Below are 288358 nucleotides of genomic sequence, written 5' to 3'. Positions count from 1 at the left end.
AACAATCCCATTCTTTGTTTATCTGGCTTATGACTACCAGAGAGTCTCCGTACACCATCAGTCTCTTGATGCCTAATGATACGACGATGTTCAATCCATGGATCAGAGCTTCATACTCGGCTGCATTGTTGGAGGCTGGAAACAGCAACTAGAGGGCATATTTGAGGTGCTCGCCTCTAGGTGCGGTGAAGAGAATTCCTGCTCCTGCTCCCTGCAGCTTCAGCGAGCCATCAAAATACATTCGCCATACTTTTGCAGTCTCTGGGTTATTTGGTACTTGCTGTTCAGTCCACTCTGATACGAAGTCAACCAATGCTTGAGTTTTGATGGCAGTGCGAGGTCGAAATTCGATGTCATGAGATCCTAGTTCACAGGCCCACTTGGCTATTCGGCCAATGGCTTCCTTGTTGTGAAGAATATCCCCTATTGGAAAACCAGTGACTACTATGACTTTGTGGTCGTCAAAGTAGTGACGTAGCTTGCGGGCGGTTGGAAGTACTGCATATAATAGCTTCTGAACTTGTCGGCGTTTCGAGACCGGGGGGTCCCTGGGCCGACGAGTGAAATGTCGCCGCGTGCCCCAGCCTAGATGGGTCGGCGCGAGACGGAGGACGAAGGGGGGAACCAAAGGAGGGAGACAGGCAAAAAAGGGGAAACCCGCGACCTTCGTGTTGTCCTGCGCCCTGGTCGGGTGCGCTTGCAGTAGGGGGTTACAAGCGTCCGCGTGGGAGAGAGCGAGGGACTCTACGCGTCGCCCCGTCCTCCATGCGGCCAACCCTCTGTAAGAGGGCCCTGGTCCTTCCTTTTATAGGCGTAAGGAGAGGATCCAGGTGTACAATGGGGGGTGTAGCAGAGTGCTACATGTCTAGCGGAGGAGAGCTAGCGCCCTAAGTACACGCCATCGTGGCGGCCGGAGAGGTTTTGGCACCCGGTTCGTGTGGTGTCGTGGCCATCGGAGGAGCGCTGGAGCCTGGCGGAAGGATAGCTGTCGGAGCTGTCGAGTCCTTGCTGACGTCCTCTTGCTTCCGTAAGGGGGCTTAGAGCCGCCGTCGTCACAGAGCGTGCGGGGCGCCATCATTGCCTATCTGGCGGAGCGAGCCAGATGGGATGCCGGTCTTGTCCCCCGTAGCCTGAGTCAGCTTGGGGTAGGGTAATGATGGCGCCTCCCGTTGACGTGGTCGGTCCTCGCCCTAGGTTGGGCGATGTGGAGGCTCCTCCGAGGTCGAGGTCGAGTCTGTCTTCCGTGGCCGAGGTCGAGTCCGAGCCCCTGGGTCGGGCGAGGCGGAGACCGTCGGCTGAGGCCAGGGCTGAGTCCGAGCCCTGGGGTCGGGCGAAGCGGAGTTCGTCGTCTTCCGGGGCTGAGCCCGAGTCCGAGCCCTGGGGTCGGGCGAAGCGGAGTTCATCGTCTTCCGGGGCTGAGCCCGAGTCCGAGCCCTGGGGTCGGGCGGAGCGGAGTTCGTCGTCTTCAGGGGCTGAGCCCGAGTCCGAGCCCTAGGTCGGGCGGAGCGGAGTTCGCCGTCTTCCGGGGCTGAGCCCGAGTCCGAGCCCTGGGTCGGGCGGAGCGGAGTTCGCTGTCTTCCGGGGCTGAGCCCGAGTCCGAGCCCTGGGTCGGGCGGAGCAGAGTTCGCCATCTTTCGGGGCTGAGCCCGAGTCCGAGCCCTGGGTCGGGCGAAGCGGAGTTTCCTATGGTGCCTGAGGCTGGGCTAGACTGCCTGTCAGCCTCACTCTGTCGAGTGGCGCAGCAGTCGGAGCGGCGCAGGCGGCGCTGTCCTTCTGTCAGGCCGGGCAGTGGAGCGGCGAAGTGACTGCGGTCACTTCGGCTCTGTCGACTGGAGGACGTGCATCAGGATAAAGGTGTCAGGCCACCTTTGCATTAAATGCCCCTGCGACTTGGTCGGTTGGCGTGGCGACTTGGCCAGGGTTGCTTCTTGGCGAAGACTGGGCCTCGGGCGAGCCGGAAGTATGTTCGTCACTGGAGGGGGCCTCGGGCGAGATGGAGATCCTCTGGGGTCGGCTGCCCTTGCCTGAGGCTGGGCTCGGGCGAGGCGTGATCGAGTCCCTCGAATGGACCGATCCCTGACTTAGTCGCACCCATCAGGCCTTTGCAGCTTTGTGCTGATGGGGGTTACCAGCTGAGAATTAGGAGCCTTGAGGGTACCCCTAATTATGGTCCCCGACAGTAGCCCCCGAGCCTCGAAGGGAGTGTTAATACTCGCTTGGAGGCTTTTGTCGCAGTTTTTTGCAAGGGGACCAGCCTTTCTCAGTTGCATTACGTTCCGATGGGTGCGCGTGAGCGCACCCACCGGGTGTAGCCCCCGAGGCCTCGGAGGAGTGGTTTGACTCCTCCGAGGTCTTAATACCTCGCGCAATGCTTTGGCTGGTCTGGTCGTTCCCTCATGCGAGCTGGCCATAGCCCGGGTGCACGGTCGGGTCCCAAGTTCTCGGGCTGGTATGTTGACGCTGTCAATGGTTTGGCTAGAGCCGGGTTTGCGAGAGCAGCCCCCGAGCCTCTGCACAGGGCGAGAGGACGGTCAGGGATAGACTCGACTTTTTTACTTACGCCCCTACGTCGCCTTTCCGCAAGGATGAGGGGGGGAAAGTGCCATGTTGCCCTCGGAGGGCGCCGAACATGGTGTCTCCGGTGAGCTGCTGGCGGGTAATCCGAGCGGACGTCCGTGCCCCATTTGCTAGGGGTCGGCTAGAGGCCCAGAGGCGCGCCCAAAAGTACCTACGGGTGATCTGTCGGACCTGGTCCCCTGTCGACGGGGTCCGAGGGCTCGATGCCTCCCTCTGATGGGATTCCGTTACAAGATCGTTCCCGCTGGTCTCGAAAATGTCCTAGGGTACCTCGGGAGCGCAGCCCGAGACTTGGTTATGTATCGAATGTACCCATGGTCATCCCTCGCTCTGTGTCTGAGGCGGCTGTGAACCCTTCGAGGGCCAGCCTACGAACCCCTGATCAGTAGTGGGCGCGGAGCCCGAGTAGCCTGAGGCGGTCGTTGAACCCTTCCGAGGGGCCGGCCTTCGAACCTCTGACCAGTAGTGGGTGTGGAGCCCACGCGCTCTGAGGCGGCTGTTAAACCCTTCCGAGGGGCCAGCCTTCGAACCTCTGATCAGTAGGGAGGCTCGGAGCCTGTTTCCTTCACGGAGAAGGATCCTTTTCGGGGTATCCCCCTTTCCCGGTCCCTGTTGTAAGAGAGAGAAAGAGGAAAAGGAAAAGGATACGAAATCGAACGACGCGGCGTACCTTTTTTGACGCGGTCATTATGGCGAAGGCGAAGCATCGCTTACTTCTCCTGCCAGAGGCGCCGCCTGTCCCACCGCGGAGTTAATGCGACGGGGCGAGTGGTTCGCGGGGTAGCCGTTGCGCGTGCGCGAGCAGTTCGAGGAACGGAACACGGGCGCGTCGTCTTCACGCCGTGAGAGAGGGTTCTCTCGCTGCCCCCGGATGGGATGTAAGCTTGGCTGACGACGTGACCGCTGCTCCTGCCCGCCTGCCACCACCATTACTGCAGGCCCATTTTTGGCCGTATTGACCGTCGCGCCAGGCTGGCGCTGCTGGGTCATGCGTAGGGTTGCCTCGAGTCGCGGTACTGGTTCCGCAGTCGAGGAGGCGTGGCAGTGGCGTGAGTGGCGGTGCAGTTGCTCGCACGTAGCATCCGGCGCGCCGGTTGCATGACGCGTGGGCCTGGGCCTCCATGCTGGGCGTGTTGGAAGTCGGAGAAGTGTGCCCACTTGGCGCGGTTGCATGCCGCCTACATGGCTGCCCGCCCTTTCACCCGCTAGTCTGGGCGAAAGTGGAGGGACGCTTGTAACCGTTGGACGGTTGCATGCACCGCGCGCGGCGGTTTGGCTTCTTCTACCCTGGGCCAGCTTGCATGACGCGCGGGACCCAGCCCCCGCGCCATAGGGGGAGGACCTTGGAGCGTGTTGGAGAAGACTCAGCCCACGACGGCTGGGGACACAAATAGGGAGAGTCGCCTTTAAAAGGAGGGTGACCCCCTTGAAAGGCGACCATGTCTTCGCGCTCCCTTATGCATCGTGTCTTTCCACCTTCCGAGCCCCCGGATGAGGGATGCCCGCAGTCCTTCCGCCTTGTCTTTGGAGGAACGCAACTCCGCGGGAGTTGGTACCTTTCAGCCATCGTTCGGCTTCAAGGATTTTCATCATGCAGCCCGGCTGCACCCCTCCGCCGGCGGTCACCCAAGACGGTGACCACCAGCCCCTAGATGGGGAGAAGCAAGCCGGGCTGTGATCTTGGTCCCGCCCTCAGCTTCAAGGATGTTCATCATCCTTGCTGGGGCGGATAGCGAGGCGAGCCGGGGCTCTACCTCCCGCGCGGGCCGGCTGGCCACCTCCTCTTCCAGCTTCTGGTGGTGGAAACCATCCTCCAGCTCTGTGGAGGAGGCGTCCTCCAGCCATGCCGGGGAAGGCGAACTGTTGCTGCCCAGCTAGGATGCAACATTCCGACTTCTTCCTCGCTTTCGTGGCGAGGACGGGAGCGAGGACCTGCCGGTGCGCTTTGGAGCGGCCCGCTCTTTGGCTTTGATGGCTGGTTCGCGTCCCTTGAGCGGGAATGCGAACGAGAGCCTTCCAGTGGCCGCGTCCATCCTGGGACCATGGCTGCTGCTGCAGAGGTCGCTGGCGAGTCACCCGGAACTCGTCGCCCCGCAGGCTCCCCGGTGTGGAGGTTGTTCATACCCGCGGGGACGGAACCGGAGTTCCGTTTGTAATGGCACCTTGAATGCCGGTCTTTTGTTCATTGTGGCTGTCAGGGCCTGAACGTTTATGTATTTTTGGCGCGGAGCCGTGTTTTTTCCTCATCTTCGAGCACTAAGACTCGCCTGTTGGTTGTCTGAACCGCTTCACCAAGCGCGAGTTGCCCCGTGCAAAGGTGACGAGTGAGGTATCCGTATCCCGGAAGCGTAGGAGTCCCTCGGCTCGGTCGGCCTTGCTGTCCGAGGCTTCTCTTGCTTAGTTAAAGGAACCCCTCGGCCGCTCTTCGATGAGCCGAAGCCAGGGGTAGCGGTGTCAGCACGGACAGAGGCAGAGTTGGCTCAAAAAGAAGACTTGGTCGGCCGGAGCCTGGCCGAGTCGTCCGTTAGCGGGACCGACGTCGGAGTTGATCTGCCGAGGCCTCGGGCCGGGCTGATGTCTTCGGGGGACAGCTGGCCGAGGCCTCGGGGTGACCAGCCGAGCCGCCTGCTCGAGCCGGATTCTTGGAGAGGACCCTGGCGGCGATGCCCCGGGCGTGATGATGATGTCGTCCTTCAGAGTGGAGATCCTCGGACCGTGTCACCGTCCGAGGCTTGGTCGGACCTCGCCGAAGGTGTAGTCGATGCCGAGGGTGCTGCTGCTTCCTTCAACTGTCAAGATCTGGGCCTGCAGGATCGGATCATCTTGTAGCGTGTGTTTTCTGCGGCCGCCGAGGCCCAAACACACCCTCGCCGTGTTGTAAAGCTATGCTTCTTTTCCTCTTGTTTCGAGTATCTGGACTTTTCCGTCGGTGACAGAATTGTCTATGCGAGCGAGAGTTGCTTTTCACGGAAGGTGATGAGTGAGGTATCCGTATCCCAGAGGCGTAGGAATCCCTCGGCTCGGTCGGCCTTGCCGCTTACGCGCGCTCTTGCCCGTCCATGGGGTTCTGTCACCGACGCAGTCGAGAAGGCCCGAAGAATCGCTTCGGCAGAGGAGCTTTCGAGCGTGAAGACTTGTTCGGTCCGCGGAATCGCTTATTCGAACGCGAGTTACTTATCGCAGAAGGTGATGAGTGAGGTATCCGTATCCTGGAGGCGTAGGAGTCCCTCGGCTTGGTTAGCCTTGACTGCTTACGTGTACTCCATCGTTTTCAGGATCCACTTTCGAAGTAGTCGAAAAGCACGAAAGACATTCTGGCAGGAAGGATTTTTTTCGAGAGGAAAAAATTCGACGTAGAGGGGGTTACCCCCTTTTAGCCCCCGAGGGAGGGTCGGGCTTTGCCGAGGCAAGGCTGACCCTTCCTTGATGACTAAACTTTGCGTAGGAACGAGGTATGCGAACAACTTGAAAGCATCTTAAGGGTAGAAGCGACGTAGCTGTTGGATGTTCCAAGCGTTGCTGTAGACTTCGCCTTGGCTGTTGGCCAGCTTGTATGTTCCGGGCTTCAGAACTTTGGCGATGACGAACGGCTCTTCCCAGGGAGGAGTGAGCTTGTGCCGCCCTCGGGCGTCTTGTCGCAGCCAAAGCACCAGGTCGCCCACCTGGAGGTCTCGGGACCGGACCCCTCGGTCGCGGTAGCGTCGCAGGGACTGCTGGTACCGCACCGAGTGTAGCAAGGCCATGTCCCGAGCCTCTTCCAGCTGGTCCAGTGAGTCTTCTCGATTAGCTTGGTTGCTTTGGTCAGCACAGGCCCTTGTCCTCGAGGAACCGTATTCTAAGTCTATGGGCAAGATGGCCTCGGCCCCATAGACTAAAAGAACGGCGTGAAGCCCGTGGCTCGGCTCGGTGTTGTCCCCAGACTTTAGACCACCGAGGGGAGTTCCTTCATCCATCGCTTGCCGAACTTGTTGAGGTCGTTGTTGATCCGAGGCTTGAGTCCTTGTAGAATCATGCCGTTGGCACGCTCTACTTGCCCATTCGTCATGGGGTGAGCCACGGCGGCCCAGTCCACCCGGATGTGGTGATCCTCGCAGAAGTCCAGGAACTTTCTGCCGGTGAACTGGGTGCCATTGTCGGTGATGATGGAGTTCGGGACCCCAAAACGGTGGATGATGTTGGTGAAGAACGCCACCGCCTGTTCGGACCTAATGCTGTTTAGGGGTCGGACCTCGATCCACTGGGAGAATTTGTCGATGGCGACCAACAGGTGCGTGTAGCCCCCGGGTGCCTTCTGCAAGGGGCCAACGAGGTCCAGACTGCACACAGCAAAAGGCCAGGTGATGGGTATCGTCTGCAGAGCCTGAGCAGGCAGGTGGGTCTGCCTTGCGTAGAATTGACACCCTTCGCAGGTGCGGACAAGTCTAGTGGCGTCGGCCACCGTCGTCGGCCAGTAGAAACCTTGTCGGAAGGCGTTTCCTACGAGGGCTCGAGGTGCTGCGTGATGGCCGCAAGCCCCCGAGTGTATCTCTTGTAGGAGTTCCTGACCTTCGGTGATGGAAATGCATCGCTGGAGGATGCCTGAGGGGCTGCGGTGGTAGGGCTCCTTCCCATCTCCCAGCAAGACGAACGACTTGGCGCGCCGCGCCAACCGCCGAGCTTCGGCTCGGTCGAGGGGCAGCTCTCCTTGGTGGAGATATTGCAGGTACGGGGTCTACCAGTTTTGATTAAGCGTGACCCCGCTTCGCTCCTCCTCGACGCGCAGTGCCTCACACTCAGGGTCCAAGGGTACCTCGGGCTGAACCGAGGATGCCTCGGGCCGAGCCGAGGGTGCCTCGGACTGAGCCGAGGGTACCTCGGGCTGGGCCGAGGGTGCCTCGGGCTCGGGCATGTCGTCGATCTTGACAGAGGGTTGATGCAGGTCTCGGGAGAAGACGTCCGGGGGAACCGTTGTTCGCCCCGAGGCTATTTTAGCCAGCTCGTCTGCAGTCTCGTTGTAGCGCCAGGCGATGTGGTTGAGCTCTAGCCCGTAGAACTTGTCTTCCAGGCGCCGAACCTCATCGCAGTAGGCCTCCATCTTCGGGTCGCGGCAGTGGGAGCTCTTCATGACTTGGTCGATGACGAGCTGCGAGTCACAGCGAGCGTCGAGGCGTCGGACCCCTAGCTCGATGGCGATCCGCAACCCGTTGACCAGAGCCTCGTACTCAGCCACATTGTTGGACGCCAGGAAATGGAGGCGTAGCACGTAGCGTAGGTGCTTCCCGAGGGGCGAGATGAAGAGTAGGCCTGCGCCGGCTCCTGTCTTCATCAGCGACCCGTCGAAGAACATGGTCCAGAGTTCCGGCTGGATCGAAACTGTTGGGAGCTGGGTGTCGACCCATTCAGCCACGAAGTCCGCCAAGACTTGGGACTTGATGGCCTTCCGAGGGGCGAACGAGATTGTTTCGCCCATGATTTCCACCGCCCACTTTGCGATTCTACCCGAGGCCTCTCGGCACTGGATGATCTCCCCCAGGGGTAAGGATGACACCACAGTTACCGAATGAGACTCGAAGTAGTGTCGCAACTTCCGCCCCGTCAGGATCACCGCGTAGAGCAGCTTCTGAACTTGTCGGTAGCGGATTTTGGTCTCGGACAGTACCTTGCTGATGAAGTAGACTGGCCTCTGGACGGGCAATGCATGCCCCTCTTCTCGTCTCTCAACCACAATCGCGGCGCTAACCACCTGGGTGGTCGCGGCGACGTAGATCAAGAGGGCTTCTTCGGCAGCAGGGGCACCAAGATGGGCGCATTCGTGAGGAGCGCCTTCAGGTTCCCGAGGGCTTCCTTGGCCTCAGGGGTCCAAGTGAAGCACTCGGCCTTCCTTAAGAGGCGGTACAGAGGCAGGCCTCTTTCGCCGAGGCGTGAGATGAAGCGGCTCAGAGCCGCAAGACATCCCATGACCCTCTGTACGCCCTTCAAGTCCTTGATGGGCCCCATGCTGGTGATGGCTGCGATCTTCTCCGGGTTGGCTTCGATGCCCCGCTTGGAGACGATGAACCCCAAGAGCATGCCTCGGGGTACCCCGAAGACACACTTTTCGGGATTGAGCTTCACGCCTTTCGCCTTGAGACATCGGAATGTCACTTCAAGCTCGGAAAGGAGGTCAGAGGCTTTCCTCGTCTTGACTACGATGTCATCGACGTAGGCCTCGACCATCCGGCTAATGTGTTCGCCGAACACATGGTTCATGCACCGCTGGTACGTCGCACCCGCATTCCTCAAGCCGAACGGCATGGTGATATAGCAGTACATGCCGAAGGGTGTGATGAAAGAAGTCGCGAGCTGGTCGGACTCTTTCATCCTGATTTGGTGATACCCTAAGTAGGCATCGAGGAAAGACAGGGTTTCGCACCCAGCAGTGGAATCCACGATTTGATCGATGCGAGGCAGAGGGTAGGGAACCTTCAGACATGCTTTGTTTAGACTAGTGTAGTCTACACACATCCGCCATTTCCCTCCTTTCTTTCTCACAAGCACAGGGTTGGCAAGCCATTCGGGATGGAATACCTCTTTGATGAACCCTGCCGCCATTAGCTTGTGGATCTCCTCGCCGATGGCTCTGCGCTTTTCTTCGTCGAATCGGCGCAGAGGCTGCTTCACGGGTCGGGCTCCAGCTCGGATATCCAGCGAGCGCTCAGCGACATCCCTCGGTATGCCGGGCATGTCCGAGGGACTCCACGCAAAGACGTCGGCGTTCGCGCGGAGAAAGTCGACGAGCACTGCTTCCTATTTGGGACCGAGCTCGGAGCCGATCCGGATCTGCTTGGAGGCGTCGCTGCTGGGGTAGAGGGGGACGGATTTAACCGTCTCCGCTGGCTCGAAGTTACCGGCGTGGCGCTTCACGTCTGGCACCTCCTTAGAGAGGCTCTCCAGGTCGGCGATGAGGGCCTTGGATTCGGCGAGGGCCTCGGCGTACTCCACGCACTCGACGTTGCATTCGAACGCGTGTCGGTACGTGGGGCCGACGGTGATGACCCCGTTGGGGCCCGGCATCTTGAGCTTGAGGTAGGTGTAGTTGGGGACGGCCATGAACTTCGCATAGCATGGCCTCCCCAGTACTGCGTGGTAGGTTCCTCGGAACCCGACCACCTCGAACGTGAGGGTCTCCCTTCGGAAGTTGGAGGGTGCTCCGAAGCAGACGGAAGGTCGAGTTCTCCGAGGGTCTGGACGCGCTTCCCGGGAATGATCCCGTGGAAAGGCGCAGCGCCTGCCCGAACCGAGGTAAGATCAACTCACAGGAGCCCGAGGGTCTCGGCGTAGATGATGTTGAGGCTGCTGCCTCCGTCCATGAGGACTTGGTGAGCCTGACGTCGCCGATGATGGGGTCGACAACGAGCGGGTATTTCCCCGGGCTCGGCACGTGGTCGGGGTGGTCGGCTCGGTCGAAGGTGATGGGCTTGTCGGACCAGTCTAGGTAGATTGGCACCGCCACCTTCACCAAACAGACCTCCCGACGCTCTTGCTTGCGGTGCCGAGCCGAGGCGTTCGCTGCTTGCGCACCGTAGATCATGAAGCAGTCGCGGACCTCGGGGAACTCTCCTGCCTGGTGATCTTCCTTCTTGTCGTCGTCGCGAGCCCTGCCACCCTCCGCGGGTGGCCCGGCCCTGTGGAAGTGGCGCCGAAGCATAGCGCACTCCTCAAGGGTGTGCTTGACGGGCCCCTGATGGTAGGGGCACGGCTCCTTGAGCATCTTGTCGAAGAGGTTGGCACCTCCGGGGGGTTTCCGAGGGTTCTTGTACTCGGCGGCGGCGACAAGGTCCGCGTCGGCGGCGTCGCGTTTCGCTTGCGACTTCTTCTTGCCCTTCTTCTTGGCGCCGCGCTGAGTTGACGCCTCGGGGGCATCTTCCGGTGGGCGGCCCTGGGGCTGCTTGTCCTTCCGGAAGATAGCCTCAACCGCCTTGTAATGCCTAAATTTGTAACTCATATGAAGAGAGAGTATTTCCTTTATCTATATGTGTGTACCATCTCTAGTTAATATCACATGTGAATAAACACCATCAAAAGGGGATTGAATAACCAATAACACCTAAATAAATCATGCATCATGCTGAGTTTTACTTGATTGTGCATTTGTGGCTGATAAAATAAAGGTATTGTTAATATATTGATAGACACATGGATTTAAAATTCTATTTTTGGAAAGCAAAATTCTAAAGAAATGTGGAAAAGGGAGAAAAGAAAATAGAAATAAAAAAGGAAAAAGATTAAAACTCTGCTTGGGCCGGTGGCTAACCTATTCGGCCCATCCAAGGTTTTCTCCCCACGCGGCCAGGCTTCCTCCACTGCGCGCATCTATCACTTACGCGCGGGACCCAACTGTCAGTCGCTAGCCACTATTCGCTCCTGCGCTTGCTTTCTTTGCGCTGCCTATGACCGGTGGGGCCACCGTAGCAGTGATAGTGGGCCAAGCCAGCTCCGCACCGGCGTAACGGACCCCGCGCGCACGCCACGTCGTCCTCGCCGGGGATGTCGGGCGGATTCCATTGTGCGTTGGCTTTTCCGCGTGGATAAGACCCGGCCGTGGCATCCCGCGTTCACCCTAACCTAGCCACTAACCAGAATTCGGCCGCCATCCAGTTCGCCACCATCGCTGAGAGAAATCGGACCCGCCGCCATCCAATTCGTGGTTAGGGAGCGCTCGGACATCCGTGGGGCGTTCTAGAGCTTCGTCGGGTCGAGCAGGTTAGGGCCGGGACTTCGCCTTCGGCAGATTGTGCGAGGTCGATCTTGAATTGCTCGTCGTCGCTGCATCTTCGCTGTGCGCCGTGGACCGGGCAGAGCGCCACTCGGATCCCGGTAAGAACCTTACCAACACGTTCGCAATGTTATCCTATTCATTTAGTAGTGTTCCGAGCGAAGGTCGTGAGCTGGGGGCGCTAATGGCGGAATGCCGGCGATGGCGCCGCCGTGTAGAGTTGCCCCGGTGGCCGGAGTTGGGTGATGCAGCTGAGCTAATGCGTGGGCCGTTGATCTTCTAAGCGACGGTCGCGATTAGATCGAGCGATACCCCTTCGTGGGATTGGATCTGGGCCATCGATCGGTGATCGGACGGCCTTGTGCACTCGCGGGTTTATAATATCGTGATCCGATCCTGGCCCTTGGATCTGATCTGAACGGTCCGAATCCTCCTGTACCCCTTCGCGGATACGCATTTGCACATGAACCCCTGACCTTATTGATTATCAACCCGCCGTCCGAAAAGGGGTTCGCCTGAGTCTTAGTAGCAATTGCGCCAGGGCCCCTGTCTTTTCTGGTTATTGAGGCCCAATTCAGAGAGCATTGAAAATCAGAAATTAATATCAGAAATCAATTTTTAGTGCATAAATAAATGTTAGAACTTGTTTAAATTATAGAAAATGCATATGAACTCCAAATTGACCCATTCCAGTTCCTAATTTTTTTGTAATATTATTCCCCCTCACTTAGTGCCTCTGTTTTAACATGAAAGATGATTTAAAATTTATCTATCACTTAATATTGTATTAAATGCATGAAACCTTCAGAAAATTCATAACTTAAAATCTATAACTCCAAATTTAATGATTCCAGTTCCTGTGATCTTATTTTAATGTCTAGTTTATTACTGTATATCCTATTTGTATGTTTGATGTGATGTTAATTTATGCTATTCTATGTATGTATTGTGTTGATGCGAGTAGACGAGCAAGCCACTGTGGAATCTGAGGTTCAGCTGGTAGAGATAGCTGAGCAGGAGCTCATTAAAGGCAAGTTGTGCCCTTGATCACTTACTTTTTCCAGCCATGTTCTTATTAATTATAATGATCTGCATAGGTTAATTTTGATGGGATCCAATAGGTTACCCTAGTTTTGGTTATCTTTATACCTTGATCACCCCTGAAATATTTTTGGGTAGTACCTACTATTGCTTTATGTGGATTTGGGTATGAAGATACACTATTCATGATTATTCTGTTATTACCTTGTTATTATTACTGTTCATGTTAAGATCATTAAATTAATGGGAACATGGAGCGACCACCCGGGAAAATAGTGCTACCACAAGGGTTTAATGGGACGCCCTTGGCTGATTAACTAGGAAAGCTAGTGGAGGTCTACCTTACCCGAAAGGGGCAAGGGCAGTAGGGGAGTGGTCAGTGTAGGGAGGTCCTTGGTTGATTTTGCTGCGATGGCGGTCAGGCAAGAACCCTGCATTGGAGCTTCCTATAAACTGTAGCGGGTTTTCTGAAGCTAGTGGAACTTTGTAAAGGCCTCGTAGTGGTACCCTGCCTCGCTTCCTTGGTAGAGGTGTATGGAGTCTGATCAACTCTGTGGCAAATGGGTAACACGACTTGTGGGTAAAGATGCGCAACCTCTGCAGAGTGTAAAACTGGTATACTAGCCGTGCTCACGGTCATGAGCGGCTCGAACCCTCACATGATTAACTTATGGAACTTAAATTCAATTTGACATTTGCACCACATTTGGGATTATTTTACTATTACTTTTCTTTACTATTATTAAGGTTTGGTATTTACTTACATTTAGTAATTGCTAATAAAATTTTGACCAACTTATAAAAGCAATGCTCAGCTTCAGCCTTTATTCCATTGATCAGCCTTACACTTCATGAACTCCCACCTTTGGTGAGTTCATGCCACATTATTCCCCACGACTTGTTGAGCGATGAACGTATGTGAGCTCACTCTTGCTGTCTCACACCCCCCACACGAGAAGAACAGGTGGTCGAAGAGGAGCCGCCTAACACTGAGGCATTCGACTTGATCTAGGTGGCGTCTCCCAGTCAGCTTTTTGGTGCCAAGTATAGATTTTAGACCCTGCGATATTTATCTCTTATTTTGTAAGACTTCCGCTATGTAATAAAATACTCTGATTATATTATGACATTTATCTCTATACACTCTGTTATTATATATGTTGTCTTCTTTGGCGCATGTATGAGATGCACCCGGCTTTGTTCCTTAAAACCGGGTGTGACAGAAGTGGTATCAGAGGAAATGTTGACTGTAGGACGAAACCTAGATAGAAATGGACAATACCCTTACCTACTTACCTTACTCTGATTCTTTCTACACTTATCTTGATCCTATCTCACCTTCTACTGTTCTACTTTTGATCATTCTTACCTTTTCTACTCTAAGAAAAGATGGATTTCACACCTTGGAATCCTACATTTATGACCTTCTTAAGAGATAAAGAACCTAAGACGAAAATAAAACTATTTTCTCTATTTTAAAAATGTTGGTTGATTGTTCTGATGATCAATGTCTGATTTGCTTCTTTGATTGATTGAAATAGTATAGAAGGGCATCTTAGCATGTACCATCATAAGGTAATGTATTATCTTTAGTAGGACACACTTAGCTAATAAATCCCCAAAGTAACATGCCTCGTAATTACATGCCTTGTCTATAATCCTTTCTTTTGTACCCTGTGTTTCTAACCCAGATGGGCTACCCCTATAGTGTTAGAAGAGAGCACTATAGACGTAATCCTTGGTATGTCATGGTTAAGAAAGGCAAAGGCAGTTTATGCATCGTGCTAAAGGAACCATAGAACTCACCAGTTCCAAAGGAGAAAGATTTGAAGTTGGAATTGCAGTAACTACCGCCACCAGCAGCATTCTTAGTAGATGGGAAGTTTGTTGGTGACAACATCCGCGTGGTTAAGGATTTTTCGGATGTCTTTATAGAGGAGTTACCAGGGACGCCACCAGATAGGGAAGTTGAGTTTGTCAAAGATCTCTTACCTGGGACTACTCTTACTTCTAAACGGCCATATGAGATGTTTGTAGAAGAGTTAAAAGAGCTTAAGAAGCAGTTAACGGAGTTACAAGAGGCTAGATACATTCGTCCGAGTTCTTCACCTTGGGGAGCAACAATTCTGTTTATACAAAAGAAGGACGGATCACAACGAATGTGTGTGGATTATAGGTCCCTTAATGATGCTACAGTGAGGAACAAGTACTCGTTACCCCGCATTGAGGATTTATTTGATCAGATGAGAGATGCTAGGGTATTCTCGAAGATTTATCTCCGATCGGGTTACCATCAAATGAAGATTAGACCAGCGGATATTCCTAAGACGACTTTCTCAACCCGATATGGATTATAAGAGTTCACTGTTATTTCATTTGGATTAACCAACGCACCAGCTTATTTTATGAATTTGATGAATAAGGTGTTTATGGAGTATTTGGATAGATTCGTCGTAGTATTTATCGATGATATTCCCCGCTAGTCTGGGCGAAAGTGGAGGGACGCTTGTAATCGTTGGACGGTTGCATGCACCGCGCGCGGCGGTTTGGCTTCTTCTACCCTGGGCCAGCTTGCATGACGCGCGGGACCCAGCCCCCGCGCCATAGGGGGAGGACCTTGGAGCGTGTTGGAGAAGACTCAGCCCACGACGGCTGGGGACACAAATAGGGAGAGTCGCCTTTAAAAGGAGGGTGACCCCCTTGAAAGGCGACCATGTCTTCGCGCTCCCTTATGCATCGTGTCTTTCCACCTTCCGAGCCCCCGGATGAGGGATGCCCGCAGTCCTTCCGCCTTGTCGTTGGAGGAACACAACTCCGCGGGAGTTGGTACCTTTCAGCCATCGTTCGGCTTCAAGGATTTTCATCATGCAGCCCGGCTGCACCCCTCCGCCGGCGGTCACCCAAGACGGTGACCACCAGCCCCTGGATGGGGAGAAGCAAGCCGGGCTGTGATCTTGGTCCCGCCCTCAGCTTCAAGGATGTTCATCATCCTTGCTGGGGCGGAGAGCGAGGCGAGCCGGGGCTCTACCTCCCGCGCGGGCCGGCTGGCCACCTCCTCTTCCAGCTTCTGGTGGTGGAAACCATCCTCCAGCTCTGTGGAGGAGGCATCCTCCAGCCATGCCGGGGAAGGCGAACTGTTGCTGCCCAGCTAGGATGCAACATTCCGACTTCTTCCTCGCTTTCGTGGCGAGGACGGGAGCAAGGACCTGCCGGTGCGCTTTGGAGCGGCCCGCTCTTTGGCTTTGATGGCTGGTTCGTGTCCCTTGAGCGGGAATGCGAACGAGAGCCTTCCAGTGGCCGCGTCCGTCCTGGGACCATGGCTGCTGCTGCAGAGGTCGCTGGCGAGTCGCCCGGAACTCGTCGCCCCGCAGGCTCCCCGGTGTGGAGGTTGTTCATACCCGCGGGGACGGAACCGGAGTTCCGTTTGTAATGGCACCTTGAATGCCGGTCTTTTGTTCATTGTGGCTGTCAGGGCCTGAACGTTTATGTATTTTTGGCGCGGAGCCGTGTTTTTTCCTCATCTTCGAGCACTAAGACTCGCCTGTTGGTTGTCTGAACCGCTTCACCAAGCGCGAGTTGCCCCGTGCAAAGGTGACGAGTGAGGTATCCGTATCCCGGATGCATAGGAGTCCCTCGGCTCGGTCGGCCTTGCTGTCCGAGGCTTCTCTTGCTTAGTTAAAGGAACCCCTCGGCCGCTCTTCGATGAGCCGAAGCCAGGGGTAGCGGTGTCAGCACGGACAGAGGCAGAGTTGGCTAAAAAAGAAGACTTGGTCGGCCGGAGCCTGGCCGAGTCGTCCGTTAGCGGGACCGACGTCGGAGTTGATCTGCCGAGGCCTCGGGCCGGGCTGATGTCTTCGGGGGACAGCTGGCCGAGGCCTCGGGGTGACCAGCCGAGCCGCCTGCTCGAGCCGGATTCTTGGAGAGGACCCTGGCGGCGATGGCCCGGGCGTGATGATGATGTCGTCCTTCAGAGTGGAGATCCTCGGACCGTGTCGCCGTCCGAGGCTTGGTCGGACCTCGCCGAAGGTGTAGTCGATGCCGAGGGTGCTGCTGCTTCCTTCAACTGTCAAGATCTGGGCCTGCAGGATCGGATCATCTTGTAGCGTGTGTTTTCTGCGGCCGCCGAGGCCCAAACACACCCTCGCCGTGTTGTAAAGCTGTGCTTCTTTTCCTCTTGTTTCGAGTATCTGGACTTTTCCGTCGGTGACAGAATTGTCTATGCGAGCGAGAGTTGCTTTTCACGGAAGGTGATGAGTGAGGTATCCGTATCCCAGAGGCGTAGGAATCCCTTGGCTCGGTCGGCCTTGCCGCTTACGCGCGCTCTTGCCCGTCCATGGGGTTCTGTCACCGACGCAGTCGAGAAGGCCCGAAGAATCGCTTCGGCAGAGGAGCTTTCGAGCGTGAAGACTTGATCGGTCCGCGGAATCGCTTATTCGAACGCGAGTTACTTATCGCAGAAGGTGATGAGTGAGGTATCCGTATCCTGGAGGCGTAGGAGTCCCTCGGCTTGGTCAGCCTTGACTGCTTACGTGTACTCCGTCGTTTTCAGGATCCACTTTCGAAGTAGTCGAAAAGCATGAAAGACATTCTGGCAGGAAGGATTTTTTTCGAGAGGAAAAAATTCGACGTAGAGGGGGTTACCCCCTTTTAGCCCCCGAGGGAGGGTCGGGCTTTGCCGAGGCAAGGCTGACCCTTCCTTGATGACTAAACTTTGCGTAGGAATGAGGTATGCGAACAACTTGAAAGCATCTTAAGGGTAGAAGCGACGTAGCTGTTGGATGTTCCAAGCGTTGCTGTAGACTTCGCCTTGGCTGTTGGCCAGCTTGTATGTTCCGGGCTTCAGAACTTTGGCGATGACGAACGGCCCTTCCCAGGGAGGCGTGAGCTTGTGCCGCCCTCGGGCGTCTTGTCGCAGCCAAAGCACCAGGTCGCCCACCTGGAGGTCTCGGGACCGGACCCCTCGGTCGTGGTAGCGTCGCAGGGACTGCTGGTACCGCGCCGAGTGTAGCAAGGCCATGTCCCGAGCCTCTTCCAGCTGGTCCAGTGAGTCTTCTCGATTAGCTTGGTTGCTTTGGTCAGCACAGGCCCTTGTCCTCGAGGAACCGTATTCTAAGTCTATGGGCAAGATGGCCTCGGCCCCATAGACTAGAAAGAACGGCGTGAAGCCCATGGCTCGACTCGGTGTTGTCCCCAGACTCCAGACCACCGAGGGGAGTTCCTTCATCCATCGCTTGCCGAACTTGTTGAGGTCGTTGTTGATCCGAGGCTTGAGTCCTTGTAGAATCATGCCGTTGGCACGCTCTACTTGCCCATTCGTCATGGGGTGAGCCACGGCGGCCCAGTCCACCCGGATGTGGTGATCCTCGCAGAAGTCCAGGAACTTTCTTCCGGTGAACTGGGTGCCATTGTCGGTGATGATGGAGTTCGGGACCCCAAAACGGTGGATGATGTTGGTGAAGAACGCCACCGCCTGTTCGGACCTGATGCTGTTCAGGGGTCGGACCTTGATCCACTGGGAGAATTTGTCGATGGCGACCAACAGGTGCGTGTAGCCCCCGGGTGCCTTCTGCAAGGGGCCGACGAGGTCCAGACTGCACACAGCAAAAGGCCAGGTGATGGGTATCGTCTGTAGAGCCTGAGCAGGCAGGTGGGTCTGCCTTGCGTAGAATTGACACCCTTCGCAGGTGCGGACAAGTCTAGTGGCGTCGGCCACCACCGTCGGCCAGTAGAAACCTTGTCGGAAGGCGTTTCCTACGAGGGCTCGAGGTGCTGCGTGATGGCCGCAAGCCCCCGAGTGTATCTCTTGTAGGAGTTCCTGACCTTCGGTGATGGAAATGCATCGCTGGAGGATGCCTGAGGGGCTGCGGTGGTAGAGCTCTTTGCCATCTCCCAGCAAGACGAACGACTTGGCGCGCCGCGCCAACCGCCGAGCTTCGGCTCGGTCGAGGGGCAGCTCTCCTTGGTGGAGATATTGCAGGTACGGGGTCTGCCAGTTTTGATTAAGCGTGACCCCGCTTCGCTCCTCCTCGACGCGCAGTGCCTCACACTCAGGGTCCGAGGGTACCTCGGGCTGAACCGAGGATGCCTTGGGCCGAGCCAAGGGTGCCTCGGACTGAGCCGAGGGTACCTCGGGCTGGGCCGAGGGTGCCTCGGGCTCGGGCATGTCGTCGATCTTGACAGAGGGTTGATGCAGGTCTCGGGAGAAGACGTCCGAGGGAACCGTTGTTCGCCCCGAGGCTATTTTAGCCAGCTCGTCTGCAGTCTCGTTGTAGCGCCGGGCGATGTGGTTGAGCTCTAGCCCGTAGAACTTGTCTTCCAGGCGCCGAACCTCATCGCAGTAGGCCTCCATCTTCGGGTCACGGCAGTGGGAGCTCTTCATGACTTGGTCGATGACGAGCTGCGAGTCACCGCGAGCGTCGAGGCGTCGGACCCCTAGCTCGATGGCGATCCGCAACCCGTTGACCAGAGCCTCGTACTCAGCCACATTGTTGGACGCCAGGAAATGGAGGCGTAGCACGTAGCGTAGGTGCTTCCCGAGGGGCGAGATGAAGAGTAGGCCTGCGCCGGCTCCTGTCTTCATCAGTGACCCGTCGAAGAACATGGTCCAGAGTTCCGGCTGGATCGGAACTGTTGGGAGCTGGGTGTCGACCCATTCAGCCACGAAGTCCGCCAAGACTTGGGACTTGATGGCCTTCCGAGGGGCGAACGAGATTGTTTCGTCCATGATTTCCACCGCCCACTTTGCGATTCTACCCGAGGCCTCTCGGCACTGGATGATCTCCCCCAGGGGTAAGGATGACACCACAGTTACCGAATGAGACTCGAAGTAGTGTCGCAACTTCCACCCCGTCAGGATCACCGCGTAGAGCAGCTTCTGAACTTGTGGGTAGCGGATTTTGGTCTCGGACAGTACCTTGCTGATGAAGTAGACTGGCCTCTGGACGGGCAATGCATGCCCCTCTTCTCGTCTCTCAACCACAATCGCGGCGCTAACCACCTGGGTGGTCGCGGCGACGTTGATCAAGAGGGCTTCTCCGGCAGCAGGGGCACCAAGATGGGCGCATTCGTGAGGAGCGCCTTAAGGTTCCCGAGGGCTTCCTTGGCCTCAGGGGTCCAAGTGAAGCACTCGGCCTTCCTTAAGAGGCGGTACAGAGGTAGGCCTCTTTCGCCGAGGCGTGAGATGAAGCGGCTCAGAGCCGCAAGACATCCCATGACCCTCTGTACGCCCTTCAAGTCCTTGATGGGCCCCATGCTGGTGATGGCTGCGATCTTCTCCGGGTTGGCTTCGATGCCCCGCTCGGAGACGATGAACCCCAAGAGCATGCCTCGGGGTACCCCGAAGACACACTTTTCGGGATTGAGCTTCACGCCTTTCGCCTTGAGACATCGGAATGTCACTTCAAGCTCGGAAAGGAGGTCGGAGGCTTTCCTCGTCTTGACTACGATGTCATCGACGTAGGCCTCGACCGTCCGGCCAATGTGTTCGCCGAACACATGGTTCATGCACCGCTGGTACGTCGCACCCGCATTCCTCAAGCCGAACGGCATGGTGATATAGCAGTACATGCCGAAGGGTGTGATGAAAGAAGTCGCGAGCTGGTCGGACTCTTTCATCCTGATTTGGTGATACCCTAAGTAGGCATCGAGGAAAGACAGGGTTTCGCACCCAGCAGTGGAATCCACGATTTGATCGATGCGAGGCAGAGGGTAGGGAACCTTCAGACATGCTTTGTTTAGACTAGTGTAGTCTACACACATCCGCCATTTCCCTCCTTTCTTTCTCACAAGCACAGGGTTGGCAAGCCATTCGGGATGGAATACCTCTTTGATGAACCCTGCCGCCATTAGCTTGTGGATCTCCTCGCCGATGGCTCTGCGCTTTTCTTCGTCGAATCGGCGCAGAGGCTGCTTCACGGGTCGGGCTCCAGCTCGGATATCCAGCGAGTGCTCGGCGACATCCCTCGGTATGCCGGGCATGTCCGAGGGACTCCACGCAAAGACGTCGGCGTTCGCGCGGAGAAAGTCGACGAGCACTGCTTCCTATTTGGGACCGAGCTCGGAGCCGATCCGGATCTGCTTGGAGGCGTCGCTGCTGGGGTAGAGGGGGACGGATTTAACCGTCTCCGCTGGCTCGAAGTTACCGGCGTGGTGCTTCACGTCTGGCACCTCCTTAGAGAGGCTCTCCAGGTCGGCGATGAGGGCCTCGGATTCGGCAAGGGCCTCGGCGTACTCCACGCACTCGACGTCGCATTCGAACGCGTGTCGGTACGTGGGGCCGACGGTGATGACCCCGTTGGGGCCCGACATCTTGAGCTTGAGGTAGGTGTAGTTGGGGACGACCATGAACTTCACATAGCATGGCCTCCCCAGTACTGCGTGGTAGGTTCCTCGGAACCCGACCACCTCGAACGTGAGGGTCTCCCTTCGGAAGTTGGAGGGTGCTCCGAAGCAGACGGGAAGGTCGAGTTCTCCGAGGGTCTGGACGCGCTTCCCGGGAATGATCCCGTGGAAAGGCGCAGCGCCTGCCCGAACCGAGGTCAGATCAACTCGCAGGAGCCCGAGGGTCTCGGCGTAGATGATGTTGAGGCTGCTGCCTCCGTCCATGAGGACTTGGTGAGCCTGACGTCGCCGATGATGGGGTCGACAACGAGCGGGTATTTCCCCGGGCTCGGCACGTGGTCGGGGTGGTCGGCTCGGTCGAAGGTGATGGGCTTGTCGGACCAGTCTAGGTAGATTGGCACCGCCACCTTCACCAAACAGACCTCCCGACGCTCTTGCTTGCGGTGCCGAGCCGAGGCGTTCGCTGCTTGCGCACCGTAGATCATGAAGCAGTCGCGGACCTCGGGGAACTCTCCTGCCTGGTGATCTTCCTTCTTGTCGTCGTCGCGAGCCCTGCCACCCTCCGCGGGTGGCCCGGCCCTGTGGAAGTGGCGCCGAAGCATAGCGCACTCCTCAAGGGTGTGCTTGACGGGCCCCTGATGGTAGGGGCACGGCTCCTTGAGCATCTTGTCGAAGAGGTTGGCACCTCCGGGGGGTTTCCGAGGGTTCTTGTACTCGGCGGCGGCGACAAGGTCCGCGTCGGCGGCGTCGCGTTTCGCTTGCGACTTCTTCTTGCCCTTCTTCTTGGCGCCGCGCTGAGTTGACGCCTCGGGGGCATCTTCCGGTGGGCAGCCCTGGGGCTGCTTGTCCTTCCGGAAGATAGCCTCAACCGCCTTGTAATGCCTAAATTTGTAACTCATATGAAGAGAGAGTATTTCCTTTATCTATATGTGTGTACCATCTGTAGTTAATATCACATGTGAATAAACACCATCAAAAGGGGATTGAATAACCAATAACACCTAAATAAATCATGCATCATGCTGAGTTTTACTTGATTGTGCATTTGTGGCTGATAAAATAAAGGTATTGTTAATATATTGATAGACACATGGATTTAAAATTCTATTTTTGGAAAGCAAAATTCTAAAGAAATGTGGAAAAGGGAGAAAAGAAAATAGAAAATAAAAAGGAAAAAGATTAAAACTCTGCTTGGGCCGGTGGCTAACCTATTCGGCCCATCCAAGGTTTTCTCCCCACGCGGCTAGGCTTCCTCCACTGCGCGCGCCATCTATCACTTACGCGCGGGACCCAACTGTCAGTCGCTGGCCACTATTCGCTCCTGCGCTTGCTTTCTTTGCGCTGCCTATGACCGGTGGGGCCACCGTAGCAGTGATAGTGGGCCAAGCCAGCTCCGCATCGGCGTAACGGACCCCGCGCGCACGCCACGTCGTCCTCCCCGGGGATGTCGGGCGGATTCCGTTGTGCGTTGGCTTTTCCGCGTGGATAAGACCCGGCCGTGGCATCCCGCGTTCACCCTAACCTAGCCACTAACCAGAATTCGGCCGCCATCCAGTTCGCCACCATCGCTGAGAGAAATCGGACCCGCCGCCATCCAATTCGTGGTTAGGGAGCGCTCGGACATCCGTGGGGCGTTCTAGAGCTTCGTCGGGTCGAGCAGGTTAGGGCCGGGACTTCGCCTTCGGCAGATTGCGCGAGGTCGATCTTGAATTGCTCGTCGTCGCTGCATCTTCGCTGTGCGCCGTGGACCGGGCAGAGCGCCACTCGGATCCCAGTAAGAACCTTACCAACACGTTCGCAATGTTATCCTATTCATTTAGTAGTGTTCCGAGCGAAGGTCGTGAGCTGGGGGCGCTAATGGCGGAATGCCGGCGATGGCGCCGCCGCGTAGAGTTGCCCCGGCGGCCGGAGTTGGGTGATGCAGCTGAGCTAATGCGTGGGCCGTTGATCTTCTAAGCGACGGTCGCGATTAGATCGAGCGATACCCCTTCGTGGGATTGGATCTGGGCCATCGATCGGTGATCGGACGGCCTTGTGCACTCGCGGGTTTATAATATCGTGATCCGATCCTGGCCCTTGGATCTGATCTGAATGGTCCGAATCCTCCTGTACCCCTTCGCGGATACGCATTTGCACATGAACCCCTGACCTTATTGATTATCAACCCGCCGTCCGAAAAGGGGTTCGCCTGAGTCTTAGTAGCAATTGCGCCAGGGCCCCTGTCTTTTCTGGTTATTGAGGCCCAATTCAGAGAGCATTGAAAATCAGAAATTAATATCAGAAATCAATTTTTAGTGCATAAATAAATGTTAGAACTTGTTTAAATTATAGAAAATGCATATGAACTCCAAATTGACCCATTCCAGTTCCTAATTTTTTTGTAATATTATTCCCCCTCACTTAGTGCCTCTGTTTTAACATGAAAGATGATTTAAAATTTATCTATCACTTAATATTGTATTAAATGCATGAAACCTTCAGAAAATTCATAACTTAAAATCTATAACTCCAAATTTAATGATTCCAGTTCCTGTGATCTTATTTTAATGTCTAGTTTATTACTGTATATCCTATTTGTATGTTTGATGTGATGTTAATTTATGCTATGCTATGTATGTATTGTGTTGATGCGAGTAGACGAGCAAGCCACTGTGGAATCTGAGGTTCAGCTAGTAGAGATAGCTGAGCAGGAGCTCATTAAAGGCAAGTTGTGCCCTTGATCACTTACTTTTTCCAGCCATGTTCTTATTAATTATAATGATCTGCATAGGTTAATTTTGATGGGATCCAATAGGTTACCCTAGTTTTGGTTATCTTTATACCTTGATCACCCCTGAAATATTTTTGGGTAGTACCTGCTATTGCTTTATGTGGATTTGGGTATGAAGATACACTATTCATGATTATTCTGTTATTATCTTGTTATTATTACTGTTCATGTTAAGATCATTAAATTAATGGGAACATGGAGCGACCACCCGGGAAAATAGTGCTACCACAAGGGTTTAATGGGACGCCCTTGGCTGATTAACTAGGAAAGCTAGTGGAGGTCTACCTTACCCAAAAGGGGCAAGGGCAGTAGGGGAGTGGTCAGTGTAGGGAGGTCCTTGGTTGATTTTGCTGCGATGGCGGTCAGGCAAGAACCCTGCATTGGAGCTTCCTATAAACTGTAGCGGGTTTTCTGAAGCTAGTGGAACTTTGTAAAGGCCTCGTAGTGGTACCCTGCCTCGCTTCCTTGGTAGAGGTGTATGGAGTCTGATCAACTCTGTGGCAAATGGGTAACACGACTTTTGGGTAAAGATGCGCAACCTCTGCAGAGTGTAAAACTGGTATACTAGCCATGCTCACGGTCATGAGCGGCTCGAACCCTCACATGATTAACTTATGGAACTTAAATTCAATTTGACATTTGCACCACATTTGGGATTATTTTACTATTACTTTTCTTTACTATTATTAAGGTTTGGTATTTACTTACATTTAGTAATTGCTAATAAAATTTTGACCAACTTATAAAAGCAATGCTCAGCTTCAGCCTTTATTCCATTGATCAGCCTTACACTTCATGAATTCCCACCTTTGGTGAGTTCATGCCACATTATTCCCCACGACTTGTTGAGCGATGAACGTATGTGAGCTCACTCTTGCTGTCTCACACCCCCCACAGGAGAAGAACAGGTGGTCGAAGAGGAGCCGCCTAACACTGAGGCATTCGACTTGATCTAGGTGGCGTCTCCCAGTCAACTTTTTGGCGCCAAGTATAGATTTTAGACCCTGCGATATTTATCTCTTATTTTGTAAGACTTCCGCTATGTAATAAAATACTCTGATTATATTATGATATTTATCTCTATACACTCTGTTATTATATATGTTGTCTTCTTTGGCGCATGTATGAGATGCACCCGGCTTTGTTCCTTAAAACCGGGTGTGACAGAAGTGGTATCAGAGGAAATGTTGACTGTAGGACGAAACCTAGATAGAAATGGACAATACCCTTACCTACTTACCTTACTCTGATTCTTTCTACACTTATCTTGATCCTATCTCACCTTCTACTGTTCTACTTTTGATCATTCTTACCTTTTCTACTCTAAGAAAAGATGGATTTCACACCTTGGAATCCTACATTTATGACCTTCTTAAGAGATAAAGAACCTAAGACGAAAATAAAACTATTTTCTCTATTTTAAAAATGTTGGTTGATTGTTCTGATGATCAATGTCTGATTTGCTTCTTTGATTGATTGAAATAGTATAGAAGGGCATCTTAGCATGTACCATCATAAGGTAATGTATTATCTTTAGTAGGACACACTTAGCTAATAAATCCCCAAAGTAACATGCCTCGTAATTACATGCCTTGTCTATAATCCTTTCTTTCGTACCCTGTGTTTCTAACCCAGATGGGCTACCCCTATAGTGTTAGAAGAGAGCACTATAGACGTAATCCTTGGTATGTCATGGTTAAGAAAGGCAAAGGCAGTTTATGCATCGTGCTAAAGGAACCATAGAACTCACCAGTTCCAAAGGAGAAAGATTTGAAGTTGGAATTGCAGTAACTACCGCCACCAGCAGCATTCTTAGTAGATGGGAAGTTTGTTGGTGACAACATCCGCGTGGTTAAGGATTTTTTGGATGTCTTTATAGAGGAGTTACTGTGGCGGAACTGCCCGAATTATTCCAACTTAAGTGCCCAAGTCCCGCCTTAGAGGCTAGACCACACTTAAATGGGAATAACCCGTCAATCCCTCGGATCTAGTCCGACACGGCCACTGACAGGATCAAGTACCACAGTCACAGAGCAAATACAATAAAGCATAAAACCATACATGTCACAATGTTAAATTATTACGTCACCATCATCATCATCGGAGTTTTGCAAAAGTAACCATCATTGTTTGAAGTGCAGCGGAATAAAACTAACGGTAAATAAAACAGAGAGATGGGGAAGCCTGTCCCATCACTCCTCATGCTCCTCCTCAGCCGAGGCAGGGTCCCACTCGACAGTCCAACCCGGTGGCAGGGTGGTCGGCCAAGTTATCCCAGCAACCATCTCCTCCAGAGAACCTGTAAAAAATTATGCCACAAGCAAGGCTGAGTATACTAATACTCAGCTAGACTTACCCGGTGTGAGGAGTCTACTCCTCTACCTCTAGACATGCAGCTGTTTGGCTGTGGGGTTTGGTTGCCAAAAGCACTAGCTGAGTTTCTAAATCGAGATTTTAACTTAATCAAAGTTAAGTGTGACTCTCTTAAGGCTAAAAGTGAACTATCTACTCATACATGGTAGCAAGCATTATTAACAATCAACATCTTTTCTCAACTCATCATACTTCCACTTATTACTCAATGCAGTACAATGGATCAAGCAGTCTCATTAGCTGCGAGAAGCAGACGATTCGAATCGAGTTTTTATCCTTGCAAGGTAAACCTAAACACACGACATGTAGGGGCACTCCGTCCCCACACACATCAACCGTCCCCATCGATTCCCCGTCAGCAGATCAGGGCTCACCGCCTTGGCGTACAATGCCTCACTGACCCCGACTGGCCGTCGTGCAGTGACCGCACTTGTACCCACCATAACCGGAATGGGAGACCTCGTCTCAGGTCGCGTGAGGGGTAAAGTCCACTGCTAGGTTCAATCAGGTACTAGGCTTACCGATTTACCATATTTCTCGGTATGTGTTTAGTACATTCAAACGCTTGACACAGGTATCCGCACGTTAATCCTTATTCCATTTTCCATCTCGTAAACAACCAATCCCCATGGATTGTTGTCCACCAACTAGCATCATGATAGTGTGAAAGTGGGTACAATCAATTTCCTGATCTCGCGCGAGTGCTAGAAAAATCACTCGTCTTCTACCGAGATCCTATTTAATTAAAGCAACTACTCGACCTGTCATACTAGTATTCATTTCAAAAGGATTCCTGAGATCATGCAACTAGGGTTTCAAACAATTCCTACACCTAAGTGCACAATCAATCCTACAATCATTAAGTGAAGTAAAATAGCATAAATAACAGGTTATGCATAAAACCGGGGCTTGCCTTCCAAAGCAGTGGCAGGCAGGTCCTCTGGTGCTGGCTCTAGTGCTGGATCTGGGGCTACCTCCTGAGCAGCTCCTTGCTCCGGCACGAGGATGTACTCTCCGTCAGCAAGATTACAGTCTATCGAAATGCAATGAACATGTATGTCATGATTATGCATGATTTAATAACATTATGCAAAAGAAACTAAGTCGAGAAGTAACTTAAGGTTTTCTTAGCAAGGTGAGGCTCCAAGTGGTTTATACTTACTACCCTTTAGGCTTAGGTTTTCATTAAGGATAACATAGTGGATTTGTATTGCCTTCATATATTTCAGTGGACAAATTTACAAAGGTCTTAGGATGACATCAATTTCCATTATTCATTTTCCTTTCTTTAATTTCCATTTAGGGTTTCTAGTGCAGGTTTGAACTATGACAGGGTTTTAATAATTTCCAAAAATTCTGTAAAGATTACAGTGGGTTGTCACTGGCTATTTTAGCTTGTTTTAAGAATTTGAGGCTTAAGGTATAAAAGTTAGGCCTTAAACAAAAATAACAAAAGTTAGGCAAAAAGGGGCACTTTACACTACACCTCCTAGTTAGGGGTAGGTTCTGTCCTAAAGGTTATTTTTGTTGGCATCCTCTGGTGATAATAGGTTTTTGTGCTAAAAATCACAGGAAACTAAGGGGTGGTTAATTAGCTATGATTTTCCCAAGTTTAATGTCAAAAAGGCACTTTCTACTACCTTATTATTTGAAAAATGTCAAACAGCAGATTTCATATTTTTCTTAGGTTCTTTCTAATAAAACAATAGTTATCCCAAGGGTGGGGGTGTTTTCACCTTGGGGTTATTTTTGTGGAGTTTTTCTAAGTTATCCTTGTTTTAATAAAATAAAAGATATCCTACTTAATTTGTACTAAACCAGGGTATGATATATTTTTCCAGTGAACTACATTGAATAAGTACCTCAACAAAAATAGGGGTGCCCTCTGGTTCAATATTTGTGTCACTTTTCCTATTTTTCTTAAACTTAAGCATATTTGGAATAAGGGGGTTTAAAACTAACTTAATGTAATGGACAGAGGGGTTTAACATTTTTAAACAGGTTAGTAGGTGAATATAAACTTCTCCAAATTTTCCTAACCTTAGTCAAATAGCCTAACTATTTTTCTTACTATTATTTAGCTTTTGGCCAAAGTTAATATTAAATCAGAACTTTTAAGTTTTCCACAGCACCAAGGGGTTTTATATTTTTCCTAAATAGGTTACATGATTTAGAGTCTGGCAAAATTGGTTTGACCAAAATTGGATAAACCAAACAGAAGTTATGGGTTTTTAAAGTTTCTGTTTGAATTTAAATTAGGTTTTAATTAAGTTTTCCTGGAAAAACAGTTTGCGCCGAGGCCCCTGGGTTTAAAACAATTCAAACCTCGCAGATCTACCCTTAAGGCACTATTCACTTGAGTCTCTGACCTTTCACTTAACCCCCTGGGTTTCTCTCCCTCTCACCCGCAGTCCCTCCCTCAACTGAAACAGTAGCCGCGGGAAAGAAAAGGGTGGCGCGGCTTACCGGCGGCGAGGGAGGTCCGGCGAAGGGTAGGGTTGGCTCGGGGAGGGTCTGGCGATCACGTCGAGGTACAGCTCGTCGTCGGGGATGGCCGGAATCGCCCGGTCCACGTGAGCAGGCGGGCGAGCTCGTCGGCGGCGTGTGCTCCGGCCTATCCACGGCGGCATAGTTCAATCCAAGGGCATAGGGAGCTTCGTGGAGGTCTAAGGAGTCTAACCGTGCAAGGAATCGAAGAGAGGCGCACGGTGTACCTCGGTCCACGGTTGCCGGCGGTCGGTTGAAGTCCGGTGACCTTGGGCCGGCCTCTCCGGTGAAGCAGAGCCCGATTCCTCGCTCGGGAAGCTTCACGGAGACGTGCACAGTCTTCTCCGAGGGCTGGACGGGGTTGGGAATGGCTGGGCTGGCCGGTCTACGGTGGCAGGGGCTCGGGTGGCCGCGGGCACGTCGCGTATGGGCAAACGGCGGCGAACTGAGCTCCGGTGAGGCTTGAGCGCGTGCGGAGGGGTACGGCCAAGGCTCCTGGGCGTTTTATAGTCGCGGACGCGGACCAGGGCACTGGCTTGGCTTGGGCGCGGCGCGGGCGCGCGCGCGGGCGTGCTCTGGCGCGGCAGACGGCGTCGAACACGTGGCGGCTTGTTTCTTCCAGTGTTCAAATGTCGCCAGAGGTCGCAAACGTGCGAATCTTTGCAAAAGTCCGGCGCAGACCTCTTCCTGGCACCTAGGGCTGTCACTCAACTGTGAGACGCCGGGGCAGATACGGCCTAGGGAGGAAGATCTTCGGGTGCCAAAACAGGTGTGTCATACTGAGCATAACACGACAAAAGCCATGCCATGGCATGTCAAACGTCCGAGTCTCGAGCTCAACTTTTTCCAGTGGGTGCCCTAAGTGGTATTGCACATTTTTGGTATAGAACCCAAGTGGTTTTGGCGCCATTTTTAAAGTGAACACGGTTGATCTTTGATTTAGGGCTAAAGTGGGACTTAGAGGGAATTAGAGAGCTCTAGCTCTCTTTCCACTTAGAGATTTGAAATGGGGTTTCCCTAGGGGCCTTTTTGTAATATTTCCCCTCCCCTAATTGATGGTTATAATGTTGCTTAGGGTTTGGGTAAAGATTACCCATGTTTTGCACATTTGCTCACTCTCTTTCCCTTCTTATCCATGGTTTTGGGAGTTAGGGTTTAAGAGAGACCTAGGGTTCCTTCCCCCTCTCCCAAGGTGATAGTTGCACACAATTAGGGTAATGCCTTTGGTCATTCCCAACTCTTGGTAAAAACTTAGTTTCCAAAGCCCCTTATACTTTTGCTCCTTAAGTTCTTCCACATGTGATCATAGTCTTGAGTGCCAAGGTGTGCTCCAGCCATGGCAACACCTGGGGTGTTACAGCCCTCCCCCCTTAAAGGAATCTCGTCCCGAGATTTTTAGGTAGAGTCCCTTGGAGGGTGCTGGAAGGTGCGCTGGTGCTACTCTTTCTTTATACTCAAGTTTCTCTTGTTAACTGCTCTTCGAATGTCATTCTCTTTGCAACTTCAGAAGGAAGCCCTTCTTAAGTTAAATCCACAACTTAGACTATCCTTATTATCTAAGTTTTTCTTATAATTGAATTCAAAGGGCAGGTGGGGGTGGGGTTCTGGGGTTACATACCGACTCCTTTGGGTAGAAAGTCGGGGAAGCGAGAGCGTAGAAAATCCTCAGTCTCCCATGTAGCTTCTTCTGCTGAATGGTGACTCCACTGAACCTTATACATTCTGACCGACCTCGCCCGAGTTGATCTCTCCTTTTGATCTAACACCTTGACGGGGTACTCTTGGTAGGATAAATCTGGTTCTATCTCAATGTCTGGTTCTGGCAGTACTTCAGTAGGTAGACGAACACATTTGCGCAACTGAGACACATGGAACACATTATGCACTGCTGACATGTGAGGTGGCAATTCCAATTGGTAAGCTACGGGTCCACAACTTGCCTTGATCTCATAGGGTCCAATGTAACGAGGAGCTAACTTGCCCTTGATCCCGAATCTCTGGACACCCTTGGTGGGTGATACCTTCAGGTAGACATGATCTCCCACCTCAAACTGTAGAGGCTTCCGCCTCTTATCATGATAGCTCCTTTGCCTAGCCTGAGCAGCTTCCAAGTTCTTGGTAATGACCTTGACTTTTGCCTCTGCCTCGAGTACTAAGTCTGGCCCATAAATTTCCCTTTCTCCCGCTTGAGACCAGTTTAGTGGGGTCCTGCACCTTCTCCCATACAAAGCCTCAAAAGGTGCCATCTTCAGACTGGATTGATAGCTATTGTTGTAAGAGAACTCTGCCAAAGACAGACACTTGTCCCAATCCTTTCCATAATGTAGTGCACATGCCCGCAACATATCTTCCAAAATTTGATTCACCCTTTCTGTTTGACCATCTGTTTGGGGGTGATATGCCGAGCTTCGGATAACATGGGTTCCAAGTGATTCTTGCAGTTTCTCCCAAAAGCGTGCCACAAACAGTGCTCCTCTATCAGATATAATGGTCTTGGGAATACCATGCAATCTCACTATCTGATCAACATAAATTTCAGCATACTTCTCGGTCTTGTGGGTGGTGTGCACTGGCAAGAAATGAGCCGTCTTGGTCAATCTGTCCACGATAACCCAAATAGAATCATGGTGCCTGGAGGTATTGGGTAATCCCACTATAAAGTCCATGCAAATGTCCTCCCATTTCCAAGATGGTATGGGAAGGGGTTGCAGAGGGCCTGCTGCCTTCAAGTGACTAGCCTTTATCCTCTGACAAGTATCACACTCGGATATGTACTTGGCAATTTCCCTTTTCATTCTAGTCCACCAATATAAAGATCTGAGATCATGATACATCTTGTTACTACCAGGGTGCATGGAGAATTTGGAAAGGTGAGCTTCGTCCAGTATCCTCTTTCTGAGCTCAGGGTCCTTGGGAACAACCAATCGATCTCCAAACCACAGGATTCCCTTGCTGTCTTGTCTGAAACACTTGTAGTTCTCTGCCTTTTGCTTGATCATATCCTTGATAACCTGAACACCCTTATCCTCAACCTGAGCCCTTATGATCTGCTCCTGCAACGTGGGTTCCACCGAGATATAGCTTAGGTTACCCGAAGAAACAACTTCCAGGTTCAGCTTGCACAACTCATCACACAGGGTGGTCACTCCCACATCCATGCTCATACAATTACACTGGGCCTTTCTGCTCAAGGCATCTGCCACAACATTGGCCTTACCAGGGTGGTAATGCACCTCCAAATCATAGTCCTTGATTAACTCCAACCATCTCCTTTGCCTCATGTTCAGATCTGCCTGAGTGAAGATGTATTTGAGGCTCTTGTGATTAGTGTAGATGTTACAGTGAGCTCCCATCAGGTAGTGTCTCCATATCTTAAGAGCATGAACTACAACTGCCAATTCTAGATCATGTGTAGGGTAGTTCTGCTCATGGGGCCTGAGTGCCCGAGAAGCATAAGCAATCACTCTGTTCTCTTGCATCAAGACACATCCCAAACCAGTACCAGAAGCATCACAATAAACTTCAAATGGCTTGGTATTTTCAGGTTGAGCTAACACCGGGGCTGTTGTCAAGTGCTGCCTCAAGGTATGAAAGGCATCTTCACACTTCTGGCTCCACTCAAATTTGACTCCCTTCTTTAACAGTTCAGTCATTGGTTTGGCAATTCGGGAGAAATCCGGAATAAATCGTCGATAATACCCTGCCAATCCCAGAAAGCTCCGAATTTGCTTTACTGTGGTCGGGGGTTTCCAATCCATCACTTCTTGCACCTTCTCAGGATCAACTGATACCCCATCCTGAGAAATTGTATGACCCAAGAATTTGATCTCCTTCAGCCAGAACTCACACTTAGACAACTTAGCATAAAGATGATGATCGCGCAATCGTTGAAGCACAATGTGCAGGTGCTCAGCATGTTCGTCTTCATTCTTGGAATAGACCAGAATATCATCAATGAAGACGACCACGAACTTATCCAATTCTGGCATAAACACTGAGTTCATCAAGTACATGAAATAAGCCGGGGCATTGGTCAGCCCAAAAGACATCACCAGAAACTCATACAGTCCATATCTGGTAGAGAAAGCCGTCTTGGGAATATCGCTGGCACGGATCTTGATCTGATGGTATCCCGAGCGAAGGTCTATCTTGGAGAATACCTTGGCTCCAACCAACTGATCAAACAGAACATCAATGCGAGGCAACGGGTATTTGTTCTTTATGGTCACCGCATTGAGAGGGCGGTAGTCAACACACATCCTCAAACTCTCATCCTTTTTCTTCACAAATAAAGCTGGACATCCCCATGGTGAAGTGCTTGGACGAATAAATCCCTTGTCCAACAACTCTTGCAATTGCTTCTTCAATTCTGCCAATTCCGCGGGAGGCATCCGATAGGGTCTCTTGGAGATCGGAGCAGTCCCGGGCTGCAACTCAATTGCGAACTCAATGTCTCGGTCAGGTGGCATTCCTGGCAATTCATCCGGAAAAACATCTGGATAGTCACAGACTACTGGGATCTTTTCCACCGGGGATTCTATCATAACAAAGGCACAAGATCGGGTACAACCCTGGTCAGGCAAATACAGTGTGGTCTCACCACAAGTTGGTGAGTGCACCTCAATGGCTCTGGCGGCGATATCCATAACTGCTTGGTGCCTGGTCAACCAGTCAGCTCCCAATATAATATCCACGCTATCCAACCCCATTATCATTAGGGTAGTTTTGATTATGAGACTACCCAGCTTAATTGGTACGTGCCTACAGATCTGATAGGAGGCAACCCTGCCTCCTGGTGTTGAGATTGTAATACCCCCATTGGTGTGGTGAAAAGGCAATTGGCACTTGGCACAAAATTTGGTACTGATAAAACTATGTGAAGCACCGGAATCAAAAAGAACAATAGCAGGAAAATTTAATACTGTAAAGATACCAGTCAAGACGGGTGCTCCCTCTGGGATATCAACTATGGTGGTGAAGTTCAGCCTGCCTTGCCTCACTTGCACCTTCTGCCTCTTGCCTTGGTTCTGGTTAGCATTCTGCCCCTGCCTCTGCTGGTTCCTGGGGCAATTCTTGGCATAATGCCCAGTATTGCCACAAGTGAAACACCTGTTGTCATTGGCCTGGCGGTATTGCTGCTGCTGATTATTCCTCTGAGCTGGGAACTGGTTACGGTTGGGTGCCTGCTGCTGCTGCTGCTGCTGAGGTCGGATTACCCATCGCCCTTGCTGCTGTTGGGGTCCCCTGCCCTGGGTGTCGGACACAATCCGAAAACGCTGTGGCTGAGCTGAGGGTCCTGCCACAGGGGTCTTCCTCTTTTTCTCTGCCTGCCGAGCTGAAATGCAGTCCTCCTGGGAGATGGCCATGTTGACCAACTCATTGTAACTGTTGGCCCTAACGGTGTTGAGACGATCCCGGAGCTTAGTGCTGAGCCCCCTTCTGAATCTGTCTCGCTTCTTCTCATCTGTATCTGCATGATATCCAGCATACTGGCACAAATCATTGAAGGCCTGGGCATACTGCAACACTGTCCTGTTGCCCTGAGTGAGTGCCAAGAACTCATTAAGCTTCCTGTCCATGATCCCGGCTGGTATATGGTGTCCTCTAAAAGCTGCCTTAAACTCCCTCCACTCCACCTCTCGGTCCTCGGGCTGCATAGCAAGAAAGTGATCCCACCAAGTCCTTGCAGGTCCGCGAAGCTGCTGGGTGGCGAACCTGACTTTGGTGACCTCTGAGCAAACTCCATGGAGTAGTGGGAATTTGGATTCCACCACTCGCAGCCATACATCTGCGTCAAGTGGGTCCTCCGCCCTTGTGAACAGTGGAGGCTGGGTGCTGAGGAATTCCTGATAGGTGGCCGCCGCGGGGTGACGCTGGTGGTCTCCACCACCATAATGCTGGGGTGGTGGCTGACGTTGAGCCAGCTGCCTCAGGATCTCATTCTGCTGAGCCATGAGCTCCTGCAGAGTGGGAGGTGGTGGTGGTGGTGGTGGTGGAACGTGCTCGTTCTGGCCACGACGCTGCCTCCCAGCCATCTGAAAAACCACATACATACTTAACACCATAGTTCCGAAATTCAAGATAAAAAAAAGTTAAACAGCGGGATTTTAAGAGGCATAATCTTCTTCCTTCCAAGATTAAGCTAATAATAGCATCCATCCATCAAGCTCCCAAGAGAGTTTAATACGATTACATCAAATGGTTCCAAAATGACTCAACTCTACCTAGCCTAGTACCCTAAGGGTGCAAAAGCTAAGCTAGCGGCGAGGAGTCCGACTGTCCGACTTCTAAGCCTACCCTGGACACCTAGTGAGCGAACGAAGCAACACTTGACTCGGGGGAAGGTGGTCTTCCCGAGCCAGCAGTGTCTATACTGGAAGCAGACTCGTCTCCTCCCTCGATGTCAACGTCCTCGTCAGCCTCCCCACCATGGATCTCTTGGTGATGCATGTCTAGGTGCTCATTTGCTTCTGCCAGCTGCTGCTGAGTGTTGAGGAGCTGATCCTCTAGGACCTCAATGGTGTTCTCCCGGGTGCCCACTAGCTCCTCCAACTCATGAATCTCACCAGACAGCTGCTCCACTTGCAAATCTTTCTCTACCATTTCTTGAGACAAGTCGACCACAAGCTCCTCTCGGTTATCCAACGTGATCTTGGTGGCCTCCAGTAGTGCCATCAGATGGGACATGGCCTCACCGCGCATCACCTGCAGACGGTACAGAGCATTCATGCACCGTACTGTCAAGTGCGCAGTCTGCCCTGGGTAGATGGCCCAGATATCCTTAGCATGCTCCACCCGATCCTTCCACATTGGGTCGTCCTCCTTTTCAGCGGGGAACAAGCCAATGGGATGGGTAGCCAGCTCCAAGGGATGGAACCCGCAGAAGGTAGTCAATCCATGCAGAGCGATCGCCTCGATCGTGTCCTCTGCCCGGTACCCGAAAGACTCTGAGTCCAAGGAGCGCCAGCCTGGCTGCAGGGGATGAGGCTCCAAGGTCATCCTCACCCTACAGCGGGGCACTCGGTGCTTCTCGAACTGCTGCACCGCGTACTGAGGGGGTGTCATGTATCCAGCTCCCTGAAGCACTTCCCACAAAATGCGGGGAAAGCCCTCTCGTGCAAGTCCGTCAGTGTGGGTCAGGGCATTTCCGTCATCGGAGGATCCGTGGGAAGTCATCTGTGTACAGTTAAGCGTAAGTAAAAGAAAAGAATTATAAAAAGAACAAGAAAAATAAAACTCAGCCTTTCTCTAGTTAAGTAAAAAGGCACTAAGGACCTAGCTGGTTGTTATCTTGTTTTTAAGTCCTTACTTAGTTATCCATTGCTTAATTATGAATGCATGCATGCTCGTCTTGAACGACCTCACAACAAGATAGAAGGAATAGGGAGGAACTCCCATCCTGTAAAAGTGGCCTGTAGGGCCTAGTTACTTAGCCACCTAGCTACCCTTCTATTAACCTAAGGCTTCACGTCCTAGGTCTATCCTGCTCGTCCTACTATCTATCCAACTTGTTTCTATCAAGTTTTAATTAGAAAATTGATGGTATTTACATTTTATTGATTCCTCTGTGGTGGTACAAGCTCCGATACCAGCTGTGGCGGAACTGCCCGAATTATTCCAACTTAAGTGCCCAAGTCCCGCCTTAGAGGCTAGACCACACTTAAATGGGAATAACCCGTCAATCCCTCGGATCTAGTCCGACACGGCCACTGACAGGATCAAGTACCACAATCTCACTCGAAGGTGAGTCACAGAGCAAATACAATAAAGCATAAAACCATACATGTCACAATGTTAAATTATTACATCACCATCATCATCATCGGAGTTTTGCAAAAGTAACCATCATTGTTTGAAGTGCAGTGGAATAAAACTAACGGTAAATAAAACAGAGAGATGGGGAAGCCTGTCCCATCACTCCTCATGCTCCTCCTCAGCCGAGGCAGGGTCCCACTCGACAGTCCAACCCGGTGGCAGGGTGGTCGGCCAAGTTATCCCAGCAACCATCTCCTCCAGAGAACCTGTAAAAAATTATGCCACAAGCAAGGCTGAGTATACTAATACTCAGCCAGACTTACCCGGTGTGAGGAGTCTACTCCTCTACCTCTAGACATGCAGCTGTTTGGCTGTGGGGTTTGGTTGCCAAAAGCACTAGCTGAGTTTCTAAATCGAGATTTTAACTTAATCAAAGTTAAGTGTGACTCTCTTAAGGCTAAAAGTGAACTATCTACTCATACATGGTAGCAAGCATTATTAACAATCAACATCTTTTCTCAACTCATCATACTTCCACTTATTACTCAATGCAGTACAATGGATCAAGCAGTCTCATTAGCTGCGAGAAGCAGACGATTCGAATCGAGTTTTTATCCTTGCAAGGTAAACCTAAACACACGACATGTAGGGGCACTCCGTCCCCACACACATCAACCGTCCCCATCGATTCCCCGTCAGCAGATCAGGGCTCACCGCCTTGGCGTACAATGCCTCACTGACCCCGACTGGCCGTCGTGCAGTGACCGCACTTGTACCCACCATAACCGGAATGGGAGACCTCGTCTCAGGTCGCGTGAGGGGTAAAGTCCACTGCCAGGTTCAATCAGGTACTAGGCTTACCGATTTACCATATTTCTCGGTATGTGTTTAGTACATTCAAACGCTTGACACAGGTATCCGCACGTTAATCCTTATTCCATTTTCCATCTCGTAAACAACCAATCCCCATGGATTGTTGTCCACCAACTAGCATCATGATAGTGTGAAAGTGGGTACAATCAATTTCCTGATCTCGCGCGAGTGCTAGAAAAATCACTCGTCTTCTACCGAGATCCTATTTAATTAAAGCAACTACTCGACCTGTCATACTAGTATTCATTTCAAAAGGATTCCTGAGATCATGCAACTAGGGTTTCAAACAATTCCTACACCTAAGTGCACAATCAATCCTACAATCATTAAGTGAAGTAAAATAGCATAAATAACAGGTTATGCATAAAACCGGGGCTTGCCTTCCAAAGCAGTGGCAGGCAGGTCCTCTGGTGCTGGCTCTAGTGCTGGATCTGGGGCTACCTCCTGAGCAGCTCCTTGCTCCAGCACGAGGATGTACTCTCCGTCAGCAAGATTACAGTCTATCGAAATGCAATGAACATGTATGTCATGATTATGCATGATTTAATAACATTATGCAAAAGAAACTAAGTCGAGAAGTAACTTAAGGTTTTCTTAGCAAGGTGAGGCTCCAAGTGGTTTATACTTACTACCCTTTAGGCTTAGGTTTTCATTAAGGATAACATAGTGGATTTGTATTGCCTTCATATATTTCAGTGGACAAATTTACAAAGGTCTTAGGATGACATCAATTTCCATTATTCATTTTCCTTTCTTTAATTTCCATTTAGGGTTTCTAGTGCAGGTTTGAACTATGACAGGGTTTTAATAATTTCCAAAAATTCTGTAAAGATTACAGTGGGTTGTCACTGGCTATTTTAGCTTGTTTTAAGAATTTGAGGCTTAAGGTATAAAAGTTAGGCCTTAAACAAAAATAACAAAAGTTAGGCAAAAAGGGGCACTTTACACTACACCTCCTAGTTAGGGGTAGGTTCTGTCCTAAAGGTTATTTTTGTTGGCATCCTCTGGTGATAATAGGTTTTTGTGCTAAAAATCACAGGAAACTAAGGGGTGGTTAATTAGCTATGATTTTCCCAAGTTTAATGTCAAAAAGGCACTTTCTACTACCTTATTATTTGAAAAATGTCAAACAGCAGATTTCATATTTTTCTTAGGTTCTTTCTAATAAAACAATAGTTATCCCAAGGGTGGGGGTGTTTTCACCTTGGGGTTATTTTTGTGGAGTTTTTCTAAGTTATCCTTGTTTTAATAAAATAAAAGATATCCTACTTAATTTGTACTAAACCAGGGTATGATATATTTTTCCAGTGAACTACATTGAATAAGTACCTCAACAAAAATAGGGGTGCCCTCTGGTTCAATATTTGTGTCACTTTTCCTATTTTTCTTAAACTTAAGCATATTTGGAATAAGGGGGTTTAAAACTAACTTAATGTAATGGACAGAGGGGTTTAACATTTTTAAACAGGTTAGTAGGTGAATATAAACTTCTCCAAATTTTCCTAACCTTAGTCAAATAGCCTAACTATTTTTCTTACTATTATTTAGCTTTTGGCCAAAGTTAATATTAAATCAGAACTTTTAAGTTTTCCACAGCACTAAAAGGTTTTATATTTTTCCTAAATAGGTTACATGATTTAGAGTCTGGCAAAATTGGTTTGACCAAAATTGGATAAAACAAACAGAAGTTATGGGTTTTTAAAGTTTCTGTTTGAATTTAAATTAGGTTTTAATTAAGTTTTCCTGGAAAAACAGTTTGCGTCGAGGCCCCTGGGTTTAAAACAATTCAAACCTCGCAGATCTACCCTTAAGGCACTATTCACTTGAGTCTCTGACCTTTCACTTAACCCCCTGGGTTTCTCTCCCTCTCACCCGCAGTCCCTCCCTCAACTGAAACAGTAGCCGCGGGAAAGAAAAGGGTGGCGCGGCTTACCGGCGGCGAGGGAGGTCCGGCGAAGGGTAGGGTTGGCTCGGGGAGGGTCTGGCGATCACGTCGAGGTACGACTCGTCGTCGGGGATGGCCGGAATCGCCCGGTCCACGTGAGCAGGCGGGCGAGCTCGTCGGCGGCGTGTGCTCCGGCCTATCCACGGCGGCATAGTTCATCCAAGGGCATAGGGAGCTTCGTGGAGGTCTAAGGAGTCTAACCGTGCAAGGAATCGAAGAGAGGCGCACGGTGTACCTCGGTCCACGGTTGCCGGCGGTCGGTTGAAGTCCGGTGACCTTGGGCCGGCCTCTCCGGTGAAGCAGAGCCCGATTCCTCGCTCGGGAAGCTTCACGGAGACGTGCACAGTCTTCTCCGAGGGCTGGACGGGGTTGGGAATGGCTGGGCTGGCCGGTCTACGGTGGCAGGGGCTCGGGTGGCCGCGGGCACGTCGCGTATGGGCAAACGGCGGCGAACTGAGCTCCGGTGAGGCTTGAGCGCGTGCGGAGGGGTACGGCCAAGGCTCCTGGGCGTTTTATAGTCGCGGACGCGGACCAGGGCACTGGCTTGGCTTGGGCGCGGCGCGGGCGTGCGCGCGGGCGTGCTCTGGCGCGGCAGACGGCGTCGAACACGTGGCGGCTTGTTTCTTCCAGTGTTCAAATGTCGCCAGAGGTCGCAAACGTGCGAATCTTTGCAAAAGTCCGGCGCAGACCTCTTCCTGGCACCTAGGGCTGTCACTCAACTGTGAGACGCCGGGGCAGATACGGCCTAGGGAGGAAGATCTTCGGGTGCCAAAACAGGTGTGTCATACTGAGCATAACACGACAAAAGCCATGCCATGGCATGTCAAACGTCTGAGTCTCGAGCTCAACTTTTTCCAGTGGGTGCCCTAAGTGGTATTGCACATTTTTGGTATAGAACCCAAGTGGTTTTGGCGCCATTTTTAAAGTGAACACGGTTGATCTTTGATTTAGGGCTAAAGTGGGACTTAGAGGGAATTAGAGAGCTCTAGCTCTCTTTCCACTTGGAGATTTGAAATGGGGTTTCCCTAGGGGCCTTTTTGTAATATTTCCCCTCCCCTAATTGATGGTTATAATGTTGCTTAGGGTTTGGGTAAAGATTACCCATGTTTTGCACATTTGCTCACTCTCTTTCCCTTCTTATCCATGGTTTTGGGAGTTAGGGTTTAAGAGAGACCTAGGGTTCCTTCCCCCTCTCCCAAGGTGATAGTTGCACACAATTAGGGTAATGCCTTTGGTCATTCCCAACTCTTGGTAAAAACTTAGTTTCCAAAGCCCCTTATACTTTTGCTCCTTAAGTTCTTCCACATGTGATCATAGTCTTGAGTGCCAAGGTGTGCTCCAGCCATGGCAACACCTGGGCCAGGGACGCCACCAGATAGGGAAGTTGAGTTTGTCATAGATCTCTTACCTGGGACTACTCTTACTTCTAAACGGCCATATGAGATGTTTGTAGAAGAGTTAAAAGAGCTTAAGAAGCAGTTAACGGAGTTACAAGAGGCTAGATACATTCGTCCGAGTTCTTCACCTTGGGGAGCAACAGTTCTGTTTATACAAAAGAAGGACGGATCACAACGAATGTGTGTGGATTATAGGTCCCTTAATGATGCTACAGTGAGGAACAAGTACTCGTTACCCCGCATTGAGGATTTATTTGATCAGATGAGAGATGCTAGGGTATTCTCGAAGATTGATCTCCGATCGGGTTACCATCAAATGAAGATTAGACCAGCGGATATTCCTAAGACGACTTTCTCAACCCGATATGGATTATAAGAGTTCACTGTTATTTCATTTGGATTAACCAACACACCAGCTTATTTTATGAATTTGATGAATAAGGTGTTTATGGAGTATTTGGATAGATTCGTCGTAGTATTTATCGACGATATTCTTATCTATTCTAAGAGTGAAAGTGATCATGAGGAACACCTGAGATTGGTGCTACAGAAGTTGCGAGATAACCAACTCTATGCTAAGTTCAGTAAGTGCGAGTTTTGGATTGACAAGGTGCCATTCCTTGGACATATTATTTCTAATGGAGGAATAGCAGTGGATCCTGCTAAGGTCAAGGAGATTATGGAGTGGAGAGTGCCCACTACAGTTACTGAGATTCGGAGTTTCTTAGGGCTTACAGGATATTATCGGAGGTTTATTGAAGGATTCTCTAAGATTGCCAAGCCTATGACCTCGCTTTTGGAGAAAGGAAAAGAATTTAAGTGGGATGAGAAATGCCAAGAAAGCTTCGATCAATTGAAGGAGAGATTGATGTCACCACCAGTGTTGGTAATTCCAGACTTACATAAAGGATTTGATATCTATTGTGATGCATGTGGCCAAGGATTGGGATGTGTGCTCATGCAAGAAGGACATGTGATCGCCTATGCGTCTCGTCAGTTGCGGAAACATGAATTGAACTTCCCCACTCATGACTTAGAACTGGGAGCCGTTGTGCATGCATTGAAGATTTGGAGACATTATATTATGGGAACCAAGTATCAAGTGTACACGGACCATAAGAGTTTGAAGTATATATTCACTCAGAAGGATCTCAACCTGAGGCAACGCCGTTGGTTGGAGCTTATTAAGGATTATGATTTGGAGATTCACTATCACCCGGACAAGGCAAATTTGGTTGCAGATGCCTTGAGTCGAAAGGAGCATGTTCATTCAGCTGTTGTTGCCCAGCTACCCGATGAGATTATTGAGGATTTCTGGAGACTTAACCTGGGGATAGTTACTCACATTGAAGGAGTTACTATTGATGTGGAACCTACCTTGGAGCAAGAAATCTGCAAAGGACAAATTGGTGATGCTAAGATACAAGAGATTAAGGATCTTATTACGAAAGGTAGAGGTCCAGAGTTTACGGAAGATGAGTAAGGCACCATATGGTTCAAGGATAGGATATGTGTTCCTGATATTGAAAGCCTTCTTGAGACTATTTTAAAGGAGGCCCATGACTCGGATTATTCTATTCATCCTGGTGGTACCAAGATGTATCAGGATTTGAAGCAGAAATATTGGTGGTATGGATTGAAGAGAGATGTGGCTGCACATGTGGCTATGTGCGATGTGTGTCAAAGAGTTATGGTTGAACACCAGAGGCCAGCTGGACTATTGCACCCATTGAAGATACCTGAGTGGAAATGGGAAGAAATTGGTATGGATTTTATTGTTGGACTACCCCGCACCCCTGCTGGGTACGACTCTATTTGGGTAATTGTGGACAGATTGACAAAAGTGGCTCATTTCATACCTGTGAGGACTAATTACACGGGAGCCAAGCTAGCAGAATTGTATATGACTCGGATAGTTTGTCTACATGGAGTGCCTAAGAAGATCATGTCTGATCGAGGATCACAGTTTACTTCTCGGTTCTGGAAGAAGTTGCATGAGAGCTTGGATACAAAGTTGAATTTCAGTTCGGCCTACCATCCCCAGACCGATGGGCAGACAGAAAGGACTAACCAAGTACTGGAGGATATGTTAAGAGCTTGTGCTCTTAAGCATGGTGGAAGTTGGGAGAAGAGCTTACCCTATGCTGAGTTTTCTTATAATAATAGCTACCAGGCCAGTTTGAAGATGTCACCATTTGAGGCTCTGTATGGCAGAAAGTGCAGGACTCCACTGTATTGGGATCAGACTGGAGAAAGACAGTTCTTTGGGCCTGAACTTATTCAAGAGGCAGAAGAACAAGTTCGAATGATAAGAGAAAATTTGAGAATTGCATAATCCAGGCAAAAGAGCTATGCTGATAATAGGAGAAGACTACTAGAGTTTAAGGAGAGTGATCATGTATATTTGAAGGTGTCACCACTTCGGGGTATGAGGAGATTTAAAGTTAAAGGAAAGTTGTCCCCTCGCTTCATTGGACCTTTCTTGATCTTAAAGCGAGTGGGAGAAGTTGCATATCAACTGAAGTTACCCGATCATCTGTCAGATGTACATGATGTATTTCATGTGTCTCAGCTAAAGAAGTGCCTTAGGGTACCTGAGGAGCAGCTACCACTGGAGGACCTCAGTGTTCAAGATGATCTGACTTATGCTGAGTACCCAATTAAGATTCTGGACACTTTGACTCGAGTTACAAGGAATAAGGTGATTAAAATGTGCAAGGTTCAATGGAGTCACCATGGTGAAGATGAAGCTACTTGGGAGAGAGAGGAAGAGATTCGCATAGATTTTCCCCATCTTTTCCCTAGATCTTCTTAAATCTCGAGGACGAGATTATTCTTAAGGGGGGTAGGATTTGTAATGCCTAAATTTGTAACTCATATGAAGAGAGAGTATTTCCTTTATCTATATGTGTGTACCATCTCTAGTTAATATCACATGTGAATAAACACCATCAAAAGGGGATTGAATAACCAATAACACCTAAATAAATCATGCATCATGCTGAGTTTTACTTGATTGTGCATTTGTGGCTGATAAAATAAAGGTATTGTTAATATATTGATAGACACATGGATTTAAAATTCTATTTTTGGAAAGCAAAATTCTAAAGAAATGTGGAAAAGGGAGAAAAGAAAATAGAAAATAAAAAGGAAAAATATTAAAACTCTGCTTGGGCCGGTGGCTAACCTATTCGGCCCATCCAAGGTTTTCTCCCCACGCGGCCAGGCTTCCTCCACTGCGCGCGCCATCTATCACTTACGCGCGGGACCCAACTGTCAGTCGCTGGCCACTATTCGCTCCTGCGCTCGCTTTCTTTGCGCTGCCTATGACCGGTGGGGCCACCGTAGCAGTGATAATGGGCCAAGCCAACTCCGCACCGGCGTAACAGACCCCGCGCGCACGCCGCGTCGTCCTCGCCGGGGATGTCGGGCGGATTCCGTTGTGCGTTGGCTTTTCCACGTGGATAAGACCCGGCCGTGGCATCCCGCGTTCACCCTAACCTAGCCACTAACCAGAATTCGGCCGCCATCCAGTTCGCCACCATCGCTGAGAGAAATCGGACCCGCCGCCGTCCAATTCGTGGTTAGGGAGCGCTCGGACATCCGTGGGGCGTTCTAGAGCTTCGTCGGGTCGAGCAGGTTAGGGCCGGGACTTCGCCTTCGGCAGATTGCGCGAGGTCGATCTTGAATTGCTCGTCGTCGCTGCATCTTCGCCGTGCACCGCGGACCGGGCAGAGCGCCACTCGGATCCCGGTAAGAACCTTACCAACGCGTTCGCAATGTTATCCTATTCATTTAGTAGTGTTCCGAGCGAAGGTCGTGAGCTGGGGGCGCTATTGGCGGAATGCCGGCGATGGCGCCGCCGCGTAGAGTTGCCCCGGCGGCCGGAGTTGGGTGATGCAGCTGAGCTAATGCATGGGCCGTTGATCTTCTAAGCGACGGTCACGATTAGATCGAGCGATACCCCTTCGTGGGATTGGATCTAGGCCATCGATCGGTGATCGGATGACCTTGTGCGCTCGCGGGTTTATAATATCGTGATCCGATCCTGGCCCTTGGATCTGATCTGAACGGTCCGAATCCTCCTGTACCCCTTCGCGGATACGCATTTGCACATGAACCCCTGACCTTATTGATTATCAACCCGCCGTCCGAAAAGGGGTTCGCCTGAGTCTTAGTAGCAATTGCGCCAGGGCCCCTGTCTTTTCTGGTTATTGAGGCCCAATTCAAAGAGCATTGAAAATCAGAAATTAATATCAGAAATCAATTTTTAGTGCATAAATAAATGTTAGAACTTGTTTAAATTGTAGAAAATGCATATGAACTCCAAATTGACCCATTCCAGTTCCTAATTTTTTTGTAATTTTATTCCCCCTCACTTAGTGCCTCTGTTTTAACATGAAAGATGATTTAAAATTTATCTATCACTTAATATTGTATTAAATGCATGAAACCTTCAGAAAATTCATAACTTAAAATCTATAACTCCAAATTTAATGATTCCAGTTCCTGTGATCTTATTTTAATGTCTAGTTTATTACTGTATATCCTATTTGTATGTTTGATGTGATGTTAATTTATGCTATGCTATGTATGTATTGTGTTGATGCGAGTAGACGAGCAAGCCACTGTGGAATCTGAGGTTCAGCTGGTAGAGATAGCTGAGCAGGAGCTCATTAAAGGCAAGTTGTGCGCTTGATCACTTACTTTTCCCAGCCATGTTCTTATTAATTATAATGATCTGCATAGGTTAATTTTGATGGGATCCAATAGGTTACCCCAGTTTTGGTTATCTTTATACGTTGATCACCCCTGAAATATTTTTGGGTAGTACCTGCTATTGCTTTATGTGGATTTGGGTATGAAGATACACTATTGATGATTATTCTGTTATTATCTTGTTATTATTACTGTTCATGTTAAGATCATTAAATTAATGGGAACATGGAGCGACCACTCGGGAAAACAGTGCTACCACAAGGGTTTAATGGGACGCCCTTGGCTGATTAACTAGGAAAGCTAGTGGAGGTCTACCTTACTCGAAAGGGGCAAGGGCAGTAGGGGAGTGGTCAGTGTAGGGAGGTCCTTGGTTGATTTTGCTGCGATGGCGGTCAGGCAAGAACCCTGCATTGGAGCTTCCTATAAACTATAGCGGGTTTATATTGTGACATTTATCTCTATACACTCTGTTATTATATATGTTGTCTTCTTTGGCGCATGTATGAGATGCGCCCGGCTTTGTTCCTTAAAACCGGGTGTGACACGCCTCCTGGCCAGAGGCGAACTTGGTGGCGATGTCCATCAGCTCGCTCGCCCTGGTGGGGGTCTTGCGACCCAGCTTGCTCACCAGGTCGCGACAGGTGGTGCCGGCGAGGAATGCGCCGATGACATCCGAGTCGGTGATGTTGGGCAGCTCGGTGTGTTGCTTCGAGAATCGCCGGATGTAGTCCCGGAGAGACTCTCCTGGCTGCTGTCGGCAGCTTCGGAGGTCCCAGGAGTTCCCAGGGCGCACGTACGTGCTCTAGAAATTGCTGGCGAAGGCTTGGACCAGGTCGTCCCAGTTGGAGATCTGCCCCGGGGGCAGGTGCTCCAGCCAGGCGCGAGCGGTGTCGGAGAGGAATAGGGGGAGGTTGCGGATGATGAGGTTGTCATCGTCCGTTCCACCCTGTTGGCAGGCCAGCCGGTAGTCCGCGAGCCACGGTTCCGGTCTTGTCTCCCCCGAGTACTTTGTGATATTAGTCGGGGGTCGGAACCGGGTCGGGAACGGCGCCCGTCGTATGGCGCGGCTGAAAGCCTGCGGACCGGGTGGTTCGGGCGAGGGACTCTGATTCTCCCCGCTGTCGTAGCGCCCCCCACGACTGAGGTGGTAGCCTCGGCGCACCCTCTCGTCGAGGTGGGCCCGACGGTCGCGGTGGTGGTGCTCGTTGCCGAGGCGACCCGGGGCCGCAGGCGCTGTGTTGCGCGTGTGCCCGGTGTGGACCGAGGCTTCCCGCATGAATTGGGAAGTCGCGACGCGATGTTTCGAGGGGTACCCCTACCTTCGGGAGGCAGAGCTTTCGGCCCGTCGGACCGCGGCGTCCTCCAGGAGATTCTTGAGCTCTCCCTGGATTCGCCGCCCCTCGGTGGTTGATGGCTCCGGCATCGCGCGGAGGAGCATTGCCGCTGCAGCCAGGTTCTGGCCGACTCCACTGGAAGCGGGTGGTGGCCTCATCCTGACATCGTCGGCGATGCGGTGCTGGAAGCCCTGGGGTAGATGACGCATTTCTCCGGTCGGAGGTTAGCCCGCCCATTCCTGCCCGAGGTCCCGGTGGATCGGCTCAAGTGCTCTTGCTCCCTCGTCGAGCCTGGCCGGCACCCCGCGGATTTGCTCGAGCTATGGGTCATGACCCCCCGCCGGAACAGGGACCACAGCTAGCTCCCGTAGGATGTCAACGTGAGGCACAGGCCTAGGGAGATCACCGTTCTCCGGCATACCGAGATGGTTGCCATCGGAGGGACCCCCTAGATCGATGTGGAAACATTCGCGACTTGGGCTGCAGTCCTCGTCACCGAGGCTGCGGCTACCGTCGGAACAGTCGAAAAGGCAGTAGTCGCACGCGGTCATGAAGTCCCGCATGACACTGGGGTTACCAAGTCCGGAGAAATCCCAACTGAAGTCGGGCACGTCGTCTTCCTCAGACCCAGAGGGCCCGTAGGTCGAGACGTCCGTCAGCCGGTCCCAGGGTGACCGCATACGAAACCCCAGAGGGTTTGGACTCGCCTCTACGAGAGCGTTCGGCAAAGCGAAGCCGCTTGGCGGGTCGAGGCTGAATCCGAAAGGCGTGAGATGGGAATCGGTGGGTACCTCTTGGTCGACGGGCGGTGACGAAGTCACGTCAGGGACTGACTGCACCGTCGTCTTAGGTACGAGGGTGACGCCCAGCAAGCCTTTCGCGAGCGTGCTGGCGTCGTCCATTTGCTTGGGATTGGCGCGCTGCGGGGAGACGGCGCTCGTCTTCGTCTCAGACGCGAGGTCGATGCCCGACGCGCCCCCCATTGGGGCGCCGGCGCCGTCGACTCGCTCAACAGCCGACGAGGCGCTGCCTCCTGCTTGGCCTTGGTTGCCCCACCTCCTCCTCCGTCGGCGGGGGAGAGGACGGGGTGAGCTCGAATATTGTTCTTCCACCACGCGAGGAAGACGTCGTCGATTCCGCCGTCGGCGGGCGGGCTGTCGGCCGCCATTGTCGTTGTCACACGGCGGGGGAAGGAGTATCATGTCGTAGCTGCCGTCGAGGGACATGAACTCAAGACTCCTGAAATGGAGCACCGTCCCGGGCTGGAAAGGTTGCTGAAGACTGCCCATCTGGAGCTTGCCGGGAAGCTGTTCGTCAACACACAGCAGGCCCCTACCTCGCGCGCCAACTGTCGGCGTTTCGAGACCGGGGGGTCCCTGGGCCGACGAGTGAAATGTCGCTGCGTGCCCCAGCCCAGATGGGTCGGCGCGAGACGGAGCACGAAGGGGGGAACCAAAGGAGGGAGACAGGCAAAAAAGGGGAAACATGCGGCCTTCGTGTTGTCCTGTGCCCAGGTCGGGTGCGCTTGCAGTAGGGGGTTACAAGCGTCCGCGTGGGAGAGAGCGAGGGACTCTACGCGTCGCCCCGTCCTCCCGTGCGGCCAACCCTCTGTAAGAGGGCCCTGGTCCTTCCTTTTATAGGCGTAAGGAGAGGATCCAGGTGTACAATGGGGGGTGTAGCAGAGTGCTACGTGTCTAGCGGAGGAGAGCTAGCGCCCTAAGTACACGCCATCGTGGCGGCCGGAGAGGTTTTGGCACCCGGTTTGTGTGGTGTCGTGGCCGTCGGAGGAGCGCTGGAGCCTGGCGGAAGGACAGCTGTCGGAGCTATCGAGTCCTTGCTGACGTCCTCTTGCTTCCGTAAGGGGGCTGAGAGCCGCCGTCGTCACAGAGCGTGCGGTGCGCCATCATTGCCTATCTGGCAGAGCGAGCCAGATGGGACGCCGGTCTTGTCCCCCGTAGCCTGAGTCAGCTTGGGGTAGGGTAATGATGGCGCCTCCCGTTGACGTGGTCGGTCCGCGCCCTAGGTTGGGCGATGTGGAGGCTCCTCCGAGGTCGAGGTCGAGTCTGTCTTCCGTGGCCGAGGTTGAGTCCGAGCCCCTGGGTCGGGCGAGGCGGAGACCGTCGGCTGAGGTCAGGGCTGAGTCCGAGCCCTGGGGTCAGGCGAAGCGGAGTTCGTCGTCTTCCGGGGCTGAGCCCGAGTCCGAGCCCTGGGGTCGGGCGAAGCGGAGTTCGTCGTCTTCTGGGGCTGAGCCCGAGTCCGAGCCCTGGGGTCAGGCGGAGCGGAGTTCGTCGTCTTCAGGGGCTGAGCCCGAGTCCGAGCCCTGGGTCGGGCGGAGCGGAGTTCGTCGTCTTCCGGGGCTGAGCCCGAGTCCGAGCCCTGGGTCGGGCGGAGCGGAGTTCGCCGTCTTCCGGGGCTGAGCCTGAGTCCGAGCCCTGGGTCGGGCGGAGCGGAGTTCGCCGTCTTCCGGGGCTGAGCCCGAGTCCGGGCCCTGGGTCGGGCGAAGCGGAGTTTCCTATGGTGCCTGAGGCCGGGCCTGACTGCCTATCAGTCTCACTCTGTCGAGTGGCGCAGCAGTCGGAGCGACGCAGGCGGCACTGTCCTTCTGTCAGGCCGGGCAGTGGAGCGGCGAAGTGTCTGCGGTCACTTCGGCTCTGTCGACTGGAGGACGTGCGTCAGGATAAAGGTGTCAGGCCACCTTTGCATTAAATGCCCCTGCGACTTGGTCAGTTGGCGTGGCGACTTGGCCAAGGTTGCTTCTTGGCGAAGACTGGGCCTCGGGCGAGCCGGATGTATGTTCGTCGCTGGAGGGGGCCTCGAGCGAGACGGAGATCCTCCGGGGTCGGCTGCCCTTGCCCGAGGCTGGGCTCGGGCGAGGCGTGATCGAGTCCCTCGAATGGACCGATCCCTGACTTAGTCGCACCCATCAGGCCTTTGCAGCTTTGTGCTGATGGGGGTTACCAGCTGAGAATTAGGAGCCTTGAGGGTACCCCTAATTATGGTCCCCGACAGAACTTGAGGATACTTTTTCTTCGAGGGACCCAGAACTTCACTGATGAAATAAACAGGATGTTGCACTGGGTAGGCATGTCCTTCTTCTGCTCGCTCGACTACCAACGCGGTGCTTACCATGTGAGTCATGCAAGAGATATACAGCAGCAGATCTTCAGCTGGCTGAGTTGATGTGGCTCGCCGTGGCGGCTTCAGTACTGGTGGCGTTGTCAAGAATTTCTTTAGTGCATCTAGGGCTTCCTGCGCTTCTGAAGTCCACTAAAACTTGTCCACCTTCTTGAGTAGCTTGTAAAATGGTAAACCTTTTTCTCCCAACCTGGACATAAATCTGCTCAGAGCTGCCATACATCCAGTAAGTCGTTGAACCTTCTTTTGTGATCGTGGTGCTTCCATTTTCATGATAGCTTCAATCTTATCCGGATTAGCCTCGATTCCCCGGTGGCTGACAATAAATCCGAGTAACTTTCTTGCTGGTACCCCAAAAACACATTTTTCGGGATTAAGCTTCCATCAATACCGCCGTAGACTATTGAAAACCAGCTGTAAGTCTCCAATGAAGTTTTCCGAGTTCTCCGTTTTGATTACCACATCATCTACGTAGGCTTCCACACGCTTGCCCCAGTGATCGGCTAAGCATGTTTGAATGGCTCTCTGATAAGTCGCTCCAGCGTTTTTGAGGCCAAACGACATGGAGGTGTAACAGAAAGCACCAAACGAAGTGATGAACGCTGTTTTTTCCTCGTCTTCCTTCGCCAAGCTAATCTGATGGTATCCGGAACAGCAGTCCAGGAAAGATAGCACAGAACATCCAGCGGTGGAGTCTACCACCTGATCTATCCTTGGGAGCCCGAAGGGATCCTTTGGACAATGTTTGTTGAGATCAGTATAGTCGACGCACATGCGCCAATCCACTTTATTCTTTTTGAGTACAAGAACAGGGTTGGCTAACCACTCGGGGTGTAACACCTCTCTAATAAATCCAGCCGCAACCAAGCGAGCTAACTCGACGCAAATGGCCTCTCTCTTGTCGGGCGTGAAACGACGTAGTTTTGCCGGATCGGCCTTGCCTGGGGATAGACCTTCAGTTTGTGCTCGGCCAGTTCTCTTGGGACTCCCGGCATATCTGCAGGTTGCCATGCAAATACGTCTCGGTTATCTTGCAGAAACTGGACGAGCGCGTCTTCCTATTTGTCGTCCAGGCTGGAGATGATGATGGCAGTCTTGCGTTCATCAGCGAACCCCAGGTTGATCCTTTTAGTTTCTTCAGTCAGCCGCATAGAGGTCGCGGCCTGAGCTTTGTTCGCCGGTGCTGCAAGGTCCTCCTCAGGCTTAGAGTTCGTCTGTGTTGAAGAAGTTGTCGACGGCTTGGTGGTGAGGGCCGCTTGGATGGCCACTCGAAAACACTCTGCGACGCCTTGGAAGTCAGCGCGCACAATTATGATTCCTTGTGGTCCTGGCATCTTCAGTATCATGTACGTGTAATGTGGAATGGCCATGAATTTTGCCAATCCCGGCCTCCCGATGATGGCGTTGTAGCCGCAGTCGAAGTTCGCCACTTCGAACCTCAGGAACTCGGTTCTGTAGTTATCCGAAGTTCCGAAGGTGACGGGCATGTAGTTGTGGCCCAGCGGGTATTCTCCTTCAGTTGGCACGATGCCGAAGAAAGGAGTATCGGACTCGTGGAGCTCTTTGAGGTGAACTCCCAAGCCTTGGAGTGTCCGGGGGAAGGTGACGTTGATGCTGCTCCCCCCATCCACTAACACCTTCTTCACCCTGCTCTCTCGGATCACCGGATCGACGAGGAGCGGGTATTTGCCTGGGTGGTCGAAGTTGAGCCATTGATCCGCCCGAGTGAAATTGATCGGGTGCTCCGACCACCGGTATGGGCCAGGAGGACCGGTGGTCGCCACCAATATCTGGCGATCGTTGAGCTTTTGTTGTCTTCTATTCTCCTGCGATCTGTGTCCGCTGAAGATGACGTTGACCTCCCTGTCAACGCGCGGGAAAGCTCCTCCTCCTCCCTCCTCCTGCTGCTGGGGTTGCCGTGGTTCTTCTTGCCCTCCCCTCGGTGGAGGAGGAGGTAGAGGTTGGAAGGGTCGGCCGTGCCCGACAGAGTGCTTGAAGTCCCGGCAATTTCGAAGAGTGTGGCGCATGTCCTTGTGGTACGGGCACTGGGCGTCGAGGATGTCGTCCAGCGTGCGCTCGCCTCCGCGAGGTCCTCCCCGGGCGCGAGAGGCTGGTGGTCCGGCGGCGTGTACTTCTTCGCGAGGTCTCTTCTCCCAGCGTTTGTCGGGTTGCTGGTTCGCGTCGCATCGTGGTGCCGCCGGTGCAGGCTTCGCTCCTCCGATGAGGTCCTGGGCTCGCTCATCGGTGGTGATGTAGAGGTCGGCTTCCCGGAACAGCTCCTCGGAGGTAGTCGGCACCTTCTGTAATATGGCTCGGACGAAGGCCGAGTCATTGGATCCTCTGTAGAAGTCCTCGATCACGGCCGCCTCCGTGACCTCAGGGATACGATTTCTCATGGTCTGGAACCTTTTGAGGTATGACCAGAGAGTTTCGTCCCCCCGGCGCTTGATGGATTTGAGGTCCCACGGTTGCGCCGGTTTGTCAGAGAGGGACTGAAAATTGGCGGTGAAGCGTCGACTGAAATCACCCCAGTCGTCGATGCAGTGTCGGGGTAGATGTCGCAGCCATTGCAGCGCGTCTTGCCCGAGGACAATGGGTAAGTACGCGGTCATCACATCTTCGGACGCCCCGGCAGCCCGAGCAGCGGTAGTGTAGACGGCTAGCCAGCCCCCTGGATCCTGCTTAGGTTCATATTTATCGACATTGGATACCTTGAAGTTAGGGGGCCATTGGATGGCCTTAAGGCGTGGAGTAAGAGCAGACACTCCACACGTGTCCTCCTGTCGTCGGGGATGATGTCTGTCCCGGGGAGGGGAGTAGTTGTTGTGGTTCCTCGACCGTCCTCGGGTAGTACCGCCAGTTGAGGCCGTTGTCGACTCAGTTCTGGTGGCCTGGCTCCGAGCTGGGATGCCATGATCCCTGTCGTACTCCTCCTGGCGGCGGATCTCGTTCTCATGTCGTCGTTCACGTGAAGCTTTGATGGAGCTTCGCGCGTCCCGACGGCTGTTAATACCATGTCGTAGATCGTTCGGCGGGTGAGCAAGCGGTAAAAGATGGTTGGCCGCCTGAGTGAACAGTCGTCGATAGCCCTCGGCGTCAGGAGTCCGAGGGAGTCCATCAGCTATCCGAGCTAGTACTCCTCCGACTTCACTTGGCGTGTTCATGGCTCGGGTGAAGTCGGGATTCAGGTTGCGCCCGAAGAGTGGATTATCCTAGCGTTGCCTTGCATCTTGCTCGGCTTGTTCCTGAGCCCGGCGGCGATCACGTCGTCGGGAGTTCCTTCGTTCTCTGAAGACGCGTTCCTCCGGAGTTTCTCCTATCTACGAGACCTCGTCCCGTGAAACAGGTTGCTCCGGATCCCGTTCTCCGGCCTCGTGGTGTCGCCGAATGTTTCGGCGCCGGTTTCTCCGTCGGCGGGATTCCCGCTGAGGTGGTTCTTCTCCGGGCGCGGTCGGCTCGTCGTCGGAGACGGGGGGCGACTCCACTCTCCCGATGAAGAGGACGTCGGGGTAGAATGGTACAGCGGTCGTGACGATCTTTTTTCCGTTCTCCTTTGAGGGCGGAGGAACGGAAAGAACAACTTGCTTTCTCCCGGCCTCTTTCTTCCTTGCGACCTGTGTCCATTCTTTCGTCGGGGAAGTAGACAACAGAGTTCTCCGGGTCAGCGGGCCCTCGGCCCCTGACTTTCTGAAGGCGATCTTTTTTCGGAGAGCTGGAGGTTGCGCTTCTCCGGTATTTTCGGAGTTTGTTGGAGGAGACTTCTTTTTTGGCGGATCTGCAATGCGGTGTAGAGTTCCCTCTTCATCTGCTATGGACGAGATTGTTCCAAAGCAGAATACGGATCCGGGACAGAGAGTGATCTTGCTGTGGAAGGTGACGGCCATTGAGCTAGCTTGGATCGTCAACACACCCCCTACCTGGCACGCCAGCTGTCGGTGTTTTGGGTCCGACCGCACACCCGGGGTTGCCCCTCGAGGTGTTTTTAGGAGTAGGACGGTGTCGCCGACTGTAGCAAAATGGTTCGTGCCAGATGCACGAGGAACAATGGACAATGTTTATAGGTTCGGGCCGCTTGGAAATGCGTAATACCCTATGTCCTGGTGAGTATGCTTTGCGTATGGAATACAAGGTTGCTCTCCAAGGTGTAGAGAGTTGAGGTGGATGGTAGAATAGTAATGAGGTCGATCGTTCTGAAGGGGTGCCCCCTAGGCCTTATATATCCGACCGTGAGGCAATACATGTGGATATGATAACAATGTGCGCCTAAAAGATAGTGAACTGTTTGAGTCTATCTTCCTATGATTTTGCCGACCTATCCTCGCCTGGTTCCGTTGCATGGGGCTCTAGCGCGGGAAAGTCGGATCTTCTGTTGTGGTCGCTTGCTCAATGCTGTGGGGCCGTCCGGGCTTGCACCAATATGGCCTTACATCAATCTGCTTTACCGATTGTCCCCCCAGGCCCATGAAGGAATGATCTTACGATTTATTGAGTTCTTGGGCCTCTCGTTAGGTCTTTTACCTTTCCGGTGGACCCGGGGGATATCTGTCCCCCACATCAACATACTCAACAAGTGTCCTGTTTGGCTGTAGTGGACTAGCTTTATGTGGGGGTAAGTCAAGCAGTTGCTTTTAGTTGGTCAGATTATTATTACTAGTAGAGAAAGCCAAGTTTTAGAATTAACCCACGTTATTAACCCAAGAATACCCTTTCCAAATGGAAAGAATACCACTTACCATTACCAGAGTCAATACCAAAACCATCATTCTCATTGCCACCTGTAATCCGAACATCTCTGATCAAGTGCCACTAATCAATGGAGCTCCCTTGGCCGCTCATAACCGCGAGCACGACTGATATATCAGTTTTATAACACTCTGCAGAGGTTGCGCACTTTACCCACAAGCCGTGATTCCCTTTCTGCCCGGAGATCATGACTCTCCATTGATCACTACCAAGGTGACCCACCAGGGTATCACTACGTAGCCTTTACAAAGATTCCCCGGGGCTGTAGCCGCCCGTTAGGTTTCCTAAATGCACCACACTCCTCCCCAAGGGGCGAACCAACTTGGCAGAGCGAGCCGCATACACCGAGCCCCATTAACGGCATGACGGCTAAGCGAACTACACCCCGGTTCCTCTAATTATTCAGCTTAGGGCGTCCCACTCCACCCTCATGGTTGCACTGTTTTCCCGGGCGATCATCCAACGAACAGGTCCTTACGGAGAGGCACTCGAGAAACCGCTTGAGCCCCCTTAAATGCCACAAGAATAACATCATAATAAAGAAGGGAAACAACGTATCATTGATAAATCTCATCATGTTCATTGATTAGTGTTGAGCAATAGCATAAAGCTAAACAATAATAATCCAACCCAAATAGGTAAACAAGGACATGGATAACAAAAGCTAGTCAATCCTTAGGTATAACTGTGTAAATGCGGGAAGTGAATTATAGAATGTATAGGACAAAGATAGGTCAAGGGACACTTGCCTTCACCAACCGACTGCTGCTCAGGGTCTTCATCTGCAACTCCTTCGGACTCCACCAACTGACCGTTATCTACACGAGTTCAAACATACATTCCACACATTTAATACAAAAGAATAATACACCATACAATAGAATGCAATAATCAAACAGACGTTCAATGTGGGGCTCACAATTACGGTTAAGCGAGAAAGAGGAAATGACAGTCGAGTCTACGATCGAGAAGCGATCGTGTTACATAATTATAAATTAAACCACTCGTTTAACAGAAGGGTATTAATTTGGCCACTGCGTTTAGCATAAAGTAAGGTCATGTTCCACATTTAATCATTATAATCAGATAAAGGTGAATTAAAGGGAGTGATCGCACGGCGAGATGCGCGACACATCATTTAAATTGAATTAAGAAATAAACGACTCGTCGCACGACAGAGCGCGCAATGAGATTCTTGCATTAATTATAGATAAACGTTAAGCATCGCGCGACGAAACGCACGATAGCATTACGTCAATAGAACTGAATTTAAAACGGATCATCGCGCGACGAAGCACATTAATAAAGACGAATTTAGAATAAGCCGCCGCGCGACGAAGCGAGCGACGCAGCACATTAACTAAATTAAAATTAAAATGGATTAAGATGAGAGTTGAACGCAGCGCCGATTATGGTCGCACGCGCGAGAGCACGCTGCGCGTGCCGAGGGCACGCGAACCGTGCAGGCGCGCGGGGCGCGAGGCCGCCGGGGCACGGGCTCGGGCAGGACAGGGGCGCGCGAGGGCGCGGTCGGGGGCACGGTCGGGGGCGCGGCCGAGGCACGCTGCCAGGGCGCAGCCGAGGCGCGGCCAAGGCGCGCGAGCAGGGGCACGGGGCTGGGGCGTAGGGCCGGGGGCGGGGCCGGCGAGGAGGGCTCGCCGGGAATGGGGCACGCGGTGGGAGCAGGGGAGGGCACGCGGCGTGGGCAGGGGAGGGTGCGCGGCGGGGGCAGGGGAGGGCAAGCGGGCAGGGGCCACACAGGGAGGAAGAAAGGGAGGGGGAGGGAGAGAGAGAGGGAGAGGGAGAGGGAATGGGAGGGGAAGCTCACCTCGGGGATCCAAACTCCGGCGATCACCGTCTCTAAACCCTAGGGCACCATGGGGGGAGAGAGAGAGGGAGGTGGGAGAGGGAGAGGGAGGTTGCTGCGCGGGAGAAATCGAATGAGAGAAAGAGACCAGGGGAGGGGGGGGCATGGGGGCAGGGGCGCGTGGGCCGGACTGGGCCGGGCTGGGTCACACCGCAGGTCAAAATCCACGACACGCACGACCACCAATCGGAATCCGATCGCGAACCGAAATCCGAAACGGAATGAGACGAACACGCGACTAACCACGACATCAGACAAAGAAATATGCTTCAGCATGATGCAACACCCATGACACTTAGGTTTTGTTTACACATGACACGAACACCCGTCACTATATTGCTTTGAAATTGGGAAGAAGGAGCGAAACGAGAAAAGGAAAGAGAGTAACGCCTGAATTTGGTAAGTAAAAATAAGAAAAATTCTACCCCCCAAATTCAGGGCGTTACACCTTACCTAAAATATGGGCAAGAGGGTTAGCGGCAGTGGTGGCAGCTCACGTTAACATGGGGACGTATTCTTGGCTAAGGTACCTCACCCAGAGGGCCTCCACACCGACTTTGGAAACCTTAACGTGTTGCTTTGTATTAAGTGTATTTTGTGAAAGCCTCATAATGGATCCCTATCCATTCACCTTGGCAGTGTTTACGGGTCCGATCAACCCAGGCTAAATGTGATACATGGCTTGTGGGTAAAGTTGTACCACCTCTATAGAGTGTAAAACTGATATATCAGTCGTGCTCCCGGTTAAGAGCAGCCTGGACTCCTCACATGATAATTGAACTTGAAGATAGAAATAAATTGAGATCCGATGAGCCAATGGTTTGCTTAAGTGGTTTCACTTAAGTGTTTTTGATATACTCTTATATCTTTGTTTAAATATGATACTTGAGATTCACACTTATTAGTAAGACAGGTGTTGTTAATAAAATGTTGACCAACTAAAATGCTTACTGCTCAACCTTAGCCTCACCTTGTTATACCTGCATTAATTTTTCCACCACTTGCTGAGCCCCGACCATAAGTGAGCTCACCCTTGCTAATATTTTGATCAGAGGGTGATGCTGGAAACTTTGATGTAGATTTCGACGATGAATTCTAAGTCTAACGATGCGCCTGTCATCTTCCTGTGGGAGATTACCCATGCTATTTAATTCCGCCTTACTTTGATGTTGATACTTGTTAAAGATACAATGGTTCAGATGATGTAATAAAGTATTTGTCGGCGTTTCGAGACCGGGGGGGTCCCTGGGCCGACGAGTGAAGATGTCGCCGCGTGCCCCAGCCCAGATGGGTCGGCGCGAGACGGAGCGCGAAGGGGGGAAAAAGGCAGCCGGAGCGAGAGAGAGGTGGAAATCCCGCGGCCTTCGTGTTTGTCCCGCGCCCGGGTCGGGTGCGCTTGCAGTAGGGGGTTACAAGCGTCCACGCGGGAGGGGAGCGAGCGACCTCACGCGAGCGCCTGTTTCGTCCTCTTCCCCGCGCGGCCAACCATCTGTAAGAGGGCCCTGGTCCTTCCTTTTATAGGCGTAAGGAGAGGATCCAGGTGTACAATGGGGGGTGTAGCAGAGTGCTAACGTGTCTAGCGGAGGAGAGCTAGCGCCCTAAGTACATGCCATCGTGGCAGCCGGAGATGTTTTGGCACCCGGTTCGTGTGGTGTCGTGGCCGTCGGAGGAGCGCTGGAGCCTGGCGGAAGGACAGCTGTCGGGGCTGTCGAGTCCTTGCTGACGTCCTCTTGCTTCCGTAAGGGGGCTGGGTGCCGCCGTCGTCATAGAGCGTGCGGGGCGCCATCATTACTTGTCTGGCGGAGCGAGCCAGATGGGACGCCGGTCTTGTTCCCCGTAGCCTGAGTCAGCTTGGGGTAGGGTAATGATGGCGCCTCCTGTTGACGTGGTCGGTCCGTGCCCTAGGTTGGGCGATGTGGAAGCTCCTCTGAGGTCGAGGTCGAGTCTGTCTTCCGAGGCCGAGGTCGAGTCTGAGCCCCTGGGTCAGGCGAGGCCGAGACCGTCGGTGGAGGCCAGGGCTGAGTCCGAGCCCTGGGGTCGGGCGGAGCGGAGTTCGTTGTCTTCCGGGGCTGAGCCTGAGTCCGAGCCCTGGGTCGGGCAGAGCGGAGTTCGCCGTCTTCCGGGGCTGAGCCCGAGTCCGAGCCCTGTGTAACACCCCAGGTGTTACTCAGGGTGTCCACCCAGGGCTACCCCTTTTACCCTATTATCACATGAGGATTTATTTGGGCAAAGTACATCAAACATGGAATTCAAGGTCCTAAGCAAGTGCAAACCATCTTGGATATCATGCCCTAGCTTGTCATGCACATCTAAGGGGGGAATTTCCCAAAACCCTAAAGCAAACCCTCCTTGAGAAATAGGAACCCTAATTGAAGCTAGGATCAAAAGGTCATGTAAACCTTATGATCATGGCTTGGACCAAATATAAAAGTTGTAGTATGCTTCATAACCTACAAATAATAGTAAGGAAGTACCCCCAAAAAGATTTCAGAAAAGCCCCAAAAAGTTCACCAAAGGTTGAGCACAAGGGAAAAATTCAGAATTTGCCTAAGTATAAAAACTAACCGTTGAACAAAGATCACACATGTTCACCTTAATCCAAAATTCAAAACACTTCGACCCAATTGACAAAGTGGCGCCAAATTAACCCTAGAATGCCCTGGAAAGAGGTGACACCTACCCTAGGGCGTTTGACATGACTTGGCACCATTTTTGTCTCGGTTTGGACCTGTCTGACACAGCCGACTTCCCACCCTCATATCTCTCTAACCCGACCACATCTACTCTTGGAACTCACATGAACTAGGTAGCTCTAGGTGCAGGGAAGAGATCTCCCACAGGCGATAGGGTAAGATTCGTACGTTTTGGTCGCTCAGCAGAGGGAAGAACACGGGCAGAAGCAACGAGCCACGTGTTTAACGCGCTCTGAGCTCGCCAGAGCACGCCCGCGCGCGCCCCCGCGTGCCCCGCGTCGCGCCAACGGCCAGCTGGCGCCCTGTCCCGCGCCCGCGCCTATAAAGCCCACCCAGGCGTCGGTTACACTCTTCCGCGCACGCTCAAACCTCACCGGAGCTCAGTTCACCGCCGTTTGCCCGTGCGCGGCGTGTCCGCGGCCACCCGAGCCACTGCCACCGTAGACCGGCCAGTCCAGCTTTCCCCAGCCCCATCCAACCCTCTGAAACGAGTAAACATACCTCGGTGAAGCTCCCCGAGCGAGGAATCGAAGCCTGCTTCGCCGGAGAGGCCAGTCCACGGTCGTCGGAGTTCATAACCCCACCGGAGTGCGTGGACCGGGTAAATCACTGAGCCATTTCTCGATTCACTGCACAGATAGCCTATACGTCACCCCAGGAAGCTCACCGTGCCCTTGGATTGAACCAGATCGCCGTGGTTTGGCCGGTACACTCACCGCCGACGAGAACACCCGCCTGCGCACGTGGACCGAGCGATTCCGGCCATCCCCGCCGTCGAGCCGCACCTCGCTGTGACCGCCAGAGCCTCCCCGAGCCAAGCCTGCCCTTCGCCGGACCTATCTCGCCGCCGGTAAGCCGCGCCACCCTTTTCTTTCCCACGGGTACTGTTTACATTGGGGGAAGGACTGCGGGTGAGAGGAAGAGAAGGTCAGGGGGCTTTTTGAACTGTCAGCGACCCAGGGGAACAGTGGCGCAGGGGTAGATTTGTGCGAGTTGATTTAGTTTAAACCCAGGGGCCTCGGTGTAAACTGTTTTTCCAGGAAACTCTTATTAAATCTTTTTTAAATTGAACAGAAGCTTTAAAAATTCATAACTTCTGTTTAGTTCATCCAAATTTGGTCAAACCAAGTTTGTCAGACTCTAAATAATGTAACCTACTTAAGAAAAATACAAAACCCCTATGTACTGTAGAAAACTATAAGGTTCTGATTTAAGTATAGTTTTGGCCAAAAGCTCAATAATAGAAAGAAAAATAGTTGTACTATTTGGCTAGGGTTAGAAAAATTTGGAGAAGTTTATATCCACCTACTGACCTAGTTAAAAATGATAAACCTATCTGTCCACCCCATTAAGTTAGTTTTTACCCTTTATTTTACATTATGCTTAAGTTTAAGAAAAATAGAAAATGTGATTTAAATAATGAACCAGAGGGCACCTCTATTTTTGTTAGGATACTTATTCAATATAGTTCACTGGAAAAATCTATCATACCCTGGTTGAGTATAAAATAAGTGGGATACCTTTTATTTGAATAAAACAAGGAAACTTAGAAAAACCCTACAAAAATAACCCCAAGGTAAAAACACCCCCACTCTTGGGATAGTTAATGTTTTGTTATTAAGAACTTAGGAAAAATATGAAATCTGCTGTTTGGCATTTTTCAAATAACAATGTAGTAGAAAGTGCCTTTTTGACATTAAACTTTAGAAAAATCATAACTAAATAACCACCCCTTAGCTTTCTGTGATTTTTGGCACAGAAGCCTATTATTACTGTTAGATGCTAACAAAAATAACCCTTAGGGCAGAACTCACCCCTAATTAAGAGATGTAATGTAAAGTGGCCCATTTTACACAACTCTTGTTATTTTTGTCTAAAGCATAGTCTTTATATTTTAAGCCTCAAATTCTTAAAACAGGCTAGAATAGCAAATGGCAACCCACTGTAATTTTTACAGAATTTTTGGAAAATATTAAACCACTGTCGTAGTTTAAACCTACACTAGAAACCATAAGTAGAAAATAAAGAAAGGGAAAAATGAATAATAGGAATTAGTGTAATCCTAAAACTCTTTATTAACTTGTCCACTGAAATATATATAGAGGTAGTACCAATTTCCCTATGCCTATCCTTAGCAAAACCTAAACCTGGAAGTGATAAGCATAAACCATTAAAAGCCACATATGACCCGGAAACCCTAAGTTACTCATTAACTTAGTTTTTCTTCTCTTAGCATAATGTTATTAAATCCTGCACAATCTTGACATACATGTTCATTGCATTTTGATAGACTGTAACCTTGCTGACGGAGAATATGTCCTCGTGCCAGAGCAAGGAGCTGCTCAGGAGGTAGCCCCAGATCCAGCACCAGAGCCTGCACCAGAGGACCTGCCTGCCACTGCTTTGGAAGGCAAGCCCCGGTTTTATGCATAACCTGTTAATTATGCTATGTTAATTTACTTAATGATTGTAGGATTGATTGTGCACTTAAGTGTAGGAGTTGTTTGAAATCCTAGTTGCATGATCTCAGGAATCCCATTGTGGTGAATACTAGTATGCTAAGTCGAATAGTTGCTTTTTTTAATTAGGATCTCGGTAGAAGACGAGTGATTTTTCTAGCACTCGCGCGAGATCAGGAATTGGTTGTACCCACTTTCATATCATCATGATACTAGTCTGTGGACAACAATCCATGGGGATTAGTTGTCTATGAGATGGAAAATTTGGAATAAGGATTAACGTGCGGATACCTGTGTCAAGCGTTTGAACGTACTAAACACATATCGAGAAATATGGTAAATCGGTAAGCCTAGTACCTGATTGAACCTGGCAGTAGACTTTGCCCCTCACACGACCTGAGACGTGGTCTCCCATTCCGGTTATGGTGGGTACAAGTGCGGTCACTGCACGACGGCAGTCGGGGTCAGTGAGGCATTGTACGCCAAGGCGGTGAGCCCTGTTCTGCTGACGGGGAATTAATGGGGATGGTTGATGTGTGTGGGGACGGAGTGCCCTGGCATGTCGTGTGTTTAGGTTTACCTTGCAAGTATAAAAACTCGATTCGAATCGTCTGCTTCTCGCAGCTAATGAGACTGCTTGATCCATTGTACTGCATTGAGTAACAAGTGGAAATATGATGAGTTGATATAAGATGTTGATTGCTAAAAATGTTTGCTACTATGTATGAGTAGATAGTACACTTGTAGCCTTAAGAGAGTCACACTTAAACATGACAAAGTAAAACTTGATTTAGAAACTCAGCTAGTGCTTTTGGCAACCAAACCCCACAGCCAAACAGCTGCATGTCTAGAGGTAGAGGAGTAGACTCCTCACACCGGGTAAGTCTAGCTGAGTATTAGTATACTCAGCCTTGCTTGTGGCATAATTTTTACAGGTTCTCTAGAAGACATGGTTGCTGGAGTGACTTGGCCGTCCATCTTGCCACTGGGTTGGACTGTCGAGTGGGACCCCGCCTCGGATGAGGAGGAGCATGAGGAGTGATGGGACAGGCTTCCCCATCTCTCTGTTTATTTATCGTTAGTTTATTTCCGCTGCACTTCGAACAAGGATGACTACTTTTGCAAAACTCCGATGATGATGTAATAATTTAATACTCCTTAATGCATGGTTTTATGCTTTATTGTATTTGCTCTGTGACTCACCATCGAGTGAGATTGTGGTACTTGATCCTGTCAGTGGCCGTGTCGGACTAGATCCGAGGGATTGACGGGTTATTCCCATTTAAGTGTGGTCTAGCCTCTAAGGCGGGACTTAGGCACTTAAGTTGGAATAATTCAGGCAGTTCCGCCACAGCTGGTATCGGAGCTTGTACCACCACAGAGGAATCAATAAAATGTGAATACCATCATTTTTCCAAAATAAAACTTGATAGAAACAATGTTGGATAGATAGTAGGACGAGCAGGATAGACTTAGGACGTGAAGCCTTAGGATGATAGAAGGGTAGCTAGGTGGCTAAGTGATTAGGCCCTACAGGCCACATTTACAGGATGGGAGTTTTTCCCTATTCCCTTCATCTTGTTGTGAGGTCGTTCAGGACGAGCATGCATGCATTCTTAATTAAGCGAATGGATAACTGAGTAAAGACTTAAAAACAAGATGATAACCAACTAAGTCACCAGTACTATTTTAATTAACTAAAGAAAGGCTGAGTTTTATTTTTCTTGATCTTTTTATAATTCTTTTTCTTTTACTTACGCTTAACCGTACACAGATGACTTCCCACGGATCCTCAGAGGACGGAAATGCACTGTCCCACACTGACGGACATGCACGAGAGGGCTTTCCCCGCATTTTGTAGGAGGTACTTCAGGGGGCTGGATACACGACACCCCCTCAGTACGCGGTGCAGCAGTTCGAGAAGCACCGAGTACCCCGCTGTAGGGTGAGGATGACCTTGGAGCCTCATCCCCTGCAGCCAGGCTGGCGCTCTTTGGACTCCGAGTCTTTTGGATACCGAGCTGAGGACACGATCGAGGCGATCGCTCTACACGGGTTGACCACTTTCTGCGGATTCCATCCTTTGGAGCTGGCTACCCACCCCATTGGCTTGTTCCCCACCGAAAGGGAGGACGACCCAATGTGGAAGGATCGGGTGGAGCATGCCAAGGATATCTGGGCCATCTACCCAGGACAGACTGCACACTTGACCGTACGGTGCATGAATGCTCTGTACCGTCTGCAAGTGATGCGCGGTGAGGCGATGTCCCATCTGATGGCACTATTGGAGGCAACAAAGATTACTTTGGACAACAGGGAGGAGCTTGTGGTTGATTTGTCCACTGAAATGGTGGAGAAGGACTTGCAGGTGGAGCAGCTATCCACTGATATCCAAGAGTTGGAGGAACTAGTGGGCACCAGGGAGAACACCATCGAGGTTCTCGAGGATCGGCTCATTAACACCCAGCAGCAGCTTGCCGAGGCTAATGAGCACCTGGATATGCATCATCAGGAGATCCAGAACATGGAGGCCAACGAGGACGTCGACATCGAGGGAGGAGAGGAGCCTGCCTCTAGTGTGGACACTGCTGGCTCAGGGAGACCACCTTCCCCCGAGTCGAGTGTTGCCTCTTTCGCTCACTAGGTGTCCGGGATAGAGTTAGACGTTGGTGATGGTAGGACTCCTCGCAGCTAGCTTAGCTTTTGCACCCTTGGGGTACTAGGCTAGATAGAGTTGAGTCTTTTTGGGACAATTGATGTAATCGTGCTAAACTCTCTTGGACGCATGTTTGATGGATGCTGTTATTATTCTAAATTGGAAGGAAAAATTTATGCTTTTTCAATCCTCTTGTTTAAGTTGGAATCTATCATTTTGCTTTTGACTCTTTTCGCCGCGATTAAATCTTGAACTTGGAGATATGGTGTTAAGTATGTATGTGGTTTTTCAGATGGCCGGGAGGCAGCGTCGTGGCCAGAATGAGCGCGTTCCTCCACCGCCGCCACCGCCTCCCACTTTGCAGGAGCTGATGGCTCAGCAGAATGAGATCTTGAGGCAGCTAGCTCAGCGTCAGCCACCACCTCAGCACTATGGTGGCAGAGACCATCAGCGTCACCCCGCGGCAGCTACCTACCAGGAGTTCCTCAGTACTCAACCTCCATTGTTCACAAGGGCAGAAGACCCACTGGATGCAGATGTATGGTTGCGAGTGGTGGAATCCAAATTCCCGCTACTCCATGGAGCTTGTTCGGAGGTCACAAAAGTCAGGTTCGCCACCCAGCAGCTTCGCGGACCCGCAAGGACTTGGTGGGACCATTTTCTTGCCATGCAGCCAGAGGATCGAGAGGTGGAATGGAGGGAGTTTAAGGCAGCTTTTAGGGGACACCACATACCAGCCGGGATTATGGACCGAAAGCTCAACGAGTTTCTGGCACTCACTCAGGGCAGCAGGACAGTGTTGCAGTATGCCCAGGCTTTTAATGACTTGTGCCAGTATGCTAGATATCACGCAGATACGGATGAGAAGAAGAGAGACAGGTTCAGGAGGGGGCTCAGCACTAAGCTCCGTGACCGTCTCAACACCGTCAGGGCCAATAGTTACAATGAATTGGTCAACATGGCTATCTCCCAGGAGGACTGCATTACAGCTCGACAGGCAGAAAAGAAGAGGAAGACCCCTGTGGCAGGACCCTCAGCTCAGCCACAGCGCTTCAGGATTGTGTCTGACACACAGAACAGGGGACCCCAGCAGCAGCAGAGGAGATGGGTGATCCGACCACAGCAGCAGCAGCAGCAGGCACCCAACCGTACCCAGTTTCTAGCTCAGAGGAACAACCAACAGCAGCAGCAGTACCGCCAGGCAAATGACAACAGGTGTTTCACATGTGGCAACACCGGACATTATGCCAAAAATTGCCCCAGGAACCAGCAGAGGCAGGGGCAGAATGTTAATCAGAACCAAGGCAAGAGGCAGAAGGTGCAAGTGAGGCAGGGCAGGCTAAACTTCACCACCATGGCCGATATTCCAGAGGGAGCACCCGTCTTGACTGGTATCTTTACAGTTTTGAATTATCCTGCTATTGTTCTTTTTGATTCTGGTGCATCACACAGTTTTATCAGTACCAAATTTAGTGCCAAGTGTCAATTGCCTTTTCACCACACCAATGGGGGCATTACAATCTCAACACCAGGAGGTAGGGTTGCCACCTATCAGATCAATAGACACGTACCAATTAAGCTGGGTAGTTTCATTTTCAAAACCACTCTCTTAATAATGGGATTGGATAGTGTGGATATCATCTTAGGGACTGATTGGTTATCACGGCACCACGCGGTGATTGATGTTGCAGCCAGAGCCATAGAAATCCACTCTCCTTTGGATGGCGAGATTACCTTATATCTGCCCGACCAGGGTTGTACCCATTCTTGTGCCTTCGTTATGATAGAGTCCCCAGTGGAAAAGATACCAGTGGTCCGTGACTACCCTGATGTGTTTCCGGATGAGTTGCCAGGGATGCCACCTGACCGAGATATTGAGTTCGCAATCGAGTTACAACCCGGGACTGCTCCTATCTCCAAGAGACCCTATAGGATGCCTCCCGCGGAATTGGCAGAATTGAAGAAGCAATTGCAAGAGTTGTTGGACAAGGGGTTTATTCGCCCAAGTACTTCACCATGGGGATGTCCAACATTATTTGTGAAGAAAAAGGATGAAAGTTTGAGGATGTGTGTTGACTACCGCCCTCTCAATGCGGTGACTATCAAGAACAAATACCCGCTGCCCCGTATTGATGTTCTGTTTGATCAGCTAGTGGGAGCCAAGGTATTCTCCAAGATAGACCTTCGCTCAGGTTACCATCAGATCAAGATCCGTGCCAGCGATATTCCCAAGACGGCCTTCTCAACCAGATATGGGTTGTATGAGTTTTTGGTAATGTCTTTTGGGCTGACCAATGCCCCGGCTTATTTCATGTACTTGATGAACTCAGTATTTATGCCAGAGTTAGACAAGTTCGTGGTCGTTTTCATTGATGATATCCTGGTCTATTCCAAGAATGAAGACGAACATACTGAGCACCTGCACATCGTGCTCCAGCGACTGCGCGATCATCGTCTTTATGCTAAGTTGTCTAAATGTGAATTCTGGCTGAAGGAGATCAAATTCTTGGGTCACACAATTTCTCAGGATGGGATATTAGTTGATCCTGAGAAGGTGCAAGAGGTGATGGATTGGAAACCCCCGACTACAGTGAAGCAAATTCGGAGTTTTCTGGGATTGGCAGGTTATTATCGACGATTTATTCCGGATTTCTCCAGGATTGCCAAACCAATGACGGAACTGTTGAAGAAAGGAGTCAAGTATGATTGGAGCCAAAGGTGTGAAGATGCCTTTCATACTTTGAGGCAGCATTTGACAACAGCCCCAGTGCTGGCTCAACCTGACAACACCAAGCCATTTGAAGTTTATTGTGATGCTTCTGGTACAGGATTGGGGTGTGTCTTGATGCAAGAGAACAGAGTCATTGCTTATGCTTCCCGAGCACTCAGGCCCCATGAGCAGAACTACCCTACACATGACCTGGAGTTGGCAGCTGTGGTTCATGCTCTTGAGATATGGAGACACTACTTGATGGGAGCTCACTATAACATCTACACTGATCACAAGAGTCTCAAATACATCTTCACTCAGGCAGATCTGAACATGAGGCAAAGGAGATGGTTGGAGTTAATCAAGGACTATGATTTGGAAGTGCATTACCATCCTGGCAAAGCCAATGTTGTGGCAGATGCCTTGAGCAGAAAGGCCCAGTGCAATTGTATAAGCATGGATACAAGAGTTACCACCCTGTGCGATGAGTTGTGCAAGCTGAACCTGGAAGTTGTTTTTTCAGGTGACTTGAGTTATATCTCGGTGGAACCCACATTGCAAGAGCAAATAGTGAGGGCATAGATTGAGGATAAGGGTGTTCAAATGATTAAGGAAATGATCAAGCAAAAGGCAGAGAAATACAAGTGCTTCCGTCAGGACAGCAAGGGAATTTTATGGTTTGGAGACCGATTGGTTGTTCCCAAGGACCCTGAGCTCAGAAAGAGGATATTGGATGAAGCTCACCTTTCCAAATTCTCCATGCACCCTGGTAGCAACAAGATGTACCATGATCTCAGAACTTTATATTGGTGGACCAGAATGAAGACGGAAATTGCCAAGTACATATCCGAGTGTGACAATTGCCAGAGGATAAAGGCTAGTCACTTGAAGGCGGCAGGCCCTTTGCAACCCCTTCCCATACCATCTTGGAAATGGGAGGACATTTGCATGGATTTCATCGTAGGATTGCCCAATACCTCCAGGCACCATGATTCCGTTTGGGTTATTGTGGACAGGTTGACCAAGACCGCTCATTTCTTGCTAGTGCACACCACCCACAAGACGGAGAAGTATGCAGAAATTTATGTTGATCAAATAGTGCGATTGCATGGTATTCCAAAGACCATTATATCTGACAGAGGAGCACTGTTTGTGGCACGCTTTTGGGAACAGCTGCAAGAATCACTTGGGACCCAAGTAATACGAAGCTCAGCATACCATCCCCAAACAGATGGCCAGACAGAAACGGTGAATCAGATTTTGGAAGACATGTTGCGAGCATGTGCACTACACTACGAGAAGGATTGGGACAAGTGTCTTTCTTTGGCAGAGTTTTCCTACAATAACAGCTATCAGTCCAGTCTGAAGATGGCACCTTTTGAAGCCTTATATGGGAGAAGGTGTAGGACCCCATTGAATTGGTCTCAAGCAGGAGAGAGGGAAATTTTTGGGCCAGACTTGGTACTTGAAGCAGAGGCAAAGGTCAGGATCATCAAGAAGAACCTAGAAGTTGCTCAGGCCAGGCAAAAGTGCTATCATGATAAGAGGCGGAAGCCTCTACAGTTTGAGGTGGGAGATCATGTTTATCTTAAAGTGTCACCCACCAAGGGTGTCCAGAGATTAGGGATCAAGGGCAAGTTAGCTCCTCGCTACATTGGACCCTATGAAATCAAAGCAAGTTGTGGACCTGTAGCCTATCAGTTGGAATTGCCACCTCACATGTCAGCAGTTCACAATGTGTTCCATGTATCTCAGCTGCGGAAATGTGTTCGTCTACCCACTGAAGTGCTACCGGAACCGGACATTGAGATAGAACCAGACTTGTCCTACCAAGAGTACCCCGTCAAGGTATTGGATCAGAATGAGAGATCAACTCGGGCAATATCAGTCAGAATGTATAAGGTTCAGTGGAGTCACCATTCAGCGGAGGAAGCTACATGGGAGACTGAGGATTTTCTACGCTCCCGCTTCCCCGACTTTCTACCCAAAGGAGTCGATACGTAACCCCAAAACCCCACCCCCACCTGCCCTTTGAATTCAATTATAAGAAAAACTTAGATAACAATGATAGTCTAAGTTGTGGACTTAACTTAAAAAGGGCTTCCTTCTGAAGTTACAAAGAGAATGACATTCGAAGAGCAGATAACCAGAGAAACTTGAGTAAGAGAAAAAGTAGCACACCTTCAGGAACCCCTCCAAGGGACTCTACCTCAAATCTCGGGACGAGATTCCTTTAAGGGGTAGGGCTGTAACACCCCAGGTGTTACTCAGGGTGTCCACCCAGGGCTACCCCTTTTACCCTATTATCACATGAGGATTTATTTGGGCAAAGTACATCAAACTTGGAATTCAAGGTCCTAAGCAAGTGCAAACCATCTTGGATATCATGCCCTAGCTTGTCATGCACATCTAAGGGGGGAATTTCCCAAAACCCTAAAGCAAACCCTCCTTGAGCAATAGGAACCCTAATTGAAGCTAGGATCAAAAGGTCATGTAAACCTTATGATCATGGCTTGGGCCAAATATAAAAGTTGTAGTATGCTTCATAACCTACAAATAATAGTAAGGAAGTACCCCCAAAAAGATTTCAGAAAAGCCCCAAAAAGTTCACCAAAGGTTGAGCACAAGGGAAAAATTCAGAATTTGCCTAAGTATAAAAACTAACCCTTGAACAAAGATCCCACATCTTCACCTTAATCCAAAATTCAAAACACTTCGACCCAATTGACAAAGTGGTGCCAAATTAACCCTAGAATGCCCTGGAAAGAGGTGACACCTACCCTAGGGCGTTTGACATGACTTGGCACCATTTTTGTCTCGGTTTGGACCTATCTGACACAGCCGACTTCCCACCCTCATATCTCTCTAACCCGACCACATCTACTCTTGGAACTCACATGAACTAGGTAGCTCTAGGTGCAGGGAAGAGATCTCCCACAGGCGATAGGGTAAGATTCGTACGTTTTGGCCGCTCAGCAGAGGGAAGAACACGGGCAGAAGCAACGAGCCACGTGTTCGACACGCTCTGAGCTCGCCAGAGCACGCCCGCGCGCGCCCCCGCGTGCCCCGCGTCGCGCCAACCGCCAGCCGGCGCCCTGTCCCGCGCCCGCGCCTATAAAGCCCACCCAGGCGTCGGTTACACTCTTCCGCGCACGCTCAAACCTCACCGGAGCTCAGTTCACCGCCGTTTGCCCGTGCGCGGCGTGTCCGCGGCCACCCGAGCCACTGCAGCCGTAGACCGGCCAGTCTAGCTTTCCCCAGCCCCATCCAACCCTCTGAAACGAGTAAACATACCTCGGTGAAGCTCCCCGAGCGAGGAATCGAAGCCTGCTTCGCCGGAGAGGCCAGTCCACGGTCGTCGGAGTTCATAACCCCGCCGGAGTGCGTGGACCGGGTAAATCACTGAGCCATTTCTCGATTCACTGCACAGATAGCCTATACATCACCCCAGGAAGCTCACCATGCCCTTGGATTGAACCAGATCACCGTGGTTTGGCCGGTACACTCGCCGCCGACGAGAACACCCGTCTGCGCACGTGGACCGAGCGATTCCGGCCATCCCCGCCGTCGAGCCGCACCTCGCTGTGACCGCTAGAGCCTCCCCGAGCCAACCCTGCCCTTCGCCGGACCTATCTCACCGCCGGTAAGCCGCGCCACCCTTTTCTTTCCCACGGGTACTGTTTACATTGGGGGAAGGACTGCGGGTGAGAGGAAGAGAAGGTCAGGGGGCTTTTTGAACTGTCAGCTGTCGGTGTTTTGGGTCCGACCGCACACCCGGGGTTGCCCCTCAAGGTGTTTTTAGGAGTAGGACGGTGTCAACGACTGTGGCAAAATGGTTCGTGCCGATTGCACGAGGGACAGTAGACAAGGTTTATAGGTTCGGGCCGCTTAGAGATGCGTAACACTCTACGTCCTGGTGAGTCTGCTGAGTAAATGAGGTTACAAGAGGGCTCTCTGAATTGAGAATGCAGAGAGTCGAAGTGGGTAGCCTAGTAATAGGATCGATCATTCTGAAGGGGTGCCCCCTAGGCCTTATATACTCGACCGTGGGGCAACACACGTGGATATGATAACAATGTGTAGCTAAAAGATAGTGAACTGTTTGAGTTTATCTCCTTGTAGTTCTGCCAACTTATCCTCGCATGGCTCCGTTGCATGGGGGCTCCAGCGCGGGAAAGTCGGATCTCTGTTGTGGTCGCTCGCTCGACGTTGTGGGCCGTCCGGGTTTGCATCAATCTGGCCCCATGTCGATCTGCTTTGCTGGTTGTCCCTCTCCAGGCCCACGAAAGAATGACCTTACGATTTATCGGGCCCTTGGGCCTTTCGTGAGGTCTTTTACTCTTTTAGTGGACCCGGGGGATATCTATCCCCCACAAGCCCTCGATCTTTGGGTTAATTTAGAGGTAATCAGCCCAAAGATCCCAGGTCCAGCTTGCAGGCGATTTGAAGAAAACGACTTCTTACTGTCTCCTCCTGCTTTGATCACTCGTAAATCGAAGCTTTGTTTCGTGTTTGTGCCTTAGAGGTCGGCATTTCGTTTTGTTGGACCCTGAAGTTCATTGGGTGCACCGGAGGTGCACCCAATGGGTGTAGCCCCCGAGCTTCGAGTAGATTTTTAGAAAATAATCTACTCGAAGGTCTTTACTAGAGATTATTTCTATTTTTACTCCCGCGTTTTGGTTGGGGGCCAGCCTTGTCTTTTATCTTGCCCCATGCCTTAGAAGTCGGCACTATCTTGGCTTGGAATGATGATCCATGGGGTGCACCGAAGGTGCACCCAATGGGTGTAGCCCCCGACCTTCGAGTGGATTTTTGAGGATAATCCATTCAAAGGTCTTCCTTTTGTGTCTTTTTGCTGAAGATTATCCTTTCTGCTTGTAAAAATCGGCATGATGCCATCTGCATTATGCTTTGGAGGTCAGCATTATGTCATCAATATTATGCTTCAGAGGTCAGCATGTATTTTGTCTTTTGCAGCCGAGTTCGCAATCCATCCATATCTTGCTAGGTAGTGTAATTTATTTGCTCTGTGACTGATTGGACATTTGATGGACGTTCTCTGTCTAGTCTTCACGTCGCTTCTATTGGCCATATTTTTTACTTCACTGGCTATATTTGGCTTTCCTCTGATCCTTACTGATATCTCATTTTTGTCTTGAGGTATTCACCGCGTGCCCTGCTCAGATGTGACCGTTTTGAAAAATATACTGATAATTCCTGGGCGTCCCCACCCAATGGGTGTGGGCAAGGGACGGCTTGGTACGCTGAGTGTTTTAGCCGGCTGCTTCTGAGTGGTAATGTGATGTGACGGCGGGTGTAATCATATCCTCCGCGCTGTTGACTGGAGTCCCAATGGGTGTTGTGTTGCGTGAAACGGCATCAGCCGCCTGACGTGTCTTCAGATGGGTTGAAGTGCTTATTGAATGCTTTGCGACTGTTCAGTGACCTCGGTTGGAGGTGAGCGGTTGCCTTCTTCTTCTATAAATAACGCCGTTGTCTCTCCGGCTTTTTCACATCCCTTGATGTTCTCTGTTGCTTTCCTTTCTTCTCTCCCTTTCGCTTCCACCATGGGCAAGAACAACAAGCGCAAGCGTGAGCCAACTCCTCCATCGGAGGATTTTGGTGACTCGGAGTACTTAGAGGAGGAGTTCTCCTCTGAGTCTGAGGGGTCTCCGGCTCCCATCCCCCTGCGTGAGTCGTCTGACGACTCAGACGACTCCCAGGGGCTCGCGGCGGAGGTCTGGACGTACATCCGGGCCGTCGAGCGCTCCGGGCTCGAGGGCTCGGATGAGTCGGAGTACTCCTCGGATGAGGAGGACTCAGACGACGGCAGCGAGGACAAGGACGACGACGACGACAACGACGACGAAGGCGGTGGCGACAGTGACGGTGACGGCAGGGGCAGGGGCGGCGGCAGCGGCAGCAAGGACGGTGACGGCGGCGGCAACAGGGGCGGCAGCGGCGGTGGCGGCAGCAGCAGAGGCAGCACCAGGGGCGGCAGCGGCGGCGGCAGCAACAGGGCCAGTGGCTAGATGCCACTAGTCCTTTAGATATTAGTATAATATAGTTAGAATAATGTAGTAGTATTTAGTAGTGTAGAGTAGTATAGTGTAGTGTAGTAGTAGTAGTAATGTAATGTAGTAGTAGTAATAGGGAAGTATCAACTCATAAAGAGTTGATTTGTAAATATGTTATCTTCCCTTTAATGAATGAAATGATGTTGGTTTCTCTGTGATGATTACTCTTTGATATTCATAACTCGAAGTTCTTGAATCCTTCCTCTTTCCGGCTTTTTCGTGAAGTTGATTCCTTTGAGACAGTAAGTGAATAACTCGGGCATCATACTGATGCTTTTATAAGTAGCCGCCGAGCGACTTGCAGATGAAGTCAGAGTTTTAGAGATAAGTGCCGAGTAACTGAACACGATATCAGCGTTTTAGAGGTAACGCCGAGTGACTGGAGGGCGACGTCAGCGTTTTAGAGGTAACGCCGAGCGACTGGAGGGCGACATCAGCGTTTTGGAGGTAACGCCGAGCGATTTGAAGACGATGTCAGCGTTTTAGAGGCAACGCCGAGTGACTGGAGGGCGATATCAGCATTTTAGAGGTAATGCCAAGCGACTTAATACGATGTCGGCGTTGTAGAGGTAACGCCGAGCGACTTGAGGGCGACGTCAGCATTTTAGATGTAATGCCGAGCGATAGCAGGCTACGCGGGCCACTTTGAGGATAATAGCCGAGTGATGATGTGGCGCACCAGTGTTCTGGAATATAACTGCCGAGTGATGACGTGGCACACCGGTGTTTTGGAAATAACTGCCGGGTGCTGACTGGGCGCTTTTTGAAACGGTATCTGGCTTGGGAATATCCCATAAATGTTGCGCTTTTAGCCACCTCTGCTTTCCGTGCCCTAGTTCTTGCTTTCTCGCTTCCGAATCCTCTTTGCAATTCGCCTCCCACTCTGCTCGCCGGTAGAATCGAGATGGCGCCCAAGAGGAAAACCTCGAGTTCGTCTGCCGTGGTGATTCCTCCAATCGACCCCAACAGCCAGTTGCCTTTCGCAGGTAACCACATGTCCGTCATTTCTGAGCCCGAACTTCTCCACCTCGTGTCCATCGGGGTTCTTCCTCCGCGGGAACTCTGTTCTTGGCGGATTTGCCATGGGGTTACTGTCCCAACTGAGGATACCCATGAGTCCGTGATTTATGCTCCCTTCCTTCTCCGCGGCCTCGGTCTTCCCATTTCTCCCTTTTTCCGCGGCCTACTTGATTTCTACCATCTTAACTTGACCCATCTGAATCCCAATTCTATCCTGCAAATCTCCATTTTCGTTCATTTATGTGAAGCCTTTCTTGGCGTGCTGCCACATTTCGGTTTGTGGAAGTACTTGTATCACTGTCGCCCTGGGATGGCTGGGCGGCAACATTAGTTGGTTGGGGGTGCCAGCTTGGAGATGCGCCGCGGGAGGAAGACTGAGTATCTCGAGATCCCTCTCAAAGAAAGTATCAAGGGATGGCGCCTGGAGTGGTTCATAGTTGAGAATTATGGAAATTCTCTCCCCCCTGGTCGGGAAGACAGCCAGATGTTTGCACCCCAAGCTGGACCGAGTCTCCCACAGATCAGGAGGTAGCCGAGGCAGGTGCGTTGCTAGCTGAAGTTGGACTGCTGAAAGAGAGGGGTCTGACTGCTGAAGCTGTGGTTGCTGATTTTGTCTTCAAGAATATTCAGCCGTTGAAGGATAGGGCATACCCAGCTTATCTGTATCGAGGCCTAGCCGACTCAACTCGGGTTACCAACAGAAGAATTCCCTCTGCAGACTTGGTGAGCCGACTTGAGATGATCCTTAGAGGCAAAGTGTCAAATGTTGGTGCTTCAGTGGCATACTCGGCCTGGAACCTACCTCCTCCCAAAGCCTTCACCCTTTTTGTGTCGAATCCACCTATCACTGATGGCAATTTGGGCCTTAGAGTGCGACCCTCTGCTGAAGAAGTTAGTGCCTTGGTTGCCTCGCTTGGGGAGATTCCTGATGATGAACGGCAGGTCCATTTTGAGGTGCCCCTGAACCCTAGTGATGCAGATATAAGCGCTATGCTTGATTTGCTGGCTGAGGATTCTTCCGATGCTGCTCCTGCTGCAGCATTGGTAGTGGCGCCCCTCCCAGAGGCTGATACAACTTTGGATACTCAGAAGCCTGCCAGTACTCGCCCGAGGCGCCCTTGCCGAGCCAATCAGCCTGATCCTTCTGCTGATGAGTAGAAAAAGAAAAGGAGACGCCTCCGGCGAGTATCCAGTTTGGATCGGGACGCTGGTACTTCGGTTCCTGCTGCTGAAGAAATGCCTGTGACTGAATTTACTGATGCTGATCCCAATGGGTGTACCCAATCCGCTGCTGATCCCAATGTGGGTGCTCCATTTGTTGCTGATCCCGATGGGGGTGCTGCTTGTGTTGCTAATGTGGACGACGAGGAGGAAGAAGATGAAGTTCCTTTGACTCAGAAAAACATTCGGCAGTTCATTGCTAGCGGTGAAAGTAGTGGAGTTCCTTCTCCTGCTTTGTCTGCCATCATTGGTCTGCAAGAACTGTCCCTGGCCAATTTTGATCAGACTCTTGAGGATATGGTTCCAGAGGATTTGTTATCGGAGCCAGCAGATGATGGTGTGATGGAGGTTTGTGCTGATGTGCTTGATGCTGGTTGAGGTCATCCCGTGCCTCGTCGACCTTGGAGCGCGATCTCGAGGGTCGGGAGACTGACTTGGGTCGTCCTGGCCCCATGGAAGTAACTAAGGGCCCATCAGCCTTAGAAGTGGCTACCACAGAGAACTTGGACCCCAAGGATGGTGTTGACACATGCCCAGCCCCCGAGGATGTCGCCGAGGATGACTTGGTTCGGGTGGGAAGTGTAAGCCACTGCCCAGCCCCCGAGGGTGCTGCCGGGGATGATCCGGCTCAAGTGGGCAGTGCAAACTATGACCCAGCCCCCGAGGGTGTTCGAGCGGGGTCTCCCTCCTGTACTTCCATGGACGTTCATGCGGGATCGCCTCCACACTCCGGCTGTATGGTGGTAGCCCAAGCCTTGGACCAGGGAGTCGCTTTAGAGGGCAGCGTCCCCGCTGACCGAGTGTTGGGCTCTGTTGATGGTACCGAGCTGGTTCCTGCTGGTTCGTTGCAAGCTGCTTCGGGTGGTGGCCTTACGCCTGGTTATCCATTGATATCTCCTGATTTGGGGATCCCTTCGTTCTTTTCCAACCTCCAGGTACTGTGATGCATTTTAGCTTGATTTTTACGTTGCATGAACTGCTGTCATTACACTCATCTGTTCTCCTCATCAGGCTTTGGTGGATGGGATGGCTAGCCAGCTGAGGTTACAGGGTGCTTCTGTCCCAGAAGTAGCTTCATCTCTTGCATGTTGGAATCCAGTGTCACTTCAACGTCGTGTCTCTGAATTGGAGGCGACCAACGCTGGTTAGTGTTTTTTTTGCTTCTTTTTGTCTTCACTGTAAACTGCTTTACATTCTGACCCCTTTTTGTTTGATTGTCTCCTGCTAGGAATGACTCGGCAGATTTCCACTCTTGAGGAAAAACATTCCCGAGTTCAGGCTGAATTGATCCAGCGATGCACTGACTTTGAGGAAAAGTACTCTCAGAGCCAGACTGAACTGGGTCAGGTCTCCGCTGCCTTAGATGACGCCAATGCACTGAGTTCTTCTCTTCACGCCCAGCTCAATTATGAAAAGGTGATTTGTGAAACTGTGCTTTGTCTTGTTGTGCTCCTATTACTTGCTTGGTTTTTGAGGGAGTTGACTTTTGTTTGCAGGAAGAAAAACGTATCCTTACTACTTCTCGCGACAGTCTTGACAGATTGTATCGTGATTCTAGTAACTCGCTGACTATCCTGGAGAGGAGTCATCACTTTACCATGGAAGAGTTGGACAACCAACGCTGTAAGCTGCAGGAATCTTCGGATGAGGTGACTCGGCTCAAGCAGCTGATATCAACGAAGGACGCTACCATCAAAGAACTCCGAGCTTCCAAGAAATCCATCACTCAGGAGTTAGAAACTGCTCGACTAGCTGCCAAGGTCGCCGAAGAAACTTCTGTTACTCTCAGAGCCCAGTGCGATAGAGCCATGGACAAGGCTATTCGAGCGGGGCGAATCTTGATGAGGAGACCCAGCGTGGTTGTTCACGAAGATATAAGGGCTGATGTGAGTGCTGCCCCTGATTCTTCGAGTCGTCCTTCCTCATCGATTGCTCCTGAGAAAAATATCACAAAATAGAGAAACATTTTGTGTGCTTTGAGCGCGCGGTTAGCATGGTCAGACATTTGTTAGAGGACGTAATTTCAGTACTTAAACGACATTGTTATTCTCATATTGTTTCAGAATTCATCAGTCTATAAATTTGTAGTAGTAAAATGATGCGCGATGGTTTTGAAATTTGTTTATGGGATATAGAAGTCATCCTTATATGAGTAGTTGTAATCATGTCAGATCGCCTTAAGTCGCTGCTGACTTAAGTCGATTGCTTTTGTTAATAGGGCGTAGTGGTCACCCTGAATTGCGTAGGCGTGAGCATGTTGCACCGGCTTAAGTCGCTGCTGACTTTAGCCGATTGCTCTGTTAGCAGGGCATAGTGGTCACCCCGAGTTAAGTAAGCGTGAGCATGTTGCATCGCCTTAAGTCGTTGCCGACTTAAGCCGATTGCTCCGTTAGCAGGGCATAGTGGTCACCCTGAGTTAAGTAAGCGTGAGCATGTTGCACCGCCTTATGTCGTTGCCGACTTAAGCCGATTGCTCCGTTAGCAGGGCATAGTGGTCACCCCGAGTTAAGTAAGCGCGAGCATGTTGCACCGCCTTAAGTCGTTGCCGACTTAAGCCGATTGCTCCGTTAGCAGGGCATAGTGGTCACCCCGAGTTAAGTAGGCGCGAGCATGTTGCACCGCCTTAAGTCGTTGCCGACTTAAGCCGATTGCTCCGTTAGCAGGGCATAGTGGTCACCCCGAGTTAAGTAAGCGCGAGCATGTTGCACCGCCTTAAGTCGTTGCCGACTTAAGCCGATTGCTCCGTTAGCAGGGCATAGTGGTCACCCCGAGTTAAGTAAGCGCGAGCATGTTGCACTGCCTTAAGTCGTTGCCGACTTAAGCCGATTGCTCCGTTAGCAGGGCATAGTGGTCACCCCGAGTTAAGTAGGCGCGAGCATGTTGCACTGCCTTAAGCCGTTGCCGACTTAAGCCGATTGCTCCGTTAGCAGGGCATAGTGGTCACCCCGAGTTAAGTAAGAATGCAAGTCAATTGTGAACAAACTGAGTATCTTTGAAACCCCTTTTTTATTGATGACATATTTCCACTTTACAGAGTACATCGTTGTCCCGATAGCTTTTGAAATACAGCTAGGGATAAAACTTCCTGAGGTGTTCTATGTTCCAGGAGTTCCCGACTTCTGTGCCATCCATTTGAGTGAGACGGTATGATCCTGGCCGAGTGACTTCTACTACTACGAAGGGTCCTTCCCATAAGGGCGATAACTTGTGTCGTCCCTCCCCCGTTAGAATTCGGCGGAGGACGAGATCTCCTACTGAGAAGGATCGCTGTCGCACAGCCTTGTCGTGATAGCGCCTTAGAGTCTGCTGGTACCGTGCTGATTGGATTACCGCATTCAGCCGTTCTTCTTCAAGTATATCAATGTCCTCCAGCCTGGTGGCCTCGACTTCTGCTATGCTTTCGAAGATCAACCTTGGCGCCCCGAACTTGAGATCAGCGGGTAGCACTGCCTCCGACCCATAGACCATGAAGAAGGGAGTGTTTCCATGCAGAGCTCGGCTAGGTTGGGTTCTTAGGCTCCAAACGACATAGGGCAACTCCCTTATCCACTTTCCTGCAAATTTTTCATTCTTATCGAAGACCTTTTTCCTGAGTGCCTCTAGTATCATCCCGTTGGCTCGCTCAACCTGCCCGTTGGCTCTTGGATGTGCTATAGATGCATACTTGATCTGAATGCTTTTTTGCTCACAGAAGTCGAAGAACTCTGAACTTGTGAAGTTGGATCCTAGGTCAGTTATGATGCTGCTTGGTATCCTGAATCTGAATATTATGTCTTGTATGAATTCCACGGCCTTAGCAGAGGTTAAAGAAGCAATGGGCTTGAATTCTATCCATTTAGTGAATTTGTCGATTGCTACCAATACATGTGTGTATCCTCCTTGAGCTTTCTTGAAAGGTCCAATCATATCCAGTCCCCAGCATGCGAAAGGCCAAGTTACTGGTATGGTCTGCAGTTGCTGTACTGGCAGATGTTGTTGTTTTGACAAGTATTAGCAAGCTTCGCACCTCTGAACTAACTCGGCTGCATCACTCTTCGCTGTTGGCCAATAGAATCCTGACCTGAAGACCTTCCCGACTAGTGTTCTGGATGCTGCATATATTCCACATTGCCCAGCATGGACCTCCTCCAGAAGTCGCTTCCCAGTAGATGAGAGAATGCACTTCATGAGGACGCCTGATGTACCTCTTCTGTACAATGTCTCCCCAATGAGTGTGTAGTGAGCCGACTGTCTGGCAATGCGCTCGGCTGAATTCTTGTCATCTGGTTTCTCTTCATTCTTTATATACTTGATGATTGGCCTTCTCCAGTCATCAGAGTCTGACTCGGGTTGGTCTATAATATTACACTCTTCTGTTTGATCCATTGAGATGCTCGGCTGTAGTATTTCTTGCACAAAGACTCCAGGTGGGACCTGAGTTCGACTGGATCCTAGCTTGGACAGTACATCGGCTGCTGTGTTCCGATCTCTTTCTACATGATGAAATTCCAGGCCCTCAAATTTATCTTCCAGTTTTCGGACGGCAGTGCAGTATTTTCCCATTGAATCGCTTGAACAATCCCACTCTTTGTTTATCTGGCTAATGACTACCAGAGAGTCTCCATATACCATCAATCTCTTGATGCCCAATGATATGGCGATGTTCAATCCGTGGATCAGAGCTTCATACTCGGCTGCATTGTTGGAGGCCGGAAACAGCAACTGGAGGGCATATTTGAGGTGCTCGCCTCCAGGTGCGGTGAAGAGAATTCCTGCTCCTGCTCCTTGCAGCTTCAGCGAGCCATCAAAATACATTCGCCACACTTCTGCAGTCTCTGGGTTATCTGGTACTTGCTGTTCAGTCCACTCTGATACGAAATCAACCAGTGCTTGAGTTTTGATAGCAGTGCGAGGTCGGAACTCGATGTCATGAGATCCCAGCTCGCAAGCCCACTTGGCTATTCGGCCAATGGCCTCCTTGTTGTGAAGAATATCCCATATCAGAAAACCAGTGACTACTATGACTTTGTGGTCATCAAAGTAGTGACGTAGCTTGCGGGCAGTTAGAAGTACTGCATATAATAGCTTCTGAACTTGAGGATACTTTTTCTTTGAGGGGCCTAGAACTTCACTGATGAAGTAAACAGGATGTTGCACTGGGTAGGCATGTCCTTCTTCTGCTCGCTCGACTATCAACGCAGTGCTTACCACGTGAGTCGTGCAAGAGATATACAGTAGTAGATCTTCAGCTGGTTGAGTTGACGTAGCTCGTCGCGGTGGTTTCAGTACTGGTGGTGTTGTCAAGAATTTCTTCAGTGCATCTAGAGCTTCCTGTGCCTCTGAAGTCCACTGAAACTTATCCACCTTCTTGAGTAGCTTGTAAAATGGTAAACCTTTTTCCCCTAGCCTGGATATAAATCTGCTCAGAGCTGCCATACATCCAGTAAGTCGCTGAACCTTCTTTTGTGATCGAGGTGCTTCCATCTTCATGATAGCTTCGATCTTATCCGGATTAGCCTCAATTCCCCGGTGGCTGACAATAAACCCGAGTAACTTTCCTGCTGGTACCCCGAAAACACATTTTTCGGGATTAAGCTTCCATCTATACCGTCTCAGACTGTTGAAAACCAGCTGTAAGTCTTCAATGAAGTTTTCCGAATTCTCTGTTTTGATTACCACATCATCTACGTAGGCCTCCACATGCTTGCCCCAGTGATCGGCTAAGCACGTTTGAATGGCTCTCTGATAAGTCGCTCCAGCGTTTTTGAGGCCGAACGGCATGGAGGTATAACAGAAAGCACCAAACGGAGTGATGAACGCTGTTTTTTCCTCGTCTTCCTTCGCCAAACTAATCTGATGGTATCCAGAATAGCAATCCAAGAAAGATAGCACAGAACATCCAGCGGTGGAGTCCACCACCTGATCTATCCTTGGGAGCCCGAAGGGATCCTTCAGACAGTGTTTGTTGAGATCAGTATAGTCGACGCACATGCGCCAATCCACTTTATTCTTTTTGAGTACAAGAACAGGGTAGGCTAACCACTCGGGGTGTAACACCTCTCTAATAAATCCAGCCGTGACCAAGCGAGCTAACTCGGCGTGAATGGCCTCTCTCTTGTCGGGCATGAAACGACGTAGCTTTTGCCGAATCGGCCTTGCCTGGGGATAGACCTTCAGTTTGTGCTCGGCCAGTTCTCTTGGGACTCCCGGCATATCCGCAGGTTGCCATGCGAATACATCTTGGTTATCTTGCAGAAACTGGACGAGCGCGCTTTCCTATTTGTCGTCCAGGCTGGAGCTGATGATGGCAGTCTTGCGTTCATCAGCGAACCTCAGGTTGATCCTCTTGGTTTCTTCAGTCGGCCGCATAGAGGTCGCGGCCTGAGCTTCGTTTGCCGGTACTGCAAGGTCCTCCTCAGGCTTAGAGTTCGCCTGTGTTGAAGAAACCGTCGACGGCTTGGTGGTGAGGGCTGCTTGGATGGCCACTCGGAAACACTCTGCGGCGCCTTGGAAGTCGGCGCGCACAGTTATGATTCCTTGCGGTCCTGGCATCTTCAGTATCATGTATGTGTAATGTGGAATGGCCATGAATTTGGCCAATCCCGGCCTCCCGATGATGGCGTTGTACCCACAGTCGAAGTTCGCCACTTCGAACCTCAGGAACTCGGTTCTGTAGTTCTCCGGAGTTCCGAAGGTGACAGGCATGTAGATGTGGCCCAGCGGGTATTCCCCTTCCGTCGGCACGATGCCGAAGAAAGGAGTGTCCGACTCATGGAGCTCTTTGAGGTGAACTCCCAAGCCTTGGAGTGTCCGGGGGAAGGTGACGTTGATGCTGCTCCCCCCGTCCACTAGCACCTTCTTCACTCGGCTCTCTCGGATCACCGGATCGACAAGGAGCGGGTATTTGCCTGGATGGTCGAAGTTGAGCCATTGATCCTCCCAAGTGAAAGTGATCGGGTGCTCCGACCACCGGTATGGGGCGGGAGGACCGGTGGTCGCCACCAGTATCTAGCGGTCGTTGAGCTTTTGTTGTCTTTTGTTCTCCTGCGACCCATGTCCGCCGAAGATGACGTTGACCTCCCTGTCAACGCGCGGGAAAGCTCCTCCTCCTCCCTCCTCCTGCTGATGGGGTTGTCGTGGTTCATCTGGTCCTCCCCTCGGCGGAGGAGGAGGTAGTGGTTGGAAGGGTCGGCCGTGCCCGACGGAGTGCTTGGAGTCCCGGCAGTTACGAAGAGTGTGGCACATGTCCTTGTGGTACGGGCACTGGGCGTCGAGGATGTCGTCCAGCGTGCGCTCGCCTCCGCGAGGTCCTCCTCGGGCGCGAGAGGCAGGTGGTCCGGCGACGTGCACTTCTTCGCGAGGCCTCTTCTCCCAGCGTTTGTCGGGTTGCTGGTTCGCGTTGCGTCGTGGTGCTGCCGGTGCAGGCTTTGCTCCTCCGATGAGGTCCTGGGCCCGCTCGTCGGCGGTGATGTAGAGGTCGGCTTCCCGGAACAGCTCCTCGGAGGTAGTCGGCGCCTTCTGTAATATGGCTCGGACGAAAGCCGAGTCATTTGATCCTCTGTAGAAGTCCTCGATCACGGCCGCCTCCGTGACCTCGGGGATACGATTTCTCATGGTCTGGAACCTTTTGAGGTACGACCGGAGAGTTTCGTCTCCCTGGCGCTTGATGGATTTGAGGTCCCACGTGTTGGGGGCCTTCGGCTTCCGAAGGTCCTCAAAAACAGGATTTAACAGTATTTCTGGAGTATAATGTGTGAACAGGTATCTTCAGACTCAAGTCGGCATCACAGCAGACCAGAATAATACGAAGGTTGATACAGCGCCGAAGGTGTGAGCAGGAAAGCTTCGGCGTGGCAGCAAAAAGTGAAACCGACTTAAAGATGAAAAGGCTATTCAGACCTCGATAGATTTCTATAGAATTATTATCAAATGTAAAGGGCATGAATGTAATTTTGTATGGGTTGTGCCCCGTGTATATAAATAGGTGAACAGTACCCCCTGTACTGTTCACGCGGATTTGGCATTCGCTTTTTGCGTCACGCTTGTACTTTTATCCCCTTCAAGTTGAAGGTACATTTGTAATTCATCGTTATTTCTGTTTATACATGATAGTAATATATAATTGTTTATGTTGTCCTTTATATTCCTTATAATTCATTCTTCGTCACTGTATAGCGAATTTATGAAGGTACGCCCTTCATAACCTTCGTCCGAAAACCATTATATCCTAAGGGGAATAATGCTTCGAAGGACGAAGGACTTTACCGATTAATGTTTTCTATGTTGCCTTGTTCTTGACTCATAGCATTTGAGAACAAGTCCCCAACACCACGGTTGCGCCGGTTTGTTGGAGAGGGACTGGAAATTGGCGGTGAAGCGTCGACTGAAGTCGCCCCAGTCGTCGATGCAGTGTCGGGGTAGATGTCGCAGCCATTGCAGCGCGTCTTGCCTAAGGACAATGGGTAAGTACGAGGTCATCACGTCTTCGGACGCCCCGGCAGCCCGAGCAGCGGTGGTGTAGACGGCTAGCCAACCCCCTGGATCCTGCTTAGGTTCATATTTGTCAACATTGGATACCTTGAAGTTGGGAGGCCATTGGATGGCCCTAAGGCGCGGAGTAAGAGCAGACACTCTGCAGGTGTCCTCCTGTCGTCGGGGATGATGTCTGTCCCGGGGAGGGAAGTAGTTGTTGTGGTTCCTCGACTGTCCCCGGGTAGTTCCGCCAGTTGAGGCCGTTGCCGACTCAGTTCTGGTGGCCTGGCTCCGAGCTGGGATGCCATGATCCCTGTTGTACTCCTCCCGGCGACGGATCTCGTTCTCATGTCGCCGTTCACGCGAAGCATTGATGGAGCTTCGCGCGTCTCGGCGACTGTTGATGGCGTGTCGTAGATCTTTCGGCGGGTGAGCAAGCGGTAGGAGATGGTTGGCTGCCTAGGTGAACAGTCGTCGGTAGCCCTCGGCGTCGGGAGTCTGAGGGAGTCCATCAGCTATCCGAGCTAGTACTCCTCCGACTTCGCTCGGCGTGTTCATGGCACGGGCGAAGTCGGGGTTCAGGTTGCACCCGAAGAATGGATTCTCCTGGCGTTTACTTGCGTCTTGCTCGGCTTGTTCCTGAGCCCGGCGGCGATCATGTCGTCGAGAGTTCCTTCGTTCTCTGAAGACACGCTCTTCCGGAGTTTCTCCTATCTCCGAGACCTCGTCTCGCGAGACAGGTTGCTCCGGATCCCGTTCTCCGGCCGCGTGATGTCGTCGAACGTTCCTACGCCGGTTCCTCCGTCGGCGGGATTCTCGTTGAGGCGGTTCTTCTCCGGGTGCAGTTGGCTCGTCGTCGGAGACGGTGGGCGACTCCGCTCTCCCGATGAAGAGGACGTCGGGATAGAATGGTGCTGCTGTCGTGGCGACCTTCTTTCCGTTCTCCTTTGAGGGCGGAGGAACAGAAAGAACAACTTGCTTCCCCTTGGTTTCCTTCTTCCTCGCGATCTGTGTCCATTCTTTTGTCGGGGAAGTAGACAGTGGAGTTCTCCGGGTCAGCGGGCCCTCGGCCCCTGACTTTCCGGAGACGATCTTTTTCCGGAGAGCTGGAGGTTGCGCTTCTCCGACATTTTCAGAGTTTGTTAGAGGAGACTTCTTTTCTGGCGGATCCGCAATGTGGTGCAGAGTTCCCTCTTCATCTGCTACGGATGAGATTGTTCCGAAGCAGAATACGGATCCGGGACGGAGGGTGATCTTGCTATGGAAGGTGACGGCCATTGAGCTAGCTTGGATCGTCGACACACCCCCTACCTGGCGCGCCAGCTGTCGGTGTTTTGGGTCCGACCGCACACCCGGGGTTGCCCCTCAAGGTGTTTTTAGGAGTAGGACGGTGTCGACGACTGTAGCAAAATGGTTCGTGCCGATTGCACGAGGGACAGTAGACAAGGTTTACAGGTTCGGGCCGCTTAGAGATGTGTAACACTCTACGTCCTGGTGAGTCTGCTGAGTAAATGAGGTTACAAGAGGGCTCTCTGAATTGAGAATGCAGAGAGTCGAAGTGGGTAGCCTAGTAATAGGATCGATCTTTCTGAAGGGGTGCCCCCTAAGCCTTATATACTCGACCGTGGGGCAACACACGTGGATATGATAACAATGTGTAGCTAAAACATAGTGAACTGTTTGAGTTTATCTCCTTTTAGTTCTGCCGACTTATCCTCGCATGGCTCCGTTGCATGGGGGCTCCAGCGCGGGAAAGTCGGATCTCTGTTGTGGTCGCTCGCTCGACGTTGTGGGCCGTCCGGGTTTGCATCAATCTGGCCCCATGTCGATCTGCTTTGCTGGTTGTCCCTCTCCAGGCCCACGAAAGAATGACCTTACGATTTATCGGGCCCTTGGGCCTTTCGTGAGGTCTTTTACTCTTTTAGTGGACCCGGGGGATATCTATCCCCCACATCAGCGACCCAGGGGAACAGTGGCGCAGGGGTAGATTTGTGCGAGTTGATTTAGTTTAAACCCAGGGGCCTCGGTGTAAACTGTTTTTCCAGGAAACTCTTATTAAATCTTTTTTTAAATTGAACAGAAGCTTTAAAAATTCATAACTTCTGTTTAGTTCATCCAAATTTGGTTAAACCAATTTTGTCAGACTCTAAATAATGTAACCTACTTAAGAAAAATACAAAACCCCTATGTACTGTAGAAAACTATAAGGTTCTGATTTAAGTATAGTTTGGCCAAAAGCTCAATAATAGAAAGAAAAATAGTTGTACTATTTAGCTAGGGTTAGAAAAATTTGGAGAAGTTTATATCCACCTACTGACCTAGTTAAAAATGATAAACCTATCTGTCCACCCCATTAAGTTAGTTTTTACCCTTTATTTTACATTATGCTTAAGTTTAAGAAAAATAGAAAATGTGATTTAAATAATGAACCAGAGGGCACCCCTATTTTTGTTAGGATACTTATTCAATATAGTTCACTGGAAAAATCTATCATACCCTGGTTGAGTATAAAATAAGTGGGATACCTTTTATTTGAATAAAACAAGGAAAACTTAGAAAAACCCTACAAAAATAACCCCAAGGTAAAAACACCCCCACCCTTGGGATAGTTAATGTTTTGTTATTAAGAACTTAGGAAAAATATGAAATCTGCTGTTTGGCATTTTTCAAATAACAATGTACTAGAAAGTTCCTTTTTGACATTAAACTTTAGAAAATCATAACTAAATAACCACCCCTTAGCTTTCTGTGATTTTTGGCACAAAAGCCTATTATTAATGTTAGATGCCAACAAAAATAACCCTTAGGGCAGAACTCACCCCTAATTAAGAGATGTAATGTAAAGTGGCCCATTTTACACAACTCTTGTTATTTTTGTCTAAAACATAGCCTTTATATTTTAAGCCTCAAATTCTTAAAATAGGCTAGAATAGCAAATGGCAACCCACTGTAATTTTTACAGAATTTTTGGAAAATATTAAACCACTGTCGTAGTTTAAACCTACACTAGAAACCATAAGTAGAAAATAAAGAAAGGGAAAAATGAATAATAGGAATTAGTGTGATCCTAAAACTCTTTATTAACTTGTCCACTGAAATATATATAGAGGCAGTACCAATTTCCCTATGCCTATCCCTAGCAAAACCTAAACCTGGAAGTGATAAGCATAAACCATTAAAAGCCACATATGACCCGGAAACCCTAAGTTACTCATTAACTTAGTTTTTCTTCACTTAGCATAATGTTATTAAATCCTGCACAATCTTGACATACATGTTCATTGCATTTCGATAGACTGTAACCTTGCTGACGGAGAATACGTCCTCGTGCCGGAGCAAGGAGCTGCTCAGGAGGTAGCCACAGATCCAGCACCAGAGCCTGCACCAGAGGACCTGCCTGCCACTGCTTTGGAAGGCAAGCCCCGGTTTTATGCATAACCTGTTAATTATGCTATGTTAATTTACTTAATGATTGTAGGATTGATTGTGCACTTAAGTGTAGGAGTTGTTTGAAACCCTAGTTGCATGATCTCAGGAATCCCATTGTGGTGAATACTAGTATGCTAAGTCGAATAGTTGCTTTATTTAATTAGGATCTCGGTAGAAGACGAGTGATTTTTCTAGCACTCGCGCGAGATCAGGAATTGGTTGTACCCACTTTCATATCATCATGATACTAGTCTGTGGACAACAATCCATGGGGATTAGTTGTCTATGAGATGGAAAATTTGGAATAAGGATTAACGTGTGGATACCTGTGTCAAGCGTTTGAACGTACTAAACACATATCGAGAAATATGGTAAATCGGTAAGCCTAGTACCTGATTGAACCTGACAGTAGACTTTGCCCCTCACGCGACCTGAGACGTTGTTGGGGGCCTTCGGCTTACGAAGGTCCTCAAAAACAGGATTTAACAGTATTTCTGGAGTTTAATGTGTGAACAGGTATCTTCAGACTCAAGTCGGTATCACAGCGGACCAGAATAATATGAAGGTTGATACAACGCCGAAGGTGTTAGCAGGAAAGCTTCGGCATGATATCAACAAAATGAAACCGACTTAAAGATGAAAAGGCTATTCAGACCTCGATAGATTACAATAGAATTATTATCAAATGTAAAGGGCATGAATGTAATTTTGCATAGGCTGTGTCCTGTGCCTATAAATAGGTGAACAGTACCCCCGTACTGTTCACGCTGACTTGGCATTCGCTTTTTGCGTCACGCTTGTACTATCATCTCCTTCAAGTTAAAGGTACATTTGTAATTCAACGATATTCCTGTTTATACATGATAATAATATATAATTGTTTATGTTGTCTTTTATGTTCTTTACATTTCATCCTTCGTCACTGTATAATGAATTTATGAAGGTACGCCTTTCATAACCTTCGTCCGAAAACCATTATATCCTAAGGGAAATAATGCTTCGAAGGACGAAGGACTTTAACGATTAACATTTTCTATGTTGCCTTGTTCTTAACTCATAGCATTTGAGAACAAGTCCCCAACATTGGCGCCCACCTCCGGTGAACTCACTTCCACACTCTGAGTTTTCTGAACACCTTCGGCGATCACAAACCTTCGTTATGGCGCCGAAGAAAGCTTCAGCAACTGGCACTGCAGCCCTTCAACCCCTGGACCACAATCAGGAGACTGTCTCTCTTCGGGAGGCCCGAAGCCAGAAAAGGAAGGCTGTCAGCCCGACACCACCAGAAGACGAGATAGATCAAGAAATCAGAGACATGGAGATGCTTCATCAACAGGTGCAGAGGAAGAAAGAAAAGATGGCCAGGCTAGCTGAACTGCAAAGGCAAATAGACGAAGCCTCTGAAGAAGTTCGTCATCTTGCTCAGGATGAGCAGCACCGAAGGCCTCAGCACCAAGACCTTCATCAGGAGGGTTTCCTCAACGAAGATGACTGGTATGATAATTTCCATCATGGGAATTTTGTTTTCGATGATGCTTCTCCTCTGTCCGCTGAGCTGCAGGCTACACCTTGGCCCCCGTCATACAAACCGCCTCAGTTTCCTGTATTCGATGGCCACTCAGACCCGAAGCAGTTTCTGATGAGCTACGAAGCAACAGTGTCTTCGTATGGCGGCAATGCTGCAGTCATGGCCAAATCTTTTGTTATGGCTGTCAGGAGTGTTGCTCAAACCTGGTATTCCTCCCTTCGACCAGGAACAATCACTTCATGGCAGAAGCTGAAGGACTTGCTGTTAACTAGTTTCCAAGGGTTTCAGACGAAGCCGGTCACTGCTCAAGCTCTATTCCAGTGCAACTAGGATCACGAAGAATACCTTCAGGCGTATGTCCGAAGGTTCTTGCGTTTGAGGGCACAGGCACCAACGGTGCCCAATGAAATTGTCATTGAAGCCATGATCAAGGGGCTTCGGCCAGGACCGTCAGCTCAGTACTTCGCTAGGAAGCCTCCTCAAACTTTGGAGAAGCTGCTCCAGAAGATGGACGAGTACATTCGGGCCGATAATGATTTTCGCCAAAGAAGGGAGGAGGCTTTCAGGTTTTCTGAAATGACCAGGGGCTTCGGAGGGAGGTTCTACCCGAGGCATGTTAGATCAATTCATAACTCTACACAAAATGATGATAGAGGGAGCCAACAGCAAAGGCCACAATGTTCCTCACAGGCTTCGGGGCAACAGCAAGGCTCCTTCCGACCACCAGCTCCAAGAGGCAGAGGCGCCAGGGGCTTCGGAGGAAGATTTGGCGATCAACCGAGAAGAATCTTTTGCTTATTCTATGGTGAGAACAAAGGTCATACCACCAGGATGTGCCATGTTACCATCCAGAAGCAAAAAGAAATAGCCAAAGCGGCAGCACAACAGGCTCAGCCGAAGCAGGTCATGCACACTGCTTCGTATCATTCGCCTTACATCCCAGAGTATGTAGGCAATCACCCTGCAGTTTCTGTTGCTTCGGCGAGTCAACCTCAGGCTTCCTGGCAACAACCTCCGCCTCCACCACCGCTGCAACATGGTCAGCAGCCAGAAGGGAGCCAATATGCTCCACATCAAAGGGACTTCAGAGAACAGTCCGAAGCTCGCACAGTCAACAGCACTGTGCCAGAGTCAAAGCACATCTATTGACAAATATCCTACCTTAATAGCAATATTTTTCATTCAGTTTTATTTTCTATAATAAAGGACATTGTTCAGGTTTCATGTAAATAGTTTCGTTGATTCCCACAAGGAAAATATATTTTCTTCACAGGCTTAAATTGTTGAAAGACTTGTGATAACAAAGAGGACCTTCGAACTATCGAAAATTCTTCGAAGCAACAAAAAGTCGTTCTAAGGAACGCAGAGTAAGTTTGCCGAAGTCACAAAAAAGTCGTTCCAAAGGGAGCGCAGTGTAAGTTTTCTGCTCCAAAGTCGTTCCAAAGGGAATGCAGAGCATACAGCGAAAAGTCAACGCTGATACCGCCTAAGTAAAAGGCGAAGCGCGAAAAGTCAACGCGAATACCGCTGAAAGTAAAAGGCGAAGAAGCTCCTAAGGGAGGCTTACAGCGAAAAATAAACGCTGATTCCGCTGAAGTAAAAGGCGAAGAAGCTCCTAAGGGAGGCTTATAGTAAAAAGACAATGCTGATTCAAAAGATTATGTGTTTTGTCGCAGGAATGTGTGTATCTTCGGAATAAACACCATCTTACACAGCATAACATCATCGCATCATTTCGCATAGCATAAGCATCATACATCATGTTGCATATGGCACAAGAGGTGGACATCATATTAATCTACAGAAGAACGTTTTGAAAAAAGGGAAAAATCATAATGTCACAAGGAGATACGTTATTGATCTTCGGAAGTATAGCTTCGGGAAGTATCTTCACGAAGCCTGGATATTATTCATCAGAACACGATATTGTTGTGACAAAGAAAAATTCCTCTTCACGAAGCATGAAAAGAAGGGAAGGTGTTTTTTCGTCAAAGACTCAAAAGCGGTACGTGTAAAGTTTCATGCATCGTAAAGAATTGAGCAATAAAAATGGGTATATTACATTCAGGATTACAAAATGTTACAATATATTACATTTCAGAAGTTTAATTTACAATAGTATTTAATCTTCTCTCAGAACAACTTCTGCAGCCTCATTCAAGAGCCGATTGACGACTTCGTCCATAATGGCTTCAGCCATCTTTTTAATTTCGTCGTCTCCTTTCGGTTGAGGGCCCGGAGACGCTTTAGCAGGATCTGAAGAAGAACAGGATACGGCTACATTGCTATTACAAATGGCAAACGAAGCTTAAAACCAAAAATTACAACACAATAAAAACTATTAGTTAATACCTAATTGACCTTCGGGCTTTGCGCTCTTTTCAGCAGCCTCAGCCACTTCTCTAGCATCGTGAATGCCCTTTTCACTTTTTTGAATAATTTCTCCTGCCATTTCTCGGCCACCATTATCCCAGATATCGGTGAAAAATTTTCCACCGATCATGTTAGCTTCGGCCGAAGGATCTCTTGCATCTTCAAAGGACAAAGCAGCTTCGGATTGTGCTAAAATTTTTACATGTTCGCAGCCCTTCTTCTCTAAAATGGTGGCAATTCCTCTGGCACCAGAGAAAGCACATATATCTCCACGGCTATTTAAAATTTCTTCGAAGGCCTCAGCTTCGTGGTCGATCCATTCGATGGGACCTTCGGGATTGCCTCTCGTAAAGTTTTCTTCGCTTGAGAAGGCGCCGACCCTGGCGAAGCTAGCTTTTAACTTCTTAACACACTCTATAGATTTGTTATAGCATCTCTTCTTGGACGAACGAAGCTCTTCAACAGTTACTTCTAAGTGATCTGCCCATTGGTCGCTGAGTTCTCGCCTTGTTTCTTCAAGTATGCGTTCTTCCTTGGCTCTGGCCAGTTGTTTCCGAAGATTTTCAATTTCGCGCTTCTGAGCTTCAGCTTGACCTTTAAAAGCAGCTTCGTCTTCCTTTATTTTATTTATCAATGAGTGTAATATTTTATCTTTTTCGAGACCTTCGTTCCTCAGTTCAATTACTTCGGAACGAAGGTTGCTCAGGGCTATAGTACACCCTTCGTCTTCAGCATCTTTCTGTGCCCTGAGGGCATTGCTAAGTATCAGGCCCTGCAAAGAGAAATATGTGTGTGTCAATAGATTTAAACAAACGAAAAATTTTGGTCTCAACAAAAAATACAAGGATCCCATTTGCCGCACCTTTAAGCTATTATAGGCCAGGCTGTCGGCCAGATCGTTCTTTGACAGCACCGAGAGCCCGTCTTCTAAAGTTGGGAATCCGAAGCTCTTGCTCATCTCCCGGCAGATAGAAATCTCCTTGCTGTCAAGGAGACAATACAAAAAGTCTTCTTCTCCACTACCATTGAATATTAACGCCCCCTTTGGATACTTCAGTTTTTGGGCGTAGCGCTGGGCCTCTTGCTCTTCTTTTTCTGATAGTTTTTTCCCCGAAGCATGACGAACAATATAATCACGAACTTTGGAGGATGCTTCGGGGGCAACGACACCGATTTCTTCAACAAAAGTTGGCTTTGTTATTTTTTCTTCCTCAGTTTCCAAGGATTTTATCTTTACGGGCTCTGAGGACCCAGCTTCGGCTTCAGTTTCTTGCTCTGGAGCTTTTGTATCAGAAATCTCAGTTGTTGTTTCAGGAGTGGCAGCAGCCTTCTTCGGAGGTGTGCTTGAAGATTTGATTGTTTCCAGTACATCTAGCACATTAGCCATTCTCTTTCTTTTCGGAGTCACTGTTGGCACTCTTTGATTTTTTACTGTCTCAACATTTGCTGCAGGACTCACAACTTCTGATGCTTTTTCTTTAGATGGTTTTTTCACTTCTTCAATTTTTTCTGTGGATGGCGCTTCGGTTTCTGGTAGCAAAATCTTCGGTTCTTCCAATTCTATCCTTTTTGGCGCTTCGGCCATTTCTGCAACTGCTGGCAGCAAGGTTGGTTTGGTTGGCTTTTTAGCCTCGGTGGCCGAAGAGGTTTCTCCGGTAAACTCAGGCACCGAAGCTGGTTCAATATAGCGCGGCCGATGTGTGAGGACCTTTATCTTCTTTCTTTCCGGTTCTGGCTCGCTAGGAGCAGTCACAGCTTCTTCTTTTGCAGAGGTTGTGTTTTTTCTCTTCTGCCTTCGAATGGGATAGCAATAGTCAGGGTAGACAAACCCAATTGCATCAAATACCCGATTCAGCCTCTTCTTTTTTCGGCCTCCGAAGGCTGCTGACATCGCAGTATCTTCGGCCTTCGAATAAGCCCCAAGCAGCTCATCACTTAAATTTTCAATGCTTTTTAACCAGTCATCATCTGGCTCAACAAATTTATCTCCGAACTTGAAGGTGTACTTCAGTCTGACAAGTTCACCTTCGTCGGCCTCTTTTATGGTTTCTTGCGGCATTTCCCATTTCTCCGCGAGCGGCCATACCCGGAAGGCAATATGCTCTTGTACTAAATCTCTCGTTCCAATAAAAGAACAGATAGCGCCGAAGGCCCTCTGGCATTCTTCGGCAGCTTCATTCATTTCAACCTTCGGCCTCCGAAGGCCGAAGCTTTGCCAAATAGGGCGCATAATTATACCTTTGATATCTTCTCGTACTGACAGGTCATTCTTCACATAAAACCATTCTGTCATCCAGTCGCCGGGCCATCTCTTCTGAAAGGTTGGCACGGGACAGCTTGACCCAGACCGAGAAACGAAACTGTAGCAGCCAAAATTATTATGATACTGTTCCTTACCCCAAGGTTTTGTTTCGTATGATAATTCGTGTATATTGCAGAAGCTTTTTGCATCAGGCTTCAGACCTTGGCTTCTCACGGCCCACACGAAGATATTCAGCCTTATAATTGCCTCGGGGGTAAGTTGGTGAAGATAGACTTCGAAGATTTTCAACACCTCCACGACGAAGCTGCTCAAGGGAAATCGTAGCCCAGCTTTCAAAAAGCTTCGGTACACTACGACTTCATTCTCTTCAGGGTGTGGACAAGTTTTCTCCCCTTCGTCGGCCCTCACAATGGACAAATCCCGGAAATACCTTCCTCTCATGTTGACAAGATGATTCTCTTTGATAGTTGATTTACCATAAACTGAGTGGCTTGGTCGCCAGGGACGATCTTCGGAGTCTTCACCACCGCTGTCCACATCATAACTGTCGCTGTCACCAGTATCCTCAGACAAACCTTCTAGAATCTCCATGGTGATTTTTTCCGTGTTGGTCTTCGACATCGCTATAAGAAACCCCAAGTTTTTCTCTTCGTCAAGACTCAGATTCGTCTCAGCAGCAGCCTTCTTATCTCCAGACATCTTCGGAAACACTAAAAAACTGTTTTCAAAGCCGAAGCTTCAAAACTAAAAGCTCAGAAAATCTTAGTGCACAAAAGCTAAAAATCGAGTGAGCGAGAGCAGATGACAAGAGAGCGTGCCAAATGAGTTTGCGGTATGACCGTATTTATACGCCCAGTGCGTTGAAAATTGAAAGACCCCGCTTGTCAGTGAATGTTGCTATTCTAGCAAAGGGAAGGTGTTTTTTCGGACCTTCGGCGTAAAGCCTTCGTCCATATCGCAATCTAAATTTATTGTTTTAAACAAATTAATATTGCGAGGGGCTACTGTTGGGGGCCTTCGGCTTACGAAGGTCCTCAAAAATAGGATTTAACAGTATTTTTGGAGTTTAATGTGTGAACAGGTATCTTCAGACTCAAGTCGGTATCACAGCGGACCATAATAATACGAAGGTTGATAAAGCGCCGAAGGTGTTAGCAGGAAAGCTTCGGCATGATATCAACAAAATGAAACCGACTTAAAGATGAAAAGGCTATTCAGACCTCGATAGATTACAATAGAATTATTATCAAATGTAAAGGGCATGAATGTAATTTTGCATAGGCTGTGTCCTGTGCCTATAAATAGGTGAACAGTACCCCCGTACTGTTCACGCTGACTTGGCATTCGCTTTTTGCGTCACGCTTGTACTATCATCTCCTTCAAGTTAAAGGTACATTTGTAATTCAACGATATTCCTGTTTATACATGATAATAATATATAATTGTTTATGTTGTCTTTTATGTTCTTTACATTTCATCCTTCGTCACTGTATAATGAATTTATGAAGGTACGCCTTTCATAACCTTCGTCCGAAAACCATTATATCCTAAGGGAAATAATGCTTCGAAGGACGAAGGACTTTAACGATTAACATTTTCTATGTTGCCTTGTTCTTAACTCATAGCATTTGAGAACAAGTCCCCAACAGATGTGGTCTCCCATTCCGGTTATGGTGGGTACAAGTGCGGTCACTGCACGACGGCAGTCGGGGTCAGTGAGGCATTGTACGCCAAGGCGGTGAGCCCTGTTCTGCTGACGGGGAATTGATGGGGACGGTTGATGTGTGTGGGGACGGAGTGCCTTGGCATGTCGTGTGTTTAGGTTTACCTTGCAAGGATAAAAACTCGATTCGAATCGTCTGCTTCTCGCAGCTAATGAGACTGCTTGATCCATTGTACTGCATTGAGTAACAAGTGGAAATATGATGAGTTGATATAAGATGTTGATTGCTAAAAATGTTTGCTACTATGTATGAGTAGATAGTACACTTGTAGCCTTAAGAGAGTCACACTTAAACTTGACAAAGTAAAACTTGATTTAGAAACTCAGCTAGTGCTTTTGGCAACCAAACCCCACAGCCAAACAGTTGCATGTCTAGAGGTAGAGGAGTAGACTCCTCACACCGGGTAAGTCTAGCTGAGTATTAGTATACTCAGCCTTGCTTGTGGCATAATTTTTACAGGTTCTCTGGAGGACATGGTTGCTGGAGTGACTTGGCCGTCCATCTTGCCACCGGGTTGGACTGTCGAGTGGGACCCCGCCTCGGCTGAGGAGGAGCATGAGGAGTGATGGGACAGGCTTCCCCATCTCTCTATTTATTTATCGTTAGTTTATTTCCGCTGCACTTCGAACAAGGATGACTACTTTTGCAAAACTCCGATGATGATGTAATAATTTAATACTCCTTAATGCATGGTTTTATGCTTTATTGTATTTGCTCTGTGACTCACCATCGAGTGAGATTGTGGTACTTGATCCTGTCAGTGGCCGTGTCGGACTAGATCCGAGGGATTGACGGGTTATTCCCATTTAAGTGTGGTCTAGCCTCTAAGGCGGGACTTAGGCACTTAAGTTGGAATAATTCGGGCAGTTCCGCCACACGAGTTCGTCGTCTTCCGGGGCTGAGCCCGAGTCCGAGCCCTAGGTCGGGCGGAGCGGAGTTCGCCGTCTTCCGGGGCTGAGCCCGAGTCCGAGCCCTGGGTCGGGTGGAGCGGAATTCGCCGTCTTCCGGGGCTGAGCCCGAGTCCGAGCCCTAGGTCGGGCAGAGCAGAGTTTCCTATGGTGCCTGAGGCCGGGCCTGACTGTGTGTCAGCCTCACTCTGTTGAGTGGCACAGCAGTCGGAGCGGCGCAGGCGGCGCTGTCCTTCTGTCAGGCCGGTCAGTGAAGCGGCGAAGTGACTGCAGTCACTTCGGCTCTGTCAACTGGAGGACGTGCCTCAGGATAAAGGTGTCAGGCCACCTTTGCATTAAATGCCCCTGCGATTTGGTCAGTTGGTGTGGCGTTTTGGCCAGGGTTGCTTCTTGGCGAAGACTGGGCCTCGGGCGAGCCGGAAGTATGTTCGTCGCTGGAGGGGGGCCTCGGGCGAGACGGAGATCCTCCGGGGTCGGCTGCCCTTGCCCGAGGCTAGGCTCGGGCGAGGCGTGATCGAGTCCCTCGAATGGACCGATCCCTGACTTAGTCGCACCCATCAGGCCTTTGCAACTTTGTGCTGATGGGGGTTACCAGCTGAGAATTAGGAGTCTTGAGGGTACCCCTAATTATGGTCCTCGATAGTAGCCCCCGAGCCTCGAAGGGAGTGTTAACACTCACTTGGAGGCTTTTGTCGCACTTTTTTGCAAGGGGACCAGCCTTTCTCGGTTGCGTTTTGTTCCAGTGGGTGCGCGCGAGCGCACCCGCCGGGTGTAGCCCCCGAGGCCTCGGAGGAGTGGTTTGACTCCTCCGAGGTCTTAATGCCTCGCGCAATGCTTCGGCTGGTCTGGTCGTTCCCTCATGCGAGTTGGCCGTAGCCCGGGTGCACGGTCGGGTCCCAAGTTCTCGGGCTGGTATGTTGACGCTGTCAACGGTTTGGCCAGAGCCGGGTTTGCGAGAGCAGCCCCCGAGCCTCCGCACAGGGCAAGAGGACGGTCAAGGACAGACTCGACTTTTTAACATACGCCCCTGCGTCGCCTTTCCGCAAGGAGGAGGGGGAAAGCGCCATGTTGCCCTCGGAGGGCGCCGAACATGGTGTCTCCAGTGAGCTGCTGGCGGGTAATCCGAGTGGACGCCCGTGCCCCATTTGTTAGGGGTCGGCTAGAGGCCCGGAGGCGCGCTCAAAAGTACATGCGGGTGATCTGCCGGACCCGGTCCCCTGTCGACGGGGTCCGAGGGCTCGATGCCTCCCTCTGATGGGATTCCGTTACAAGATCGTTCCCACTGGTCTCAGAAATGTCCTAGGGTACCTCGGGAGCGTAGCCCGAGCCTTGGTTATGTATCGAACGTACCCATGGTCATCCCTCGCTCTGTGTCTGAGGCGGCTGTGAACCCTTCGAGGGCCAGCCTACGAACCCTTGATCAGTAGTGGGCGCGGAGCCCGAGTAGCCTGAGGCAGCCGTTGAACCCTTTCGAGGGGCCGGCCTTCAAACCTCTGACCAGTAGTGGGCGCAGAACCCACGCGCTCTGAGGCGGCTGTTGAACCCCTCCGAGGGGCCAGCCTTCGAACCTCTGATCAGTAGGGAGGCTCGGAGCCTGTTTCCTTCATGGAGAAGGATCCTTTTCGGGGTATCCCCCTTTCCCGGTCCCTGTTGTAAGAGAGAGAAAGAGGAAAAAGGAAAAGGATACAAAATCGAATGACGTGGCGTACCTCTTTTGACGTGGTCATTATGGCGAAGGCGAAGCGTCGCTCGCTTCCCCTGCCAGAGGCGCCGCCTTTCCCGCCGCGGAGTTAATGCGACAGGGCGAGCAGTTCGCGGAGCGGCCGTTGAGCGTGCGTGAGCCGTTCGAGGAACGGAACACGGGCGCGCCGTCTTCACGCCGTGAGAGAGGGTTCTCTCACTGCCCCAGGATGGGACGTAAGCTTGGCTGACGACGTGACCGCTGCTCCCGCCCGCCTGCCACCGCCATTACTGCCGGCCCATTTTTGGCCGTATTGACCGTCGCGCCTGGCTGGCACTACTGGGTCGTACGCAGGGTTGCCTCGAGTCGCGGTACTGGTTCCGCAGTCGAGGAGGCATGGCAGTGGTGCGAGTGGTGGTGCAGTTGCTTGCACGTAGCGACCGACGCGCCGGTTGCGTGACGCGTGGGCGTGGGCCCCCATGCTGGGTGCGTTGGAAGTCGGAGGGGCGCGCCCACCTGGCGCGGTTGCATGCCGCCTGCATGGCTGCCCGCCCTTTCGCCCGCTGGTCTGGGCGAAAGTGGAGGAATGCTCGTAACTGCTGGGCGGTTGCATGCACCGCGCGCGGCGGTTTGGCTTCTTCTGCTCTGGGCCAGCTTGCACGACGCGTGGGACCCAGCCCCCGCGCCGTAGGGGGAGGACCTTGGAGCGTGTTGGAGAAGACTCAGCCCACGACGGCTGGGGACACAAGTAGGGAGAGTCGCCTTTAAAAGGAGGGTGACCCCCTTGAAAGGCGACCATGTCTTCGCGCTCCCTTATGCATCGTGTCTTTCCACCTTCCGAGACCCCGGATGGGGGACACCCGCAGTCCTTCCGCCTTGTCGTTGGAGGAACGCAACTCCGTGGGAGTTGGTACCTTTCAGCCATCTTTTGGCTTCAAGGATTTTCATCAGTCAGCCCGGTTGCATCCCCTCGTCGGTGGTCACCCAAGACGGTGACCACCAGCCCCTGGGTGGGGAGAAGCAAGTCGGGCTGCGATCTTGGTCCCGCCCTCAGCTTCAAGGATGTTCATCATCCTCGCTGGGTCGGGGGTCGGGCTGAGCCGGAGCTCTACCTCCCGCGCAGGTTCGTGGGTCAGCCTCTCCTTCAGCATTCAAGGGAGAGGGTGCTCACTGGCCCTGCGAGCGGGGCGGACTTCGATAACGCGGGGCTGGCCGACGGCGGGCGTCGTCAGCTTCAGCGCGTTGGGCTCGCCGGCTTGGCGCCCGGTGCCCCCTCCTGCCGCGAGGGCGGTTGTCGCGCCGTGCGCACGGGAGGACCGCCCAAGACGTCGCGCGCCGCTAGGGCAGCGTTCGTGTTCTGGGGCGGTCCTGCCTTTGCACCGGTACGGTGCCCCCGCGCGGAGGTCGGTGCTCCACTCGTCCGGGAGGATCTGAGTGGGGACCTGCCGGAGGGCTGACGGCTCCTGTCGTTGGTGCCGAGGTGGGGGCGACTCGAGAAGTCCCCGTCGCCGACGGGATCACCGCCACCATCCGCGCTTCGGGCCTCCGGCTCTTTGTACTTGTCCTCGCCCCTCGAGCGTCGGCGTGGGCGAGGGCAAGGTTGCAGCAGCGTCCGGCCTGAGGCCATCGCTGCTGTAGTTCGGCCACCCGGAGCGGGGGTCGTTGTCGCTGCTGCCGGAACGGGCGACGGCGAGCCACCTGTCGGTCTTCTGTTGCTCCGCAGGCCCCCCAATCATGTGGGGTTGTTCGTACCTGCGGAGGTGGAACCGGAGTTCCGTTTGTAATGGCACCTTGAATGCCGGTCTTTTGTTCATTGTGGCTATCGGGGCCTGAACGTGTATGTATTTTTGGCGCGGAGTCGTGTTTTTTCCTCATTTTCGAGCACTAAGACTCGCCTGTTGGTTGTCTGAACCGCTTCACCAAGCGTGAGTCGCCCCGTACAAAGGTGACAAGTGAGGTATCCGTATCCCGGAGGCGTAGGAGTCCCTCAGCTCGGTCGGCCTTGCTGTCCAAGGCTTCTCTTGCTTAGTTAAAGGAACCCCTCGGCCACTCTTCGATGAGCCGAAGCCAGGGGTAGCGGTGTCAGCACGGACAAAGCCAGAGTTGGCTCGAAAAGAAGACTTGGTCGAACGGAGCCTGGCCGGGTCGTCCGTTAGCGGGACCGACGCCGGAGTTGATCTGCCGAGGCCTCGGGCCGGGCTGATGTCTTCAGGGGACAGCTGGCCGAGGCCTCGGGGTGACCAGCCGAGCCGCCTGCTCGAGCCGGATTCTCGGAGGAGACCCTGGCGGCGATGGCCCGGGCGTGATGATGAAGTCGTCCTTCAGAGTGGAGATCCTCGGACCGCGTCGCCGTCCGAGGCTAGGTCGGACCTCACCGAAGGTGTAGTTGACGCCGAGGGTGCTGCTGCTCCCTTCAACTATCGAGATCCGAGCCTGCAGGATCGGATTATCTTGTAGCGTGTGTTTTCTGCGGCCGCCGAGGCCCAAACACACCATCGCCGTGTTGTAAAGCTGCGCTTCTTTTCCTCTTGTTTCGAGTATCTGGACTTTTTCGTCGGTAACAGAATTGTCTGTGCGAGTGAGAGTTGCTTTTCACGGAAGGTGATGAGTGAGGTATCCGTATCCCGGAGGCGTAGGAATCCCTCGGCTCGGTCAGCCTTGCCGCTTACGCACACTCTTGCCCGTCCATAGGGTTCTGTCACCGACGCAGTCGAGAAGGCCCGAAGAATCGCTTCGGCAGAGGAGCTTTCGAGCGTAAAGACTTGTTCGGTCCGCGGAATCACTTATCCGAACGCGAGTTACTTATCGCAGAAGGTGATGAGTGAGGTATCCGTATCCCGGAGGCGTAGGAGTCCCTCGGCTCGGTTAGCCTTGGCTGCTTACGTGTACTACGTCGTTTTCAGGATCCACTTTCGAAGTAGTCAAAAAAGCACGAAAGACATTCTGGCAAAAATGATCTTTTTCGAGGAAAATTTCGACACAGAGGGGGTTCCCCCCTTTTAGCCCCCGAGGGAGGGTCGGGCTTTGCCAAGGCAAGGCTGACCCTTCCTTGATGACTAAACTTTGCGTGGGAGCGAGGTATATGAACAACTTGAAAGCATCTTAAGGGTAGAAGCGACGTAGCTGTTGGATGTTCCAAGCGTTGCTGTAGACCTCGCCTTGACTGTTGGTCAGCTTGTACATTCCGGGCTTCAGAACTTTGGCGATGACAAACGGCCCTTCCCAGGGAGGCGTGAGCTTGTGCCGCCCTCGGGCGTCCTGTCGCAGCCGAAGCACCAGGTCGCCCACCTGGAGGTCTCGGGACCAGACCCCTCGGGCGTGGTAGCGTCGCAGGGACTGCTGGTACCGCGCCGAGTGTAGTAAGGCCATGTCCCGAGCCTCTTCCAGCTGGTCCAACGAGTCTTCTCGACTAGTTTGGTTGCTTTGGTCGGCGTAGGCCCTCGTCCTCGGGGAACCGTATTCTAAGTCTGTGGGCAAGATGGCCTCGGCCCCATAGACTAGAAAGAACGGCGTGAAGCCCGTGGCTCGGCTCGGCGTTGTCCTCAGACTCCAGACCACCGAGGGGAGTTCCTTCATCCATCGCTTGCCGAACTTGTTGAGGTCGTTGTAGATCCGAGGCTTGAGTCCTTGTAGAATCATGTCGTTGGCACGCTCTACTTGCCCATTCGTCATGGGGTGAGCCACGGCGGCCCAGTCCACCCGGATGTGGTGATCCTCGCAGAAGTCTAGGAACTTTCTGCCGGTGAACTGGGTGCCGTTGTCGGTGATGATGGAGTTCGGGACCCCAAAATGATGGATGATGTAGGTGAAGAACGCCACCGCCTGTTCGGACCTGATGCTGTTTAAGGGTCGGACCTCGATCCACTTGGAGAATTTGTCGATGGCGACCAACAGGTGCGTGTAGCCCCCGGGTGCCTTCTACAAGGGGCCAATGAGGTCTAGACCCCACACAGCAAAAGGCCAGGTGATGGGTATCGTCTGTAGAGCCTGAGCAGGCAGGTGGGTCTGCCTCGCGTAGAACTGACACCCTTCGCAGGTGCGGACAATTCTAGTGGCGTCGGCCACCGCCGTTGGCCATTAGAAACCTTGTCGGAAGGCGTTTCCAACAAGGGCCCGAGGTGCTGCGTGATGGCCGCAAGCCCCCGAGTGTATCTCTTGTAGGAGCTCCTGGCCTTCGGCGATGGGGATGCATCGCTGGAGGATGCCTGAGGGGCTGCGGTGGTAGAGCTCTTTCCCGTCCCCCACCAATACAAACGACTTGGCGCGCCATGCCAACCGCCGAGCTTCGGCACGGTCGAGGGGTAGCTCTCCTCGGTGGAGATATTGCAGGTACGGGGTCTGCCAGTTTCGATTAGGCGTGACCCCGCTTCGCTCCTCCTCGACGCGCAGTGCCTCACCCTCAGGGGCCGAGGGTACCTCGGGCTGAACCGAGGGTGCCTCGGGCCGAGCCGAGGGTGCCTCGGACTGAGCCGAGGGTGCCTCGGACTGAGCCGAGGGCACCTCGGGCTGGGTCGAGGGTGCCTCGGGCTCGGGCGTGTCGTCGATCTTGACGGAGGGTTGATGCAGGTCTCGGGAGAAGACGTCCGGGGGAACCGTTGTTCGCCCCGAGGCTATTTTAGCCAGCTCGTCCGCAGTCTCGTTGTAACGCCGGGCGATGTGGTTGAGCTCGAGCCCATAGAACTTGTCTTCCAGGCGCCAAACCTCATCACAGTAGGCCTCCATCTTCGGGTCGCGGCAGTGGGAGTTCTTCATGACTTGGTCGATGACGAGCTGCGAGTCACCGCGAGCGTCGAGGCGTCGAATCCCTAGCTCGATGGCGATGCGCAACCCGTTGACCAGAGCCTCGTACTTAGCCACATTGTTGGACGCCGGGAAGTGGAGGCGTAGCACGTAGCGTAGGTGCTTCCCGAGGGGCGAGATGAAGAGTAGGCCTGCGTCGGCTCCTGTCTTCATCAGCGGCCCGTTGAAGAACATGGTCCAGAGTTCCAGTTGAATCGGAACTGTTGGGAGCTGGGTGTCGACCCACTCAGCCACGAAGTCCGCCAAGACTTGGGACTTGATGGCCTTCCGAGGGGCGAACGAGATCGTTTCGCCCATAATTTCCACCACCCACTTTGCGATTCTACCCGAGGCCTCTCGGCACTGGATGATCTCCCCCAGGGGGAAGGATGACACCACAGTTACCGGATGAGACTCGAAGTAGTGTCGCAACTTCCGTCGCGTCAGGATCACCGCGTACAGCAGCTTCTGAACTTGTGGGTAGCGGATCTTGGTCTCGGACAGTACCTCGCTGATGAAGTAGACTGGCCTCTGGACGGGCAATGCATGCCCTTCTTCTCGTCTCTCAACCACGATCGCGGCGCTAACCACCTGAGTGGTTGCGGCGACGTAGATCAAGAGGGCTTCTCCGGCAGCGGGAGGCACCAAGATGGGCGCGTTGGTGAGGAGCGCCTTCAGGTTCCCGAGGCTTCCTCGGCCTCAGGGGTCCAAGTGAAGCACTCGACCTTCCTTAAGAGGCGGTACAGAGGCAGGCCTCTTTCGCCGAGGCGTGAGATGAAGCGGCTCAGAGCCGCAAGACATCCCGTGACTCTCTGTACGCCCTTCAAGTCCTTGATGGGCCCCATGCTGGTGATGGCCGCGATCTTCTCCGGGTTGGCTTCGATGCCCCGCTCGGAGATGATGAACCCCAAGAGCATGCCTCGGAGAACCCCAAAGACACACTTCTCGGGATTAAGCTTCACGCCTTTCGCCTTGAGACATCAGAATGTCACTTCAAGGTCGGAAAGGAGGTCGGAGGCTTTCCTCGTCTTGACTACAATGTCATCGACGTAGGCCTCGACCGTCCGGCCAATGTGTTCGCCGAACACATGGTTCATGCACCGCTGGTACGTCGCACCCGCATTACTCAAGCCGAACGGCATGGTGACATAGCAGTACATGCCGAAGGGTGTGACGAAAGAAGTCGCGAGCTGGTCGGACTCTTTCATCCTGATTTGGTGATACCCTGAGTAGGCATCGAGGAAAGACAGGGTTTCGCACCCAGCAGTGGAATCCACGATTTGATCGATGCGAGGTAGAGGGTAGGGAACCTTCTGACATGCTTTGTTTAGACCATTGTAGTCTACACACATCCGCCATTTCCCTCCTTTCTTTCTCACAAGCACAGGGTTGGCAAGCCATTCGGGATGGAATACCTCTTTGATGAACCCTGCCGCCATTAGCTTGTGGATCTCCTCGCCTATGGCTCTGTGCTTTTCTTCGTCGAATCGGCGCAAAGGCTGCTTCACGGGTTGGGCTCCAGCTCGGATATCCAGCGAGTGCTCGGCGACATCCCTCGGTATGCCGGGCATGTCCGAGGGACTCCACGCGAAAACATTGGCGTTTGCGCGGAGAAAGTCGACGAGCACTGCTTCCTATTTGGGATCGAGCTCGGAGCCGATCCGGATCTGCTTGGAGGCGTCGCTGCTGGGGTCGAGGGGGACGGACTTAACCATCTCCGCTGGCTCAAAGTTGCCGGCGTGGCGCTTCACGTCTGGAACCTCCTTAGAGAGGCTCTCTAGGTCGGCGATGAGGGCCTCGGATTCGGCGAGGGCCTCGGATTCGGCGAGGGCCTCGGCGTACTCCACGCACTCCACGTCGCATTCGAACGCGTGTTTGTATGTGGGGCCGACGGTGATGACCCCGTTGGGGCTCGGCATCTTGAGCTTGAGGTAGGTGTAGTTGGGGACGGCCATGAACTTCGCGTAGCATGGCCTCCCCAGTACTGCGTGGTAGGTTCCTCAGAACCCGACCACCTCGAACGTGAGGGTCTCCCTTCGCAAGTTGGAGGGTGTTCCGAAGCAGACAGGAAGGTCGAGTTGTCCGAGGGGCTGGACGCGCTTCCCGGGGATGATCCCCTGGAAAGGCGCAACGCCTGCCCGGACCGAGGATAGATCAACACGCAGGAGCCCGAGGGTCTCAGCGTAGTTGATGTTGAGGCTGCTGCCTCTGTCCATGAGGACCTTGGTGAGCCTGACGTCACCGATGACGGGGTCGACAACGAGCGGGTATTTCCCCGGGCTCGGCACGTGGTCGGGGTGGTCGGCTTGGTCGAAGGTGATGGGCTTGTCGGACCAGTCTAGGTAGACTGGCGCCGCCACCTTCACTGAACAGACCTCCCGACGCTCTTGCTTGCGGTGCCGAGCCGAGGCGTTTGCCGCTTGCCCACCGTAGATCATGAAGCAGTCGTGGACCTCGGGGAACTCTCCTGCCTGGTGATCTTCCTTCTTGTCGTCGTCGCGAGCCCTGCCACCCTCCGCGGGTGGCCCGGCCCTGTGGAAGTGGCGCCGAAGCATGGCGCACTCCTCAAGGGTGTGCTTGACGGGCCCCTGATGATAGGGGCACGGCTCCTTGAGCATCTTGTCGAAGAGGTTGGCACCTCCGGGGGGGTTCCGAGGGTTCTTGTACTCGGCGGCGGCGACAAGGTTCGCGTCGGCGTCGTCGCGTTTCACTTGCGACTTCTTCTTGCCTTTCTTCTTGGCGCCGCGCTGAGTTGACGCCTTGGGGGCGTCTTCCGGTGGGCGGCCCTGGGGGCTGCATGTTCTTCTGGAAGATAGCCTCAACCGCCTCCTGGCCAGAGGCGAACTTGGTGGCGATGTCCATCAGCTCGCTCGCCTTGGTGGGGGTTTTGCGACCCAGCTTGCTGACCAGGTCGCGGCAAGTGGTGTCGGCGAGGAACGCGCCGATGACATCTGAATCAGTGATGTTGGGCAGCTCGGTGCGCTGCTTCGAGAATCGCCGGATGTAGTCCCGGAGAGACTCTCCCGGCTGCTGTCGGCAGCTTCGGAGGTCCCAGGAGTTTCCAGGGCGCACGTACGTGCCCTGGAAATTGCCGGCGAAGGCTTGGACCAGGTCATCCCAGTTGGAGATCTGCCCCGGAGGCAGGTGCTCCAACCAGGCGCGAGCGGTGTCATAGAGGAACAGGGGGAGGTTGCGGATGATGAGGTTGTCATCGTCCGTTCCACCCAGTTGGCAGGCCAGCCGGGTAGTCTGTGAGCCATAGTTCCGGTCTCGTCTCCCCCGAGTACTTTGTGATAGTAGTCGGGGTTCGGAACCGGGTCGGGAACGGCGCCCGTCGTATGGCGCGGCTGAAAGCCTGTGGACTGGGTGATTCGGGCGAGGGACTCCGATCCTCCCTGCTGTCGTAGCGTCCCCCACGCCTGGGGTGGTAGCCTCGGCGCACCCTCTCGTCGAGGTGGGCCCGACGGTCGCGGTGATGGTGCTCATTGCCGAGGCGACCCGGGGCCGCAGGCGCTGTGTCGCGCACACACACGGTGTGGACCGAGGCTTCCCGCATGAATCGGGAAGTCGCGACGCGATGTTCCAAGGGGTACCCCTGCCTTCGGGAGGCGGAGCTTTCGGCCCGTCGGTCCACGGCACCCTCCAGGAGATTCTTGAGCTCTCCCTGAATCCGTCGCCCTTGGTGGTTGATGGCTCTGGCATCGCGCGGAGAAGCATTGCTGCTGCAGCCAGGTTCTGGCCGACTCTACTGGAAGCGGGTGGCGGCCTTACCCTGACATCGTCGACGATGCGGTGCTGGATACCCTGGGGTAGATGGCGCACTTCTCCGGCCGGAGGTTGGCCCACCCATTCCTGCCTGATGTCCCGGCGGATCGGCTCAAGCGTTCCTACTCCCTCGTCGAGCCTGGCCTGCACCCCGCGGATTTGCTCGAGCTGTGGGTCATGACCCCCCGCTTGAACGGGGACCACAGCTAGCTCCCGTAGGATGTCAACACGAGGAACAGGCCTAGGGAGGTCACCATTCTCCGGCACACCAAGATGGTTGCTTTCGGAGGGACCCCCTAGATCGACGTGGAAACATTCACGACTTGGGCCGCAGTCCTCGTCGCCGAGGCTGCGGCTACCGTCGGAAAAGTCGGAAAGGCAGTAGTCGCATGCGGTCATGAAGTCCCGCATGGCACTGGGGTTACCAAGTCCAGAGAAATCCCAACAGAAGTCGGGCGCGTCATCTTCCTCGGACCCCGAGGGCCCGTAGGTCGAGACGTCCGTCAGCCGGTCCCAGGGTGACAGCATACGAAACCCCAGAGGGTTTGGACTCGCCTCTATGAGAGCGTCCGCCAAAGCGAAGTCGCTTGGCGGGTCGAGGCTGAATCCAAAGGGCGTGAGATGGGAATCGATGGGTACCTCTTGGTCGACGGGCGGTGATGAAGTAACGTCAGGGACTGACTGCACCGTCGTCTCAGGTACGAGGGTGACGCCCAGCAAGCCTTTCGTGAGCGTGCTGGCGTCGTCTGTTTTCTCGGAATTGGCGTGTTGCGGGGAGACGACGCTCGTCTTCGTCTCAAACGCGAGGTCGATGCCCGACGTGCCCCCCGTTGGGCCGCCGGCGCCGTCGACTCGCTCGACAGCCGACGAGGTGCCGCCTCCTGCTTGTCCTTGGTTGCCCCGCCTCCTCCTCCGTCGGCGGGGGAGAGGGCTGGGTGAGCTCGAATGTTGTTCTTCCACCACGCGGCGAAGATGTCGTCGATTCCGCCGCCGGCGGGCGGGCTGCCGGCCGCCATTATCGCTGTCGCACGGCTGGGGAAGGAGTATCATGTCGTAGCTGCCGTCGAGGGACATGAACTCAAGACTCCCGAAACGGAGCACCGTCCCGGGCTGGAAAGGTTGCTGGAGACTGCCCATCTGGAGCTTGACGGGTAGCTGTTCGTCAACACGCAGCAGGCCCCTACCTGGCGCGCCAACTGTCGGCGTTTTGAGACCGAGGGGTCCCTAGGCCGACGAGTGAAGATGTCGCCGCGTGCCCCAGCCCAGATGGGTCGGCGCGAGACGGAGCGCGAAGGGGGGAACAGGCAGCCGGAGCGAGAGAGAGAGGTGGAAATCAAGCGGCCTTCGTGTTTGTCCCGCGTCCGGGTTGGGTGCACTTGCAGTAGGGGGTTACAAGCGTCCACGCGGGAGGGGAGCGAGCGGCCTCACGCGAGCGCCTGTCCCGTCCTCTTCCCCGCGCGGCCAACCCTTTGTAATAGGGCCCCGGTCCTTCCTTTTATAGGCGTAAGGAGAGGATCCAGGCGTACAATGGGGGGTGTAGCAGAGTGCTAACGTGTCTAGAGGAGGAGAGCTAGCGCCCTAAGTACATGCCATCGTGGCAGCCGGAGAGGTTTTGGCACCCGGTTCGTGTGGTGCCGTGGCCGTCGGAGGAGCGCTGGAGCCTGGCGAAAGGACAGCTGTCGGGGCTGTCGAGTCCTTGCTGACGTCCTCTTGCTTCCGTAAGGGGGCTGGGAGCCACCATCGTCATAGAGCGTGCGGGGCGCCATCATTACTTGTCTGGTGGAGCAAGCCAGATGGGACGCCAGTCTTGTTCCCCGTAGCCTGAGTCAGCTTGGGGTAGGGTAATGATGGCGCCTCCTGTTGACGTGGTCGGTCCGTGCCCTAGGTTGGGCGATGTGGAAGCTCCTCCGAGGTCGAGGTCGAGTCTGTCTTCCGAGGCCGAGGTCGAGTCCGAGCCCCTGGGTCGGGCGAGGCGGAGACCGTCGGCGGAGGCCTGGGCTGAGTCCGAGCCCTGGGGTCGGGCAGAGCGGAGTTCGTTGTCTTCCAGGGCTGAGCCTGAGTCCGAGCCCTGGGTCGGGCGGAGCGGAGTTCGCCGTCTTCCGGGGCTGAGCCCGAGTCCGAGCCCTGGGTCGGGCGGAGCGGAGTTCGCCGTCTTCGGGGGCTGAGCCCGAGTCCGAGCCCTGGGTCGGGCGGAGCGGAGTTCGCCGTCTTCCGGGGCTGAGCCCGAGTCTGAGCCCTAGGTCGGGCGGAGCGGAGTTTCCTATGCTGCCTGAGGCCGGGCCTGACTGCCTGTCAGCCTCACTCTATCGAGTGGCACAGCAGTCGGAGCGGCGCAGGCGGCGCTGTCCTTCTGTCAGGCCGGTCAGTGAAGCGGCGAAGTGACTGCGGTCACTTCGGCTCTGTCGACTGGAGATCGTGCGTCAGGATAAAGGTGTCAGGCCACCTTTGCATTAAATGCCCCTGCGATTTGGTCGGTTGGCGTGGCGTTTTGGCCAGGGTTGCTTCTTGGCGAAGACTGGGCCTCGGGCGAGCCGGAAGTATGTTCGTCGCTGGAGGGGGGCCTCGGCCGAGATGGAGATCCTCCGGGGTCGGCTGCCCTTGCCCGAGGCTAGGCTCGGGCGAGGCGTGATCGAGTCCCTCGAATGGACCGATCCCTGACTTAGTCGCACCCATCAGGCCTTTGCAGCTTTGTGCTGATGGGGGTTACCAGCTGAGAATTAGGAGTCTTGAGGGTACCCCTAATTATGGTCCCCGACAGTATTCTACTCTCTTTACGCCTTTATTGCATTGTCTTTTGATATATTACACTGGTGATGTCAACATATGTGTGGAAATGGATCTTGGCACACATATGGTATGCGCTCGGTTCTGCCCCTGGAACCAGGTGTGACAGAAGTGGTATCAAAGCTATGCTGACCCTAGGTCGTTAGACTAGTTAGAAATGGAAAGCCTAGTTGTTCAAAACTTTCTAATTTCATTCTTATAAAATTATTTTATCAGCCTTACCTCTTTAAAATTTCAACTGAGTTGACATTTCTCTTGTAGATGGTTCGTACTCTCCAAACCACCCGGGTCAACACCAGCTACGCCCCTCCGCCCTGGCAAATCCCTGGCTACCCAGTGGTAGTCGAGGAAGTTCCGGTGGATCTACCTCACATTCGAGTGGAGAATGGAGTCATCCTGGAGGACAGCTCGGAGGAACAGATGCCGACACCCACCCTGTTGGCAGAGTCACTGGCCTTTGCAGCTTGGTCATCGACCTCGGCACCGCCTGCACCCGGAGGCGACGACCCAGAAGACTCTGGGGACGACGATGATGAAGATGACGATGATGACGAAGACGAACAAGTCAACAAAGAAGCCAACTACGCCCAGCATGACTACTTCATGGGGTTTGGTCCTGTCGTCGAACATTACACATCAATGTTCGAGACGGGGCAGTTCCCCAACCTGCTGCAAGAAGTGCTGCACACGCTAGGAACCTACGTCCGCCCCTTGTACGAAACAAGGCGAGTGAGCGAGCCTCCCTGGGCTTGCTACCACATCACTCGCATCCACGTCAGGGTGATGGATGCAGCGGATAGGGGATTCAGGACTCTGTCTGCTCATGAGTCCCTGACACCGCTATCCACCTACGCTGCTTCGGTCAGCGATGCTGCCAGACGGACCCTGTGGTCTCTTACCCACACCTACTGGCAACAGCTGCATGACATGAGGTTCAGGCATCTCCCTCTGTGTCTGAGTGGAGGATGCCAGACCAGCATCGTTCCAGGTGGAGCTGGTGAGGAGCGTCTCAACACCCTAGCTGGTGTGGTGGCCGGCCTCAACACCGACCTAGATAGTGTCACCCTGGATCTCTTTTGGGTGCACTTGGAGCTGGAGGATGCCCATGCCAGGATTGCAGCCCTGGAAGCCCAACTTCAAGTACGGGATCCACCTTAAGCCTAGGTCCCTGCCATGGCGTTGTCTCCTCCCCGCAAGAGACTTCGCTATGGGGAGCCCGGATCCATCACTAGACTACTTTAAACTTTTAAGTTATGATCTAATAAGTTAGTTCTCGCATCATACAATGAGTACTCTTTTTAAGTTATATTTATAATAATAACAACCATGTGATGGTGTTGGTTGATATGTTTGAGTTGGATTTTTGTTTGGGTGCAATGGTCTTATGGAATGATGGCCATAAGAGCATAAAAAACTAAACTTAAGCTATTCCCCTCTAGAATCTTTATTACTCCTCACTCCTCTAAGAAGTTCGCTTTCTAACCAATCAGATGCTGAACGCTCGCCAAGGACCCAACAACAACAGGAACCAGCGTGGTCAACAGATACCACCACCACCACCGAACCCCAACATGGAACAGTTCATCGCAGCTCAGATGCAGCTTCTGCAGGGTCTCACTACATCTGTTCAGCAGATTCAGCAAAAACAGTAGAATCAGCAACACCAGCAGCAGCAGAAGTATGCACCCTCGGCTAGAGATAAACACCGGGATTTTATGAGCCATCACCCGCCAACGTTCTCTCATGCGGTTGATCCTTTGGATGTCGATGACTGGCTCAAGGTCATTGGAAAGAAGTTGGATATCACCTAGTGCAACAACCGTGAAAAGGTCTTGTACGCCTCAGGAAGACTCGAGGGAGCCGCGTCCGATTGGTGGGATGCCTTCACAGCGGCACACCCCAATGTGGATACCATAACATGGCAGGAGTTCCAAGTGAACTTCTGCGCTCATCATATTCCCTCGGGAATCATGAAGCTGAAGAAGAAAGAGTTCCTTTCCCTTACTCAAGGGAATATGTAAGACCTAAAATTGGTAGGAAAAAAAATATATCATAAGATAATAAAATAAAGAAATAAGAGTATATAATAGTGTTGTGTGAATTTTTGAAGACCTTGGAAAATCTATTAAGACTCTCCCTTCTCATATTCAAACAATAATAGTAAATTAATTAAGTGACCAATAAATAGATAAGAAAAGGTTGATATCCTGCCGATAATTTTGTGTGATGCCTTTTATTGAAAATATAATTTAAATTTGAACTCAACTTATAAATGAAACATAAAACAGAAATGGGAAAGGAAATCTTAATTACCTCCATAATTAAATAATGGGGAGAAAATAAATAATAATGAAAAGAGAATTTACCTTTACATTAGAATTATCTTTGAGAGTTGAAATCAGAAAATTCAAATAGGGATTTAAATTTGAATTGGATATTTGAAATCTGAAATAGGAAAAAGAAAAGAAAAAAGGACATAAAATCAAACCCATTCTGGGCCGAAACAGCAGACCCTCGTCCTATCTTTCCCCCTCTGCGTGGCCCATCAGTGGACTCGGGTGACAGCCCACTCTAGTCGTCCCTTCGTTTTTTTTCTGGTGAGGATGGCGTGTGGGACCCTCGCGTCGGATCAGTTTCCGCCTGGCTCTTCTTGCCCTGGGTGGCTGGCGGATGGTCCTCGGTTTCTCGCTTGTCGGGTCGATCTTTCGTCTCCTTCCCAATCGGGATCTCGTTGTCTAGCGGCGAGCTGTGCAGAACCGCCTCCACCAGCCTTCAGTGATCCGCGCAGACCTCAGGAACGGATCGACCAGCTCTTCAGATGCATATGCGGTCACACGATTCGCACCGTGGCACTGACATATGGGCCCCACTTGTCATCTTCTTCGTCCACGCCCGCATGCTTGAACAGACTCGCGAGAACTGCGCGCTATTACAACCGATCGCGCCAGCCGGCCTCCCAAGTCCCAATCCGGGCTCTACTCCAATATAAAGCCTGGATTTCCCCCTCCCCTCCATATCCTCTCCGCGCGTAGACACCGTCGATCACCTGGGCATTTCTTCCATGAGCTCGCTGGAATCACGGGTGCCACCACGGACCAGGGAACCATGGTGAGGTCGAAGGTAGGCATCGACAATGAACCACGTCTGCGACCTCGGTCTGGGCGAGAAGCCGTGGCACACCGGCGATGAATATGCCCTCACCGGGGGGGATTTGGTGGTGGGGCCGCGTGAAATTACTCGTCGGAATCGTCGAGCCACCGTAATGCCGCATCTCGTCATGGTCAGGCACCTACACGGCTCCAAATCATAGGTAACGACACCTTTGTGCCACTCGCCCTTTCGTCTGCATCGTGTAGCACCTCTCTGGGGTCTGATTAGTGCACTGGGGCGCGGATTTAGTTCGCCGACGATGTTGCCACCATGCGTGCGCTTGCGCCGCCGGGCTCGGATGACATGAGATAGGGGATCAGCGTCGGTCGTTGGATCGTAACCAATGGTCACGATTAAGACAGTATGCGTACCGCTTCGAGTAAGTGAATCCGGACCATCGGTTGGATCGGGCGGCCAGGATTGACCCCGTGGCGTAATTGAATCCTGTCCGTCCGTGCGGATCGAACGCTTGGATGGAGTCTCTGGCGAGGGGTACATCGCGGGCCATTAATATTCAATCGTGCGGTCTGCACAGGTTATGGGCTCGGGATCGATCTGGGCCATCCAAATCTAATCTTGTGGCTCACAAACAGCCATACCCCTTCACCAGGATAACTTACAAAAGAACCCCTTAGTTTTTGTAAAACCAAGCCGCCATCCAATACAGGATTAATAGCATTACAATAAGGTCCTATAACTTGCACAGAACCCCCTGAACCTTCAGAAAATCGTGCCCGCAGTCCAAATAAAATTCCTGATTAATAAAATAAATCATAAAATGGGTTTTTAGTATAAAAAATAAATCCAGAAACTTGTTTAATTCATATTTAATTCATTTTAGCTCCTTTTTGACTCATTCCAGTTGCCATAATTTTGTTTTAATATTATTTATCACCTAGTGTCTCTGTTTAGCCATGAAACTTGAATTAAATTTGTTTATTCGAATTAATCTGTTCTAGGTACTCAATAACTCCAGAAATCCATAACTCAATGATCGTAACTCCATTTTGATCCATTCAAGATCCATTAGTATCACAATAATATTTATTATCATCTGGTGTTGTCATGAAATATAGGTTAAAATATTGTGCTTAGTCTATTTTATAAGTAACCACATGGAGCTTCCGAATACCATAACTTCTTAACCGTAACCCCGGATTTGGCGGTTCTCGAGCCCACGATCTCGTAGCAACGCGTAGATTATTATTACGTAGTTTATTCCTATGTTTGGTGTGATGTTAATTTTGCCTATACCATGGTTGTCTGTATTGCTACGTTTAGCAGTGAGAACACGTGTCACCTGAAGAGCAAGTTGGTACCTGGAATCTCAAGTGCCAGGCAAGTTGTGCCCTTGATCACTTCTTTTACCCACTCATGTTCTAATTAATCATAATGATCTGTATAGGTTAATTTTGATGGGACCTAATAGGTTACCCTAGTTTGTCTATCTTTATACCTTGTTTACCACTGAACTTTTTGGGTAGTACTTGCTAGTGCTATATGTGGTTTTGGGCATTGAGATACACATTATTCATGATTATACTTTTGTTATTCGTTGTTATTTATTGTTCATGTCAAGATCATTAATGTTAATTGGAACATAGAGCTTAACTTGAGAAACACGTGCCACCATAAGGGTTTATGGACGCCCTTGGCTGATTAATTAGGAAAGCTAGTGGAAGACTACCTTACCCGAAAGGGGCAAGGGCAGTAGGGGAGTGGTCAGTGTAGGGAGGCCCTCGGGAGGATTTTGCTGCGATGGCGGTCCTGCAAGGGATTCCTGCATTGGAGCTTCCTATAAACTGTAGCGGGTTTTCTGAAGCTAGTGGAACTTTGTAAAGGCCTCGTAGTGTTACCCTGCCTCGCCTCCTCGGTAGAGGTGTATGGGAAGTCGCGATCCCTTGGCAGACGGGTAACATGACTTGTGGGTAAAGGGTACCACCTCTGCAGAGTGTAAAACTGGTATACTAGCCGAGCTCACGGTCATGAGCAGCTCAGGACTCTTTGATGATTAACTTATGGAACTAAATTCAATTTGTCATATGCATTGCATCACAGGTGATGTTATTACTTTTGTTCTACTACTTAATTGGGTTGGTATTTACTTATACTTAGTAACTGCTAATAAAATTTTGACCAACTTTAAAAGCAATGCTCAGCTTTAACCATCCTCTTTGGTAAGCCTTACACTTCACGTGAGCTCCCACCTTTGGCGAGTTCATGCACATTATTCCCCACAACTTGTTGAGCAATGAACGTATGTGAGCTCACTCTTGCTGTCTCACACCCCTCCTCAGGTCAAGAACAGGTACCACAGGATGAGGCGATTGGAGGATGCTGTGATGAGTTCGTGAGAGATCTAGGCCGTCGTCTCCCAGTCAACTTTGGGTTGCTGGACCGTTGTCTCCTTAAAATGTAATTATTTATTTATTTTGTATAGAACTCATGTTATATAGTAATGATGTGACATTCGATCCTGTGCCATGATTCATCATATGTGTGAGACTTGGTCCCAGCACACCTGGTGATTATGTTCGCGCCCGGGTCTTGGTGCCCCGAAACCCGGGTGTGACAGAAGTGGTATCAGAGGAATGTTGACTGTAGGACAAAACCTAGATAGAACTGGACAACCATTGTATACTTACCTTTGCTACTCTGATTCTTTCTAAACTTTTCTTAATATATTCTCATCTATTTCCGCTTTACTCTGATTATTCTTATCTTTTCTTTCTAAAAGACAAATGTGGATTTCACACTTTGAAATCCTGTGCCTAAAGTAACCTTTAGGAATAGGAGACCTACTCTTAGGAACAAAAACAAAACTATTTTTGTATGTATCTATACACTTGAATGTTTGATCTTATGATACTTGTCTGATTTGGATCTTTGATTGAGTGTGATGGGTTGTGGGGTAATATCCACAATTACATCTGCATATACATAATGCTTATAAAACTAACTAGACAAACTAGATTATCCCTTATTAAAGTATCTAGCCTAACAATATCCATCTCATCTTAAAAGATTCTATTCTACACTCATAGATCCATCTTACGTTAAAAGATACTCTATTACCTTAATAGATTCATCTTATCTTGAAAATATTTTATCTTATCTTAATAGATCTAACTGACCTCAAAAGATTCTATCTTATCCTTATGGATTCATCTTGCCCTAATAAGCATATTTATCCCGCACTAGTGTAACAATCATGATCTAATCCAAAGTAATTAGATATTATCTAGTCTAACCTAGTTATACCAATCTAATTTAGATCCCATCTAATCTAATATGGTCCAATCTAAAGTGAGTTACTTAATGGACCAGTTAATACTTGTGAAATAGATTAGACCCTATCCACATGTTTTAACCTAGTTCACCCTACACTAAATAAAGAATGACAGACCAACCCAACCAATAGAGTCTTGATGGATTGCATAATCTGCCTATCCCCACCTAACATCAAACAAACTTTTGACCTACATCATGTAGTCTATCTCATCCATATCTATCTTAATCATATTCCCCAACCGATAATATACACTAACCATGAATCAATAAGACCAAGACTAGAAAAGAAAAGATCGACATCGACAAGGAAGGATATAACAGTCAAAGCGAATCTCGAGATGAATCAAGATTTAAATATTTCAGATAAAGTCTTTTCCTTGCCATAATCTTTCTTACCTCAACCTGTCCAACTTATATCCTACATAATAAATTAGCTGAATACCTATGCTCTCCTAATCACCCACTACTGAAAAAATGATAATTTGGATTTTTGAACCAATTATAGATTAAAAGCTGAATTACAAACCAATCCTTATGTATCCCTTTTTCTACAAATCTCGAGGACGAGATTTCTATTAAGGGGGTAGGATTTGTAAGACCTAAAATTGGTAGGAAAAAAAATATATCATAAGATAATAAAATAAAGAAATAAGAGTATATAATAGTGTTGTGTGAATTTTTGAAGACCTTGGAAAATCTATTAAGACTCTCCCTTCTCATATTCAAACAATAATAGTAAATTAATTAAGTGACCAATAAATAGATAAGAAAAGGTTGATATCCTGCCGATAATTTTGTGTGATGCCTTTTATTGAAAATATAATTTAAATTTGAACTCAACTTATAAATGAAACATAAAACAGAAATGGGAAAGGAAATCTTAATTACCTCCATAATTAAATAATGGGGAGAAAATAAATAATAATGAAAAGAGAATTTACCTTTACATTAGAATTATCTTTGAGAGTTGAAATCAGAAAATTCAAATAGGGATTTAAATTTGAATTGGATATTTGAAATCTGAAATAGGAAAAAGAAAAGAAAAAAGGACATAAAATCAAACCCATTTTGGGCCGAAACAGCAGACCCTCGTCCTATCTTTCCCCCTCTGCGTGGCCCATCAGTGGACTCGGGTGACAGCCCACTCTAGTCGTCCCTTCGTTTTTTTTCTGGTGAGGATGGCGTGTGGGACCCTCGCGTCGGATCAGTTTCCGCCTGGCTCTTCTTGCCCTGGGTGGCTGGCGGATGGTCCTCGGCTTCTCGCTTGTCGGGTCGATCTTTCGTCTCCTTCCCAATCGGGATCTCGTTGTCTAGCGGCGAGCTGTGCAGAACCGCCTCCACCAGCCTTCAGTGATCCGCGCAGACCTCAGGAACGGATCGACCAGCTCTTCAGATGCATATGCGGTCACACGATTCGCACCGTGGCACTGACATATGGGCCCCACTTGTCATCTTCTTCGTCCACGCCCGCATGCTTGAACAGACTCGCGAGAACTGCGCGCTATTACAACCGATCGCGCCAGCCGGCCTCCCAAGTCCCAATCCGGGCTCTACTCCAATATAAAGCCTGGATTTCCCCCTCCCCTCCATATCCTCTCCGCGCGTAGACACCGTCGATCACCTGGGCATTTCTTCCATGAGCTCGCTGGAATCACGGGTGCCACCACGGACCAGGGAACCATGGTGAGGTCGAAGGTAGGCATCGACAATGAACCACGTCTGCGACCTCGGTCTGGGCGAGAAGCCGTGGCACACCGGCGATGAATATGCCCTCACCGGGGGGGATTTGGTGGTGGGGCCGCGTGAAATTACTCGTCGGAATCGTCGAGCCACCGTAATGCCGCATCTCGTCATGGTCAGGCACCTACACGGCTCCAAATCATAGGTAACGACACCTTTGTGCCACTCGCCCTTTCGTCTGCATCGTGTAGCACCTCTCTGGGGTCCGATTAGTGCACTGGGGCGCGGATTTAGTTCGCCGACGATGTTGCCACCGTGCGTGCGCTTGCGCCGCCGGGCTCGGATGACATGAGATAGGGGATCAGCGTCGGTCGTTGGATCGTAACCAACGGTCACGATTAAGACAGTATGCGTACCGCTTCGAGTAAGTGAATCCGGACCATCGGTTGGATCGGGCGGCCAGGATTGACCCCGTGGCGTAATTGAATCCTGTCCGTCCGTGCGGATCGAACGCTTGGATGGAGTCTCTGGCGAGGGGTACATCGCGGGCCATTAATATTCAATCGTGCGGTCTGCACAGGTTATGGGCTCGGGATCGATCTGGGCCATCCAAATCTAATCTTGTGGCTCACAAACAGCCATACCCCTTCACCAGGATAACTTACAAAAGAACCCCTTAGTTTTTGTAAAACCAAGCCGCCATCCAATACAGGATTAATAGCATTACAATAAGGTCCTATAACTTGCACAGAACCCCCTGAACCTTCAGAAAATCGTGCCCGCAGTCCAAATAAAATTCCTGATTAATAAAATAAATCATAAAATGGGTTTTTAGTATAAAAAATAAATCCAGAAACTTGTTTAATTCATATTTAATTCATTTTAGCTCCTTTTTGACTCATTCCAGTTGCCATAATTTTGTTTTAATATTATTTATCACCTAGTGTCTCTGTTTAGCCATGAAACTTGAATTAAATTTGTTTATTCGAATTAATCTGTTCTAGGTACTCAATAACTCCAGAAATCCATAACTCAATGATCGTAACTCCATTTTGATCCATTCAAGATCCATTAGTATCACAATAATATTTATTATCATCTGGTGTTGTCATGAAATATAGGTTAAAATATTGTGCTTAGTCTATTTTATAAGTAACCACATGGAGCTTCCGAATACCATAACTTCTTAACCGTAACCCCGGATTTGGCGGTTCTCGAGCCCACGATCTCGTAGCAACGCGTAGATTATTATTACGTAGTTTATTCCTATGTTTGGTGTGATGTTAATTTTGCCTATACCATGGTTGTCTGTATTGCTACGTTTAGCAGTGAGAACACGTGTCACCTGAAGAGCAAGTTGGTACCTGGAATCTCAAGTGCCAGGCAAGTTGTGCCCTTGATCACTTCTTTTACCCACTCATGTTCTAATTAATCATAATGATCTGTATAGGTTAATTTTGATGGGACCTAATAGGTTACCCTAGTTTGTCTATCTTTATACCTTGTTTACCACTGAACTTTTTGGGTAGTACTTGCTAGTGCTATATGTGGTTTTGGGCATTGAGATACACATTATTCATGATTATACTTTTGTTATTCGTTGTTATTTATTGTTCATGTCAAGATCATTAATGTTAATTGGAACATAGAGCTTAACTTGAGAAACACGTGCCACCATAAGGGTTTATGGACGCCCTTGGCTGATTAATTAGGAAAGCTAGTGGAAGACTACCTTACCCGAAAGGGGCAAGGGCAGTAGGGGAGTGGTCAGTGTAGGGAGGCCCTCGGGAGGATTTTGCTGCGATGGCGGTCCTGCAAGGGATTCCTGCATTGGAGCTTCCTATAAACTGTAGCGGGTTTTCTGAAGCTAGTGGAACTTTGTAAAGGCCTCGTAGTGTTACCCTGCCTCGCCTCCTCGGTAGAGGTGTATGGGAAGTCGCGATCCCTTGGCAGACGGGTAACATGACTTGTGGGTAAAGGGTACCACCTCTGCAGAGTGTAAAACTGGTATACTAGCCGAGCTCACGGTCATGAGCAGCTCAGGACTCTTTGATGATTAACTTATGGAACTAAATTCAATTTGTCATATGCATTGCATCGCAGGTGATGTTATTACTTTTGTTCTACTACTTAATTGGGTTGGTATTTACTTATACTTAGTAACTGCTAATAAAATTTTGACCAACTTTAAAAGCAATGCTCAGCTTTAACCATCCTCTTTGGTAAGCCTTACACTTCACGTGAGCTCCCACCTTTGGCGAGTTCATGCACATTATTCCCCACAACTTGTTGAGCAATGAACGTATGTGAGCTCACTCTTGCTGTCTCACACCCCTCCTCAGGTCAAGAACAGGTACCACAGGATGAGGCGATTGGAGGATGCTGTGATGAGTTCGTGAGAGATCTAGGCCGTCGTCTCCCAGTCAACTTTGGGTTGCTGGACCGTTGTCTCCTTAAAATGTATTTATTTATTTATTTTGTATAGAACTCATGTTATATAGTAATGATGTGACATTCGATCCTGTGCCATGATTCATCATATGTGTGAGACTTGGTCCCAGCACACCTGGTGATTATGTTCGCGCCCGGGTCTTGGTGCCCCGAAACCCGGGTGTGACAGAATATGACTGTCAGTGAGTACCGTGATCGCTTCACTCAGCTTTCACGCTACGCTCCTGAGGAAGTGGATACGGATGAGAAGCGCCAAGAGCGTTTCTTGGAAGGATTGATTGGACCTCTGAATTATCAACTGCAAAGTCATACCTTCCCCAACTTCCAGACTCTGTTAAACAAGGCTTGGCCTTAAAAGTAAAAGGAGGGAATTGTCTGACCATAAAAGGAAGTTCCAAGGTCAGTCCAGCAGAAACACCCGCCCAAACAACGTGCAAGGTTCTCAGTTCCGCTCTGGAAATCGGGGTGGAAATAATTATCAAGTGCAACGCTCTGGACAACGAGGCTAGAGAAATAATCAAAGTCAGAACCAGCAGCGGAACAACTCTCAGACCAACCAGAGGTCTGGTGGGAGTTCACAGAATAGTCAAGGTGGCGTCGTGAACACGCAGGCCAGAAGCAACAACCAGTCCAACCCAATGGTTGTTTCAAGTGCGGTGAGCTTGGCCATTATGCTAACAACTGCCCTAGGCGCAACCAGCAGACACCTCAGAAGAGCAACAATCAGAGGAATGACCAGAACACCCCTGCTCATGGATCTGCACCGAACAGGACTCCGCGGAACCAGAGTAGAGGAAGAGTCAACCATGTGACAGCAAAAACTATGCCTGAGGATGCCGACGTAGTGTATGGTATGTTCCTTGTTAACTCCATACCTGCATTGGTTTTATTTGACTCTGGAGCATCGCATTCATTTATAACTGAGTCATTTGTGAAAAAACATAACATACCAAAGTACCCTCTTAAGAAGATGTTACATATTAGTTCACCAGGGGGTGACATGAAGGCCACACACTCATGCCTCCATGTTAATCTCAAGATTCAAGGAATAGATTTTCCAGTCAACCTAGTGGTCTTAGGATCCAATGGTATTGATGTGATTCTTGGATGCGACTGGTTGAAAAGTTGTGATGGAGTGATAAAATGTGCCAACGGAACAATTACGTTGACAAGTCCGCAAGGCGAAAGAATCTAAGTTAGCACAGACAAGCCAACAAATGCAAAAGGAAAAACAGTGATAAATCATTTGGAAGAAAAGCCCTTGGAAAATATCAAGATAGTGTGTGAGTACCCAGACGTATTTCCGGAGGAATTGCCAGGTATGCCACCTGACCGTGATATAGAGTTTTCTATTAAATTATTACCCGAAACTGCACCTATCTCGAAAAGACCTTATAGAATGGATGTCAAAGATTTAGTAGAACTGAAGAAACAAATAGAAGAATTAATAGAAAAAGGTTTCATTCGCCCAAGTTCATCCCCTTGGGGAGCCCTAGTTCTATTTGTGAGCAAGAAAGATGGTTCGAGAAGAATGTGTGTTGATTATAGAAGTTTGAATGAAGTAACCATCAAGAAGAAATACCCATTACCTCGAATTGAAGATTTATTTGATCAGATGAAGGGAGCTAAGATATTCTCGAAGATAGATCTGAGATCGGGATATCATCAGTTAAAAATTCGAGCTGAAGATGTACCCAAGACATCCTTCACCACAAGATATGGACTATATGAGTTTTTGGTCATGTCATTTGGACTGACTAATGTACCGACATACTTTATGAACTTGTTGAATAAAGTATTCATGGAATATCTGTGTGACAGAACCTCCTAAGTCATTAGGCCCACCTACAGCTGTCCTTGTCCAACGGACCTCAGACAACCCTGCAAGTGCACCTGATCACTTGACAAGCTCAGTATCTGAATTCCTTACCTTCCCAAGAGCGTTTCACCCGTCACGCAGACATTACAATTCATCGGAGATACGGAAATGCGGAAGCAGTTACAATAACTTAGTTTTATTGAAAAGTAAGACAGAGTTAAATATTTACAGACCAGAACATAATATATGAGTGCTGAGTATTATTATTACAAACCATGGGAGGCAAAAACTCCTCCCCAAATAAACAGTAAAAAGTTTTTAACGGAGGGCCTTCCCTCCCCGCAGCTTCAGTCTTGGTTCTCTTCTTTGGGTACCACCTTTGAGCAGAAGCAACAAAAGTTTGTCGCTTCTTCACCTAAAACAACATGGGACAAAGCCCTGAGTACGAAGTGTACTTTCACAAGACTTAACCGACAAAGTAAAAAGACTCTCAAGGATATGCTGGCTTTAAGGGAGTCAAGGTAAGGCTTATCAATAATCAACGACTCTGTTTGTAGAAATGCTTCCTTAAAGTGGATCCTTAAAATCCAGTTTTATTTGTTAAGTTAAGTAAAATTACCTATGACTAGAGTTTTTTCTACCCTAGTTCAATCACTTGACCTGCACTAGCCAATTTCTTAACAACCCTTCATCTTTACTGGATTTCTACGTATAGGGCAGTGACAAAGTCTTCATGTCCGCGAAGTTACGGCGATCTGAATCGATTATACTCAGCTGAGGATCTCCAATCACACGACATATGTAGCACTTAACCCTTGCATATGTCAACTCGCCACCGAGGTTCTTAAGACCAGATCAGGTTCACGCCAACTGAGAGCACAGATACACCACCGTCCAGCCTCTTGCCACGGAGGGTACTTGCTACTCTCGCCATCTCTCCACTCCCATTGCGTGTTATATTATTCTGGTATTAGTCTGCCTGAGGCAAAGCTTACCCATGATGAGGCATGTGACCAGTTAAAGGGTCCTCGGTCAGCAAGCCTACATCGGCACGGTCCTTAATCGACTCAGACGGAGACACTACACCGAGACTCTCTTCTCATGCAAGTCACCCGCCCGGTCTCAGCTTTATCCTTTTCAAACCCAAAGTTTGGTACCTGTCAGAGGTACATCTTTTCTGATGTTGAACCCATCATGGCCATGATGGATCCACCATCAAGTTTTATTTTCAAAAACATCCCTCCCACTTTGCAACATCATATTTTGTGAAAATAAAACATTTTGTTTTGCTAATAAGAAAAACCTTTTGTAAAACAGGGATTTAAGGAGGAGTAATCAAATCCAAGGAAGGAAATGCAAGAATTGGTTTAGCACACAACTCCTATTACCTAATGCATCAAGCAAGTGAGAAAACTTTTAAAAGGAACAAGGAGGTGGCAAATGCACCAGGGCTTGCCTTGTGTTACTGGTGAGTTAGGCTTGGTCCCGCAGATATCAAAATGGAAACAGCTGCCTGCCTGATGTTCCTTAGGTGGTGGTGGTGTCCTTGCTTCTTCTTCTACTTCCTCTTCGTTTTCTAGATAGCCAAATATAATAATGAATGCTCATGAAGATGCAAAAATAATAAAAGTTTGCTATCTAAAGTCTTGAGTACAACTTTCCTTCACGGATCTCCGAGAACTTAGGGTTTCCGGAGTCAATAGTGAAGTTCATAGGGTAGGGGGTAGGGTTTTGGGTTCTAAGTATCAAACATGGTCCAAATCATACCAAACTCTACCCAAGGCTTCTAAATATCATTTAGAGATGACCCTAAAAATTTAGTGAATTTTGGATTTATTATTTATTCTCTAAAAATCCAGAAGCATGGTTTTTGGTTGTTTTAAATACTCTATAATTCCCTATTTGGACTAAAAATCATGAGACTATTTTTACTAAATTCTATAGGAAATTAGAAACCTAACAAAATTGGTTTGGTATTTTTAGGATTTTTCTACAATTTTCTAGAATTTCTTTAGCTCTCGTAGAAAAAGAAAAAGGAAAACTATGAATAGTATTGGACCTAAACCGGCCCAAGCCAGCCCAACACAGAAGGAAAACGACCACGCCCGCGCGCCCGCGCTGGTAGTTTTGCAGAACCCCCCTCGGTTTGAATAACTACGGAAGAAACCCGCGCACTATTTAACTGTGTCACTGACGCTTTGCGAAAAGGCCCTCTCCTTTCTATCTCTTCACAGCTTACAATCCCCGACGACGAACGGCGCTGGGCCGCACTACGGCGATCTTATACCGGCGAAATTACTTGCGAACTGGCGCCCTACTTTGGCCGAGACCAAATTCAAGACCTAAGGACCTTTTCCCTTCTCAATTTCACGAACGGCTACCTAATTTGCTCTGGCCACGGTGACAGCGCGGATAATCAAAGGAACAATGTGTTCCCGGTGATCCAGGGCGGTCTAGTTCAATTAGGGGGTCGAGGAGCTTGAGGAGGACTTAAGGATGCTAGAACAAACGACCAGAGAGCTTGAACTAACCTGGAGCAAGCTGGCTGCGGCGAGGGTGTCTCTGCGGTGGCGGAAACAGGATTGGGGGAAGTAAGGAATTCACGGTCTCTAGTGAACGATTGGAGGCAATAGCTAGTGCTTTGGATGCGTAATTATCCTACGGAGCTCACGACACGCTCAATTTATAGAGTTCGTGAGCGGCGGCCGATGAATTGCACGAAGACGCGTGGCGGCCGGAGGGGAAAAAGGGTACTAGCGCTCGAGATGAGTGGCTTTCACCATGGTAGTACACCGGCGATCACCGTGCATGCGAGGCGCGATTCACAGCGACGTGGTCTAACGCTTTAGCACGTGGTAGCCGATCGACGGACAACCAACGCCGGTGAACTGATCTGCGCTGGCCGCAAGGCAATGGGGTACGGCAGTCGGCTATCGGAGTTATCCCCAGGCGAAGATCTTTTGCCCCGAATCGTTATCCGGTCATTGGTGAGCATGAATCGTAACGGCGGCGACGATCACGGCGTGGATTCATCGGCGACGAGGGGGGCTGAACCTGGGATCATGTTCAGGTTACTGTACCATCAGTTCTTCATTCAGACACCTGACAGAGCATTTTGCAGGGCTTAGAGCTTAAGTTTTTACATGGCAACCTATTGATCGGCCAGTAGCAAAGTTGTTGTTCGATGATCCAGCTATAATTTTGTTATAGCAACCATAGTCAAACACTTACTGGATCTTCCACGAAAAGACTCCCAAAGTTCATTGGATGTCCCTGAATACCAAAATTCAGGGTTAGGCTGACTGACAGCCCAACTTTGGGCACATTTTTCTCCAAGTTTTTCATAACAACAATGTTTAATTTCTTAAACAAAGTTGTTCTCCTTACATAGCTTGACAAACTTGATGTGGTGACCTAGGGCAAAATCTTCATAATTTGGAAGATATGAGGCTTCAAAGTTGAGCCAATGCCACTGATTTCAGACTTAAAGACTTGGAGCACAAATGTGGCTTTTTGCAAATAAGCCCAAGACTTAGGGTTTAAGTTGCAAATCCACATACTTGTGAACCACATGAGCTAAGATGCTCTAATCTCATGGTTTTTGCACTTTAGTCCAAAAGTGTGCACATTTTGCAAATAACCCCCTAGGGTTTTAGTCCAGGATTTTCCAGGGTTCTTTTTAGGGTTTTCGGTGCTTCTAGGGTTTGAATATCATGTATGTCTATTCATGGTGACATTTTATGAATACTTCAATTGAGTTTTGGAGTTTTCTCCTATTCAAGCTTTGTTTGCTCTATTAGGCCCAATCTAGGGTTGGTACCCTACTCTAGGGTTTTATCTACAAAATGTCATATCAATACAACTTGTTTAAATTTTTTGGCCTAGTGAATGCACTCTAGGTGTGACAAACACTTGCCCATGCTTATGATGTTATGCTCAAGTTTTAGTAACAGTAACACCAGGGGTGTTACATCCTTCCCCCCATAAAAGAATCTTGTCCCGAGATTAGAAGTCCTAAGGCAAGTAATGGAAAAGGAAACACGACACATTTTTATTTCCTTATTTTTGGTACAAGGCAGGGGTGGTATGGGCTCAATCCTCTATTACAATAATTTTATACACTTTACAAATTACGTGAGGCTAAAAAGCCTGGGAAATTCTTTTCTAAAAAGTCGTGAGTTTCCCATGTAGCCTCATCTTCTATATGCTGGTTTCACTGTATCTTGTAAAACTTGAGAGTTTTCTTCGGGTAATTCTGTCCTTTTGATCCAAGACTCGAATAGGGTGCTCTGAATATGTCAAGTCTGGTTCTAGGGCAACATCTGTTACTTCAATGGTTTGATCGGGAACTCGAAGACACTTCTTCAATTGAGACACGTGGAAACATTATGTACTGCAGACAAGGTTTCGGATAACTGGAGTCAGTATGCCACTAGTCCATATTGTTCAAGAACAGGAAAAGGACCAATATACCGGGGTGCAAGCTTCCCTTTAATCCCGAAACGTGATACACCCTTCATTGGTGAAACCTTCAGGTAGACATAATCTCCAACTAGAAAGTACAAGGGTTGTCGTCGCTTGTCTGCATAACTCTTCTGACGAGCTTGAGCTTCTTTCAAATTATGAATTATTCATTGAACTTTTTCTTCGGTCTCTTTTACCATATCAGGCCTGAAGAAACTTCTTTCACTAGGTTCAGACCAGTTTAACGGAGTGCGACATCGTTGTCCATATAAAGCTTCAAAAGGTGCCATCTTAATGCTTTCCTGATAGCTATTATTATATGAGAACTCCGCTAATGGTAAACAATCATCCCATTTCTATGGGAACTCCAGAACACATGCTCGCAACATATCTTCAAGTATTTGATTTACCCTCTCAGTCTGTCCACTGGTTTGAGGATGATAGGCCGAACTATGGAGCAACTTAGTACCCAAGGATTTGTGAAATGCTTCCCAAAACTTGGCTACAAATTGAGGTCCACGATCCGACACTATAGTCTTCGGAACACCGTGCAAACTGAGGATGCGAGCAATGTACAACTCTGCATATGTGGCCACTATATACTTTACCCTGACAGGAAGGAAGTGGGCGATCTTTGTAAGTCGATCAATGATAACCCAGATAGAATCATACCCTTTGGCAGTCCTAGGCAGTCCCACAATAAAGTCCATACTAATATCCTCCCATTTCCATGTTGGAATAGGTAACGATTGCAATGGCCCAGCAGCTTTCATGTGTATGGCCTTGACACGTCTACAAGTGTCACATCTTGCCACATAGCGTGCGATTTCAATCTTCATCTTTGTCCACCAATAATGTTGTTTTAGATCATGATACATCTTAGTGCTTCCAGGATGAATAGAATAGCGACTAAGATGTGCTTCATCCAAAATTTGCTGGCGGATCTCATCATTTTTAGGCACAACTATGCGGTTGTTGAACCATACAACACTTTGATCGTCTTTTCTGAAACAGTTGGCTTTACCAGCTTCTATTTTCTCATGAATGTGCTTCATTCCCTCATCATTTGTTTGTGCGTCAATTATTCTTTGCAGGATGACTGACTCAAGCTTTAAGTGATTTGAAGTTCCATGCTGAATCATTCCCAGGTTCAACTTCTCCATTTCATGGCAGATCGTAATGTCAGAAGGCTTCATGGTAAGGCAATGACAGAAAGCCTTACGGCTTAACGCATCTGCCACTACATTAGCTTTGCCTGGGTGATAGTGAATCTCTAATTCATAATCCTTTATTAGCTCAAGCCATCTCCTTTGTCTCATATTAAGCTCTAACTAGGTAAAGATGTACTTTAAGCTCTTATGATCTGTATAAATGTGACAGACATTTCCTAGCAGATAATGACGCCATATTTTTAGGGCATGAACCACCGCAGCTAACTCCAGGTCATGAGTTGGATAATGTTCCTCATGCCGACGCAACTGCCTTGAAGCATAAGCTATTACTTGGCCCTCTTGCATTAGAACACAGCCGAGATCACTGCCTGATGCGTCACAATACACATCAAAGGGCTTTTCAATGTCCGGTTGAGCCAATACCGGAGCAGTGGTTAATAATACTTTCAGGTGCTCAAAAGCTTCATTACATTTTGAAGACCAATTGAATTTGGTATCATTCTTCAATAAACTTGTTATTGGTTTCACAAGCTTAGAAAAATCCGGAATGAATCGGCGGTAGTAACTAGCCAGTCCAAGGAAACTTCGGACTTGATGTACAGTGGTTGGGTGTTTCCACTCCAAAATATCCTTGACTTTGCTGGGATCCACCGCAATCCCCTTGGTAGATAATACATGTCCCAGAAATTGAATCTCCTCCAGCCAGAATGCGCACTTACTGAACTTAGCATATAATTGGTGTTCCCTTAAGCGCGTTAATACGATCCGCAATTGCTGAGCATGCTCCTCTTCATTCTTGGAGTATATTAAGATATCGTCAATGAATACCACCACAAACTTGTCCAACTCGGGCATAAATACCGAGTTCATCAGATATGTGAAGTGGGCAGAAGCATTTGTCAGTCCGAAAGACATAACCAGATATTCAAATAATCCATACCGCGTGGTGAATGCGGTCTTCGGTATATCTTCAGGTCGGATACGGATCTGATGATAACCCGACCTAAGGTCAATCTTGGAGAATACCCGAGCTCCGGTAAGTTGATCAAATAGAATGTCAATCCGGGGAAGAGGGTACTTATTCTTGATGGTGACCTCATTAAGGGGTCTATAGTCCACGCACATCCGCAGTGTTTGATCCTTCTTCTTGACGAAGATGGCTGGACAACCCTAAGGTGAAGGACTTGGTCGGATAATCCTTTTTCAAGTAGATCTTGTAATTGGATCTTGAGTTCTGCCGGTTCATTTGGAGGCATTCGGTACGATCTTCTAGAAATGGGAGCCGTACCGGGCTTTAACTCAATCACAAACTCTACATCTCTTTCTGGAGGAAATCCCGGCAGATCTTCTGGAAAGACGTCTGGGAACTCACATACTACCAGAATATCTTGGATCCCCGGTATGATGGCTTCATATACACTACCATATGGTTTAGCTGGAATAGCTACGAGGATAGACAAAAGAATCTCTTCTTGGCCATAACTCAACCTGATGGTTCTCAGATCAGTGTTGAGGATTGCTTTATGCTGGGCTAACCAATTCATGCCCAAAATTACATCTATATCTTGGCCTTTTAGAACAATCATGTTTGTTGGAAAGTCCCATTCAGCCAATGTTATGGGCACTTGGTAAGCCACTTCTTTAGTAAATATTTGTCCCCCAGGCGAATGAATAGTAAACCCTTCCCTTGATTCAGTATATGGAATGCAATGTTTTTTCCACAAACTTCTTGCTTATGAAAGTATGCGAAGCACCAGAATCAAAGAGAATAACTGCAGGGTGATTGGCCACGAGGAACGTACCCATCATAACCGGTTCGCCTTCCGGTGTTGTGGCCACTTGAGTATAATAGATCCATCCCGTTTTCCTTGTATTTTTGCCCGCGGTATTGTTTGCCGCATTTCCCTTGGAACTCCCGGAACTCTTTTGATTATTTGATCGATTCTGCTTCAGGTATGGACAGTCCTTAATAAAATGCCCGAACTTTCCACAGTTGAAGCAGCCTGTTGAAGAGCTTGGGAGAGCAGGGAAATGAGTGCCAGGGGCACCCGGCTGATTTGTAGCGGTGGGGGCAGCTGTAGGACGGATAAAAACCAGTTGCTTGAAAGGGAAGGAGGGTGGGCGTGATGAAGAACGACTCTGATTAAAAGGTCGGATGACCAACCTTTGTCTTTTCTTAGACCCTTGATTGGGCCTGTCGCTTCCATTCCCCTTTGATTTTCCGGAGCCTGCATATTTGGCCTCAACTGCTAGTGTCGTGCTGACAGCCCTTCCATAAGAAAGATCAATGCAGGTGGCCATCTTTCGTTGCATTCGATCATTCAGGCCTCTCATGAAGCAATTCCTCTTCTTTATATCCGTGTTGACTTGATCGATAGCGTATTGGGATAAGTGATTGAATTTATTGAGATACTGAGTGACAATATCCCCGCCTTGCTTGAGCTTCATAAACTCCTCCTGCTTCATATGGAGGACCCCTTCAGGTATATAATGCTCCCGGAAAGCCAATTTAAACTCATCCCAAGTAATTTGATGACCGGCCGGCTGAACGACAACATAATTTCCCCACCACGTACTGGCAGGGCCTCGCAATCGTTGTGCTGCAAACAAGGGCTTTTGAGTCTCCGTACATCGCAGAAGCCCGAACTTCTGTTCAATAATGTGGATCCACTCATCCGCTTCCAGAGGATCTTCCGCCTTAACAAACAATGGAGGACGTGTCTCTGAGAAATCCAGATATGATGTTTCCCGGGGTCCTTGCGGGTATGCCCGCTCGCCTTGTTGCTGCATTTGTTGCCCTTCCATTTCCCGCAGGAAACGAGTGTTGTCAGCTGTGGCATTAACTAAGGCAGCGATGGCCTCAGCTAATGTTGGAGGTACTGGGGGTGGATTCGGGGTTGCTTCCCTCCCACGGGAGGTTCCTGCCCCATCCTGTGCGCTAGTCTTAGACGACATCTGAGGCAAAGAGCATTTGAAGAAATATAATATGCCGAAACAAACCATCCATTTCACATTACTTAAAAAGGGTAATGTTACACACTCGTATTTACAACAGGATTACATTACCTATTACACATTACTACTACTTCTATACTATACTACTCTTGCCTCTTGTCGCTTTTGGTAGCCTCGCTGTCAGGTGTAGGAGACCACTGGTCGACCAAATTCATTGAAGGAGGGGCCTGAAAAGGTCCAGTTCTCCTCCAAGGGCTTCTCCTGCTGCTCCAGATGGTCCGGCTCCCATTCCGATAGGATCCGCAGGGACATTGGGGTGTAGTTGTGAATACAATACATGAACTTCTTCATGTAGTGTATTACAATAAACCTGCAAGTTATCCACAGCTGAGTTAAGCTCTTCCACACGGGCACGAGCTCTAGCTTCCTTTGCCCAAGCTAGTGAACGAGAGTTCACAGCCCAGTCGAGCGCTAGATCCCATTCCACTAGTTGGTCTTGCAGGTGGCGGATGTCTGTTCTCAATTCATTTATTCTTTCACCATCCACGACCCATATATCGTTCCTGTGACGGAGTTCTGATCAAAGTTGTTCAACTTGGGCTTCCAGATCCCCGATTGGATCGTTACTACCACTGCTACTGTCTTCATGTTGTGGGGCAAGTTGATGACGGGGTACGCCAAACGGCCAGGTAGACTTGCGCGCGGTCTTTCTCGTGCGCGGCGACATATCTCCATAAGGGGAAAATCTTATTAGCATAGTTTTTAGCATGATGCATGTATAATTATAGAATCAACCTTAGTTGATTCACACCTTCTATACATTGCACTCTACTATCTGGTCTTTTAAGATAAGTATTTTAGAACGAGATTGGATAAGAAGAAAATAAATTTTATAGATAAGTTTTTTTGAAAATGTCTCATAATATCTGCAGAGATGGGCTTCGCTCCGATACCAGCTGTGACAGAACCTCCCAAGTCATTAGGCCCACCTACAATTGTCCTTGTCCAACGGACCTCAGACAACCCTGCAGATGCACCTGATCACTTGACAAGTTCGGTATCTGAATTCCTTACCTTCCTAAGAGCGTTTCACCCGTCACGCAGACATTACAATTCATCGGAGATACGGAAATTCGGAAGCAGTTACAATAACTTACTTTTATTGAAAAGTATGACAGAGTTAAATATTTACAGACCAGAACATAATATATGAGTGCTGAGTATTATTATTACAAACCATGGGAGGCAAAAACTCCTCCCCAAATAAATAGTAAAAAGTTTTAAACGGAGGGCCTTCCCTCCCGTAGCTTTAGTCTTGGTTCCTTCTTTGGGTACCACCTTTGAACAGAAGCAACAAAAGTTTGTCGCTTCTTCACCTAAAACAACATGGGACAAAGCCCTGAGTACGAAGTGTACTTTCACAGGACTTACCCGACAAAGTAAAAAGACTCTCAAGGATATGCTGGCTTTAAGGGAGTCAAGGTAAGGCTTATCAATAATCAACGACTCTGTTTGCAGAAATGCTTACTAAAAGTGGATCCTTAAAAATCCAGTTTTATTTGTCAAGTTAAGTAAAATTACCTACGACTAGAGTTCTTTCTACCCTAGTTCAATCACTTGACCTACACTAGCCAATTTCTTAACAACCCTTCATCTTTACTAGATTTCTACGTATAGGGCAGTGACCAAGTCTTCATGTCCACGAAGTTACAGCGATCCGAATCAATTATACTCAGCTGAGGATCTCCAATCACACGACATATGTAGCACTTAACCCTTGCATATGTCAACTCGCCACCGAGGTTCTTAAGACCAGATCAGGTTCACGCCAACTGAGAGCATAGTTACACCACCGTCCAGCCTCTTGCCATGGAGGGTACACGCTACTCTCGCCATCTCTCCACTCCCATTGTGTGTTATCTTATTCTGGTATTAGTCTGCCCGAGGCAAAGCTTACCCATGATGAGGCATGTGACCAGTTAAAGGGTCCTTGGTCAGCAAGCCTACATCGGCATGATCCTTAATCGACTCAGACGGAGACACTACACCGAGACTCTCTTCTCGTGCAAGTCACCCGCCCGGTCTTAGCTTTATCCTTTTCAAACCCAAAGTTTGGTACCTGTTAGAGGTACATCTTTTCCGATGTTGAACCCATCATGGCCATGATGGATCCACCATCAAGTTTTATTTTGAAAAACATCCCTCCCACTTTGCAACATCATCTTTTGTGAAAACAAAACATTTTGTTTTGCTAAAGTAGAGCTAAGCATAAGAAAAACCTTTTGTAAAACAGGGATTTAAGGAGGAGTAATCAAATCCAAGGAAGGAAATGCAAGAATTGGTTTAGCACACAACTCCTATTACCTAATGCATCAAGCAAGTGAGAAAACTTTTAAAAGGAACAAGGAGGTGACAAATGCACCGGGGCTTGCCTTGTGTTACTAGTGAATCAGGCTCGGTCCCGCAGATATCAAAATAGAAACAGCTGCCTGCCTGATGTTCCTCAGGTCGTGGTGATGGTGTCCTTGCTTCTTCTTCTACTTCCTCTTCGTTTTCTAGATATAGCAAAATATAATAATGAATGCTCATGTAATGCTCATGAAGATGGAAAAATTATAAAAGTTTGCTATCTAAAGTCTTGAGTACAACTTTCCTTCACGGATCTCCGAGAACTTAGGGTTTCCGGAGTCAATAGTGAAGTTCATAGGGCAAGGGGTAGGGTTTTGGGTTCTAAGTATCAAACATGGTCCAAATCATACCAAACTCTACCCAAGGCTTCTAAATATCATTTAGAGATTACCCTAAAAATTTAGTAAAATTTGGATTTATTATTTATTCTCTAAAATTCCAGAAGCATGGTTTTTGGCTATTTTAAATACTCTATAATTCCCTATTTGAACTAAAAATCATGAGACTATTTTTATTAAATTCTATAGGAAATTAGAAACCTAACAAAATTGGTTTGGTATTTTTAGGATTTTTCTACAATTTTCTAGAATTTCTTTAGCTCTAGCAGAAAAAGAAAAAGGAAAACTATGAATAGTATTGGACCTAATCGGCCCAAGCCAGCCCACACAGAAGGAAAACGCCCACGCGCGCGCTCCCGCGCTGGTAGTTTTGCAGAAACCCCCTTCCCGGTTTGAATAACTACGGAAGAAATCCGTGCACTATTTAACTGTGTCACTGACGCTTTGCGAAAAGGCCCTCTCCTTTCTATCTCTTCACAGCTTACAATCCCCGACGACGAACGGCGCTGGGCCGCACTCCGGCGATCTTATACCGTCGAAATTACTTGCGGACTGGCGCCCTACTTTGGCCGAGACCAAATTCAAGACCTAAGGACCTTTTCCCCTCTCAATTTCACGAACGGCTACCTAATTTGCTCTGGCCACGGTGATAGCGCGGATAATCAAAGGAACAACGTGTTCCCGGTGATCCAGGGCGGTCTAGTTCAATCAGGGGGGTCGAGGAGCTTGATGAGGATTTAAGCATCCTAGAACAAATGACCAGAGAGCTTGAACTAACCTGGAGCAAGCTGGCCGCAGCGAGGGTGACTCTTCGATGGCGGAAACAGGATTGGGGGAAGTAAGGAATTTGCGGTCTCTGGTGAACGATTGGAGGTAATAGCTGGTGCTTTGGATGCGTAATTATCCTATGGAGCTCACGACACGCTCAATTTATAGAGTTCATGAGCGGCGGTCGATGAATTGCACGAAGACGCGTGGCGGCCGGAGGGGAAAAAGGGTACTAGCGCTCAAGATGAGTGGCTTTCACCGTGATAGTACACCGGCGATCACTGTGCATGCGAGACGTGATTCACAGCGACGTGGTCTAACGCTTTAGCACATGGCAGCCGATCGACGGACAGCCAACGCTGGTGAACTGATCTGCGCTGGCCATAAGGCATGGGGGTATGGCGGCCGGCTACCGGAGTTATCCCCAGGCGAAGATCTTTTGCCCCGAATCGTTATCCGGTCACTTGTGAGCGTGAATCGTAACGGCGACAACGATCACGACGCGGATTCATCGGCGGTGAGGGGGGATGAACCTGGGATCATGTTCAGGTTACTGTACCATTAGTTCTTCATTCAGACACTTGACAAAGCATTTTGCAGGGCTTAGAGCTTAAGCTTTTACATGGCAACCTATTGATCGGCCAGTAGCAAAGTTGTTGTTCGATGATCCAGCTATAATTTTGTTATAGCAACCATAGCCAAGCACTTACTGGATCATCTAAGAAAAGACTCCCAAAGTTCATTGGATGTCCCTGAATACCAAAATTCAGGGTTAGGCTGACTGACAGCCCAACTTTGGGCACATTTTTCTCCAAGTTTTTCATAACAACAATGTTTAATTCCTTAAACAAAGTTGTTCTCCTTACATAGCTTGACAAACTTGATGTGGTGACCTAGGGCAAAATCTTCATAATTTGGAAGATATGAGGCTTCAAAGTTGAGCCAATGCCACTGATTTCAGACTTAAAGACTTGGAGCACAAATGTGGCTTTTTGCAAATAAGCCCAAGACTTAGGGTTTAAGTTCCAAATCCACATACTTGTGAACCACATGAGTTAAGATGCTCTAATCTCATGGTTTTTGCACTTTAGTCCAAAAGTGTGCACATTTTGCAAATAACCCCCTAGGGTTTTAGTCCAGGGTTTTCCAGGGTTCTTTTTAGGGTTTTTGGTGCTTCTAGGGTTTGAATATCATGTATGTCTATTCATGGTGACAATTTATGACCACTTCAATTGAGTTTTGGAGTTTTCTCCTATTCAAGCTTTATTTGCTCTATTAGGCCCAATCTAGGGTTAGGTACCCTACTCTTGGGTTTTATCTACAAAATGTCATATCAATACAACTTGTTTAAATTTTTTGGCCTAGTGAATGCACTCTAGGTGTGACAAACACATGATATGCCCATATTTATGATGTTATGCTCAAGTTTTAGTAACAGTAACACCAGGGGTGTTACAATCTGGATCAGTTTGTGGTCGTATTCATTGACGACATACTGATATATTCTCTGAATGAAGAAACACATGAAGATCATCTAAGGCTAGTCCTACAAAAGCTTCGTGACAACCAACTTTATGCAACGTTCTCGAAGTGTGATTTTTGGTTGAAGGAAGTTGCTTTCTTAGGACATATTGTTACTGATGGTGGAATTAAAGTGGACCCAGGAAAGATAAGCGAAATACTAAATTGGAAGCAACCAAAGGATGTGTCCAAGATCAAAAGTTTTCTTGGATTGGCAGGATACTACAAAAGATTTATTGAAGGTTTTTCCAAGTTAGTGAAACCTCTTACTTCACTACTGGAGAAAGGTAAAGAGTTCAAGTGGGATGAAGCATGCCAGAATTGTTTTGAAGAACTCAAGAAAAGGTTAACCACTACACCAATATTGGTAATGCCAGACATTCACAAGGGATTTGATGTGTATTGCGATGTATTACACCTTGGACTTGGATGTGTGCTAATGCAAGAAGGAAAAGTAATAGCTTATGCCTCAAGACAGTTGAGGAAGCATGAGAAGAATTATCCTACGCATGATCTAGAACTAGCTGACGTAGTGCATGCTTTGAAGATTTGGAGACACTATATGATTGGAAAGAAGTGCAAAATCTTCATGGATCACAAAAGCTTGAAATATATATTCACTCAGAAAGAACTCAACCTAAGACAGAGAAGATGGCTTGAGTTGATCAAGGACTATGATTTGGAAATACAATATCACCCAAGAAAAGCAAATGTAGTGGCTGATGCTTTGAGCCGTAAGGGTCAAGTGAACAACATCACTACTCATTTGATGCACAGGAATTGTGCTGGGAAATATAACAACTCAACCTTGGTATGCTCAATAATGTAGAAGCAACGGTTATGGAAGTTGAATCTACATTGGAAGAAGAGATTCGTAAAGGACAAGAGTCCGATGAGAAAATTAAGGAAATTAAAACTTTGATTGGTTTGGGAAAAGCCCCAGATTTCACTTAAGATGATCAAGGCACAATATGGTTTATGAAGAGAATCTGTGTACCGGAAATTGAACACATACGCCAACTTTTTTTGAGAGAAGCTCATGATTTGACTTACTTTATTCACCCTGGAAGTACCAAGATGTACCAGGATTTGAAGGAAAAGTATTGGTGGTATGGTTTGAAAAGAGATGTTGCTACTCATGTTGCATTGTGTGACGTGCGTCAGCGGGTTAAAGCCGAACACCAAACACCACCAGGATTACTACAACCTCTCAAGGTACCTTAATGGAAATGGGAAGAAATCAGTATGGATTTCATAGTTGGACTACCCCGTACTCGGGATGGCTATGATTCAATATGGGTCATAGTAGACAGGTTGACTAAAGTGGCACACTTTATACATGTGAAGACAACTTACTCAGGAGCCTAGTTAGCAGAGTTATACATGTCGAGGCTTGTTTGTCTGCATGGAGTACCGAAGAAGATCATATCAGATCGAGGAACTCAGTTTACCTCGCGCTTTTGGAAAAGACTACATGAGTCCATGGATACCAAGCTAAACTTTAGTTCAGGTTATCATCCACAAACGGATGGGCAAACAGAAAGAACAAACCATGTGTTGGAAGATATGCTAAGAGCTTGCGCTCTAAAGCATGGTAGAAGCTGGGATAAAAGTTCGCCTTATGCAGAATTCTCGTATAACAATAGTTATCAAGCAAGTCTAAAAATGGCACCATTTGAAACACTTTACGGACGAAAGTGTAGAACACCGCTTTATTGGAATCAGATGGAGAAAGTCAAGTATTTGGTCCAGAAATTCTCCAAGAAGCAGAAAAACAAGTGCAGATTATCAGAGAACATTTGAAGACATCACAGTCAAGACAGAAAAGCTATGTTGATAATAGAAGAAGAGAATTGATGTTTGAAGTAGGAGACTTCGTATACCTTAAAGTTTCACCGATGAGAGGAATGAAAAGGTTTAAGGTTAAGGGAAAATTATCTTCTCGCTATATTGGCCCATTCAAGATTTTGGAAAGAAAAGGTGAAGTAGCCTACTAGTTAGAGCTACCCGATAGGTTATCGGATGTGCACGATGTATTTCACGTGTCACAACTCAAGAAGTGCTTGAGAGTACCAGAGGAACAGTTACCCATGGAAGAACTGAAAGTTAATGAGGATTTGACTTATTCGGAGTACCCTATCAGAATTCTGGAAATATCTCGCAGAATTACGCGGAGTAAAGTCATTAACATGTGCAAGGTTCCACGGAGTCATCATTCGGAAGATGAGGCCACTTGGGAAAGACAAGATGAACTCAGAGCAGAATTCCCCCAGTTATTCTCGGAAGTTTCTTAATCTCGAGGTCGAGATTCTTTTAAGAGGGATAGTTTGTAACACTATAAAAACCATCAACTAAAAATAATGCATTTAGTTATTTATGGTAATTAGAGTAATATATTTTTATTCAAGTGTTTATTATTTATTTGCATTTTGAATAATTTTTGATTGCACATGATTGGTTTGTGGATGTTTAATAGCATTTCTTCTTATAGGAAAATCCTAGTAAATAATATAATAATTGAATAATATAATAATTATTAGTCTAAAAATAAATATTTTATTTATAAATAGTTTTGGTATAATTATTATTAATTTTTGAGTTATTTAAAAATGTATTTCGAATTTAGAAAAGAAATAGAAAAAAACAAAACCCTAACCTAACCCTAAGGCCCACTAGGGGCCCAACTAAGCTCCCAGCCACGCCCTGGCTTCTCTCTGCCCAAGCCGCCACCGCCCCTGTGCTTCCCTCTCCCTCTCCCCTTTCTCTCTATCCTCCCTCCCTTGCTTCTCTCTCGCGCGCACCAGGAAGCCGCAGCCGCCAGGAGCGCAGCCGCTCCTGCGCGCCCAAGACGCGACCCCGCCTAGGCGCCCACTCGACCAAGACCTGACCGGCGCCCTGCCAGGCCGCCGAGCTCCCAGGCCGCGACATCCTCTGCAGCGCCGAGCCAAGACCCGACCAACGCCGCACGACCATTTCGTCTCCCGTGTTATGGAGCTTCATTTCTTCTGTTTCCCTTCCCATTCATGTCGCACGTGAATTGCCATTGATGGCGTGGTTGTCCATTCAATTTTTGACACCGCTCGAGCTCCTTTCCCTGGCTATAAATTGGCGGCGAGTTTCCTCCTTCCCCTGCTCGCCCATCTCTCGTACACACACGTCTCTCTCCTCTTCTGCTCGCACACCGTAGCATAGCCGCGTCGACCATTGATGTTGCCGTCGTAGGAGCTTTCCAGGACATTCCAGCCACTAGCGAGCACACCTTGGAGTTCCCCTGCTCCTCCTTCGTCGAACCTCTCCTTCGTGCCTTCATCTCCGTCGTCGAGGCCGTGGTCGAGCATTCAACAACGCCCCCTGTTCGTCGCACTGCTGTAAGGTTGAAGAAGACCTCCATTTTCTACAAACTACCCCCTTGAGTCTATGCATAACAGAAAAACTAATCCCTGCGATATTCTATTTTGTCCGTTGGAATCTAAATAGTTTAGAGACAGTTCGTTCAATTTCATAATTATGTGATTAACCTTTTCAATTTATGTTTCCACTAGTTTACGTATCTTCGTATTTTACATCTGAGTTATGTTTAAATGTAGTTTTTGCTAAATAAAAAAAACCAAAAGAAATGCCGCGCTCATATTTCTATCACCAAAAATATGAGATAATCATTTATTTAAATATCTTTGTTCATAAAATATAATTTAGTTTCATTTTAAGTTATATAGTTGTCCATGCATTGCTTAGTATTCTAAAATGTAAAATAATAACTAGTGGTCAGGCCTACTAGTAGTTTAATAATCCCTTTTATGAGCTATTGGTCATGTGTCTTCAAAATAATATTATAGCGTCCTAATGTAGTTTTTCCAATGAATAGTAAAGGAAAATATAACCCACATCCTTTCCGGTAGAAATACAATAATTAATTGGTTAATTTTCTAGATTCTATAAAGTTTGAATTAGCGCCATATTTATGTATTTTAAAATGAATCCATATAGTATATGCTTCCATAGTCAATTTGCCATATAGATTCCTCTAGTGTATTCTCGAAACTAAATTAGTAGTATTTTACCTCATAGCAAACGAGATGATCATCGATATGGATAGACTTATATTATAGTTACAAACCAAGTTTTATTTTAGATGCCTTCCTTTTATAAGCATGATTTGTAAAGTGTATGTTTTATTGTTTGTTGAATGGTGTATGTTTATTTATTGGTGCATGTTTTCTTTTTGTATGGTGACAACACGTGCGTTGTCATTAGAAGCTGATTGTGTGGTAGAGGATCTGAATTTGTTTGAGGACGAACTGCATGACACTTTTGAGCAAGGCAAGTGGATTCTCTCTCTACATATTCTATTTGTACCCAATTAATGCATATAATAATGTTTACTTTTTGGATATACTACATAATTTGATGGGATTTACCTAATTAAGGATTTCCTAGATTTACCAACTGTATTCCTTGATTACCCTGGGAAAATAGTATGCTTTGCAAATTGATGCTATCGCTCAACTTGTTAATTTTGATGTGTAAGTGCAATCAACCCCAAGTGAGGGTTTTGGTGATTTAATGACAAAACAAATAAGGGTACTAACATTTTTTGTTCTCAGTGTATGATTAGAAAGAAACAGGAACTTAAGGAAGCACCAAGGACTTCATGCAACGGGCGTATAAAAATTTATGTAAAACCTTGTGTTGCATGATGTAATTCTTCCTTATTCTTTTCTGCACAGGTATAGGTGTTTGCTATAGCTCAATTCCCCAAATTCAAAAGCTATTTTTTGAAAACCAAAAATCACTTTAACATTATTTGGTTGACCATGGTTAGGGTTGAGAAACCTAGAGTGTTCTTGCTGAAAAGCAGCTGAACTTCTTCAACTGCAGCTGAGCTTTCCAGCTGAACTTAACTTCAGCTGTGATGAGCTTCTTCAGCTGCAGCTGAGCTTTTCAGCTGAGCTGGACTTCAGCTGAGTTGAACTTTCAACTCCAGCTGAACTTCAACTTCAGCTGTGGACCTCTTTGACCATACCCAGCTGAACTTGCCCCCAGGCAGCTGAGCTGGGGTTTTCTCTCCAAAACTCTCTGGTCTAGACCAGCTGAACTGGTCCTGGGGGGCAGCTCAACTGGTCTCTGACCCTCTGACTTCTGATCTGCAGTGTGCCAGTCAGACTGGCAGTCAGGTCACCAGGGGTGTCAGGGGGCGGTTCAACCGGTCCTGACCTGTCTGACCCGCCTGCAGGTTAGTCTGCCAGTCAGTCTAGCAGTCAGACTGGCAGACAGTCTGCTGACCTGTCAGGGGGCGGTTCAACCGCCCTAGGGGGCGGCTCAACCGGTTTTTTGCGAGGTTTCTGGTCAAACGGCTAGTTTTTGAGCCGTGACTATAAATAGAACCCTCTCTCTCTCTTCTTCAATGCGGCTGGACACTCACACATTTATTGCTCACCTAACTTGAGACAAAGCACTCATCTCTCCATCTCTCTCACACTTAAATCTTCCTCAAGATTCAACCTTGTTGGAGGAGCTCTTGGGTGTGAGGTTTGTGCTTGTGCTCACGATTTGGCTTTCCTCTCCCAACTCTTTTTACAAAGACTTGAGCTTGTGCAAACCCCTCTTATGCTTTCTTGGTGTTCTTGAAACCCTAGGTTTTAAGATCTTTTGAGGTTACTTGGGAGTCTCCAAATTTGTGGACGACCCCAATAAGTTTGTATCACCCGCTCTTTGAGCTAAGATAAGAAGAGATTGCCTTGACCTTTGTGGTCGGCTTTTGAAGGATTAGGGTTGAAAAAGACCCGGCCCTTTGTGGGCTCCTCAACGGGGAGTAGGACACCTTTGTGGTGTGGCCGAACCTCGGATTAAATCTTGTGTCTTGTGTTCTTGCTTGTTTTTAACTTGAGATATTTTTACTTGCAAGATTGACATAAAGATTTTTCCGTAGAGTTTATCTAGAAGTGAAATAGCCTTTACATATTCATCTTTTCATCCTAACTTAGCTATATCTTACTTCTCACAAGATCTCGCGAAATACTTTTTCGAGTAGATTTTAGTCTAAAGTTTATAAAACAGTTGGATTGGTTCAGAGTGGTTCAACTTGCGCACGTAGCTGTTGAACCGGCCTGCACCAGTCGAACTGTGTATTTAACAATCTTTCGAAGTTTGTTGTGAAAATTTTCAGATTAGCCTATTCACCCCCCTCTAGGCTACTTTCAATTGGTATCAGAGCTTCATACCTCGTTTTACACTTAACCACGTGAGGAAACGATCATGTCTACTCAACGGGACCATGTGGATCCTCTCCTCGAGGAAATCCCCATCACATCTTCAGGTGAGGAAGTGGACCCCAAGGTCCTCGACCTCGCGATGAAGATTGCCGAGAAGATGTTCCTCAAAATGAAAGAGGAAGATGCTAAGAAAAAGGCCGAAGAAGATAAAGGTAAAGGAAAATTTGATTACAATGATGATCTAGTGGATCTTTTGGTGTCGAAGGTGTTGAGCAAGGTAAGTCTCAACACCGAGGGATCATCTACCAAAAGCAAAGGTAACAAATTTAGTAAAGTTCAATTCGATTACTCTAGAAATTTTATCCCCAACTTCTCTTCCGCCCCACTTGGAAAGTTACCAACTCTTAGTGAGTTGAACTATGACGAGTGGGTCGATAAGATGAAGTCGCATTTAATCGGTGTGCATCCTAGTCTTTGGGAGATTGTTAATGTAGGTATGTATAAGCCCGCCAAAGGAGAAGAGATGACTCCAGAAATGATGCAAGAGGTTCATCGCAATGCTCAAGCAGTGAGCATAATTAAAGGAAGTCTTTGTCCGGAAGAATACCGGAAAGTTCAAGGAAGAGAAGATGCCCGTGACATTTGGAATATTCTTAAAATGTCGCATGAAGGAGATCCCAAAGCTAAGAGACATAAAGTTGAAGCTTTGGAGAGTGAGCTTGCAAGATATGATTGGACAAAGGGTGAGTCGCTTCAATCACTCTTTGATCGGTTGATGGTGTTAGTAAACAAAATAAGAGTGCTTGGGAGTGAAGATTGGAGTGACTCCAAGGTCAAAAGATTATTCATGAGAGCATATAAAGAAAAGGATAAGAGTCTTGCAAGGATGATAAGGGATCGTGATGACTATGAGGATATGACGCCTCATCAATTATTTGCAAAGATTCAACAACACGATTCCGAAGAAGCCCCTATCAAGACAAGAGACTCTCATGCCTTGATCACTAATGAACAAGACAACCCCAAGAAGAACAAAGACCACAAAGCAAAGAAAGTGGTCGAGACCTCAAGTGATGAAGATAGCTCAAGTGATGAAGACACAGCTATGTTCATCAAAACATTCAAGAAATTTGTAAGGAAAAATGACAAGTTCCATAGGAAAGGAAAGAAGAGGGCATGCTATGAATGTGGCCAAACCGGTCATTTCATAGCGGATTGTCCTAACAAGAAGGAACAAGAAGCCAAGAAGGAATACAAGAAGGACAAGTTCAAAAAGGGAGGCAAGACCAAGGGATACTTCAAGAAGAAGAAATATGGTCAAGCCCATATTGGTGAAGAATGGAACTTCGATGAAGAGAGTTCTAGCTCCGAGGAAGAGGAAGTGGTGGCAAACGTGGCCATCCAATCTACATCAAGCTCGCAACTCTTCACCAACCTACAAGATGACTCCTACACTCCAACTTGCCTCATGGCAAAAGGAGATAAGGTAACCTTATTTAGTAATGATTTTCCAAATGATGATGATGATGAACAAATTGCCATGAAAAATAAAATGATTAAAGAATTTGGCTTTAATGGATACAATGTTATCACCAAATTAATGGAGAAGCTAGATAAAAGAAAAGCAACTCTTGATGCTCAAGAAGACTTGCTTATCCTTGAAAAGAAAAGAAACCTATAGCTTCAAGAATTGCTTCACAATAAAGATTAAATGCTAGATGTCTTGACTAAGGAAGTATCTTTAGTCAAGATAACTATAGAGAATAAAGATAAAGAAGTAATTAATATGAAAACATCTATAGCTAATCTTGCAAATGAAAAGAATGCACTTGAAACAAGCATGTTAAGCTTGAATGTTCAAAATCAAGAACTTCAAGTGCAACTTGAAAAATGCAAGAACATCAATGCCTCATCTTTAGTGATTGAATCTAAGTCTAGCTCCTTAAATGATAATTTTTGCAAACATTGTGCCAAATATCATGCTTCTTGTTGTCTAACTAACAATGCAAGGAAGAATAGCCCACAGGTGAAGGTCAAAGGAATTTTGAAAAGATGCTCTAGCAATGATGGGTTAAAGAAAGTTGAACCCAAGTACAAGTCCCTAAAGCCCAACAATGGAAGAAGGGGGCTTGGGTTCAACTCATCCAAGGAAAACCCTAGCACAGTGCATAAGGGGTGGAGATCCCCCAAGTTCATAGAGGGAACCACCCTATATGATGCCTTGGGGAGGATTCACTCCTCAAATGACAAGTCACCTCAAGTAAAGGTAAACTTGAGTTCCACAAAGAGTAAGATGAAGGAAGTGGGATCCTCAAGTGGACAACAATTTAATGCTCCCATTTCTCACTCTTATCTTTGTGATTATATGTTGACTTGGGATTTAGGGAAATTGGTTGTCAAATATGTGGGTGCCTACACTAAAAGAAAAGTCATGAAAAGAAGTGTGTGGGTACCCAAGGCTATAACTAACACTGTAGGACCCAATTCAATTTGGGTACCTAAAAGCATAGCCTAAACTTGTTTTGCAGGTCTACTCCTCTGGTGGGTCAAGTTGGGTGCTTGACAGTGGATGTACAAATCACATGACCGGGGAGGAAGACATGTTTCATTCATTACAACTAACTCAAGAAGCACAAGAAATTGTGTTTGGAGATAGTGGCAAGAGTAAGGTGATTGGTATTGGTAAAATTCCTATCTCTGACCAACAATCGCTTTCAAATGTTTTATTGGTAGATTCTTTAAGCTACAATTTGTTGTCCGTTTCACAACTTTGTGGAATGGGTTATAATTGTTTATTTTCTGATGTGGATGTGAAGATCCTTAGAAGGGAGGACTCCTCAGTTGCCTTTACGGGTCGCTTGAAGGGCAAGCTTTATCTTGTTGATTTCACAACAAGTAAAGTGACGCCTGAGACTTGTTTAGTGGCAAAGTCCGACAAGGGTTGGCTATGGCATCGCCGGCTAGCCCATGTCGGTTTGAGGAATTTGGCCAAACTTCAAAAGGATAATCACATCATTGGACTAACAAATGTTGTATTTGAGAAAGATAGGGTTTGTGGCGCATGCCAAGCAGGAAAGCAACATGGAGTCCCACATCAATCAAAGAATGTGGTCACAACAAAGAGGCCATTGGAGCTTCTTCACATGGACCTCTTCGGACCTGTGGCTTACATTAGCATTGGTGGTAGTAAGTATGGTTTAGTCATTGTTGATGATTTTTCTCGATTCACCTGGGTTTTCTTTTTGAGTGATAAAGGTGAAACTCAAGAGATATTGAAGAAATTCATGAGGAGAGCTCAAAATGAGTTTGAGTTCAAAATCAAGAAAGTGAGAAGTGATAATGGGACAAAATTCAAGAACACAGGTGTCGAAGAATTTTTAGGCAAAGAAGGGATCAAACATGAGTTCTCAGTTCCTTACACTCCACAACAAAATGGTGTTGTGGAGAGAAAGAACCGAACTTTAATTGAAGCAGCTAGAGCCATGTTGGATGAGTACAAGACACCTGACAACTTTTGGGCAGAGGCGGTCAACACCGCCTGTCATGCAATCAACCGTCTCTATCTTCACAAGATCTACAAAAAGACTGCTTATGAGCTTCTCACTGGTAACAAACCTAAAGTTGATTATTTTAGAGTATTTGGTTGTAAGTGTTTTATTCTTAACAAGAAAGTCAAGAGCTCAAAGTTTGCTCCTAGTGTGGACAAGGGTTTCTTGCTTGGTTATGCATCAAATGCGCATGGATATCGCGTTTTCAACAATACCACCGGTCTTGTTAAAATAGCGATAGACGTGACATTTGATGAGTCTAATGGCTCGCAAGGGCATGTTTCTAATGGCACTGCAGGAAATGAAGAACTACCTTGTGAGGCCATAAAGAAACTTGCAATAGGTGAAGCGAGACCTCAAGAAAAGGATGATAAGGAAGGAACTTTGTGGATGACCAATGAGGTTGTTGATGTGGGTGCAAAGGTGGTGGGTGACAAATCCTCCACCCAAGCAAACCCATCAACCTCAAGTCATCCAAGTCTTGAAGAAAATCATCAATTCCAAAGGATGCCAACTATGGTAGAAGATGAGCACGAAAGTGTTAATGGTGAAGGGCCTCTTGATCAAGTGTATGATGAGGAGGAGCAAATACAAAGACAACCATCAGTGCCTCATCCTAGAGTCCATCATACCATTCAAAGGGACCATCCGATGGACAACATCCTGGGTAGCATCAGGAGAGGGGTAACAACTCGATCTCGTTTAGCTAATTTTTGTGAATTTTACTCGTTTGTTTCCTCTCTTGAGGCACTTAAGGTTGAAGAAGCATTGGGTGATCCGGATTGGATAATTGCCATGCAAGAGGAGTTGAACAACTTCTCCCGGAATGAAGTTTGGTCCTTAGTCCAAAGACCCAAACAAAATGTGATTGGGACAAAATGGGTCTTTAGGAACAAACAAGATGAACATGGCGTGGTTACAAGAAACAAAGCACGGTTGGTTGCCCAAGGCTACACTCAAGTGGAAGGACTTGATTTTGGTGAAACATATGCGCCGGTAGCAAGGTTAGAGTCAATTAGAATATTAATTGCCTATGCTACTAACCATGATTTCAAGCTATATCAAATGGATGTCAAGAGCGCATTTCTAAATGGACCACTACAAGAGAGGGTCTATGTGGAGCAACCACCGGGCTTTGAAGATCCAAAGAAGCCAAATCATGTTTACCTACTTCACAAGGCACTCTACGGGCTTAAACAAGCCCCTAGAGCTTGGTATGATTGTCTTAAAGATTTCTTGCTTAAAAATGGTTTTGAAATAGGAAAAGTAGACTCTACTTTATTCACTCGCAAAGTTGACAATCAATTATTTGTTTGTCAAATATATGTCGACGACATTATATTTGGTAGTACTGATGAAACTTTTTGTGAGGAATTTAGTAGGGTTATGACAAATAGGTTTGAGATGTCCATGATGGGTGAGCTCAAGTACTTCCTGGGTTTTCAAGTTAAACAACTCAATGAAGGAACCTTTCTATGCCAAACCAAGTACACACAAGACATGCTCAAAAAGTTTGGCATGGAAAAGGCAAAGCACGCCAAGACACCAATGGCTTCAAAGTGGTCATCTCGACTTAAATGAAGAAGGTAAATCTGTAGATCAAAAGCTTTATAGATCAATGATAGGATCTCTACTATATTTGTGTGCATCTAGGCCAGATATCATGCTTAGTGTGTGCATGTGTGCCCGTTTTCAAGCTAACCCAAAAGAGTGTCACTTAGTGGCTGTTAAGAGAATTTTGAGATATCTAGTTCACACCTAAAATCTAGGTCTCTTGTATCCTAAGGGCTCCTTTTTCGATTTATTTGGCTACTCTGATTCAGACTATGCCGGTTGTAAAGTAGATCGAAAAGCACCTCGGGGACTTGCCAATTCCTTGGGCGGTCCCTGGTGTCTTGGAGCTCTAAGAAGCAAAACTGTGTTGCACTTTCCACTGCCGAGGCCGAATACATAGCTGCTGGTGCTTGTTGTGCTCAGTTGCTATGGATGAAGCAAACTTTGAGAGATTTTGGCTGTGAGTTTAAAAGAATCCCACTACTTTGTGACAATGAGAGCGCCATTAAACTAGCCAACAATCCTGTGCAACATTCTAGAACCAAACACATAGATATAAGACACCATTTTCTGAGGGACCACGAAGCAAAAGGAGATATCGAATTATGTCATGTAAACACAGAAAATCAACTAGCCGATATCTTCACAAAACCCCTCGATGAGACTAGATTTTGCTTTCTTAGGAGTGAATTAAATATCTTGGATTCTCGTAACTTAACTTGAAAACGGACACACAGATTGTTTGATTCACTATTTTTTATTGATAGTTTTAAAGCTTTGTGATGATCTTTCAAAACTTGGTGAAAATGTTAAAATTCGAATGAATTTTAGTGCTAATTTTTTTAAAAATTTTTCACTTGAAGCTCACCTGGCTTGGCCAGCTGAACTTTCTAGTTCAGCTGGAGGAGGCCAGCTGAACTTCAGCTCAGCTGCTTTTAACCAGATTTTACCAGGACCATCCTGGCCAAAACCGGTTGAACCGGTAATGATGACCGGTTGAACCGGTCTCTGACCGGTCAGCCCAGGTCGGTCAGCGCAGGTCTGTCCGCGCAGGTTTGTCCGTGCAGGTCTGACCGCTGCAGCTTTTTCAGTCACGTAGTACCTTTTTCTGCCGCGCAGCAACGTCAGGCCACACAGAATCTTTTTTGGGCTGTCCGGTCACAGCCGAGCTGCAGTGTCAGGGCGCGCAGAAATTTTTTTTGGGCCGTCCGGTCACTTCCGCGCAGCAGTGTCAGGCCGCGCAACAATTTTTTTTGGGCCGTCCGGTCACATCTGCGCAGCTCCTTTTGACTTTTGTGGCGCTTGGAATCTCTGCAGCTTTAATTAATGCCATGTCGGGTCGCGTCAGTCATTTTTTGGAACACCTTTTCAGAATCCTACGCAGTAATTTTTCAGCTTTTATTGTTTGAAGAATCTGCTTTTTACTGCGCAGTCGCGTCAGAAATTTAAATTTTTTCGCATTTTCCCTCTGACCATTTCTGGCTCTCTGACCGCACTGGTTAGAAGCTGTTGAACCGGCCCATGGGGGGCAGTTGAACCGGTCCTGGGGACCAGCTCAACTGCCTATATATTTGTCGCTCCCCTTCTCTTCCCTCACTCCAACCATTCTCGCCTTAGTCTCTTCGCAGCGTTTAGAGCCTTCTCTCTCACTCACCTCAACCGGTTCACAGTTCCAAAACCTCTCCAATCATGGTGCGTTGTCGCAACCCTTCCGTGATTGAGTTTAGCAGCGACTCAGACGAGATTCAGGAGGAATCTCCCGTCCCCTCTCCTCCGCCTCGTTGCTCCCTCTCTAAGAGAGGACGCGGCTCTGGTAGGATGGATGGAGAGGGTTCTTCCATGCCCTCGCAGCCGACTCGCGGGAGGCGCCAAAAGGTTGGCGCCACTCGACCTCGTCGTAGCACGTCCTCCTCTGGATATGCTCCCTGCCAGGAGGAGGATGGGGCTTTCGACGACTTCATCGACCTTCCGGCGCCAGATGCACTCTACGTCACCGGTCTGCACATGCATCCAGCGAACGTCACCCGCGGTCCACATGAACCTCCTGTCGACTTCTCTCTGAAGGGAGTAGACACCCTTCAGCACCTGAGGTTCACCAATCCTACTCTCACTCCTCGTCATCCTGGTGTCCAGGACCCTCGGTTCTGGAATCTTTTCCAGGCTGATTTCTACAATTCTGTCATTTTATCCAAGAAGCACCTAGTCGTCAGGCATAGGTTTATAGACTGGGAGGGCTGTGAGAACATGGGAGATGATGACATGACGTCAGCTCTCCAAAACTTAGAGAGAAAGGGGTTAAGAAACATTATGACCATGGAATACCCCTGGAACGACGAGGTCGTAGCTCAGTTTTATGCCACCCTCTGGATCAAGAAAGTAGATGAGGAAGCCGATGGGTATGATTACCCAGTCATGTATTTCTTCATCCAGGGTAACTGGCACAAAGTCAGTTATCGTCATTTTGCCCACATTCTGGGCTTCTCTGATGCAGATATTCAGGGCAGCAACATGCGAGTGCATAACATTAGGCTGCCCATGCGGGAAGAGACTGAATTTATTCATGTCTCTAATGATCGGGAGTTCTGGACGACCGCCAACATGCATAGGTACTACAGGTACCTTAATTCTTTGTCCAGGATGACCGTTCTCCCGAAGGGTGGGAATCAAATGAACGTCCTTGGGGAGAGTTGAGTCTTCCTTCTCCTCCTTGCTCCCAACAGTCTCGCCCACATCAATGTGTTTGACATGATCTGGGCAGAGATCATCCGTGCTTCCTGGTCTCCTCTCAGAGGGTGTCTTCATGCACCCTTTATCATGAAGATGATCGAAGTGGTCACCCAGACCCACTTCGAAAAACCAGTCAAACACTCCCGCTACGTACCCTACTAGGTTGATTCCTCCAACCCAGCTGCTCGTACGAAGCGGGCTCCCTCAGGGTCTGGAGGCCCTGCCTCCTCTGCTAAGCCACCTCCCCAGCCTCCCCATCATCCATCTTCCTCTCGCCCCGCCGCTGCCTCGCATCCCTCTCCTAGCTGCGGATCTCCCATGCCACGTGCTCGTGGTCGTGGTCGAGGTCGTGGCCGAGGGATGGGTGCTTGCTTGGTCCATGGGTTTGTGGCATTTTTCTCTATGTGCCGCAACATTTCTGCTGATGTACATGAGGTGGCAAGGCGTCAGCGGGAGACTGACGACAATCTTCGTCGTCAAGCTTCCACTATGGGTATGCCCTTTGCCCCTCTCTCGCCTGACGTGCCTCTCCATCCTCCGCCCCAGGAGATCAATGAGTGGCACCAGCAGGCCTACGGGGTGCCATTTATGTCAGCAAACGACGAAGAAGAAGAAGAAGCCTACGTTGATGATCGTGAGCAGTTTGCCCCGCTTCCCTACCATGGGGATCCGGGTCAATCATCCTCTCACCCTCCGCCTCCCTACCCTGGTCCGGGACCCATTCCTGGTGACCCTAGGCCATCCGGCTCTGGTTACCATCACCACCCTCCACCTCCTCCTGATCATCGTACATCTTCGGCATCTGTTTTTTCTGCGGCTGATGAGCCACCTAGGGACTCCACATTCGAGGAGGACGTGATGAGGACCCTCTTCCCTGACTACACTTCATACCCTCCATCATATCCTCCGTCCTATCCTCCTCCTGGAGGATATTGATTCATGTATCCCTGTCTCTCTCTTTGTTTTTGGTACTTGTTGCCAAAAAGGGGGAGAAAATCCAAAACTTCTAGTTTGTGGTTCTTTTGGTTTTCTTTTGGATTATTTTTGTTTTGGCCACTGTTGTGGCTTCTATCCTCTTATCATTGTATGAAATAAAACTGCTGGGTTATTATTCAAAGTGATATGATGGTCTTTTGGCCATCATCTTTTGTCCTATCAGTTTGTAATGATTACTTTGCTATGAAGTAAAAATGATGTGTATTTAGAGATAGTCATGTGCATCACAACTCCTGTTATGACACTCTTGCACCCCTCGGATGGTTGTATTCAGTATGGTTTTTGTCACTATCTCTAAATGTGTTGCTCACATGACATATTATGTCAAAACATTGGATTCACAATCGTGCACACATTTAGGGGGAGCCATCTACATACAATCATTCAAAAGAAATTTTCTATTGCAAATGTATATCTTTTTGACCTTAATTGTTTTGGCATCAATCACCAAAAAGGGGGAGATTGTAAGTGCAATCAACCCCAAGTGAGGGTTTTGGTGATTTAATGACAAAACAAATAAGGGTACTAACAGTTTTTGTTCTCAGTGTATGATTAGAAAGAAACAGGAACTTAAGGAAGCACCAAGGACTTCATGGAACGGACGTATAAAAATTTATGTAAAACCTTGTGTTGCATGATGTAATTCTTCCTTATTCTTTTCCGCACAGGTATAGGTGTTTGCTATAGCTCAAGTCCCCAAATTCAAAAGCTATTTTTTGAAAACCAAAAATCACTTTAACATTATTTGGTTGACCATGGTTAGGGTTGAGAAACCTAAAGTGTTCTTGCTGAAAAGCAGCTGAACTTCTTCAACTGCAGCTGAGCTTTCCAGCTTAACTTAACTTCAGCTGTGATGAGCTTCTTCAGCTGCAGCTGAGCTTTTCAGCTGAGCTGGACTTCAGCTGAGTTGAACTTTCAACTCCAGCTGAACTTCAACTTCAGCTGTGGACCTCTTTGACCATACCCAGCTGAACTTGCCCCCGGGCAGCTGAGCTGGGGTTTTCTCTCCAAAACTCTCTGGTCTAGACCAGATGAACTGGTCCTGGGGGCAGCTCAACTGGTCTCTGACCCTCTGACTTCTGATCTGCAGTCTGCAAGTCCGACTGACAGTCAGGTCACCAGGGGTGTCAGGGGGCGGTTCAACCGCCCTAGGGGGCGGTTCAACCGGTCCTGACCTGTCTGACCCGCCTGCAGGTCAGTCTGCCAGTCAGTCTGGCAGTCAGACTGGCAGACAGTCTGCTGACCTGTCAGGGGGCGGTTCAACCGCCCTAGGGGGCGGCTCAACCAGTTTTTTGCGAGGTTTCTGGTCAAACGGCTAGTTTTTGAGCCATGACTATAAATAGAACCCTCTCTCTCTCTCTTCTTCAATGCGGCTGGACACTCACACATTTATTGATCACCTAACTTGAGACAAAGCACTCATCTCTCCATCTCTCTCACACTTAAATCTTCCTCAAGATTCAACCTTGTTGGAGGAGCTCTTGGGTGTGAGGTTTGTGCTTGTGCTCACGATTTGGGTTTCCTCTCCCAACTCTTTTTACAAAGACTTGAGCTTGTGCAAACCCCTCTTGTGCTTTCTTGGTGTTCTTGAAACCCTAGGTTTCAAGATCTTTTGAGGTTGCTTGGGAGTCTCCAAATTTGTGGACGACCCCTAGAAGTTTGTATCACCCGCTCTTTGAGCTAAGATAAGAAGAGATTGCCTTGACCTTTGTGGTCGGCTTTTGGAGGATTAGGGTTGAAAAAGACCCGGCCCTTTGTGGGCTCCTCAACGGGGAGTAGGACACCTTTGTGGTGTGGCCGAACCTCGGATTAAATCTTGTGTCTTGTGTTCTTGCTTGTTTTTAACTTGAGATATTTTTACTTGCAAGATTGACATAAAGATTTTTCCGTAGAGTTTATCTAGAAGTGAAATAGCCTTTACATATTCATCTTTTCATCCTAACTTAGCTATATCTTACTTCTCACAAGATCTCGCGAAATACTTTTTCGAGTAGATTTTAGTCTAAAGTTTATAAAACAGTTGGATTGGTTCAGAGTGGTTCAACTTGCCCACGTAGATGTTGAACCAGCCTGCACCAGTCGAACTGTGTATTTAACAATCTTTCGAAGTTTGTTGTGAAAATTTTCAGATTAGCCTATTCACCCCCCTCTAGGCTACTTTCATGATGTCACTCATTATTTGATATTAATGTTCCGGAAATGAAATTGGCATTATGATGTTAACCCGATGGTTAAACAAGATTATTTCATATTAATTGGAACATGGAGTGACCACCCAGGATAACAGTGCAACCACGAGTGCTATCTTTTCTCTGGCTTTGGTAATTAGCTTTATATGCTTAGTACCTAGCAACCTTACCTAAAATATGGGCAAGAGGGGGAGCGGCAGTGGTGGCAGCTCACGTTAACATGGGGACGTATTCTTGGCTAAGGTACCTCACCTAGAGGGCCTCCACACTGACTTTGGAAACCTTAGCGGGTTGCTTTGTATTCAGTGTATTTTGTGAAAGCCTCATAATGGATCCCTAGCCATTCACTTTGGTAGTGTTTACGGGTCTGATCAACCCAGGCTAGATGGGATACATGGCTTGTGGGTAAAGTTGTACCACCTCTTCAGAGTGTAAAACTGATATATCAGCCGTGCTCTCGGTTAAGAGCAGCCTGGACTCCTCACATGATAATTAAACTTGAAGATGGAAATAAATTGAGATCTGATGATCTGCCAATGGTTTGCTTAAGTGGTTTCACTTAAGTGTTTTTGATATACTCTTATATCTTTGTTTAAATGGGATACTTGGAATTCACACTTATTAGTATGACAGATGTTGTTAATAAAATGTTGACCAACTAAAATGCTTACTGCTCATCCTTAGCCCCACCTTGTTATACCTGCATTAATTTTTCCCCCACTTGCTGAGCCCCGACCATAAGTGAGCTCACCCTTGCTAATATTTTGATCAAAGGGTGATGCTGAAGACTTTGATGGAGATTTCAACGATGAATTCTAAGTCTAACGATGCGCCAGTCATCTTCCTGTGGGAGATTACCCATGTTATTTAATTCCGCCTTACTTCGATGTTGATACTTGTTAAAGATACAATGATTCAGATGATGTAATAAAGTATTCTACTCTCTTTACGCCTTTATTGCATTGTCTTTTGATATATTACACTGGTGACATCAACATATGTGTGGAAATGGATCTTGGCACACATATGCTATGCGCTCGGTTTTGCCCCCTGGAACCGGGTGTGACACTGTCACTTGTATATGGACATTTAGCATTAAAATGACCGGACTTACCACACCTGTAGCAAACCCTCCTTGAACGGTTGTTGTAATCTTTCCCCTTTCTTTGCTTGAGGATTTGCCAGAAGCTCTTGATGATAAGAGCCATTTTCTCATTGTCAAGCTTGGAGGCGACAATTGAGAGCCTATTTGGTGTAAGCTCTTCCTTTTTTTCTTCCGTTGCCTTGAATGCAACGGGTTGCACCTCGGGTGTGGAGGTGGCGCCTTGCTCCAAGTTGACAATGTATTTGGAGTCTTTGATCATAAGTTCAAAGCTCACAAACTTGCCAACAACCTCCTCGGGAGACATCTGCTTATATCTAGGATCTTCACGAATTAATTGTACTTGAGTGAGATTACGAAAGATAAGAGATCTTAGAATAACCTTGACCATTTCATGGTCATCCCACTTGGTACTCCCGAGGTTGTGTACTTGGTTGACCATCGTCTTGAGCCGGTTGTACATTGCTTGTGGCTCTTCTTCTTTGTTGAGGACGAACCGACCGGGTTCTACCTCGATCGTTTCATGCTTGATGATTTTGGTCACCTCATCTCCTTCATGCGCCGTCTTGAGGACGTTCCTGATTTCTTTGGCATTCTTCAACCCTTGTACCTTGTTGTACTCCTCCCTACACAAGGAAGCGAGGAGTATGGAGGTGGCTTGGGAGTTGAAGTGCCTTATTTGGGTGGCCTCATTGGAGTCGTAGTCCTCGTCGCCCATCTGTGGTGCCTGTGCTCCAAACTCAACAATATCCCAAATACTTTTGTGGACTGAGGTTAGATGCTACCTCATTTTATCACTCCACATACAATAATCTTCACCATCAAAATATGGTGGTTTGCCCAAGGGAACAGAAAGTAAAGGAGCGTGTTTAGGAATGCGATGATAGTGAAGATGCATCTTACTATACTTTTACGCTCTTGGCGCTTCGAAGATGTGGACTCGGCGCCGGAGGTTGAAGGTGATGAAGAATCAGTCTTGTAATAGACCACCTTCTTCATATTCTTTTTCTTCCTGTCACCCTTCCTATGTGACTTGATGGAGCCGGCGGATTCCTCCTTGTGCTTGTCGTCGACCTCCTTTGACAGAGTCCTTTCTTCATTCTTCTTCCCCAAAGATCCGAGCTTTTCCCTGGTGGCCATCTCCGTTTTGGCATGTTCTCCCGACATCACTTTGAGTTGTTAGACTCTAATGAAGTACCGGGCTTTGATACCATTTGAAAGTCGCCTAGAGGGGGGGGTGAATAGGCGAAACCTGAAAATTGTAAACTTTGAACACGCACTACACCCGGGTTTAGGGTTAGAAATTAATAATAGTGAATTCGGAGTGCGGAAGATAGTTCTTCTTGCTATGAGTTGCTCAATCAATGCGGATAGCTTTGGGAGCTAACTTAAAACAATGTGAGCAAGAGAACTTCTAGTGAGAGTGTAGAGGGAAGAAACAAATCAAATAGTGAAGGTCAACACAAATGGACACAATGATTTGTTTCCCGAAGTTCAGTTCCAAAGAATCTACTCCCCGTTGAGGAGGCTACAAAGGCCGGGTCTATTTCAACCCTTTCCCTCTCTCAATCGGTCACTTAGACCGATTGAGTGCTTCTTCTCAATCTCAGAGTCACTAAGACCCTGTAAGGATCACCACACAATTAGGTGTCTCTTGCTAGCTTTACAAATCACTCAGAAGGTTTAGAGAGAGATGAAGAAAGCAACCAAGCAACAAGAGCAACAAAGAAAACACAAATCACCCTCTCTCAAGTCATTAAACACTTTTGATCACTTGACTTGATTATGACACTTGGAGAGGATTGAAGGCTTTGAATGTGTTTTTGGAGTGTGTTCTTTGCTCTTGTATTGAATGTTGAGAGTGGGAAGCTTGGATGACTTGAATGGTGGTGGTTGGGAGGGTATTTATAGCCCCAACCACTATTTTAGCCGTTGGCTGAATTCTCTATCGACGGACACACCAGACAGTTTGGTGGTGCACCAGACACTCTACTGTTCATTGTCTGGTGAGTGCCACGTCAACTGACTGTTGGGGTTTGGAGCTGTTGACCGTTGAAGTCGTCTGTCCTTTTGGCACACCAGACAGTCCGGTGCGACCTGACATCGCAGACTGTCCCTGACCTCTAACGCTTCAGACTGCGATATAGTTCACCGTAGTCGACCGTTTGGCGAAATCGACCGTTGCTCCGTGGGCTCACCGGACAATCCGGTGATACACCGGACAGTCCGATGATTTTTAGCGGAGCAGCGCTGCAAATTCCTGAGAGTGGCCAGTTTGCTGGGCGTGCCAGCCTGGGCACCGGACACTGTCCGGTGCGCACCGGACAGTCCGGTGCGCCACAGGCTGGTGCAAGTCTGTTTTGCTCCTTGCTTCTAGAATTCCCCGAGGGTCATTTTCCTTGTGTGTGTATGTGAATTTTATGCACCTGAGAATATATCAACTAGAAAAACTAGTTAGTCCATAAGGTTTGTGATGGTCGTCAAACACCAAAATCGATTTTAAAAAATAGTTAAAGTTATTTCCCTTTCAATAAACTCAAACTACATCTTAATATCACTGCCCCTCAATTAAAGGTATGCATGAGACCTGCATAGGAGCACCATAAAATAAGTAAAAACACTACAAATACATTTTAATATTTTTTCAACACGAGAGCATTTAGTAACACAAGATTTCGACTTTCAAAAAACATTCAAAATTGTAATATTTTCAAAAAAAACCCCACAGATAGTCGAAGCTATCAGATAGAAAGTGCATCTTAGTTATGTTAGTTATGAAATTTATATAATGGCGAGTTGAGTGTTGGGGTTGGGGGGGGGAGGGGCAATAACATGTTGTAGCAAGTATGTTTCACTTGGGAAATTATATTTTCAGTCGAAAGAAATAATTATCAGATTCAGTAACCGTGGAACTCGAAGCAAGATTGGTGAAAATGAGAGTGAAGCTACCGACAATGACAATTGAGTAGCACCCTTGTACGTTGAGTTGTATGAGAAAATCAAGTTAAACTTGTTGAGGTCTGAGCATGTAAGGTCATATGTTGTAAACAGAACAATGTAGGCTTAGAGTCGTCATTTAGGGCGGGCAAAAGGAATGAACAAGGAGAAGAATGGTAAAACCTGAAGAAATTTGATTGGCTTGATTGTCCTCTTTGCAATAACCTCTATCCATATGTTTGGTTACCCGTATCATCTCGTCTTGAACCACCGTATGCGTTAACTCTATCTGAGTTCTTGTTTGGTTGCCTGCACAAGGGAGACGCAGACTGTATGAGCGGATGCAAAACAAGCCATTTTATAGCTATTTGGCTGCATCCACTCGTACGCAGAAAATTGCCGTATCGGGTCAGCCAGGGCCACCCGAGCCTCCGCGTTTAGATACAGGCATCCAATCAGGCGATATATGCTTCAATGCATCCCGCATCTTATTCCACAAGTGCTTAGTTCTAGTCATGATTCAGAAATGGTACTCTGTCTAATCACATCTCAACGAAACTGTCAAATGTTCGTGGAGAAAAAGTATCTGGCAAATTCCATTCTAAAAATAGCATTAAATATTAATTGTGCACTGAATGTTAATTAGCCACGTGTTTCCTTTTCCTTTTATCTATGGCGAATTTGATATATTTTCCATGAAAACTCAGAAAAGAGTCGCATATTCTACCCAGTAGATTTGTGCCATGCTAAATCATCGTTTGGTTTCTCTACATAGCTGTTGGGCAGCCGCTAAGACTGTCAACTTTGGTAAGGTTGCTGCGACCTTGTTGGATTAGAAAAAGAAAGCGTCGCGTTCAGAGTGCAGCTTGTCTGGAGAAAGAAAAGGTGGTTGCGGCATCAAAATCTGAGCCAAGTTCCTCTGCGCCATTATAGACAAAGGACGGCAATCGCATCTGTACGCTGAAAATGTTCCGTGGGGAGTTAGATCAATGGCTCGATAAGGCTATCTTCAGCACCCATTTATATACCTATATTCAAGCTACACTCTACCAACAATACGTAAAATGGTGTTTTGGTAATAATATAGGTGAATTGCTGGACACGGTCTAAATGAACATCACACAAAGCTCGATTTAGAGAACCAAGCACCGACAGACCAATGCGAAATCGGCAAGAGCAGAGATGTTGGTTGCACAGCTCAACTCATCATGCCTAGGTAGAATGTTACTCATGACACATGCTCCAAGAACCAGAAATCATGAAAAAAGTCCAAACTTGAAACAGCATGGAGGGATCCACGACAAGCATGGCGGGATCCGCCGCTGAGGAGGTGGCGTCTCTAGAGTGGATGATCATGCGGTGGGATTCCACTGCGTCAGCAGTGTCCTCGGCCGACGGGGATGGCCAGATGTTGTTCGACGGTGCAGCTAACCACGCTGAGGCGGAGCGGTTTCTCCAGGTGGTGGACGACCTCCACCACCTAGCGCCATCGTAATCGGACTTCGTCCGTAGCCCACACTGTGCCTCGACGACCTCCAAATCGAGGCGCTCACCGGCCTCAGCTCGCTCTCGATGGTAGCCTCGGGTATGGTGGATGGAAGGAAGAGGGAGGAGATGTGTTGACGCAACTCACAAAGGAAAGGAGAAATCCACGGCAAGAATGGTGGGATCCGTCGCGGAGGAGGTGGCAGCTGCAGAGTGGGTGATCATGCAGTGGGATTCCACTGTGTCGGCGACGTCCTCAGTCGACGGGGATGACCAGATGTTGTTGAACGGTGCAGCCGACCACGCCAAGCAGAGTAGTTTCTCCGGGCGGTGGACGACCTCCGCCACCTGGCGCTGCCATCGTGGGACTTCGTTGGCAGCCCGTGTAGTGACTCGACGACCTCTAGATCGAGGCACTCGCTGGCCTCAACTCGCTCTGGATGGCCAGCCTTGGGTACGACGGACGAAAGGAAGAGGGAGGAGATGTGGGGACGCAACTCACAAAGGAAAGGAGAGAGAGAGAGAGGTTGGCGTTGATTGCATTGGCGGCGTGAGTGATGAGGGAGGGGAGGGGTGAGGGAGGGAGTAAGGATGATCCAAATAATAGTGACCATTGGATATGAGTGATGAAAGAGAAGGAGGTTTTGAGGATGTTTTATTTATGGGTGTAATTTGTTTTGTGCACGTAGGGGAGGTTATGAGTGTGGGATGATTTGGTTGGTTGGATTTAGCAAAGTTTTAACTGGTGGATTATATAGTGGTATAGATAGGTCATTTGAATCGCTTCATCTATACCACTATATAATCTATCAGTTTAAATTTTACAAAACTCGCCCAACCAAATTATCCCCGCACTCATAACCTCTACTAAATCCATCAAACAAATTGCATCCAAACATAACCACCATTAAAACCAATGGTTTAGATCGTTGGGTAATCATCTCTCCCTTACTCAAATCCAGTGGACAAAATTATTTGAATCATCTCTCGTCCCTCATCCTCCCCATCTCCCTCCCACGACCCACCACTCCCAGCCTCCAACCGTGTCCTCACTGTCCCCCTCCCCTCACTCACACTACCGCCATCAACCCTCCCCTCACACTATCGTCGTCATCGAACCATCCCCTCCCCAAGATCGTAGCGTTAGCACGAGCTATACGCTAGTTAAAATAAGTCACATGTTATCTTGTATTTTACAACTGACGAGTGAGTCGTTATGTGGATATGACTAAAATGACCATAGAAGCTCTCCTATCATTGACGACATGTGACCAAAGAATCCAGATTAGGAGCAGTCAGTAATAGAGCCAGAAAAATTAGGGGGGGCTGAGTTAAACCGCTACAACATATAATCTCACTAAACCACACATAATAGACATATAATAGTTTGTACGTTTCAAATTTTAGGAGGGGCTTTAGTGGGGCTTCTGTGGGTCCCACCAACCCAAACCCTAGATCCATTCCTAGGAGGAGTTGCCTCCATTGGTCTCCAAATCAGAAAGCGAGGCTTCTGTCCATTGGACGCGACCGTCGTACAATGTTGTCGCCGGCCATTCCCTCCTAGGCCTTGGTCATGGCCATCATACTGTAATATGGCCGAAAGTATAATCTGGCTAAAACATATTCTAAATATTTTATGTGGCAAAACTATAATGTGATTTTTAAATATTTAATTGTGTTGTGGGATCTTATGGTTTCAAATAAATCTTTGCCCATGTCATAGCCTAAATGCTTGGATTTGTGTGAGTGAAAGCATGAATGCCTGATATTATGTGAGGGACATCTGACAGGTGGATATGGTTTGATATTGTGTGAGTGAAATCTAGATATGATGCTTGAATGTTGGATATGTGATAGTTGACTAGAGGGGTGAATAGGCAACACCTAAAAATTTAATACGTAACAACAACTAAATCCTAAATTAGAGGTTAGATCAATATAATCAATAATAAGAGGAGACATGAGAGGGAAGTTCTCTTGGACTTGTTGCTCTTATGAATATAGAATTTACTTTAAGAGTAACTCTAGTTATATAAATCAAAGTCCAATAAAAAGAACTTAGAGAGGGAGAGAGACGAGAACAAATTGAAATGAAAAGTAAAGAACACAGGAGACACATGATTTATTTAGCAAGTTCAGTTCTAAATTAAAGAACCTATGTCCATGTTGAGGTGTCTCAAAGGATGGGGTCTCTCTTGACCCTCTCAGGTGATCCACTAATCAAACATGAGCCCTTGGATCCACTAGAAAGAGACAGAATCTCTACAAGGTACTCCACAAAAGTCTAGAACCTCTCTCTAGCCTTTACAACAGAGTATCACCAAAAATAAGAGCAAAAGAAACATGGCAACAACACCAAGAAAGTAGATCACCCAAGCACACTCTCTCTAAAATCACTATCACAACTCAGAAGTGGTGTTTGGATCTCTCGAAATGGCATGGATGTGTTACACAAGTGTATGGGAATGTTGTTCAACTCTAGAGGTAATTAGCAACTCTAGTAGGCTGGTTGGGGGTATTTACAACCCCCAAAACTCCCAATTAGCCGTTGCTAGAAATATGCTCTTTCCTTGAGGGCACCAGACCTCCAATAGTAACCTCAATCAACGGCATTGCCTCTAACCTTGCCTTCCGCGGACTCACCGGACCACGCCACGTGTCGTGCCATGTCAGCTAATCATTGAAGCAGACCGTGGAACTCTAAAACTTCCCATTGGAGTCGATTGATCCAATGCACACTAGATTGGTCTAGCGTGCCAAGAGCTTCAGGCTTCTTATGCAGACCTCTCTAGAAAAGTGGTCTGGCGTGCCACCAGTGCGCCACCGGTGTGCTAGGCCTGAGCTACACTCCTATAGGGCTCTTTGGTAAAGTGGTCAGCACACCATCGGACAGGTCCGGTCGGCCAAGCTATTGAAGCCACCTGCAGACGCCTCTAGAAGAAGGGTCCGATGTGCTACTGAACCGGTTTGATGTGCCCAGAACAACAGAAATTTGACAACTTTTGCATAACTTCTTCCAAACAATTTAGCTAACTTTGAGAACCTTCCTATGACTTAGGCACACTTATTTAGAGTATGTCCAACTGGTCTAAGTTATAGATTCTCACCTTTTTCTTGTCTCCAACTTAGAATCTTGTTCTAGGCTTAAACTCGGCTCCAAAAGCATCTTTTCTAAAATCACTCAATCCAAAGCCTCTAAGGTGCTAAAAACATTCCTAAGGGCAGTTAGAACTTATCCAAACTTAAGAACTAGTCATAGCTTACCGCATTCAAGTTTTGCCCTATTTTGCCTCTATTTGAGCTATAAGTTGAGTTGGATCCCACAAATTGGCACTTATAAACTTACAAATACACACTTAGCAAACTAGTTAGTACTTAGGGTTGTGTTGGTCATTAATCACCAAAACTAAGCTAGAAATGGCATATAGTACATTTCCCTTTAAATCCCCCCCTTTTTGGTGATTGATGCCAAAAACCAAAGCGAATATAACCAATTAAATTCTCTAACTTGTTTGTGAGAGCACCTAGAGGGGGGATGAATGGGTGATCCTACAAAAAATTACTCCAGAAAACAAACTTGGTCTAATATGGATTAGAGATATCAATAACCATGTTCGAATGAAGAGAGTACGAGGAGATGACCTCTTCACTTAATTGCACTTTCAATAAGTGAGTATTAAACTTAGAGCAATTATGTAAGTGAAGTGAATAGAGATAAAATCACAATAACATAAAGACAAGTGACATGGCGATTTTTATCCTGTGGTTCAGTCAAGTATAGAACACTTGCAGACTCCATGTTGTGGCGTCCCAATGGACGAGGGTTGCACTCAACCCCTTTCAAGTGATCCAAAGATCAACTTGAATACCATGGTTCTCTATTTATCTCAAGAATATCTCGTTGTGAGGAATTTCCACAATTTTGAGTCTCTCATGCCTTACACAATTTGATCTCCAATAAACACAAAAGTAAGGGGGGAGTAGAAACACACATGAGACAAAGTCACAGCAACACATGCACACAATCCAAGAGAGGAGCACAAAATATGGCGCAACAGAGTTACAACTCAAAACACGCGCTCGAATCTTTAACTAGCGAAGCAATGGCGTGGTCGCAGCATCTCAGTGTTGTAGAATGTTCAAGGGATGCTTGGTGTAGAGCTCCATGCGCCTAGGGGTCCCTTTTATAGCCCCAAGGGACCTAGGAGCCGTTGAAGCTCCATTTGGAAGGCCTTGGTTGCCTTATATCCACGGGTGCACCGGACTGTCCGGTGCACACCGGCCAGTGAACAGTTCAACGGCTATGAAATCTCTGATTGGCTAGTTTCCTATTCTGGGGGCACCGGATCGTCCGGTGGGGAGCACCAGACTGTCTGGTTCTCCACTTGACCGTTGGCCCTCGGCCAACGTGGCAGCTAGCCGTTGGCGGCTGGCACAACGGACGGTCCGGTGCTCTGCACGGACGGTCCGATGAATTATAGCCGACGCAGGCTTGAATTCTCGAGAGCAGGCAGTTGGCCGGACCATGCACTGGACTGTCTGGTGCACACCGGACTGTCTAGTGGGTGGCACCGGACCATCCGGTGCTACACAGTCCAGCACACCTTTTTCCTTTTTCTTTCTTGTTTTCTTTTGCACCTTTTGACTTGAATTCATGAAGTCCCTGGCACTTAGACAAATATGATTAGCACATAAAACAATTGATTAAGTGTCCAGAGCTTACCTTTATACTCGGTCCATATAGATTTGCACTATGTCATTTTCCGAGCTCAATTTGCTTCATATACCTGTGCTCATACATAATGTTAGTCTAGACATAATGTGTTGTGCATTTAATCACCAAAACAATATAGAAATGGCCCAAGGGCACATTTCCCTTTCAATCTCCCCCTTTTTGGTGATTCATGCCAACACATCAAAAAGCAACTCATAATGCACTTACATATCCAAATGCGAGCTAAAAAGTGTAAATTGATGTCAAATTGAAGACCAATGACATCATAGGATTTGGCATATTTGGATCATTTTTGCCACCCCTTGGTTTGTTTTCGCAAAACAAATTCATTTTCCTATCTCTATGTCAAAACACTTTGTTTTGGCAAATCAAAATAACTTTCAAAACTAGTTTTGATCAAGAGTCAGAAAACTCCCACTTTTTTCCATAATTAAATTTCTCCCCTACAAGAGAGCAGTTTTTGCATTAAAAGGGTTTTGATCAAAAACCAAGTATACTTATACTAAAATTTTGAAAAATTCACAAGTGGTAGCTGATTCAGTTGCTTTGGCCTTAATTTCTCCCCATTTGGCATTAAACACCAACACAGAAGAACTATTTGGCCTTATAACCTCATTGCCTTACAAAAATTTCAAATAAAAACCAAGGGCAATGAGAGAACATAGTAAGAACTTGTAAGGCCCAAAAATTGTCTAATAAATAAATAAATAAAATAATAAAAATAAAATAAATAAATGAAGAAATAAAATAGTAAATTCCAACATCTCAAATTATATTCGAGCTTTAAAAGTTGAGGACTGAATTTTGAAACCAAGAACTAATTTGAAAAGGAAGTAATAGAAAGATTTTTTTCATTCAACTCAATGATTATTAGCCTTTGTTTAAATGAGTATTGATAGATGAAGAAAGTATTAAAATTGGATGACTCAAGTCTGGACGGGACTTTTAAAATTTATTGTTAAACTCAGAAAAAATGTATAATTGGAGGATTTCCTATTGATTTGAGTAAAATACCCCTTAATCAATATTATGTTAAGAAGCATTTTCTTAACTAAGATAAGAAATAACTCAAATAAAAACCATATTTGCTTCATGCTAGGCTTCATGAGTTGTTGCATTTATAACCAAATTTGAGACCCAGATTTGAATTGGAGTTACGAATTTAAACTTGAATTTGAAAATAAGTAAGAGAAGGGAATAAATACACATAAAAGATATTTTTGCTTTAATGCAGGTGTTTTATTTGTGTGTATAAAAACTAAAAGTTTGGAATTTAAACTTCAGTTGGATTTGAATTTAAAATAGAAATCAGAAAAACATGGAAAGAAAATAGAAAAGAATAAGCTGGCGCTTGGGCCGGATCTCCTCACTAGCAGCCCACCCAATTCCCTCGGCCCATTTCCTCCTCTGCCACGTGGCCCACTAGCGCGCAACCACCCGCGCCGGTGCGGGGGATCCACGGGTCAGCCCCACACCTCATGGCCATGCGCGCACGTAAGTCACTACGATGTGGGGCCCAAGTCAAACCCTCTCCCCATTCTGCGCACGCGCCTCAGTCACCGGCCTGTGGGCCCGCACCCGTCAATGGAAGGTCTTCTCCCCCGCGCGACTCGCTCGCGCGCACACCGGCCGCCGGGAAATCCGGTGGTAGTTGCGCCAGGCGTGCTTACTTCCGCCCGCCTCTGCAGATATAAGTCCCCAGTCCCTCCTTCCCTCATCCAGGTTGCGCAGGCCGAAACAGCACACGCCACCAAAAATGCCACCGTGATCCAAGCTCGCCCTGGAGTAGAAAGAAAAGATACCGCCGCTTGCGCCCATCGTCTACGGGACCCCCCTTGGGCATTTGGTGGGGGTCACGGGTGATCGCGGGCGTCTGCTAGGGTCGTCTATGGCCTCCACGGGCGAATTAGTTCAACCGAACCCACAACAATCGCTCGCTAGGGTTGAGGCTCCATCGTCGGACCACCTTGTGTCGTCGCCAGAAGGAATTACTCTGTGAATTCCGGTGAGAACCATCTCCACTGCTAACCCATATTCCCAATTTCGTGTAGCATCATTTGGTATGACGTTTGGTGCCTGGGGGCACCTGGTCGAGTAGCTCTGATGAGCCAACCACCGGGTTTTTGGGCGGCGCCGCCAGGTCTGGGCGGGAGGTAGAAGAGTAGTTCTGGGTCATCAGTGGTTCGATCGACGACTTAGATTAGTGGGCGCATATCGATTCGCAGCAAAGTTTGTGGCCGCTGGATGTTAATCGGATGGTCTCGGTTGGATAGGGTGACTGATGTCTCAGGCCCATGGATCTATGATCCAACGGTTGCGATTGTGTCTGGTTTGGAGTGATGAAGAGTTAATCTGGGCTGTTGAATCAGATCGAGAGGCTGAAATTGCCCGATACCCTTTCGGCCGAGAGTTTTGCTAAATAAACCCCGAGAAAAGGAGTAACTAACCCGCAGTCCACGTCAGGGGTGATATGAGTCTTGGGAAAACTTTTGAGTTAGCCCTTGCATTTCTGGGTAATTGAGGCGCAGTCCAGTGAATAGGAAAATCATAGAAATTGATTGAGAAATGATTTTTAATACAAAAATAATTACAGAAACTTGTTTAATTCCTAGAAAATTCATACTTAGTCCAAATTAATCCATTCCAGTTCCTATAATTTTGTAATAATGTTGTTTATCACATAGTGTCTCTGTTTTGACATGAAAACCATATTAAGATATATCTCTTAATTAATCTTGTATCCAATACATAAAACCTTTAGAAAATCATAACTCCTTCGTTTTAATTCCGAATTGGCTCGTTCCAGTTGCGTTAGTTTCGTATAAGTATTTACTATGCAGTAACAACATTAATTATACCATATTGCTTAACTTTATAGTTAAATACCTATGTCTACTAGATTAGCTCTTCTAAATCAAAACTAACCTGACCATAATTATAATGTGGTTAAAACATGATCTCTAGTCAAGTATAATCTAGATTAAAGTTGAATTGATTATTTAGAGTATATTTTCTCATACGATGTACATTAATCAATTTATAATTTAATATTCCAACCACGTAGATCTTTCATAGATCATAACTCCTTAACCATGACTCCGATCTTAGTAGTTCTCGATCCCACGATCTCGTAGCAACGCGTAGATTATTACTATGCAGTATGTTCTTATGTTTGGTGTGATGTTAATTTTGTCTATACCATGTCTGTTTGTATTGCTACGACTAACAGTGAGGTCACGAGGATTGGAAGAATCATCCTGGTACCTGGAATCTCAAGTGCCAGGCAAGTTCTGCTCTTGATCACTTTCATTTACCCAATAATGTTCTTTATAATCATTTATTCATGCATAGGCTTAATTTTGATGGGACCCAATAGGTCACTCTAGTATGATTATCTTTATACCTTGTTTACCCCTGAATCACTTAGGTAGTTTTGCTATTGCTTTATATGGTTTTGGGTTAATATTACATTATATCCATGTTCCAATTATTCTGTTATGTTATTTATGTTCATGTCAAGATCATTATTTTGATTGGAACATGGAGCTTAACTTGAGAAAGACGTGCCACCAGAAGGGTGGAATGGGACGCCATTGGCTGACTAATTAGGAAAGCTAGTGGAAGACTACCTTACCCGAAAGGGGCAAGGGCAGTAGGGGAGTTGCATGCAGGGAGGTTCTCGGGATGATTTTGCTGCGATGGTGGTCAGACGAGGGATTCTTGCAAGTGCTCTTCCCATAAACTATAGCGGGTTTTCAGAAGCTAGTGGAACTTTGTAAAGGCCTCGTAGTGTTACCTTGCCTCGCTTCCTTAGTAGAGGTGTATGGGATTCATGACCCCTTGGCAGATGGGTAACATGGCTTGTGGGTACAGGGTACAACCTTTGCAGAGTGTAAAACTGGTATACTAGCTGAGCTCACGATCATGAGCAGCCCAGGACTCTCGCATGATTAAATTATGGAACTAAATTCAATTTTGTCATATGGATTGCATGGGATTTATTAGTAATTTTGTTCTATTATTTTTATTATGGTTTGGTATTCACTTACATTTAGTAACTGCTAATAAAATTTGACCAACTTATTAAAAGCAATGCTCAACTTTAACCTCTATTGTTGATCAACCTTACACATCACATGAACTCCCACCTTTGGTGAGTTCATGCACATTATTCCCCACAACTAGTTGAGCGATGAACATGTGTGAGCTCACCATTGCTGTCTCACACTCCCATAGGAGAAGAACAAGTGGTTCAAGAGGAGTCACACAACGAGGAGTTTGATCTGATCTAGGTGGTGTCTCCTAGTTGACTTTATGGCGCTAAGGATGGATTTTAGTTTGTTTTATATTTATCTTTTATTTTGTAAGACTTCTGCAATGTAATAAATATTTTGATGTTATTGTGACATTTATCTCTATACACTCTGTTATTATATGTGTTGCCTTCTTTGGCGCATATATGAGATGCACCCGGCTTTGTCCCTTAAATCTGTGTGTGACAGAAGTGGTATCAGAGGAATACTCACTGTAGGATGAAACCTAGATAGAAATGGACAAAACCATTACCTACTTACCTTACTTTGATTCTTTTCTAAACTTATCTTAATCTTTTCTCATCTATTTCCGCTTTACTCTGATTATTCTTACCTTTTCCTTCTAAAGACAAATGTGGATTTCACACTTTTGAAATCCTTTGCCTAAAGTGACCTTTAGGAATAGAAGACCTACTCTTAGGAACAAAAACAAAATTATTTTTATAGGTATCTATATGCTTGAGTGCTTGTTCTTATGATACTTGTTTGATTTGGATCTTTGATTGAGTGTGATGAGTTGTGGAGTAATGTCCACAATTACACCTACATATACATATAGGCACAAATATAAATAAATAAAATTCATAAGATAACTAAACAACCTAGAATATCCTCCATTAATGTTATCTATATTAAATAGATTCCTCTTAACTTAAAGGAATCTATCTTATCCTAATATGTTCATCTTGTGTTTAATTTTTTTTTATTATCTTATCCTCTTAAAAAATTTATAAGATAAACTAGACCAACTAAAACTACCCCCACTAGAATATATCAAATAGATCCATATTATCTTGAAAGGTTATCTCTTATCTTAACAGATCCATCTTATCTCAAAAAAAATTACCCTAATAGATCCAACTAATCTCAAAAGATTCTATCTTATACTTAGAGACTCATCTTGTCCTAATAAGCATACTTATCCCCACCACTTTGCTTATCTCATTCTATCTTATAACAATCATGATCTAATCCAAATTAATTTGATCTTATCTAGACTAGACCAGTCATATCAATATATTCTAGATCTTCTCTAGTCTAATTTGGTTACACCAATTTAATTCTGATCCCATCTAATCTGGTCAGATCTAATCTAATGGATAAACATGTTAGATAATGCTGGTAAAATAAGATCGGATCCTACTCTTATATATATGTTTTAACGTAAACTGGAGTCTTAGTCCAACCTGGCCATATGCAACTACCTTAACCACCCGATAGTTGCATAACCCCTCTATTTTAATCTAACAGAGATTCAGATCTACCTACACCATATAATCTATCTTATCTCAAAAGATTCTAACATATCCTAATAATATATATATCCTACCCTAATAGATCTATCTAACCTAAACTAGCCTAATCTAGTCATACCCAATCCTATCTAATCTATTATGATCAAACCTAATGTGAGTCACTCAACATGATTAGCTAATGCTGAGGAAATACATTAGACCCTGCGCTTATAAACAGGTTTGAGATCTTAGATATCAACTTGACCCTACCCAATAACTTGACTACAAAAGCAGGTTACATAACTAATCCCATTTAGCATATAGCTACCTACTAAACCCTCCACCCATCTGTTACCTACAGATCTATCTTGACCTCTTGTCCCAAACCCGAAGGGTGACACCTATGCTCAAGATGGAAGAGACCAATCTCATTAAAGAAGAATAGGAATCAAGCTAGACCCCCAAAGGAAGCTCGATTATGCCTTAGTACACTCATTCTATGTCTACACTCACCAAATAGCTAAAACATGATGTGCCCTTGTTTTCTATGCCATACATGTTCATGGCATGAAATTTTTGGGTGTATAAAAAATACTAATTGGAAGGTCCACTTAGCTAAAAAAAGATATTGGAATTTCATAAGGATAAAGTCAGCTTGATATGGTCAACTAAATGGTATTCTTAAATAGGATTATAGAATCTAACATGATCTAATCTAATGTGGTCTACTTAAACAGATTAGTGATACTGATAGAAGAGATTGGACCCTACTAGCCATGTGTTAACTTAACTTAGCACATTAGACCAACTCAACCATGAGCTAACCCAACCAATAGAGTCATGATGAATTGTACAATCTGACTATCCCCACCTAAAATCAAACAAACTTTTGACCTACATCATGTAGTCTACCTCACCCATGTATATCTCATCTTGACAGATTCTATCTTATCTTTTGACATTCACCTTATACGACTAGTTACCCCAATCTAGACATAAAACAAAGATTATGCCTTGCTAAAGAATCTTTAGATCATAACCAGCTACTAGCCTATTCATATTGCTTACCAAATACTTTTCATTGCAAAACTATCCTACCATATGCTTCTAACTCTCACGGTCAATACCAGGAAGGGAAGTGTCGGTACCCTGAAACTAGGGTACCCCTTGCTACTGTATAAAGACGCGGTACCCACGCGGCTATCTCTTAGTCGCGTGGTAAAGGTGCTGTGTGTGGGACCGAGCCATGACTCGTCCCAGCCTCGGGCAACTACTCTGGGTCCACAACAGTGCCTGACCCCACCACAAGGGCAGGTCCGGAGCCAACATGTGTCCAGAGAAAGTGATATACCCCAAGGCCTCAACAGTGAGTCCGGACCCCCATGGTAGAGTGCCGGACCCCTGGATATACAGTCCGGACCTCCAAGGTTGGTCCAGGACCTCCACATGTGCAAGCCGGACCCCTGGAATGGGATCTGGACCCCGCCATATGGGGTCTGGGCCACCCACAATGGGGTCCCAAGGTCCCAGGACAGGACATACTCGGGCCTTGAATAGGACCTAGGCGGGGGTCCGGTGCCGACACGTGTCCGGACCTAGTCTGGTGGATTCCGGACCTATCCGCATACACTCCTGCACCCCACTCAGGCGAAGACCTGTTGCAGCCACGTGGCATACTGCGCGCGGCTTAAGCCAACAGGCGGAACCTAGCATATCGCCTCTAGGCTACGCACGCCTCCACATTCATTACGTATAACACGTGCGCATGTCCATTCCACGAACAGGTGGCGTGCACAGTCCACGATACGCGGGCCGTGCTGTTATTTACCATTACTCGTATGTTTCGGCTATCAATTACTCACATAATGTATTCCTTATGTTATGCTCCTGGGCCCGCATGTCGGGGCTCAGCATTCTTGTATGTGCCTTCCCTTAGACTATAAAAGGGAAGGCACACAATGTTACCAGGCCAGGCTCTCAGACTCTCAAGCTCACAAGTTTTACACGTACTCAATACTACATACACATAGTGGAGGTAGGGTATTACGCTCCGACACCTTGAACCACTCTAATCCCACGTGAGCTCGTGTGTTCATCCCAAATCCACATAACAGGCAAAACGCTTAGGCCCCCTCCTCATCTTAGGATTAGGGCGGGTGCATTCTGCCTCCCGGCCAGAGGATTTTCTCTCTGACATTTGGCGCGCCAGGTAGGTAATCCCACCCACTAGGACCACCAGCTCGTCCTAGGACAGGTTGGTGCCCGGCCCACGCTAGATCCTACCGATGTCGTTCACGCCGGTGAACCAGCAACACAGGCACGCCCTCCTCTGCAGCGGCGCGATCCGACGCTTCAGGAAGTCACCGACCACATGCATCAACGTCAGGCCGCCCGTAGCCAAGCCCTTGATCCTGTCCAGTATGGGCAGGAACTCCGGCGCCAGGGACGGCTTGGTCCTCCACTACTTGCGATTGAGAGCCGGCCCATCGGACGGCAGGACGAGGCGGTCGTTGGCCTCGGCGCTGGCGATCACCCAGTCGCTTCGCCAGTTCTCCCACCTCACTCCACCAAGGGTGGGGATGTAGACGACGGTCGGATCTGGCCTCGTCTGGAAGTAGTAGGCCCCGATGTGGTCCCTAGTCTTCCCAGACTTGACCAACACGAAGAAGTGGCGAAAGAGAGAAGTGTAGGGAGCCACCCCTACGAACATCTCACAGAGGTGGACGAAGATGGCCGCCTGGAGGACGGAGTGGGGCATGAGGTGCTGAAGCTGAAGCCCGAACTCCTCTAGCAGCAGGAAGGAAGAATGGCGAGATCGACAGCGCCAACCCCCAGGAGATGTAGGAGGTGAACAAAATGAACTCCCCGGCGGCGAGATTGCCGAGGGGGACGGCACCGTCGTGGATTCTTCCGGCGAGCCCCGGCGCGCTCCACCCAAGTAGGCCGCGCACCAGGTTGAGCGCTTCCTCGGACTGAAAGTGGTCGAGATGGCCAAGCGAAGTCATGGCATCTGCGGCGGCGCGGGTGTAGAGCAGAAGAGCGTGAATGCAAAGGGGCGCAGAGGAACACAAAGGCGAAAGGGCGCAGTCGATTGGAAGAGAATGCGAAAGGGTAATTGCTGCACGCGGGGGTGAACCCTTTTTCAAGGAAACCAGAGTCCTCGCTCAAGGAAACTCTTCCACGTGCCCCTCAATTGTCGCAGGAGATCACGCGCAACGGGCACCTAGATCTAGACAGCCCAGTCTATGACACGGGGGCCCGGGTCCACAGGTCATATACTTTGCGAGTCGAATTTCGGGTGTAGAAGGAACGAACCACCGCACACGCCTGTAGTGCGCCTCCTTGGGGCCGCTGCAGAAGACAAACCCAGTCTATGACACGGGGGCCTAGGTCCACAAGTCATACGGTTTGTGTGCCGGACTTCGTGTGCGGAAAGAGCGAACCGTCACGCGCGCCTGTAGTGCGCCGCCTTGGGGCCGCTGTAGAAGACAGAAGGTAATATTTTAAACTGCGAGACGCCCTACGCGTGGCCCATCGAAACCACCAGGCGTGGGGGTCGCGGGTCAGTCAGCCGCGAGGACAGATATGGGAGTTGGTGTGACCTAAGGTAGATTGACGGTGGGTGCGTCAGCAGATGCGCTAAAACGGCGCGCCAATCATCAATCAAGCCATGTTGAAGCAAAGTACAAGTTTTGGCCCCACCTGCAGGCTCGCATCCTCCCCTGAGGTGGGCCTAGGGGCCACTGTCGGTACCCTGAAAGTAGGGTACCCCTTGCTACTGTATAAAGACGCAGTACCCACGCGGCTATCTCTTAGTCGCGTGGTAAAGGTGTTGTGTGTGGGACCGAGCCATGACTCATCCCAGCCTCGGGCGACTACTCTAGGTCCACAACAGCGCCTGACCCCACCACAAGGGTGGGTCTGGAGCCGCCACGTGTCCAGAGAAAGTGATATACCCCAAGGCCTCAAAAGTGAGTCCGGACCCCCATGGTAGAGTGCCGGACCCCTGGATATACAGTCCAGACCTCCAAGGTTGGTCCAGGACCTCCACGTGTGCAAGCCGGACCCCTGGAATGTGATCCGGACCCCCCATATGGGGTCCTGGCCGCCCACAATGGGGTCCCAAGGTCCTAGGACAGAACATACTTGGGCCTTGAACAGGACCTAGGCAGGGGTCCGGTGCCGACACGTGTCTGGACCTAGTCTGGTGGATTCCGGACCTGTCCGCATACACTCCTGCCCCCCGCTCAGGCGGAGACCCGTTGCAGCCACGTGACATACTGCGTGCGGCTTAAGCCAACGGGCGGAACCTAGCATGACGCCTCTGGGCTACGTGCGCCTCCACATTCATTACGGATAACACGTGCGCCTGTCCATTCCACTGACAGGTGGCGTGCATAGTCCACGATACGCGGACCGTGCTATTATTTTCCATTACTCGTAAGTTTCGGCTATCAATGTTGCATGGATTGCGGTCATCAAGACTCCCAGTGATTGCTTAGGCGTTACTAGCATTAATTACTCACATAATGTATACCTTCCGTTATGCTCCTAGGCCCGCATGTCGGGGCTCAACATTCTTGTATGTGCCTTCCCTTAGACTATAAAAGGGAAGGCACACAACGTTACAAGGACAGGCTCTCAGACTCTCAAGCTCACAAGTTTTACACGTACTAAATACTACATACCCACAGTGGAGGTAGGGTATTACGCTCCTACGGCCTAAAGCACTCTAATCCATCGTGTGCTGGTGTGTTCATCCCAAATCCACATAACAGGCAAAACACTTAGGCCCCCTCCTCATCTTAGGATTAGGGCGGGTGCATTTCACCACCCGGTCGAAGGATTTTCTCTCCGACAGGAAAATTATCAGGCAACAACAAACAAAAAAGAATCCTCCAGATCCTCCACCGGTTGGAATCGATCAAGTGGTTGCCGCCCAAATGATGGTACTACAACAAATGGCAGAAGTGGTTAACGAAATGCAAAATCAGATAAGAGAAGAACGCCAGGAAATACGTCAAGACCGGCTGGAGATGCAACAAGCAATAAGACAAGCACGGTTGGAAAGACAACAACAACAACGCCCACTACCTCCACCACCAGCTCCACCAAACTACATATATATATTACTATTTATAAGACCTAAATGATACTTTAGTTAGTAGTTGGTATGATACTACTTTAGGAGGAATAATAAGGTCTAATTGACCCCATGTGTTGCTAATAAATTATGCATCATGTTGAGATTTTGTTTGCGCATATGTCCTGAGACAATGTGATTATACATCCTTTTCTTACAAATCTCGAGGACGAGATTTCTGTTAAGGGGGTAGGATTTGTAAGGCCCAAAATTGTATAAAAATAAAATAAAATAATAATAATAAAATAAATAAATGAAGAAATAAAATAGTAAATTCCGATATCTGAACTTATATTCGAGCTTTAAAAGTTGAGGACTGAATTTTCAAACCAAGAATTAATTTGTAAAGGAAGTAATATAAAGGTTTTTTTCATTCAACTAAATGATTATTCATTTCATTAAATGATACACTATAAGCCTTTATTTAAATGAGTATTGATAGATGAAGAATGTATTAAAATTGGATGACTCAAGTCTGGACGAGACTTTTAAAATTTATTGTTAAACTCAGAAAAATGGATAAATTGGAGGATTTCCTATTGATTCGAGTAAAATACTCCTTAATCAATATTATGTTTAGAAGCATTTGCTTAACTAAGATAAGAAATAACTCAAATAAAAACTATATTTGCTTCATGCTGGGTTTCATGAGTTGTTGCATTTATAACCAAATTTGAGACTCAGATTTGAATTGGAGTTATGAATTTAAACTTGAATTTGAAAATAAGTAAGAGAAGGGAATAAATACACATAAAAGATATTTTTGCTTTAATGAAGGTGTTTTATTTGTGTATATAAAAATTAAAAGTTTGGAATTTAAACTTGAGTTGGATTTGAATTTAAATTAGAAATCAGAAAAACATGGAAAGAAAATAGAAAAAAATAAGCTGGCGCTTGAGCCGGATCTCCTCACTGGTGGCCCACCCAATTCTCTCAGCCCATTTCTTCCTCAGCCACGCGGCCCACCAGCGCGGAATCACCTGCGCCGGCGCGGGGGACCCTCGGGTCAGCGCCACACCCCGTGGCCATGCGCGCATGTAAGTCACTGCGATGTGGGGCCCAATCGTCAAACCCTCTCCCCATTCTGCGCACGCGCCTTAGTCACCGGCCTGTGGGCCCGCACCCGTCAATGGAGGGTCTTCTTCTCCCCCGCGCGACTCGCTCGTGCGCACACCAGCCACTGGGAGATCCGGTGGTAGTTGCGCCAGGCGTGCTTACCTCCGCCCGTGTCTGCAGATATAAGTCCCTAGCCGCTCCTTCCCTCATCCAGGTTGCGCAGGCCGAAACAGCACACGCCACCGAAAATGCCACTGTGATCCAAGCTCGCCCTGGAGTAGAAAGAAACGTTATCGCCGCTTGTGCCCATCGTCTATGGGACCCCCTGGGCATTTGGTGGGGGTCATGGGTGATCGCGGGCGTCCGCCAGGGTCGTCTGTGGCCTCCACGAGCGAATTAGTTCAACCGAACCCATGACAGTCACTCGCCGGGATTGAGGCTCCTTCGCCGGACCGCCTTGTGTTATGGTTAGGAGGAATTACTCTGTGAATTCCGGTGAGAACCATCTCCACTGCTAACCCATGTTCCCAATTTTCTGTAGCATCGTTTGGTATGTCGTTTGGTGCCCGGGGGCACCTGGTCGAGTAGCTCCGGTGAGCCAACCACCGGGTATGTGGGCGGCGCCGCCAGGTCTAGGGTGGGCAAAACTCAGTTCATGCCGCTACAATGAAGGATCAGTGAGTACACCATTGTTGAATGAAATGATTGCCATATTTTGGAAGCTTGAGAAGTTGAAGGCAGCGCTGGAGGATAAGGAGAAGAAAGTACTCATGGTTGTGATCCCTCTGCTGGTCGTCGATAACATTGATGCTGATGAGGTTGGTGCGGCTGGGTCATTCCTACAAGGATGGGTGACAGGGAACCAAATCTTCTTCTTCTTGTTTGTTGATGTCGCTTGCTGTTGTGCCGTGTTCTTCCCAGTTGTGTGGTCGATGCGTTCTCCACAAAAGTGTGATACCCAATTTTCAAAAAGAAGATAAATTGAAGTTTATTCTTTTTTTTTCTTTGTTTTCTCTTCCGAGTCCTGTGCTACTGGGGTTTGGAGTTTTTAGGAGGCTTTCACCAGTAAAACAGTAGAATTCTTGTTGGACTTATACGCTGGGGTCGGGAGCAGACGTGAGAGCGAGTTTGGGACGTGGATCTCGATCCGGTGGTGGGGAGCCCACTAGTCCCCCCTCAACCCTAGCCCCCCCTTTTTCCCTTTGGTTTGCAGCCCCCTCCCTTCTCCTTTGTTTGGCCGCTGTCCCCCTCTCTCTCCCTCTCCTTCTTCCCCAAGAGATTGCAGCCACCACCACACAACCCTAGCCGCCCCCATCTCCTCCTCTCCAAGGTGCAGCCCTCCCCGCTTGGTTCTCCGTCGTGTGGGTGCGAGCCTTCAATTGGAGTTTGGAGGGAGAAAGAAGGAAGGAGGAAAGGAAGAACCCAAGGTGATTTTGTGATTACCTTTTTGTATTTGTTCTGCAATCCAATTGGTTATATGTTTACCTATGCGAATCGGTAGAGGTGCTATCCAGAATTTTTGTGGGTGGGCGAACAGCAGTAGTATTATCAGTTTCTGGGGATTTTTCGTGGGTAATTAGTGGTAATCATTGTGATAATCAGGTAGATATTTGTCATACCTTTCCAAAGAGTACTTATACACTAAATTCGGAGGTATATTTTAGGAGTTATCGCTGTTTGAAACCGGCTAGGTTGCTGTCCAAAAACAGATTGCAGGGTGTGTCTTGCGGGCTGTTTGGGGCCATTTAGATTTTGGAATTTAATTATCATTTGAATACAAAACTTGTGAGGAATTTTATGTAGATGGTTCTGGAGTTTTTGTTTGTTACCACTGCTGTCATAATTTTAAAGATATGAAATTGTCAAGCAACGCCGCTGCAGTTTTGGTGGGTGATGGGGAGAGAGGTCGCTAGCGACGGGTTTGGAATCATGCGTAGGTGCGGCGTTGTTTATGAGCATTGGTTATGTGAATTTATGCACTAAGTAGTGTGTCAAAAACAGGTGGTGGACTTCCGGATTGTTCTTAGGGCCTTGTCCAAATTTCCGGTGAAGGCAAGTAAAATAGTGATGGTTTATACCGTTGGTTGGTTTATGTGTTCTATACTTGATTACATCCATGTAAATGTGTTCTTTCTCATAATCCATTTTGAGAATTGTTGCTTGAAGCTAGTCATATTCTATTATTTACATATGTTGAAGTTGTTGTTCGAGCATGTTATACGCATTGATTATTATTTGGACGGAATGGAAGTATATGTTTAACATATGTTATTTGGGGTGGTCTCATGTTGGTGTCATGCATAGTGCATCCATCATTCTTTGCATGGAAGTTTCGTCGCGATCTTATGGTCTGATCGTACCGGTATAGTAAGCATCATACGTTGCCCGAGAAGGGGTATGATGCAGCTTCATATCCTCAGAGGTATGGAGGCAAAAGTCATTACTGCATCGGTATCCATGTGCATTCATGTGTGAAATGTGGAACCTTTTATGGTGGTGTGGATATTGTGGATCTTCACTCTGTGTTTCATCTTGGAACTGAGTAGTTGTTATCTTGTTTACTTGCTGCAATTTGATATTCAAGAAGGAAGTTGTGAACTATGTGGTCATTAAAACATGGTTTGTTTACATTGTCAAATTGTTGTTTGATCTTTTTACTTGCTGAGATGTGTCATCTCACTCTTGCATTGTTTAATGCAGGCACTTGATCTTTGCTTTTGGGAAAGGAGGGAAGTAGCAACACGGTCACTACACCCTTAAATAATTGTACCACTGCTTAGTAATGGTGTTAAATAGGGGTTTCAAAGTCAAGGGGGTTGATTGTTATGAAATAGGGTATGCCATGGGATTAATATGTTCTAGCCTTCATGGTAGTCGAATTTTCTTTTGGTTGGCTGAATTCATTTTATTTTGGTCATGAATGTTCATTACTACCTTCGCATCCTGATTATACACTGTGGATTACCTTTCTTTTACATTATGTATAAACTCCATGTTCCTCTCATTATGCTACTTTCAAGGGAGGTGCTGCCGGATTTTTTTCTTTACTTTCTGTCTCCATTTCTTTTCCTATGTTATTTAAGTTGGTGGGAAGGGTCTTTGGTAACATTCATTGTGTGGGAGCAATGGGGTGTTACAGTTGGTATCAGAGGAATAGGCTGTAGGTCCTAGCAAGTGAAATAATGATAAATTGACACACTGCACATATAGGATGGGTTTCCTTCTTTACTATTGATATATTATGATATTGTCAGTGCTAGTTTGACATTATTTGATGAGGTGTTATGCCAACCTTATTTACTTATTTACTTACTCCTGTGGCTGTAGTTATGCCGCCTCGTAGGGCTCGTGGCAGCCCGCAAGTTCCTAGTGGGGATTCTATGAGTCCGGCGGCAATGTTAGCCGGAATGCAGGCCATGCAGCAAGAGTTGGCCATTCTGAGGCAAGCTATTACTGTTGCCCCTGCGGGTGCTGCTCAGGGTGCTGGAGGTGGAGGAGTGCCCGGGGGCGCTGTCCCTGCGGGTGCTGCTCCGGGTGGCGGGGCTGGGGTGCCCCTTCCCCTCAGTGGTCTTTCTCTCATGCAGTGGATGGGCATGAAGCTGGACACTTTTGATGGCAGTGGTACTCCGGTCGAGGCGGCGAATTGGCCGACTTATGTGGAGGATAAGATGGACGTCTTTGAGATTGTGTATGGTGATCGTGTTTGCTTTGGCACTCAGCTGCTGAAGGGAGAGGCTCAAATTTGGTGGAGAGGCGTGCAAGCAGCTCACTCCTCTTCACTAGGAGTCCTGTCCTGGGATGTTTTCATCAAGCAGTTTGAGAGGAGGTTCTACCCGGTCACCTTCCTAGAGAAAATGAAGATTGATTTGCAGTCTTCCAAGCAAGAGAAGAAGTCCGTCGCCGAGTATGAATTGGGCTTTAACAAGATGGTTCGCTTTGTTCCTCATGTGGCTTACAATGAGATGGAGAAGGCGAGCCAGTTCCGTTAGGGTCTGAAACCTTCTATCAGGCATGCTCTGGGCGCCTTTCCGTTGGTGGATTTTCGTACTACAGTGGAGCAAGCATTGGGTGCGGAGATGCAACACTAGTACACCATGGAGTCACAGAAGTCTTCGGGTGTTGATCAGCCTCATGGCCAGGAAGCGAGGAGGGGCAACACTAGGGTTCCAGCCCACAAGAGGGGCAAGTCTCAGCACCAGCGCCACCACCCCTACCATGGCAAACCCTTTGAATCGGGTACTTTAGGAGGAAGTACTTAGAGGTATCGGGCTGTTCCTAAGCCCGGCCTAGGGCAAGTGTGTTTCCGTTGTGGTGAAGCACATCGCCGTGCCGAGTGTCAGTGGAGTGGTAGGTGCTCTATCTGCAGCCAAGATCACAAGGATGTGGTGTGTAGGAGGAATCGCAATGGGAAGCTTAGATGGGAGCCAGTGACTTCTTCATATTCTCAGGGCACTGTCAACATGATGTCTAGCGCTGAGCAGCAATTTTCAGTACCACCCCCTCTGCAGCAGTTTTATGTGCCCGGGACTCCTCAGTTCGTGCCTATGCAGGGTTTTCCTTAGTATCTGGCCGCGCCTACTCCTGCACCGACTACTCCTATACCATCTCAATTTTGAGCTCCGTGTCTGCCTCATCCGACGACTCAGTGGGGTTCTTCTGTTAACTTCACTCCGGGAGCTTCCTCTTCTGTGGGTATTTCTGGAGCATATGTGCTACCCTCTGCAGATGGCATAGAGCAGGGAGACATGGTGACCGGTATGATCTCAGTTGATTCGTTTTGGCCCATGCTCGTTTTGACTCTGACGCTAGCTATTCGTTTGTTTCGGAGAATTTTGTGTCGCGGGCTGGTCTTTCGGTGCAGAGGTTGGGTCACCCAATTATGGTTAGTTCTGCTAATGGCTTCATTAGTAGCTGTTTAGTTTGTCAGGGTTGTTCCGTCATTCTTGCCAATGAGGTCTTTTCAGCTAATCTTGTTGTGATTTCCCTGGGGGCATTTGATGTTATTTTGGTTATGGATTGGTTATCTCAGTATCGCGCAGTTATATCCTGTTTTGGAAGACAGTGTTATTGCAGGCGCTGTTGGGTAGGGAGGTGGTGCTCTTGGGAAGTTCTCCAAAGTTCACGTTATCCTTGTTGTCGCAATTGCTTCCGGATCGTCGGTCAAGGAAGTCGGGAATCTTTTTCTCCATGGTACGGTGGTGGAGGGTGAGGCTGCCTTGCGGGTGCAGGACATCCGTGTGGTGTGTGACTTTGCTGACGTGTTTCCAGCAGATCTTCCAGGCATTCCTCCAGAGCGCGATGTAGCTTTTGAAATCAAATTGATTCCGGGTACGCAACCTATTCACAAGGCCCCGTATCGGATGGCTCCAAAGGAGCAGGTTGAATTGAAGCGGCAATTGGATGATCTGTTGGCTAAGGGTTTCATTAGGCCTAGCAGGTCGCCATGGACTTCCCCAGTATTGTTTGTTGAGAAGAAGGATAAAAGCAAGAGGTTATGTGTGGATTATCGTGCTTTGAATCAAGTGACAATCAAGAATAAATATCTGCTACCCCATATTGAGGTTCTCTTTGAACAGTTGAGGGGTGCCCAGGTGTTATCCAAAATTGATTTGAACTCTAGTTATCATCAATTGAGGATTCGTGAGGAGGATATTGAGAAGACAACCTTTTGCACCAGGTATGGGCATTACGAGTTCATAGTCATGTCTTTTGGCTTAACTAATGCCCCTGCTGCTTTTATGGAAGCAATGAATAGGATGTTACATGAGTTCTTGGACAACTTTGTGGTCGTGTTCCTGGATGATATTCTGATTTATTCAAAGACAAAGGAAGAGCATGAGCGGCATCTCCGTCTCATTCTGGGAGCCCTTACGAAGAATCAATTTTATGGCACATTGAAGAAGTGTGCCTTTTGGGTGTCCGAAGTGGCTTTCCTGGGTCATGTGATTAATTAGCAGGGCATTGCAGTTGATCCCAAGAATGTCGCGGCTGTGGTGGAGTGGAAGAGACCCTCTAGTGTCTCTGAAATTTGAAGTTTCTTAGGGCTTGCCGGATATTATTAGCGCTTCATACCAAATTTTTCCAGCATTGCTAAGCTTTTGACTAGACTCTTGGAGAAGGGTGTTCTTTTGGTATGGTCCAGTGATTGAGAGGTTAGTTATCAGACATTGAAGAACAAGTTGGTGAACGCCCCTATCCTAGCTTTGCTTGAGAGTGGTAAGCGTTTCACAGTTTATATGGATGCTTCTCGAATTGGTGTTGGCTGTGTGTTGATGCAGGAAGGCAGAGTGATTACTTATGGCTCAAGGCAGTTGAGGAAGCACGAGGGGAATTATCCGACTCATGACCTCGAATTGGTCGTGGTGGTCTTTGCCCTAAAATCGTGGAGGTATTATCTTTATGGCAAGTCTTGCGACATCTACACCGAACATAAAAGTCTCAAGTATATTTTCACTCAGAAGGAGCTGAATTTGAGGCAGCGTCGGTGGCTCAAATTGATAAAGGATTATGATCTATCCATTCATTATCACCTGGGGAAGGCAAATGTGGTGGCTGATGCCCTTAGCAGGTCCGGGGTTCCAAAAGTGGCCTTGCCTTTGATCGTAGATCTGGACCGTATGGGGGCCGCTTTGTGCTATGTCGGCACCGCTAGAGAGGAGACTCGGATGCTCATTCAATCTTCCCTTCTCGAGAAAGTGTGCGTGGCTCAACAGCAGGATCGTTTGTTGCAGGAAGCTCGAAAGAGGGTCGGCGATGGTAAACCCCGTGAGTTCACCATTGATGAGAATGATTTGGTTCGTTTCAAGGGTCATCTTTGTGTGCCTCAGAAGTCAGAGGTGAAGATGGATATCTTGAGAGAAGCTCATAAAACGCCTTACACCGTTCACCCTGGCGAAACCAAAATGTACAGAGATTTGAAGCAAAACTTCTGGTGGAAGAGGATGAAGGTTGATGTTTCTAAGTATGTGGCCGCCTGTGAAGTATGTCAGCGCGTGAAGGCCGAGCATAAGAGGCCTGCAGGTTTATTGAAGCCATTGGAAATTCTAGAGTGGAAGTGGGAGTATATCACCATGGATTTTGTGGTGGGCTTACCTCGTTCTCCTCGAGGCAGGGATGCTATATGGGTGGTAGTGGATCGCTTGACTAAGTCTGCGCACTTCATTCCCATGAAGACCACAAATTCAGCTTTAGAGTTGGTTCCCTTGTATATGAAGGAAGTAATCAGGCTTCACGGGGTGCCTAAGTCCATTGTTTCTGATCGAGACTCCAAATTTGTATCCAAATTCTAGGAGAGTCCTCACAGTGCTTTGGGTTCCAAGCTCTCACTTAGTGTCGCTTTTCACCCTCAGACTGATGGTCAGTCGGAGCGAACTATCCAAACCTTGGAAGATATGCTACGTGCTTGTGTTTTTTCTTGGAAGGGTAGCTGGGAAGATCATCTTGCCTTGGCCGAGTTGGCTTATAACAACAGCTACCAGGCTACCATCAAGATGGCACCATATGAGGCCTTATATGGCAGGCAATGTATCTCCCCTCTGTGCTGGGAGACTATGAGAGAGAGATCTCTGGTTGGTCCTGATTGGGTTTAGCAGACCTTTGAGAAGGTTCGGGAAATTTGTCAGAATATTTTGGCCGCTCAGAGCCGTTAGAAGAGTTATGCTGATGTGAGGAGGCGAGACTTGGAATTTGTAGTGGGTGACCAAGTCCTTCTCAGGGTATCACCTACTAAAGGAGTTATTTGGTTCGGTGTCTCCGGAAAGCTTAGCCCGAGATGCATTGGACCGTTCACTATCTTGGCCCGGGTGGGCAGCTTGGCTTATCGCTTGCAATTGCCGGATTCCATGGCAGGGGTACACCCGGTATTTCATGTCTCTACGTTGAGGAAGTTCTTGAGGGATCCGGACCATCAGATCGAGATGGAACCAATTGTTGTGCAGCAGGATCTGACCCTGGAGTGTCGTCTGGTCTGTATCTTGGAGTCCTTATAGCATGTTATGAGAAAGAGATCAATTAAGTATGTTAAGGTCTTGTGAACTAATCAGTCTGAGCGCGAGGCTACTTGGGAACTTGAAGAGCTGATGTGGCAGAAATATTCCGAACTTTTCGTTTTGGGTGAGTTTTGATGATTCATTAATCTTTCTTCTGTCATTCTGATAGTAGCGTTGGAATTCGAGGTCGAATTCTTTTTAAGGGGGGTAGACTTTGATACCCAATTTTCAAAAAGTAGAGAAATTGAAGTTTATTCTTTTTTTCTTTGTTTTCTCTTCGGGTCCTGTCGGCGTTTCGAGACCGGGGGGTCCCTAAGCCGACGAGTGAGTGTGCCGCGTGCCCCAGCCCAGATGGGTCGAGCGCGTGGGCGAGCGCGAAGGGGGAAGCGAGGTGGCCGGAGGCGGGCGTGAGAGAGGTGGAAATCCCGTGGCCTTCGTGTTCGTCCCGCGCCCAGGTCGGGTGCGCTTGCAGTAGGGGGTTACAAGCGTCCACGCGGGTGAGGGAAGCGAGCGGCCCCAGGAGAGCGCCTGTCTCGTCCTCGTCCCCGCGCGGCCAACCTCCTCTAAGAAGGCCCTGGTCCTTCCTTTTATAGGCGTAAGGAGAGAATCCAGGTGTACAATGGGGGTGTAGCAGAGTGCTACGTGTCTAGCGGGGGAGAGCTAGCGCCCTAAGTACATGCCGATGTGGCAGCCGGAGAGATCTTGGCACCCAGTCGGTGTGATGTCGTGGCCGTCGGAGGAGCGGCGGAGCCTGGCGGAGGGACAGCTGTCGGAGCGGTCGAGTCCTTGCTGACGTCCTCCTGCTTCCGTAAGAGAGCTGAGAGCCGCCGTCGTCACAGGGCACGCGGGGCGCCATCATTGCCTATCTGGCGGAGCTAGCCAGATGGGACACCGGTCTTGTTCTCTGCGGCCCGAGTCGGCTCGGGGTAGGGTGATGATGGCGCTTCCCGTTGACGTGGCGGGCCCGCGCCCGAGGTCGGGCGACGTGGGGGCTCCTCCGAAGCCGGGGTTGAGTCTGTCTTCCGTGGCCGAGGCCGAGCCCGAGCCCCTGGGTCGGGCGAGGCGGAGGTCGTTCGGCGGAGGTCGGGGCGGAGTCCGAGCCCTGGGGTCGGGCGAAGCGGAGTTCGTCGTCTTCTGGGGCTGAGCCCGAGTCCGAGCCCTGGGACGGGCGGAGCGGAGTTCACCGTCTTCCGGGGCCTAGCCCGAGTCCGAGCCCTGGGTCGGGCGGAGCAGAGTTTGTCGTCTTCCGGGGCTGAGCCCGAGTCCGAGCCCTGAGTCGGGCGGAGCGGAGTTCGCCGTCTTCCGGGGCCTAGCCCGAGTCCGAGCCCTGGGTCGGGCGGAGCGGAGTTCGCCGTCTTCCGGGGCCTAGCCCGAGTCCGAGCCCTGGGTCGGGCGGAGCAGAGTTCGCCGTCTTCCGGGGCTTAGCCCGAGTCCGAGCCCTGGGTCGGGCGGAGCGGAGTTCGCCGTCTTCCGGGGCTTAGCCCGAGTCCGAGCCCTGGGTCGGGCGGAGCGGAGTCTCCTATGGCGCCTTTGGTAGGGCCTGACTGCCTGTCAGTCTCACTCTGTCAAGTGGCACTGTCGTCGGAGTGGCGCAGACGGCGCTGTCCTTCTGTCAGACCGGTCAGTGGAGCGGCGAAGTGACGGCGGTCACTTCGGCTCTGTCGGGGGGCGCGCGTCAGGATAAAGGTGTCAGGCCACCTTTGCGTTAAATGCTCCTGTGACTCGGTCGGTCGGCGCGGCGATTTAGTCAGGGTTGCTTCTTAGCGAAGGCAAGGCCTCGGGCGAGCCGGAGATGTGTCCGCCGTTGGAGGGGGGCCTCGGGCGAGACGGAAATCCCTCGGGGTCGGCTGCCCTTGTCCGAGGCTAGGCTCGGGCGAGGCGTGATCGAGTCGCTCGTATGGACTGATTCCTGACTTAATCGTACCCATCAGGCCTCTGCAGCTTTATGCTGATGGGGGTTACCAGCTTAGAATTAGGCGTCTTGAGGGTACCCCTAATTATGGTCCCCGACAGTAGCCCCCGAGCCTCGAAGGGAGTGTTAGCACTCGCTTGGAGGCTTTCGTCGCACTTTTTTGCAAGGGGACCAGCCTTTCTCGGTTGCATTTTGTTCTGGTGGGTGCGCGCGAGCGCACCCACCGGGTGTAGCCCTCGAGGCCTCGGAGGAGTGGTTTCACTCCTTCGAGGTCTTAATGCCTTGCGTAATGCTTCGGCTGGTCTGGTTGTTCCCTCATGCGAACTGGCCGTAGCCCGGGTGCACGGTCGGGGCCCAAGTTCTCGGGCTGGTATGTTGACGCTGTCAACGGTTTGGCCGGAGCCGGGTTTGCGAGAGCAGCCCCCGAGCCTCCGCACAGGGCGAGAGGGCGATCAGGGACAGACTCGGCTTTTTACATACGCCCCTACGTCGCCTTTCCGCAAGGAGGAGGGGGGAGAGCGCCATGTTACCCTCGATGGGCACCGAACAAGGTGTCTCCGGTGAGCTGCAAGCGGGTAATCCGAGTGGACGTCCGTGCCCCGTTCGTTAGGGGTCGGCTAGGGGCCCAGAGGCGCGCCCAAAAGTACCTGCGGGTGATCTGCCGGACCCGGTCCCCTGACGACGGGGTCCGAGGGCTCGATGCCTCCCTCCGATGGGATTCCGTTACAGGATCGCTCCCGCTGGTCTCGGAAATGTCCTAGGGTACCTCGGGAGCGCAGCCCGAGCCTCGGTTATGTATCGAACGTACCCCTGGTCATCCCTCGCTCGGCGTCTGAGGCGACTGTGAACCCTTCGGGGGCCAGCCTTCGAACCCCTGATCAGTAATGTGCGCGGAGCCCGAGTAGCCTGAGGCGGCCGTGAAGCCCTTCGGGGGGCCAGCCTTCGAACCTCTGACCAGTAGTGGGTGTAGGGCCCACACGATCTGAGGCGGCTGTTGAACCCCTCGGGGGGCCAGCCTTCGAACCTCTGATCAGTAGGGGGGGGGCTCGGAGCCCGGTTCCTTCATGGGGAAGGATCCTTTTCGGGGTATCCCCCTTTCCCGGTCCCTGTTGCAAGAGATAGAGAAAGAGGAAAAAAGGAAAAGGATACGAAATCGAACGTCGTGGCGTACCTTTTTTGGCGCGGTTATTGCGGCGAAGGCGAAGCGTCGCCCGCTTCTCCTGCCAGAAGCGTCGCCTGTCGCGCCGCGTAGTTAATGCGACGGGGTGAGTGGTTGGCAGGGCGGTCGCTGCGCGTGCGCGAGTCGTTCGAGGAACGGATCACGGGCGCGTCGTCTTCACGCTGTGAGAGGAGGCTCTCTTGCTGCCCCTGGATGGGACGTGAGCCTGGCTGACGACGTGACCGCTGCTCCCGACCGCCTGCCACCGTCATTACTGCCGGCCCACTTTCGGCCGCATTGACCGTCGCGCCAGGCTGGCGCCGCTGGGTCGTGCGCTGGGTCGCCTCGAGTCGCGGCATTGGTTCCACAACCGAAGAGGCGCGATGGTGGCGCAAGTGGCGGTGCAGTTGCCTGCATGCAGCATCTGGCGCGCCGGTTGCGTGACGCGTGGGCCTGGGCCTCCATGCTGGCGCGTTGGGAGTCGGAGAAGCGCGTCCACCTGGCGCGGTTGCATGCCGCCTGCATGGCTGCCCGCCCCTTCCGCCCGTTGGTCTGGGCAAAAGTGGGGGGTCGCTTGTAACCGCTGGGCGGTTGTGTGCACCACGCGCGGCGCTTTGGCTTCTTCTGCTCTGAGCCGGTTTGCATGACATGCGGGACCCAGCCCCCGCGCCGCAGGGGAGGGCCTTGGAGCGTGTTGGAGAAGACTCAGTCTGTGACGTTTGGGGGCGTATGTAGGGAGAGTTGCCTTTAAAAGGAGGGCGACCCCTTTCGTAAGGCGACCATGTCTTCTCGCTCCCTTATGCGTCGCGTCTTTCCACCTTCCAAGCCCCCGGATGGGGGGAACCCGCCGTCTTTTCGCCTCATCGTTGGAGGAACGCAACTCCGTGGGAGTTGGTACCTTTCAGCCATCGTTCGGCTTAAAGGATTTTCATCATGCAGCCGGTTGCTCCCCTCCGCTGGTGGTCACCCAAGACGGTGACCGCCAGTTCCTGGATGGGGAGAGGCAAGCCGGGCTGTGATCCCGCCCTCAGCATCGGGGGTGTTCGCCATCCTCGCTGGGGCGGGGAGCGAGGCGAGCCGGGGCTCTACCTCCTGCGCGGGTCGGTGGACCACCTCTTCTTCCAGCTTCTGGTGGTGGCAATCGTCCTTCCGCGCTGCGACGGAGACGTCCTCCAGCCATGCCGGGGAAGGCGAACTGTTGCTGCCCAGCTAGGATGCAACATTCCACCCTCTCCCTCGCATTCGCGGCGAGGACGGCGGCGAGGGTCTGCCGGTGCGCTTGGGAGCGGCCCGCTCTTTGGCTTTAATAGCTGGTTCACGTCCCTTGAGCGGGACCGCGAACGAGAGCCCTCCGGTGGCCGCGTCCATCCGGGACCATGGCTGCTGCTGCAGAGGTCGCTGGCGGACCTCCCGATGTTCGTCGCTCCGCAGGCTCGAGGTTGCTCATACCCGCGGGGACGGAACCAGAGTTCCGTTTGTAATGGCACTTTGAATGCCAGGGTTTTTTGTTCATTACGGCTGTCGAGGCCTGAACATGTGTGTAATTTTGGCACGGAGCCATGTTTTTTCCTCATTTTCGAGCACTAAGACTCGCCTGTTGATTATCTGAACCGCTTCACCAAGCATGAGTCGCCCCGTGTCAAGGTGACGAGTGAGGTATCCGTATCCCGGAGGCGTAGGAGTCCCTCGGCTCGATCGGCCTTGTTGTCTGAGGCTCCTCTAGCTTAGTTAAAGAGACCCCTTGGCCGCTCTTCGACGAGCCGAGGCCAGGGGTAGCGATATCAGCACGAACAGAGGCGGAGTTGGCTCGAAGATGAGAACCTGGTTGGCCGGAGCCTAGCCGGGTTGTCCGTCAGCGGGACCGACGCCGGAGTTGACCAGCCGAGGCCTCGGATCGGGCTGGCGCCCTTGGAAGATGGTTAGCCGAGGCCCCAGGGGTAACCGGCCGAGCCGCCTGCTTGGGCCGGATTCCCGGAGAAGTCCCTGGACCGCGTCGCCGTCCGAGGCCGGGTCGGACCTCGCTGAAGGTGTCGTCGATGCCGAGGGTGCTACAGCTCCCTTCCAGCGTGAAGACCCGAGCCTGCAGGATCAGATTGTCTTGTAGCATGTGCCTTCTGCGGCCGCCGAGGCCAGAACACACACCCTCGCTGCGTTGTAAAGCTGCGTCTCTTTCCCTCTTGTTTCGAGTATCTGGACTTTTTGTCGGTAACAGGGATGTTTGTGCGAGCGAGAGTTGCTTCTCGCGGAAGGTGATGAGTGAGGTATCCGTATCCCGGAGGCGTGGGAGTCCCTCGGCTCGGTCGGCCTTGCCGCTTATGCGTACTTTCACCCGTCCATGAGGCCCTGTCACCGACTCAGTCGAGAAGGCTCGAAGGATCGCTTCGGCAGAAGAGCTTCCGAACGTAAAGACTTGTTCGGTCCGCGGAATCACTTTATCCGAACGCGAGTTACTTATCGCAGAAGGTGATGAGTGAGGTATCCGTATCCCGGAGGCGTAGGAGTCCCTCGACTCGGTCAGCCTTGGCTGCTTACGTGTACTCCGTCGTTTTCATGATCCACTTTTCGAAGTAGTCAAAAAGCACGAAAGATATTCTGGTAAAAGGGATCTTTTTTCGAGGAAAATTTCGACGCAGAGGGGGTTCCCCCCCTTTTAGCCCCCGAGGGAGGCTCGGGCTTTGCCGAGGCGAGGCCGACCCTTCCTTGATGACTAAACTTTGCGTGGGTGCGAGGTATATGAACAACTTGAAAACATCTTAAGGGTAGAAGCGACGTAGCTGTTTGATGTTCCAAGCGTTGTCGTAGACCTCGCCTTGACTGTTGGCCAGCTTGTACGTTCCGGGCTTCAGAACTTTGGCGATGACGAATGGCCCCTCCCAGGGGGGCGTGAGCTTGTGCCTCCCTCGGGCGTCTTGCCGCAGCCGAAGCACCAGGTCGCCCACCTGGAGGTCTCGGGGCCGGACCCCTCGGGCGTGGTAGCGTCGCAGGGACTGCTGGTACCGCGCCGAGTGTAGTAAGGCCTTGTCCCGAGCCTCTTCCAGCTGGTCCAGCGAGTCTTCTCGGCTAGCTTGGTTGCTTTGATCGTTGTAGGCCCTCGTCCTCGGGGAGCCGTACTCCAGGTCAGTGGGCAGGACGGCCTCGGCCCCGTAGACCAGGAAGAACGGCGTGAAACCCGTGGCACGGCTCAGCATTGTCCTCAGGCTCCAGACCACCGAGGGGAGTTCCTTCATCCATCGCTTGCCGAACTTGTTGAGGTCGTTGTAAATCTGAGGCTTGAGCCCTTGTAGAATCATGCCGTTGGCACGCTCTACTTGCCCATTCGTCATGGGATGAGCCACGGTGGCCCAGTACACCCGGATGTGGTGATCCTCGCAGAAGTCCAAGAATTTTCTGCCGGTGAACTGGGTGCCGTTGTCGGTGATGATGGAGTTTGGGACCCCGAAGCGATGGATGATGTTGGTGAAGAACGCCACCGCCTGCTCGGACCTGATGCTGTTCAGGGGTCGGACCTCGATCCACTTGGAGAATTTGTCGATGGCGACCAGCAGGTGCGTGTAGCCCCCGGGCGCCTTCTGCAAGGGACCGACGAGGTCCAGACCCCACACAGCAAAGGGCCAGGTGATGGGTATCGTCTACAGAGCCTAAGCGGGCAGGTGGGTTTGCTTCGCATAGAATTGGCACCCTTCGCAGGTGCGGACAATTCTAGTGGCGTCAGCCACCGTCGTTGGCCAGTAGAAGCCTTGCCGGAAAGCATTCCCGACAAGGGCTCGAGGCGCTGCGTGATGGCCGCAAGCCCCCGAGTGTATCTCTCGCAGGAGTTCCTGACCTTCGGCGATGGAGATGCATCGCTGGAGGATGCCCGAGGGGCTGCGGTGGTAGAGCTCCTCCTCATCGCCCAGCAAGACGAACGACATGGCGCGTCGCGCTACCCGCCGAGCCTCGGCTTGGTCGAGGGGTAGCTCTCCTCGGCGGAGATATTGCAGGTACGGGGTCTGCCAATTTCGATCAGGCGTGGCCCCGCTCTGCTCTTCCTCGACGTGCAGTGCCTCGCCCTCGGGGGCCGAGGGTACCTCGGGCTGAACCGAGGGCGCCTCGGGCCGAGCTGAGGGTGCCTCGGGCTGAGCCGAGGGTGCCTCGGGCTCGGGCGTGTCGTCGATCTTGACGGAGGGCTGATGCAGATCCCGGGAGAAGACGTTTGGGGGAACCGTCGTTCGCCCCGAGGCTATTTTTGCCAGCTCGTCCGCAGTCTCGTTGTAGCGCCGAGCGATGTGGTTAAGCTCGAGCCCGTAGAACTTGTCTTCCAGGCGCCGAACCTCAGCGCAGTAGGCCTCCATCTTCGAGTCGCGGCAGTGGGAGTTCTTCATGACTTGGTCGATGACGAGCTGCGAGTCACCGCGGGCGTCGAGGCGTCTGACCCCTAGCTCGATGGCGATCCGCAACCCGTTGACCAGAGCCTCGTACTCAGCCACATTGTTGGACGCCGGGAAATGGAGGCGTAGCACGTAGCATAGGTGTTTCCCGAGGGGCGAGATGAAGAGTAGGCCCGCGCCGGCTCCCGTCTTCATCAGCGACCCGTCGAAAAACATGGTCCAGAGCTCCGGTTGGATCGGAGCCGTCGGCAGCTGGGTGTCGACCCATTTAGCCACGAAGTTCGCCAATAACTGGGACTTGATGGCCTTCCGAGGGGCGAACGAGATTGTCTCGCCCATGATCTCCACCGCCCACTTTGCAATCCTGCCCGAGGTCTCTCGGCACTGGATGATCTCCCCCAGGGGGAAGGATGACACCACAGTTACCGGATGAGACTCGAAGTAGTGTCGTAACTTCCGCCTCGTCAGGATCACTGCATACAGCAGCTTCTAGACTTGTGGGTAGCAGATCTTGGTCTCGGAGAGTACCTCGCTGACGAAGTAGACTGGCCTCTGAACGGGCAACGCGTGCCCCTCTTCTTGCCTCTCGACCACAATCGCGGCGCTAACCACCTGAGTGGTCGCGGCGACGTAGACCAAGAGGGCTTCTCCGTCAGCCGGAGGCACCAAGATAGGCGCCTTTGTGAGGAGCGCCTTCAGGTTCCCGAGAGCTTCCTCAGCCTCAGGGGTCCAAGCGAAGCACTCGGCCTTCCTCAAGAGGCGGTACAGAGGCAGACCTCTTTCGCCGAGGCGTGAGATGAAGCGGCTCAGGGCCGCGAGACATCCCATGACCCTCTGTACGCCTTTTAAGTCCTTGATGGGCCCCATGCTGGTGATAGCTGAGATCTTCTCCGGGTTGGCTTCGATGCCCCGCTCGGAGACAATGAACCCCAAGAGCATGCCCCAGGGCACCCCCAAGACACACTTCTCGGGATTGAGCTTGACGCCTTTCACTTTGAGACATCGGAATGTCACTTCAAGGTCGGAGAGGAGGTCGGAAGCCTTCTTTGTCTTGACTACGATGTCATCGACGTAGGCCTCGACTGTGCGACCGATGTGTTCGCCGAACACATGGTTCATGCACCGCTGGTACATCACGCCCGCATTCCTCAAACCGAACGGCATGGTGACATAGCAGTACATGCCGAAGGGCGTGATGAAAGAAGTCGCGAGCTGGTCGGACTCTTTCATCCTGATTTGGTGATACCCTGAGTAGGCATCGAGGAAGGACAGGGTTTCGCACCCAGCAGTGGAATCCACGATTTGATCGATGCGAGGCAGAGGGTAGGGAACCTTCGGACATGCTTTGTTGAGACCAGTGTAGTCTACACACATCCGCCATTTCCCCCCTTTCTTTCTCACAAGCACAGGGTTGGCAAGCCATTCGGGATGGAATACCTCTTTGATGAACCCTGCTGCCATTAGCTTGTGGATCTCCTCGCCTATCACTCTGCGCTTCTCCTCGTCGAATCGGTGCAGAGGCTGCCTGACAGGTCGGGCTCCGGCCCGAATATCCAGCGAGTGCTCGGCGACATCCCTCGGTATGCCGGGCATGTCCGAGGGACTCCACGCAAAGACGTCGGCGTTTGCGCGGAGTAAGTCGACGAGCACTGCTTCCTATTCGGGGTCGAGCCCGGAACCGATCCGGATCTGCTTGGAGGTGTCGCCACCGGGGTCGAGAGGGACGGCCTTAACCGTCTCCGCTGGCTCGAAGTTGCCGGCATGACACTTCACGTCTGGCACCTCTTTGGAGAGGCTTTCCAGGTCGGCGATGAGGGCCTCGGACTCGGCGAGGGCCTCGGCGTACTCCACGCACTCCACGTCGCATTCGAACGCGTGTTTGTACGTGGGGCTGACGGTGATGACCCCGTTGGGGCCCGGCATCTTGAGCTTCAGGTAGGTGTAGTTGGGGACGGCCATGAACTTCGCGTAGCATGGCCTCCCCAATACCGCGTGGTAGGTTCCTCGGAACCCGACCACCTCGAATGTCAAAGTCTCCCTTCGGAAGTTGGAAGGCGTTCCGAAGCAGACGGGAAGGTCGAGTCGTCCGAGGGGCTGGACGCGCTTCCCGGGAATGATCCCGTGGAAGGGCGCAGCGCCTGCTCGGACAGAGGACAGATCGACGCGCAGGAGCCTGAGGGTCTCGGCGTAGATGATGTTGAGGCAGCTGCCCCCGTCCATCAGGACCTTGGTGAGCCTGACGTCGCCGACGATGGGGTCGACGACGAGCGGGTATTTCCCCGGGCTCGGCACGTGGTCGGGGTGGTCAGCTTGGTCGATGGTGATGGGCTTGTCGGACCAGTCTAGGTAGACTGGCGCCGCCACCTTTACCGAGCAGACCTCCCGGCGCTCTTGCTTGCGATGCCGAGCCGAGGCATTCGCCACATGCCCACCGTAGATCATGAAGCAGTCACGGACCTCGGGGAACTCTCCTGCTTGGTGATCTTCCCTCTTGTCGTCGTCGCGGGCCCTGCCACCCTCTGCGAGTGGCCCGACCCTGTGGAAGTAGCGTCGAAGCATGACGCACTCCTCGAGGGTGTGCTTGACGGGCCCCTGATGATAGGGGCACGACTCCTTGAGCATCTTGTCGAAGAGGTTGGCACCTCCGGGGGGCTTCCGAGGGTTCTTGTACTCGGCGGCGGCGACAAGGTCCGCGTCGGCGGCGTCGCGTTTCGCTTGCGACTTCTTCTTGCCTTTCTTCTTGGCGCCTCGCGGAGTTGACGCCTCGGGAGCCTCTTCCGATGGGCGGCCCTGGGGCTGCTTGTCCTTTCGGAAGATAGCTTCAACCACCTCCTGGCCAGAGGCGAACTTGGTGGCGATGTCCATCAGCTCGCTCGCCCTGGTGGGGGTCTTGCGACCCAACTTGCTCACCAGGTCGCGGCAGGTGGTGCCGGCAAGGAACGCGCCGATGACATCCGAGTCGGTGATGTTGGGCAGCTCGGTGCGCTGCTTCGAGAATCGCCGGATGTAGTCCCGGAGAGACTCTCCCGGCTGCTGCCGGCAGCTTTGGAGGTCCCAGGAATTCCCGGGGCGCACGTACGTGCCCTAGAAATTGCCGGCGAAAGCTTGGACCAAGTCATCCCAGTTGGAGATCTGCCCTGGAGGCAGGTGCTCCAACCAGGCGCGAGCAGTGTCGGAGAGGAACGGGGGGAGGTTGCGGATGATGAGGTTGTCGTCGTCCGTTCCACCCAGTTGGCAGGCCAGACGGTAGTCCGCGAGCCACAGTTCCGGTCTCGTTTCCCCCGAGTACTTTGTGATAGTAGTCGAGGGTCGGAACCGGGTCGGGAACGGCGCCCGTCGGATGGTCCGACTGAAGGCCTGTGGACCGGGTGGTTCGGGCGAGGGACTCCGATCATCCCCGCTGTCGTAGCGTCCCCCACGCCTGGGGTGGTAGCCTCGGCGCACCCTGTCGTCGAGGTGGGCCCGACGGTCGCGACGATGGTGCTCGTTGTCGAGGTGGCCCGGAGCCGCAGGCGCGGTGTTGCGCGTGTGCCCGGTGTAGACCGAGGCTTCCCGCATGAATCTGGAAGTCGCGGCAGGAGGTTCCGAGGGGTATCCCTGCCTTCGGGAGGCAGAGCTCTCGGCCCGTCGGACCGCAGCGCCTTCCAGGAGATTCTTGAGCTCTCCCTGGATTCGCCGACCCTCGGTGGTTGATGGCTCCGGCATCGTGCGGAGGAGCATCGCTGCTGCAGCCAGGTTCTGACCGACCCCACTGGATGCGGGTGGCGGTCTGACCCTGACGTTGTTGGCGACGCGGTGCTGGAAACCCTGGGGCAGGTGACGTATTTCTCCGGCCGGGGGTTGGCCCGCCCATACCTGCCCGACGTCTCGACGGATCGGCTCAAGCGCTCCTACTCCCTCGTCGAGCCTGCCTGCGCCCCGCGGACTTGCTCGAGCTGTGGGTCGTGACCCCCCGCCGGAATGGGGACCACAGCTAGCTCCCGTGGGATGTCAGCGCGAGGCACCGGCCTAGGAAGATCACCGTCCTCCGGCATGCCGAGATGGTTGCCTTCGGAGGGATCCCCTAGCTCGACGTGGAAACATTCGCGGCTCGGGCCGCAGTCCTCGTCGTCAAGGCTGCGGCTACCGTCGGAACAGTCGGAGAGGCAGTAGTCACATGCGCTCATAAAGTCCCGCATGGCACTGGGGTTGCCAAATCCAGAGAAATCCCAACAGATGCTGGGATCGTCATCTTCCTCGGACCCAGAGGGCCCGTAGGTCGAGACGTCCGTCAGCCGGTCCCAAGGCGACCGCATGCAAAACCCCAGTGGGGTTGCACTCGCCTCAACGAGAGCGCCCGCCAAAGCAAGGTCGCTAGGCGGGTTGAGGCCGAGTCGAAATGACGTAGGATGGGAATTGGTCGGTACCTTTTGGTCGACGAGGAGCGTCATAGTCACGTCGGGGACTGATTGCACCATCGTCTCAGGTACGAGGGCGACGTCCTGCAAGCTCTCCGCGAGCGCGCTGGCGTCGTCCACTTGCTCAGGATTGGCGTGTCGCGGGGGGACGGCGCTCGCCTTCGTCTCAAACGCGAGGTCGACGCCCGGCGTGCCTTCCGTTGGGGCGCTGGGGACGTCGATTCGCTCGACAGCCGACGAAGCGCGGCCTCCCGCTTGGCCTTGATTGCCCCGCCTCCTCCTCCGTTGGCGGGGGAGAGGATGGGGCGAGCTCGAATGCTGTTCTTCCACCACGCGAGGAAGATGTCGTCGATTCCGCCGCCGGCGGGCAGGTCGTCGGCCGCCATTGTCGTTGTCGCGCGGCGGTGGAAGGAGTATCATGTCGTAGCTGCCGTCGAAGGACATGAACTCTAGACTCCCGAAACGGAGCACCGTCCCGGGCCGGAGAGGTTGCTGGAGACTGCCCATCTGGAGCTTGACGGGAAGCTGTTCGTCAACACGCAGCAGGCCCCTACCTGGCGCGCCAACTGTCGGCGTTTCGAGACCGGGGGGTCCCTAAGCCGACGAGTGAGTGTGCCGCGTGCCCCAGCCCAGATGGGTCGAGCGCGTGGGCGAGCGCGAAGGGGGGAAGCGAGGTGGCCGGAGGCGGGCGTGAGAGAGGTGGAAATCCCGCGGCCTTCGTGTTCGTCCCGCGCCCAGGTCGGGTGCGCTTGCAGTAGGGGGTTACAAGCGTCCACGCGGGTGAGGGAAGCGAGCGGCCCCAGGAGAGCGCCTGTCTCATCCTCGTCCCCGCGCGGCCAACCTCCTCTAAGAAGGCCCTAGTCCTTCCTTTTATAGGCGTAAGGAGAGGATCCAGGTGTACAATGGGGGTGTAGCAGAGTGCTACGTGTCTAGCGGGGGAGAGCTAGCGCCCTAAGTACATGCCGATGTGGCAGCCGGAGAGATCTTGGCACCCAGTCGGTGTGATGTCGTGGCCGTCGGAGGAGCGGCGGAGCCTGGCGGAGGGACAGCTGTCGGAGCGGTCGAGTCCTTGCTGACGTCCTCCTGCTTCCGTAAGAGAGCTGAGAGCCGCCGTCGTCACAGGGCACGCGGGGCGCCATCATTGCCTATCTGGCGGAGCTAGCCAGATGGGACACCGGTCTTGTTCTCTGCGGCCCGAGTCGGCTCGGGGTAGGGTGATGATGGCGCTTCCCGTTGACGTGGCGGGCCCGCGCCCGAGGTCGGGCGACGTGGGGGCTCCTCCGAAGCCGGGGTTGAGTCTGTCTTCCGTGGCCGAGGCCGAGCCCGAGCCCCTGGGTCGGGCGAGGCAGAGGTCGTTCGGCGGAGGTCGGGGCGGAGTCCGAGCCCTGGGGTCGGGCGAAGCGGAGTTCGTCGTCTTCTGGGGCTGAGCCTGAGTCTGAGCCCTGGGTCGGGCGGAGCGGAGTTCGCCGTCTTCCGGGGCCTAGCCCGAGTCCGAGCCCTAGGTCGGGCGGAGCAGAGTTCGCCGTCTTCCGGGGCTGAGCCCGAGTCCGAGCCCTGGGTCGGGCGGAGCGAAGTTCACCGTCTTCCGGGGCCTAGCCCGAGTCCGAGCCCTGGGTCGGGCGGAGCGGAGTTCGCCGTCTTCCGGGGCCTAGCCCGAGTCCGAGCCCTGGGTCGGGCGGAGCAGAGTTCGCCGTCTTCCGGGGCTTAGCCCGAGTCTGAGCCCTGGGTCGGGCAGAGCGGAGTTCGCCGTCTTCCGGGGCTTAGCCCGAGTCCGAGCCCTGGGTCGGGCGGAGCGGAGTCTCCTATGGCGCCTTTGGCAGGGCCTGACTGCCTGTCAGTCTCACTCTGTCAAGTGGCACTGCAGTCGGAGTGGCGCAGGCGGCGCTGTCCTTCTGTCAGACCGGTCAGTGGAGCGGCGAAGTGACGGCGGTCACTTCGGCTCTACCGGGGGGCGCGCGTCAGGATAAAGGTGTCAGGCCACCTTTGCGTTAAATGCTCCTGCGACTCGGTCGGTCGGCGCGGCGATTTAGTCAGGGTTGCTTCTTAGCGAAGGCAAGGCCTCGGGCGAGCCAGAGATGTGTCCGCCGTTGGAGGGGGGCCTCGGGCGAGACGGAAATCCCTCGGGGTCGGCTGCCCTTGTCCGAGGCTAGGCTCGGGCGAGGCGTGATCGAGTCGCTCGTATGGACTGATCCCTGACTTAATCGTACCCATCAGGCCTCTGCAGCTTTATGCTGATGGGGGTTACCAGCTGAGAATTAGGCGTCTTGAGGGTACCCCTAATTATGGTCCCCGACAGGTCCTATGCTACTAGAGTTTGGAATTTTTAGGAGGCTTTCACCAGTAAAACAGTAGAATTCTTGTTGAACTTGTACGCTGGGGTCGGGAGCAGACGTGAGAGCGAGTTTAGGTCACGAATCTCGATCTGGTGGTGGGGAGCCCACTAGTCCCCCCTCAACCCTAGCCACCCCCCTTTTCCCTTTGATTTGTAGCCGCCCCCTCTCTTCTCCCTTTGTTTGGCTGCCCCTCCTCTCTCTCCCTCTCCTTCTTCCCCAAGAGATTGCAGCCACCACCACACAACCCTAGCCGGCCCCCATCTCCTCCTCTCCAAGGTGCAACCCTCCCCGTTTGGATCTCCGTCGTGTGGGTGCGAGCCTTCAATTGGAGTTTGGAGGGAGGAAGAAGGAAAGAGGAAAGGAAGAACACAAGGTGATTTTGTGATTATCTTTTTGTATTTGTGCTGCAATCCAATTGGTTATATGTTTACCTATGCGAATCGGTAGAGGTGTTGTCCAGAATTTTTGTGGGTGGGCGAATAGCAGTAGTATTATCAGTTTCTGGGGATTTTTCGTGAGTAATTAGTAGTAATCATTGTGATAACCAGATAGAGCTTTTTCATACCTTTCCAAAGAGTACTTATGTGCTAAATTCAGAGGTATATTTTAGGAGTTATCGCTGTTTGAAACCGGCTAGGTTGCTGTCCAGAAACACATTGCAGGGTGTGTCTTGCGGGCTGTTTGGGGCCATTTAGATGTTGGAATTTAATTATTATTTGAATTCAAAACTTGTGAGGAATTTTATGTAGATGGTTCTGTAGTTTTTGGTTGTTACCACTGCTGTCATAATTTTAAAGATATGAAATTGTCAAGCAGCGCCGCTGCAGTTTTGGTGGGTGATGGGGAGAGAGGTCGCTCGCGACGGGTTTGGAATCGTGCGCAGGTGCGGCGTTGTTTATGAGCGTTGGTTATGTGAATTTTTGCACTAAGTTGTGTCTCAAAAACAGGTGGTGGACTTCCAGATCGTTCTTAGGGCCTTGTCCAAATTTCCGGTGAAGGCAAGTAAAATAGTGATGGTTTATACCGTTGGTTGGTTTATGTGTTCTATACTTGATTACATCCATGTAAATGTGTTCTTTCTCATAATCCATTTTGAGAATTGTTGCTTGAAGCTAGTCATATTCTATTATTTACATATGTTGAAGTTATTGTTCGAGCATGTTATACGCATTGATTATTATTTGGAAGGAATGAAAATATATGTTTAACATATGTTATTTGGGGTGGTCTCATGTTGGTGTCATACATAGTGCATCTATCATTCTTTGCATGGAAGTTTCGTCGCGATCTTATGGTCCGACCGTACCGGTACAATAAGCATCATACGTTGCCCGTGAAGGGGTATGATGCAGCTTCATATCCTCAGAGGTATGGAGGCAGAAGTCATTACTGCATCTGTAGCCATGTGCATTCATGTGTGAAATGTGGAACCTGTTATGGTGGTGTGGATATTGTGGGTCTTCACTCTGTGTTTCATCTTGGAACTGAGTAGTTGTTATCTTGTTTACTTGCTGCAATTTGATATTCAAGAAGGAAGTTGTGAACTATGCGGTCATTAAAACACGGTTTGTTTACATTGTCAAATTGTTGTTTGATCTTTTTACTTGCTGAGATGTGTCATCTCACTCTTGCATTGTTTGATGCAGGCACTTGATCTTTGCTTTTAGGAAAGGAGGGAAGTAGCAACACGGTCACTACACCCTTAAATAATTGTACCACTGCTTAGTAATGGTGTTAAACAGGGGTTTCAAAGTCAAGGGGGTTGATTGTTATGAAACAGGGTATGCCAGGGGATTAATATGTTCTAGTCTTCATGGTAGTCGAATTTTCTTTTGGTTGACTGAATTCATTTTATTTTGGTCATGAATGTTCAATACTACCTTTGCATCCTGATTATACATTGTGGATTACCTTTCTTTTACATTATGTATAAACTCCATGTTCCTCTTGTTATGCTACTTTCAAGGGAGGTGCTGTCGGATTTTTTTCTTTACTTTCAGTCTCCATTTCTTTTCTTATGTTGTTTAAGTTGGTGGGAAGGGTCTTTGGTAACATTCATTGTGTGGGAGCAATGGGGTGTTACAGGAAGTCATCCAAGACAGATGGCAAGGCGGCTAGAACCCTTGCCAAGCTCACGCTCTTCCACCAGTTCTATGTGGTCATGGTTGGGTACTTGTATTTCACCCGGATCATTGTGTCTGCTCTCAGGACAATCACTAGCTACAAGTACAGATGGGTGAGCATTGCAGCCGAGGAGATGTCAACCATGGCATTCTACATGTTCACGTTCTACATGTTCTGGCTCCGCATTGGCACTGGCACTAGACTCGGTCTCGTTGGTTCAGGGAAGGGCTCTGGCTTAGTTAGCTCTGATCTGGGTGCTGTCAGTAGTGACCAAGGCATTTTTTCAGTCTTTGTTTGGGATCCTGGTGGTCACGCGAAGAACAGCTTGGGGACAAGCTATATTTCAAGGAGTGGGGAATGTCAGCAACGTCCAGAGATTCGGACGCCAACCATACTACCATCGGTGAAGATGGAGAATGGGCCATTGAAGGGGCTGTCACTACGAAGAAGCAGCAAGAAAGAAGAGTTGTCCTACGCGGCCACGTCACAGAAGCGAGACAACATTACAGTATATGGTCCCGAATGGGGTTGTGTAATTAGGGCTGTTGGGCCGAGTATGTGGAGCTTATAAGCCTTCCCTAGATTTGTAAGTGGGTATCGATGAATTAATCCAAAAACCACAACAATTTGGCTGGTTGCCGTCGTCTCCATCCCCTATCTTCTTCTTCACGTCGAACTTGTCATCCTCTACCTCTCCTTCTCCCTCCTCGTGTGCAAATAGGTCAGCCCAGCCCCCCGCGTGAGCTCTGCCCTTGCTCTCTGCGTGAGCTTCAGTATGGTCACCATCGTGCGCAAGGAGAAAGAAACCATCCAGAGATCGTGTGTTCCGTATGGTTAGAAAATGTCTTGTGGGCCCCATGCATGCATGGCAATACCACCACGTCCGATCGTCTTGTAGCAAAAAAATGGAAACTGCCCCTGCACAAAGTGTTTCTTTTTCTTTTTTTCAATGCCATTATCCGGTCAGATATTCTGTGCCCATGAACGTATGGCCCTTTGTGTGTTCGTGTTCCAACCTGTAGAATTATGTCAGTTAAATTCCACAGTTTATTAAGTACGCGATAACTTTTGCATTAGACGTCCGATGTATTTTGTTTCTGGGCCAGCACCCCTCCGACTTCACTCGGCGTGTTCATTGCACAAGCCAAGTCGGGTTATAGGTTCTGAGCAAAGAGAGGGTTCTCTTGGTGCAGCCTTGCACCTTGCTCGACTTGCTCCTGCTCTCGGTCTTGAGCTTGTCAGCGATCACGTTGGCGAGAGTTCCGTCTTTCTTGGTGTACTCGCTCGTCGAGAGTTTCTCCCACTTCTGAAGCTTCGTCCCGGGATACGAGCTGCGCCGGATCCTGTTCCCCAGCCTCATGATGTCTCTGCACGTTCCGGTGTCTGTTCCTCTATCGTCACGCTTCACACTGGGGAGGTTCTTCCCCTTGCATGGTTGGCTCGTCGTCGGAGATGGGAGACGACTCCAATCTCCCCCCGATGAAGAGGATGTCGGAGTAGAAAGGAGCTGTAGCGACGACGCTTTTCTTTTCGTCCTCCTTTGAGGGCGAAGGTGCCAGAAAGATGACTCGGCGAGCACTCGTCCCCTAACTCGGGATGTTTGCTTCCTTCTTTCGAGTGATCCGTGTCCACTCCTTTGTGGGCAAGGTGGACAACGGAGTTTTTCGGGTAGGAGAGCTCTCGATTTTTGGTTTGTAAGAGGTCATCTTTGCTCGGGATGTGGGCAGTTGCGCCACCCACTGTTCTACTCTGGTTTCCTTCTGGATTTCCGAGGAAAGCTTCTTCTCTGGCAGGTCCGCTATGCGGTGCATAGTTCCCTCCTCATCCACTATGGACGAGATGGTTCCGAAGCGGAACATGGTCCTAGGGCGAAGGGCGATCTTGCACTGGGATGTGATGGCCATTGAGCTAGCTTAGATCAACGACACACCCCCTACCTGGCGCGCCAGCTGTTGGTGTTTAGAGTCCGACCGCACACCCAGGGTTACCCTAGCGGTGCTTTTGGGTAGGACAGTGCTGTTGACTGTAGCTCAATGGTTCGTGCTGGACGCACGAGAGAGGGACATGCAATTTTCTGAAGGTTCGGGCCGCTTAGAGAGGCGTAATATCCTACTTCCTGGGGTGGATCTTTATGTAGTGGGTTACAGGTGAAGTCTCCTAAATGGAGAAAAGCTAATGAGGTAGGTAGATGGTCGATGGAAATGATGGGGTACCCCTTGGGCCTTATATTCTCGGCCGTGGGGTACTCCTTGCGTACATGAGGATCACATGTCTCCTAAATAATAGTGAACCGACTGAACTTATCTTCCTACCATCTTACCAACTTATCTCTAATCTACTCCGATATTCAAGGACGCCATGCGTGGGAAAGTCTGGTGGTTGCTGTGGATAGCGCACGAGTTGATGGATTGCCCGGGCTTGAGTCTGTTACCTTCTCAGATCGGCCCATTCGAAGTAGCTCTAGCCCGGCCCACAAAGGGATGACCTTGCGGGGTAAATGGCCTAAGGCCCCGCGCGAGGCCTTCTCGCCTTCTAGTGGACCCGAAGGATATCTATCCCCCACAGTTGCATAGTGTCTATGACTGCAAAAAGTTTTCGAAACATGTCAAAGTATCTTGAGGGTGCTTCTAGTTATGTCTAGAACCTTCCAAATGTTTTTCGGACATTAAGTGTGAACTTTAGTATATATATTAATTTAATCCCTAAAGAAATCAGTAGTTGCGAAAACCAAAATTATTTCGAGAACCAAATATCATATAAATATTCCTCTCGTCGATCTCGTTCTCGGTCTCGCCCTTTTTGTGAGATCGTCAAACCACTCTTCTCGCGAACATCGTGTTGCTTGGGTCTACCTCGTATACCCCCACCTACCACAATGCGTCGCCTCATCACGTAGTGCCTCACGTGCTGTGCATGCAACCATTTCCACCTCACTTGTTCCTCTCGCTATCGTTCCAAGCTTGCGTGTCGGCTTCAACTCCCCCAACCGTCTCCCCGCGTAGGACTAAAAAACCGTCCTCATCCCTTGCTCCTGCCAACTCGGCAACTACTGCTCTAGCAGCCCGCAGAAAGTCGTGCACGCTCAGCCATCCGCTCTTCCATCCTAGATCACGTATAGCTCAGTCGGGCACTTGCACGCAGCAACCACGCACACAGTCACGCCTCACCATCATCGACGCGCCCGGAGCTTCGCCAAACTCCCTAACCAACGCTCTGCCATCGTCGAAGCTCCGTAGTGCATAGGTGAGCCTACTCATTCAAACTCTCTCTCCCAGCCTTTCTTCTTCCTGTTGTTGTGTGCTGCGTAGCGATGCGAGCGCTCTTCGGCGACGCTTGCGGTCGAGTCCTGTGACACCCCAGTGTCACCTAGGGCTTTTCTCAGTGCTAACTCAAGAATCATCATTTCATGTAAGCCAAATTGAGCAAGAAGCACCAAATCAACTTAAGAATAAAAGATCCACTAAGTTATATCTATAGAATCATGTCTAAAAACAAATGAGGTTTTCAAAAAGGGGAAAATGTTGAAACCCTAATACCAACCCTAATTAAGCTATTTAAGTAAAAAAGAAGAGAAGGGATGAAAGACCATGAAAAACTTGAAATCATGGCTTAGGCCAATTATAAAACTTGAAATACACTAACTAAGCTGCAATAAAGATTATAAAAGTTTGGCCAAAATAGTTTGTTAAAAACTCCAAACAAGCCCTTCAAGTGGAGGTTTAATGGGGAAATCTGAAATTCTGATTTCTGAATTTTCAGGCTTTGAACCAAAACCGAGCGCGTTCCCCTTGATCTCTATCTCAAAACTCTAAGCTCCCATTGACAAAAATGTGTCTAACTAATCCCTCTACCTCATACCAGAAGATGGCATCGGGACGCGTGCTCTGGACACATCAAACCCGGGATCTTCTCTCTGTGCTCGGCAGTGAGACAAACCCAACTTCACCCCTCCATATCTCTTGATCCAATCAGCAAAACCTGCAAGCCTCCACACACAAAGGACAAAGGAATGTGAGGGGAAGAGACATCTCAATGGGATCATGGCCATAATCTCAAAGATTTGGAGCCAATCCGCGCTTGAACAAGACCTCTCTCTACGCTGCCTCGTGCTCGACGCTGTGCCAGACGCCAAAGCGCGCACTGGCGCTCGCCCGCGCACGCCCGAGCGCTTATTAGAGCCTCCCCTCGGCCGCGCTCGCCCACGCCTTTAAAACCACCCCCGGGCGAGCCTCACCTCACCCCGTGCTCACCCTCGCTCGCTAGACGCCCCTCCTTAGCTCCGACGAGCTTTCCTCTGCCCGCCATCACCGCCCGATCCTCGGCCACTGCGGCCAGCTCACTCCAGCCACGTCCAAGTTGTGCCTGCCCCTCGGTTAGCTTCGTCTGTGGCCCGTGGAGCTTTCCAAGCTCTCAGACCCGATAGAACCTCACCGGAGACCCGAGATCATCTTCGCCGGACTTTGGTCACCCGTGGCCGCGCGTAGACCGAGCAATCCGGTGAGCCATTCTCAAATTCCTCGCGCTCACATCTTCCTTGATCTCTGGTGAAGCTCCCTGACCCGTTTAATTGATCTATCGCGCCCTGGTTAGGCCGGACTCCTCGCCGCCGATGAGCTCCCCCGCCTGCACGCATGGACCGACCTCCTCCGACCACCATCGCCGGCGATCCGCACCTGGACGTGATCGCCAGAGACTCGCGGACCTCACCCGACCCCTCACTGGAGCAACCCCGCCGCCGATAAGCCCCTCCGCCCTTTTCTTCTGTCGCGGTCACTGTTCCATTAGGGGAAGGATCGCGGGTTCGATTTCGTGAAACCCTAGGGGTTTTCTGCAAAGTCATAGACTCAGATGAATAGTGAACCGAGGACATGTCTGTAATACGTTTAAAACCTTTCGCCAGGGACCCTAGTGCAAAACTGTTTTTCCTTTATCCATTTCTATTTAATCTTTTTAAATTCAGCAGAGAACTTAGGAAAATTATATCTTGAGTTATATTCAACCAAATGTAACCAAACCAATTTTACTGGATTCAAAATATTATGAACTATCACTTAAAAATACTGAACCCTATGCTTTCTATTTTAAATTTTAGAGTTTGAAATTAATTAAGGAAACTGACCAAACCTTATTAAAATAAGAAAAATTAGTTATGCTTCTGTGCTGAACCTAAGAAAATTTGCAGAAGTGTAAAACCCACTTAGGCACTGTTTAAAAATAGTAAGCACCCCAGTATTAAAGATTTAGACAAGGTTACTTATTAAAAGCCATATTTGCCCAAAACTTAGGAAAATGAGAAAGGCACTGGAAAATAATGAACAGTGAATGCAATTATTTTTCCTAGCCCACTTAAGTAATAGAGAACCTAAGAAAAATAAAGGGAACCCTAGTCCAGAACAAATTCAAAGTGAAATGTTTTATTAAGCACTAACCAAACTATAAAAACAATTATTAGAATTATGAAAACAATTTCAAAATTGTTAAGAAAAATTCAGTGGACTTGTAACCACTAAGACACCACTACAAAAATGATAGACACCCCAGCCCATCATTTTAAGTAGGGTAAACACATAGAACTTGATATTGAGCCATATTTCAATTAAATCATGAGCAAACCAAAAAGAGTGCAATAATGCGCAAATAAATTTTTGCCAAATTAATAATAAAGTAGGCCACCAGAGAAAAATGCAAAACCCAATTGAAAGCTGCAAAATAATACTCATTGCCCCTACTTCATGAAAAAGGTCATTTAGTTCAAGAAATCCCTACCACCCTTCCCTTAAGCAAAAAGTTGCCAAACTTCAGAATGATTGCTCTTACACAAAGAAGAAGATAGGAAAAAATTGAAATTTGTTGTTTGATATTTTTCAAGTATAGTGGTAGTAGAAAGCACCCCTTTGGCTAGAAACTTTAGAAAATCATAGCAAAATAACTAATAAGTATTAGTGGCTAGAAATTTGTACAAAGTCATGTTATAACATCTAAATGCCAGCAAAAATATGTCTTAGAGAATAACTCACAGTTAAAAAGGGGTTGTAGTTCAAAACACCCCCTCTGCCCTAACATTAGATAATTTTATATAGAGAGAACTCCTCACTGTTTAAGCCCCAAATTTTGAGACAGAGAATTATACACCAGTAAGAAGCCACTGTATGTTTTGCAGAATTTTTGGAAATTTATTAAGCTGTCTTGTAGTTCAAACCCTCCTTAAAAAGCATAAAAGAATTAGAAAGGAAGAGAGGAAAATAAATCTCACTCCAATAAGTTCAGCTAGAAATCTTAATAAACTCTCACTAAGACATCAAAAAGAAATCAGTGGAACACCAAAATAAACTTACCAATTAGCTTAACCATGCTTGACCCTAACTTGCTATGTATACCACAAGAATCTTCAGTAGCAAGATTAAGCTCTACCCTATTAATTTGATCATTCACCATCAAAGTTTAATTGCTAAATTGCATATCATACCATGCATGTATCTTACTCATTGCATTCATTAGATTGCAATCTCACTGACGGAGAGTACGTGCTCATCCCTGAGCAAGGAGCTGTCCACGAGGAAGACCAGTAGCAAGCTCCCGAGACTGCCATCGAGGATCTCCCCGTAGCCCCAGCTATTGAAGGCAAGCCCCAGTTTTATGCATAACCGTATCTATATATGCTACTTTACTACACTTAATGATTATAGGATTGTACTGTGCACTTAAGTGTAGGAGTTGCTTGAAACCTCTAGTTGCATGAACTTAGGATTCCTTTTTGAGATGGATACTAGTATGATAGGTCGAGTAGCTGCTTTGCTAATCAGGATCTCGGTAGAAGTCGAGTGATTTTTCTAGCACTCGCGCGAGGTCAGGAATTGATTGTATTCATCTTGATAACAGGATCTATGTGGGTCTATGGACTTGGATTCAGGGAGGATGCCTTGTCCATAAGACAGGAAAAAGATTAAAGGATTAATGTGTGGATACCTGAGTCAAGCGTTTGAACGTACTAAACACATGTCGGGAAATATGGTAACCGGTAAACCTAGTACCTAAGTGAAGCCGGGCACGGACTTTACCCCTCATGCGACCTGAGACTGGGTCTCCCATGCTAGCTATGGTGGGTACAAGTGCGGTCACTGCACGGCAGCAGTCGGGGTCAGTGGAGCATTGTATGCCAATGCGGTGAGGCCTGGCCGCGAATGGGGTATCGATGGGGAAGGTTGACGTGTGTGGGGACGGTGTGCCCTGACATGTCGTGTGTTTAGGTTTACCTTGCAAGGATAAAACTCGATTCGAATCGTCTGCTTCTCATAGCTAATGAGACTGCTCGACCCCCTGTACTACATTGAGTAAGAAGTGAAATGAGGTTTACTTGAGATAACTTGTTGATTGTACTAAATGATTGCTACCATGTATGCTTAGAAGGAGCAAACATAGTTAAGATAATGATGCTAGAAATTGAAAAGCTAAAATTTGATTTTAGATACAGCTAGTGCTTTTGGCAAACCAAACCCCTCAACCAAACAGCTGCATGGTCTAGAGGTAGAGGAGTAGACTCCTCACACCGGGTAAGTCTAGCTGAGTATTAGTATACTCAGCCTTGCTTATGGCATAATTTTTGCAGGTATGCCCCAGGATATGGTTGATGGTGTGACTTGGCCTACTACCCTTCCACCGGGTTGGACGGTCGAGTGGGATGCTGCTCCGACAGGAGAGGAGCAGTAGGAGTAGTGGGCTAGGCTGTCGGTGTTTTGGGTCCGACCGCACACCCGGGGTTGCCCCTCGAGGTGTTTTTAGGAGTAGGACGGTGTCGCCGACTGTAGCAAAATGGTTCGTGCCAGATGCACGAGGAACAATGGACAATGTTTACAGGTTCGGGCCACTTGGAAATGCGTAATACCCTACGTCCTGGTGAGTATGCTTTGCGTATGGAATACAAGGTTGCTCTCCAAGGCGTAGAGAGTTGAGGTGGATGGTAGAATAGTAATGGGGTCGATCGTTCTGAAGGGGTGCCCCCTAGGCCTTATATATCCGACCGTGAGGCAATACATGTGGATATGATAACAATGTGCGCCTCAAAGATAGTGAACTGTTTGAGTCTATCTTCCTATGATTTTGCCGACCTTTCCTCGCCTGGTTCCGTTGCATGGGGCTCCAGCGCGGGAAAGTCGGATCTTCTGTTGTGGTCACTTGCTCAACGCTGTGGGGCCGTCCGGGCTTGCACCAATCCGGCCTTACATCAATCTGCTTTACTGATTGTCCCCCCCAGGCCCATGAAGGAATGATCTTACGATTTATTGAGTTCTTGGGCCTCTCGTTAGGTCTTTTACCTTTCCGGTGGACCCGGGGGATATCTGTCCCCCACAAGCCCCCGATCTTTGGGTTGATTTTGAGGTAATCAGCCCAAAGATCCCGAGTCCAGCTTGCAGGTAATTTGGAGAAAAATGATCTCTTATTGTCTCCTTCTGCTTTGATCACTCGTAAACTGGAGCTTCGTTTCATGCTTGTGCCTTAGAGGTCGGCATTTCATATTGTAGGACCCTGAACTTCATTGGATGCACCGGAGGTGCACCCAATGGGTGTAGCCCCCGAGCTTCGAGTAGATTTTGGAAAATAATCTACTCGAAGGTCTTCATCAGAAATTATTTTTATTTTACTCTTGTATTTTGGTTGAGGGCCAGCCTTGTCTTTAATCTTGTCTTATGCCTTAGAAGTCGGCACTATCTTGGCTTGAAATGGTAATTCATGGGGTGCACCGAAGGTTCACCCAATGGGTGTAGCCTCCGAGCTTTGAGTGGATTTTTGAAAATAATCCTCTCGAAGGTCTTCATTTTGTGTCCTTCTGCTGAGAATAATCCTTTCTTTTTTTGAATGTTTTAGAGGTCAGCATTATGTCATCAATATTATGCTTCAGAGGTCAGCATGTATTTTGTCTTTTGCAGCCGAGTTCGTGATCCGCCCATATCTTGCTAGGTGGTGCAATTTATTTGCTCTGCGACTGATTGGACATTTGATGGACGTTCCCTGGCTAGTCTTCACGTCGCTTCTGTCGGTCAGATTTTGTACTTCCCCGGCTATATTTGGCTTTCCTCTGATCCTTACTGATATCTCATTTTTGTCTTGAGGTATTCATTGCATGACCTGCACAGATATGACAGTTTTGAAAAATATACTGATAATTCCTGGGCGTCCCCCCCAATGGGTGTGGACAAGGGATGGCTTGGTACGCTGAGTGTTTTAGCCGGCTGCTTCTGAGTAGTAATGTGATGCGACGGCGGGCGTAATCATATCATCCACGCTGTTGACTGGAGTCCCAATGAGTGTTGTGCTGCGTGAAACGGCGTCAGCCGCCTGACGTGTCTTCAGATGGGTTGAAGTGTGTATTGAATGCTTCACGACTGTTCAGTGACCGTGGTTGGAGGTGAGCGGTTGCCTTCTTCTTCTATAAATAGTGCCTTTGCCTCTCTGGTTTTTTCACATCTCTTGCTGTTCTTCGCTGCTTGCTTTCTTCTCCTTCTCGCGCTTCCACCATGGGCAAGAACAACAAGCGCAAGCGTGAGCTGACTCCTCCATCAGAGGACTTCGGTGACTCGGAGTACTCAGAGGAGGAGTTCTCCTCTGAGTCCGAGGGGTCTCCGGCTCCCATCCCTCTGCGTGAGTCGTCTGACGATTCAGACGACTCCCAGGGGCTTGCGGCGGAGGTCTGGACTTACATCCGGGCCGTCGAGCGCTCCGGGCTCGAGGGCTCGGATGAGTTGGAGTACTCCTCGGACGAGGACTCGTCCGAGGAGGACGGTGGCGGCGATGGCGAGGACGACGACGACGACGACGACGAAGGCGATGGCGGCGATGACGGTGACGGCGGCGGCAGGGGCGGCAGCAGCGGCAGCAAGGGTGGCGACGACGGCAGCAGCAGGGGCGGCAGCGGCGGCGGCGGCAGCAGCAAGGGCAGCAACAAGGCCAGTGGCTAAATGCCACTGGTTTTTAGATATTAGTATAGATTAGAAGTAGTATAGTGAAATAATGTAGTAGTATTAGTAGTGTAGAGTAGTATAGTGTAGTGTAGTATTAGTAGTAGTAGCAGTAGGGAAGTATCAACTCATAATGAGTTGATTTGTAAGTATGCCAACTTCCCTTTAATGAAGAATGGTTTCGTCTCCTCTGTGCCGATTATCTTGTCGTTGTGTGTGTGGCATAACTTAGAGTTTTTGAGTCATTCCTCCGCCCGCCTTATTTATGAAGTTGACTCCTTTGGGATAGTAATTAAATAACTCGAGCATCATATCGACGCTTTTAGAGGTAGCTGCCGAGTGACTTGAAGACGGCGTCGGAGTTTTAGAGATAACTGTCGAGCGACTAAAGACGACGTCGGCGTGTTAGAGGTAACGCCGAGTGACTGAGGACGACGTCGGAGTTTTAGAGGTAACGCCGAGCGACTGAAGGTAACATCGGCGTTTTAGAGATAATGACCGAGTTAGAACGGGCTGCGTCGGCCATGTTGAGGGTAATAGCCGAGTGATGATGTGGAAGTGACCACCGGGTGACAACGTGGCGCGCTGGTGTTTTGAAAGTAACTGCCGGGTGCTGACTGGGCGCTTTTAGAAACGGTATCTGACTCGGGAATATCCCATAAGTACTGCGCTTTTAGCCGCCTCTGCTTTCCGTGCCCTAGTTCTTGCCTTCCTGCCTCCAAATCCTCTCTGCAATTCGTCTTCCACTCTGTTCGCCGGTAGAATTGAGATGGCGCCCAAGAGGAAGGCCTCGAGTTCATCTGCCGCGGTGATTCCCCCAATCGACCCCAACAGTCAGTTGCCTTTCGCAGGTAACCACATGTCTGTTGTCTCCGAGCCCGACCTTCTCCACCTCGTGTCCATAGGGGTCCTTCCCCCGAGGGAGCTGTGTTCTTGGCGGATTTGTCATGGGGTCACTGTCCCGATAGAGGATACCCATGAATCTGTAATTTACGTTCCTTTTCTTCTCCGCGGTCTCGGTCTTCCCATTTCTCCCTTTTTCCGCGGCCTCCTTGATTTCTATCGCCTTAACCTGACCCATCTGAATCCCAATTCCACTCTGCAAATTTCCATTTACATTCATTTGTGCGAAGTTTTTCTTGGCGTGCTGCCACATTTTGGGTTGTGGAAGTACTTGTATCACTGTCGCCCTGAGATGGCCGGGGGCAGCATCAGCTGGTTGGGGTGCTAGTTTAGAGATGCGTCGCGGGAGGAAGACTGAATATCTTGAAATCCCTCTCAAAGACAGTATCAAGGGATGACGCTTGGAGTGGTTTATTGTTGAGAACCATGGAAATTCTCTCTCCCCTAGGTCGGGAAGACAGCCGGATGTTCGCACTCCAAGTTGGACCGAATCCCCCACTGATCAGGAGGTAGCTGAGGCAGGTGCTTTGCTAGCTGAAGTTGGGATGCTGAAAGAGAGGGGTCTGACTGCTGAGGCTGTGGTTGCTGATTTTGTTTTCAAGAATATTCAGCCGTTGAAAGATAGGGCATACCCGGCTTATCTATACCGAGGCCTAGCTGGCTCAACTCGGGTTACCAACAGAAGAATTCCCTCTATAGACTTGGTGAACCGACTTGAGATGATTCTTAGAGGCAAGGTATCAAATGTTGGTGCCCCAGTGGCATACTCAGCCTGGAACTTGCCTCTTCCCAAGGCCTTCACTCTTTTTGTGTCGAATCCACCTGTCACTGATGGCAGTTTGGGCCTTAGAGTGCGACCCTCTGCTGAAGAAGTTAGCGTCTTGGTTGCCTCGCTCGGGGAAATTCCTGATGATGAACGGCAGGTCCATTTTGAGGTGCCTTTGGATCCTAGTGACGCAGAAATAAGTGCTATGCTTGATTTGCTGGCTGAGGACTCTTCTGATGCTGCTCCTGCTGGGACATTGGTGGTGGCGCCTCTCCCAGAAACTGGTACAACCTTGGATATCTAGAAGCCTGCCAGTACTCGCCCGAGACGCCCTTGCCGAGCCAATCAACTTGATCCTTCCGCAGATGAGTAGAAAAAGAAAAAGAGACACCTCCGGCTAGTATCTAGTTTGGATCGGGACGTTGGTACTTCGGTTCCTGCTGCTGAAGAAGTGCCTGTGCCTGAATTTACTGACGCTGACCCTGATGGGTGTGCTCCATCTGTTGCTGATCCCAATGGGGGTGCTCCATCTGCTGCTGACCCCAATGGGTGTGCTCCATCTGTTGCTGATTCCAATGTGGGTGTTGCCTATGTTGCTGGTGAAGACGACGGGGAGGAAGAGGACGAGGTCCCTCTGACTCGAAAGAACAGTCGGCAGTACGTCGCCAGTGGTGAAAGTAGTGGAGTTTCTTCTCCTGCTCTGTCTGCTCTCATTGGTCTGCAAGAATTGTCCCTGGCGAATTTTGATCAGACTCTTGAGGATATGGTTCCAGAGGATCTGTTATCAGAGCCAGCAGATGATGGTGTGATGGAGGTTTGTGCTGATGCGCTCGATGCTGGGTTGAGGTCATCCCGTGCCACATCGACCTTAGAACGCGGTCTTGAGGGTCAGGAGACTAACTTGGATCATCTTGGTCCCATGGAAGTAACTGAGGGTCCATCAGCCTTAGAGGCGGCTACTGTAGAGAACTTGGTCCTCAAGGACGGTGTTGACACTTGCCCAGCCCCCGAGGATGTTGCCGGGGATGACTCGGCTCAGGTGGGAAGCGCAAGCCACTGCCCAGCCCCCGAGGGTACTGCCGGAGATGATTCGGCTCAAGTGGGCAGCGCAAACCGTGACCCAGCTCCCGAGGGTGTCCAAGCGGGGTCTCCCTCTTGTACTTCCATGGACGTTCATGCGGGATTGCCTCCGCACTCCGGCTGCATGGTGGTAGCCCAAGCTTTGGACCAGAGAGTCGCTTTAGAGGGCAGCGTCCCCGCTGACCAAGTTTTGGGCTCTGTTGATGGCACTGAGTTGGTTCCTGCTGGTTCATTGCAAGCTGCTTCGGGTGGCGACCTTACGCCCGGTCATCAATTGATCTCTCATGATTTGGGAGTCCCTTCGTTATTTTCCAACCTCCAGGTACTGTGATATATTTTAGCTTGATTTTTACACCGCATGAACTGCTATCATTACACTCATCTGTTCTCCTTATCAGGCTTTGGTGGACGGGATGGCTAGCCAGCTGAGGTTGCAGGGTTCTTCTGTTCCAGAAGGAGCTTTGTCTCTTGCACGTTGGAATCCAGTGTTACTTCAACATCGTGTCTCTGACTTGGAGGCGACCAATGCTGGTTAGTGCTTTTTTGCTTCTCTTTGTCTTCATTATTGAACTGCCTTACATTCTGACCCCTTTTGTTTGATTGTCTCCTGTTAGATATGACTCGGTAGATTTTCACTCTTGAAGAAAAACATTCTCGAGATCAGGCTGAACTGGTCCAGCGGTACTCTGATTTTGAAGAAAAGTATTCTCAAAGCCAGACTGAACTAGCTCAGGTCTCTACTGCCCTAGATGACGCCAATGCACTGAGCTCTTCCCTTCGCACTCAGCTTGATTCTGAAAAGGTGACTTATGGAACTGTGCCTTGCATTATTGTGTTCCTATTGCTTGCTTGATGTTTGAAGGAGTTGATTTTTGTTTGCAGGAAGAAAACGTATCCTTGCTGCTTCTCGCGACAATCTTGACAGACTATATCGCGACTCTAGCAACTCGTTGACCATCCTGGAGAGGAGTCATCGCTTCACCATGGAAGAGTTAGACAACCATCGCTGTAAGCTGCAGGAATCCACGGATGAGGTGATCCGGCTCAAGCAATTGATATCGGCGAAGGATGCTACTATCAAAGAACTCCGTGCTTCCAAGAAATCCATCGCCCAGGAGCTAGAAACCGCTCAGTTGGCTGCCAAGGTTGCTGAAGAAACTTCCATTACTCTGAGAGCCCAGCGTGATAGAGCCATGGATAAGGCCATTCGGGCGGGGAGAATCTTGATGAGGAGACCTGGCGTGGTTGTTCCTGAAGATATAAGGGCTGACGTGAATGCTGCTCCTGATTCCTCAAGTCACCCTTCCTCGTCAGTTGCCCCTGAGAAAGATGTCGCGAAATAGAGAAATATTTTGTGTGCTTTGAGCGCGCGGTTAGCATGGTCAGACATTTGTTAGAGGACACCAGTTTAGCACTTGAATGATATTGTTATTCTCCTATTGTTTTAGGATTCAACAGTACGTAAATTTGCAGTAGTAAAATGTTGTGTGATGGTTTTGAAACTTGTTTACGGGATATAGAAGTCATCCCTATATGAGTAATCGTAAGCGCGTCAAATCGCCTTAAGTTGCTGCTGACTTAAGTCGATCGCTTCTGTTAATAGGGCATAGTGGTCATCCCAGGTTAGGTAGGCGTGAGCGTGTTGCACCGTCTTAAGTCGTTGCCGACTTAAGCCGATTGCTCCGTTAGCAGGGCATAGTGGTCACCCCGAGTTAAGTAAGCGCGAGCATGTTGCACCGCCTTAAGTCGTTGCCGACTTAAGCCGATTGCTCCGTTAGCAGGGTATAGTGGTCACCCTGAGTTAAGTAAGCGCGAGCATGTTGCACCGGCTTAAGTCGTTGCTGACTTAAGCCGATTGCTCCGTTAGCAGGGCATAGTGGTCACCCTGAGTTTAAGTAAGCGCGAGCATGTTGTACCGGCTTAAGTCGTTGCCGACTTAAGCCGATTGCTCCGTTAGCAGGGCATAGTGGTCACCCTGAGTTAAGTAAGCGCGAGCATGTTGCACCGGCTTAAATCGTTGCCGACTTAAGCCGATTGCTCCGTTAGCAGGGCATAGTGGTCACCCTGAGTTTAAGTAAGCGCGAGCATGTTGCACCGGCTTAAGTCGTTGCCGACTTAAGCCGATTGCTCCGTTAGCAGGGCATAGTGGTCACCCTGAGTTTAAGTAAGCGCGAGCATGTTGCACCGGCTTAAGTCGTTGCCGACTTAAGCTGATTGCTCCGTTAACAGGGCATAGTGGTCACCCTGAGTTGAGTAAGAATGCAAGTCGACCATGAACAAACTGAGTATTCTTGAAGCCTTTTTTATTGATGACATATTTCCCACTTTACAGGGTACATTATTGTCCCGATAGCTTTTGAAATACAGCTAGGGATAAAACTTCCTGAGGTGTTCTACATTCCAGGAGTTCCCAATTTCTGTGTCGTCCATCTGAGTGAGACGATATGATCCTGGCCGAGTGACTTCTGCTACTACGAAGGGTCCTTCCCATAAGGGCGATAACTTGTGCCGTCCCTCCCCCGTTAGAATTCGGCGGAGGACGAGATCTCCTACTGAGAAGGATCGCTGTCGCATAGCCTTGTCGTGATAGCGCCTTAGAGTCTGTTGGTATCATGCTGATTGGATTACTGCATTCAGCCGTTCTTCCTCGAGTACATCAATGTCCTCCATCCTAGTGGCTTCGGCTTCTGCTATGCTTTCGAAGATCAGCCTTGGCACCCCGAACTTGAGATGGGCGGGTAGCACTGCCTCTGACCCATAGACCAAGAAGAAAGGAGTGTTTCCATGCAGAGCTCGGCTAGGCTGGGTTCTTAGGCTCCAGACGACATAGGGCAATTCCCTTATCCACTTTCCCGCGAACTTTTCATTCTTATCGAAGACCTTTTTCCAGAGTGCCTCCAATATCATCCCGTTAGCTCGTTCAACCTGCCCGTTGGCTCTTGGGTGTGCTACAGAAGCATACTTGATCTGAATGCTTTTTTGCTCACAGAAATCAAAGAATTCTGAACTTGTGAAGTTGGATCCTAGGTCAGTTATGATGCTGTTTGGTATCCCGAATCTGAATATTATGTCTTGTATGAATTCCACGGCTTTAGCTGAGGTTAGAGAAGCGATGGGCTTGAACTCTATCCATTTAGTGAATTTGTCGATTGCTACCAGTACGTGAGTGTATCCTCCTTGAGCTTTCTTGAAAGGTCCAATCATATCCAGTCCCCAGCATGCGAAGGGCCAAGTCACTGGTATGGTCTGCAGTTGCTGCGCTGGTAGATGTTGTTGCTTTGACAAGTACTGGCAAGCTTCGCACCTCTGAACTAACTCGGCTGCGTCACTCTTCATTGTTGGCCAATAGAATCCTGACCTGAAGACCTTCCCGAATAGTGTCTTGTACGCTGTGTGTATTCCACATTGCCTAGCATGGACCTCGTCCAGAAGTCGCTTCCCAGTAGAGGAGAGAATGCACTTCATGAGGACGCCTGACGCACCCCGTCTGTATAATGTCTCCCCAATGAGTGTGTAGTGAGCCGACTGTCTGGCGACACGCTCGGCTGCATTTTTGTCATCTGGTTCCTCTTCATTCTTTATATACCTGATGATTGGCCTTCTCTAGTCAACAGAGTCTGACTCTGGTTGATTCACAATATTACACTCTTCTGCTTGATCCATTGAGATGCTCGGCTGTAGTATTTCTTGTACAAAGATTCTAGGTGGGACCTGAGTTCGACTGGATCCTAGCTTGGACAATACATCGGCTGCCATGTTCCGATCTCTTTCTACATGATGAAATTCCAGACCCTCAAATTTATCTTCCAGTTTTCGGACGGCGGTGCAGTACTTTCCCATTGAATCGCTTGAACAATCACATTCTTTGTTTATCTGGCTTATGACTACAAGAGAGTCTCCGTACACCATCAGTCTCTTGATGCCTAATGATACGGTGATGTTCAATCCATGGATCAGAGCTTCATACTCGGCTGCATTGTTGGAGGCTGGAAACAGCAACTGGAGGGCATATTTGAGGTGCTCGCCTCCAGGTGCGGTGAAGAGAATTCCTGCTCCTGCTCACTGCAGCTTCAGCGAGCCATCAAAATATATTCGCCATACTTCTGCAGTCTCTGGGTTATCTGGTACTTGCTGTTCAGTCCACTCTGATACGAAGTCAACCAATGCTTGAGTTTGATGGCAGTGCGAGGTCGAAATTCGATGTCATGAGATCCCAGTTCACAGGCCCACTTGGCTATTCGGCCAATGGCTTCCTTGTTGTGAAGAATATCCCCTATTGGAAAACCAGTGACTACTATGACTTTGTGGTCGTCAAAGTAGTGACGTAGCTTACGGGCGGTTAGAAGTACTGCATATAATAGCTTCTGAACTTGAGGATACTTTTTCTTCGAGGGACCCAGAACTTCACTGATGAAATAAACAGGATGTTGCACTGGGTAGGCATGTCCTTCTGCTCGCTCGACTACCAACATGGTGCTTACCACGTGAGTCGTGCAAGAGATATACAGCAGCAGATCTTCAGCTGGCTGAGTTGATGTGGCTCGCCGTGGTTGCTTCAGTACTGGTGGCGTTGTCAAGAATTTCTTTAGTGCATCTAGGGCTTCCTATGCTTCTGAAGTCCACTGAAACTTGTCCACCTTCTTGAGTAGCTTGTAAAATGGTAAACCTTTTTCTCCCAACCTGGATATAAATCTGCTCAGAGCTGCCATACATCCAGTAAGTCGCTGAACCTTCTTTTGTGATCGTGGTGCTTCCATTTTCATGATAGCTTCAATCTTATCCGGATTAGCCTCAATTCCCCGGTGGCTGACAATAAATCCGAGTAACTTTCCTGCTGGTACCCCAAAAACACATTTTTCGGGATTAAGCTTCCATCGGTACCGCTGTAGACTGTTGAAAACCAGCTGTAAGTCTCCAATGAAGTTTTCCGAGTTCTCCGTTTTGATTACCACATCATCTACGTAGGCTTCCACACGCTTGCCCCAGTGATCGGCTAAGCATGTTTGAATGGCTCTCTGATAAGTCGCTCCAGCGTTTTTGAGGCCAAACGGCATGGAGGTGTAACCGAAAGCACCAAACGGAGTGATGAACGCTGTTTTTTCCTCGTCTTCCTTCGCCAAGCTAATCTGATGGTATCCGGAATAGCAGTCCAGGAAAGATAGCACAGAACATCCAGCGGTGGAGTCTACCACCTGATCTATCCTTGGGAGCCCGAAGGGATCCTTTGGACAATGTTTGTTGAGATCAGTATAGTCGACGCACATGCGCCAATCCACTTTATTCTTTTTGAGTACAAGAACAGGGTTGGCTAACCACTCGGGGTGTAACACCTCTCTAATAAAACCAGCTGCGACCAAGCGAGCTAACTCGGCGTGAATGGCCTCTCTCTTGTCGGGCGTGAAACGGCGTAGTTTTTGCCGGATCGGCCTTGCCTGGGGATAGACCTTCAGTTTGTGCTCGGCCAGTTCTCTTGGGACTCCCGGCATATCCGCAGGTTGCCATGCGAATACGTCTCGGTTATCTTGCAGAAACTGGACGAGCGCGTCTTCCTATTTGTCGTCCAGGCTGGAGCTGATGATGGCAGTCTTGCGTTCATCAGCGAACCCCAGGTTGATCCTTTTAGTTTCTTCAGTCGGCCGCATAGAGGTCGCGGCCTGAGCTTCGTTCGCCGGTGCTGCAAGGTCCTCCTCAGGCTTAGAGTTCGCCTGTGTTGAAGAAGTTGTCGACGTCTTGGTGGTGAGGGCCGCTTGGATGGCCACTCGGAAACACTCTGCGGCGCCTTGGAAGTCAGCGCGCACAGTTATGATTCCTTGTGGTCCTGGCATCTTCAGTATCATGTACGTGTAATGCGGAATGGCCATGAATTTTGCCAATCCCGGCCTCCCGATGATGGTGTTGTACCCGCAGTCGAAGTTCGCCACTTCGAACCTCAGGAACTCGGTTCTGTATTTATTCGGAGTTCCGAAGGTGACGGGCATGTAGATGTGGCCCAGCGGGTATTCTCCTTCAGTCGGCACGATGCCGAAGAAAGGAGTATCGGACTCGTGGAGCTCTTTGAGGTGAACTCCCAAGCCTTGGAGTGTCCGGGGGAAGGTGACGTTGATGCTGCTCCCCACGTCCACTAACACCTTCTTCACCCTGCTCTCTCGGATCACCGGATCGACGAGGAGCGGGTATTTGCCTGGGTGGTCGAAGTTGAGCCATTGATCCGCCCGAGTGAAAGTGATCAGGTGCTCCAACCACCGGTATGGGGCGGGAGGACCGGTGGTCGCCACCAATATCTGGCGATCATTGAGCTTTTGTTGTCTTCTATTCTCCTGCGATCCGTGTCCACCGAAGATGACGTTGACCTCCCTGTCAACGCGCGGGAAAGCTCCTCCTCCCTCCTCCTGCTGCTGGGGTTGCCGTGGTTCTTCTGGCCCTCCCCTCGGCGGAGGAGGAGGTAGAGGTTGGAAGGGTTGGCCGTGCCCGATAGAGTGCTTGAAGTCCCGACAGTTCCGAAGAGTGTGGCGTATGTCCTTGTGGTACGGGCACTGGGCGTCGAGGATGTCGTCCAGCGTGCGCTCGCCTCCGCGAGGTCCTCCCCGGGCGCGAGAGGCTGGTGGTCCGGCGGTGTGTACTTCTTCGCGAGGTCTCTTCTCCCAGCGTTTGTCGGGTTGCTGGTTCGCGTCGCGTCGTGGTGCCGCCGGTGCGGGCTTCGCTCCTCCGATGAGGTCCTGGGCTCGCTCGTCGGCGGTGATGTAGAGGTCGGCTTCCCAGAACAGCTCCTCGGAGGTAGTCGACGCCTTCTGCAATATGGCTCGGACGAAGGCCGAGTCATTGGATTCTCTTTAGAAGTCCTCGATCACGGCCGCCTCCGTGACCTCAGGGATACGATTTCTCATGGTCTAGAACCTTTTGAGGTATGACCGGAGAGTTTCGTCCCCCTAGCGCTTGATGGATTTGAGGTCCCACGGTTGCGCCGGTTTATCGGAGAGGGACTGAAAATTGGCGGTGAAGCGTCGACTGAAATCACGCCAGTCGTTGATGCAGTGTCGGGGTAGATGTCGCAGCCATTGCAGCGTGTCTTGCCCGAGGACAATGGGTAAGTACGCGGTCATCACGTCTTCGGACGCCCCGGCGGCCCGAGCAGCGGTAGTGTAGATGGCTAGCCAGCCCCCTGGATCCTGCTTAGGTTCATATTTATCGACATTGGATACCTTGAAGTTAGGGGGCCATTGGATGGCCCTAAGGCGTGGAGTAAGAGCAGACACTCCACACGTGTCCTCCTGTCGTCGGGGATGATGCCTGTCCCGGGGAGGGGAGTAGTTGTTGTGGTTCCTCGACCGTCCCCGGGTAGTACCGCCAGTTGAGACCGTTGCCGACTCAGTTCTGGTGGCCTGGCTCCGAGCTGGGATGCCATGATCCCTGTTGTACTCCTCCCGACGGCGGATCTCGTTCTCATGCCGTCGTTCACGCGAAGCATTGATGGAGCTTCGCGCGTCCCGACGGCTGTTAATAGCATGTCGTAGATCGTTCGGCGGGTGAGCAAGCGGTAAAAGATGGTTGGCCGCCTGAGTGAACAGTCGTCGATAGCCCTCGGCGTCAGGAGTCTGAGGGAGTCCATCAGCTATCCGAGCTAGTACTCCTCCGACTTCACTTGTCGTGTTCATGGCTCGGGCCAAGTCAGAATTCAGGTTGCGCCCGAAGAGTGGATTCTCCCGGCGTTGCCTTGCATCTTGCTCGGCTTGTTCCTGAGCCCGACGGCGATCACGTCGTCGGGAGTTCCTTCGTTCTCTGAAGACGCGTTCCTCCGGAGTTTCTCCTATCTCCGAGACCTCGTCCCGTGAAACAGGTTGCTCCAGATCCCGTTCTCCGGCCTCGTGGTGTCGCCGAATGTTTCGGCGCCGGTTTCTCCGTCGGCGGGATTCCCGCTGAGGTGGTTCTTCTCCGGGCGCGGTCGGCTCGTCGTCGGAGATGGGGGGCGACTCCACTCTCCTGATGAAGAGGACGTCGGGGTAGAATGGTACGGCGGTCGTGATGATCTTTTTTCCGTTCTCCTTTGAGGGCGGAGGAACGGAAAGAACAACTTGCTTTCTGCCGGCCTCTTTCTTCCTTGCGACCTGTGTCCATTCTTTCATCGGGGAAGTAGACAGCGGAGTTCTCCGGGTCAGCGGGCCCTCGGCCCCTGACTTTCTGAAGGTGATCTTTTTTCGGAGAGCTGGAGGTTGCGCTTCTCCGGTATTTTCGGAGTTTGTTGGAGGAGACTTCTTTTTCGGCGGATCTGCAATACGGTGTAGAGTTCCCTCTTCATCTGCTATGGACGAGATTGTTCCAAAGCAGAATACGGATCCGGGACGGAGAGTGATCTTGCTGTGGAAGGTGACGGCCATTGAGCTAGCTTGGATCGTCAACACACCCCCTACCTGGCGTGCCAGCTGTCGGTGTTTTGGGTCCGACCGCACACCCGGGGTTGCCCCTCGAGGTGTTTTTAGGAGTAGGACGGTGTTGCCGACTGTAGCAAAATGGTTCGTGCCAGATGCATGAGGAACAATGGACAATGTTTACAGGTTCGGGCCGCTTGGAAATGCGTAATACCCTACGTCCTGGTGAGTATGCTCTGCGTATGGAATACAAGGTTGCTCTCCAAGGCGTAGAGAGTTGAGGTGGATGGTAGAATAGTAATGGGGTCGATCGTTCTGAAGGGTTGCCCCCTAGGCCTTATATATCTGACCGTGAGGCAATACATGTGGATATGATAACAATGTGCGCCTAAAAGATAGTGAACTTTTTGAGTCTATCTTCCTATGATTTTGCCGACCTATCCTCGCCTGGTTCCGTTGCATGGGGCTCCAGCGCGGGAAAGTCGGATCTTCTGTTGTGGTCGCTTACTCAACGCTGTGGGGTCGTCCGGGCTTGCACCAATCCGGCCTTACATCAATCTGCTTTACCGATTGTCCCCCCAGGCCCATGAAGGAATGATCTTATGATTTATTGAGTTCTTGGGCCTCTCGTTAGGTATTTTACCTTTCCGGTGGACCCGGGGGATATTTGTCCCCCACATAGGCCTTGCCCAATTCCTCACTTTCGACGATATCGATTATCCGCTGCATTTTATTTTATGAACTTATATCAGCTACTTAAAAAACTCCGATTTATATAATAACTCTGGTACTTTAATTTGAGGTTTTTCCTGTTTTTTGTATTTCTTCTGTGACTCACCTCCGAGTGAGTTTGTGGTATTTGATCCTGGTTAAGTGGCTTTATCAGACTAGATCTGAGGGACTATCGGGTTATTTCGATTTAAGTGTGTTGCTGCCCCTGAGGCGTGACTTAGGCACTTAAGCTAGAATACTTCGGGCAGTTCTGCCACAAGTCCCTCCTACTATGTGTAGCAGGCCAACCAGTCACGACCGCGACAGGTTGAACTGGTGCCCAGCTCGATCTCCGGCGTGCGCTCGTCGCGCCCCTTTCTGTGCGTGCGCAGCATAGACCCAGGCTCGGCAGCTCCTGGTCGCGACTCCCTGCCCCCACGCCAGTAGCTCCTGCGTGCGGCCAAGCCCGCGCGCGCGAGCTCTATCCCTGCCCTCTGTGCTAGCTTTGGTATGGTCGCCGTAGTGCGCAAGGAGAAAGAAACCGTCTAGAGATCGTGCGTTCCGTATGGTTAGAAAATGTCTTGTGGGCCCATGCATGCATGGCAATGCCACGGAGTCCGATCGGCATGCAGCAAAAAAAAATGGAAACCGCCCCTGCACAAACGACGTAGTGTTTCTTTTTCTTTTTTTCATTGCCACTATCCAGTCAGATATTCTGTGCCCGTGAACGTATGGCCCTTTGTGTGGTCGTGTTCCAACCTATAGAATTCTATCGGTTAAATGCCACTGTTTATAAAGTAAGCGATAACTTTTGCGTTAGACGTCTGATGTATTTCGTTTCAATCGCGTTAGCTTCGTAATAAAGTTATGCACACATTAAAGAATTATTTTTATCATGAGGCATGTTTTACTTCATTAATTAATTGTTAGTTTGTCTGATGATTATTAAAACATAATTTAGTTAAATTAATTTATAGTTTTAAGTTGCGCTTTTAAGTTGCGCCTTTGGTGCAACCTATGCTTAGGTAAAGAAGAAGTAGGCGTCGAGGCGGATCTCCAGGAGTTCTAGGACTTCGACGAGTTCGAGGATTAGGCTAGCGACCTCCCCCAGTCAGCTGTCTGTGGTGGGTTTGTTTACGTTGGCTAGGTTCCTATTCTATGTACTTTGATTTATATTATGTAAACGACCCTAGTCTTTAATATTATTACTTACTCTTTATTGTTATTTGAAGCATTGTGCTATGATGAGTCATTTATGTAATTGTTGTGTACGTGGATTTCTAATCCTGGCACGTACATGGTTCGCATTCAGTTTGCCTTTTAAAACCAGGTGTGACATAGACGGCGGTGCTAGAGCCAACCCAAGTTACTCTTAGTGATTAAACATGCATCTAGATCGGCATTCTCTTTAGTGAAATCAACTAAATAAAGCTTGCCGTCTAATACACCTTTAAAAGCTAGTGAACCATCACTTCTTCTAAAGACAGATACATCAATATTTGTAAACAAGTAATTATAGCCAATATGACAGAATTGACTTATAGAAAACAAATTGTAACCAAGCGATTCTACTAAGAATACATTGAAAATTGAATGCTCGATAGTGATGGTTATTTTACCCAAACCTTTGACCTTGTCATGATTCCCATCTCCAAAGATAATCGTATCTTAGGAATCCTTGTTCTTGACATCCTTGTTCTTGACATAGGAGGTGAACATCTTCTTCTCCCCCATCATGTGGTTTGTGCATCCGCTGTCAATAATCCAACTTGTACCCCCGAATGCATAAACCTTATTCTCTTTAGCCATGAGGCAGGTTTGTCGCTCGGGGGAAGGGGGGGAGAGAGAGGATTTGTCGAAGGCAAAGGCCGCAAGTCCCTCGTCGTCGGAGTCGGATGAAGAGCAGTCCGAGTCCCACTCCTTGCTAATGTGATCCTCGCCCTTTGCCTTCTAGTAGTTCTTTTTCTTCTCGTTCTTCCATTTCTTTTCTTGTCCCTGGTCACTTTCATTATCGAGACATTGTGCAATAAAATGACCAGACTTACCGCATTTGAAGCACGACCACTTTCCCCTTGATTTATTCTTGTTGGAGTACTCCTTGTGTCCTTTTAATGCGATCTTGAAGCGCTTAATCACAAGTGTCATTTATTCCTCGTTGAGCCCGACAGCCTCTACTTGTGCCACCTTGTTAGGTAGCGCCTCCTTGCTGTTTGTTGCTTTGAGAGCAACGGGCTATGGTTCGTAGATAGGACGTGGTCCATTGGCAATATCATCGACATACCTTGCTTCTTTTACCATCATACTCTCGCTTACGAATTTTTCGAGAATTTCCTCGAGCATCATCTTGGTGTACCTGGGATTCTCACGAATAAGGTTTACAAGATGGGGATTAATAATGGTAAATGACCTTAGCATGAGTTGAACGACATCATGATCTGTCCATCTTGTACTCCCATAGCTCCTGATCTTGTTCACTAGGGTCTTGAGCCTATTGTAGGTTTCAGTTGGCTCCTCTCCCCATTTCATGGCGAACCTTCCTAGCTCTCCTTCCACCAGTTCCATCTTTGTGATCATGGTGGCATCGTTACCCTCATGAGAGATTTTGAGGGTATCCCATATTTGCTTGGCATTGTCCAAGCCACTAACCTTGTTGTACTCATCCCTGCATAGAGATGCTAACAAAACAGTAGTAGCCTAGGCATTCTTATGAATTTGCTCATTAATAAAAATAGGATTGTCACTACTATCAAAATGCATCCCATTTTACACTATTTCCCAAATACTAGGATGAAGAGAGAATAGATGACTACACATTTTATGACTCCAAACTGAATAATCGTCTCCATCAAAGTGAGGGGGTTTTCCAAGTGGAATAGACAACAAATGTGCATTTGAACTGTAGGGAATTCGAGAGTATACAAAACAATAGTTTTGATTAACTGTTTTTCTTTTTCGACGAGGAGTCTTCGTCGTCGTCGTCCCTTGGTTAAGAAGAGGAGGCGTCGCTGTCGTAGTGGATGATCTTCTTGATGTGCCTCTTCTTCTTTCCATCCTTTCTCTTGTTGTTTGAGCCTGAGTCGGTGGGCTTGTCACCTTTTGGATCATCTACGTTGAGAGCCTCCTTCTCTTTATCGTTGATCACCATCTCCTTGCCCTTAGGATCCATCTCTTTGGGTGGTTAGTCCCTTGATGAAGAGAACGACTTTGATACCAATTGAGGGCACCTAGAGGGGGGTGAATAGGTGAGTATTAAACTTAGTTCGAAAGTAAGTGAAGAGAATATGAAGAACCAAGTTCGAATGAAGATAATATGAGGAGACAACCTCTTCACTTAATTGCTCTTTCACTAAGTGAGTATTAAAATTAGAGCAATTATGTAAGTGAAGTGAATAGAGAGAAAATCGCAATAAGATAAAGACAAGTGACATAACGATTTTTATCCCATGGTTTGGTCAAGTATAGAACACTTGCCTACTCCACGTTGTGGCATACCAATGGATGAGGGTTGCACTCAATCCCTTTTAAGTGATCCAACGATCAACTTGAATACCACAGTTCTCTCTTTATCTCTAGAATATCCTGTTGTGATGAATCTCCACAATTTGGAGTCTCTCACGCCTTACAAAATTTGATCTCCAATAAACAAAAAAGTAAGGGGGAGTAGAAACACACACATGAGACAAAGTCACAGCAACACACGCACACAATCCAAGAGAAGAGCACAAAAGATGGCGCATCAGAGTTACAACTCAAAACACGTGCTCAGATCTTTAACTAGCGAAGCAATGGCGTGGTCGCACCATCTTGGTGTTGTAGAATGTTCAAAGGATGCTTGGTGTAGAGCTCCATGCACCTAGGGGTCCCTTTTATGGCCCCAATGGACCTAGGAGCCGTTGGAGCTCCATTTGGAAGGCCCTGGTTGCCTTTTGTCCGTGGGTGCATCGGACTATCCGGTGCACACCGAACAGTGAACAGTGCAACGACTATGAAATCCTGGATTGGCTGGTTTCATGTTCTGGGGCACCGGACCATCCGGTGGGGGGCACCAGACTGTCCAGTGCTCCACTTGACCATTGGCCCTCGACCAATGTGGCAGCTAGCCATTGGCGGCTGGCACACCGGACGGTCCGACGCTCCGCGCGGACGGTCCAGTGAATTATAGCCAATGCAGGCTAGAATTCTCAAGAGCAGGTAGTTGGCCGAACCGTGCACCGAACTGTCCGGTGGGTGGCACCGGATTGTCCGGTGCTACACAGTCCAACACCTTTTCCCTTTTTCTTTCTTGTTTTCTTTTTCACCTTTTAACTTGAATTCATGAAGTCCATGGCACTTAGACAAATATGATTAGCACACAAAACAATTGACTAAGTGTCCAGAGCTTACCTTTTTACTCAGTCCATATAGATTTGCACTAAGTCCTTTTTTCGATCTCAATTTGCTTCATATACCTTTGCTCATACATCATGTTTGTCTAGACATAATGTGTTGTGCATTTAATCACCAAAACAATATAGAAATGGCCCAAGGGCACATTTCCCTTTCAGTTTTCTATTCAACAAAGGTTCATAAGATGCAAATTAAGCTTTAGAAGTAAGTTGGATATAGATGTTTTTGTAGTTTTAGCATATTGGACCATATGAGCCACCACTTGCTTTTGTTTTTGCAAGGGTTTGAAAGTTTCTCCCTAAATCACATCTCCCCCTTTAGCAAATTCAAAGCTTTTCTCCCACCTTTTGAAATATATTAGTTTTGGCCAAAATAAGAGCCTCCTCTTAGTTGTCAAGAGGGTTTTCATAATCTAGTTGAGAAAATCATATAAACTCAAAACTTTCTAAAAACTCAAATGGTGGATTGATCCATTTGCTTTAGGCTATAATTTCTCCCCCCCCCTTTGGCATCAAGAGCCAAAAATGGAAAAATTCAAATGGGCTCTACATTACTCCTCATAAAATAAGATAATTAAAGCATGAATAGGAGCAATGCAAAAGTTAAGAATTTGGATCAAAGGATCTCTGATACCGACAAATATGAAGTGGAAGCATTTTCCTTTGCCCAAACTCACCTTTCCCTTTCAATTTGAGACTATGCACATAATAAGCTTGAAAACACAATTTGTCTAAAAAATCAGTTTGTAGATCATCCTCCTCCTAAATGTGAGCATACAAGCGTAGAATACTTGTTTAACTCATGCACTTGGACTTGTAAGCCCTGGGGACAATTTTCTATAGTTTGAACCTTGGTACACCAAAAATATGAAGATGTATGAACTTGTACCAATTGAAAGAGCATGATCAAAGGCATATACAAATAAGTAATGTGTGCAATATTTCAATCCATGTTGCGAGAATCAAGAATATTTAGCTCACTTCTAAGCTCACAGAATATTTTCTCATCTAAAGGCTTGGTGAAGAAATCAGATATTTTTTATGGGGGCTCACATGGTCTATTATAGTATCTCCCATTTTAGAGTGGCCTCTGAAAAAGTGATACCATATGTCTATGTGCTTAGTGAGGCCGTGATCAATAGGGTTATCAGCCATTCGAATAGCACTCTCATTGTCACATAGGGGAACTTTGCTCAGATTGTAGCCAAAGTTCTTGAGGGTTTGCATCATCCAAAATAACTGTGCACAACAATATCTTGCAGTAATATACTCGGCCTCAGCGATGAATATGACAACAAAATTTTGTCTCTTTGAAGCCTAAGACACAAGGGATCTTCCCAAAAATTAGCAAGTCCCTGATTTGCACTTCCTATCTACCTTACTGTCACACCCAGATTTAAGGGCAAACCCAAGCGCGAATCAAATGTGTGCTAGGATCAAGTCTCACACATATGATGACTCATGGTACAGAAAGCAATGTCACATCTTTATTATATAATAGAGGTTCTGTACAAAATAGCTAAATAAATACATCATATGAAGACAACGATCCCCTGCAACCATAGTTGACTAGGAGACGATGGCCTAGACCTCTCACGAACTCATCGTGGCATCCTTCATGCTCCTTATCTTGTGGTACTTGTCCTTGACCTGGGGGTGAGTACAACAAGGGTGAGCTCACATATGTCCATCGCTCAACAAGTTGTGGGGAATAATGTACATGAGCTCACTTACGGTGGAGGCTCATGTGAAGTGTAAGGCTTACCAAAGAGGATGGTTAAGGCTGATCGTTGCTTTTAACAAGTTGGTCAAACTTTAATTAGCAATTACTAAATATAAGTAGATACCAACCCAATTAAATAATTGATCACAATTGATAATAAATCCTACAATGCAATGCATATTACCGAATAAGTTTAATTCTAGAAGTTACTCATGTGAGTGTCCGAGACGCTCTTGACCGTGAGCATGGCTGATATACCAGTTTTACACTCTGCAGAGGTTGCACATCTTTACCCACAAGCCGTGATACCCATTTGCCATGGGGTCATGATTCCCATACACCTCTACTAAGGAGGCGAGGTAGGGTAGCACTACGAGGCCTTTCCAAAGTTCCACTAGTTTGAGAAAATCTGCTATGGTGTCAGGAAGAAGGAAGCATAGGAATCCCCCATCTAAAAAGCTTTACAGATAGTTTGACCCGAGGACCTCCCTATAATCTGCAGCGACGCGTTCCCCGCTTGTCCCTTTTGGGTAAGGTAATCTCTCCCTAGCTTTCCTAATTACTTGGCCAAGTACGTCCCATTCCATCCTTGTGATAGCACTGTTTTCCCGGGTGGTTCTCCATGTTCCATTTAGCACAATAATATTATCATGAACAATAATTGAACCAACAATAGTAATAAAGCATGACCATAGTTAAGATATAACTTTAATCCCAAAACCAGGCAGAGCAATAGCAGGACTACCCAATAGTTCTTTTGTTTGCAAGGTGTAGGGTAAACAAACTAGGGTAACCTATTAGGTCCCATCAAATTAACCTGAGCTTGTCACAATGATTAACAGTAATATTATTAGGTAAAGAAGAGTGATCAAGGGCACAACTTGCCTTTTTGGTGCAACTCTAGGTACTTCTCCAATTGCTTTAGGTGCCTCGTAACCTCGCTTCTATTCATAGCAATACACATAAACAAAGAATGGGTAAAAAATAACATTACACCAAACATGAGAACAAATCACGTAATAATATTCTACGCGCTGCTACGGGATCATGCGAGAAAGATAATCCAAAGAAATAACTAACTTAATCTTGATCAAATTATAACTTGATTAGAAAACATATTTTAGTCCAATTATAATTATAGACAAATTAACTTTGATTATAAGGGTTAATCTAATAAACATAGGTTAAACAAATATCTAATTATAAAAATACAAATAATGGTGTTACTATGTGTAGGCAAATTTAATACAAGATTAACGCAACTTGAATGGACTAAATCGGAGTCAATGAAAAAGTTATGGATTTTCTAAGTTAAATCGGAGTCAATGAAAAAGTTATGCATTTTCTAAGTTTTCTAAAATTGTTCTTATACTTAAAATGAATTTCGAAAGTTATTTATAAATAACCCAATGGTTACTGGACGACGGGCAATAAAAAAATTAAACCCAGGGTCTAAGTCATAAAAACTAGGACTTATGCATAATGACTTTTACACTATTCTGGTTTGCAGGATAGTTTTGCGAAGACTGAGGGGTTATTTACAAAGTATGCCACCGCTAGAAACGTGCGCTTGACTAGCACTGCCCAATCTAACACGTGCGGCCCTGATCAAATGCTGAATCGGTATTTTACCCGATCTAATCATAAACATCCAGCCCAACACCCATGACTCCAATTTTAAAAGGCGAATACACCCCAGATCTATTCTCAGTCGTTCAATACACGATCGACGGCCAGAAGCTTTTCTTCCTCCCCCACTGACCAGACATAGTGACGCCTATGCCGCATAGTGGTAGTTCACTGCACTACAGTAAAAGAGGAAACGTTGGATGGCCACATTATGTCCGACGGCCCCCTAGACAACCGTCGGACATAAGGTTATGTCCGACGGCCAAGGACTGCCGTCGAAAATAATAATAAATAGCCGACGGCTGTCAGACTAGCCGTCGGACATAAGCTTATGTCCGACGGCCCGTGTGACAGCCGTCGGACATAACCGTATGTCCGACGGCCTCCTAGGGCACCGTCGGAAATAAGGAATTTTATCCGGCGCCCCGAGCCCGCATCGTTTCATTCTACCGCGCGCAGCCCATGCAGCCAAGTCGGCGCCGCCGCCACCGTAGCCGTCTCGTCGCCGTGACTCCGCCGCCGCCGCCGCAAGGTTGCTCCACCACCGCCCAAGCACAGCCCGTGCCCGACGACCTCCCCTCCCGCCCCGACGCGCAGCCCGAGCACGACGCCACCGACGCCACCGGAGCCGCCCCGACGCAGCCCGCGGCCGCCGGAGCCTCTGCCCCTGTCCCCGACGCCTCCTACCAGACATAGTGACGCCTATGCCGCATAGTGGTAGTTCACTGCTGGAGGAACGAGAGATGGTGCACCAATGCTCCAAACTCCAATCAAAACAACATTACACGATGTAGAGACAAAGGCAAGTTAGATTAGAGGATTCTCACCGTGTCACATGGAAGGATGTCATGGCGACGACGCGGGGCGGATCCACGGTGGTAGATGGACTCCGGCGAAGAATTCTTCATGGCCTCGACCAGAATCCTTTGTGACGAGGACACAATCACGAACCCTGGGCACCGGTGAATGGTCTTGGGTGCCCACACCGACGATCATGACGCGAAGTCGCTGGACAACGGCATAGCGCAGCCCACGGCGGTGCCACACGCTCGCGTGAGAGATTCCTGCACGCCCGAGGACTCCTACACCATGCCACCCCCTGGGCATGCTCTACACTCCATGGTCAATCCCCCTACCCCTAGTTGGTCCCTGAATGATGGTCGTCGACGTGGTTGACAATGACGGCTTGTTCTACCTTAATCTGCTCCGCTCGATTGGCTACCATGGTGGAGCTTCTATCCTCACCAATCTATGGCTACCAGGGGACTAAGGGAGAGAATGGTCGTGACTTTATAGCCAGCTACGACTTAGACGGTGATGAGGTTCTGATGATATCCTGATGACGGTTACGGTGAGATATTTGGTAACAGAATCCAGGCAAACCCGGAAAAGGGACAGTGCTGACCTCGGTCCCAAGTATCAGCGAGGGTAAAGATGCAGACACATGTTTTGGCATAGAGGCTATGATGCAGGCCCACTTGCCAGGGGCATCGCGCCCATGCGCTCGCACGGATGGGAGTGGCGGGGTGAGAGGCTGGAGTATTGGCCCCATGTGTCAGTGCCGGTATTTCCTCCCATGGGCCGCGCGGTTTGGTTGGGCCAGCATGTAAGGATTTGGCCGAGCGCAGGTATAAATTCTTTTCCCTTTTTTGTTTCTATTTTCCTATTTTTTATGTTTGAATTTAGATCTAGTTTTGAATTTAGTTTAGATGCACAAAACACGAAGCTCCAGCATGAATGTAGTTCTTTTTATTTATTTATCAATTACTTATTGTTTTAATCCTGTCACACCCGGTTTTAAAGGACAAAGCCGGGTGCATCTCATACATGCGCCAAAGAAGACAACATATATAATAACAGAGTGTATAGAGATAAATGTCACAATAATCAGAGTACTTTATTACATAGCGGAAGTCTTACAAAATAAGAGATAAATATCGCAGGATCTAAAATCTATCCTTGGCGCCAGAAAGCTGACTGGGAGATGCCACCTAGATCAAGTCGAATGCCTCAGTGTTAGGCGGCTCCTCTTCGACCACCTGTTCTTCTCCTGTGGGGGGTGTGAGACAGCAAGAGTGAGCTCACATACGTTCATCGCTCAACAAGTCGTGGGGAATAATGTGCATGAACTCACCAAAGGTGGGAATTCATGTGAAGTGTAAGGCTGATCAACAAAGTAAGGGCTGAGGCTGAGCATTGCTTTTATAAGTTGGTCAAAATTTTATTAGCAATTACTAAGTGTAAGTAAATACCAAACCTTAAAAATAATAAAGAAAAGTAATAGTAAAATAATCCCAAATGCGATGCAAATGTCAAATTAAATTTAAGTTCCATAAATTAATCATGTGAGGGTCCGAGCCGCTCATGACCGTGAGCACGGCTAGTATACTAGTTTTACACTCTGCAGAGGTTGCGCATCTTTACCCACAAGTCATGTTACCCATCTGCCAAGGGATCGTGATTTCCCATACACCTCTACCGAGGAGGCGAGGCAGGGTAACACTACGAGGCCTTTACAAAGTTCCACTAGCTTCAGAAAACCCACTACAGTTTATAGGAAGCTCCAATGCAGGGTTCTTGCCTGACCGCCATCGCAGCAAAATCAACCAAGGACCTCCCTACACTAACCACTCCCCTACTGCCCTTGCCCCTTTCGGGTAAGGTAGACCTCCACTAGCTTTCCTAGTTAATCAGCCAAGGGCGTCCCATTAAACCCTTGTGGTAGCACTGTTTTCCCGGGTGGTCGCTCCATGTTCCCATTAATTTAATGATCTTAACATGAACAGTAATAATAACAAGATAATAACAGAATAATCATGAATAGTGTATCTTCATACCCAAATCCACATAAAGCAATAGCAGGTACTACCCAAAAATATTTCAGGGGTGATCAAGGTATAAAGATAACCAAAACTGGGGTAACCTATTGGATCCCATCAAAATTAACCTATGCAGATCATTATAATTAATCAAAACATGGCTGGGAAAAGTAAGTGATCAAGGGGACAACTTGCCTTCAATGAGCTCCTGCTCAGCTACTGTATCTGCTGCTCACCAGGATCCTCAGTCACGGTCTCTTCTACTCGCCACAATACAAACAAGCACAGTATATAGAGAAAATTAACATCACACCAAACATGTACACAAAATACACAGTAATAATATACACATTAAAATAAAATCCTAGGAACATGAATCATAATTTTTTGGAGTTATAGAATTTAAGTTATGAATTTTCAAAGGTTTTATGTGTTTAAAATAGGATTAAGTGAGAAATAAAGTTCTTACTGTTTTCATGACAAAACAGAGGCTCTAAGTGATAGAGAACAGTATTACAAAATTTTAGAAACTGGAATGGAGTGATTTGGACTAAAAATGGATTTTCTATGGATTAAATAAGTTTCTAGGAATTGTTTTTATATTAAAAATCCATTTCTGAATTTATTTATTTGATTTTCATGAGCTCTGGACTGGGCATCAATATCTGAAGGACACAGGGGCCCCGGTGCTAAAAATACTAAGACACAGGAAACAGTCGCTGAGGACGGCGGGTTTATTCTAAAATAACGGAGGGACTCTTGTGCAAAACTGATCCGCGAAGAGGTATCGTGGGTTCAGGACCGTTGGTTCACAGATCAACCATCCAGATCTTCGCTAACTAGCCTGAGCCGCTTGATCAAATCCAGTCGTGCATAATCAAACCAACGGCGCGCACATTATCTTCTCCCCCAACGCGACCCTGTACGCGGCGGCAAGGTTCACCCGCGGCGGTGTAGCTCACCGGCGAGGGTAAAATCCGGCCAGCCACATTCCCCGAGCACAAAATTGACCAGAGATAAATGTTGAGAATGACATGGCGAACGCCCTAGGGGGGTACATTACCTTGTTCCACGGCGGCAAGGTCATTGGCCACGGCGCACACCGAATTCGCTGCGACGACGTCAAATTGAAGGTGCTCCGAACGCAAAACCACCCCGGCACCGCCCCCTCCATGATCCAGGCACTGATACGGAGCCCCAGACCACGCACCGAGCACAAAATTAGTGCTGCACACGATAGACGGTGGTGGAGGCCCGCGGCGGCTCCCTGTTCTCTCTCTCTCGGCGGTGAGTCCCACAATGGGGCACGTACGCAAGGTCAAGGGGGGTGCCTTCTCATTTATCTGCGGGATTGGCGCAGGCGTGGGTCAGCTGGAGATCCCGAGCGCAGAGGGATCGGAGGTGGGGTTGGTGCGCGGCAATGGCGGTGAGGTCGTTACCGTCAAGCACGCGGACAGTAGAGATGGCCAAATGGGGACTGATGCGTAGGCCCAGTGAATCAGTGCACAGATGAGGAAGCAGGCGCGAGGGAAGGCTGGCGATGGTTGAACGGAGTCCGTCTTCGCCGGCGAAGGAAGCGGTCTGCGCGGTCGTGGCGAGGTGGAGGGAGAGAGACTGAGTGGTGGCCCAGCGGTGCCAGTGAAACAAATGCGCGGACGAAAGAGGGCCTGCATCCGGGGCCCGCACGGCAGTGAATCGGTGAGAGGGGGCGCGGCCAGAGACTGCCCGATGGGCCCAGTCGTCGGCGCGCGACATCTTGAGGTTGGGCTGCGCAGTGGATCCCCCCTGGTGGGCTGAATTGCGCGAACTAGGCCCAACTGTAGGGTTTTTTCCTTTTTCTTTTATGTTTTCTTTTTCTTTTCTTCCTTTTTAAATTTTAGATTTCAAATTTGAATCTATTTTTGTGTGAAGATCAAACTCAGGCTAATTGTCTAAATCTTCATAACCGTATGTACTAACTTTTATTTATTTATGTATTTATTTTATCCTCTTTGTTTAGTATTTTCCCAATCTTCCTCAATTATAGATTTCCCTTTAGAATTCAATTTCCGATTTGGGTGTCCACATATTCTTTTATATTATAATTTTCCATTTTGGGATTTTTAATATATTTCTTGTCATATTATTTTATATTGTCACAAGATGCACACAAAAGTAAAATCCCAGCATGATGCATAATTTAATGGTTTTTATGTCATTAATTATTTATTTTTACATAGGGTGTTCACATCTGATGATGCATAAAGGTCAAACTCACATATAGATGAAGTGAAATTGTGTCCCCATTTATATTATCTCTTGCCAATTACAAATTGGGTATTACAAATCCTACCCCCCTTAAAAATAATCTCGTCCTCGAGATTCAGGAAGATCTAGGGAAAAGGTGAGGAAAATCTATGTGAAGCTCTTCTTCTCTTTCCCAAGTAGCTTCATCTTTACCGAGGTGGCTCCATTGAACTTTGCACATCTTTATAACCTTATTTCTCGTAACACGAGTCAGCGTATCCAGAATCTTGATGGGGTACTCAGCATAAGTTAGATCATCTTGAACACTAAGGTCCTCCATTGGTAATTGCTCCTCAGGTACCCTGAGACATTTCTTCAGCTGAGATACATGAAATAGACCATGAACATCCGAAAGATGATCCGGTAACTCCAATTGATATGCAACCTCTCCCACTCGCTTTAAGATTAAGAAGGGTCCAATAAAGCGAGGGGACAACTTTCCTTTGACTTTAAATCTTCTCATACCCCGGAGTGGTGACACCCTCAAATAGACATAATCTCCCTCTTTAAACTCTAGCAGTCTTCTCCGGGTATCAGCATAGCTTTTCTGCCAGGACTGTGCAGTTCTCAAATTTTCCCTTATTTGCTGAACTTGTTCCTCTGCTTCTTGTATAATTTCAGGCCCAAACAACTGCCTTTCACCAGTTTGATCCCAATACAGTGGAGTCCTGCACTTTCTGCCATATAAAGCCTCAAACGGTGACATCTTCAAACTGGCCTGATAGCTATTATTATAGGAGAACTCTGCATACGACAAACTCTTATCCCAACTACCACCATGCTTAAGAGCACAAGCTCTTAACATATCCTCTAGCACTTGGTTAGTCCTCTCAGTCTGCCCATTAGTCTGTGGATGGTAAGCCGAACTAAAATTCAATCTTGTATCCAAGGACTCGTGTAACTTCTTCCAATACCGAGAGGTAAACTGTGATCCTCGATCAGACACGATTTTCTTTGGCACACCATGCAGGCAGACAATCCGTGCCATGTACAACTCTGCCAACTTAGCTCCTGAATATGTGGTCTTCACTGGAATAAAGTGGGCTACTTTAGTTAGCCTGTCCACAATCACCCATATAGAATCATATCCAGCAGACGTGCGGGGTAACCCAACAATGTAGTCCATGCCAATCTCTTCCCATTTCCACTCAGGTATCTTCAGTGGATGCAGTAGTCCGGCTGGCCTCTGGTGTTCAGCCTTAACTCTTTGGCATACATCGCACATAGCCACGTGTGCAGCCACATCTCTGTTCAATCCATACCACCAATACTTTTTCTTCAAATCCTGATACATCTTAGTACTCCCAGGATGGATAGAATAAACTGAATCATGTGCCTCCTTCAATATGGTTTCCCGAAGACTATCAATATCGGGAACACAGATCCGATTCTTGAACCATATCGTGCCTTGCTCATCCTCTGTGAATTCCGAGCCTCTACCCTCTGTTATCAGATCCTTGATCTCCTGGATTTTAGCATCACCAACCTGACCTTTACGAATTTCTTGCTCCAAGGTAGGTTCTAATTCAATAGTAACTCCTTCCGTATGTGTAACAATTCCCAGGTTGAGCCTCTCAAAATCTTTTGCTAATTCATCAGGTAGTTGGACAACGAAAGCGGAGTGAACATGTTCCTTCCGACTCAAGGCATCTGCAACCAAATTTGCCTTGCCTGGGTGGTAATGAATCTCCAAGTCATAATCCTTAATAAGCTCCAACCAATGGCGTTGCCTAAGGTTGAGATCCTTCTAAGTGAATATATACTTCGAACTCTTATGATCCGTGTATACTTGACACTTGGTTCCCATGAGATAATGTCTCCAAATCTTAAGCGCATGCACAACGACTACCAGTTATAAGTCATGAGTGGGGTAGTTCAACTCTTGTTTCCGCAACTGACGAGACGCGCAAGCAATCATGTGTCCTTCTCGCATGAGCGTACATCCTAAGCCTTGGCCACATGCATCACAATAAATATCGAATCCTTTCTGCAGATCTGTCATAACCAACACTGGTGGTGACATCAATCTCTCCTTTAAGTGTTCAAAACTATCTTGGTATTCTCATCCCACTTAAACTCTCTTCCCTTCTCCAGAAGTGAGGTCATAGGCTTAGCAATCTTAGAAAATCCTTCAATAAATCTCCAATAGTATCCTGCAAGTCCCAAAAAAAACTCCTGACCTCAGTAACTGTAGTGGGTATGCTCCACGCCACTATCTCCTTGACTTTAGCAGGATCCACTGATATCCTTCCATTAGAAATGATATGTTCAATAAATGGCATCTCGTCACTCTAGAACTCACACTTGCTATACTTGGCGTAGAGTTGATTATCTCATCGCTTCTGTAGCACCAATCTCAGATGTTCCTCATGATCACTCTCACCCTTGGAATAAAAAAATATCATCGATGAAAACCACGACGAATCTGTCCAGATCATGAACACCTTATTCTTCAGATCCATAAAACAGGCTGGTGCATTAGTCAGTCCAAATGACATAACGGTGAACTCATATAAACCATATCGGGTCGATAAAATCGTCTTGGGAATATCCAATGGCCTAATCTTCCTTTGGTGATAACCCGGTCGGAGTTCAATCTTCGAGAATACCCTGGCTCCTCGCATCTGATCAAACAAATCCTCAATATGGGGTAACGGATACTTGTTCTTCATAGTGACATCATTAAGTGATCTATAGTCCACGCACATTCGTTGCGATCCATCCTTCTTCTGTACGAATAACACTGGTGCTCCCCAAGGTGAGGAACTCGGACGAATGTACCCTGCTTCTTGTAACTCAGTTAACTGCTTCTTAAGCTCCTTCAGTTCTTCTACAGCCATCCTGTATGGTCGCTTAGAAATAGGGGCAGTCCCAGGTAAAAGATCAATCACAAACTCAACTTCCCTATCTGGTGGCATCCCTGGTAACTCCTTTGGAAAGACATCCGGAAAATCCCTAACTGCACGGATGTTGTCACCCACCAACTTCTCATCTACTAAGAATGCCGCTAGTCTGATGGTGGTAGTTACTGCAACTTCAACTTCAAATCTTTGTCCTTTGGAACTGGTGAGTTCTACGGTTCCTTTAGCACAGTGTATAAACTGTCTTTGCCTTTCTTAACCATGACATACCAAGGATCACGTCTATAGTGCTCTCTTCTAACACTATAGGGGTAGCCTATCTGGGTTAGAAACACAAGGTACGAAAGAAAGGATTGTAGACAAGGCGAGTAATTATGAGGAATGTTACTGCGGGGGATTTATTAGCTAAGTAGATTAGTGTGTTATCTACTAAAGCTAATACATTACCTTATGGTGGTACATGCTAGGATGCCCAACTATAATGTTTCAATCAACCAAAGAAGCAAATCAAGCATTATCATGAGAACAATCAACCAATTTTTTTTTTAAAAAATAGAGAAAATAATTTTAATTTTGTCTTAGGTTCCCTATCTCTTGGAAAGATCATACTTGTAGGATTCCAAGGTGTGAAATCCATCTTGTCATAGAGTAGAAAAGGTAAGAGTAATCAGAGTATTACAGCAAAAGGTGAGACAAGACCAAGATAAGGTAAGTATGGAATGAATCAGAGTAAGGTAAGTAGATAAGGGTTATGTCCATTTCTATCTAGGTTTCGTCCTACAGTCAACATTTCCTCTGATACCACTTCTGTCACACCCGGTTTTAAAGGACAAAGCCGGGTGCATCTCATACATGCGTCAAAGAAGACAACATATATAATAACAGAGTGTATAGAGATAAATGTCACAATAATCAGAGTACTTTATTACATAGCGGAAGTCTTACAAAATAAGAGATAAATATCGCAGGATCTAAAATCTATCCTTGGCGCCAGAAAGCTGACTGGGAGACGCCACCTAGATCAAGTCGAATGCCTCAGTGTTAGGCGGCTCCTCTTCGACCACCTGTTCTTCTCCTGTGGGGGGGTGTGAGACAGCAAGAGTGAGCTCACATACGTTCATCGCTCAACAAGTCGTGGGGAATAATATGCATGAACTCACCAAAGGTGGGAATTCATGTGAAGTGTAAGGCTAATCAACAAAGTAAGGGCTGAGGCTGAGCATTGCTTTTATAAGTTGGTCAAAATTTTATTAGCAATTACTAAGTGTAAGTAAATACCAAACCTTAAAAATAATAAAGAAAAGTAAAAGTAAAATAATCCCAAATGCGATGCAAATGTCAAATTAAATTTAAGTTCCATAAATTAATCATGTGAGGGTCCGAGCCGCTCATGACCATGAGCACGACTAGTATACTAGTTTTACACTCTGCAGAGGTTGCGCATCTTTACCCACAAGTCATGTTACCCATCTGCCAAGGGATCGCGACTTCCCATACACCTCTACCGAGGAGGCGAGGCAGGGTATCACTACGAGGCCTTTACAAAGTTCCTCTAGCTTCAGAAAACTCGCTACAGTTTATAGGAAGCTCCAATGCAGGGTTCTTGCCTTACCGCCATCGCAGCAAAATCAACCAAGGACCTCCCTACACTGACCACTCCCCTACTGCCCTTGCCCCTTTCGGGTAAGGTAGACCTCCACTAGCTTTCCTAGTTAATCAGCCAAGGGCGTCCCATTAACCCTTGTGGTAGCACTGTTTTCCCGGGTGGTCGCTCCATGTTCCCATTAATTTAATGATCTTAACATGAACAGTAATAATAACAAGATAATAACAGAATAATCATGAATAGTGTATCTTCATACCCAAATCCACATAAAGCAATAGCAGGTACTACCCAAAAGTATTTCAGGGTTGATCAAGGTATAAAGATAACCAAAACTGGGGTAACCTATTGGATCCCATCAAAATTAACCTATGTAGATCATTATAATTAATAAGAACATGGCTGGGAAAAGTAAGTGATCAAGGGCACAACTTGCCTTCAATGAGCTCCTGCTCAGCTACTTCTATCTGCTGCTCACCAGGATCCTCAGTCACGGTCTCTTCTACTCGCCACAATACAAACAAGAACAGTATATAGAGAAAATTGACATCACACCAAACATGTACACAAAATACACAGTAATAATCTACACATTAAAATAAAATCCTAGGAACATGAATCATAATTTTTTGGAGTTATAGAATTTAAGTTATGAATTTTCAAAGGTTTTATGTGTTTAAAATAGGATTAAGTGAGAAATAAAGTTCTTACTGTTTTCATGACAAAACAGAGGCTCTAAGTGATAGAGAACACTATTACAAAATTTTAGAAACTGGAATGGAGTGATTTGGACTAAAAATGGATTTTCTATGGATTAAATAAGTTTCTAGGAATTGTTTTTATATTAAAAATCCATTTCTGAATTTATTTATTTGATTTTCATGAGCTCTGGACTGGGCGTCAATATCTGAAGGACACAGGGGCCCCGGTGCTAAAAATACTAAGACACAGGAAACAGTCGCTGAGGACGGCGGGTTTATTCTAAAATAACGGAGGGACTCTTGTGCAAAACTGATCCGCGAAGAGGTATCGTGGGTTCAGGACCGTTGGTTCACAGATCAACCATCCAGATCTTCGCTAACTAGCCTGAGCCGCTTGATCAAATCCAGCCGTGCATAATCAAACCAACAGCGCGCACATTATCTTCTCCCCCCAACGCGACCCTGTACGCGGCGGCAAGGTTCACCCGCGGCGGCGTAGCTCACCGGCGAGGGTAAAATCCGGCCAGCCACATTCCCCGAGCCCAAAATTGACCAGAGATAAATGTTGAGAATGACATGGCGAACGCCCTAGGGGGGTACTTTACCTTGTTCCACGGCGGCAAGGTCATTGGCCACGGCGCACACCGAATTCGCTGCGACGGTGTGGCAGAACCACCCGAATTATTCCAGCTTAAGTGCCTAAGTCACGCCTCAGGGGCCGTAACACACTTAAACCGGAATAACCCGTCAGTCCTTCAGATCTAGTCTGATAGAGCCACTTAACCAGGATCAAATTCCACAATCTCACTCGAAGGTGAGTCACAGAAGAAATACAATAAAACAGGAAACCTCAGATTAAGTGCGGAGTTATTACATAAATCGGAGTTTTCGAGTAGCAAATAAGAGTTCACAAAATAAAGTGCAGCGGATAATCGATGTCGTCGGTAATGAGGAAATGGGCAAGGCCTAACCCACTACTCCTCATGCTCCTCTCCTGCCGGAGCAACATCCCACTCGACCGTCCAACACGGTGGCAGGGTGGTAGGCCAAGTCACACCATCAACCATTTCCTGAATGGTACCTGCAAAAATGGTGCCACAAGCAAGGCTGAGTATACTAATACTCAGCTAGACTTAACCGGTGTGAGGAGTCTACTCCTCTACCTCTAGACTATGCAGCTGTTTGGCTGAGGGGTTTGGTTTGCCAAAAGCACTCGCTGTTTCTAAAATCAATTTTTAGCTTTTCAAATTCTACCATCATTAACTTAGCTAGATTTGCTCCTTCTAAGCATACATGGTAACAAGCATTTAGTTCAATCAACAAGTTATCTCATGTAACCACATTTCACTTCTTACTCGATGCAGTACAAGGAATCAAGCAGTCTCATTAGCTGCGAGAAGCAGATGATTCGAATCGAGTTTTAACCTTGCAAGGTAAACCTAAACACACGGCATGTCAGGGTACTCCGACCCCACACATGACAACCGTCCCATCGATTCCCCGTTCGCGTCCAGGCCTCACCGCCTTGGCATACAATGCTCCACTGACCCCGGCTGCCGCCGTGCAGTGACCGCACTTGTACCCACCATAGCTAGCATGGGAGACCCAGTCTCAGGTCGTATGAGGGATAAAGTCCGCGCCCGGCTTCACTCAGGTACTAGGTTTACCGGTTACCATTTTTTCCGGCATGTGCTTAGTACGTTCAAAAGCTTGACTCAGGTATCCACACATTAATCCTTAATTCATTTTTCCCGTCTCATGGACAAGGCATCCTCCCTAGATCCAAGTCCATAGACCAACATAGATCCCGTTATCAAGATGAATACAATCAATTCTTGACCTCGCGCGAGTGCTACAAAAATCATTCGACTTCTACTGAGATCCTGATTAGCAAGCAGCTACTCGACCTAGCATACTAGTATTCATCTCAAAAAGGAATCCTAAGTTCATGCAACTAGAGGTTTCAAGCAACTCCTACACTTAAGTGCACATTGCAATCCTACAAGCATTAAGTGTAGTAAAATAGCATAATTAACAGGTTATGCATAAAACCGGGGCTTGCCTTCAATTGCTGGGGCTGCGGGGAGATCCTCAATAGCAGCCTCTGAAGCCTGCTCCTGGTCCTCCTCTTGGATAGGTCCTTGCTCGGGGATGAGCACGTACTCTCTGTCGGCAAGATTACAATCTAATGAATGCAATGCATAAGATACATGCATGATATGATATGTGCTTTTAGAAATCACAACTTTAAAGGTGCATGATCTACTTGAGTTAAACAAGGTTAACTTTACTTAAGCAAGACCCTTGGGTGGTATACTTGGTAAATTGGGTTAAGCTTAGCTAAGGTAAGTGGTAGGTTTATCTTTGGGGTCCCACTGAATTCCTTTTAAGTCTTAGTGAGAGTTGATAAGTACTCAAGTTAGACTTATTGAGGTGGGGTTTATTTCTTCTTTCCTTTTTCCTTTATTCTCTTTAATGTTTTGGAGTAGGTTTGAACTACAAGTTGCTTTTATAAAATTCTAAAACTTCTGCAAAAATTACACTGGCTTGTTACTGGTGTGTGTTTCACTGTCTCAAAATTTGGGGATCAGAAAGTGAATGGTTTGCTCTGGACAAAATTGTTAAATTCTAGGGCAGAAGGGGTGCTTTGAACTACAACTATTATTTAACAGTGGGTAATTCTCCAAAACTTATTTTTGCTGGCTTTTAGGTGTTATAACATGACTTGATACAGATTTCTAATCATTAATACCTTTTAATTATTTTTCTATGGTTTTCTCAAGTTTCTAGCCAAATGGGTGCTTTCTACTACCACTATATTTGAAAAACATCAAACAATAGAGTTCTTATTTTACATAGTTATTATTTTGTGCAAGAGCAATCATTCTGAAGTTTGGCATCTTTTTGCTTAAGGGAAGTGGTGGTATGCATTATTTGAATTAAGTGGCCTTTCTCATAAATCTCTAGCAATAGGTGTGAGTTTGCTTCTTTTTCATAGGTTTGCATTTTTCTCTGGTAGTTTATCTCATCATGGACTTAGCTAATTTTTGGTTTCCCATTATCACATTAATAGGGGTTGTTCATGATTTATTTGAAAAATGCCTTATTATCACTTTGTATTTATTTTCCTTACTTAAAAAGTTGGGCTGAGGTGCTCTGTATTTTTGTAGTGGGGCTCTAGTGGTTGTAAGTCTACTGGATTTTTATTAATCATTTTGGTTATAGTTTTGCTACTCTAATAATTGATTTTCAGTCTAAATAAGGCTAAATAAATCATTTTAATTTAAAACTGGTCCAAATTAATGGTCTCTGTATTTTTCCTAGGTTCTCTGTTACATAAGTAAACTAGGAAAAATAATCTTAATTACTGTTCATTAATTTCCAATGCCTTTCTGATTTTCTCTAAGTTTTGGACAAAATAGCTTTAAATGAATAACTACATCATATTTTCCAATGCTAGGGTTCCTACTATTTTTAAATAGTGTCTAAATGAGTTTTGAATACCTACAAATTTTCTTAGGTTCAGTACAGAAGAAAAACTAATTTTCCTTAATTAAACTGGGTTTGGTAAGTTTCTATTTTTAATTTTAAACTCTAACATTTAGAACAGAAAGCATAGGGTTTATCATTTTTAAATGATAGTTCATAATATTCGGGAGCTAGCAAAATTAGTTTGAGAACTTTTTATTAATAAATCATCAAGTTATGGATTTTCTAAGTTCTCTGGTCATTTAAAAAGATTAACAGAATTGATTAAATGGAAATCCACTTTGCACTGGGTCCCTAGCGGGTTTTTCAAGTTTTCTTCGCGGATCAGTCCTTAAGCTACTATTCACATGAGTCACTGACGTTACAGAAAAACCCCTCGGGTTCTACAAATCCTAACCCGAGGTCCTTCTTCTACCTTAAACAGTAACCGCGGCGGAAGAAAGGGCGGAGGGGCTTACCGGCGGTGAGATTGCTCCGGTGAAGTGGTCGAGGACGAAGGGGAAGTCTCGGGGATCACAACAGTGTGCGGGACACCGTCGGAGATGGCCGGAGTCGGTCGGTTCACGCGCGCAGGCGGGGATGCTCGTCGGCGGCGAGGAGTCCGGCCTGATCACGGCGAGATAGTTCAATTGGATGGGTCAGGGAGGTTCACGGGATGCCAGAGAAGATATGAGCGCAAGGAATTGGGCGGAGACTCACTGGATAGCTCGGTCCACGCGCGGCGGCGGAAGACCGAAGTCCGGTGAGGTCGATCTCGGGCCTCCGGTGAAGTCTGGCCGGGTCCGAGGGCTTGACAAGCTTCACGGGCTACTAGCGGAGCTAGCCGAAGCACTGGCTTGCCCAGAGGATGGCTGGAGTGGGCTGGACACGATGGCCGAAGCTCTAGCGGCAATGGCGGGCGGAATTGAGCTCGCCGGAGCTAAGGAAAGGGGGCTGGCCGGTGAGGGTGAGTGCGGGGCGGGCACGGCCGAGGGCGTGGGCGCGCGGCGGACTTGACCGGACGCCGGGGCGAGCGCGCGCGCGGGTTGGGCGAGCTCTGGCGTGCCGACCAGGGTCGAACACGTGTGCCCGTGCGTTCTGCCCAAGTTCTGGCGCGTGTGGTCGCTCATCCGAGCCTGCTCTCGCCTTGGTCAGTGCACAAAACCTCTTCTCCTCCCTACAAGCTACCATTCTTGTGTGGGGGTCATGGGATTTTGCCTACTGGTTGCAGAGATATGGAGCCAGGAAATCCGGTCTGTCTCCCTGCCCAAACCCGAGGCAAATCCAAGGTTTTGTCGTGTCTAGGGCTCGCGTCCCAATGCCATCTTCTGGCACATGACAGAGGGGTTAGTTAGACACAATTTTGTCAATGGGGCCATTAGGATTCGAGTTAGGGATCAAGGTGAACATCCCTGATCTTTGGCTCAAGGTCTGAATTTCAGAATTCTGAAATTCAGAATTCCCATTAAGTCCCCACATGAGAAGCTTGATTTGGGGCTTTAATTGAGTTATTTGGCTAAGCTTTCTCAACCTTTCTTGTTGCTTATTAAATATACTTCAATTTTTATAATTGGCTCAAGTCATAATTTTAAACTTTTCATCCCCTTTTTCTTATTTTCTTGATATTTGCTCATGGGGCTCACTTAGGGTTTTCAATTAGGGTTGCACATTCTACCCTCTTCAAGGACTCAATTGTTTTGATCATGATACTTTTAAGTATATACTTGGTGAATTCTTTATCACTTAAGTTATTTTGATGCTCATGCTTACTTTGGTTCACATAAAATAATGGTTCTTGGTTTGGCATTTGAGATAAACCCTAGGTGACACTGGGGTGTCACAGCCTTCCCCCCTTAAAGGAATCTCGTCCCGAGATTCGGGCCAGAGTCCTCCCAGGGTGAAGCGAAGGGTGAGACTTATAGGAAATGGGTGATTATTGTTATTATTAGGGTAAAACTGCTCTTCGAATGTCATTCTCTTTGCAACTTCAGAAGGAAGTCCTTTTAAGTTTTACTTCATAGTTACTTCATTCTGAATTAAGATCATATTTTTGAAAATTAGATTCGAAGGGCAGGGGGAGGGGTTGGGGGTGATTACGTACCAGCTTCCTTAGGTAGGCAATCGGGGAAGTTGGATCTCAAGAATTCCTCGGTTTCCCAAGTAGCTTCCTCCTCTAAGTGATTACTCCACTGGACCTTGTACATCTTGATCGATTTAGCCCGAGTTGATCTTTCTTTACAATCCAGAATCTTGGAGGGGTACTCTTGGTACGATAGATCTGGCTCTATCTCCAATTCTGGCTCTGCTATGATCTCGGTCGGCAATCGAACACACTTCTTCAGCTGAGACACATGGAATACACTGTGAATGGCAGACATCTTTGAAGGTAACTTCAGCTTGTATGCCACGGGTCCACATGCTTCTATGATCTCATAAGGTCCAATGTAACGAGGGGCTAGCTTGCCTTTGATCCCAAACCTCTGCACTCCCTTGGTGGGTGATACCTTGAGGTATACAAAACTTCCCACCTCGAACTAGAGAGGTTTCCTTCTTTTATCATGATAACTCTTCTGCCTGGCCTGAGCAGCTTCTAGATTCTTCCTGATTAGCTTGACCTTCCTTTCAGCTTCAGTCACTAAGTCAGGTCCAAAAACTTCTCTTTCACCAGGTTGAGACCAATTGAGTGGTGTCCTGCACCTTCTTCCATAGAGAGCTTCAAAAGGTGCCATCTTTAGGCTGGATTGATAACTATTGTTATAAGCAAACTCTGCCAAGGAGAGGTGCTTATCCCAGTTCTTGCCACAATCGATCGCACAAGCTCTCAGCATATCCTCCAGGATTTGGTTTACCCTTTCCGTCTGACCATCAGTCTGTGGGTGGTAAGCTGAACTCCTGATTAGCTTGGTCCCCAAAGACTCTTGCAATTGTTCCCAAAATCTGGCAACAAATTGGGCTCCTCGGTCAGAAACAATGGTCCGAGGTAATCCATGCAAACACACGATCCAGTCAATATACAATTCCGCATATTTCTGAGCCTTATCAGTGGTGTGCACAGGAAGAAAATGTGCCACTTTCGTCAATCGGTCCACAATAACCCAAATTGAATCATGATGACGAGAGGTGTTGGGCAGACCCACAATGAAATCCATGCTGATGTCATCCCACTTCCACGAAGGTACGAACAGTGGTTGCAAAGCTCCAGCTGACTTCAAGTGGCTTGCCTTTATCCTCTGACAGGTGTCACATTCTGATACATACTGGGCTATCTCCCTCTTCATTCTGGTCCACTAGTACAAAGGCTTCAGATCATGGTACATCTTGGTGCTTCCCGGATGCATAGAGAATTTGGAGAGATGAGCTTCATCCAAAATTTTCCTCTTGAGATCCTGGTCTTTAGGAATTACCAATCTGCTTTTGAACCATAGCACACCTTTTTCATCCTGGCGGAAACAATTATACTTCTCAACCTTCTGATGGAGATTCTTCTTGATAATCTGCACTCCCTTGTCACTGAGCTGGGCCATGATAATCTGGTCTTGCAAAGCTGGCTCAACAGAAATGTGAGACAAAGAACCAGAAGGAATCACTTCAATTTGCATCTTGCTCAACTCATCACACAAGGTGTTAATGCGAGAATCCATCAGAATACAATTGCATTGCAACTTCCGACTCAAAGCATCTGCTACCACATTAGCTTTTCCTGGGTGATAATGTACCTCCAGGTCATAATCCTTGATTAGCTCTAGCCATCTTCTCTGCCTCATGTTGAGATCAGCCTGAGTAAAAATGTACTTAAGGCTCTTATGATCAGTGAAGATGTTGCAGTGGGTTCCCATTAGATAATGCCTCCACATCTTTAATGCATGAACCACTGCTGCCAACTCGAGGTCATGAGTGGGATAGTTTTGCTCATGAGGCCTGAGTGCTCTTAAGGCATAAGCAATGACTCGGTTGTCTTGCATCAAGACACAACCTAGCCCGGTGCCAGAGGCATCACAATATACATCAAAAGGCTTGCTGTTGTCGGGTTGCGCCAATACTGGTGCTGTGGTCAGATGCTGCCTTAATGCATGGAAGGCATCTTCGCACTTCTGACTCCACACAAACTTGACTTCTTTCTTCAGCAACTCAGTTATAGGCTTCGCAATTCGAGAGAAGTCCGGAATAAATCTTCGGTAATAACCAGCTAATCCCAGAAAACTCCGAATCTGGCGAACAGTTGTTGGTGGCCTCCAGTTCATTACCTCTTGCACTTTATCAGGATCAACAGCTATTCCAGCCTGAGAGATAGTGTGACCCAAGAATTTGATTTCCTTTAGCCAAAAATCACACTTGGATAACTTGGCATAAAGGTGGTGCTCTCGCAGACGTTGAAGTAATACATGCAAATGCCCGGCATGTTCTTCTTCGTTCTTTCAGTACACCAGAATGTCATCGATGAAAACCACCATGAACTTGTCCAATTCCGGCATGAAAACAGAATTCATCAGATACATGAAATATGCTGGTGCATTTGTCAGCCCGAATGACATCACCAAGAATTCATATAGCCCATATCTGGTTGAGAATGCCGTCTTCGGAATATCACTTGCTCGTATTTTGATCTGATGGTAGCCAGAGTGAAGGTCTATCTTGGAAAACACCTTGGCCCCGACCAACTGGTCAAAGAGAACATCAATACGCGGCAAAGGATACTTGTTCTTGATAGTTACTGCATTAAGAGGGCGGTAATCTATACACAGCCTCAAGCTTTCATCCTTCTTCTTCACAAACAGTGCTGGACATCCCCAAGGCGAAGTGCTTGGGCGAATAAAACCCTTATCCAGCAATTCTTGCAATTGCTTCTTCAACTCTGCCAACTCAGCGGGTGGCATTCGGTAGGGCCTCTTGGAAATTGGGGCCGTTCCCGGTTGCAACTCGATGGCGAATTCAATATCCCGGTCTGGTGGCATTCCTGGCAATTCATCAGGGAAGACATCTGCATACTCACAGACCACTGGGATCTTCTTTAGAGGTAGCTCCGTCATAGAGAAAGCACATGACTAAGTAGAACCCTGACTAGGCAGAATCAAAGTGAAATTCCCGCAGAACGGAGAATTAGCCTCCACGGTACGGCTGGCTACATCAAGCACAACTTGGTGCAAAGTCATCCAATTTGCCCCTAGAATAATGTCCACATTTTCCAATCCCAACACAAGAAGAGTGGTTTTGACAATGTGGCTTCCCAGTTGAATAGGCACACTTTGGTTTAATTGATTAGTTGAAATTTTACCCCCAGGTGTGACTATCATGAATGACCCTTTTGAGTGAGAGAATGGCAGTTTGCATTTAGCACTGAACTTTTGGCTAATGAAACTATGAGATGCACCAGAATCAAACAGAATTAAAGCAGGTTGATTATAAACTGAAAAGGTACCGGTCATGATAGGAGCTCCTTCTGGTACTTCCTCCAGAGCAGTGAAGTTGAGCTTCCCTTGTCTGACTTGCACCTTCTGCTTTCTTCCCTTGTCTTGATTTGGTGCTGGCATCTGCCTCTGCTGGTTCCTGGGACAATTCTTGGCATAGTGGCCCACATTGCCACAAGTGAAACACTTGTTCCCATTGCCCTGGCGGAACTGCTGCTGCTGCGGAGGCTGATTGTTCCTTGGGGCGGGAGCTGGGTAGCGGTTGGGTGCCGGCTGCTACTGCTGCTGAGGTGGCCTGATCACCCATCTGCCTGCCTGCTGCTGAAAACCCCTGCTCTGATTGTGAGAAACAATCCGGAACCTCTGAGCCTGAGCGGATGGTGCTTCCATTGGTGCCTTCCTCTTCTTCTCTGCCCGGTGAGCAACAATGCAATCCTCCTGGGAGATGGCCATGTTGACCAACTCATTGAAGCTATCAGCCCGGACAGTGTTGAGTCGTTCCCGCAGCTTGGTATTGAGACCCCTGTGGAAGCGATCCCTCTTCTTCTCATCAGAATCAGCATGATACCCTGCATACTGGCATAAGTCGTTGAAGGCTTGCGCATACTGCAGTACCGTGCGGGTTCCTTGATTAAGGGCCAGAAATTCATTCAACTTCCGATCAAGAATGCCAGCTGGGATGTGGTGTCCTCTGAAGGCAGTCTTGAATTCCTCCCAAGATACTTCACGATCAGCGGGGAGCATAGCACGGAAGTGGTCCCACCAAGTCCGAGCAGGGCCGCGAAGCTGCTGTGCGGTGAAGCGAGCCTTGGCCTCATCAGGGCAGTCTCCCGTGAGGAGGGGAAACTTGGACTCGACGACGCGAAGCCATACGTCGGCGTCCAACGGATCCTCTGCCTTGGTGAACAAGGGCGGCTGCATGCTCAGAAACTCCTGGTAAGTTGCCATAGCCGGAGGTCGCTGATGTTGGCCTCCACCATGCTGCTCCAAGGTGGTGATGCGCTGGTTCAGCCTTTCCACCTGCAGATCCTTCTCCACCAACTCTGTGGATAGGTCAACCACAAAATCTTCCCGACTGTCGAGAGTGAGCTTGGCAGTCTGAGCGGTGTTAGCAAGGAGTGCCATAGCATCGCTCTGAAGGGCCTGAAGGCGGTACAGCGCACTCATGCACTGAATGGTGACCCTCCCAACCAAGTCAGGATACATTGCCCACACATCCTTCACATGGCTCACGTGGTTACACCACATGGGATCATCCTTCTTCTCAGCAGGGAAGAGTCCCAAAGGGTGCATCACCATCTCCAGGGGATGGTAGCCACAGAAAGTCGTCAGAGTCTTCATGGCTGCTGCCTCAACGATGTCGTCCGTCCTGAGTCCAATCGTCTCAGAGTCAAGAGAACGCCAACCCGGCTGAAGGGGATGAGCCTCCAAAGTCAGCCAGACCCGACAACGAGGTACCCGATGCTCCTCATACAACTGCACCGTGTACAAAGGGGGCGTAGGGTAACCGGCGGAGTTAAGCACTTCCCACAAGATGGAAGGAAAGCCATCGCGAGAAAGGAAGTCAGAACTGAAACGAGAGTCTCCTCCACTGGCAGGGGTGGGTGAATTCATCTGCGGAAGGGAATCAAAGATAAAGATTATGGTGGAAGGAAAAAGAAAAAGAGAGCCCGGATGGTCTTTAAGAAAGGGGGTTAGCTCAAAATTTTAATTCCTCTTTATGTTTTATAATGCATGCATGCTGGAAGAAACGTTGCCTCTCAAAGAGAAAATAGGGTGCCTTTTTTAGGGCATCCTTAAAATATAAGTATTGGCCCACGGGGCCTAATTAGTTAGCCACATATTTCTCCCTCTATGCCTAAGGCCTTTCGTCCTAGGTCTAGCGGTCTAGTCCTGACGATCTGTAGTAGTTTCTAGGCAAGTTTTAGATTTTGAAAATTGGTATTCATGGTTTATCATCCTTCTCTGTGGTGGAATTTGCTCCGATACCAGCTGTGGCAGAACCACCCGAATTATTCTAGCTTAAGTGCCTAAGTCACGCCTCAGGGGCCATAACACACTTAAACCGGAATAACCCGTCAGTCCTTTAGATCTAGTCTGATAGAGCCACTTAACCAGGATCAAATTCCACAATCTCACTCGAAGGTGAGTCACAGAAGAAATACAATAAAACAGGAAACCTCAGATTAAGTGCGGAGTTATTACATAAATCGGAGTTTTCGAGTAGCAAATAAGAGTTCACAAAATAAAGTGCAGCGGATAATCGATGTCGTCGGTAATGAGGAAATGGGCAAGGCCTAGCCCACTACTCCTCATGCTCCTCTCCTGCCAGAGCAACATCCCACTCGACCGTCCAACCCGGTGGCAGGGTGGTAGGCCAAGTCACACCATCAACCATTTCCTGAATGGTACCTGCAAAAATGGTGCCACAAGCAAGGCTGAGTATACTAATACTCAGCTAGACTTAACCGGTGTGAGGAGTCTACTCCTCTACCTCTAGACTATGCAGCTGTTTGGCTGAGGGGTTTGGTTTGCCAAAAGCACTCGCTGTTTCTAAAATCAATTTTTAGCTTTTCAAATTCTACCATCATTAACTTAGCTAGATTTGCTCCTTCTAAGCATACATGGTAACAAGCATTTAGTTCAATCAACAAGTTATCTCATGTAACCACATTTCACTTCTTACTCGATGCAGTACAAGGAATCAAGCAGTCTCATTAGCTGCGAGAAGCAGACGATTCGAATCGAGTTTTAACCTTGCAAGGTAAACCTAAACACACGACATGTCAGGGTACTCTGACCCCACACATGACAACCGTCCCCATCGATTCCCCGTTCGCGTCCAGGCCTCACCGCCTTGGCCTACAATGCTCCACTGACCCCGGCTGCCGCCGTGCAGTGACCGCACTTGTACCCACCATAGCTAGCATGGGAGACCCAGTCTCAGGTCGTATGAGGGATAAAGTCCGCGCCTGGCTTCACTCAGGTACTAGGTTTACCGGTTACCATTTTTCCCGGCATGTGCTTATTACGTTCAAAAGCTTGACTCAGGTATCCACACATTAATCCTTAATTCATTTTTCCCGTCTCATGGACAAGGCATCCTCCCTAGATCCAAGTCCATAGACCAACATAGATCCCGTTATCAAGATGAATACAATCAATTCCTGACCTCGCGCGAGTGCTAGAAAAATCACTCGACTTCTACCGAGATCCTGATTAGCATGCAGCTACTCAACCTAGCATACTAGTATTCATCTCAAAAAGGAATCCTAAGTTCATGCAACTAGAGGTTTCAAGCAACTCCTACACTTAAGTGCACATTGCAATCCTACAAGCATTAAGTGTAGTAAAATAGCATAATTAACAGGTTATGCATAAAACCGGGGCTTGCCTTCAATTGCTGGGGCTGCGGGGAGATCCTCAATAGCAGCCTCTGAAGCCTGCTCCTGGTCCTCCTCTTGGACAGGTCCTTGCTCGGGGATGAGCACGTACTCTCCGTCGGCAAGATTACAATCTAATGAATGCAATGCGTAAGATACATGCATGATATGATATGTGCTTTTAGAAATCACAACTTTAAAGGTGCATGATCTACTTGAGTTAAACAAGGTTAACTTTACTTAAGCAAGACCCTTGGGTGGTATACTTGGTAAATTGGGTTAAGCTTAGCTAAGGTAAGTGGTAGGTTTATCTTTGGGGTCCCACTGAATTCCTTTTAAGTCTTAGTGAGAGTTGATAAGTACTCAAGTTAGACTTATTGAGGTGGGGTTTATTTCTTCTTTCCTTTTTCCTTTATTCTCTTTAATGTTTTGGAGTAGGTTTGAACTACAAGTTGCTTTTATAAAATTCTAAAAATTCTGCAAAAATTACAGTGGCTTGTTACTGGTGTGTGTTTCTCTGTCTCAAAATTTGGGGATCAGAAAGTGAATGGTTTGCTCTGGACAAAATTGTTAAATTCTAGGGCAGAAGGGGTGCTTTGAACTACAACTATTATTTAACAGTGGGTAATTCTCCAAAACTTATTTTTGCTGGCTTTTAGGTGTTATAACATGACTTGATACAGATTTCTAATCATTAATACCTTTTAATTATTTTTCTATGGTTTTCTCAAGTTTCTAGCCAAATGGGTGCTTTCAACTACCACTATATTTGAAAAACATCAAACAACAGAGTTCTTATTTTTCATAGTTATTATTTTGTGCAAGAGCAATCATTCTGAAGTTTGGCATCTTTTTGCTTAAGGGAAGTGGTGGTATGCATTATTTGAATTAAGTGGCCTTTCTCATAAATCTCTAGCAATAGGTGTGAGTTTGCTTCTTTTTTATGGGTTTGCATTTTTCTCTGGTAGTTTATCTCATCATGGACTTAGCTAATTTTTGGTTGCCCATTATCACATTAATAGGGGTTGTTCATGATTTATTTGGAAAATGCCTTATTATCACTTTGTATTTATTTTCCTTACTTAAAAAGTTGGGCTGAGGTGCTCTGTATTTTTGTAGTGGGGCTCTGGTGGTTGTAAGTCCACTGGATTTTTATTAATCATTTTGGTTATAGTTTTGCTACTCTAATAATTGATTTTCAGTCTAAATAAGGCTAAATAAATCATTTTAATTTAAAACTGGTCCAAATTAATGGTCTCTGTATTTTTTCTAGGTTCTTTGTTACATAAGTAAACTAGGAAAAATAATCTTAATTATTGTTCATTAATTTCCAATGCCTTTCTGATTTTCTCTAAGTTTTGGGCAAAATAGCTTTAAATGAATAACTACATCATATTTTCCAATGCTGGGGTTCCTACTATTTTTAAATAGTGTCTAAATGAGTTTTGAATACCTACAAATTTTCTTAGGTTCAGTACAGAAGAAAAACTAATTTTCCTTAATTAAACTGGGTTTGGTAAGTTTCTGTTTTTAATTTTAAACTCTAAAATTTAGAACAGAAAGCATAGGGTTTATCATTTTTAAATGATAGTTCATAATATTCAGGAGCTAGCAAAATTAGTTTGACAACTTTTTATTAAGAAATCATCAAGTTATGGATTTTCTAAGTTCTCTGGTCATTTAAAAAGATTAACAGAATTGATCAAATGGAAATCCACTTTGCACTGGGGTCCCTAGCGGGTTTTTCAAGTTTTCTTCGCGGATCAGTCCTTAAGCTACTATTCACATGAGTCACTGACGTTACAGAAAAACCCCTCGGGTTCTACAAATCCTAACCCGAGGTCCTTCTTCTACCTTAAACAGTAACCGCGATGGAAGAATGGGCGAAGGGGCTTACCGGCGGCGAGGGTGAAGTGGTCGAGGACGAAGGGGAAGTCTCGGGGATCACAACGGTGTGCGGGACGCCGTCGCAGATGGCCGGAGTCGGTCGGTTCACGCGCGCAGGCGGGGATGCTCGTCGGCGGTGAGGAGTCCGGCCGGATCACGGCGAGATAGTTCAATTGGATGGGTCAGGGAGGTTCACGGGATGCCAGCGAAGATATGAGCGCAAGGAATTGGGCGGAGACTCACTGGATAGCTCGGTCCACGCGCGGCGGCGGAAGACCGAAGTCCGGTGAGGTCGATCTCGGACCTCCGGTGAAGTCTGGCCGGGTTCGAGGGCTTGGCAAGCTTCACGGGCTACTGGCGGAGCTAGTTGAAGCACTGGCTTGCCCAGAGGATGGCTGGAGTGGGCTGGCCACGATGGCCGAAGCTCTGGCGGCAATGGCGGGCGGAATTGAGCTCGCCGGAGCTAAGGAAAGGGGGCTGGCCGGTGAGGGTGAGTGCGGGGCGAAGTGAGGTACGCCCGGGGAGACTTTATAGGCGCGGGCGGGCACGGCCGAGGGCATGGGCGCGCGGCGGACTTGACCGGACGCCGGGGCGAGCGCGCGCGCGGGTTGGGCGAGCTCTGGCGTGCCGACCAGGGTCGAACACGTGTGCCCGTGCGTTCTGCCCAAGTTCTAGCGCGTGTGGTCGCTCATCCGAGCCTGCTCTCGCCTTGGTCAGTGCACAAAACCTCTTCTCCTCTCTACAAGCTACCATTCTTGTGTGGGGGTCATGGGATTTTGCCTACTGGTTGCAGAGATATGGAGCCAGGAAATCCGGTCTGTCTCCCTGTCCAAACCCGAGGCAAATCCAAGGTTTTGTCGTGTCTAGGGCTCGCGTCCCAATGCCATCTTCTGGCACACGACAGAGGGGTTAGTTAGACACAATTTTGTCAATGGGGCCATTAGGATTCGAGTTAGGGATCAAGGTGAACATCCCTGATCTTTGGCTCAAGGTCTGAATTTCAGAATTCTGAAATTCAGAATTCCCATTAAGTCCCCACATGAGAAGCTTGATTTGGGGCTTTAATTGAGTTATTTGGCTTAGCTTTCTCAACCTTTCTTGTTGCTTATTAAATATACTTCAATTTTTATAATTGGCTCAAGTCATAATTTTAAACTTTTCATCCCCTTTTTCTTATTTTCTTGAAATTTGCTCATGGGGCTCACTTAGGGTTTTCAATTAGGGTTGCACATTCTACCCTCTTCAAGGACTCAATTGTTTTGATCATGATACTTTTAAGTATATACTTGGTGAATTCTTTATCACTTAAGTTATTTTGATGCTCATGCTTACTTTGGTTCACATAAAATAATGGTTCTTGGTTTGGCATTTGAGATAAACCCTAGGTGACACTGGGGTGTCATAGACGGCGTCAAATTGAAGGTGCTCCGAACGCAAAACCACCCTGGCACCGCCCCCTCCACGATCCAGGCACTGATACGGAGCCCCAGACCACGCACCGAGCACAAAATTAGTGCTGCGCACGATAGACGGTGGTGGAGGCCCGCGGCGGCTCCCTGTTCTCTCTCTCTCGGCGGTGAGTCCCACAATGGGGCACGTACGCAAGGTCAAGGGGGTGCCTTCTCATTTATCTGCGGGATTGGCGCAGGCGTGGGTCAGCTGGAGATCCCGAGCGCAGAGGGATCGGAGGTGGGGTTGGTGCGCGGCAATGGCGGTGAGGTCGTTACCGTCAAGCACGCGGACAGTAGAGATGGCCAAATGGGGACTGATGTGTAGGCCTAGTGAATCAGTGCACAGATGAGGAAGCAGGCGCGAGGGAAGGCTGGCGATGGTTGAACGGAGTCCGTCTTCGCCGGCGAAGGAAGCGGTCTGCGCGGTCGTGGCGAGGTGGAGGGAGAGAGACTGAGTGGTGGCCCAGCGGTGCCAGTGAAACAAATGCGCGGACAAAAGAGGGTCTGCGCCCGGGGCCTGCACGGCAGTGAATCAGTGAGAGGGGGCGCGGCCAGAGACTGCCCGATGGGCCCAGTCGTCGGCGCGCGACATCTTGAGGTTGGGCTGCGCAGTGGATCCCCCCTGGTGGGCTGAATTGCGTGAACTAGGCCCAACTGCAGGGTTTTTTCCTTTTTCTTTTATGTTTTCCTTTTCTTTTCTTCCTTTTTAAATTTTAGATTTCAAATTTGAATCTATTTTTGTGTGAAGATCAAACTCAGGCTAATTGTATAAATCTTCATAACTATGTACTAACTTTTATTTATTTATGTATTTATTTTATCCTCTTTGTTTAGTATTTTCCCAATCTTCCCCAATTATAGATTTCCCTTTAGAATTCAATTTCCGATTTGGGTGTCCACATATTCTTTTATATTATAATTTTCCATTTTGGGATTTTTAATATATTTCTTGTCATATTATTTTATATTGTCACAAGATGCACACAAAAGTAAAATCCCAGCATGATGCATAATTTAATGGTTTTTATGTCATTAATTATTTATTTTTACATAGGGTGTTCACATCTGATGATGCATAAAGGTCAAACTCACATATAGATGAAGTGAAATTGTGTCCCCATTTATATTATCTCTTGCCAATTACAAGTTGGGTATTACAAATCCTTTATGCAAATACTTTTAAACATACACACAAAAATATTTTCTTTAGGAAAATAAATTGTAATGTGTAGTATTTATTAAAAGATACGATTTCCTTCACTTAGAGAATATTTCCCAATATATATTTTCAATAATTTAACTTTGATAAGAAATTTCTCATGCATGTATGTATGTGTGTGTATGTATGTATGTATGTATTTAAAGATTCTAACTTAAATTTGACCCATTTTTAGAGAGTAGCTTTGAAGAGATATGAAATTATTATTTGTAATTAGTAATCTCTGTGGTTAGAATATTAATAATCCCAAAATGGTATTTTGGGTGTTACACTTACATCTGGCATAATCAGCATCAGAATATCCAACAAGATCAAAGTTTGAACCCTTAGGATACTAAAGACCAAAATTTGGAGTGTGAACTAAATACCTCAAGATTCTTTTAACGACCCTAAGGTCTACACAACTATATAACCTGATAGTTTAAACTTTGCAAAACACACAAGTATACAGAAAACATAATATCCGGTCTAGACGCGCATAAATGAAGTAAAGATCCAATCATAGACCTTTATACCTTTAGATCAACATATTTACCTCCTATGTCAAGGTCGAGATATCCATTGATTTCCATGGGCGTCTTGATGGGTTTGGCGTCCTTCATCCCAAACTTATTCAAAATCTCTTGAGTAAGCTTTGTTCGGGAGATAAAGGTGCCATCCTCAAGTTGCTTGATTTGAAATCCTAAAATGAACTTCAACTCCCCCATCATAGACATCTCAAAATTCATGATCATAATTCTACTAAATTCCTCATAAGAAGATTGTTTAGTAGAACCAAAGATTATGTCATCAACATAAATTTAGCATATAAATTAATCATTATCAACTATCTTAGTGAATAAAGTAGGTTTAGCTTTCCCATCCTTAAATGAATTAGCAATAAAAAAAAGTTCTCAGACATTCATACCATGCTCTTGGAGCTTGCTTAAGCCCATAGAGTGCATTATTGAGCTTAAAGACATGGTTAGGATATTTATCGTTCTAAAAGCCGAGAGGTTCCTCAACATAGACCTCTTCCTTGATAGGTCCATTAAGGAATGTAATTTTCACATCCATTTGATAAAGATTTAAATCATGGTAAGTATCATAGGCTAATAATATGCGAATTGACTCAAGCCTAGATGTGGGTGCAAAGGTTTCATCAAAATCCAAACCTTTTACTTATGAATGACCTTTGGACACAAGTCGTGACTTGTTCCTTGTCACCACACCATGTTCATCTTGCTTATTTCGGAAGGACGACTTGGATCCTACAACATTTTGATTAGGTCATGGTACTAAATTCCATACCTCATTCCTCTTAAAATTGTTGAGCTCTTCTTGTATGGCTATCACCCAATCTAGATCATTTAAAACATCTTCTATCATGAAATGCTCAAGAGAGGATACAAAACAATAATTCTCACAAAAATTAGCAATTCTAGAATGAATAGTTACTCCCTTATGTATGTCTCCAAGAATCATGTCCACCAGATGATCTCTTTGAATGATTTGGTGAACTCTTGGGTGTGGCAGTTGACCTCTTTGTGGTTGTACTTCATCTTCTTCCTCCTTGTTTTGATTTTTCTCATCTCCCCTTGATCATTGTCATCTTCTTCATCTTGAGTTGGGGGTTGAGCTTAAGTGGAGGATGATTTATCTTGTTTTTGTTGAGGCTCCTATGGACATGTTCGTCAACGTTGTCCTTAGGGACACCTCATCATCTAGCTCATTAAGATCAACTTGCTCCACTTGAGAGCCGTTAGTCCCATCAAACACAACATCACAAGAAACTTCAACACATCCAGTGGATTTGTTGAAGACTCTATATGACCTTGTGTTTGAATCATAACCAAGTAAAGACGCTTCTAAATATTTAGGAGCAAATTTTGAATTTCTACCTCTCTTTACCATAATGTAGCATTTGCTCTCAAATACTCTAAAGTAGGAAACATTAGGTTTGTTACCGGTTATGAGTTCATATGATAGCTTCTTGAGGAGTCAATGCAAATACAACTAGTTGATAGCATGGCAAGTCGTGTTGACCACTTCTGCCAAAACCGGTTCGACGTCTTATACTCTTTAAGCATGGTCCTTACCATATCAATCAAGTCATTGTTCTTCCTTTCCACCACTCCATTTTGTTGTGGTGAATAGGGAGAAGAGAACTCATGCTTGATCCCTTTCACCTCAAGAAATTATTCCACTTGTGTGTTCTTGAAATTTGGTCCATTATTGCTTCTTATCTTCTTGATTCTCAAGTCGAACTCATTTTGAGCCCTTTTTTAGAATCTCTTCAAAGTCCCTTGGGCTTCACTTTTGTCCTGCAAAAATAATACCAAAGTGAAGCGTGTATAGTCATCAATAATAACAAGACTATACTTACTAACACCGATGCTTATATAAGCAATGTGGATGAAAAGATCCATATGTATGTGGCACAACCTCCCAAGGTATTAGGTCCACCTACAGATGTCCTTGTCCTAAGGACTTTAGATAGTCATGCAGGTAAATAGGAATCAACAAGAGAAAAACATTGTTAGAAATTAGCCCTTTCCTGATTGGTATCAGGGTTGGGAAGAATGGTTGGGATAACAAACAACCATCAGGTTTGTACTTTGGATACCCTTATAACCATCAAAGGTCGTTGAAGTGGCTAATTCCTCTAAATAGGAGGCGTTGAGAACAAAGAAATTCTTGGAGCTATCGTTTTCCTCTAGCATTAATATAATTCATTGGTGTTAAGAAAAACCTCTTGGGGGAAGGTTGGCTAGAGATTTCTTGGAAAAATACCAGCCCCCTTCGGTCCATAATGAGATGGGACTAATTCGATTTTTATTCTATAGATTTTTCGCTTAGTACTATGCAATTACAATGTTATTAACCGATCGAAACTTTAATACAACCTTTTTTGATCCAGCAGGAGGGGGAGACCCAATATTATACCAGCATCTCTTTTGGTTCTTCGGTCATCCAGAGGTGTATATTCTCATTCTGCCTGGATTCGGTATTATTAGTCATATCGTATCGACCTTTTCAAGAAAACCGGTCTTCGGGTATCTAGGCATGGTTTATGCCATGATAAGTATAGGTGTTCTTGGATTTCTAGTTTGGGCTCATCATATGTTTACTGTGGGCTTAGACGTTGATACGCGTGCCTACTTCACCGCAGCTACCATGACCATAGCTGTGCCCACTAGAATCAAAATCTTTAGTTGGATCGCTACCATGTGGGGAGGTTCGATACAATACAAAACACCCATGTTATTTGCTGTAGGGTTCATCTTTTTGTTCACCATAGGAGGGCTCACTGGAATAGTTCTAACAAACTCTGGGCTAGACATTGCTCTACATGATACTTATTATGTGGTTGCACATTTCCATTATGTACTTTCTATGGGAGCCGTTTTTGCTTTATTTGCTGGATTTTACTATTGGGTGGGTAAAATCTTTGGTCGGACATATCCTGAAACTTTAGGCCAAATCCATTTTTGGATCACTTTTTTCGGGGTTAATCTGACCTTCTTTCCCATGCATTTCTTAGGGCTTTCGGGTATGCCACGTCGCATTCCAGATTATCCAGATGCTTACGCCGGATGGAATGCTCTGAGCAGTTTCGGTTCTTATATATCCGTAGTTGGAATTCGTCGTTTCTTCGTAGTTGTCGCAATCACTTCAAGCAGTGGAAAGAACAAAAGATGTGCGGAAAGTCCTTGGGCTGTTGAGCAGAATCCAACCACACTAGAATGGTTGGTACAAAGCCCTCCAGCCTTTCATACTTTTGGAGAACTTCCAACTATCAAAGAAACTAGAAACCAATCCAGTTGCTAGAAATCCATCATTAGCGAGACAATTATTTTTCTTTTCTTTTGATTTGTTTGGGCTTTGCCTTAACCGAAGCTATTGCATTGTTTGCACTTATGAGGGATCTTATTTGTGTTTAAAAATATTCGAGTAAAGTATGAAAGCCTGGAGCAACACTTCTCAATGCCACTTTCGGAAACAAATTCGTCGTGAATAAATAGAATAGCAGAATAAATAGAATAGGTTGGACATAGCGCAACCCGACAGCAGCAAGCCATTTGATGTGTATTGTGATGCCTTTGGCACTGGACTAGGTTGTGTCTTGATGCAAGACAACCGAGTCATTGCTTACGCATCAAGAGCACTCAGGCCTTATGAGCAAAATTATCCCACTCATGACCTGGAGTTAGCAGCCGTGGTCCATGCATTGAAAATGTGGAGACACTATTTGATGGGTACCCACTGCAACATCTTCACTGATCATAAGAGCCTTAAGTACATATTTACTCAGGCTGATCTCAACATGAGGCAGAGAAGATGGCTAGAGCTGATCAAGGACTATGACCTAGAGGTACATTATCACCCAGGAAAGGCCAATGTGGTGGCAGATGCCTTGAGTCGGAAATTGCAATACAACTGTGTTATGATGGATTCTCGCTTTAACACCCTGTGTGATGAGTTGAGCAAAATGAAGATTGATGTGATTCCTTCTGGTGCTTTGTCTCACATTTCTGTTGAGCCAGCTTTGCAAGACCAGATCATCATGGCCCAACTCAGTGACAAGGGAGTGCAAATCATTAAGGAGAATCTCCATCAGAAGACCGAGAAGTATAAATGTTTCCGCCAAGATGGAAAGGGTATATTGTGGTTTGAAAGCAGATTGGTGGTTCCTAAAAATAAAGATCTCAAAAAGAGAATCTTGGATGAGGCCCATCTCTCCAAATTCTCCATGCATCCAGGGAGCACCAAAATGTACCATGATCTGAAGCCCTTGTATTGGTGGACCCGAATGAAGAGGGAGATAGCCCAATATGTATCAGAATGTGACACTTGTCAGAGGATAAAGGCAAGCCACTTGAAATCAGCTGGAGCTTTGCAACCCCTATCTATACCTTCGTGGAAATGGGATGACATCAGCATGGATTTCATTGTGGGTGTGACACCCCAGGTGTCAGTTTCGTGTTATGTCGGGAGATTTGTCCCTAACTCGAATCGTCAGTGGAAATTTCTATTTCTCGATCACGTTTATCTCCATTTATCAAGTTACTTGTGAAGGTTTCACCGATTTCTGATTTTGTTTGATCTCTAGAAAGGCCGAATTTGGAGCCTGTTAAAACTTTTATTTCTCGGAACGAATGCAAACTCAAAAATCATTCTCGAATTATAAATCTCATCTGAAGCTCTTTAAATCAAACTCTCAACGGTTGTTATTTGATCTGAGCCCGAGTCTAATTCCTCGAACCTTGATCTATGTTCGACTATTTTATTCGGATCCGTACTCTCACGCGGAATACTCAGTATGTTGTCCTCTAATTAATTCTTACTCGACTCAGCCCAATATCTTGTGTCTTAATTGAAATCAAAACCCCGTATCGACAGCAATTTTAAAATATCACGATTCGCCTTCTCCGACTAAAATCCAAAGCCGATCAAATCTTAGGACGATTTATTTTCAAATCACGCATAGTGAGTTATTTTCGAGCGAAATCAAATCAGACTCTCGGTCGAGTTAATCGCCCGATCTCCCGAAATCTTTTCGCTCTGTTCTCCGTAGAGACGAATTCCGCAGGAGCGTTTGTATTCCGGGAAATAATTAGCGATCCGATAATCCATGTTTAATCAAAACACCATAAAATAAAATGGAAATAAATTAGCGCGGCCCGGTTTAGTGTTAGGGCCAGCCCAACACAGCCCATTTAGCCCTAAGAAACCCGAACCCTAGGACTTCCTCTATAAATAGGAGCTCTCTCCCTTGCAAACTGGAAAATTTCCATTTCCACCCCCAGCCGCCAACATCTCTTCTCTTCCTCCTCTGCCATTTTCCAGCCGCAGGCTCCACGCACGCCAGAGCTTGGCTCCTTGCCATGGCGCTCGGCACCCATCCAGCAGGGCGTTCTTCCCCAGCCTTCCCTGGGCGCGCACTCCTCCTCCCCTTCTTCCCCATGAAGCCGGCTCCCTCTCCATGCTCCCTCCCTAGCCGAGCACCTCCAGCAGCCATGGCCGAGCTTCTTTTCTCCCCTGTTGTTCCCCTGCGTGCAGGGAGCACTAAGGCCAGCGCCCCTTCTCTATGGTCGAGCTCAGCAGCGCAGGGCGCCCCTGTTTTCCTCTCCCGGCCGCGAGCTTTTCCTTGCTACGACTGCCTCCCAAGGACAGCGCGCAGTGGCCTCCCCATGGCCATGGTCTGCAACAAGAAGTCGCGCGCTGCATGCTCGACGAAATGTGTAGCAGCCCCGACGGCTCCGCGCGCTGCCGGCTTGCTGTTTTGGTTGCGCAGTGAGCAGCACGCCGTGATGCCCGTCGGTGGTTTGTTGTTTTTGCGCAGCCCCGTCGTCGTCGTTGTTCACCCCGGTGAGGCCACGTCAATCCTTGTTCGATTCCGCATCGGCGTTATTTTCCTATGATTAATTATGTATGTGTGCTGCTTTGTTTTGTTTTTGTGGAGGAGAGAAACCCCATGTTTGCGTGGAGAAGGCAAGTCGTTCAACGCTCGTCAACGTGCGGAGCTATGCACAAATCGATTCGCCAACGTTCTTACAAACACCGATTGGGTTTGTTTATGGTGAGCCGATGCATGTCGCTCTCGATTGACTTGATTAATAAATTATATAGATGTGGTTGAAATGTTTTGGCGGTAGGTCGTAATATGGTCGTGCTCATGATTTCGAGTTAGAGATTGGTGGTTGTCGATTTGTATAAATTGGTTGATGTGGTGCGTGTTTAAAAAAATTGTATTGGTATGGATTGAAGTTGTGGCGAAAGAAAAAGAAGTAGAAAAGAACTCGGATGTTTTTACGTTTCGATAGGAAGATGTGTGATGTGTTGTTTGATGCGAAGGATAGGTTTTACTATTTTAAGCGGTTAGTCGGCAGACTCGATCAGTAAAGCTAAGGTTGATTATGCGATTAAGATGAGGTGACGACATGCCGTAGTAGTCGTCGCCTTCTCTATGTTTTCGAGTCGGATAAATACCATAGGCAATTAATTGTTGATACCCAAGGATTGTTAGAAACAAGTGGTCGTGCTCTACCTATTGCGTCAAAGGAAATATGGTGTGTTGATTAATTGGGAGCTAAGTGACCTGATATAGAAAAGTAGTTAAGAAAACTAATCGAATTATTTTTAACTATATTTTAAGTTAAGATGTCTAAAATGGTGAAACTAGTTTTGTTGGTCTCATGGTGTTATGATTGAGAAAAATATGAACTTGTGTATGAATTACTATTTTTTCATGTTGTGTTAGCCAACTCTTGTTAAATAAAGGAATTCAATTGCGTTAAGTAATTGTTATATGTAGGTGTTTCCAGTACTTCAAGTGGTTGCAAGTTAATTAGTAGATTCTCTAGTGACTCTTTATCCTGAAAGGTGTTAAGTCTGCGCATAAATAAGAGATAAGTGTATTTTGTGTAGTGTGGATTGATTTTGAGTGCATGGGTCGCAAGAAATGAATTAGTGCGCATATAGGCGATGAATGAGTGTGATGAAATGGTGACATGCCTTCGTAGTCATCAGGTCGTCTGTTGGTGACCTAACTGAAGGTCGTAGAGAAAGGTCGATTACCCATGTGTTATTATTGTTACCTTGCGGTTCTGTATGAATTGCAATGTGAAGTAGTAGGCTCTCTATGTGATGCTAGATGTCTAGGTAGTAAGTCTAGGTAGTATGGTACTTTTAGTGCGCGAAATAACTTGTATAAAAAGTAGTAAGTCTACATGTTAGTTCTCACTTAGTTATTTTAACTCTAACAATTGTCAAAGTGTTAGAATAATTCAAGTCTCTAGAACATGGCAATTCTTGAATTGTATAGGAGCTGAAATTTATTAATTTCTGTTTTGGGCTGCACGCACTGTTTTAGTTGTGCTGTATGTTTGATGAACCAAATTGTGTTTTCTGCAGATATGTGCTATAGAAAAGTGGTAGATAACTTTATTATCTTGCTGGTGTTAAAATTTGACAGCCATAGGTCTGACAGTTTAGGAGTTATGAATTTTACAAATTCAGTAACTGAATCTGTCCAAATTCTGTACAGATTTCAGAAACTGCACTGTTTGCTTAAGTTAATGTTACAATCTGTTGATGGTCATTATAATAAAGTTGTAGGTGCTTTTGTTATCTTGCTTGTGTTAAAATTTCATAACCATAGGCCTGATAGTTTAGGAGTTATGAATTTTACAGACTGGTTGCTGTGTTCTGTCCACCGTCAGAACAGATTTTGAAAACTGTGTTGTTTGATTTAGTTAAACATTGAATCACTTTTTGGTGATTATAAAAGTTATGTAGTGCTTTTTCTGAGCTTTCCAAAAAGTATTGGATCACTCTTTTTGGTGATCTGAAGCTTGAGTTGTGAATGTTTAAAGTGTAAAGACTGAATCTGTCCAGTTCTGGACAGTAAAGTCTTTTAGTGATGTTTATCCTTAGTTAAATATTGAATCACCTTGAGATGTTTATAAATAGCATGTAAACAATTTCATTACCTTTCCAGAAAGTCTAGGATCAATTTGTTTGGATGTCTGAATCTTTAGTTGTGAATTTTTGAAGTTGCAAGTCTGAATCTGTCCAAATCCGGACAGAGCTGCTGTGTTTCCACAATTCAACCTTGCTAAGTGTTGAATCATGTTGTGATGAAAATACCAAAGTTGTAGTTCACTTTTTCAGATTTCCAGAAAGTCCTAGTTTGATATTTTTGGACTAATAATTGAAGAGTTATGATTAAAACAAGTAACTGCTGTATTGCTGTCCAAAAATTCTGTTAGTGCTTATTTGATTGTTTAGTTCACCTGTTGGCTAAAAATGTTTAGTTAGCACCTAACAGGCATCGACTTGTAATGTCTAAACTTAGGTTAACATGCGTTCCATGATTAATGTGCTTGCTTGAGTAATTGGTTGTGGATAGGAATTCCTCCTCTGTTGAACTTGTGCTTGTGATGCTTTTGTATGATCACTAGAAGAACTAATGAAAAGTCGTATCCAATTAAATAAAGTGTGCGTACTTGTGATGTCGTAGTTGTGTCGCGTAAATAAATAAAATGTTGTTGTCTTTTCAATAGTGTTAATGTTGAAAGCCTGATGAAGTGTAGATAGCTAATACTAGCGTGTGGTCGTTTATAGTGTCTTGCAACTTATTGTTAGTTCGCTAACACGTACTTAAAGTATCTTGTGCTATTTCATTATATTCATGCATATGCATCTTGCATCTCATTTAGGACCGAGAGAGGATGATCATGCAAGTGATGTGGTGCCACCCACAAGATGCAGTCGGTGGACGACCCAAGGAAGGATGGACTTAACCAGTGGATGCTCGCCAAGCGAGTACCCACCCCAGCAAACACTATCTAAGTGTTAAATTAAAGGCAAGCCCCGGTTTATGCATAACCAGTCATATATACTATTTTACTGCACTTAATGATTGTAGGCTTGTATTGTGCACTTAAGTGTAGGAGTTGCCTGAAACCCTAGTTGCATTACCTCAGGATTTCCTTTGAGATGGATACTAGTATGCTAGGTCGAGTAGCTGCTTTTGCTAATTAGGGATCTCGGTAGAGTGATTTTTCTAGCGCTCGCGCGAGGTCAGGAAATTGGTTGTATCCACTTTCATATCATACTGATGTTGGTCTGTGGACACGGATCCATGGGGATGCGTGGTCTACGAGATGAAATTGGAATAAGGATTAACGTGCGGATACCTGTGTCAAGCGTTTGAACGTACTAAGCACATGCCGAGAAATATGGTAAATCGGTAAGCCTAGTACCTGATTGAACCTGGCAGTAGATTGCCCTCCTCACGCGACCTGAGACGTGGTCTCCCATTCCGGTTATGGTGGGTACAAGTGCGGTCACTGCACGACGGCAGTCGGGGTCAGTGAGGCATTGTACGCCAAGGCGGTGAGCCCCTCTCTGCTGACGGGGAATCGATGGGGACGGTTGATGTGTGTGGGGACAGAGTGCCTCGCCATGTCGTGTGTTTGGGTTTACCTTGCAAGGATAAAAACTCGATTCGAATCGTCTGCTTCTCGCAGCTAATGAGACTGCTTGATCCATTGTACTGCATTGAGTAATAAGTGGAAATGAGGTGACTGGCAAAAGATGTTGATTGATAAAATGTTTGATACCATGTATGATTAGCTAGGTACTCATCTAGTTTAAAAGGATCATATTAAAACTTGAAAAGCTAAAACTTGAATTTAGACTCAGCTAGTGCTTTTGGCAAACCAAACCCCTCAGCCAAACAGTTGCATGTCTAGACGTAGAGGAGTAGACTCCTCACACCGGGTAAGTCTAGCAAGTATTAGTATACTCAGCCTTGCTTGTGGCATAATTTTTGCAGGTACCTTCTTGATTCTGGTTGATGGTGTGACTTGGCCTTCATCCCTGCCACCGGGATAGACGGTCGAGTGGGTTATTGCTTCCGCAGGAGAGGACCAAGAGGAGTAGTGTGGCCAGGCTTCGCCATGTTACTCGGTTTTCTCCGTTAGTTATTTCCGTTGCATTAAAATTTATGGTTATTATTTCTGAAACTCCGATAATGTAATCACTAATGATACTTATTAAATTTGTGGTATTATGTTTTATTGTATTTCTCTGTGCCTCACTTTCGTGTGAGCTAGTGGTATTCGATCCTGGTAAGTGGCTTTATCGGACTAGATCCGAGGGACTAACGGGTTATTCCTGTTTAAGTGTGTTGCTGCCTTAAGGGTGCGACTTGGGCACTTAAGCTGGAATAATTCGGGTGGTTCCACCACAGTGGGTCTGCCCGACACCTCTCGTCATCATGATTCGATTTGGGTTATTGTGGACCGATTGACGAAAGTGGCACATTTTCTCCCAGTGCACACCACTGATAAGGCTCAAAAGTATGCAGAGTTGTACATTGACCGAATCGTGTGTTTGCACGGACAACCTCGGACCATTGTCTCTGACCGAGGAGCCCAATTTGTTGCCAGATTTTGGGAACAACTGCAAGAGTCTTTGGGAACCAAGCTAATCAGAAGTTCAGCTTACCACCGACAGACTAATGGTCAGACCGAGAGGGTAAATCAAATTCTTGAAGATATGTTGAGGGCTTGTGCGATCGATTGTGGCAAGAACTGGGATAAGCACCTCTCCTTGGCAGAGTTTGCTTATAACAACAATTATCAATCCAACCTAAAGATGGCTCCTTTCGAAGCCCTATATGGAAGAAGGTGTAGAACACCCCTCAATTGGTCTCAACCTGGAGAAAGAGAAGTTTTTGGACCTGACTTAGTGACTGAAGCCGAAAGGAAAGTCAAACTAATCAGGAAGAATCTAGAAGCTTCTCAGGCCAGGTAGAGGAGTTACCATGATAGGAGAATAAAACATCTCCAGTTCGAGGTGGGAGATTTTGTATATCTGAAGGTATCACCCACCAAGGGAGTGCAGAGATTCGGGATCAAAGCCAAGTTAGCCCCTCGTTACATTGGACCTTATGAGATCATAGAAGCATGTGGACCCGTGGCATACAAATTGAAGTTACCGCCAAAGATGTCTGCCATCCACAATGTGTTCCATGTATCCCAACTGAAGAAGTGTGTTCGATTGCCGACTGAGATCATAGCAGAACCAGAATTGGAGATAGAGCCAGATCTATCGTACCAAGCACTACAAGAAAACGTTGAAGGAGTGTCGGTAAGTTTAAGAATGTCGGCCCTGACACTCTAAATACGGTTAACGGTGTGGGTTTTACCATACCGACAATCTTAAATTAAGAGTGTTGGGGTCCCGAGAAAACCCACACTCTTAATTTAAGAGTGTCGACCGCCACTCGCTGCACACTCTTAATTTTTACCCTAGCCGCCTAAAATTTCCCGTTCGGTCTTCCATCCCGCGTTCTCTCCGTAGTCTGCCCGCGACGCCAGCCGCCGCCCCTCCTCCATCCCTGCCCGCGCCGCCCTCTCGACGCCGCTGCCACCCGTGCCACCCGGCCCGCCAGCTCCCTCCGCACACCCCTGCACCTGTGCCGAGCGCCGCCCGCCCCGTGCCTGTGCTGCCACGCGCCACGCCCGCACAGCGCCGCCCCGCACTGCGCCCGCCCCGCGCCGCCCGCATCCCGCCCCGCCGCGCGCGCATAGCACCGCCCCGCGCCACATCCCGCCCTGCACAGCGCCGCATCCCGCCCCGCTCGGCGCCGCACGAACAGCGCCGCCGCCCCGCCCGCTCCCACCCGTAGCCCGCCCGGCGCCGCACGAACAGCGCCGCCGCCCCGCCCGCTCCCACCCGCAGCCCGCCCGACGCCGCCCGCCCAGCACCGCTGCATCCCGCGCCCCCCGCTCCCTCCTACGCCGCTCGCCCCGCTCGCTCTGTCCCGCGACGCCCACCGATGTCCAGCGCCACCTGCTCCGCCCACACCCTCCTGCGTCTGAGCACAACCATGCCGCCCCGCCCATAACGCCCTACATTAACCAGTGAGTACAAATATCTACCAACTTTGAGTATAAATATGCAGTGATTAACCTGTGATGCGATGTGCAATATAGATATATATTTTATTGCTGATTGTTCATTATTGTTTTGTATATTTTTCTAATGTGTAATTGTAGTGATGCATTAACTCGTACCTAAGTGTATATATGTTGTTAAATATGTGTCGTTTCTTTAGATTTGAATATGAGTGACGATCGAAGAAGGGCGATGTACGATGGATTCGACAGTGCCACTCATGGGCACTCTGATGCATGGGTGAGAGTTGCAGATGAATTCATGGCACTCGCATTTGCTGGTGATGCTCGTTTAGCGAAGTGCCCATGTATAAAATGTTAGAACTTGGTTCGATTGAAAAAAGTGGAGCTCTCGTATCATGTTTTCAAACATGGTTTTATGCCGAACTATCTGGTATGGCATGAGCATGGAGAGGTGGACCATACTATTGAGTCAGATGCGGACCAGGATGTAGACCGAATGGAAGAGATGTTGGAAGATATTAGAAATGAGTACCCAGAACTACAGAATAATCAAGCTTTTCCAGAGGATGTGAGAGAGTTCTACAAGCTTCTTGAAGCCTCAGAGGCTAAAGTGCATGAAGGAACCAGTGTGAGCGTACTGCAGGTGGTAACACGTCTTATGGCGATGAAGTCAAAGTACACCTTCTCCAACAACTGTTACAACGATATTGTGAAACTGATTATTGATATCATCCCACCGAATCATAACATGCCGAAGGACTTGTACCATTGCAAGAAGCTCGTAGCTGGTCTTGGCATGAACTACCAAAAGATTGATGCTTGCGAGAACAATTGCATGTTGTTCTGGAAGGAGCATGAAAATACCACACATTGCATCCACTGCAGTAAGTCAAGATATGCAGTGGTGCTAGATGAGGATGGAAACGAGGTTACGACAAAGGTGTCGATGAAGCAACTCCGGTACATGCCTATCACTCCACGGCTTAAGTGTCTCTTTCTAAATCAAGAGACAGCAAAGCAAATGAGGTGGCATAAGGAAGGGGATCGGCAGGGTCAAGATCCGGATGTCATGGTGCATCCCTCAGATGGCGAGGCCTGGCAGGCTCTCGACCGTTTTGATCCAGAATTTGCAAGAGACCCTAGGAGTGTTCGTCTTGGTTTGTCGACGGACGGATTCACTCCTTACTCCAATAATTCCACTTCTTACTCATGTTGGCCAATTTTTATGATGCCCTACAATCTCCCTCCTAACAAATGCATGAAGGAAGAGGTCATGTTTCTTACCCTTATTGTTTCTGGTCCGAAGGATCCTGTAACGAAAATTAATGTATTTATGGAACCGTTGATCTGAAATGTCATTTTACTCTACGCGCAGCATATCTATGGTCAATTCATGATCTGCTAGCATATGGCATTTTTTCTAGTTGGTGTGTCCATGGCATACTGCGTTGTCCGATATGTATGGGTGACTCACAAGCATATAGGTTAGAACATGGTAAGAAGGAAACATTTTTTGATGTTCACCGACGCCTCCTTCCCTATAATCATCATTTTCGAAAGGATACAAAGTCATTCTGAAAAGGCAAGAGGGTTAGAGATGGGCCACCGAAGCGGCAAACTGGTGAAAATATCATGAGACAACATCGTGACCTAAAACCGGGCGTAGGAGGTTGGTTTCAAGGGTATGGTAAGAACACAATTGGACGCACATCTCGTTTATCTGGGAGCTAACTTACACGAAAGCATTGCTGTTACCACATAATATAGATTTGATGCACCAAGAACGTAAAGTTGTGGAAAGCATCATAAGCATGTGCTTCGACTTCACCGGTCAAACCAAAGATAACATGAATGCAAGAAGAGACTTAGCTGAACTTTGTGATCGTCCGCACCTTGAGCTTAGAAAAAATCCAAGTGGATCTGAGAGTCGGCCACTAGCTCCTTATTGTCTGAAACGACAAGAGCGAGAGGAGATATTTCAATGGTTGAAAAAGTTGAGGTTCCCAGATCGTTATGCGGCTAATATAAAACAAGCAGTTAACCTCGACACTAGTAAACTCATTGGGTTGAAGAGTCACGACTATCACATTTTGATTGAAAGACTAGTGCCAGTAATGTTTCATGGATACTTTAGTCCCGATGTGTGGAAGATATTTGCAGAACTCAGTTATTTTTATAAGCAGATATGTGCTAAGGAAATCTCAAATAAATTGATGTTGAGGTTTGAGAAGGAAATCGTTGTCCTTGTATGTAAGATGGAAAAAGTATTCCCACCTGGATTTTTTAATTGTATGCAACATTTGCTTATGCATCTTCCTTGGGAAGCGTTGGTAGGAGGACCTGCACAGTTTAGGTGGATGTATAGTCAAGAAAGAGAATTGAAAAAACTCAGAGGAATGGTGCGGAATAAGGCAAGGGTTGAGGGGTGTATTGCAGAGGCATTCGCAGCCCGAGAGATCACATTATTCTCAAGCAAGTATTTTTCAGACACAAACAACATGAATGCGCAAACGACATGGTACCATGTTGCCGAGCAAGCTCCAATCACTGATCTAAGTGCTTTTAAGTGGGGCGGTAAAGGTGTCGGAGCTTACACATCACATCTTGTGGGAACGATAGAGTGTAACAAGACCTTGCTTTTCTTGTATGTCAATATGTCAGAACTTCATCCTTATTTCCAAATCTTTGATAGCATATATAAACCCAACAAACAACTTACTCAAAAGCAGTTGGATGACCTACGCTTGAAAGGGTTACACGGTGGCCCGTCCTTCGTGCAGTGGTTCCACGAGCATGTAATTTCCTCCATGCCTATCTTTTTTCTAACTTAAGTTCAGATGTTGCATAGTATTTATTTTTATCTGTTCCTCATTTTTGTAGTGTAAGAAACCTGAAGCCAGTGTCTCCAAAGACTTGCAACAAATATCACATGGTTAATTGACCGCAAGAAAATTTGATCGCTATGATATTAATGGATACTGTTTTCGAACAGCAAAACTAGAAGCGAGTCGTCCACTTGTAGCTACAACAAACAGTGGAGTTGTAGCAAGTTCGTATAGCGATGATGGACAATTGGAGGACTATTATGGTATTGTTCAAGACATAATCGAGTATACATTTGGGGGTCACAAACCTTTGAGACTTGTGACATTTGATTGTATATGGTTTGATCCACACGTTGGCACGCGAGTTGACGAATTCGGGATGGTGGAGGTAAAGCACGCATCAAGGTATAAAGGAAATGAGTACAACAATATCATCCTGGCACATCAAGCGCATCAGGTGTACTATTTGAGTTATCCTCATAAAAGTTTTAAAACCTGGTGGGTTGCATATAAAGTTAATCCGGAGGTTCACCCTTACCGATATCAAAACTACAATTTAAGCACCAACAATGATGATGATGATGATGTTGTCTTCCAAGAAATCGGTGATCAAGCAGACGATAGCGACAATGATAGTATTGTATCCGAAGGGGCAGGACTAAATGAGTTAGCTTCTCTTACCGTAGAGTTAATGGAGGAACCAGTTTCATCAAATTCAAAACGTCAAAGGTTTGAAGAAACAGTTCTTGAAACACAACAATGGGTTGAACAACTTAATACACGTGTCGCCGAAGAGGACTCTGATGCCGACGATTTTTGATACATAATTCGTAGATGTAATAGCACACTCTTGTTTTTGTTTATTTAATATGCATTACTTTGTGAAAAATTTATTCATACTTACTCTTTTGTGAATTTATTATAGATGTTTAGGATGGATTCGTCTGGTAGGAGATCCAGACAATGAAGGTCAAGGGGTTCCAGTGGTACTCCTAACATGTTTGAGGTACTTGTTTTTTTTCTTAGTTCAATTACTAGGACCAGCTAGCAATCTAAATTTGTTTACATTTCAGGGCACCACAACAAGCAGGAGCAGGCAAGAGCAGTTGCTTGCCTCCCTAGAGGAGATGCGGGATACCAGCGGACCCTCTAATACAGAAGGGGCTACTTCGCATGCAGCTTCTTTAGTGGCACCTACTGTGGCACCTACTGCGGAGGCGGCTGTGGATGAGGAGGCTGAGGAAGCTGCCGCAGAACTGGAGGATGGAGAGGAGACTTCTGGAGCAGATGCTTCTACATAGGAGGCTGCCACACAGGCTGCGCCACGGCGTGCCATCAGGTATTCTTATTGTTGAGTTGAAGTTTTATTGTCAATTTGAAGTTTTAAATAAATGATTTTCATTGTGAAATAACAAACTTTCATTTGCAGTTTTCATCGGTCCCTCACATTGAAGCCTTCTAAACCCTTCGATCAGCGGAGGGTTATTGAACCGAAAGGCACCAGGGCATGGAAGGAGGTTAGTTGGGACGGGACAGGGCATCGCACACCAGTCCTCACAGAGTTGGGGATTTGTTTGCGATTCGCCTACCCAGCGATGGTGACAGAGGGCGATCAAGAGATAGCTGCTCATTACTAGGCTCATTGGGACCTCAAGCCATACGGGAACGACGGGACACACACAAGCAAAGTGTGGGATTTGTTTTGGGTAAGTCTCTTGTGATATTCAAATTTAATTCAGATTTTGCATTTGTAAGTCTCTGGTGAACTTCAAATTTGCAGGGCCAATTTCGCGTGTGCGACCTCTATACCTTGGATGATCCATATGTGCGTGAGGTATTCAATGGCTCAGCAGATAGAGCAGTAAAGGGCATGATGTATAAAGCACGATTGAGGGCCGACACGGTGTACCAAAAGCGTCAGGGGAACTATTGTGACGTGAATATGGCAAAGGAAATCCACCTGACGGCTCAGCAGTACAAAGAGAATGAGGTGGATTGGTTGAGACACCATTCGGATGCTTGGGCGTGGATGTGCAAGTATTGGGCTTCTGAGGAGTTCCTGTCCATATCTAATAGAAATCGTATGAATCGATTGAGCAAGCCAGGGGTCCACTTCTTCGGGGCAGATGGACACGTTGGCAAGGCTGCACGTATGGTGTGTGTCAAATTGCCTGGTCAATTGTTAATTGCATAGACTTCTCTAGACTTTCTAATCATGTGTTGCAGGAGGCTCGAAATGGAGTGGAGCCTACTTTGCTTCAAGTCTTCGTCGAGGGACACAAGGGTCCCGATCCGAATCATCTAGAAATACTGAATGATAGTAATGCGACAGAGAAATTGGTAAGTATGAAAATTGACTCTAACATGAACATGATATGCCTTTGTCTGTAACTTGGATGATTTTTTCACAGGCTCGATACATTGAGAACGTGAGAGAGAAAATGGTCCAGACACAGACTGGCTCACTAGTGAGTTCGATACGGAGGCGGCTTATAAGGCTGGCGGAGGCGTGCCGCATGGGAGGTATATGCGCTTGTCACGTTGTTACTGTTTAGTGATGTCTTGTCACTTACTACATATATATATATATATGATACTCTTACAGGTTAGCAATCGGCGACGGTGTTGTCCCCCGTCGGAGTTACAGTAGACGGTCCAATTTCTCAGCTGGGTCGAATCGACCCCGACGATCATCTGCACGTAAAGGAGAGCTGCTTGAGAAGATGACTCAGATGGAGGAGAGTATGACGCAATATAAGCAACAAGTGCAGCAACAGATGCAAAATTGGATGCTACATCAGGTATCAGTTTTTTGTTTTTTCGTTGTTTCTTAAGTCCGATTAACTGAAAAACTGATGAATAATCTATTTGCAGATGTACGGAGGTGTCGGAACTCAGTTCGGCATGTCGCCTTTTCAACAACCCCCTATCATCACACATCCGGTGTCTGGACAATCATCGAATCGCTCCACTGCAGGGGTGGATGGATCACAGGTACAATCGTCTACTAAACATCATTTGTCCGATAATCATTGGTTGCTTGCTCTCTGTCTTTCTACATGTTTGCTTGTACATGATCTATTTTAAACTTTTGTCATTCGCATGATCTATAGTTACTTTTATTGTTGATCACCGCAACTTCTTAATCATAAACAAGAGTGTGTCTTCTGTTTCAGGGTTCTGCAACTTCTGTCCAAGACCAATTGATGCCATCGGGTCTGATAGGAGGGCAAATGATGTCGTGGGCACCTCGCCAGCCAGGCATTTGGCCACCGATGCAAACACAGATGCCACCTCCGATGCCGTGGGGATTTCCTCCTCACGGTCAGTCACACTAACCAGGATTGCCCTCACACTCACCAGGATCAGTACGTTAAGTTGATATCCTTTGCATCTCTATTTGCTTCGTTGTTTAAGCAGTTACTAGAAAACATGCATGTATATGTTACAGTCTATGTATACGTTTAATTAGTTACTCGGTAAACTAATAAATTTTTGTTTCTTTTAAAGGGTTCAGGATCACATCATGCTAGTCCGCCTCTGGATCAGAGCACGTTTATGGACTTATTGATGAACACAAGTGGCGGCGGCTCCAATGACCCACCAACGGAATGAATTAATATGGAGGCTTGTGTGGAACTTACTATCATTGCGTTTTGTATGGACTTGAACTTGTTTCGGATGGATTTGAACTTCTTTCTTATGGACTTGAACTTGTTTCGGATGGATTTGAACTTCTTTCTTATGGACTTGAACTTGTATGAATATTGAATATGGTGCTTGTGTTATGACATATTGAATATGGTGCTTGTGTTGTGATATATTGAATGTTGTGCTTGTATTGTGCTGTTATGGAGGCTTCCCATCCGGGGAGGGAGAAAAATAAAACTGGGTATTAAAAAAATTATTCAGTAAGAGTGTCGGTCCCCACATTCTTATATGCGCCCAGGGAGGCTAGTGACCACGCGCTCAGTAAGAGTGTCTGCCACGTCACTTGCTGACACTCTTAAGATAAGAGTGTCGGTTGCATGTTGAACTGACACTCTTAATATAAGAGTGTCGGTCCTCACACTTCTATACGAATAAGAGTGTCAACCGACACTCTTATACTAAGAGTGTCGGCTTATTTCAGTAAGAGTGTGGGTTTTTGGCCGACACCGTTTGCCTTTTTCTTGTAGTGAAGAGTACCCTTTCAAGGTTCTGGATTGCAAAGAAAGATCAACTCGGGCTAAATCGATCAAGATGTATAAGATCCAATGGAGTAATCACTCAGAAGAAGAGGCTACTTGGGAGACTGAGGAATTTCTGCGTTCCAACTTCCCCGATTGCCTACCTAAGGAAATTGGTACGTAATCATGCCCCTCCCCCTGCCCTTTGAATCTAATTATAAGAAAAATGATCTTGATATAGAAAGAGTTAATTGTAAGACTAAAATTAAAAGGACTTCCTTCTGAAGTTGCAAAGAGAATGACATTAGAACAGTAGTTTACCAAGAAGAACTTTAACAAATAAAGCACCCACTTCAAGCAAGCCTTAACCCTTCGCTTCACCCCGAAAGGACTCCGACCCGAATCTCGGGACGAGATTCCTTTAAGGGGGGAAGGCTGTGACACCCCAGTATCACCTAGGGTTTCCTCTTTAAGCTAACCATTATCACATGTGAACCAAATAGAGGCATGAACATCAAAAATTAATAACAAAGGTTTAAAGTAAGTCTTTTTCATCTCGAGAAATTCTCCTTAATCATGTCATGAACCTCAAGGTAAGAAGAACTCTCAAACCCTAATTAATCCTAAGTGAACCATTAAGCACATAAAAGGGAATTTGGGAAAAGACTTGGGAAAAATACAAAATTTTGGTAAGAATCAAATAACAAAGTTTTAATACACTAAATGACCAACAAAACACAGTAAGAAACTTTGGCCATTTGGTTTCTCCAAAATCCCCAAATCAGCCCTTGAACCAAGGTCCTATGGGGAAATTCAGAATTCTGAATTCTGAATTTCAGAACCCTTTGTCAAGATCAAATGCGTTCCCTGTTTTCCAAAACTCGAAACCAAAAAGTCCAAATATCAAAGTGGTGCCAAATTTCCTTGAACATGCTCTGGAAAAATTTGAACTCAAACAAAAATCGTTTGGCACGAGTTTGGCATCGTTTGTCCTCGGGACCCAGCTATCTGACATTGGCACCTTGGTGACGCTACAACTCTCTGTCCCTAGCCTAAAACCGCGCAACGTCCACACACAAACGACAAAGCACAGTCAGGGGAACAAATCCTTCACAGCGATCTTGCCCAAATTCGCGAAGATTTGCGCCCAATTGACGTTAGAACTCGGGCAGAAGCAACAGTTCCACGTGTTCGATCGTGGCTGACGCACCCGGTTCACGCCAGTTCGCGCACCCGTGCTCCTCATTGCACGCCTGCGTGTGCTCACCGGTCCACGACCGCCCGTGCATCGCGCCGTGCCTATAAAGCAGCCCTAGGCCTCGGTCGTACCTCCCCACGCGCTCTCAAGTCCTGCCCAAGCCAAAGTTCACCGGACTTCGCCTCGAGCACGCCGCGCCACCGCCCGTCATCACCACCCGAGCCTCGGCCACCGTGGCTAGCTCCCTCTAGTCACTTCCAAGCCGCGCCAGTCACTCGGTTAGCTTCGCCAAAAGCCCATGGAGCTTTCCAAGCTCTCGGACCCGGTAGAACTTCACCGGAGACCCGAGATCGTCCTCGCCGGACTTCGGTCGCCCGCGGCCACGCGTAGACCGAGCAATCCGGTGAGCCACTCTCAAATTCCTCACGCGCACATCTTCCTTGATCTCTGGTGAAGCTCCCTTACCCATTCAATCGGGTTATGGCGCCGTGAGCAGGCCGGATTCCTCGCCGCCGAGGAGCTCCCCCGCCTGCGCATGCGGACCGACCTACTCCGACCACCGCAGCCGACGATCCGTACCTCGACGTGATCGCCAGAGACTCTCAGACCTCACCCGACCCCTCACCGGATCAACCTCGCCGCCGGTAAGCCCCTCCGCCCTATTCTTTCTCCGCGGTCACTGTTCCATTAGGGGAAGGATTGCGGGTTCGATTTCGTGAAACCCTAGGGGGTTTTCTGCAGAGTCATAGACTCAGATGAATAGTGAACCGGGGACCTGTCTATAATACGTTTAAAACCTTTCGTCAGGGACCCAGTGCAAAACCCTTTTTCCTTTATCCATTTTCTGTTTATTCTTTTTAAATTCAGCAGAGAACTTAGGAAATTTATATCTTGAGTTATATTCAACCAAATTTAGCCAAACCAATTTTGTTCGATTCAAAATATTATGAACTATCACATAAAAATACTAAACTCTATGCTTTCTATTTTAAATTCTAGAGTTTGGAATTAATTAAAGAAACTGACCAAACCTTTTTAAAAGGAAGAAAATTAGTTATGCTTCTGTGCTGAACTTAAGAAAATTTGTAGAAGTTCAAACCCCACTTAGACACTGTTTAAAAATACTAAGCACCCCAGTATTGAAGATTTAAATAGGGTTATCTGTTAAAAGCCCATTTTGCCCAAAACTTGAGAAAATAAGAAAGGTATTAGAAAATAATGAACAGTGGATGCAAATATTTTTCCTAGTCCACTTATGTAATGAAGAACCTAGGAAAAATAAAAGGGACCCTAGTCCAGAACAAATTCAAGGTGAAATGTTTTATTAGGCACTAATCAAACTAGAAAGACAATTATTAGAATTATGAAAACAATTTCAAAATTGTTAAGAAAAATCCAGTGGGCTTGTAACCACTAGGACACCACTACAAAAATGATAAACACCTCAGCCCATCATTTTAAGTAGGGTAAACAAATAGAACTTGATATTAAGCCATATTTCAATTAAATCATAAGCAAGCCAAAAAGTAGGCAAATAAATTTTTACCAGATTAATAATGAAGTAGGCCACTAGAGAAAAATGCAAAACCCAATTGAAAGCTACAAAGTAATACCCATTGCCAATACCTCATGAAAAAGGCCATTTAATTCAAAAAATTCCTACCACCTTTCCCATAAGCAAAAAGCTACCAATTTTCAGAATGATTGCTCTTGCACAAAGAAGAAGATAGGAAAAATTAGAAATATGTTGTTTGATATTTTTTAAATATAGTGGTAGTAGAAAGCATCCCTTTGGCTAGAAACTTTAGAAAATCATAATAAAATAACCAATAAGTATTAGTGGCTGAAAATTTGTACAGAGTCATGTTATGATATAGCTGAGGTGCCCGATCTTTCGGCGAGTGGAGATAATTCCGATTTGGCGGAAGATGACCCTTGCGATCCGACTACGACGAGCAAGCCCGAGATGCCAATGCAATCGCTGAACCAACTCCATGTGGTTACCGACCTTGCTGATGCGAGATCGGCCTGATCACGAAGATTGTTTCCTGTGCGCAATCGAAGAACGAACAAGAAAAAGATGCGAGCAATCTAATCTATTACTCGAGGGTGGAGTTCTGAATACACGAAGACAGCGCTGATTTGCGCGTGTTCGAGAGTAGCTAAAGCTAATGTAAAACAAAACTCGAAGAACAAAGGAGGCGCAGCTCCTGGATAAATAGAGAGGGGTTGCAGCCCCTAGGGGCAGCCAACCCTAGGTCGTCTACTATGGGCCGCAGTTGGGCTGGCCGTCTATCATTCTTCAGTAGCATGACGTAGTTAAGATCTCTGGCACGGGCCCGAGTGATTGGCCCTTGATGTGGAGGTGCTGGTGGTGTAGTCGTACTCATAGTGATGTCCTCATCATCCTCCCCTTCTTGAAGTGAAGTCGTCCTCGACGGCAACTTTTCATCCTCGGCCATATATGGTTTCAAATCTGCAACATTAAAATTAGTGGAAACACCAAATTCCGCAGGCAGGTCAAGGATATAAGCATTATCATTAATCTTTGTTAGCACCTTAAAAGGACCAGCAGAACGAGGCATTAATTTAGAACGGCGCAAAGTAGGAAACTGATCCTTTCTCAAGTGCAACCAAACCATATCACCTGGCTCAAAAGTAACAAGTTTTCTTCCTTTACTACCAGCAACCTGATTTTTTGCATTAGTAGTAGCAATGTTCTGTTTCGTTTGTTCATGTATGGTAATCATTTGTTCAACATGTGCAGCAGCATCTACATGTCGGGCGTTCGCAGCATTAAGTGAAATCAAATCAATAGGTGCCCTAGGGATGTAACTATAAACAATCTGGAAAGGGCACATCTTTGTAGAAGAATGTGTGGCATGATTGTAAGCAAATTCAACATGAGGCAAACAATCCTCCCAACGTCTCAAATTCTTTTCTAAAATAGCCCTAAGCATGGTAGATAAAGTTCTATTTACTACCTCAGTTTGTCCATCAGTCTGAGGGTGACAAGTAGTGCTAAACAATAATTTAGTTCCTAATTTATTCCAAAGAGATCTCCAAAAATGGCTTAGAAACTTAGCATCGCGATCAGAGACTATTGTTTTTGGAATACCATGTAAACGAATAATTTCTCTAAAGAATAATTCAGCAACAATGCTAGCATCATCAGTTTTATGACAAGGTATAAAGTGAGCCATTTTAGAGAATCTATCAACAACCACAAAAATACTATCCCTCCCCTTCTTAGTTCTAGGCAAGCCCAAAACAAAGTCCATAGAAATATCAAGCCAAGGAGAAGAAGGGACAGGCAAAGGCATATACAAATCATGGTTGCCCAAACGTGACTTAGCTTTCTAGCAAGTAGTGCAACGTGCAACAAGACGCTCAACATCACGGCGCATCCGAGGCCAAAAGAAGTGTGCGGCCAGCACCTCATGTGTCTTGTAAACGCCAAAGTGCCCCATGAGACTGCCTCCATGAGCTTCCTGCAGCTACAAAAGATGAACCGAGCTTGCTGGAATACATAGCTTGTTAGCGTGGAACAAAAATCCATCCTGTATGTGAAATTTTCCCCAGGGTTTGCCATCCTTACAATGTATATAGAAATCTTTAAAATCAGCATCATCCACATATTGATCTTTCACAGTTTGCAAGCCAAAGATTCTAAATTCTAACTGTGAAAGCATGGTATATCTACGGGACAACGCATCAGCAATGATGTTTTCCTTCCCGTTCTTGTGTTTAATGATGTAAGGAAAGGACTCGATGAATTCTACCCAACTAGCATGACGACGGTTCAGATTTGTTTGGGTACGAATATGTTTTAAAGCCTCATGATCAGAATGAATTATAAACTCACGAGGCCAAAGGTAGTGCTGCCATGTTTGCAAAGTGCGAACTAAAGCATAAAGTTCCTTATCATAAGTAGAATATCTCAAGCTAGCACCGCTTAATTTTTCACTGAAATAAGCAACCGGTTTTCCTTCTTGTAACAAAACAGCACCTAACCCAATATCACTAGCATCACATTCAAGTTCTAACACTTTCTAAAAGTCGGGCAATTGTAAGAGTGGAGCATGGGTTAACTTATCTTTCAAAGTGTTGAACGCCTCTTCTTGTGGGGGGTCCCAAGCAAAAGACACGCCTTTCTTTGTGAGTTCGTGCAAAGGGGCAGCGATGGAGCTAAAATCACGCACAAAACGGCGGTAAAATCCTGCAAGTCCAAGAAAACTCCGAATTTGGGTGACCGTCGTTGGTGTAGGCCAGTCCTGAATGGCTTCAACCTTGTTGCTATCCACCTCAATGCCCTATGGAGTAACCACATAACCAAGAAACGAGACACGTTGCGTGCAAAATGTGCACTTTTCCATGTTACCAAACAAGCGAGCAGCACGCAAAGCATCAAAAACAGCACGCAAATGTTCTAAATGCTCCTATATAGACTTGCTGTAAATAAGGATATCATCGAAATAAACAACAACAAACAAACCTATGAAGGCCCGTAGAACTTCGTTCATTAAACGCATAAAGGTGCTGGGAGCATTAGTCAATCCAAATGGCATAACCAACCATTCATATAAACCAAATTTTGTTTTAAAAGCCGTTTTCCATTCATCACCGAGTTTCATTCTAATCTGATGGTAACCACTACGCAAATCAACCTTAGAGAAAATAACGGCACCACTAAGCTCATCTAACATATCATCAAGGCGTGGAATAGGATATCGATAATGAACTGTGATGTTATTAATAGCACGACAATCTACGCACAAACGCCATGACCCATCTTTCTTTGGAACAAGTAAAACAGGAACCGAGCAAGGGCTAAGAGACTCACGAATGTAACCTTTATCAAGCAGCGTCTGCACCTGGCGCTGGATCTCCTTCGTCTCATCTGGATTTGTACGGTACGGGGCGCGGTTCGGAAGAGAAGCGCCGGGGATGAGATCGATCTGATGCTCAATGCCACGGAGTGGAGGAAGACCCTGTGGTAAGTCTGTAGGAAAAACATCAGCATACTCCTACAAAAGGTTAACAACAGCAGGGGGTATATCCAAAGACGGTGCATCATCAAGCGGAACAAGCATGCGCGAGCATACAAGTGCATAACAGGGCATATGAGCTTCATGGAGATCATCAAAATCAGCACGTGTAGCAAGTAAAACAGGAGAGTGCAACTTGATTTCAGATTTAATAGGTGCGGCTGATGTCAATTTGACTTGTTGTGCAGTTTTAGCAGCCCTAGTAAGATCATCTTTCAAAATTTGGTCAGGGGTCATTGGATGTATAATTATTTTCTGGCCTTTAAACATGAGAGAATAATGATTTGAACGACCATGATGTAAACTATCAGTATCATATTGCCAAGGTCGACCCAATAACAAAGAGCATGCTTCCATAGGAATAACATCGCAGTCAGCATAATCAGAATAAGAACCCAGCGAAAAGGAGACACGTACCGAACGTGTTACCTTTATTTTACCACCATCATTAAGCCATAGAATGTGATACGGATGTGGGTGTGTGCGAGTGGGCAAGGATAATTTCTCTACCAAAGCTGTACTTGCCAAATTGTTGCAGCTGCCACTATCGATGATGATGCGAATCGACCGTTCGTGCACAACGCCCTTGGTATGGAATAGTGTGTCGCTGATTTTTTTCGGCCTGGGCAACCTGTGTGCTAAGAACACGCTGCACAACAAGACTCTCATACCTATCAGCGTCGATGGGATCAACGTGGACTTCCTCATTTTCTGCATGGTTAGTGGCAATCATAGCATGACTAGTTTCCTCGGAATCACTGGCTGAAGAGTACTCACCATTGTCACGTATAAGCAAGGTACGCTTGTTTGGGCAGTCCTGAATCATGTGCCCAAACCCTCTGCAACGTTGGCACTGAATTTCCCGTGTACGTCCTGTGGAAGAAATGGTGCCTTTGGTAGGGGGCGCCGCTGGCTTGGCCATCCCTGTGTGCGGTGTAGTGCTAGGCGTAGAAGGTGCAGGGCTGGAAGGAGTTGAGCTGTGTGTCGAACCCCGGCCTACAAAAGAGTTAGTATATGTCTTTGATCGTCGTCCCTGCACTTCACGTTCAGCTTTGCAAGCATATTCAAACAATGTGGTTATATCAAAATAATCCTTATAATCAAGTATATCCTGAATTTCCCTGTTCAAACCACCACGAAAACGTGCCATAGCAGCATCATCTGACTCAACCAAACCACAACAAAGCATACCCTTTTGTAACTCCTGGTAATATTCCTCAACAGATTGTGAACCTTGTTGAAAACGCTGCATTTTGTTAAGCAAATCACGGGCATAATAGGAAGGAACAAATCAGTGGCGCATGGCAGTTTTTAATTGGGTCCAAGTAGTGACACTATTAATGGGAAGTTTTTGTTTATACTCACGCCACCAAATTAAAGCAAAATCAGTAAATTCACTAATGGCAGCCTTTACTTGGCTATTAGCAGGAATATCATGGCATGAAAATTTTTGTTCTACCTCCAATTCCCAATCAAGATATGCAGCAGGACAATATTTACCATTAAAAGATGAATTTTAAATTTAATCTTAGCAAATAAGTCATTAGGGGATGACGAACCACACGGCGTGCACGACCACGACGATCTTCATCTTCCTGCTCAATGTCATCGCCGTAGTCCTGCTCCATCCTTGTGGTCAACGCATCAAGGCGTGCCAGAATGGTGTCGAGTGTGGTGCGAGTCGCTGTTTGAGCAAGGTCAAGCTGGTTGAAACGCGCGGTCGTCGAAGTGACCGTTGAATCAAGTCGTTCATGCATCGTCCTAATGTCAGCAGCAAGTCCATCAACTTGTCCCCTTACTTCCTGCAACTGGGCATCCACCGTGTCGTGTGCTCCTGCCATAGTTAGCGCAAACACCAAAACACCAAAAGGAGAAAAACCGACGACAATAGGGGAATGGTGGTGACAACTCGCTCAATGGAATGTTGTTATCAAGTTCTTATCCGTTCTTACCAAGCCACAGTGGTGAACTGCAACCAACAGGTGGAACCGTTGAAAGATTGGATGAGCGATTGCCTGGAGAAACAGAAACTTGCTCGTCGTAGAAATATGTGGAGTTCTGGGTAGGCTGCACTCAAGTCAAGGATTAGCACGATCAAACAATAATGCAAAGTTGAATTATAGTGCAAAACACGAAACTATATTGCTGGCCACAAGTGCAAAGGACGGATGGAACTAGCAGAATGGCAGTACCGTAAATATTGTACTAGCGAGGCCAAAAAGGCACCAGTAGGAATCACAGGTGATTTTGTTTTTCTTTTTTGTATGATTTTTTTTATATTTTTTTTAGCACAAGAAGCAACAAAATAGGAGCTACACCAAGTTTCACCTAAAACAGAGATCAGATGTGGTCTACAGAAAAAGAGCAAGTTCTCTGAAAAGCGTGCAAGAACTTTGACGAATTTTTTCTTTATTTTCCTGAATTTTTTTGACAATTTTATCAAAACCAAATAGGCCAAGCGAAAATTTCAGAATGGTGTCAACAAGCTCCTGTAAAAATTTCAGATTTTTTGAACAACCGAGCGAAAAGTTATGCTCGGTTTAAGGAAGGTACCTCAAGTTATGGTTAAAAACGACCGAGATGAGACAACCGCTTTGTTTCCTTTCCCTATTTTTTGTTTGTTCTCTGGTTCTATCTTTTCTCTTTCTGTTTTTTTACGTAACCGAAGGAGAAAAACAAGGAAACGGGGTTGACTCGGTTTGTGGCGTGATCAAATGGGAGATGGTGGCGGCGCGCTAGGGTTTGAATGGTGGAAAACACAATGCGACTAGCAACAAATGACGCGAAAGCACACAAATTCAATAATGCAGATTATTGAAAGAAAGTGTGAGGCTCAAAAGGGTGCTGGGATAAGGTCTAACCTAAATTTTTATGTGGTTTTGTGGACTGTAGGAGAAAAAACACTCGATAAACTCACCGATCAACCTGGAAATCTGATACCACTTGATATAGATGAGGTGCCCGACCTTTCGGCGAGTGGAGATAATTCCGATTTGGCGGAAGATGACCCTTGCGATCCAACTACGACGAGCAAGCCCGAGCCGCCAATGCAATCGTTGAACCAACTCCCTGTGGTTACCGACCTTGCTGATGCGAGATCGGCCTGATCACGAAGATCGTTTCCTGTGCGCAATCGAAGAACGAACAAGAAAAAGATGCGAGCAAGCTAATCTATTACTCGAGAGTGGAGTTCTGAATACATGAAGACAGCGCTGATTTGCGCGTGTTCGAAAGTAGCCAAAGCTAACGTAAAACAAAACTCGAAGAACAAAGGAGGCGTAGCTCCTGGATAAATAGAGAGGGGGCGCAGCCCCTAGGGGCGGCCAACCCTAGGTCGTTCACTATGGGCCGCAGTTGGGCTGGTCGTGTATTCTTCTGGGCCCTCATTCTTCAGTAGCATGACGTAGTTAAGATCTCTGGCACGGGCCCGAGTGATTAGCCCTTGATGTGGAGGTGCTGCTGGTGTAGTCGTACTCATAGTGATGTGCTCATCATGTTATAGCATCTAAATGCCAGCAAAAATATGTCTTAAAGAACAACCCACTGTTAAAAAGGAGTTGTAGTTCAAAACACCCCCTCTGCCCTAATATTTGATAATTTTGTATAGAGAGAACCCCTCACTTTTTAAGCCCCAAATTTTGAGACATAAACTTATACACCAGCAAGAAGCCACTGTAATTTTTGCATAATTTTTAGAAATTTATTAAGCTATCTTGTAGTTCAAACCCAACTTAAAAGCATAAGAGAAATAGAAAGGAAGAGAGGGAATAATAAATCTCACTCCAATAAGTTTAGATAGAAATCTTAATGAACTCTCACTAAGATATTAAAAAGAAATCAGTGGAACACCAAAATGGACTTACCAAATAGCTTAACCAAGCTTGACCCTAAATTGCTAAGTGTACCACAAAACCTTCAAGTAGTAAGATTAAGCTCTACCTTATTAAATTGATCATTCCCCATCAAATTTTAATTGCAAAATTGCATATCATGCCATGCATGTATCTTACTCATTGCATTCATTAGATTGCAATCTCGCTGACGGAGAGTACGTGCTCATCCCCGAGCAAGGAGCTGTCCACGAGGATGACCAGGAGCAAGCTCCCAAGACTGCCATCGAGGATCTCCCCGCAGCCCCAGCATTTGAAGGCAAGCCCCGGTTTTATGCATAACCGTTATATATGCTATTTTAATACACTTAATGCTTGTAGGTTTGTAATGTGCACTTAAGTGTAGGAGTTGCTTGAAACCTTTAGTTGCATGAACTCAGGATTCCTTTTGAGATGGATACTAGTATGCTAGGTCGAGTAGCTGCTATGCTAATCGGTAGAAGTCGAGTGATTTTTCTAGCACTCGCGCGAGGTCAGGAATTGATTGTATTCATCTTGATAACGGGATCTATGTTAGTCTATGGATTTGGATCCAGGGTGGATGCCTTGTCCATGAGATGAGAAAAGGAATTAAGGATTGATGTGTGGATACATGAGTCAAGTGTTTGAACGTACTAAACACATGTCGGGAAATATGGTAACCGGTAAACCTAGTACCTGAGTGAAGCCGGGCGCGGACTTTTCTCCTCACTTGTCCTGAGACTGGGTCTCCCATGCTAGCTATGGTGGGTACAAGTGCGGTCACTGCACGGCGGCAGCCGGGGTCAGTGGAGCATTGTATGCCAAGGCGGTGAGCCCTGGCCGCGAACAGGGAATCGATGGGGACGGTTGATATGTGTGGGGACAGAGTGCCCTGACATGTCGTGTGTTTAGGTTTACCTTGCAAGGTTAAAACTCGATTCGAATCGTCTGCTTCTCGCAGCTAATGAGACTACTTGACCCCTTGTACTACATTGAGTAAGAAGTGAAATGAGGTTTACATGAGATACCTTGTTGATTGCACTAAATGCTTGTTACCATGTATGCTTAGAAAGAGCAAACTTAGCTAAGATAATGATGCTAGAATCTGGAAAGCTAAAAATCGATTTTCGACTCAGCTAGTGCTTTTGGCAAACCAACCCCCCTCAGCCAAACAGCTGCATGGTCTAGAGGTAGAGGAGTAGTTTCCTCACACCGGGTAAGTCTAGTCGAGTATTAGTATACTCAGCCTTGCTTGTAGCATAATTTTTGCAGGTATGCTTCAGGATATGGTTGATGGTGTGACTTGGCCTACAACCCTGCCACCGGGTTGGACGGTTGAGTGGGATGCTGCTCCGGCAGGAGAGGAGTAGGAGGAGTAGTGGGCTAGGCCTTGCCCAATTCCTCGCTATCGATGATACCAATTATCCGCTGCAAATTTATCTTATGAACTATTTCAGTTTACTTGAAAAACTCGAATTTATGTAATAACTCCAGTACTTTAATTTGAAGTTTTCCTATTTTATTGTATTTCTTCTGTGACTCACCTTCGACTGAGTTTGTGGTATTTGATCTTGGTTAAGTGGCTCTCTCAGACTAGATCTAAGGGATTGATGGGTTATTCTGATTTAAGTGTGTTACGACCCCTGAGGCGTGACTTAGGCACTTAAGCTGGAATAATTCGGGCAGTTCTGCCACTCGATGTCGTCCCCAGCACCCCCTCACCGATGGCTACCTGTGCTTGGGGATTAGCTTCATCCTCTTACTTGATGGTAAAATCTCACACCTTTTCTAGCTCTCTACTGTCTCGTTCAAAATCTAGAGATTCCCATGCAAAATTTGAGAATTCAGTGCATCTCAGGCCTATCTTATGTTGCTAGTAGATGTCTTTTATAGGAGTTCCACCCCTTTGGGGGTTTTTCAAAACCTAAAACCCTTGTTTCACCTCTTTTGGAAACCCCGCACACCAACTGCTCGGTGAAATGCCACAACCAACCTTTTGAGCTCAAATCAACCCCAACTTTTTCCAGTATACTCTAGACACTACCAATACTCTTCATACTCCATATGCCTTTCAGTCTAGGTCAAAAAGGTCTCCATTCCTCGAACTGTCACTTATTCACGTGAGTTTAATTCATATTTTCCATATAACTGCATGTGCCTTTCACTCCAAGATGGTTACACTCTGGCTCTTCATTATATGATACTTTTAGCGGTAATCATATAAGCACCTTCATATGTGTGACATATACATTCCTAATCTAAAGCAACTTGTGCCATACTCATATGACCACTACTTCTCAACTCTTATGTCCAAAACTCAAACATCGTGCATTTTCTCTCTATATGTGTATTTAGTTCACATTTCATATGCTTATGACTATATAACTAATACATGCTCACCTCTTATGTCATTTCATTGTGACTGCATGCTCGCTAACGAGACTTCTCTCCTGCTTGGTTTTTCGCTTGAGAGGCGTGCCTAGATAGCAAAACTTTCCTATCTCTCTACTTATCTATTGCTTTGTTGCTCTTGCTTATCTTCTTTAATTCTCGTGCAGCGTGTCAGTGATCAGTGGGTAGTTTCTGCAGTTAGGATGGTGCGGACAAAGAATGTCACCCCAGTAGGGGGAGGAGATGACCAGGACCCTCCTTGCCCCTTTAGATAGGGCAAGGGAAAGCATGTTTACCTTGAGCAGCAAGGAGGCAAGAAGAAGAGAAAGTTGGATAGAGCTACTCGAGCAGTAGTAGCACCAGCAGCTGCGGAGAGAGCGGAGCAGGGAGGCCAGTTGAGGATTGCCTCTGATCAGATCGCCTTTCGTGTCCATCGCATCTCATCTCGGACTCGCTCCACACCTACTTGTTTTGACCCCACGGCTCCAGTCATCACTACCACTCCACCTCCCTCCACTACGCCAGGTTTTGCCACTCCTGTGCCTACCACCACACATGCTTCCTCCGCTCTTGCTCCCTCTGCCGCTTACCAGTTCATCCACCCTATTTCCGAGAGCGAGACGAGACAGAGGTGCAACCACTTGCTGAGGATCCTCGACTATTTGACCTTCAGAGGGCCACTGCCACCAGGGTTCGCCGATTCAGACATGTGCCAGTGGAGTCATGGCTTCTAGCTCAGAGAGATCTAGTCGCAGCTCCTCTTTCTAGTACTCAGACAGGAGTCCTTCTACCACGCCCAGCTGACAGCTCAGATAGCCTTGAGGGCTCACCATCGACTACCTGACAGCTTTCCGCTCAGCAGCCGGTTCAGAGATTGAGGGCTACATCACTTACCTACCAGGTTTGTACTCTCTACTGACTTTTGGTGGTCAATACATAGAGGAGTGGGTTAGAGTTTTCTATGCCACTGTTTGGATTGACCCCGACCATCAATGGATGAGGTTCCGCTTCGAGCGTGAGGACGTCACTTTGCATACTTCTTAGATCTAGGAGCTTTTTGGATTCCCTAAGTCATCGATGAGGCTACACGGTCTTTGTTATGGTACCTCATACCCTCCTCGTCGCCCTCATGATGGAGTTGCTCCTGGTACCGCTCATGTCGCAGCACTCTTCAGGCCACCCTTCACAAATGGCTCGAGTCGTTCTCCAGCAGACTTCACCTCAGCGGCGAAGTTTCTATATGAGTTGATGAGGTGCATCGTGATACCACTGATGGGATACAGAGAGGCTATCACTCATATTTAGTAATGGCTCCTAAGTGCTCTGGTATCTCACTCAGTGTTCGACATGGTCGATTTCTTGATCTGCGAGATTGAGGACACAATGTTTGATGGTCTCCGTGCTCGGTGTCAGCTGCCCTACGCGCACTACCTCTGTAACATCTTCGCGCAGCTGATCCGACCTCCTCAGTTCCAGGCAGCTCTTGACTCCACCAGGCTGACATTTGGTTCCCGCTAGTGCTCATTGGATCCTTTGGCCCCTGAGCGTCGAGATGAGGACAAGGTGATCCGCTAGCTTGAGGACTAGGGAATGGTTGCTAATACTTCTTCAGACTCTGTTGATGAGGACCTCGGGATTCCACCACCGCCAAAAACCTCCTCCTATGCCACCTCGTTCACATGGCAGTGGTTCCAGTTTTGCTCCTCCCTCTACTCCTCACGCC

The sequence above is a fragment of the Zea mays genome, chromosome 4, assembly GCF_902167145.1.
Source record: "Zea mays cultivar B73 chromosome 4, Zm-B73-REFERENCE-NAM-5.0, whole genome shotgun sequence".
NCBI lineage: Eukaryota > Viridiplantae > Streptophyta > Magnoliopsida > Poales > Poaceae > Zea > Zea mays.
Note: the sequence above shows the minus strand (reverse complement) of the source record.